Source organism: Hippopotamus amphibius, chromosome 4, assembly GCF_030028045.1.
Source record: "Hippopotamus amphibius kiboko isolate mHipAmp2 chromosome 4, mHipAmp2.hap2, whole genome shotgun sequence".
In the NCBI taxonomy this organism is placed as follows: Eukaryota; Metazoa; Chordata; class Mammalia; order Artiodactyla; family Hippopotamidae; genus Hippopotamus; species Hippopotamus amphibius.
The window spans coordinates 56,745,325-56,988,887 of NC_080189.1; the positions used below are offsets into that span (position 1 = coordinate 56,745,325).

At 36.4% G+C, this 243,563-nt stretch overlaps 4 protein-coding genes and 1 pseudogene across 10 annotated transcripts; 2 read left to right on the forward strand and 3 right to left on the reverse strand.

Moving 5' to 3' along the window:
- Positions 1 to 21,682: 21,682 nt before the first annotated feature.
- KRIT1 (KRIT1 ankyrin repeat containing) lies at positions 21,683 to 58,669 on the reverse strand. Of its 3 annotated transcripts, XM_057732943.1 has the most exons (18): positions 58,552 to 58,669; positions 58,209 to 58,394; positions 53,774 to 53,899; positions 52,661 to 52,820; positions 49,121 to 49,213; positions 47,842 to 47,971; positions 46,971 to 47,214; positions 46,657 to 46,772; positions 46,304 to 46,447; positions 40,460 to 40,616; positions 39,689 to 39,796; positions 37,335 to 37,491; positions 36,263 to 36,414; positions 30,835 to 31,001; positions 30,105 to 30,192; positions 29,398 to 29,604; positions 22,452 to 22,568; positions 21,683 to 22,131 (listed from the first exon to the last, which is right to left on the reverse strand). In XM_057732943.1, exons 3-18 carry the CDS (start codon positions 53,873 to 53,875, stop codon positions 22,063 to 22,065), a joined length of 2,211 nt encoding a protein of 736 aa, XP_057588926.1. In that variant the 5' UTR covers positions 53,876 to 53,899; positions 58,209 to 58,394; positions 58,552 to 58,669; the 3' UTR covers positions 21,683 to 22,062. The 3 variants fall into 3 exon arrangements, with proteins under 3 accessions (XP_057588926.1, XP_057588925.1, XP_057588924.1); XM_057732942.1 differs by lacking the exon at positions 58,209 to 58,394 and having other exon boundaries at positions 58,459 to 58,610; XM_057732941.1 differs by having other exon boundaries at positions 58,209 to 58,609.
- Positions 58,670 to 58,716: 47 nt separating this feature from the next.
- On the forward strand, positions 58,717 to 198,503 carry ANKIB1 (ankyrin repeat and IBR domain containing 1). 5 transcript variants are annotated; one of them, XM_057732936.1, is made up of 21 exons: positions 58,717 to 59,257; positions 119,184 to 119,462; positions 132,345 to 132,645; positions 142,957 to 143,139; positions 150,340 to 150,457; positions 157,014 to 157,222; positions 158,414 to 158,502; positions 162,602 to 162,746; positions 164,277 to 164,443; positions 170,629 to 170,717; positions 177,127 to 177,257; positions 183,089 to 183,223; positions 184,211 to 184,297; positions 184,383 to 184,449; positions 186,901 to 187,046; positions 188,055 to 188,233; positions 189,066 to 189,117; positions 190,072 to 190,113; positions 192,935 to 193,049; positions 194,843 to 194,976; positions 195,329 to 198,503. In XM_057732936.1, exons 2-21 carry the CDS (start codon positions 119,275 to 119,277, stop codon positions 196,067 to 196,069), a joined length of 3,318 nt encoding a protein of 1,105 aa, XP_057588919.1. In that variant the 5' UTR covers positions 58,717 to 59,257; positions 119,184 to 119,274; the 3' UTR covers positions 196,070 to 198,503. The 5 variants fall into 5 exon arrangements, with proteins under 5 accessions (XP_057588919.1, XP_057588923.1, XP_057588920.1 ...); XM_057732940.1 differs by having other exon boundaries at positions 194,843 to 194,886; XM_057732937.1 differs by having other exon boundaries at positions 192,953 to 193,049.
- LOC130852169 (securin-like) lies at positions 95,247 to 95,857 on the reverse strand (annotated as a pseudogene).
- A 7,261-nt stretch (positions 198,504 to 205,764) lies between the features above and the next one.
- On the reverse strand, positions 205,765 to 225,787 carry LOC130852405 (protein lifeguard 2-like). The gene is made up of 11 exons (XM_057733418.1): positions 225,733 to 225,787; positions 225,463 to 225,592; positions 221,741 to 222,033; positions 219,210 to 219,288; positions 218,368 to 218,421; positions 217,638 to 217,728; positions 215,037 to 215,074; positions 214,863 to 214,950; positions 213,371 to 213,460; positions 210,694 to 210,741; positions 205,765 to 206,161 (listed from the first exon to the last, which is right to left on the reverse strand). Coding segments are annotated over exons 2-11 (936 nt in total). The 5' UTR covers positions 225,465 to 225,592; positions 225,733 to 225,787; the 3' UTR covers positions 205,765 to 206,008.
- A 4,744-nt stretch (positions 225,788 to 230,531) lies between these two features.
- On the forward strand, positions 230,532 to 238,465 carry GATAD1 (GATA zinc finger domain containing 1). Its single transcript, XM_057730979.1, has 5 exons — positions 230,532 to 231,024; positions 232,011 to 232,136; positions 233,816 to 233,875; positions 234,775 to 234,958; positions 236,665 to 238,465. The coding sequence occupies exons 1-5, from the start codon at positions 230,770 to 230,772 to the stop codon at positions 236,853 to 236,855; spliced, it is 816 nt and encodes a 271-aa protein (XP_057586962.1). The 5' UTR covers positions 230,532 to 230,769; the 3' UTR covers positions 236,856 to 238,465.
- The last annotated feature ends 5,098 nt before the right edge of the window (positions 238,466 to 243,563 follow it).

Genomic DNA, 243,563 nt, shown 5'->3' on the forward strand with positions numbered 1-243,563 from the left:
ATCCTTCCATTTCTTTAACTCATCTTCAACTTCCTTTATTAATTTTTTATAGTTTTCAGTGTATAGGTCTTTCACCTCCTTGGTTAAGTTTATGCCTAGGTATTTTTTTAAATCGATTTTAAACAGGATTGTTTTTTTACTTTCTCTTTCTGGTATTTTCATTGTTAGCGTAAAGAAATGCAATAGATTTATGTGTATTAATCTTGTATCTTGCTACCTTGCTGAATTCATGGATAAGTTCTAATAGTTTCTGTGTGGAGATTTTAGGGTTCTCTATATAGAGTATCATGTCATCTGCAAATAGTGACAGTTTTACCTCTTCCTTTCCAATTTGTATACCTTTTATTTCTTTTTCATACGTGATTGCTGTGCCTAGTTCTTTCAATACTGTGTTGAATAGAAGAGGTGATAGTGGGGATCCTTATCTAATTTCTGAATTTAGTGGGAAGGCTTTCAGTTTTTTACTGTTGAATATTGACTTTGGGCTTGTCATAAATGGTTTTTATTATGCTGAGATATATTCCCTCTATACCCACTTTGGTAAGAATTTTTAACATGAATCGATGTTGAATTTTGTCAAATGCTTTTTCTGCATCTATTGAGATGATTGTGTGGTTTTGGTCTTTTCTTTTGTTAATGTGGTGTATCACATTGATTAATTTACAAATGTTGAACCTTGCTTGCAACACTGGAATGAATTTAACTTGATCATGGTGTATGATCCTTTTAATGTATTGTTGAATTCAGTTTGCTAGTAATCTGTTGATGATTTTTGCATCCATAGTTGTTAAATATATTGACCTGTAATTTTCTTTTTTTGTAGTGTCTTTGTCTAGTATTGGTATAAGGGTGATAGTGACTTCATGGGGTGAATTTGGGAATGTTCCCTCCTCTTCAATTTTTTGGAGTAGTTTGAGAAGGATCAGTATAAGTTCTTCTTTGTATGTTTGATAGAATTCCCCAGTGAAGCCATCCAGTCCTGGACTTTTGTTTGCAGGGAATTTCATTACAGATTCTATTTCACTTCTAGTGATTGGTCTTTTCAAATTATCTGTTTCTTCTTGAACAAGTTCCTAGAAACTTGTCTGTTTCTTCTAGGTGGTCCTAGCATATAAATGTTCATGGTATTATGGGTTTTTTTTTTTTTTTTTTTTGTATTTCTGTAATATCGGTTGTTTTTTCTCCTCTTTCATTTCTTATTTTGTTAATTTGGATCCTCTCTATTTTCTTCTTGGTAAGTCTGGCTAGAGGTTTGTCAATTTTGTTTCTCTTTTAAAAAAAAAAACAAACACAACAGCTCTTGGTTTTATTAATCTTTTCTATTGTTCTTTGAATCTGTTTATTTATCTCCTCTCTGATCTTTATTATTTCGTTTCTCCTTCTGAATTTGGATTTTGTTTGTTCTTCTGTTCCTAATTCTTTTAGGTGGTAGGTTAGGTTGTTTATTTGAGACTTTTCTTATTTCTTGAGGAAGGTTTGTATCAGTATGAACTCCCCTCTTAGAACTGCTTTTGCTGCATCTCACAGATTTTGTAAGGTTGTATTTTCATTTTCATTTGTCTCAAGGTATTTTCTGATGTCTTCTTTGATTTCATCATTGACTCATTGGTTTTTTTAGTAGCATGTTGTTTAGTTTCCAGGTATTCATTCTTCTCTCTTTTTTCTTTCTGTGGTTGATGTCTAGCTTCATATGGTTTCAGTCAGAAAAGATGGTTGAAATAATTTCTATCCTCTTAAATTTGTTGAGGCTTGTTTGTGACTTAGCATGTGGTCCATTCTAGAGAATGTTCCATGTGCACTTGAAAAGAATGATATTTTGGTTGTTTCGTTTTGTATGTAGGGTCGTGTAGATAGCAATTAAGTCCAACTGGTCTATTTTGTCATTTAGGACCACTGTTGCCTTATTGATTTTTTGTCTGGATGAGCTTTCTGTTAATGTCAGTGGGGTGTTAAAGTTTTCCACTATTAGTGTAGTGCTGTCAATCTCTCCTTTTATGTCTGTTAGTATTTGTTTTATATCTTTAGGTGTTCCTATATTGGGTGTACATATGTTAATGAGTGTAATATCCTCTTGTTGTATTGATCCCTTTATCATTATATAATGTCCTTATTTGCCTTTCTTTATGGCCTTTGTTTTAGTCGTTTTGTCTGATTTGAGTATTGCTACCTCTGCTTTCTTGTCATTTCCATTTGCATGAAATATATTTTTCCATCCCTTACTTTCATTCTGTGTGTATCTTTCACCCTGAAGTGAGTCTCTTGTTGACAGCATATTGTAGATTCTTGTTTTTTAAATTCAATCTGCTACTGTATGTCATTTGATTGGAGCATTTAGTTCATTGACACTTAACTTGATAGGTATATACTTATCCATTTTAAATCTTGTTTTCCAGTTGTTTTTGTGGTTCATCTTGTTCATTTCTTCTTTTTGTTTTTCCTTTTGTGGTTTGATGATTTTCTTTTGTAGTATGCTTGAGGTCCTTTCTTTTTGCTTTTTGTGACTCTGTTGTATGTTTTTGATTTGTGGTTACTCTAGTTTTCAAATATGTTGACCCATGACTATATCTACTTGCTTTAAACTGATAGTCATACAGGTTCAAACACGTTCTAAAAGATCTACATTTTTATACTCCTCTCCCCCACATTTTGCAATTTTGATGTCCTATTTCATATCTGCATGCTTATCCTTTTGCTGTTATTTTGTAATGGTAATAATTGCTTTTGCAAAATTTTTGATTTTTTTTTTTTTGAGCTACATACTAGCTTATTTAAGTGATCTTCAATTCTTTTGTATATTTACCTTTCCTATATGGCTTTCCATTTCCTATAGATTCTTGCTTCTTTTCTATTTAGAGAAGACCCTTTAATATTTCTTTTAGAGTAGGTTTAGTATTGCTGAATTCTTTTAGTTTTAGCTTATCTGAGAAATTTTATATCTTACCCTCTATTCTAAATGATAATCTTGTTGGTTAGAACATTCTAGTTTTCAAGTTTTCCCTTTCAGCACCCTGAATATATCATGCCACTCCCTTCTGGCCTGGAAAGTTTCTGCAGAGAAATCAATTGACAGCCTCATGGGGATTCCCTTGTAACTTACTCTTTTTCTCTTGCTGCCTTTAGAATCCTCTCTTTATCTTTAACTTTTACCATTTTAATTATGATGTGCCTTGCTGTGGATCTGTTTGGGTTCATCTTGTTTGGGATCCTCTGTGTTTCCTGTACTTGAATATCTGTTTCCTTCTTTGTGTTTGGGACGTTTTCAGCCATAATTTCTCCAAATACATTTTCAATTCCCCTTCTTGTCTTTTTTTCCTTTTGGAATCTCTATTATGTGTAAGTTGCCACACTTTATATTATCCCATAGATTTCATATATTTCTATCTTTTTTTTTTTCATTTGTCTTTCTGTCTGTTGTTCTGACTGTGCAATTTCCAGTATTCTATCTCAGATGACTTCTTTGTTCTTCTATGTCATTTAGTGCTATTCATTGCTTCTAGACTGGTTTTTATCTTGGCAAGTGAACTATCTAATTTTGATTGATTCATCTTTATAGTTTCTAGTTCCTTGTTACAGTGATATGCATTTTTATTGATAATCTTTCTTACTTACTTTAGCATTCCTATTACCTCCTTTTTGAATTCAGGGTCTAGTAGACTAGTGAGCTCTGTTCCATTATTTTTTTATTTCAGGGGATTTCTCTTGTTCTTTTGATTAAAAGTAGTTCCTCTGCTTTTTCATTTTACTTAACTTTCTATGTGTCTATGAATTTAGGAGAAAGAGTTATCTACTGTGGTCTTGAAGGGGTGTTTTATGTGGGATCACCCCTGTGAAGACAGTGTGTTTCCAATATTTTTGGTGCAAGGATTGGTTTTGATGTAGATAACAGCCACGTTTTTTTTCAGAGTGCGCTGGCTGTTATCCCCTTGATAGGGGGTGCGATTGATGTGGTGGTGTCTATAGACTGTACTGGATGTGAAGTGTAGCTTCCTCTTTGCTCAGTGGCTGTCACTGCCCTATTGGGAATGGGATCTGCTCCCCATTTGTTGGAGTAGAAGCCCTGAGGGCTGGGTTTGATCAAGCTCTGTTGCCCTTGGGTGCATGCCTTGCACCAAAGGAGATGATTGCTGAAGCAAGTGAGGCCCATGGCATCACAGCAAACCTGTGCACTGCCTGTGTAGGCATCTACAGTTCTACTCGGAAGCAGCCCAAGATCACATTGCTTTCTCTGTTGTGTTCATCCCAAATCTAGTGCAAGGCTGTGGTGTGCAATAGCCTGGGGCTGGGGTCAAGATGTTGTGGCTGCAGGAATTGAGGTGGCTCTGCTGCCTCCTGGGATCTGGACCGCCTCTGTGGCAGTCTTCTCCCAGGACCTGTCTGCCCCAGATCTTGTGCTAAGCAGTTGTGTGGAGTGGGTGGAGCTGGGGCACCCCCACTGGGAAATGAATTGCTGTATGTTTCTGCCCAGGATCTGTCTGCCCAAGGTTAAGTGGTTAGTCACTACATGTTCTTGGCACCACCTGGTACACAAGCTGACAATGTCTGCCCAGTTTGACCCGCAGCCCCCAACTGTGGGCTGACAATGGTCTCTGCACTTCTGCCCAGATCACACTTCAGGTGCCCCAGTCTGTCTCTACGTAGCTAGACCGAATCTTTGCTCTGATCTTGCACCAGTCTGTGGTGTGTAGTGAGGGGGCCCAGTGTGTTTGCCTCTTTGGATTGGGAAGTGCAGCAAGGTGGCAGCCATTAGAGCAAGTTTCTCTCTTCCCTGATTGTTAGCAAGCCAGCATGCGGCACCCCTCATGAGTAGAGTCTAGGCTTCTCCAGCACTTCTATCTGTCTCAGCAGATTTCCCAGCAGGCCAGAGGGCTCCCCAGGGCAAGAATCCACCCATGTGGACCTTTTCTTGCTTACAGATCCCTCCCAGAGGCACTGGTCTCCACAGGATGCCTTTTTTTTTTTTTTGGTCTTACCCAGTTTCATGGAGATCTTTATTGCAGCTTTGGTTGTATAGGAGATCTTCTGCCAGTTCCAGATTGATTTTCTATGAGAATTGGTCCATATGTAGATGTATTTTTGATGTGTTTGTGGGGGGAGGTGAGCTCCATGTCCTCCTACTCTGCCACCTTGGTCTCCCTCCTAAATTCTTTCTAGGTTTCAATATTTCATAAACTCTCCAAGAGAACAGAAAAAGAGGGAACAGTTTTCAACATATTTTATGAGACTAACCTTGATATCAATACCTAAGGAAGACACTATGAATAAGAAAATTACAGGCCAATTTTACTTAAGGCAAAAATATAAAAATTCTACACGTTATAAATTTGTTCTATATGTTTTAAAAACCAGCATATATAAGAAGATGAATATTTTGTCATTAATTTGCCTTTGTCCTAGAAATACAAGGTTTGATTTTAATATCAGAAAATTTATTTTACCACATTAAGATTAAAAGATAAAACCATATTATCATTTCCATAGATGCCAAAGTACTTGGTAAATTGAAACATTTTTCATGATTTTAAAGAAAACTTATAGCAAACTAGGAATAGATGAGAATTTCCTTAATCTGCTAAACGATGTCCATAAAAAATCTACACTAAATGTCATACCTGAAACTGAAAAAATTTCCCTTTGATATTGGAAGCAAGAAAATGTTGCCCCCTATCATCACTTCTATTCTACATTGTATTGGAGATCTTAGCCAGTGGCATGAGGCAAGGAAAAAATGTACAGAGATTATAAAAGAAGAATTAAAAGTCATTAGTCACATATATGTGTAGAAAATCCAAGATCATCTACAGATAATTTATTAGAATTGATAAGAACATTAAGTAATGTTGAATACAAGCTCAACATACAAAAGTCAATTTCATTTCTTATGCTAACAAAAGGAATTAGAAATGAAAGTTTAAACAGGTACCATTTATGATTCAGAAATATCAGGTACATAGGAATAAATTGAACGAAAAATGTCAGACTTCTATAGGAAAATACTACTTAATGTAAGTACAAAATGTGATGAAATTGGAGAAAACCTAAATAAATGGAGTGGTTTGTTTTCAAATTGATCTATAAATGCAATAAAATTCTAATCAAAATCCTAACCTTATTTTTGTGGAACTTGGTAAGCTGATTCTTAAAAGTACTTGGACAAACAAAGGGCCAAGAATCGTCATGATACTCTAAAAGAAGGAAGAGCAGATGGGAGGACTTGCTTGTTGGATATCAAACCTTATTATGAAGCTACAGTAATTAAGGTGATATGGTATTGATACAAGAATATATAAGTAAATCAGTAGAATATACACAAGTCCCAGAAACAGACATTTGATTATGGCATACAGACACTTGATTTATGAAAAAAATGGGACTTTGGAGCATTGGGAAAAAAATCTTTTCAATAATGATGTTAGAACAATTGGACAATTAGTGAACTAGAAAATATGAAAGATATATATAGAATGTAGTAAAGAGAGACAAGGAGGCAGAAAGTGTAAAGCAGAACATGGAAAATATAATGTAATGGACCAACATGTCTAATTAGAGTTTCGAAAGGAGAAAGTGGAGACAATGAAGCAAAAGAAATATTAAAAAAATAATGGCTATGAATGTGCCAGAACTGATGAAAAATATGAATCTACATCTCCATGGTGTACAACATATCCAAAGCAGAATAAATAAAACGTTTTTATCCTGAAGCTATAGAACATTATAAACAATGAAATATCATGAGAGCAGTCAGAGAGAAGGGAGGGAACACTTACAAGGAATGACCAGATGAGAACAGACTTCCTAGCAACTATGGTGAAAGTCATGATCGATGTAGAATTGGATATACAGTCTAAATATGTTGCTAATCAAAATAAATGTGAGTGGAATGAATAACCAGTTTGTAAAAAAACAAAACAAGAAAGAAAACCTAAGTGCTACTTATGAAAGATAAGTCTAAAGCATAAGATTACCAAAAGGTTGACATTAAAGGGATGGGACCCATGCAAATATGGACCTTCATCTATGACAAAGATGGCATTAAGAACAATGGGGAAAGAATGGCTTTTGATTCTGGGTTAACTGGGAATCCATATAGAAAGAGATTTTTGACTCCCTTTCTTGCCATCCACAAAAATCAATTTTAGGTGACTATAGATTTAAATGTGAAAAGTAAAACAATAAGACTTCAGGTAGATGATATTAAGAAGATGTCTTCATGACATTAGGATAGAGAATGAATTCTTAAGTGGATACAAAAAGCATTGTTTGCATTAGTAACAGATTGGCAATGACATAAATGTCCATTACAGGAAACATTAAGTAAATTGTATTATTTCTATGTGTAGATCTAACTTCAACAGAACCATAACCACACCAGACTGGACTGGGATTTAATCAATACACTTTGGCTTTTGCTTTAACTGAGTGTTAAAGATTGTTAAAATAATCTGTGTCCAAATGATCTCCAATCAAAATTTCTCAAAATGTATTGCTTATGGCCTTAACTGTAATTTCAACTATGGCCAAGTCAAAGTATTTGGGTCAAGAATTTTCTATTTCCACAATGTGTTTTTTCATATTTTAATTTTATAGTTTTTGCTTTTTGTCCCTCATTTAAGAAATTCTATATTTACTTCTGTATCAGTCAGGGTCCCACAGGAAAGATATAATCCATTCAAATTGAGTAAGCTGAAGACATTTAACAGAGAGCTTATTTACAAAGGTGAGGGTAGAGTGTAGGGAAACCACAAAGGATAGTGTTGTACTCTAGGAGAGAGAGAGAGAGAGAAAGATAGAGATAGATAGATGGTAGGTAGGTAGGTAGATAGATAGATAGATAGAGCCCAGATAGTGCACTGTGGAAAAAGGCCACCTGCTTGGAGCTGAGCCTTTGAATGGGGGAACCAATCAGTCAGCAACAATGTGCTGCAGCAAGAGAGCCAAGGGAATAAATCCTCAACCTCACTCTCCTCTTATCTTCTGCTGCTGTTCCCCATTGGCTGAATCCAAGTGGAAGCCAAAGAGCATGAGACACACTTGATGCAGTCCATATAGTTCAGCCCCCGGGGGCAGAAAGCAGAATCAGAAATTACAAAATGGCCACAAATGTTTCCTATCTCTGTATGTCCTCCAAGAGTTAGAATCAATATTTCTCCAATTCTCGAATCTCACCTTGGCCATGTGACTTATTTTGGCCAATGGAGCATTAGTAAACATGATGCAAGCAGAGTTTTGAAAGACAATGAGGCCTTCAGAGCTATCCTCTCAACAGTTATTGAGACCCCTACCTATCTGAAGAACTCTAGGCTAGCCTACTGCATGATTAGAGACATTTGACTTTGTCACCCCAGCCTTTAGCCAGCCAACACTCAGAAGCAGAGTGACACAGCTGACTGGCAGCGGACCACAGATGTGTGACTGAACCCAGCCACAGCCATCAGAAGAACTGTCCAGCTGAGCCAACCCCAAAGGGCTAACCCAGAATTGTGAGCTTAATAAAGAGTTATTCAGGGAATTCCCTGGTGGTCCAATGGTTAGGACTTCATGCTCTCACTGCCAAGGGCATGGGTTCAATCCCTGGTCAGGGAACTAAGATCCCACAAGTTGCATAGCGTGGCCAAAAATAAATAAATAGAAGTGTTATGCAGCAAAGACTGATATAAGGTGCAAATGAAAGATACCCAGCATCTAAAACATTTTATGCTTTGCCTTTTACAGTTGGTTCTTTAATCTATATGGAAATTATTTTGTGTATGCTATGAGGTAGGGATCTCATTTAATTTTTTTCTTATATGTCTAGTCAATTATTTCCAACAATTTATTGAATAGTAAGTCCTTTCTTCACTGATATATAATGTTGCCTCAATCATACATCATATATGTGTGAAAGCTGTTCTGGACTTTCAGTTCCATTCCTTTTATCTATTTGTGTAAGTTTGCATCAATACTACATGTTTTTTTTATGATAACTTTATAATAAAACTTGATATCTGGTAGAGAAAGTGCTCTCACCTCATTACTGTTTTTGTTCAGAACTATAGTGGTTATTTTCAGTCGTTTACACTGCCAGATCATTTTTAGGATAAGCGTGTCAATTTCCACAAAATATCTTGCTTGTATTTCAATAAGAATTGAATTTGTAAATTAATTTGGGAAGGAAATGATGCATTTATGACATTGAATCTTCCTATTTAATAATGTGATTTAACTCTATTGCTGTTGGGAATGATATTTGTTTCCTATGTCCTTTTTTTTTTTTAAATATTTTTTAATTTGGCTGTGCCAGATCTTAGTTGCTGTTTGCAGGATCTTTGTTGCAGCATGCGGACTCTTTATTTGTGGTATGCAGGCTCTTAGTTCTGGCACTCATGTGGGATCTAGTTCCCTGACCAGGGATCAAACCCAGGCCCGGCTGTGTTTGATTGGAGTCAAAGACCCCTGTGGAGTCTTAACTGCTGAACCACCAGGGAAGTCCTCCTATGTCTTTTTTTTTTTTTTTTAGTTTCTAAAATATTGGTATATAGGAACGCTACTAATTTTTGTACGTTAATTTTGTATCCAGCAATCTGACTGGGCTTTCTTATTTGTTCTAATAGCTTTACACATTCTCCTGGATTTTCCACAGGGACAATATCATAAATATTGGCAGTTTTTGTTTCTTCTTATCCAGTTGTCTGACACGTTTATTCTCATGGTCTTACTGCATTTGTTAAGCCCTTTAGCACAATGTGGAATAGAAGGAATGATAGCTGCTATCTGTCTTATTTCTTTAATCTGCTAATTGGTATATTACATTAATAGATTTTCTTTATTGCACATGTGACATTTCTTGGATAAATCAAACTTGGCCATAATGTATTACTTTTTAATTCACTTCTGAATTAAATGTAACATTTACTCAGAATTTTTATGCCCATGTTATTAGTAATTTTGCTAATAATTTCCCTTTTCTGTACTGTTCTTGTTCAATTTTACTGTCAAGGTTATATTATGCTTGTAAAATGATCTGTGTAACACACTAATTATCTACTTCTTGAAACATTTTATATGTTATAGGAACAATCTGTTCCCTGAAGGTTCTGTAAAATTTGCTTTTTGATCTCTTATTAATTTGATTTAATGGTTAGTGGTTTGCCCAAATTTTCTTTTTCTTCTTTAGACACCTGTGGAAGTAACTGCTTTCTCCTGACTTCAGGTTTCCATGTGGAGGAAGCTCTATTTATGCAACGCCCTTGGCCTTGAGCCTCATCTCCACCATATCTCCTCTACAGAGAAGAGGAGACTTGGATGACAGATGAACTCAGCTCCTTTTGGGCTCCCTCCTTCCAGTCTTTCTGTCTGCAAGATTTGTATTCTAGTCAGTTATCTTCCATAGAATAAGAGGGCAGCATACCTGCTGGGGGAGTCAAGGTCGTCCATCTGTGTGATGACAGAGTAATTATGTCAAATACAGTGGCGAATTATTACAGGTTCACTTAGCTGTAGACCAAAGCCACTCTCTCTAAACTTCTTTATCAGTAGTAAATGTGATATTTTGTCTTCCTTCTACCTGGTTATATTTAATGATAAAAAACTTAGCAGAGGAAGAAAGGGTGTTATTCTTTGGCCACAATTTGCAATATCTGGTGCATTGGCTGAACACTTTGAAAAATAAATACAACTAGAGAAATTAAGGCTCTGGGGTGGTGAGGGTTCTTGGTTTATAGACTTAGAGTTTTGACCTTGGTATTTTGTAGCAGCCCAGATTGTGCAGTTGGCTTTTCCGGCTTCTTCAGGTGGCTTTAGCCCTTGTGTTTTAGTAAGTATGGCATACATGGGGTTGTGATCTTGATGGGTCTCCATGGTTTATGGTAGTTTTATCCTCCCGTGTTTGGTTATTTTTCTGCAAAAGGGGTGTTTTTTTGTTTTTGTTTTTATTGTGGTAAAATATACATAAAATTGATCAGTTTAACCATTTTAAAGTGTACAGTTAGTAGCATTAGGTACATTCACATTGCTGTGTAACAAAAGAGTTGTTTTTAAAATGCAGAATTAAACAAGGTTTGCTCTGGTCTCCATGTGTGGGTACCTACAGATTGACCATGAATGCTGTACCCAGTTAGGACTGATGTTGTAGGAGAAACCAAATCAGAGATGAGATCTGTGTGTATACACATATACACACACATATATACACATATCAGGAAGATAGAGTAACCCAAAGGAAGAATAGATGCTAGAGAAGCAACTATGATGTCCCTTTCTTAGAGCTAGCCAGTGATGAATATCATATATGAACAAAACTGAGACCATGCATCATTGTCCAATATGGTAGCTACTAAAGATATGTGGCTATTTCAATTTCAACTTAATTAAATCACAATTTAGCCACAATTGAAGTGCTGAGAAGCCACACTTGGCTGGCAACTACCTTACTGAACAGTACAGACGTGAAACATTTACATTGTCACAGAATATAAATCATAATTAACATACCATGGTTTGAAATCAAATATTTGAAAAGTTTATCTTTCGTGCCTAAAAAAATTCCATTGAAGGATGTACCATCAATTATTGAACCATTCCCATGTGAGCATTTTTAAGGCGAATACACACAGCTAAATAACATGTCTAAAAATGTATATGATATAGCCTCCCCTCATTCTTACAAGCACTGAGTTTCCATTAAAAACAAATATTGCCAATTTGATAGGCAAAAATAGATCCCAATTCTGTTTTCCTAAATATTAGTAAGCTGAACAATGACCCAATGTAATTTGTTACAGAGCTGAAAGCCATGGACGTCCAGGGAGCCACAGGACGTTTTTATACCGTGCAGCCTTGACAAACTGCTTCCTAGAGTGTGAAAAACCTGGAGAAAACCTGGATTTGACTTAGAGGGTCGCCGAAGTAAGTCACAGAGCGTCGCGTCTCCTGGAGTCTTCCGGCAGGGAGCAGCGGGAGGGTCGCATCCAAGGACGCCAGCCACGGCGGCGGCCTGCTGTTCGGCGCTGAAGTGAGCCTGGGCCCGCGGCGACAGTGGCCGGGCGCCTGAGCTCCGCCGCGCCCCCGCGCGTTTGTGAGCTGGCCCGGGTCACACTAGGACTCCGGGCGGGGGGGGGGGGGGGGGGCGGGGAGGGGCCCGGGCCTCAGTTCAATTCCCCAGGAAGGACGCGCGCCGGCCGCCTCGTGCGGAGTAGAGAACGCGCATCTGGGTCCTCCGCTTGAGCATCGGAATCTCCGGGGGAGACAGGGGCTCTGATTTAATTGGTCGGGGGCGGCCCGGGCCTCTGATTCTAAGGAGCAGCCAGGATGAAAAGCCGCTGGCCGGGGCCCTGGTCCTCAGTGGTTACCACCATGCTAATCCACTCGAGTCCGACTTCGCAGATAGCGTACTCCCAGGTGCTTCTGCCGAACGTGGTTTTCCTGCCTGCGGGATGAACAGTAGGCGATACAGGCGCGGTGAAAATGAAGGACCCAGTTTGTCACCAAACCACTTCATTTGCTTTGACCAAACTGCCAATCCAACCTCTTTTTGTCTCGGTTACTCCCGGGCCATTCTTCAGGTCGGGCGAGGCTCCCAAACCACGAACCAGGCGGAAGGTGAGCATCCCGAGCTCAGGAGTAACCGAGTATGCTCATCTCCAGGAGGTGGCGATTGCACCTGTGTTTAAAGGAATCCCCAAGACCATGAGGATTTGATTTGGAGGCAGGTTTGCCTTTGAAGTTGCCAAGAAGAGTTGCCTACATTCATGGGGGACTGAATGTAGGCAGGAGAGGTGGTTGAGCTTTGAGAAAGCTCCTGGGGTGAGTGTGAATTCCTTTTTCCCATCATCTAAACAACAGGATGAGGAAAAGTCGCAGGACTAGTTTAGTCCTAGCCTAATATAACCAAAACACGGTATTTATGAGAAAAACAGGAAGTATTTGTAGAATATGAGGATATAATTGAAGAACCAGATAACAGAACTTTTAGAAAAGGGAAACAGAAAACTTTAAAAGGATTTGCATTGGTTTACTAACACTGTTGCAGAACGGGGGACCCCTTCCAGGGCCCCAAGAGTGAGCTCTTATCCAACACCTGGAAATGAATTGTCAGAGGAGACACACGTGTTGACAAAGCAAGAGACTTTATTGGTAAGGGGCGCCCAGGTGGAGAGCAGCAGGGTAAGGGAACTCAGGAGAATTGCTTTACCACATGGCTTGCAGTCTTGGGTTTTATGGTAATAGGGTTAGTTTCAAAGCTGTCTCTAGCCATTCTGACTCAGGGTCCTTCCTGGTGTGCTCACATCGCTCAGCTAAGATAGATTCCAGCGAGGAGGATTCTAGGAGGTTAGTAGGACATGTGGACTGGCATCTCCTCTCTCCTTTTGACCTTTCTCGAATTATTTCGGTTAGTGGTAGCTTGTTAGTTGCACATTCCTTACCAGGAGCTCTTGTAAGATAACTCATGCAAGCGGCTAGTATCTCGCCTGGCCAGGGTGGGTGGTTTCAGTCAGTGTTTCCTCAGGGTGGGCGGTTTCAGTCAGTGTTTTCCCTAACAATACCAATATCTAAAATGTTACAAAATTGAATATGCCAAGTATTTTATCATGATTGAAATAAGGTATTCTAAAAATACCATTTGAATTCATGCATATCTTTTGATGAATACCTACCATCACATCCGTATTTCAAAGTGATGTTTAAAATGTCCTTTGAGTGCCAGTTCAACAGGAAACCTCCAATGCATTTTTTTATAAATTCATTTTATTTATTTATTTATTTATTTATTTATTTATTTATTTTATTGGCTGCGTTTGGTCTTCGTTGCTGCACACGGGCTTTCTCTAGTTGCGTCAAGGGGGGGGGCTACTCTTCATTGTGGTGCACGGGCTTCTCATTGTGGTGGCCTCTCGTTGCAGAGCACGGGCTCTAGGCACATGGGCTTCAGTAGTTGCGGCACATGGGCTCAATAGTTGTGGTGCAGGGGCTTAGTTGCTCCGTGGCATGTGGTATCTTCCTGGGGCAGGGATCGAACCCGTGTCCCCTGCATTGGCAGGTAGATTCTTACCCATTGCACCACCTAGGAAGTCCCTCCAATGCATTATTATCTATAAACTCATATTAAAGGCTCACCTTTCATTTGCAAGGTCCCTCGTCCAGACAGTAGAGTGCTTCCCTTCAGCCTGAAGTTTGCTGCCTTGGTGAATAGTCACAGCCCGCCTGGTTACCAGGGTGGTTGGCCCACGACTTTTCCCAGTCCTTTTCCACAGCCTTCCACTCCCTCCCATCACCACCAAATTCAAATTTGGAATTTAAAGTTGAATAATGATTGTGATTTTAGCATTTATGGAATTCTAAAATTTAGGATTAATGAAAAGCAATGTCTCCCTTCTCTATAATAATTCTACACGTGTAACCTTTTAGTATGCTATTTTTTAAAATTATTTATTTATTTATTTAATTTATGGCTTCCCTGGGTCTTAGTTGCAACACGCGGGATCCTCATTGCGGCACGCAGGATCTTTAGTTGCCATGCGAATGCTAGGTTGTGGCATGCATGCGGGATCTAGTTCCCCAACCAGGGATCGAACCCAGGCCCCCTGCATTAGGAGGGCAGAGTCTTACGTACTAGATCACCGGTGAAGTCCGTTAGTATCTATTTTGTGGATTGTACTTTCAGGTTGCCATCTTCCTAATCTGTTAAGAACTTGGTGGTTTTTAAAATTGAGATATAATTGAAATATAACATTCTTAGTTTCTAGTGTACAAAATAATGATTTGGTGTTTGTATACATGCAAAATGATCACCACAATAAGTCTAGTTAACATCTGTCACCTACGTAGTTACAAAATTTTGTTCTTGTGATGAGAATTTTCAGATCTACTCTTTTAGCAACTTTCAAATATGCAGTATGGTATTATTAACTATAGTCACCATGCAGTATATCGCTAGGACTTTATGCTTTAACAGGAAATTTTTACCTTTTGATCCACTTCATCCATATCCCCCCCTCCATTCCCTGCCTCTGGGAACCACCAATCTGTTCTCTGGATCTATGAGTTCAGGTTTTTTTAGATTTCACATTGTTAAGAGATCATATGGTATTTATCTTTCTCTGACTTATTTCACTTAGCATAATGCCCTCAAGGTCCATCCATGTTGTCGCAAATGTCAAGATATTCTTTTTTATGGCCAAGAAATACTCCTCTGTGTGTGTGTGTGTGTGTGCGTGTGTGTGTGAGTGATTTTTTTTGGTGTCAAATTGAAAGAATCATCACAAAGACTTATGTCAAGGAGCTTGCCCACTATGCTTTCATTTAGTTTTATGGTTTCAGATCTTCAGTTGAAGTCTTTAATCCATTTTGAGTTAGTTTTTGTGTACAGTGTAAGATAATGGTCCAGTTTCATTATTTTGTATATGGCTGTCCAGTTTTCTCAACATCACTTACTGAAGAGACTATCCTTCCCCATTGTACATTCTTGGCTCCTTTGTCATAAATTAACTGACTATATATGTGTGAGTTTATTTCCAGGCTCTCTGTTCTATTCCACTGACCTATGTGTCTGTTTTTATGTCCCTACCATATTGTTGGAAATATGTGTAAATTGCCAGTGTCCAGAAATCTGGTGTTTGTTTAATCAAGAGCATTAAAAACTACTACTTAGTATACTTACCTTCTTTACTCAGCATAAGGTGGAGGTGAAAAAAGCTTTTTAATCTTAATATTGCAATTTATATTACCTTTGGTCTTTAGAATACAGGTTGTTTCCTTATCCCCCTCCTCCCCTTTCTTTTAGGGAGTTTAAATACTAAGGTTCTGACTTGTGATTTGAACTCCACATTAAAAAGCAGATTGGGATTACCTCTACTTAAGAATTGTCTCAAATTTTGTTTAGAACTTGAAAATAAGTTAAGTTTCAAAAACATTTCTTATGGTAACTCCTATTAATAGTGTTTAATCCATCTTGGAAAATGTCTATTGCTGTATCTTTCCTCATTTATACAATAACATAAATGAGAAATGATATATTTACTATTAATTTCAATGATTGATTATGACTAAGAAAGAGGGGAAAATGTAATTAACTTTATACTAAAACCCTGCTTTTAAATTGTTATACAACTTGAAACAATAAGTGGTGTGTGAATATCCATATATTTTAAGATAGTGACTTAAGTAAGCCAAAGTTCAGATAAAATTAACTAACATCCAACTTTTAACTATATACAGTAAAACAGAAAACAAAAAACAAACAAAAAACTATATATAGTAAATTATTTGTGAATGAAGTGACTGAAATACATTAAAAATCCAGATTTGGCTTTTCTCCCTCCTAGTGGTTATATGTACAAAACTAAATTTAATAGTAATTGAAAGCCATTTCACTGCCCTACTAGTATGTATTCAGTAAATACAAACAAGTATTATCAGAGCTGTAAAATGTAACTGGGAAGGTGTGTTATTAAAACATCACATAGCATATTCCATAAGTCAACAAATGATTCCATGACTACTGGTTTGAGATTATACATGCATTATCTTGTCATATAATTGAGCTAATGGCATTATTACATGATCCTGTAACAACTAAATCATTTGGTATGCTCTGACAGAGACGTGTTTTAAAAGCAATTGCCTTAGGTATATATTATTTTTTCAAGCTCCTTATTGGAGTATAATTGCTTTACACTGTTGTGCCAGCTTCTGCTGTATGACAAAATGAATCAGCTGTATTTATACATATAGCCCCATATCCCCTCCCTCCCGCGGCTCCTTCCCACCTTCCCTATCCCAGCCCTCTAAGTCATCATCCATCATCGAATTGAGCTCCCTGTGTTATGCAGCGGTTTCCCACTAGCTATCTATTTTACATTTGGTAGTGTATATATGTCAGTGCTACTCTAGATGTAGAGAACGGACTTGAGGGGGGGGAGGGGGAGCGCGAGGGGGAAGCTGGGAGGAAGAAAGGTATACATTTTTTTTAACCGTACAGTTTTCTTCCAGTTTTACAGTTATGTTAGAAAACTATTACTTTTTTCCCTGTTGAATTGCATCACATATGGTTTACTCCCTAGGCAAGTACAGGAAATTGTACCAGTAAAGCACTGCAAATGAGAAAGTGGGGGCAGTGGGCTCATCCTTGGACTGTCCTCAGTGTGGGATCATCAGGTCAAGGGGAGTAAACATTTCCCAGATGGCTTTAGCAGAACATTAAACCAATTTTCAGTACTACCCAGGATATATTCCCCTGTGTTGTCTTAATGCTGTGCCATCATTGATTTTTATTAATGTAAGTAGTTGTCTTATTATTTTATACAATTTAAACTATTTTAATAAGATTGTTTTGCATTTTTGTTAGCAGAGATTTGTATTTTCCATTTTTTAACGTTGTCTGCATTTCTGAACATATAACCTGTGAATCTTCTTTGACCACTATTAGAATTTGAGTACTGACTTGTATTTCCATTAAATCTACATATATTTTTGGTAAATTTTCTGCACTTGTATAGCAAGTTGTGATTCTTCAATGTACTTTTAAAATTTATGTACAGTAGAACTCAATTCCTTTGTGCTGCCCCTTTATATTCCCACATTCCCTCACCCCCATTCTTAACCTTTGATAATCATTATTTGCTTTCTGACTGTATAGTTTTGCCTTTTCCAGTACGTCATCTAAAAGGAAAGCTACAACATGTAATCCTTTGAGTCTGGCTTTCAGTTACCATAATGCATCTGAAATTCATCCATATTGTTCATCAACAGTTTATTCTTTTTTGTTACTGAGTAGTATTCTGTTGTATGGATGTACCTGAGTTTGTTTATTCATTCATCCATTGAAGGATATTTGGGATGAAGGATATTTGGGATGTTTCCAGTTTGGGGCAGTACAACATATACAGTTGAACTCAGGTTATGCAATATAAAAAAATGAAAACATTTACATTACTGTGTTAGGAAGTTTGGCTCCTAAGCTTTTTAAAAGATAGAAAACAAGTATACTGTTTTTATTACAAACATACATCATGTTTCTGATTCACTTGCATCTGGAGCCAGATTGCCTTGATATGAATCTCAGCTCCACAACTAATTAGCTATGTTCTCTTTGGCCAGCTACTTAACTCTTTGTTTCTTCATGTTAGATGGGAATAATAGTAACTGCCTCAAAGTGACTGTTATGAGAGTTAAATGCATTAATATCTAAAAGTGCTTCAAACAATGCCAGGCATATAGTATGCACCATTTTAAAGTATTAGCTATTATTATTATCTAACTAATGGGGAAGTAAGTGCCTAATTTCCTGTTCATCCTTGGTGCCCTTCCAATAAATTCTGAACAGCTGGCACTTCCCGCTGTCATAGAAATTGGCACAATGTATTGAAATCGCTTTTCTCATCTCCACCATTAGATGTCTAAAATATATTTATCTGAAACACTCTGGTTTCTAAGAACCCTCAGGGCTTACCCATCTTTTTTTGCTTTAGGGCCTTTTCAGTCTGCCTATCCCTGCCTCTTCAAATACCAGATATGACCATAGAGGCATTCTGGATTTATAATACAAATGTTAAATGGGCATCATACCATCACAGATGGATTTTTGTTGAGGAAATATTTTTTGCATGTACTCAAACCAATTTAATTTCTTCATCAGTTTCCTATACACACTGTACAGCAAAAACAATTTAAAATTTTCCCATTTTCATCTTACTGAAATAATTTCAGTAAGAAATAATTTCATTGTAAGTGGTTTTTTCTCTGTAAATTATAAAGTAAGAAATTGATTATTAAATCAGTTTTTGCACATATGAAATTCTTCCAATTACAGTTTTTGCCACTGAGCTTCTCAGGATCAAATTAGAATCTAAAGCTTATTTATGCAATTCTATTAAGTTTGGTCAAGAACTATGGGCAATTTTACTTTGTTAAATAGTTCTATCAAGTCTGATTTTTCTAGGGTCAATTTTGGCAATTTTTAATCTTACAAGATGTGGTTCTTCAGTAAGTTTTCCTCTTTATAATGCAATTATCATGAACAGTGTTACCTATTCTGGTTTTATTTCTACAATGGAAATTCATTTGTTGTCATTTGGATAAACAACTGTTTAGATTCACTTCTTAGCTAAAAATGAGAAAATTGTAATTCCTCTCATTAGTTCTCTAAGACCATCGTTAAAGTCAAAACATCTCACCTCATTTCCTTTCCCCTCAACTGTCTTTACATCATTCATTCCTGCTTACTCCTCAGATGCCAGCTCCAGCAGCACTGGCCCGAGGAAGACTCTCCTGATCTTTAAGACTAGATTGTTTCCTTCTTTTTGCTTAGATAGTACATTTTACTTTTCTTTCATCACAGTTTATAAATATGAGTACTTATTATCTCCCTTATTAAACTCTGATCCCTAACGGCAGGGACTTTTTCTTACCACTGATCCCTGGCACATAAAAGGCACTCAAATTTATTGAAAGAATGATGAAAAGGAAAATAATAGCTTTTATCCACAGTGCTCATGTAATGCCTGACCAGTCCTAGGCACTCATTAAAAGCTGTTTGCATTTCCCCCCTATTGTTTATTTCTGGTTTGTTATGGTCTGACAATGATGAATTTTTTTTTTCAATACTAATTTTGAAATTGACTTCTTAATGCTATATATTTTTAAGCTTTTAATAGCCGTGCTATTCTGATAGTTACCTCTTCCCCTCTCTCAGGGCCGCCATACTGTACAGCTCTGGGAAGGGACAATGTATTCAGTGGAGCAGAGAGTTGTTTGATGCAGCACTGATGCATCCTCACCTCCTTCTTTGAAAGGAAAAGCATTCAGCTATTTCCTAAAGTTAGTTACAAAAGCAGTTCTAAACCCTAAGCTATAATCAAAATCACCTGGAATACTTTCAAAACAGAAATGCTTGGGCCCCACCCTAAAATTTTTGGGTCATAAAGTATCAAAACTCCCCATGTGACTACAGAGCCAGGGTTGGGAAACACTGGGTTGGAAGCACAGGATGAGTGTGGGAGAAGTGGTTAGAAATTAATCTGGATAGGCAGGTTAGTGTATTCAATACTAAGGAACTGGAATTTAACTTTACATGCAGTGAGGAGGATTTTCAGATGGGAATGAAATAATTGTATCTATGAGAAAGGTTAACTTTGCACCAGTGTGGCAGATAGGTGGGCAGGGTGTAGAGCCTGAGTTGGGGATGCCAGGATAAGAAGCTACAGTGAGCCCAGGAATAGACAGTGAGGACTTGAACAAGGGTGGTTGCAGTGCCAACAGAGGAAGGGAATAGGAAAGGGCTCACAAGACATTTGACAGAATTTGATAAGTGGAATCTGTAGGGTGATTAAAGAGGGAGAAGTTATACACCACTCCCAGATTTCCAGGCTAAGCAACTGGATGCAGTTTGATAATCCCATTAACCAGAGAATACAAGTGTAAGGATAGAATGGAGCAGGTAGATGAAACAAATTGTTACCAGCTATGATGCAACAGATGTTCCCTGTGTAAACCACTTAGTTGGAGCTGGAATAGCAAGAAATTGGAAATTAAGATCCAGAATTCAGAAGAGAGGTTGAGGCTGAAGTTTTAGGTTTGGGAGTCAACAGGGTATTTGGTAACAATTGAGGCTACTGGAGTGAATGAAACTGAACAGAGCACTGTCTATACATAGAGTCAAAAGTGCTTAACACAGAATTAGAGATAAATCAGGCTTTCTCATTAAACTTACTTAACCACATAATCTTAATTTTATTTTATTTTTATATTTATTTATTTATTTGGCTGCACTGGGTTTTAGTTGTGGCACCTAGGATCTTCATTGCCATGTGTGGCATCTTTTAGTTGCTGCATGCGAGCTCTTAATTGCGGCATGCGAGATCTAGCTCCCTGACAAGAGATCAAACTCAGGCTCCCTGCCTTTGGAGCACGGAGTCTTAATCACTGGACCACCCGGTAAGTCTCCTTAATTTTAATAAAGCTCAGAATACCACCATTAAAAATATGCAGAAATCAATGTGAAGAGTAGATGATGATATAAAAAATTATTTGCAATCTGTAGGATAATTTTAAGTATGACTACAGTATCTCTGAATTTACTTAGAACACAACAATCTGTTAGCTTGGAAAGACTAATTTCTAAGCTTATTAAACAGCAGATTAATCAAGTTAGCTCCTCATATGATATCAGTGCTCCCCTAAATAAAACAACCAGATATTTGGTGATATACTTCCTACAGTGTAAAGACAATATAAATACATCATTGAGCCAACTCATGAAAATACATGTTCTTAATAAATGCAACTACTAATATCCAGAGATTGCTGCTTAGTCTATGTATCCATGTATGAATGTGCTTGTGTGCCAGGCAGTTCTGTGTAAGTTACTTAACTTTAATAATACAAATTCATTATTGGGTCTGGAATTATTTCAACAGAAAACAAACTAAAACTTAAGACAAAATTCCCAGGCCCTGCTATTTCCAAGAGAGTGAATGAACCTGTCTAGAATGAGTCCCTGAAATCCCTGTTTTTAAGAGGCACTCAGGTAATTATGATGCAGGGGATTCGAGAACTGTAATACTTTTGAGAAATACTAGCTTATATCAAATAAACATTTTAACTGTCTTTTAAAAACAAGTTGAGAAATGTTCAGAGATTACAAAAAAATTTTAAGTAACAGTGTTATATATGGTTTAAGCAGAAAACACATTTTCTTTATTCAAATCATGCTGACTTTCTATATATTTTGAAATGACACACGCAAAATCATACCAAAGCCATATTTTAATTTCATATTTCACTCTAAATTCTTTACCATTTACCAAAAATAACTTTTTATAAAGCTAACTGTTTTGTCTAATATTATACAGACTATCAATCTACACATTTTTGTGTTTCTCTTAAAAATTAGATTAGCTCATGAGGATATTATACAAAACTAATTGGTATATTACACACCAAACATAAGTACAGATTCTGTACAATGTAATAATATATATATATAAAATACAAGAGACTAAATGCCTTGTTAAAAGTAATAGTTTAAGAAGTCTTTCATGGAAAAAATCTACATCACAAAATGTGGTGGCTTAAGTATCAGTTGCTTTTCTCTCATGAATTTCTTTCGGTGGGCATTAACTGTCCATTTAACTTCATTAGTAGTTTTACCACAAGGCCAGCCTGCAAAGTAAAATATATGTTGACAATAAATTTGAAACATGTAAGAATGTGTAAATGACACACATGGCAGTGGACAGACAGTGCTCTATGTATTTGAAAAGGAATTTTTCACTGTTATAAGACTGCAATAAATTATTCAGATGAGTTTCTGGCTTTGCTAAGGAAAGGCCTGCCTTTTTAACTTGGTCTTAAGTATGTTAATTTCATGCTGGAGGTTTTCCTTAAAATAAAACAGACTGTCATTTTTTAAAAAAGAAATAACGTTACTAATACAGTAGAGGTTATTACTAGAAGTCCAGAATAACGCATTAGGTACTTACCTGTTTTGTATGTACTATAAAGCTCATTTTATTTTCCATACTATGGATCTGAAAACATGTATCAGCATCTCCCAACTGCCACATAAAACAACCATACTTAAGACTGATGAGTAAAGCCTGAAACATAATTAGAAATCATCATACTGAAATATTTATTAAAAACAACACCTATTTTCCCTTACTATCTACACTTATCTAGCCAGGTCTAAACATAATGGTTTTGAAAGTTACAATAAAATTTGTTCAGAGTGCCCACACCACCTTCACACAGCCTGCAGTACAGAGGCACATATATGGTAGACTCTCAGGAGACTGCCTTGAACAATGATATTCTTTTTATCAGAATGACAAAAATTTTTTAAAGATGCCCATTCTGTGCTATGTATGTGTATATGTGTACACACAGAGGAATATTCAGCCATGGGAAATAAGGAAATCCTATCATTTGCAACAACATGGATGGAACTTGAGGGCATTATGGTAAGTGAAATAAGCCAAAGAAAGACAATACCATAGCAAACTACTTTTATGTGGAATCTAAAAAAGCCAAACTTATAGAAACAGAAAGTAGAATGGTAGTTAACAGGGGCTGGCAGATGGGGGGAATTAAGGAGATGTTGGTCAAAGCAGTAGAAACTTTCATTTATAAGATGAATAAATTCTGGGTATCTAATGTGGGGCATGGTGATTATAGTTAGCAGTACTGTACTACATGCTTGAAAGTTGCTAAAAGAGTAGATCTTAGATGTTCTCACCAGAAAAAAAGAAACTGTAATTATGCAGTGTGATACTGTTGTTGGCTAATACTATGTGGTAACCATTCTGAAACAAATTAAGTGTATCAAATCAACATACCGTACACCTTAAACTTACCCAATGATGCGCGGGGTTGGGGGGGATGCCCACTCTATCAGTGGCTTTCAAGAAAATTAAGTGTACTACAAGTTTTTACTTTCTGCATGTTAAAAACAACTCCTTTTACTATTGATATATTCAGTACCTTTTGGATATTCATATAGTACTTTCAGATCTGAAATTTATGTAACAGGGTAACACGCAGACTTAGGCAATTTTATATCACTGAAAATAAGTACACTGATATATTTATTGTAAATATCAGCATTATTTTAAAAATAATATTAATAATATACCCTTCATATATTCAACAGAACTATTTAAAAAACAATTACAGTATCCTATTCCTGCATGTTCTAACATAATAAATAACATAAATAGGAATCCAATATATTCTTTAGATTATTTAGAAAATAATTATTTCCTAGTAGTAACTTACATTTTCTTACCCTAAAAATATATTCTTTGTATACACATATACAAAGAAAGTGTTCATGCCAACCTTTTAAAATATGTATGTTTAGAAACATTTCCTTTCTATGACTAACAGTTCTTAATGTAATGACTGTAAATAATAAACTACAGATATGCCAGAAGGATAATGGTTTAGGGCATTTTGAAAGTGAGAGTCTGTGAGTGAAACATAATATAATTAATTTACATGAGTGTATACCATGTATAATGGGAAATTCATAACATCTTAAAAATAGCTATACATATAAAATATAACTTATAGATAGGATCTGCTAAAATAACTATTTACCAAAGTACACCATGAAACACTGAGTCAAGATATCATAATACTTTAAACTGGCTATCTTTTGGGTCAGTGACTTGAAATTTGTTTAATTAAGAGATGGGAAATTGTCCATTTAATATGTCCTCAAAACAGCTTAATATACAGAAAAAAAAATACATCTGTGGTATAGCAACTCCTCAATTACATGAAGGTCAAATGACCAACAAAAGCACTGAAGCCGTAAGTTAAAAATAAAGGTTTTGTTTTTAAAGGACAATGTGCAGGGAGGAAGGAATTCTTGAGAAATTCACAATAATGAAAATGGCTGAATGGAGTTGAGGAGCCCACATGGTTGTTTTGAGAGATCAGTCTGTTCCAGAAGGAAAAAGTAGCTCTCATTAGGAGGTAAAGCGTACAAAGGGGAAAGTGCTTAGTGAGGGAAGTCAAAAAGTACAAGAGTAATGACAGGAATGACAGGGATAGTTGAAAACAGAAAAGGGAAACCACTGAGTCAGAAGTAGCACACAGCCAACCAAAACAGACAGAAGAAAACAGTGTGTTGACAAGTGATCATGAAGAATGGCACTATATAGGTATTTAAAGAACCAGTTTTATTTCAGAAGGGCATTATAGTCAATATAGTATGTCAATTTATATGGGGTAATCTATTGCCTGGAGGTAGCAATGGTATTAAGGTTGAAGATATATCAACAAGTACAGTTCAGTTATGAAGACTGCAATGCTTTCACTACAGTAAAACACTGAACCATAACAGTGCATTTATCTATTCAATAGTGTCTACATTTTATGTAAGTAGAGAGATAGGTCTCTGATGAGTATATGAAATTGGCTGAGTCATATTTTCTTTTTTTTTAATTAATTAATTATTTTATTGGCTGTGTTGGGTCTTAGTTGCTGCACACTGGCTTTCTCTAATTGCAGAGATCGGGGGCTACTCTTCGTTGTGGTGTGCAGGTTTATCATTGCGGTGGCTTCTCCTGTTGCGGAGCTTGGGCTCTAGGTGCGTGGACTTCAGCAGTTGCAGCCCACGGGCTCAACTGTTGTGGCACATGGGCTTAGTTGCTCCGTGGCATGTGGGATTTTCCTGGAGCAGGGATCAAACCCGTGTCCCCTGCAATGGCAGGAGGATTCTTAACCACTGCGCCAGCTATGAAGTCCCTGAGCTGTATTTTCGGATGGGAGAGTTTCATTATTCTAAATAATAACAATATAGAAGGTAGAAGTAAATGAGATTAAAAAAAAAAACCACAGCTGTATTCTGTGGCTTTTTCTGAGATTTAATCTCTGAGGCTAATGTATCCCATGTACAGTTTTAAATGCAAATGAAGGTGTTTTTTGCAGATGAAGATAAATTTACTCTACTTAAGCAAGCTTGTCATATTCAACCCTAACAGATCTTGGTCAATCTAAGACAACTGAGGAGAAGCTGATTATTCCCATCTTTGATGGTCTGAAAATGTAATTATCTTAGAGCTTTTATAGGTGTCATAAATTTACCAGTAGCTTATAGAACACAAGGTAATGGTTATGTGGACAGAAAACATCATTACCCTTGGTTTCAATCACCTTTTTACATGCCCAATGACAGCATTTCTATTTATATTTCTAGAAAAAGCAGATTCTTAATAATACTATCATCCTCTGCCTGCTACTTGCTATTTCACTTACTCAATTCCTGGACCAGAATATTATTCATAATATGAAATGTTACGTTACTGAACCATCATTTGAATACTATATAAAACTTTTTACTGTTGCCTTAATTTGGAATGCTACCAAAAGTCAAATATGAAATATAGTTTACAGAAAAGGCCATGGCATCACCATCCAGTTCAATGAATAAGAATTTGCAGATATTGGTATAAATGCACTGAAATAGCAGAGGAAAAATTTCTTGAAATGACAAGGGGAATGTCTCCTTCATTTCCTTAGTACAACAGGAAAAGAAAAAGTGATTACAAGCTAATAAGAAGCAACTTATTTTGTATGAGTAAAACTGTCTAAATAGAAAATGGTAAGCAAATGACTCAAAAGCATGCAGATATCAGAGAGTTCAAAAATCAAGTTCCAAGTCAATTACTGAAGTCAGTCCCCATTCTGCCCTATGTCCCTGCATATTCTTTATCTCCATTCACAGGCATATCTAACAGCATGGTAAAATAACTGTTGCCCATAACAATGACCCTGAGTTATCATGAAATAACTAAACTACAATTGGGATACTTTCAGAAGTTATGTGATTATATAATAAAGACTTACAAAAATGATGAAAATAAAAATTAAGTTTGTGATGAAATTTCCTAATCTAAAATGTCTTAAAAATACGTAAGCTTAGTTATTACTTAAACAGATTTGGAAAATAGTCTATTCATGACAAATCTGAATGAACAAAAGAGACTTTTACTTGCTTCCTATTACTAACTAGAAAGAAAGCTGTTTATGCTGTGCAATACGCTAAATATGCTAAAAAAATTGATAACTCAAAGCAATCTTGAGAAGGAAAGACAGAGTTGGTAGAATCAGGCTTCCTGACTTCAGGCTATACTACAAGGCTACAGTGATCAAGACAGTATGGTACTGGCACAAAAACAGAAATATAGATCAAGGGAACAGGACAGAAAGCCAAGAGATAAACTATGGTCAACTAATCTATGACAAAGGAGGCAAGGATATACGATGGAGAAAAGACAGCCTCTTCAATAAGTGGTGCTGGGACAACTGGACAGCTACATGTAAAAGAATGAAATTAGAACACTTCCTAACACCATACACAAAAATCAATTCAAAATGGATTAAAGACCTAAATGTAAGGCCAGACACTATAAAACTCCTAGAGGAAAACATAGGAAGAACACTCTTCGACGTAAATCACAGCAAGATCTTTTTTGATCCACTCCCTAGAATAATGGAAATAAAAACAAAAATAATTAAGTGGGATCTAATGAAACTTCAAAGCTTCTGCACAGCACAGGAAACTATAAGCAAGATAAAAAGACAACCCTCAAAATGGGAGAAAATATTTGCAAATGAATCAACAAAGGATTAATCTCCAAAATATATAAACAGTTTATCCAGCTCAATATCAAAAAAACAAACAACCCAATCAAAAAATAAGCAGAAGACCTAAATAGGCATTTCTCCAAAGAAGACATACGGATGGCCAAGAGGCACATGAAAAGCTGCTCAACATCACTCATTATTAGAGAAAGGCAAATCAAAACTACAATGAGGTATCACCTCACACCGGTTACAATGGGCATCATCAGAAAATCGACAAACAGTAAATGCTGGAGAGGGTGTGGAGAAAAGGGAACGCTCTTGCACTGTTGGTGGGAATGTAAATTGACACAGCCAGTATGCAGGTTCCTTGCAAAACTAAAAAATAGAACTAGCAAACTACCATATGACCCAGCAATCCCACTGCTGGGCATATACCCAGAGAACACCATAATTCAAAAAGACACATGCACTCCAATGCTCACTGCAGCACTATTTACAATAGCCAGGACATGGAAGCAACCTAAATGTCCCTCAACAGATGAACGGATAAAGAAGATGTGGTACATACATACAATGGAATATTACTCAGCTGTAAAAAGCAATGAAACTGGGACATTTGTAGAGACATGGATGGACCCAGAGACTGTCATACAGAGTGACGTGAGTCAGAAAGAGAAAAACAAATATCGTATATTAACACATACATGTGGACTATAGGAAAATGGTAAAAATCAACTGGTTTGCAAGGCAGAAACAGAGACACAGATGTAGAGAACAAACATATGGACACCAAGTGGGGAAAGCGGTGAGGGCTGGGGGGGGGAATGAACTGGGAGATTGGGATACCAAATTGTACACCCTAAATATATGCAGTTTATTGTAAGAAATAAAAAATTTAAAAAAAATTGATAACTCAATATTTATATTATAGTGACTTTGATTAGAAAAAGAAGCACAATATAGTAATAAGCCTCTGACTGAAAAGCTCTGAAGTAGGGGCAGCCAGATCAAGATGGTGGAATTGAAAAGCTCTGAAGTGTTCTAACAGGGTATTCACAATTCCATCCACACTTCATCCTGCCCCCCAAAATGTTCTTATAACTAATTGTAATTTGCAAAATGAACCACTTGTATCAGATATTATATTTCCTTTTTTAAAATCTGTATTTTTTCATTTAAATCTAATTGACTTTTTAAATAGGTAATACAATCACAGTTAAAAAAATTTTTTTTAAGTTGCAAAATGGTACATAGTGAAAAGTCTCCCTTCTACTCTTATTCCTAGTTACATGATTCCCCCTCTCTAAAGGCTTTAAGAGACTTTTTATGCATACAGAAGCAAAATGTATTTATGTAAATATAGTATTCACTTCTTCCCATTTTTTTGAGGTATAACTGACATATAACATATTAGTTTCAGGTATACAACATAATGATTCAATATTTGTATACATAGCAAAATGATCACCACAAGAAATATTGTTAACATCCATCACCATACATAGCTACAAACTTTTTTTTCCTGCGATGAGGAATTTTAAGATCTATTCTCTTAGCAACTTTCAAATATGCAACACAGTATCATTAACTATGGTCACCATGCTCTATACTATATCCCCATGACTTATTTATTTTACAGCTGGAAATTTGTACCTTTTGACCCCCTTTACCCATTTTGCCCATCTCCCAACTCCCTGCCTTTGGCAACCAGCAGTCTGTTCTTTGAGCTTGTTTTTGCTTTGTTTTTTTAAGATTCTGCATAAAAGTGAGATCATTTGGTATTTATCTTTCTTTGACTTATTTCACCTAGCATAATGAGCTCAAAGTCCATCCATATTGTTACAAATGACAAGACTTCATTCTTTTTAATGGCCGAATAATATTCCATTGAATATATGTACACATTTTCTTTAGCCATTTGTCCACTGATGGACACGTAAGTTGTTTATCTTGGCCACTGTAAATAATGCTTCAATGAACAGGGACGTGCATTTATCTTTTTGGGTTAGTGTTTCTGTTTTCTTCAGATAAATAACCATTTCCACACATTTTTACATGAATGGTAGCATATTACATATGGTTCAGCACCAAATATATCTTAGAGATCACTCTGCACAAAAATATTCTTCGTTCTTCTGTATGGTTGCAAGGTATTTAATATAGAAATGTACTACAATTAATATGTTAACTCCCTATTCATAATCATTTCATTTTCACCCCCCATCCTTTGCTATTATAAATGAATGAAATTGTTCATGCAGGCTGGTACTGTTATTTAAGACATTTATATAATGTGACTAGTCAAAAACAGCTTAAAAGATGAAAATGTACCTTAGTTTCCATGTTGAGGAGATGAAGTCCTTTTATATTCACACCTACAAACACAGGGATGACTTTATGATTACTGGGGCTTGCCTTTGTAAATATCTGTCCTGTGAAAAAAGCTGCTCCATATGTAGGAATTTCCCAACAATTCTGTAAGAACATGCGCTGTAGGTGATGCATTTCTTTACTGACACCTTCACTTGTACTAAGATTCTAAAAACACATAAAGTAAAATAAAGAGAAGTGAAAGGAGACGGTACCTTTGATAATCCAAACAGGTCAACTAAATAGTTTCTAAAATCAAGGCTACCCCAAAGATGAATAAAACTGTGTGACATTACCCCAAGGGCAATTTTTCTTTTCAATCTTATATTAAAAAAAAAAAAGAAAGAAATATCAAGGTCTAAAAATAATATTTATCTATTCTATTACATTTTAAAGTGCCTCATGGATAGAGATAGTGTATTATTTCATTTTTTTTAATCTCTAGCACTTATCAGTATCCAACATACAGAAGGTATTCTGTAAGGGATTTTACAGTATTAAAAATAAAAATATCTTGCTACTTTTCCTTGCAGGCATGTGAATTATAAGATCCTTTTTTAATTTTAGGAATATAAATTTTATGTACCTATGTTTAAAACACATTAATAATACTAACAAAGTTTCAACTAGGCTATAAAATATCTTTTTATTTCTACTTAACAGCTTACCTTGTATTCATGAAGTATTCGGTTTGTCCAGTGAGGTGCCTTACTTTTCAATTTGGTAATAGGTACAATGGATTTTAGATTTTCTTCACTGTAAGCAAATATGCCAACATCTTTTAAATAAATCATCTTTAATAGCTAAAGTAATATAATCATTTAGACATAAATGCTTTAAATAATGATTTTTAAGCTAAAAAATACTATATTGTAAAATATCAGAGAACTCTCAACGTTTTAAGCAAAAAGTCACAATCCTAATATTGCTCAACTTAGAGAAATGTTTCTTCTTTCAATAGCCACAAAATATTTTTGAATACTAAAAACTACAATAAACAAACCTGAGATATGCTAAAACCTCAGTGTTTTCTCTCAACATGAAACATGAACTAGTTTTTGTAGTGGGATTCTGAAATGCATCTGCCTTGTAACATTTTTTCCTACTGCTTATCCAAGTCAGGGTTTAGTGAACTTATTTAAACATACAGTAAAGAAAGATAAAGCTAACAAGCATAAGGCACATCAAACTATATTCAAATATAAAAAAAATAACTTTGGAGAGAGTATAACTTAAAGGATGCTTTACTATAGTTTTTTTTTTCTCATTCCATGCTGTATATTATTTAATTCCAAACCAATGTCTAAATAGTTCTTAGTAACATAATATTTCTAAACTTTCTTGGTTAAACTGAACCTTTGGCATAGCACAAGACCATGAATTGTATTAAATACTTACTTTAGGAAACCTTGCTTGTGTTTCTTACTCTCATAATTTCCATAAACTATCTGCAACAGTAGACTTGCCAATGTTATCAGTTTAGCATCAGGAGCTGTATAAAAGCCCTTCAATAAGTTATATCTGGCTTCATCAAAGAGAATAAGAATAGCTAGTGGGTCTTCGATCTTAAAAGAAAAGTATTATTTGGTTATTAGGCCACAATTTCCTATTACAAATATACAACTTGTCACTAATATGAAAAAGCAAAAGCTATGTAATTTCATATAAATAAGCTGTTATTGCTTTAGAGCAAAGGTTGAAAATTTTTTTCTATTAAAAGCCCAGACAGTAATATTTTAAGCTTTGTGAGTCAGTCTCTGTTAGAATGACTCAACTGTCATTGTAGCACAAAAGCAGCTATAGACAATACATCTACAAATGTCAGAATTCTACTAAAACTTTTTATATTGATTCTGAAATTTGAATTCCATGAAATGTTCACATGACATGAAATATTTTTTTGAAAGTTTTTCAACCTTTAATAGCTTGCAGGATATAGCAAAATAGGCAACAGGTCAGATATGGCAATAGGCCACAGTTTGCTAACCTCTGCTTCACAGTCCAATAAAATTATCAATAGTTTATGGATATGAATGTGAATTATTTCTAGTACAATTTTACTTAAAATTCTTCATATTCCTCAAACATTCTTCTACAATCTGTGCTTCACACAATATAGTAATGAACCTCAAAGAAGTTAAAAGGAAGTGTTGTCAATTCCCAGAAGGATAATGAAGTTTGAAAAAAGCTTAACGTTTTTTATTTGACTGAAAAATATTCAATACTTTACACTTTCAAATAACACTAAAGGAGAGCATACTTTTGTTAAGTTTTGGAAACTTTAAAGTTTCACTTTAACTGATAAGATTAACAAAGACTGAAAAATGCTAGCCTACAGAATACACTTCTACTTGGAAATAATCACCAATTACAGAGATTCTGAATGAATACTTAAAGTATTTCCAAATATGATTTAAGTGACCTAAATTCCTTATGCTAAAAAAATTTTTTGTCATACTAAAATAATATCTTATAATACTCCATATATTGATAATATTAAAAAAACTGAAACAATTTCATGGGGAAAAAAAAGATAAGGGGATTGCTCTAGAGTAATAGAGACTTAAAGAGATAAAAATCAGGGACTTCCCTGATGGCGCAGTGGTTAAGAATCTGCCTGGCAGTGCAGGGGACACAGGTTCGATCACTGGTCTGCGAAGATCCCACATGCCATGGAACAACTAAGCCTGTGCGCCACAACTACTGAAGCCCGAGCACCTGGAGCTTATACTGCTCAACAAGAGAAGCCATCTCTATGAGAAGCCTGTGCACCGCAATGAAGAGTAGCTCCCACTCACCACAAGCAACTAGAGAAAGCCCCTGCACAGCCAAAAAATACATAAGTTAAAAAAAAAAAAAAAAGCATGAACACTGACTAGCTCCTTCAGTTAGGAATTATGAGACTTTGAAAAACTGGGGGGAAATCTGAATATAGGTTTGATATTAGATGTTATTATGGAAATATTAATTTTATTAGGTTGAAAGTGGTACTATAGTATGTAGGTACATCCTTGTTCTTAGAAGATGCATGTTAAAATATTTAGGGATGAAGTACCATGATGTCTGCAACTCAGTTCTGAATGGTTTACAAAGAAAGGAGAGGAAAGATGAAGCAAATGTAGCAAAATGTTAACAATTAGTGAATTTAGTGAACAGTATATAGTTATTACTTTTTTATTAAATTTTATTACTTTTTTAACTTTCCTATGGGTTTTTAATTTCTCAAAATGTCGGGAAGAAATGAAAGAAAACATTTTTCTAATAAAAATTGACTTAGTGAATTTAAAGAGTTTGAGTAGAGAATAGTTATCCCTAGTAGCGTGGAATTATAGTTCACTGACTAATAGTTCAGTGACTATTAGTCAACAATTGTTCTTTTTAAATGAAATCAGGCTCTTTTCATCCTCAAAGAATAATCCTAACCAAAAAAACACAATTCTTCTATTTTTCAGATGGTAAAAATGGGAATTTCTCAATTACACAATAAGTGAAAGAACATAACCACTTTACCAGATGATCATGATATTCTGATTAACCTTAAGTACCACTAAGCCTTACTTCTTTTTCACTTCAGCCTACTTTATATTATTTGTAATATACTATGCAATTAATTTAATGTCCAAGTATTATCATTATTGCTCTTTCTTTATCAGCCAACTGTAAAATTATTACTTAGGTGGAGAAGGAAGACAGGCTGAGTATACTTAAATTATTTGCAGATTTCACAGATCTATTACATTTTAAGAACTGTTTAACAAAATTTGCCATTTTAACTATTTTTAAGTGTAGAATTTAGTGGCATTAATTACACTCATAATGTTGTGAACCATCACCACTATTTCCATATTTTCATCACCCAAACAGAAACTCTGTAATCATTAAGTCCTCATTCTCTCTCCCATTACACCTGTGGTAACCACTAATATACTTTCCATTTATGAATTTGCCTATTCTAGATATTTATTTAATATAAGTAGAATCAAACGGTATTTGTCCTTTTGTGTCTGGATTATTTCACCTAGCATGTTTTCAAGGTTCATCCATGTATCAGAACTTCATTCCTTTTTATGGCTGAATAATACTCCACTGTACGTATATACTAGATTTTCTTTATCCATTTATCTGTTGATAAACACTTAGCTTGTGTCCACCTTTTTGGTTATTGTGGATAATGCTGTTAAGAATGTTGGAATACAGGTATCTGTCTGAGTTCTTGTTTTCTTTGGGTATATACCTAGGAGTGGATTTCTGGATCAAATGGTAATTCTATGTTTCATTTTTTGAAGAATCACTCAACTATATTCCACAGCAGCTGCACCATTTTACACTCCTACCTACAACATACAAGGGTTCCAATTTCTCTGTCCTCATCAACACTCAACATCTTCCTTTATAAATTTTTATTACAGCCATCCTAGTAGGTGTGAAGTGGTTTCTCACTGTGTTTTGATTTGCATTTCCTTAATGACTAATGATGTTGAGCGTCCTTTCATATGCTTGTTGGCCACCTGTATATCTTTACTGAAGAAATGTTATTTAAGTCCTTTACCCAATTTAATTGGGTTGTCTTTTTATTGTTGAGTTGTAGGAGTTCTTTTTATATTCTAGATAGTAAACACTTAACAGATATATGACTTGCAAATATTTTCTTCCATTCTCTAGTCTTTTCTTTCTTGATAATGTTCTTTGATTTACAAATGCTTTTAATTTTGATGAAGTCTAACTTACCTATTTTTTGTTACTTATGCTTTTGGTGTCATATCTAAAACTCCATGGCCAAATCTAAGGTCATGAAGAATACCCATATATTTTGTCCTAAGAGTTTTATGGTTTTTGCTTTTATATTTAGGTTATTGATACATTGAGTTAATTTTTGATGTGGTGTGAGATCAGGGTCCAGTTTGATACTTTTGCATGTGAATTTCTAGTTGTCCCTGCATCATCTGTCGAAGAGACTACTCTTTCTTCATTGGACGCACTTGGCATCCTTGTCAAGAAGCAGCTGGTATGGACTTATGGGGTTATTTCAGGACTCTAAATTCTATTCCACTGGTCTATATCCTTATACCGGTACCACATTGTTTGGATTACGGTAGCTTTGTACTAAGAAATTTGGAAATGTGAATCCCACAACTTTATTCTTCTTTTTCAAGAATGTTTTGGCTGTTCAAGGCCCTCTGCAATGAATCTGGGGATTGCCTTTCCCATTTCTGCAGAAATTTCTGTTAGGGAGTTGTGTTGAATCAGCAGATCACACTGTATTGATGTCTTAATATTAAGTCTTCTTATCCTTGAACATGGGATGTTTTTCTAGTTATGTCTTCTTTAATTTCTTTCAAAATACTTTTTTCTGGTTCTCAGTGTACAAGTTTTGCATCTCTTTTATTAAATTTATTCCTAGGTATTTTATTCCTTTAGAAGTTATTTTAATGGATTTCTCAGTTTCTTTTTTTTTTTGGAGTGTCTGTGGCTGGTTATAGAAATAACTGATTTTCATGTGTTGAGCTTGTACCCTACAATTTGCTGAATCCATTTATTAGCTCTAGTAGCTTTCGTGTAGATTCTTTGGAAATTTCCTATACATAGGATCATGTCATTTGTGATCAACAGTTTTACTTTTTCCTTTCCAATGTGATGCCTTTTCTTTTTTAATTTTCTTTCTTTCCTTTTTTTGGGGGGTGGGGGGGTATGTGGCTAATTGCTTTGGTTAGAACTTCTAGTTCTACGTTAAATAGCAGTGGTGAAAGCAGGCATCCTTGTCTTGTTCCTGATCATAGGAGGAAAGTTTTCAGTCTTTCACCACTGAGTATGTTAACCATAGGTTTTTCATAAATGCCATTTATTATACTGAGGAAATTCCCATCTATCCTAGTTTTCTGAGAATTTTATCATGAAAGGCTGTTGGATTTTGTCAAATGCCTTTTCTACCTTTACTGTGATAATATAAGAGGGATAATATGAATAGTCAGTCAGGCATAAAACATTTACCAAGTTTGGACAAGGTCACTGAAAGTTTCATGTGCTGAAATTTGCTTAACCTTGTCTGTTTAATATTTCTTTGAATAAAGAATAAGGAAATGCACTGTATATTTTTTCTTCACCAAATTTATGAGACCTTGGAATTTTTCTTTTCCGCCGTTTTCATAGCTACCCTGTATTTAGACTATCACGTAGTTTAACTTGTAATATCTCCCTTAGGTTTTTTCTTTGTCCAGTCATCTTTCAGATGGCATTATTTCACTTCTCCTCTTACATTTACAGTAATTCAAATCCAAACATACTTGTTTGGGTCAAACCTTTTTTTTTATCAGACGTAAATTCCATTCTCATTTTTTTTTTTACTATCTCTATAGTTCTCTGTTGAGTCAAGAAGAGCTACTTACTGACTGTTGAGAATAACTTTTTAATGTCCCTTTTGTAAATATATTCTTCTCCATCCAGAATGTTTTTTCTGTCCTCCCCCCACACCAATGTATCTCTTTGCTCCTCTGAAATTTACACAACTGATTAGCCCTTTAATAAGTTTATGTTTGACACTGTACTCCCCTTCTAACTATTCTAAAATTTTTTTCTGTATTATCTTTCTCCTATCTGGTTGGTAATTCTCTCTAGGATGGATTTTGTATTCTAAGACAATGGAGGTGGGGAAATGAAAAAACCAACCAAGGGCTTCTACCACTTAGAACAGGGATATAAGGATTGAACAGAAAAACAGAAATGAACTCTCCTGTAAAGGGAGAGCACAATTTTTGCCTCCAGTGCTTAAAACAGGAACTCAGTAGATTCTGAACATTTAAATGACTGTAAAAAAGATTTCTGAGCAAACCTTTTTCTCAACTTCCAAAGGAAGTCTCACATCTCTTCTTAGGAAAAGCTGCGGTGTTTCCCTTTGGGGATCCAAATTAGTCAACTCAGTGAGTATTTCTGGCCAGTCACGAACATGTTGCAATGGTTTATGATAAGGCTTGAGTTGAAGGCCTGAAAAACATCTTTCCTTTTATAAATGATAATGTAAAAATGAATCAATTATATCAACATGTAGAAACTTTTTATTAAACTCTTTGGACCTAAGTACTGAATATACACAAATTAAAGGTCTAAATTTAAATCAATATTGACTTTAATCGACTACTACCCAATTTGAGGTTAATTGCTTTTTAAGAATATAAGAATTATGAGAATAAATCTGGAAATGAATAAAATTTATCAAATGTATTTAAAATCCTTAATTCCATGATAGCCTATTTAATTATGACAAAATCGGTACAATTTGGTATTTAAAAAAATACAGTTAAATCACTAGATAACCAATCACAACCATCTCAATGAAATCCCTTATGTATTTGCAATACTTTGCAATACAAATCTATAGTGGCATTAGGTTGAGTTTAAATAAAAAGATGTGGGGATATGGGGATATACATATAAATATGGCTGATTCACTTTGTTGTACAGCAAAAACTGACACAATAGTGTAAAGCAATTAAATTCCAATAAAGAGCTTAAAAAAAAAAAAATAAATAAATAAATAAAAAGATCTGATACAAAACCAACATATAGAAAAGGAACATCTGAATTATTCTGAGATAAGGTGAGCACCGAAAATAAAGGCAAGTTCGATGAGCACAACATTTAATAGCATTCAAATCAAATTACATTACCAAAGAAAAAGTGTTTCGGTTTTTACCACTTCAAACACTGTATGAATAAAGAGAGGCCAGAAGGAAGCAGACACTTATCTGTTTCAGCAGTTTGGACATAAACAATTTATATAAAAGAGAACATTGTATCATTTGAAAATTTAAAAGTCAATAATAATTGATGCTATACTTAAGTTTACCAATCCACTCTCAAAAAGGAATAATGAGGTTTATACAACAGAATAACAAGTTTCTTACTGAGGTTTTCTGAACAGATCCAAATAGTGAAATATTGCTGTGTTTCTTGAGAGAGACGCATTCCTTCCATTATCTGCTGCACTGTGGTATTATTTCCATGCTTCAGTTCAACAGAACGGTATGATCCATCCATTCTGTATATTCGAACTTTTTCATACTAGGACAAAGAATGATAATAAATTATGCAACGTGGTTAGAAATTATACATCCCAATCCAATAAAATGCTTTAATTTCAACATCATCTGCTTAAAAACTACTTCAAGAGAGAATCTTCTGGCAATATTTTATTTTTATTTTTTTGGCCTTGCTGCGCGGCTTGTGGGATTTTAGTTCTCTGACTAGGGATCGAACCTGTGCCCCCTGCAGTGGAAGCACAGAGTCCTAATCACTAGACCTGGCAATATTTTTTTAAAATTTTACTTCCATTATTTATATTTTCTAAAATGTTTTCCTCTGAAAATTCCATGGTCAGATAAGTTTGAGAAACTAAGGCAAATGGTTTTTTAAAAAATATTGAACTTCAGGATCTTTGAAGAGGATATTTTAAAGCCACGAATGTACAATGTAAATATCAAATGGGGGTTATAGAGCTGGTTAACTAAATCTGGTGTTAGTCACGTACCTCATGAGTTTAGCGGACCACAAATTACAATGTAGAAATGTGTACCAGCAATAATTTGTCCTAAGAGGAATCTGTGATAGAAGATTTTCAAGATAAAAGCTATGTAACAACAAACCCTGAGCAAGCTTCTTTCCTCCAGTTCAGAAAATCCCAGAGAGAAATGATATTCTCAATATATTTTTACTGTTATAGGAAGTAACTAATGCATCCAAACAACTTCCAGGACAGTTCATTTTAGATAAAAATACCTAATTCCTTTTATCTTATACATTTAGATATAAAAATTATACAAGAAATAAAAGTGTGTTTTAACCTAACAAATAAAAAATAAGTCGCAATGAAGTATAACATAAGGGTGCCTGCACTACTTATCTATTTCCTTGCTTTTGTCCTGTGCTCAGGGAATAATGTTTTGACAAAAGTGTGTTTGAATGTGTATAATCTTCCTTAAAGGCAGAGATCATGTATTGAATAAATAAAGAATAAATAATGTTTATTCTTTATCCCTTATTACTTTCAGCATTTCATGGTGTTGAATTCATAGAAATACTCAACAAATACTTATTGTCTAGTTAATGGGGATGTCTGGAAAGGTTCAGACATATGGGTTGGTATACCTGTTGGTATAAAACTTTTTCCTTTATCAGGTGGTATAAATCCCTTTACCTGGTTTGCAAGTTTTCAAACAATTTTTTTTTAAGTAAATAAATTTACTTATTTATTTTTATTTCTTTATTTATTGGCTGTGTTGGGTCTTCATTGCTGCACATGGGCTTTCTTTAGTTGCGGCGAGCAGGGGCTACTCTTCATTGTGGTGTGTGGGCTCCTCATTGCCGTGGCTTCCCTTGTTGTAGACCATGGGTTCTCAGTGCCTGGGCTTCAGCAGTTGTGGCACAAGGGCTCAATAGTTGTGGCTCACAGGCTCTAAGCGCAGGCTCAATAGTTATGGTGCATGGGCTTAGTTGCTCCACAGCATGTGGGATCTTCCTGGAGCAGGGATTGAACCCATGTCCCCTGAATTGGCAGGCGGATTCTTAACCACTGCGCCACCTAGGAAGTCCCTCAAACAATTTTTAAATTGATAACAGTTTTATCATCACTATAACTTTTAGGAATAACTGAGATTTTTCTAATTGTTAATTCTTCTCTGTTTTAACATCACTGCTTATTATTTTGTACATAAGTAGGTAGAAAGCCCAGGCTGAACTGGCAGGATAAAAGACTAGGAAATCTCTATTTTAACTCACTGATTATCTTAAGGAGGAAAATTAATCTGTAATAGATAAGTAACTTGCTGAAACTAAATTACTGAACGATGTATATTATTATTGGCTAACATCCTATGGAAAAAAACGCAAACGAACTTCTTGCCTAACCCAACATTTACAAATATAATATATTGCATAGAAGGCCTAAGTAGAGAGAGATGCATCAATGAATAAGTTACAATTTGTAATCAGCAAATCAAGTATAGAGATTAATTGGAAATTAGATTAATTTTAAGTGATCGATATATGCAAAATTTTATTTTGATTTGTAAGAATAAATGTCCAAATGTTAGGGATGATGACAAATTTAATACCAATGAAGTCTAAATCATGAGGTTTTATAAATGCAGGAAAGAAACCATCCATACGTTCATCCTTCCACTCTTGCCACATATCCTCAAATTACTTATCAATTTAAATAAAATGCTTGGCTCTAACTAGTATTTATGAAGATAATTCTTACTGGTTTGTTAATGGCTTCCTTCAACAATTTTGCAGCTTCTTCCCAATTATTTTGTTTGTTTTCTTCACAAATATTTAAAGGAGATCTTCCTTGTTGGTCTGTTATGTGCTAGAAATGTGGGGAAGAAAGAAAAGGTTAAAGAAAAAAGGCATTACAAATATACAAATAAGAGAATATCAAAGTTTCATTAAAAAGACTATTGTCAAGGAGTTAAGTACATATTAAACACACTTAGTGCATGCTATACTTAAAATAAACAGGAACTGGCAAAGATGAAAGACTCAAAGCACTAATCAATGTGATTATTGTTTTTTAAAAGTTCTGATTATAGCAACAACAAAGGTTTTGTTAAAGCTATTATTTTTCCCTTTACAAAATACTTGTTAATACAAATTCCAAAGTATCTTTTTCCTTCTTAAAGATATTTTTGAGAAAATACATATAAAATGGAAAGAGGTTAAATTTTATGTACATTCTGGAGATGCATGGTGGTGATGGTTGCAAAACAATGTAAATGTACTTAAAGCCACTGATCTGTACATCTAAAAATGGCTAAAATGGTAAATTTTATGAGATATATTTTACTGTAATTTTAAAAATTATGCACAAAAGTGAAGTATATACATAAATATTACTTATTCTATATAGTAAGGAAAATTTGTTTTTATTCTTCAGCTGACCTCTCAAAAGTGTATGACTGAACATTTTATTGTCATTATTTTTTATTCACTGTTTGAACATTAAAAAAAAAAAGCTTGGAAAATAACTTACTCTGTCAACTTCTGGATGGTTTAGGAGAATCTGTACTATTTCAGAATGTCCTCCTCCAGCAGCAAAATGAAGAGGAGAACTAAGTTGTCCATTTAAAAGGTTTGGATTGCACTTTCCTTTCTCTAACAATATGCGAGTGGCTTCAACTTTTCCATACCTATAAAAAAATAAAACACCCAGAAAAGTCATCTGAAATGTTTGAAAAATCCAAATTGTAGACAGTATCTCAAAGAAATCTAGGGCTAAAAACAAGGAATGAAGACACTGATGTAAATGTTTTTAGTGCTTAGGGATTTGTTATGAACTACTCTGATTCAATTCAACTGTTTCTATTTCTGAGCAACTGGGAAAAAATATAATCTCAAATATAAGATAGAGCAGATGATGGAGAATCACTATCACACAAAATATAATACAAAAATTATATATTAGGGAGATAAAATTTTTAGCCAAAAATATCTTCAGAAGCAGAAAGTAACTCATAAATTTAATAATGCTTTTTACTTAGGCCTGCCTTTGATTTACAAAATAGGCCCAAAGACGTAAATTCTACATGTAGCTGCTATATGAGGCAATGTGGGAGACACAAAGATATGTTAAGATGAATGGTCTCTGCTCTGGTAAAGGCTTATAATGTAAGCAGAGAGGAAAACAAAAACATGAGCTAAGTTACATAATATGTTGTAAAATTTAAGTAACAGTTGAGGATAACAAGCAAAAAATATATATTTGTCAAATCATAATAGTATATAATTAATGCTTTAAAAAATGTTGGAAAAGGAAGATAAGATTTCAGTCTAAGATGGTCTTGAAAAGTATTCTGATAGAAGAACAATTTGAACTGGATTTTAAATAGGAAGGAACAAGAGATGCTGAAGAGAAGTAAAATATTCTAGGTAGTGTTAAAAACAGTAAGCAAAGAGAAGAATGTGCCAGACAGTGAGTCCACCATTTAGTTACAAAGACTTGTATAAGGCTGCAATCTAATGCAATGGTGGAAAGGTAATTCGTTTTTGGGAAATAAACGGGTAGAAGGGGAAAGGAAATTTACTTTTAGATATGGTGCATTTGGGGGGAAATAGCACATCTTTAGAACTAATCCAATTCGCTGTCAACTTTCTTCCCCTTCACATACCCTATGGTTTTCCTGAACCTGCCACTTGTATCCTACCCTTCTTATTCATGTGACTGCTCACGGTCTTAGCTATGCCTGAGATGTCCTTTCCCCCTCCTGACTTTGCTTAGGTTAAGTTCTACTATTTCTCTGAAACAATTTAAAATCTACCTCCTCTATATTCCCACTACATTTTACCATTTTATTTTTACTTTTTAATCTCATTTTATCTACTTTTATCTCATTTTATACTTGTATATATACATTTCTATCAGCCTGGAAGTTCCTTGAAGATTATGTCTTTGTATTCTCCAAACTGCACTATGCATAAAAAGAATGAGTGACTAAACTGTTCAGGTGGCAATTGAAAATGCAGACTTGGTACTCAGGAGGAAGGCAAAGGCTTGAGATGTCTAAGAATATGCAAATTCATCCAACGGAAAAGAATTACTGTTAAGGCTGGGAGAATGGATGAAATCTTTCTGAGAGAGAATTTTACGAAAGATGAAAATCTTAGAACAATGAAATGCATCTTGAAAAACAATTTCAGGATAGGAAAAGATACAAAGGGAGAAATTCAAGAAGTAATAATAAAAATAATTAATATAAGCATACATTTTGTATGATTCTTTAAACCTTCCAAGGTATTTCCTTATATAACTACTTAATATAATCTTCACAGCAACTTGTGAGGCAGGCAAAGATATTTCAATGCACAGATGAAAAAAATGAAGCTTGTACTAGTTCAGTAACTTGCCCAAGGTCTCATGATTACCAGCCAGTTAGAATCCAGTTTTCTGAATCTTAGTATAGCAGTTTCCGTACTATAACACATGCTTGGATCACAGAATGGAGACCAATATTTTAATAAAAATGATAACAATTATATCTTGCATTTGTACTGACCTTCATTATAGTTCCATTATAGCTGCCCTTTCAACTGCAATTTGTTCGCTGAACAAAGAAGTGGTCAACAGCGTTAAATGCACCAGAGCAGGGAAAGAGACTAAAAACTCAGAAAAGGTTAAGAAGGTTCATGAAGAGCGAAAAAGAGAAAGCAGTGTGTGTGGCCCCCTTACCATTGAAATCTGGCTGTGAAAGGAAGAAAAGAAACAGGATAGTAGCCAGAAGAGGCAGCAGGTTCAAATTAAGATTCTTTCTCAAGGAGAGAGACGAACCATGTATATTTGAAGACAAGAGGAGAGAAAGTGCAGAAAAGTAGGAAGTGAACTTAATGGGGAACAAGAAGGATTTTTCATGCAAACTCTATGATACAGGAGAGAGATGGGAGGAAAAACGGATGATTCGGGTGGAGAAGAAGGACATTTCTTATGGCTTCTATTGTTTTTGAAAATAAGGGGTAAAACTATCTGATGAGAGTAGTGGGAGTTTAAGCGCTTAAGAGTAGAAAGGTTTAGAATAGCTGACCAAAAGGCTGACAGGATGAATGAGATAAAGACAATACACAGCTAGCTACAGTGAAGGCTAAAAGGAAATCAAATGGAATAATTTGTAGGGAGCCAAATCATCACAGTCCTAAAACACTCTCTAGCAGTGATATGAAGCCTGAAGGTACTATCAGAGAGAGAAGACACTGATTTGAGAGATGTGAGAAAATATGAGATGTCAGTGAGACTTTACTAAGCGGCTGACAAGTTACTCGTATAGGGAGAAAGCCAACTTAAATAGTTCTGGAAAATGGTGATTCTAGTAAAGAGAAGTTTTTAGGCACCTGTCATCAATATGAGAATTTTTAAAGCTTGGAGCAATCCTAGGGGTGATTTAATTAAGTGGTGCTCAAAGAGTGGTCTGGGAAACGATGACAATCTCTGAAATCTCTGCAGGGTGTCCTCTAGGTCAAACATATTTTCATAATATTAAGATGTTATTTGCCCTTTTCATTATAATTTTCTCATAAGTGTACAGTGGAGTTTTCTAGAAGGTACCTGACATATAAATTGCAACAAATTAAAGGCAGAATCAGATGTGAGAATCCAACTATCTTCTACGAGGCTAGACAGTAAAAAGATGCAAGAATGTAAAGCAATGCTACTTTTCTCATTAATATTTTTATATTGGAAAATAAGGTATACTTCATAAAACTTTGTTATTTATGTTAATATATGCTTATCATTATTTTAAAATGAATTAAGAACTGCTTAAAATATTTTTCAGTTTAAAATTCTAATATAGTAAATAACATTAGATATACTTCACACAAACCAAAGCTCACTGGGATCCTATAATTCTGAAGAATGAAAAGGAGTTCTAACACAAACGTTTGAGAGCCATTGATCTAATAAAACCCCTCATTTTAAAGATGAGAAAACAGAACAAGAGGGGTAAAACATCTTGTCTAAGCTCATAAAGACAGGTCCAAATCCCAGTCTCTTGATGATATAGCCCAGTATTCCCCTTCTCAATCCTTATAACAATTAGTGAATAAGAGTACATTTCCAAGATAAAGTAATTTATGTTCTTTACTAAACAGTTAAATCAGTCTTCATTCAAATTCACATAATCAAATGATCTATCTTATTAAAAGTATTGCAAGGTGACCCATACTACTAGTGATGTATTAAACTTGGTTATTATTTCCAGATGACAGAAAATTAATTTTATTGAAGGATAATAAAACTCTTCTTTGGTGTACCGTAGTAACAAGAATTTTAGATTCAGACATCAAAATCTTAAAATTTTTTTAACACTTTAATAACACACAACATTTTTTGAGTGCTTATTATAGCCAGGTACCCTTCAAAGCATTTATTTGCATTTTCTCCTCTAATCTTAAGAAAGGCATTAAAATTAAGCTCATTTTTTAGATAAAGAAACATCCTTAGAGACATTAAGTAATTTGCTAAAGGCCATACTTTTAGGAACTAAAAGTTTCAGTTGGGACTGAAATATAGGTACATTCCAAAGCACATTAAATACTATACCATACTTCTGTTTTTATGTAATAGGTAGTGAAAATATTACCATTCTTTTAATAGAGAAGAAAATAAAGCCCTGCCGCAAAAAGGGCAACAATATAGACAAATATAAATTTAGGATTCCTATGCTAAAATTCACTGCCTTTCTCAATTCCACAGTGTACTTTCTTGGAGTTTGAACTATATTCTCTACCTCTTTTTGTTTAGCTCAAGAAAAAGCATGTGATTTCTTCTGGTACTGTTACTGCTACCAGTGTTTACCAGTAATCAGAAGAAACAATTATAAGTTCAGTGAAAGAAGAGTCAGGGTAACTCTTTCCAAATCTGAGTATAAAAATTCCCTGTAATGGGAAAGCAAGAATACATTTATAGAATAAAAGAGTATATTTTTAAGGAAATGGAAAAAAAATTAGGAGCATATTTATTTAATAAAGGAGCACATTTTTAAGGAAACAGCTTATTTTTAATGAAGAAAAGATATATATTAAAAGCAACTAGGGACTTCCCTGGTAGCACAGTGGTTAAGAATCCACCTGCCAATGCAAGGGACAAGGGTTTTGAGCCCTGGTCCGGGAAGATCCCACATGCCACTGAGCAACTAAGCCCGTGCGCCACTAATACTGAGCCTGCGCTCTAGAGCCCGCCAGCCACAGCTATTGAGCCCACATGCCGCAACTACTGAAGCCTGTGCGCCTAGAGCCTGTGCTCCACAACAAGAAGCCCTTCAATGAGAATCCCTCACACCACAACAAAGAGTAGCCCCCACTCGCTGCAAGTAGAGAAAGCCTGCATGCAGCAAGGAAGACCCAACTCAGCCAATAAATAAATTAATAAATTAATTAATTTTTTAAAAAGCAACTATATTTAGCTACTTGATCAGAAATATTGGAATCAGTGAAATCAAGAGTTTGAGTTGGAAATGATCTAATTAATGTATTTTACATATAGATAAATAAACTAAGATGCAGAGAGGTAAAGTAACTTGCTCAATGTCATGCAGCTAAAAAGTTGTGGACTTTAATAGGTAGTATAGTGTAGGCACTTCTTAAACTAGCCAAAGCAGCTCACTTTAAACAGTAAGTCAAAAGCAACTTTCCCATAGGAAATAATGGTAAGTAACCTCATTAAATCCTTTCTAGAGGATGGGCTATAGTTAACTACAGCTATAAACATAAATTTAAGAATGCAGCCCAGGGTAGGGGGAAGAGTTATTATTATGTGAAAAGAGTACGAGAACAAGAACTACACTGGGCAACTAGTGGAAAGAGCTAACCCCAATCCTATGAGCTAATCCGTCTCATGAAAAAAAAAAAAAAGGAAGGCTTTAATTCTAATGAAAACTTTTGAGTGTCTCCTGATACCACAGCTTTCCAAAGAACTAAAAGAATACTTTTCTAACATGATGCAAGGTCAAATCATAAGTAGTTAACACATGTAAATTTTATAGTAAGGATAAACAAACATAACAGAATTCCAGTAGGAAACAATAGAAACTGCAAGGGTGAATAAGGGACTGTGTGCTGTGCAGTGGCACTTGCTAGTCATTAGCTATCCTACTGCATGACCTCAGAATGCCTGAGAACATTAATGATACTTTTCCCATGCGGCAGACCTTGTAAATCTGAATGGTGTGACACATACACAGCAATCAAAGATTATTATAGAGAAAGCTCGTAAGGCAAACCTGGCAGAGGAAAAAGTGGCTGGAATGAGAATAACTTTGAAAAGAAGCGCTAACATTTAAAACTAAGGATTCATTCTTTCTAAAAAGAAAAGAATAAGTAGTCTATTTACCAGCATGCATAATGAATGGGTGCCCAGTGGTCACTATCTAATTGGTTGACTGAAAATCTTTCATTGAGAAGTCGGCTTAATAATTCTGAATCTCCTTCACAGGCACTTCGATGGAGAGGAAAATCATCCACCCACTGTCGTTCCCTAATCATTGACAAAAAAAAAAAAAAAAGCACTGTTGAAATTCAAATTGTGACATAACTATGAAAGCTATATTTCACTGAGCAGCTGTAAACTAAATCATTTATACAATGATTACATGACACACCAATTGCATATATCATTTTAAACAGTATTTTAACATTAGAATGTAGGTTTTTAAAAAGTAATGTGGAGTAAAACCAGAACAGTACTTGTCTTCTGTGACACTGCTCATGCTTCTCTGCCATTTTTCCTGTTTGGGAATTTGGATTTTTGAGTAGTCTGGAGCTCCTAGACCAAAGTATGGATTTATTACCACTTTATCTACCTAGAAAGGGAAAACAAAACAAAACAAAAACCCTTTAAGCACTTTAGTTACTTGACTTTAACGTATAAAAACAGAGCTAAGTGCAGATGTCATCTTAATGTTTATAATTAGTAAGAGATGCATTTATCTCAGGGAAAAAAGTCACATTTGAAATGAAATGTCTTTTGCAATCAGAGCCAAAATTAATTCAACTCTTACCCGGTTTGTATATTGAAGATCTGATCCAAACAAAGGATTGTAAATACAGGTATCTGCTTTCTCTAGGGCTAACATTTTACTCTTTATTTCTAGTGCACTATAGCCCATATGTAGTGAGTTTTCTGCCTGACCTGGTTCAGTAGCATACGCAGGGTTTATAACATTAGTTTTTATTCGCTCAAGAGGAGAAGGTCGGAATAAAGCTGGAATAAAGTGAGATTGTGCATGACGTTCATCTAACCACCTGGCAAAACAGAAGAGGTAGGACACGTATTTATTCAAAAGTGAAGATGAAAAAAGTAAACTACTATCCAACTCTGATGTATGATTCTTTCTAATACTACATTCAGATTTTTATAATTTTAATTAGTGTTAGTTAAGTACTTCATTTACTATAAATAAAAGTTTTATTATTGGACATGGCAAACTAATTTTTTTAAATGTATATAACATAATAATAATTAAAACTTTTCAAAAAACATGAAGCACTTTAAAAATTTAAACCACTGAGATGCATGTGACATTAGACCTGCTGTTACAGAAAGATAAAGTCACGATAGGTGAAATGACTTGTTCACTGATAAGGGTAAATAAATACTAAATCTAGTTTTATAACAAAGGAATCTTAATTAAGCCAGGGAAATCTTTGTCATTTTTGAAGAATAGAATTAACACGTTGCAAGCAAATTATGACAATCTTGTCTTTGGGGTTTAAAATTTTTATATTATACTTCAAAAACTTACCATTTCTTAATATATGTATTATTAATTTTATTATTTTCTTCCAAAAGTATTTCTACCTCTCAGAGCTAATTTCTACTATGAACATGTATTTGATTTATTAAAAAATATTTGTAATAGCAGTTCTTACTTATCCAAGGCTATTAACATTCTTGCTGTAAGTGTAGCAAAGTGAGTGCTGGATTCACTACAAACTCGCATAATATCTTGTAAGCAGTAAAAAATTGGGCATCCTGGAGAATATGTATATTTAGTATTATCTGAAAAAGAAAAATGAAGAATTATGTCATTGTATAAAAGGTTTACAACTGCATTTTTTTAATTTAAAAGTATACAGTATGTTAAAAAAAAATTGTTAAGTTTAACATAAATCACTCTCGATTTGGAATTAGAAGACTTGGATTCAAGTGCTGGCCAGCTCTGTGACCTTAGCTATTTTGGTGAACACAGGATTTACAATCTTGGAGGACTACAGAAATTGTTTCCCCTTTCTCTTCTTCAACAATCTTGTAAAATGCTGACTAATAGTATGATTTTCAACACCATTTAAAATACTGAACTGTTTAACCTAAGTATGGCTGGGGAAAAAAAAATTCTGGAATGCTGGAGCTGGCTAATAAAATCGTTTAAGTACTGTGTAGCAGCAGTCTCATGAGATGTCCACAGTGGGTCATTAATATATCATCAATGTTATTACTACCTTACGTGAGGCCAGTACTCTACAGGTTCCAAAGTGAGTTTTACATCTAATACCTCACTGAATTCTTCCAGCATGATGAATCAAGTAGGAGAGATACCTATCTTACAAATAAAGAGGTGAAGCTTAAAGAGGTGATTAGCCCAGAACACAAAATTAGTGGGCTGCAAGGTCTGTGCTGAAGCTCAATATTTTTTCCATTATTCCAGGATAAGAGGATAAATTCCTGTCAAAGCTCAAATTAAATTTTCACATTAGATCTAAGTTCTTTAAATATTACCACTACTGTTTGGTAGAGTATTTTAGAACAATTATTGATACCTTCTTGTCCAACATACAAGATAGGTTCTGATCATAATATGTTAATTTTCCAAAATACATAAATTTGTATTTATGTATTCTATCTATAGCACAGTGTGAAAAATCCCTCATTATAACCTGAAAACTTTTTGTTTCAATTATGGCTTCCTTCCTCACTTCTTTATTTTTACAAACAGAAAAAAAACATTACTGATCAGTCCAGAAGCCTGAATATTATTTCGAAATCAAAACATCTTTTTAAGTAACAAATTTTGCCATCTCCCATTGTGTTAAAAATATGTATTTTATAACAGTATTACAATAGTAACTATGAAATTCCTAAGTTCCTCAATAGACTTTAACTTAGTACCTAAGGTACACAAAGATTCATAAGATGAAACTTAGACTTTACCTTTGACAACTGATGGAACAATAAATAATGCTGCTTCTCTGCCCATCTTCTCCCCATCCAGAGGAAATTTCTTCATTAGTACCACTCGTTTTCCTAATCATTTTTTTTAAGTCATTAAAAATAAAAATGGGCCTTTAAAAATCTTATAAATTACCTTGACAATTAGAAAAAATACTTTAAAGGCAGTATTAAGAGGAACTGAAATATAAAGTCAATTTTATTACATGCACCAATAAAAACTGGTAATTCTGATAATAATGTAAATTATTCTGTGTACAATCAACCAATAGATCCCCGGTTCTAACTCACTAGAAGAGAAGCTTCCTATACATAGCGAGGAAAACCATCCTGCTAAGGACTGACAGAGCAGCTGAACAGCAAAGCATCCTACACGGTGAAGAGCATATACTTCTCCATTCAGTTGGGATGTAGATGGTAAGAATTTCACTGAAGTCTAAGCTGGCCAAGGAGGGTAGTATATATTACAAATTGCAAAGTCTTAAAATTTAGTAGCTCTTCATTTAATATTTAATCTCTAGCATCAATTTCAGTTTTTATTAAAATCTGATTGGGCATATAAACTATTGTTCTGAATTGTAACCATCATTCTTGGTCTGTTGTTCCTGATTTGGCAGCAAGGGGGCTATAAATAATAACCTATAAGTCTTTCACTCTAAAACCTTCCATATTCCAGATACCTTTGTCATAATTTTTTATCAACCCTTCCAATCTCCCCATCCCAAGAAACAGAACCTTGTTCTTGACCCAGGTAGGAATGCCTGGCTGGATGCCCTCTGTGGACAAGTAGATAATATAAGAGTTCAAGCAGCTTCATTCATTCACAAAATGCTAGAGTCAATACTTGTGATTATTATGGCCCATTATCATTACAGCTCCAAACAATTTCTCACAAAATGGACACGTACAAAATGTAAGTGTTAGATACAGAAAAACATTCTAATAAAATTTCAGAGGCAATATTTCTTTGTCTGGCTTGCGGTCTTGTCCCACTTAATCTTTCCTGCCTTGCAGCTTCCCTAAACCCAGTTCTGATCCATTGTTTAATTGCCTACTTTGCAAATCATATATGTAACTATGAGATCTGTCATGGGGGGAAAGAAAAGCACTGATTACAAGTTGGGAAATGAAGTTCTAGTCCTAACTCCTCCACTAATGGGAATATGATTTTTGTAAGTGACAACCTGTGTTTGCATTTCCATTTTATAGAGGTAAAAATGACCACATACCAACTTACAGGACCAATTTAAGGATTTCATGAATAAGTAATTGTGGTAGTGCTTTATAAACTATACTGTATATAGCACTGCACAAAAAGGCAAAACTACTATTACAGTCATTTGTAATTTTCATGTGATGCTTATATAAGAAATCATATTACTCTATAAAAATATTTCACACTTTTAGAAAAACTCAATTGAATAGGATAGTCAGATGGTATGGTTCATTAACATGTCTAGTTAGTCAGGTAAAACTTATTTTCATTTTTCTTATTAAAAGCTGCCTGAAAATTTATTAGTACATTCTACTGTCTAAGTATACAAGACATAATTATGCTAGACATGTTGCAGGGTACCTATCCATTCATAACTTTTCCAAAGAAAAGCTACCCAACCCTCTGGGCTGAAGGACATTTTTGTTAACACTGATACTACTTATATCCCCCTTCTTGGTGAATGAAGCAAGTGGTAGAGTCTGGCTAATTCACAGCAAATTCTGACTTGTCTAAGCTCAAGTATGTGATTTGGGCTCAGACTTTGTCTCAGTAATTCAATCTCAGAATAGATCCTGATAACTGTAACAATTTAGTAATAGTAAAACAAATCTGGATGAAAATTTATCAGAGAAGTCCAAGACTGAGGTAGAAAAGGATGACAAATTTGTGGCATCCAAGCCTTTCACATGCCTAGATCACCCACAGGGATAGTCCCCTTTTTTAGCTAAGATCAACTTCTAGATCATTTTATATAAAAAGCCAATCTGATAATTAGGGAAAGGGGATTCTCTTTGTGGGGTTCAGAATGTATATCAAAGATCTGTAAATTTATGCAGGAACTTCTTATAATCTCAGGTTACAATGCTTAGAGCCGCAAGCCACAAAAACCCTTCAGGCCCTTTGAGGAGGTTACATGTTGGGGAGGTAAAATATGGTGAATGGTACCTCCAGAAGTTATGAAACAGGCTTAGTTCAGCTATCTCTAGAGAACAACTATCCCAAATATCCAATGAATCAAAGGACAGGATTCAGCCTTATCTCTGCAACAAAAATAGTCTCTTTAGTGAAAGACATGAGTTACATGACTAATCTCTATAAAGATGAACAAACAGGGAAAAAAATGCTGAATAAGCTTTAAAAAACCAAAAAGTAGGCACAAAGACGTATGCTTTACCTCACTATCAACAACTGTTTTCAACTGCTCTTTGACTGAAATTAGGTTTACCTTTTTAATTATAATGCCTGAATCCTGGACAGAGTATAAATTTTCTGTAACTTCTAACTGCTATCTGTTTCTTGTGAGGCCATAGCCTGATAAAATTGGTCATTAATGTTTAATCAGTTTCACAGGCTAGAGATTATCTAACATTTTAAACGGGACCTGAGCCTTTGAGGGTGAACACTTCTACAATTCAGTTTGGCTCGCTATTTATTTATTTATTTATTTATTTATTTATTTATTTATTTATGGCTGCAGTGAGTCTTTGTTGCTGCACATGGGCTTTCTCTAGTTGCAGTGAGCAGGGGCTACTCTTTGTTGCAGTGCACAGGCTTCTCATTGCAGTGGCTTCTCTTGTGGAGCACAGGCTCTAGGTACGCAGGCTTTAGCAGTTGTGGCTCGCAGGCTCTAGAGCACAGCATCAGTAGTTGTGGCACACAGGCTTAGCTGCTCCACAGCATGTGGGATCTTCCCTGCCCAGGGCTCGAACCTGTGTCCTCTGCATTGGCAGGTAGATTCTTAACCACTGCGCCACCAGGGAAGTCCCCAGTTTGGCTCTTGGAAAATGATTTTCTTCTTGTGACCATATGGGAAAAAAACCTCTGCTACCTAGCAATTTATAGGACTTGCTCTAATACACAAAATCTTAACTGTTACTTAGTTATGGAGAGAGGTTTATAGTTTTCTCTGTCCTGGAGTAGAGAAATAAAAATAGTAGTTCAAAGATACTTACCTAGGGAAACATACTTCTAACAAAAGTAATTTGTGCTTTTTTTTAGTTTTCAAGCCACCCCTTGGCTTCCTCTCTCTCTTGAACAAATCATTAACACAATTTAAATACTGTCAATTTTTTTTACTTAAAACTATTTAAACATTTAAAAAATATTTTTTAACAAAAAAAAATTATAGTCAAGTTACTTCTTGAAGAGGGCTTGGCTGTACCTTAAAAAAAAAAACCAGAAATTTCTGAGTCTTCAAGTTTTTCAAATGAAAAGGAACATAAAAATAAACTGATTTTAATATTTTTTTTAACATGTCTTTCTCCACAAGCATTTAAAGCCAACTGTGTTAAAAAGAAGTTTCTTACCTCTGATACCCTGGTTTGCAGGAGAAATTGGTTTGGTGGTTTCTACTACATAATCCAGTATGCCTTGTGTTATTTCACTGTTACCTTGAAGTTTAGTTTCCAACAAAACTTTCTTTCTCTTTTTTTTCTGTCCTTCAATGGGAACTTCATGCAACAAAATCTTAGATGAGAAAAATAATATTAAGAGAACGTTTAAACAAAGTTTACTTGCCCTAGAATATAACGAACCAGCAGTCTTTCTTAACCATGGCTGCATATTAGAATAACCTGGACGCTTTCAAAACAGTATCAATGCCCAACTTCCTCTCTGACCTATTAAATCAGAATGTCAGGGGAGTAGGGTCCTGGTACTGGAAGTTTTAAAGTTGCCCAGCTGATTTAATACTGTAGCCAGGATTGAGAACCAGTAAGCCAGAGCACTGCTAAAGCAGCAGCCCCCTCAGAACCCCTGCAGTATCCTTTAATAGGTTTCGGATAACTAACCTTAAAAAAGCAATTCTAGAGAAGTTAGTTGAAGTTAGATTAGATTAGAAGTATTTTATGATGCTTGAAATCTGTTGCATAGAAAAGATAACAATTCTGCTTTGGGTTTGTTTTTTGTGTTTTTTGAGGGGGCCTCAATCATGTTTACTAATATATGTATTCAAGACTACAGAGAAGTAACTTAATTGCCTAAAAGTTAATTAGAGGTAAAGATATTTTTAATGAACTGCTAAAAATAGTTCTTTGGGAAAATAACCAAGAACAAAATTTAGATTGGAATTTTGAATAAGCTGAATTTCGCAATTTTTTAAAAAAAACTTTTGAGAGCCATTCCATAAACTATACTAAAAACCAAACTCTTATAAGTCATATATGTAAAACTCAAATAAGTAACTTTTAATATCTAATAATTTATCCATAGCAATGAATAGAAAAATGGTCAAAACACCTGCAGCAGAAAAAAAAGACATGGTGATGGCCAGAGATCTATGATTATGAATTCTAGTTTGCAAAGATCTAGGTTACCAACAAGAATTTACAGGCTATGGTAAGACTTTATATGTAAATGAAAATGATAGTGGAGAATGACATTCAATGGCAGAAAATCAAATGTTAGTAAATTGTTCTCACTTCATATGATTTAGCTCTGTATTCCCGAGAATTGAGACTGGCAGCATTCTTTGGCCGAATAACAGCAACATATGCATCTTCTATGTTTTCTGGATTTCCCATTGCTTTATAAAACACAAAAATCCCCTGAAAAATTAAATTAAGCGACACATAATCACCGTGAAAAAGTTTAAAAAATAAAATGTTGATTTTTCTGTCTTAACTACATAGACTACGTAAAAAGCAAGTCAGAGACAACTTATATCTTACCACTGAACTATTCAAAACCTTTGTTTATAATTTAAGATTACCTTGTCCTTTTTTCCTTTTCTATTAAAGGTAGATTTCTGTTTTTTAAAATGGGGATACATACTTTCATAGTTCTTAACAGCATAAGAATCTGCCTTTTGGACCTAAAAAAAGGTGATACAAATATAAAATGTCTTGTGAATACTAAGTAAAAAATGGCTTGAACTAGTGATTCAGAATAGTACCCACTTATTTTCCATAAATTGCATAAGTGAATGTCATATTGTTAATAGTTTGGAAGCTAGAGATAGCTTTCATTGACATTCTTTCCAGAATCTTTAAAAAGAACTTTGATAATTGACATTTGGATGAACTAAAGGATAGTTTATAATTTTCATTGGAGGTGCCTATCACAGACTCAAAAACTTAGTTGATAAAAGCTTTTTGATGATGACTTCAGAAAACTTTCCACTTCCATTATCAATTCCCTAGATAATCCAAAAATTTTCTTCCAAATATATAATATATATATACACATACATACATATGCACACTTTTCCCCCACACTAATTTTAAGTCTCCATTGGGCAATTTCCAACAAGTAATTGAAATTCAAGCACTCTAAGTTGTGTAATAGTTCTATCTCCTCATCAAATGCTATTAGTAATTTTTCTCATGGCTAGACTAAAATACATCTTTCTATTGAATACATTTTATTTAAAAGCAAGAAAAAAAATCTTCCTCTCATTTATATGCCAGTAAATTTCTAAAAGAACATCAAGCAAGGAGCTGCTTTCCTGACCATGGTGAGATGAACCTTCTTCAGTTTTTTTAAAGCCTATTAGGCATTAAAATGATCTGTTCGTATTTAATGATTTCCTTATTGCTCCAACTCTCAGGAAGAAAAGAGCTCATTTTCAAAAAAGGTTTTGAATCTCTTTTGAGAGGATATGGGGGGCTTTATTCTGTTTTTGCAACTGCAATTAATAAAGTCATTTTGAAACCTTTAATTAGCTTCCTTATATAATAACAAAAAACCTTTAATTTACTTCCTTCCACTGACTTATAACTGAAAAATTTCCTTAAAAAGAAATGTTTTTAAAATGCTTTTGACATTTTAACTAAACAATAGCCTAAAATTAAGAGAACCATTAAAATATTGTACAAAAAATTTAAATTATTTTAATTTATAAATTATTTTACATAATAAAATTTTAAATTATAAAATTTAGTTATGAATTATAAAAATTTTATTTTAGATTACAAAATTTTCACTGATTTCAATCCAGAGAAACTACAGATACATCAACAGAGAAACTTCAGTAAAACATTAGGATTGAGACATTTCATCTTGTGCAAAGTTTTGAAGACATTCATTCTCACTCTATACCTCGTGGAATTTCTTTCAGTTCAGTTTTTCCATAAGATCATCTTAAAACCCACCTCATGCAACTGAATTTTCTAAACTAAGTGAAAAAGATGAGGCTTTTTTCTTCTCAGAATTTCTACTTAGCAATTACTTTTCACCTCAGATTGACAATTCCTTCAAGATAATAAAAACTAACAAATTTTGAAATGTATGGATGCCTCCTTAAAGACTGCCAGCCCCCAAAGAAAGACACTGTATTGTCAATACATTTTATAACATATATGGCACAATTACAGAAACCCTTTAAGCACCTAAAAAGAGAAATGAAGTAATTCTTACTTTTCTAAACACAGTTTAAAGCAAATCAATTCCTGTGCTGGTCAACTCATGTTAAAAAAATCTATTAGCAAAAAGCTTTATTTGTTAATACTTATCACTTCTCTAGAATATTTGGTATTACACAGTACACTCAATTATTAAAAGATAAACAAATGTGATATAATAAAAAAAAAAGAGGGTTACAGTATTTTGTTTTTACACCATTTAATGTTAACATACCCCCCAAACATTCTAAGAACTGAGTTTCAAAATACGTACTTCCAGTGACATGAAAGAAGGAAACAAAGACTTGGTAGGACGTGAACAAAAGCTACTCATATATGAAGGTAAAACTGCTAAGGCAGAAACACATGTAAAAGGATTGGAAGAGAGTAATTTGAGCTAAAAATAGCAGAAAAGGTAAAACTTGAGTTTGTAAGTGTTTAGACTGAATTTTAGATAAAGGTTCAAGTGACTAAGTATAGGAAATATGTGGCATTTTGTTGTATGGCTCATTCTATGCTGGAAAATGCTTAGACATAAATGATACCATGCTGCCTGACTAAGGAAGCCTTACAAATATGTAGAAGTGGTTCTCAGTTGGGGGTGATACCTACCTGGGATCATTTGAAAATATGTAGGGGCATTTCTCATCACTATGACTGGGGAGAAATGGGGTGAACAGATGCCATTTAGTCCCCATGGGGCAGGTTTGTTAACATCTCTATTAAAAACAGTCCTGTTGAACAAACTTCTAATAATGTCTTTAATGAGAAACATTTGCTATACAGAGTGCAGATGGGCAAGCTTTATTTATTTATTTATTTATTTGACACATCGAGGCTTGTAGGATCTTAGTTCCCAGACCAGGGACTGAACCTGGGCCCTAGGCAATGAAAGCACTGGGTCCTAACCACTGGACCGCCACAGAATTCCCCAGATGGACAAACTTTAAGTTTTCTGCAATGCAGAAAAAGAGAAGATTCAGTACATGAATACAGGTATTGTAAATTTAGTTACCAGAAGTCAAAACTGACAAGATGATTTACCAGTCTGCAGAGTACATGCTAATAGAAATTACCAACAATGATCAGAAAGTGTACTTCATGAATAAAAACAATAAAATAGAGCATTATCTTAGGGTTCTGTAGGATATTCCTGATCCCCTCTCTTCCATCCTTAAGCAATGTTTCTCAATCTTATAAAACCAATGCTATTATGCTTTTAAAATAATATGAATAATTGCTAATACCTATAATGTTTATCATGTGCTAGACACTATGCTAAGTGCTTTATATGCATTAACTCATTTTATTCTCCCCGAAACCTGATGAAGTAGGTATTAATTGTTATCTCCATTTTACAGAAGAAAAAAACTGATGTAGAATAGCTAAGTTACTTGCCACTTCTCCACTCTCTTGGAACAATTTAATATTTTAAACCACTATAACATTAGAGAGAAGAGATGGCAACTAAATATCAATAAGAACTCCCTTACAGGGATATTTTGACCATTAAAAATTTCATCCTTTTGTCACTCAAATTGGTTTATAGTAATAAAAAGAGAGGAAGTAATAATAAAACAGAATAGAAAATAGTCATTAGTGCTACTTCTAATACAGCTTGCTCTGTCCTTGTCCTTTCAACCAGTTCTACCAATCATCAGGTAATATCAAAAAGTGTCATCGGTAGTTTTCATGTACTTTCCTTCTGTTAAGTGACATTCTATTCTGTAATTTAAGATATTTAATAATCTTTAAATAAGCTTTGAAAGCAGTTATACTAAATCTAGCTAACAAAGAAGGAACTAAGTAATACTGGAATTGAGAAACAAATGAATTCCTACATTGAACACCAAGTGTCTTTTAAAGAGGTTATTTGGGGGAGCATGATTTCATCCATAGTATATCTAAATATGCTTTATATCAGCTGCTACTGTAGTTCCATGACCGAGCTCGGAGGGGAAACCAACTAACACATTAACACGCAGTTAACTCTAAAAGATCATGAAATGAATTATTTGTTTTTCTATTGTTATGAAAACATTTTTGAGTTTTTGACATTTCCCTCAGATAAGATGAGGACATCAAAGCAGTTAAAAGACATGATGCTGAGAGAAGCATTTGCAAGCAAACTGAAGATACAAAAACTCTCCAAGAGTGAGAAGGGAATAGAGGTGAGATCCTGAGTAAGATCACCTAGATTTCTGGTGAAGCTAAAAACACCATGGAGAAACGAGAAAAGAAGGCAAGCCAAAGCCTTAAAAGATAGAGAGAGGTACAGAGAGGAGGCGTGAGCGGCAAAGACAACTGAATCCCTTTTCCTGAAATGAAAGAAATAAGCACTATGCCTAGGAGGTCGTCACCCATCACCGTCCACTACCGGAAAAGGACGTGCACAACTCTCTGCACAAAGAGCTGCCACCCAAAAAGTGTCTTTGGCTTCTTTGTAACTACTTGTAAGAAATAAAGTCCTTGCCTGGAGAAACTAGATGTGGACGTAGATAGTTCGGCCTCCCACCTCTCGGTTTCTCTCGCTGGAGTCTGGATCGTGCTCCTCCTCGTCTCACCCGTGCGGGGGTGCCGAGCACCTCCCGGACCGCTACATTCAACTCGGTGGGTGGGACAGTCACCTGGGGGGCGGGGGACCGTCACCGCTTTCTCATTCCTCCTTCCCTTTTCTTTCCCAGCGGCCAGGCCCAACTTCCTGTGACAGAAAAACACTCCGTCGCCACCAAAGGCCGCCCGGCGTGTTCGGCCGCGCTCCTCACCTCGAGAGCTCGGGTCTCCGGACTCGGGAGAGCCTCTGGTTCACAGGCTCTTTATTGGCCTTTCCTCTCCTCTCACCTCAGCGCCATACACACCTCAGCCCCTCCCCAAACTAGGGGCTTCCAGGTCTTCTAAGGCCTTAGCTTTCCCTGTCGCCGCTACCGGGGCGAGGAGATCGCTTCCGGGTTCACACTCCTTGCAGCCTCGCGGTTGGCGGTGGAAGAACTTCCGGGTCGGCGGCCGAGGTGCTACCGTTTCTGCCGCTTCTCGCTGGGGCTGCGGGGTGTCTGGGGCTGGTGGCGGGCGGCTCGGGGACAGGGGTGGTGGCGGCAGCGGACGCGCCAGCGGCTGAGCCGGAGACGGGGGAGGGGAGGAGGGCGGCCCGGGCTGCGCGCGGGTGCGCGCGCGTCAGGCTGGAGCATGAGCCGGACTTGACCGCGAGGCGGAGGCAAGAGCCACCGCCCCCTCTTCCCCTCCCCCGTGTGAGGCGGCACGGAGGCTGGAGAGGCATGGGGGGCGCCCGCCCTGTCTGAGTCTCGCCGCAGGCTCCTCTGGCTCTCGCAGCGTTCCCCGCGGGCCTCCAGTGCGCACCCTCGGCCCCAGCCGTCTCTGTCCGGCGGACGCACCCCGGCCGGCGAGCAGGGGGCGCACCCCGAGGAGGGGCGTCCGCCCGGGTGGGTGGGGCGCAGAGAGTACCTGAGGTCACCGGCTCACCGCGAGAGGCTGGGGCTGCCACTGTCGCGGCAGAACTGCACAGCTGCGGGGTCCACCCGACCCTTACCCTTAGCCCGCCAAGTAACCGTAAGTCTCAGTTTCGCCGTGCGGGTCTTTTTGAGGCTGTCTCAACCCATTTTGGGCTCCGAGTTCAGCGCTACCTAGTTCACGTCCTCCCGGGACTCCTACAAATGTGCCTCCCTTCTTTTCTGGAGAATTGTCTGTCTCCATCTCTGAACAGGCAACATCTTCTGTGCGACCCATGGGAGCTTTTCTCCCAGCGAATGTGCAAGCCTCTGTGTCTCCGTGGCGCGTCCCATCCTCACCATCTGGATGCGTCTCCTTGTGTCTCTGTCCTCAAAGAATCTGTGTCCTTCCTTTTTTTCTGTTTGTACCCCAGACCTCACAGCCTCCCCCGCCCATTCTTAGACGTGGAAAGCCACGGGTTCGGCTGTTCTCTAGAGCTCGAGAGTCTTGAACGGGTGGATAGACGAAAGTGTTCTGAAGGGCTGTGATGGGTGGGGATAGGTGCATATAGCTCTAGTGAACCTTTATTTTTGCAGCTTCTCTCACCAGAAAAGAATGGGCCGCTCCCCTGGACCTTCATTCCCCTCCCTGTGTATAAGCTGTTTTCTGTACGTTGCTGTTTGAGTCGCAGGAAATTGGAATTAAAGCTTTAATTAAGCATCTCCGGAGGAGGTTTTCAGAATTAGTCTCACAAGCTCTATTCACACGAAGTGGCATATTGAACAATCTTGTATTGAAATGAAGACCCATTCCAGGGGAGATTTACTAGTAGGTCTGAGAAATCAATGTGAAAACAAAAGTCTGATGTTTCAAATGTGTTTTGGATACCTTTAGATGATTTTTCGTGTTTTGGATTTAAATTTAATTCTTAAAGTGCGTGTGTGTGATGTGAAAATCTTTGTATTGGAAGGTTTTGCTTTGTTAGTGGTTAAAATAAACTAAAGTGATTTTTGCTCATGTCAGATTATATTTGACAAGATATTATTTTAAATCTTGAATTCCATAGAGACCTTTCTTTTTTTAATTGATTTGGCTGAACCACCTACAGATGTTACACACCTTTGTGCCTGTCACCTTCCTACTTTTTAGTTACGAAAAAAAAAAGTAACCATGAATATCTTCAATATGTATTTCCAAATTTTGAACTAGGCATTTTTTCTTGTTAAAATTTGGTTTGCTTTTTAAACTGCCACTGCAGAACTTTCCAGAAATTAGATTAAAAAATAACTGTAATGCTGTCAGTGACCGGATAATAGTTCTTAGGTGACTTCAAGCATTTTATACTTTTCAAGGCACTGTAGGAAGCAAATGATAATTTAAGAATCACTTCCCTCTGTGTATTGCAGATTCCTTATTATTATTCTCTAAATTATTCTGTAATGTAGACTGGTAGCTTTGGTTATTTTTTTCTGAAAACATTGTCATTTTGTTAAGAAAAGTAAATGTGTTTAATAATGATTTTTTGTTTGTTTTCAAAACCTCCTTCTAGCAGTTGATTTGAGGCTGCTATTTGATTTGTAATTGCATACTGTTCACAGATTTTAGTTTGAAGTAGGCTTAAGAGATGTAGCTTCAGGTGTCTCTCTGGAAATGCACTTGACTGGCTGGTTACAAAAGACAAGCACTGCTCAGAGTTGAATATATTATTAAGGGTGTGGTTTTCGCTTTTCGTAAAATTGATCAATTGCCAAATAAGATGAGTGGGTGCTGTAGTGAGGTGATGAGCAATAACTTGAAAAGGTCTTTTAAAAAATAAAAATGTCTATTGACCCCTATTTTGTGGGGAAGATAGGACTGTATTTTCACATTATGTTTTTTTCCCTTGCCCATCGCCCTGGGAATTTTGAGTTTTCAATATGAAAGTGTTCTGAAAGCATGCAGACTGTGCCATAACTGTGGGCTCTAACAGGTGACTGCTGAGACATTGGAGAGAAGTTTTGTTCGCTGCTCTTTTATACTCCTATAGCACTGCCCACTCTTGAGAGATTTGGTTTTCTTTCTTTCCTTTTCCTTTTCTGGGATGTGCACTTGAACTTGTGAAAGTGAAATATGTGTATTTACAACATACTTGTAGGTAAAAGCTCAAGCTAATTTTCATATATAAATAGATGGAAGAACTATGAATTAAGTCTGATTCTCCTTGAATGTAAGTTAGGAAAGATTCCTTAGTGTTTTGGGTACTTGTTACCCCCTTGGGGATACACTTATTTAGATGAAATTTAAAAATACTTCTCTCTAATATTGAACTTTATATATGGCACATTTGACAAAACAGATCAGAGAGTGACTCAGTCATTATTTAAAAGACCAGTCTGAGAGGATTTTCTATGCATCATTCTAAAAACGCTTAGGTATTTTGTTTTCTTTCTCAACGTGTGATTCGCTTAGGGAATAGTAATTTGGGAACTGTTTGTTTTTCAGACAACTTCAGGTTACCTCTTTTTTTTTTCTTGATAACTTACTTTCTTACTCACTTCCTTTCATGTACCAGGCACTGTGTTAGATTCTGGGACTATAAGGATAAATAAGTTAAGATTCCTTTCCTCATTGAATTGGCCAGTCTAGATATTTGACTGTGATTTTATCCATATGCCTTTACAGACATCTCTAGTAGGTTTTTAAGTCACTTGACCATATTTCAGAGTTGTTTCACATCCTTTCTGTAATAATTAACACAGTAAAGGCCATTTATTGAGTTCTAAATTCACACTAACCATCATGCATTTACTTATTACATTATCTCATTTAATTCTTAGAACTGTCCGAAGAAGTATTTTATCTCCATTTAAAAACCACACAGATTCTGGTTTATAGTAATGCTGAATGTTGTTTTACTTGTTATATGCTGGAAAAGATTTGATGTTAAGATTTCTTATTACGGGGAAGAACTCGTAATAGAGTTTCAACAGTTTTTAATTTTTTTTCCTGTAGGTGATTTAAAAAAATTTTTTTAATTGGAAGCATAGTTGATTTACAGTGTTGTGTTAATTATTGCTGTACAGCAATGTGATTCAGTTATACATATACATACATTTTTAAAAAAATATTCTTTTCCATTATGGTTTATCAGGATATTGAATATAGTTCTTTGTGCAGTATAGTAGGACCTTGTTGTTTATTCTATATGTTAAAGTTGATATCTACTAACCCCAGCCTCCCACTCCATCCCTTCCCCAACCCCTCCCCCTTGGTAACCACGAGGCTATTCTCTATGTCTGTGATTCTGTTTCTGTTTCATAGATAGGTTCATTTGTGCCATATTTTAGATTTCACATATAAGTGATATCACATGGTATTTGTCTTTCTCTTTCTAATTTACTTCATTTAGTATGATAATCTTTAGTGGCATCCATGTTGCTACAAATGGCATTATTTCATTCTTTTTTATGGCTGAGTAGTATTCCATTGTATATATGTACCATATCTTTATCCATTCATCTGTTGATAGACATTTAGGTTTTATCCATGTCTTGGGCTATTGGAAATAGTACCGCTATGCACATAGGGGTGCAGGTTCTTTTTGAAATATAGATTTGTCCAGATATATGCCCAGCAGTGGGATTACCGGATCATGTGGTAATTCTATTTTTAGGTTTCTGAGGAACCTCCATACTGTTTTCCACAGTGGCTGCAACAACTTACATTCCCACCAACAGCGTAGGAGGGTTCCCTTTTCTCCACATCCACTCCAGCATTTATTTGTAGACTTTAAACTTTTTTTTTTTAATTTTTAATTAAAAAAAATTTATTTTTATTTTTTGGCTGTGTTGGGTCTTCATGGGGCTTTCTCTAGTTGTGGAGAGTGGGGGCTACTCTTCATTTTGGTGCATGGGCTTTTCATTGAGGTGGCTCCTCTTGTTGTGGAGCACAGGCTCTAGGCACACCTGCTTCAGTAGTTCCAGCATGTGGGCTCAGTAGTTGTGGCATACTGGCTTATCTGCTCCGTGACATGTGGGATCTTCCCGGAGCAGGGCTCGAACCTGTGTCCCCTGCATTGGCAGGTGGATTCTCGACCACTGCGCCACCAGGGAAGTCCCATGTAGACTTTTTAATGATGGCTATTCTGACTGGTGTGAGGTGGTAACTCGTAGTTTTGATTTGCATTTCTCTAATAATTAGCGATGTTGAACATATTTTCATGTGTTTATTGGCCATCTATATGTCTTCTTTGGAGAAATGTCTGTTAGGTCTTCTGCCCATTTTTGGGTTGAGTTTTGTTGTTGTTGTTGTTATTGACTTGTATGAGCTGTTTGTATTTTTTGAAAATTAAGCCCTTGTTGGTCACATCATTTTGCAAATATTTTCTCCCATTCTGTAGGCTGTCTTTTTTGTTTTGTTTATGGTTTCCTTTGCTGTGCAAAAGCTTGTAAGTTTGATTAGGTCCCATTTGTTTATTTTTGGTTTTATTTCTGTTGCCTTGGGAGAGTGACCTAAGAAAACATTGGTACAATTTATGTCAGAGAATGTTTTGCCTATGTTCTTTTCTAGGAGTTTTATGGTGTCATATCTTATGTTTCAGTCTTTAAGCCATTTTGAGTTTATTTTTGTGTATAGTAAGAGGGTGTGCTCTAACTTTATTGATTTACATGTAGCTGTCCAACTTTCCCAATGCCACTTGCTGAAGAAACTGTCTTTTTCCCATTGGATATTCTTGCCTCCTTTGTTGAAGATTAATTGACCATAGGTGTGTGGGTTTATTTCTGGGCTGTCTAGTCTGTTCCCTTGATCCATATGTCTGTTTTTGTGCCAATACCATGCTGTTTTGATTGCTGTAGCTTTGTAGTATTGTCGGAAGTCTGGGTGGGTTATGCCGCCTGCTTTGTTCTTTTCCTTCAGGATTGCTTTGGCAATTCTGGGCCTTTTAAGGTTCCATATGAATTTTAGGATTATTTGTTGTAGTTCTGTAAAAAATGTCATGTGTAATTTGATAAGGATCACATTAAACCTGTAGATTGCTTTGGGTAGTATGGCCATTTTAGCAGTATTACTTCTTCCAATCTAAGAGCATGGGGTATCTTTCTATTCTTTGAATCATCTTCAATTTTCTTTTATTAATGTTTTGTAGGTCTCAGTGTGTAAGTCTTTCACCTCCTTGTTCAGGTCAGGTTAATAATGCTTTGAATAGAAAGATTCAAATTTCATAAGGTATTAGCATCTTTTATTTACTAGAGCAGATGAATTGTATAGTATCAATATGTAATTTTCAGTTGTTTAAACCTTTGAAGAGAGAATTCTGAAGCTCATTATGGTTAACTGTAATGTAGATTTTCAGGCATGCATAACTTTTTTTCCTTCTAGTTAATCAGTTGGACCAGGAGCCTAGAAAATGTGCTTAAAAATGTTTATTTTCTCTAGGAAGGAGAGAGTATTGAGCTACATGAAATCTATTCAGCTTTTAAACATTTTGAGTTTAATTTTGGCAATTCTCTGATGCCTTGAAGAGTTTTGGTTTCTGCAATGAAAATATATTCCTTCAGATTTGAAAATGACCTTTCTCATCTGTTAGTAGGACATATGCTTTATCAGCAATTTGATATGGTTCAATCTAATTGTTTCCCAGACCCTCTCAGATTTTTAAAAAGATGATCATTCACTGTCAGCTCTTTTCACCAAGTTTCATTTGTATTCTGTTTTTGTTTTTTTAACCAAAAACTGTCAACAGTTAGCCATGCTTTAGACTAAGGCCTTTTGCTTCTGGTTATACATTTTTATTTTTAGGACGGTAGAGCATACAATTATTCCTCCTCCTAGTTCCTAAGAAAGGTAATCCTTGATATTTTTCTATCCTCAGTCTCACATATATATTTTACCTTGACATATACAGTTTTTACCTTTCAGTGTAGCAGAATTCTTGGTACTTAGATCACCATATTTTCTGATTGGAATAATATTGGGGATAGAATTCCTATTCAAGACATAACTGACAAAATCATAAATGCCTTAGGTACTGGGACTGCAGAGATAAATAAGTCATAATTCCTTTTCTTATTGAACTGTAAAATGCCTATTTAAAATACGTGACGAGAAGGGAAAATTCACTTAAAAATGTTGAGACGCCTTTATGCCAAATAGGCATAAAAACACTGCCCTCCTATTCATATATCTCCTCAGGGTATTGTAAAGGAAGGTATGTAAATAAACATATTTAGCCAGGGTTTTCACTCTGTCTTCTAGCCTCAGACAATAGCTGCTTATTATTTGCTATAACATTAGGTGTTCTATTTCACATATTAATAATCACATTTTTAAAAAACTATTTTGAAATAATATTAAACTTAACAGAAAAGATGCCAGAACAGTACAAAGAACTCCTATATCTCCTTCATTCAGATTCCACCATTGTTAATATTTTACTGCATTTCTTCTGTTGCCTGTCTTCTCTCTGTCTTCATATATACATTACATACATGTTTGTATATGTGTGTATAAATACATACATACATACCCATTATCATAGTCTTTTTCTGAACCTTTTGGAGCAAGCTGTAGACATGGCATTCCATCACCCATAAATACTACAGTGTCTATTTCTCAAAAACAAGGCACTCTCTTATATAATCCTCCAAGTCAGAAAATAAGCATTGATACAACAGTACTGTCTGGTTCAAGGAACCTGTTCAAAAATTTCATCGACTATCCCAATAATATCTCTTTCTTTTTTGGTCCAGGATCCTATCCAGGAATACATGTTGTATTTAGTTGACATGTCTTTTCATACTTTGTCAGCCTCATTTTTCCCTTGTCTTTCATGTCTTTTGACAGTTTTAGGAAGTGCAGGCCCTCCATTCTGCAGGATGACCCTCAACTTAGTCCATGTGATACTTCCTTATGACTACAATCAAGTCTTGCATTTCTGGCAGGAAAACCACAGAAAAGTGGGGCTGTGCCCTTCTCAGTGCATTGCATCCACAGGCATATGATGTCAAATCATGCCGCTGCTGGTGATTGACACCTTGATCATATTGGTGTCCTTTTGTATTTAATCAATATTTGTGGAGAGGTGTTCCAAAATTATGCGTCTTGATTCTCATCAAACCTCTACTCACTAGCCTTAGTGTAGGTATCAGTGATAACTCCCACCTGAATTAACTACTTTTATAATTATATTTTTCTATTTCTGTTATGCCTTCTACTGTATTAGTTGGTATTTTATTGTAAGGTAAAACTTTTCTTTCTCCCCTATTTACTTGTTTATTAAGTCAGTAAGGACTTGTGGGTTTTGATTTTAGTGTATTGTGATTTCTTACTATCATTATTTATTTTGCTCTTTAAGTTATCCCTGATTTAGCCAGTGGGAGCCCCTTCAAGCTGGCTCCTGTGCCTATTTATCATGCTCCCATCTCATTCGGTGTGCACTTCTGGCAGAACATGCTCTTCCTGGTTCATCTTGTACTTTGCCTGGTCTAGTTCTGGAATCAGCTATCGGTCCAAGGAGCCCTGTTTGGTTTTTGTTATTGTTATTTGTTTTTGTAAAGTAAGGTGTTTAAAAACAGAATTTGGGAGTTTGGTGTGCTCATTGCTAGGGGTGTTGTTGCTTATAGGAACTAGGAAATGTATGAGTATATAAGTATGGTTTGTATACACATACATATATGTATAATATACTCATATACATCTGTTATTATTTCCGTACCTGTGTGCAAATATTATAAAACCAGAAGTTTGTTCCTGTACTTGCAGTTGCAATCCAGTACCCTAGGGTTCTTTCTAGTCTTTGCCTTTTCCATGTTTATAATGCCTTCTCTGGTGGTAACAGACTTAACTTCACATTAGCCTCATTATGGTTATCATTTATCCAGTTGTTTTGTTACCAACTGCCGTGCAGACCGTCACCTCCCTGTATCTCTCCCTACCATACCCTACATCATTGACTGCTGAGTCTGTTGGCCTGTGACTCTTTGTGGGTCCACAAGCTGTCTCTGGGCCCACAGCTCTGTGCGCAACTCCCTGTTTGTACACAACACTCTGTTATCTTCACCTCTGGGCCACACCTGTGTTGGCCTTCCAGACATGCCCTCAGTGCCCTGCATCCTCAGCCAGCATGCTGACTACTTTGCAAAGCTCAGGATTTCATTAGTTAATTTTTAAGCATATTTCCAGGACTTACAAACATATATATGTGTGATGAAATATACAACTATATAGTATTACTATAATAAAACTATAGATTTTTAAACATACATATATGTAATGAAATATACAACTGTATAGTACACACATATACACACACACACTCCTACTTACCTGTGGTAGAATGATTAACGACCATAAAGTTCTCCCATCCTGGTATGCATTCCCCTTTGCCAAGGGACTTTGCTGCTTCTCCCATGTATTTCTCCATCTCGTGAGTCTTGGCTAGCCTTGTGATTTGTTTTGTCCAGTGAATATAGTGAATGTGTTATGTGAGTTCTGGAGCTTAGTCCTTAAGAGGACTTCAAAGAATGCTTTCCTGCAGCTGCCAAGTAAGAAAGCTGGTCTAGCTTATAGGAGGGTGAGAGAACCAAGACACAGCAGTCAGCATCAACCAGCCGACATGAGAGTGGGCTATCTTGGACCTACTAACCCAGCTGACTGTTTAGCTGAGTGTACCTGCAGAGGAACCAGAGGTGCAAATGGCAAAGAAATGACCCAGCCATCTATAGAATTGTGATAAATGACATTGTTTTGAGGCACTAAGTTTGAGGTGGTTTGTTTTGTAGCAGTAGATACCTGAAACCATGTCTGTTTTCATTTTGGACATCTATATTGTCTCTAGTCTTCTGTTGTGAACAATATTGCAATGAATCTCTTGTGCATAGTATATACTGTTTTAATTTTAATAAATATTGCCAGATTATTTTCCAGAAATGTTGACACAGTTCTTACTGCCATCATTAAAGTCTGAGAGAGTAACTATTTCCTTCATAAACTCACTATCACTGATGTTTTTCTTTGACAATAAAATCAGTTTTAAAAAGCATATTATAATTCTTCATTTTCTTAACTACTTGTGAAGCTGAGCATCTTTTCATATATTTTTTGGTCTTCTTGAGTTTTCAGTTCTTTGTTTTGTTTTTTAACCCCTTTATTGGAATATAATTGCTTTACACTGTTGTGCTAGTTTTTGAGGTGCACCAAAGTGAATCAGCTGTATTTATACATATATCCCCATATCCCCTCCCTCCTGCGACTCCTTCCCACCCTCCCTATCCCAGCCCTCTAAGTCATCACCCATCATCGAGTTGATCTCCCTGTGTTATGCAGCAACTTCCCACAAGCTATCTATTTTACATTTGGTAGTGTATATATGTCAGTGCTACTCTCTCACTTCATCCCAGCTTCCCCTTCACCTCACCGACCCCCTCCCCCTGTGTCCTTAAGTCCATTCTCTACATTTTTATTCTTGCTCTGTCACTGGGTTCATCAGTACTATTTTTTTAGATTCCATATATATCAGTTAGCATATGGTATTTGTTTTTCTCTTTCTGGCTTACTTTGCTCTGTATGACAGGCTCTAGGTCCATCCACCTCACTACAAATAACTCAATTTCATTCCTTTTTATGGCTGAGTAATATTCCGTATATATGTGCCACATCTTCATCCATTCATGTGTTGATGGGCATTTAGGTTGCTTCCATGTCCTGGCTATTGTAAATAGTGCTGCAGTGAACGTTATGGTACATGTTTGTTTTTGAATTATGGTTTTCTCTGGGTATATGCCCAGTAGTTGGGTTGCCGGGTCGTATGGTAGTTCCATTTTTAGTTTTCTAAGGAACCTCCATACTGTTTTCCATAGTGGCTGTACCAACTTACAGTCCCACCAACAGTGCAGGAGGGTTCCCTTTTCTCCACACCCTCTCCAGCATTTATTGTTTCTAGATTTTTTGATGATAGCCATTCTGACCAGTGTGAGGTGATACCTCATTGTGGCTTTTACTTGCATTTCTCTAATGATTAGTGATGTTAGGCATCATTTCATGTGTTTGTTAGCCATCTGCATGTTCTCTTTGGAGAAATGTCTGTTTAGGTCTTCTGTCCATTTGTGGATTGGGTTATTTGTTTCAGTTCTTTGAATTGCTTATTCATAGCTTTACTCATTTTTTCCTGTTGGGTTTTTTCCTTATTGATTTGTTGGTTCTCTTTGATATATTATGGATATAATTCTTTAGCTTTGTTTGCAGTATGTTTTGTCAGTCTGTCTTTTGTTATTTGTCTTAGTTCATGGTATCATTGACCATATATTTCTTTTGGTATTTTGTATTATCATTTATGTCTATTTTTTTCCCCTGTGGCTGCCAGTGTTCTTGTCTTGAGAATATCTCTATCCTATCCTAGGTATACACACGTTTTTCTAAATTGTCTTCTAACTTTGCATTGTCTTTCTTATCAATCAGAAATCACGTTCAGTTGCTCTAGAAATTAAAAAAAAAAAAAGGGCGGTAGAAACAAACTAGGTAGACATTTTCCTTAAGTGCAGTCATCCTTCTGTATCTGTAGGGGATTGGATCCAGGACCCCATCCAGATGCCAAAATCTGTGGATGTTCAAGTCCCTTACATTCAGCCCACCACATCTGCTGGTTTCTCTTCCGTGGATATGGAGAACCACTGTAATGAAAAATTAGAAGGAGGCCATCCAAGGCTGTTTTGGTGGTTCTATTGGCCTGTCAGGAATGCAGGCTCATTTGGCTCTCTTGCCAGTCATCTATAACAGGTGCTTGTCATCTTTCGGTCCCAGGATGGCATTCCAGTCTGAGCAGCAACTTCTTTCTATTTCTTCTTTCATCATTCATGGCTCTGCTTGTTTTAATTGAGGATCAAATCCATTTTGGTGACTGTAACCTCTGGGGATGGAGCCAAGACAAACAGGTCCCCCATTAGTAGCAAGTACTTGTGAAATGTTTTTTCCTGTTCTTTGAAAAAAATAATGCTGATTTTGCTTTTTGTATCATAGTAAATGTGTGTGCAGAATAAGGCCCCAGAATCTTTTTCTTTAATCTGTTATGCAGCCAGGTGTTTTTGTCCCCCAGTTATTCACAAGCAATCAGGGAAATAAACATGATTATATTCTCAAATTGGAAACTGTTGTTGTTGAGAACACAGGACTTTATCATTGTGCTTAATAAATAATATTAATTAAAGGTGTTTTATGTACCAGTAACTGTGGTAAACAATGGATGTAAAACAATGTGGTGTGATCCTGTCCTCAAGTTTACCACATAATTAGGGAAGCAGGTTAAACATTTCATTATAGTATTAGATGGTAAGTTGAGTGTATTACCAAGTTAGGGAGGCAGGACATCTGATTGTTAGTTGAGAGTTAGAGAACTATGATCAGGGACCTTGAGAGAGAAAATGGCTTTTAAACTGAGACCTGGATGACTAGTGGAAGTTAGCCTATTGAGAATGAGCTTATAGGGGCATAGGAAGAACATTCCTGGGGCTTGAGTAGTGTAGAGGTAGGTCTGAGTTATAAGAGATAGGCTGTGATGAGATAAATTCTGGTCTTGGCAAGAACTTTTCCTTAACTGCTTAAGGGCTGGAAGCCTTGGAAGGTTTTAAAGTGGAATTGGACAAAATCAGGTTTGTCTTAAGCTAGTGGGGGGGGGGGGTGTGCTTTGGGGGCTGGAATCTGGAAGCAAAGGTACCTATTAGGAAGTTTATGTGATATATTAAAATCTATTCCATATTAGTTAAGTAAATATTCATTGAACACCTAAGTGAATATAATGTGAGAGAATACAGAAATAATATAAAACATGGTTTGTATTCTCAAGGAGTTTGTATTTTAAAATGACTAAAGACTCAGTATCAACAGTATGAGGCAGTATACTAATATTATGGCTGCTATCCTATAAAATGAGGGCAAGTAAGGACTGAAGTAAGGACTAGAATTAAAACTTGAACCCACACAGAACCAGAACAAATAATTCTAAACTTTATATGGAACCACTAAAGACCCAGAATTGCCAAAGCAATCCTGAGAAGAAAGAACAAAGTTGGAGGTAAAACTGTCCCAGATTTCAGACTATACTACAAAGCTACAGTAATCAAAGCAGTATGATACTGGCACAAAAACACAAGATCAATGGAACATAGTAGCCCATAAGTAAACCCATGTGCTTACAGTCAAACAACAAACAATCTGATCAAAAGATGGGCAGAAGACTTGAATAGACATTTTTCCAAAGAAGACATACAGATGTCCAACAGGCATGTGAAAAGATGCTCAGCATTGCTAATTATTAGAGAAATGCAAATCAAAACAACAGTGAGGTATCAGCTCACACCTCTTGGAATGGCAATCATCAAAAAGTCTACAGATAACAAATCTTGGAGAGGATGTGGAGAAAAGGGAACCCTTGCTCCTCAAAAAACTAAAAATACAACTGTCATATGACCCAACAATTCCACTCCTGGGGATATATCTGGAAGAAATGAAAACACTAATTCAAAAAGATATGTGTACCCCATTGTTCATAGCAGCAATATTTACAGTAGTCAAGACATGGAAGCAACTCAAGTGCCCATCAACAGACAAATGGCTTAAGAAGATTTAGTGTGTATATATGTATGTATATACATATAGACACAATGGAATGTTACTCAGCCATAAAAAAGGATGAAATGCTGCCATTTGCAGCAACATAGATGGACCTAGAGAATATTGTGCTTAGTGAAATAAGTCATACAGAGAAAGACAAATACTATATGATATCACTTATATGTGGAATCGAAAAATAATACAAATAAATGTGTATACAAAACAGAAACAGACTCACAGATATAGAAAACAAACTTATAGTTGCCAAAGGGGGAGAGGGAAGTGGGGAAGGACAAATTAGGGGTATGGGATTAACAGATTAAAAACAACTATGTATAAAATAGATAAGCAGCAATGATTTACTGTATAGCACAGGGAAGTATACCTGTTATCTTGTAATAAAGTACAATGGAATATAATTTGAAAAAATATTAAATCACTATGCTTACACCTGAAATTAACACAATATTGTGGATCAACTATACTTCAATTAAAAAAATTTTTTTAAATAAAAGCACTTTAACAGATCTTTACACACACACACACACACACACACACATGCACACACACACACACACACACACACACATCCTTGAATCCTGAAGATCTTTGTGACTCCGAAGTCCATATTCTTTCCATGTATACTAGGCTGCCTTCAATTGCACTATATCCCCTTACCTTATTTAATTGTCAGTATGTTCCTTATAAATTACTTCTGAATCCTTGTGAAATAAGATTAGAGTACAATTAAAATTGTTTTTAGTTTGGGGCACAAAATATCAAAGGAGCTCCACTCTGGCTCTGTCGAGGTAGTCTGTGTTGGATGGAGTGTAACCAGGAAGGTAAATGTTGGTCAGAAAAATTGCCACATTACCTGGAATGAAACAGTTGTTGTAAAGTCTTGAGATTAGTTTCAGGGAAACTTAGTATTGAACTGATATGACAGTGAAGGACAAGACTCTGGCATTGCATGCCATTTCTAGGGATCTATTTTTCCCGTAGTTAATATATAGATCAAGGAATGAGAAAAGGGTACACACTATTGCCAATGAATGAATAGATAGATAGGTGTTGGATTTTGATGTTATGTTTATTTTTATTCCCAGAAAGCAGTTGTAAAGATAAAGATGATTCTATCTTTCAGTCTTTCTAACACCTTAACTTTAATAAACCAGCTATTTCACTCAGGCCAGGTAAGGTTGGCTGAAGATAATAATTTTATCTTTTAGTGTCTCTCTACTTTTGTAAGGATGTGCTTGTTATGTGATCTCTCCAGACCTAAATTTTCTCATCTGTAAATTGATGCCTTTAGAGAAATAATCTTCTGAAGGGTTTTTCTTGCTGTGAAATGTGACTTGACATAGCCACAGAATTACTTTAAAAGTAAGAATACGATATTCTGATTGGAAAAACATTACCTGTTCTATAGAATAGGGAGGACTAGAAAGGAAGGATAAAGGCTGGGCTAGTAACTTGGTATGATAGAATGTAGAAAAACAAGGAAACTCGGAGAGAGTGGGTACCTCTGATTTTTTTCTTTTTAACTATTCAGAAATTCTGAATGTGAGTTAAATGCCAGTTACATAAGGTAGTCAAAACTGAAGCATAATAAGATTCCTATGTTTAAGGATTTTATAGTCTAGTAGCCTTTTTCAACTGATATTCCTTGAGAGAATTGAGCCTTAATGTTCTAAGCTAGAGGTTCTCAAGGTTTAGCATGTATTAGTCACTGGGAGAACTTGTGAATGCAGTTTGCTGGGCCCCACCCCCAGAGTTTCTGATTTTGTAAGTCCAGGGTGGAACCTGAGAGTTTGCATTTCTAACAGGTTCCCAGGTGTAGCTGATGTTGCTGGCATCAATTATATGAAATTAACTTATTTCTCTCTTATGCCTCTGGACTGGTACTATTTTCTATACAAGCATTGGGAGAATTTTAAAAATAGTTCTTCATTGAAAATTATTTTCTGTATTCAGAGTTCTTTAGATGAGGAGCTCTGACGGGGAGATAATAAAATGAATGAAATTAACTATAATTCCACACTTTATCTCATAAGAGAAGGTGAAAACAAAATTGCATATATGTAGGAAGGCTGGCAGTCAGGTACAGGACAGATTGGAGTGGGAAAAAATCGTTCAGGTCCATTTACATAGGAGCGTCTCTCATTCACCTGCTATCTAGAGTATAATTTAAAAGAGACCTCTCTTCATGTTGAATTTTGTTCCCTTAAACCCAGGTAGCATCAACCATACATCAGTGACCTATTTTAAATATAGCATGTACCATAGCTTCCTCCATGATGCCTCCACCACCTTCCTTTTCCTTATTCATACCCTTTACTCCTTGGTGTAGCTTGTTTATACTTCTTTCTCCTTAATTGGATTTTTTGGCTTCTCATTTTTGTATCTTATTTAACATGTTTATACTAAATAATTTATAATTCAGTAGTCTAGAGTAGATAGGCAGGAAGGAAATCTCAGCATTTTAAAATTGGAAGAATGTGTGGAAACATCAGTGGGTTTATATTTTATTATTAAATTGTTTATACCAAAAAAATATATATATATATACAGTCTATGCAGTTTCTGAACTGTATCTCTAGTCCAGACCTCTCTTCTCACCTTCAGACTTACATTTCTGTTTGCCTACCTGACATCTAATAGGCCTCTCCAATGTAGCATATTCAAAAGCAGGCAAATCTCACCTCTTGCAATCTTCCCCTCTCAGTAATAACTCCATTCTTCCTGGTGTTCAGGCCAAGAACCCTAGAGTCATTTTTGTGTTTTCCTTCTCTCTCATCCCTACTTCCAATCTGTCAGCAAATTCTGTCTGTTCTTACCTTTACAAGAAATCAAGAATCTAATCAAGTATTCACTACCTTCACTGCTGCCTCCCAAGTCCAAGCTAACATCATCTTTTAATTAGATTACTTCAGCCACTTCCTAAATACTCTCCCTGCTTCTAACCTTGCAGAGACCCGCATTAGTCTTCTTAGCCAGTTAGGGTGATCCTGTTAAATGCAAGTCAGGTCATTTCATTCCTTTCCAAAAACCCTCTAGTGGCTTCCCTTTTTACCCAGAGTAAGAGCCTGGTGGTTTACAATGACCCTTCAAGATGGTAAACAGTGTGCCTGCCCCCCTTATATCTCTTGACTTCATATCCTCCCACTTTCTTCCTCACTCTACACTACAGTAACACTGGCCTCCTTTCTGTTCCTTGAACACATAAGGCATGCTTCTTTTCACTAGCAGTTTCCTTTGCCTAGAATACTGTTGTCCCTAGATAACACATGGCTCACTATTTTACCTACTTTACTCAAATGTCACTCTCCCTAATTATCCTATGAAAAATTACTACACCCCCAAATTCTGTCCCCTTCCTGGCTTTATTATTATTTTTTCAGTAACACCTTACACTATTGAATACAGAGTGTAAACTCCATGGGGACAGGAGTTTTAGTTTATTTTGTTCTTGCTGTATTCTTCTACATGCCTGGCACATGGTTGGTGCGCAATACATTTTTGTTTCATGAATTTATTATTTTATCCGCTTATTTTTCTTACCCTCTGAGAAATGTACCTAACAATCAAGTGCTTCTAGCTTAGGTTACTCATTGTTGACTTCCAACCTTTATTTTTCTGCATCTCCCTTTTCTAAAAATATGTTGTATGCCTCTCTTTTTTTGATTTGAAATTACTTTTGACTGATTTTTATTGCAACATACTTCCCTGGCATACATTGTTATTCCTAAGTCCATGTATTCTTTTGGGAAATAAGCATCTTTTAATCCTCTGTAAAGTATATGAATTTTTAATTGCTGTCATTGACTGTGGGGTTTCCTAACATTCATAGTTATATTTTGGTATGCAACTTGCATTTAAATGACTCTGTATCATGATTTATAACATTATACCATAGATTCCTCCATATTCTCCAAGAAAAGTCAATACCTATTCCTCCTTGTAAACCTGGATTGAGAGTACTTGGTCCTGATTTGATTTTTGAGCATTTTGTAGGTTTTAGTGTTTTTGTGTAGCCAATGTTTATAAGGTACCTAAATTGGAGCAGTTAGGTCCCACAAGAGGTACCTTGCTCTCTTACTCATTTTCTCTCAGCGCAACAGGATGTGAGTTGTATGTATTTGCTATGGAAGTCATACACTTTGGATTTTTCATTTCAGGTATTGTGTCCTACTCTCAGATCATATTTTGAATTATGTCTTAACTTTCCAATTTGAAGAAGTGTCACTGAAGCACTTATGTTCATCCTGTTGCCATTTCTTCAGGATGCAGGGAAGCATTGATGGCTCAGATTATCAATTGTTCATATCTTTTTTAGGTGTTAAAGGTTGTTATATTCCTTTGTCCTTCGTTACAGTGGATAAATTAGAACCCACTTAATATAAAGCAGTAGAGAAAGGACTAAATTGTTATCTGTATGTCATATTAAAATTATGTGTTCATCAGACGGGGAAATGCTCATGATAAAAATTAAGTACAAAAGAAAAACTTCCAACTGTTATACACCATGATTCAGTTCTACACTTATAAGAAGGCTCTATACATATAGAAGGAAAATATGCCAGTTTGTTAACAGTAATTATTACAGGGTTTGAGGATAATTGTGATCTTTTAATTTTCTTCTTTATACTTTTCTATGTATTTTACAGTTTTTATACTCTGTATATAATTTTATTAAGCATTTTTAAAGGAAGGAAACAATTTTTTGGAACTAGATAAAGCTGTGTGATTCTAGGCAAGTTAGTAATAATGATGATTGGCTACATTATACTGAGTATCTATTATTTAGCAAATATTGAATGTATTTTATATATTTTGTCACCTTATTTTATAATAGCCTAGCAGTGGAGTCTTAAATATCTACTTTAATGTATGAGGGGAAAGTCTCAAAATTTTTAAGTAGCTTGGAAGTTAGTTAAGTGTCAGAGCTATGATTCAAACCAAAGTTTATGTTCAGAATTTCTAAATGTACCTTAAAGACTTTCCAAAATAAACTCCCAAAGCAGGTGGGATTGTAGCGCAGATCAAATGACAGAAAGTACATAAACCATAAGACTAGATTTTTTTCATGAGCTTCTCCTTGTCGATCTAGGCTTCTGGCCTTTTTTCATTCCACTTCTATACATGTATTGTTCAGGCTGTTGTTAAATATTTTCATTAACAGCATTATCTGAAATTTAGCTCTATAATATTAAACCTATGTTACATTTTTTCAAAGAAGAGCAAAAGTGAATTCATCAATTGGAATTTTGTTCTTTTATAGTTTTTATGTTTATATAGTACAATTTTATAGTCATTTTTGGAAGTTTCATTTCCATGAGGGTCAGTGATAATAATACTTTGTTAAAAGGGGTAAAGCTTACGTTTCTCATCTTCTTTAAAAGGTTTTTTGTTGAGTGAGGTTTGGAGGGGCTTCTATTCCTTCCCTGAGTTATGAACTAATTGAGAGGTTAAAACAGTAAGCATATCCAGTTTTTTTCTCTCCAGATTTGCTTATAGCCCTGAGGTAGATAAAGGTCAAGAATATTATACCAATTGGGCTCCTTGCAAATGGAAGAAAGTGTTAGGAAGAGGGAGGAAGTTTAAGTTTCATACTTTTGTCTAGAAGTTTAGAAGTGACTTTAAAAGGCTGCCGAAATGCCCAAGTATGATGAATTGAGTGCCAGCTGATAGCTGTTCTTACAATCAAGAAAATAGTTGGATTAGATAAAGATTGTTTATTCTGATATTCAGTTACTCTGTTGCTTGTGGGTACAATAAACACCTCCCAGAAAATCCAGAATAAGTATGATTTCAAGTATATATTTGGGCTCTGTATTGTTCTACCTTACTATCTTTTAAGTTTAGATTTGGAAAATACAAAGAAGTATAAAACTACACTTACCCACAAGTTTACATTTTGATTGCATAAAAAAAACATTTCTTTAGACAGTGATCATGTGGATTTTTTGGTATGTTTTAGCTGCTACATAGTATTCCATTGTATGATTAACCACCGTTTATTTTATCTGTTCTACTAATGAATAGCTAGATTATTCCATATTTTTATTTTATTTTTACTTCTCCAATCGTTTTATTTTTTTATACATATTTATTGGAGTAAAATTGCTTTACACTGTTGTATTAGTTTCAGCTGTACAACAAAGTGAATCAGCTCTATTTATGCATATATCCCCATATTCCCTCTCTCTTGAGACTCCCCACCCCCCCGCCGCCACCATCATCACAAAGCACCAAGCTGATCTCCCTGTGCTATACAGCAGCTTCCTAGTAGCTATCTGTTTTACAATTGGTAGTGTATATATGTTAGTGCTACTCTCTCACAGTGTCCCAGCCTCCCCTTCCCACGTTGTATCCTCAAGTCCGTTCTCTACTTCTGCATCTTTGTTCCTGCCTTGTCACTAGGTTTATCAGTACCATTTTTCTAGATTTGATAAATATGAGTTAGCATACAGCATTTGTTTTTCTCTTTCTGACTTGCTTCACTCTGTATGACAGACTCTAGGTCCATCCACCTCACTACAGATAACTCAATTTCATTTCTTTTTTTTTTAACTTTTTATTTTTTACAATAAACTGCATATATTTAGAGCATACAATTTGGTATCTCAGTCTCCCAATTCATTCCCCCCCCAACCCTCCCTGCTTTCCCCATTTGGTGTCCATATGTTTGTTCTCTAATCTGTGTCTCTATTTCCGCCCTACAAACCAGTTGCTCTGTACCATTTTTCTATAGTCCACATATATGTGTTAATATACAATATTTGTTTTTCTGACTCACTTTACTCTGTATAACAGTCTCTAGGTTCATCCATGTCTCTACAAATGTCCCAGTTTCATTGCTTTTTACAGCTGAGTAATATTCCATTGTATGTATGTACCACATCTTCTTTATCCATTCATCTGTTGAGGGACATTTAGGTTGCATCCATGTCCTGTCTATTGTAAATAGTATTGCAATGAACATTGGGGTGCATGTGTCTTTTTGAATTATGGTGTTCTCTGGGTATATGCCCAGCAGTGGGATTGCTGGGTCATATGGTAACTCTATTTTTAGTTTTGCAAGGACCCTCCTTACTGTTCTGCACAGTGGCTGTATCAATTCACATTCCCACCAGCAGTGCAAGAGCATTCCATTTTCTCCACACCCTCTCCAGCATTTACTGTTTGTCGATTTTCTGATGATGCCCATTGTAACTGGTGTGAGGTGATACCTCAATGTAGTTTTGATTTGCATTTCTCTAATAATGAGTGATGTTGAGCAGCTTTTCACGTGCCTCTTGGCCATCCATATGTTGTCTTTGGAGAAATGCCTGTTTAGGTCTTCTGCCCATTTTTTGATTGGGTTGCCTGTTTTCTTGATATTGAGCTGGATAAATTGTTTACATATTTTGGACATTAATCCTTTGTCTGTTGATTCATTTGCAAATATTTTCTCCCATTCTGAGGGTTGTCTTTTTATCTTGCTTACAGTTTCCTTTGCTGTGCAGAAGCTTGGAAGTTTCATTAGGTCCCACTTATTTATTTTTGTTTTTATTTCCATTATTCTAGGGGGTGGATCAGAAAAGATCTTGTGTTATTTACGTTGAAGAAAGTTCTTCCTCTGTTTTCCTCTAGGAGTTTTATAGTGTCTGGCCTTACATTTAGGTCTTTAATCCATTTTGAGTTTATTTTTGTGTTTGGTGTTAGGGAGTGTTCTAATCTCATTCTTTTACATGTAGCTGTCCAGTTGTCCCAGCACCACTTATTGAAGAGGCTGTCTTTTCTCCATTGTATATCCTTGCCTCCTTTGTCATAGATTAGTTGACCATAGTTTATCTCTGGGCTTTCTATCCTGTTCCATTGATCTATATTTCTGTTTTTGTGCCAGTACCATACTGTCTTGATCACTGTAGCCTTGTAGTAAAGCCTGAACTCGGTAAGCCTGATTCCACCAACTCCGTCTTTCCTCCTGAAGATTGCTTTGGCTATTCGGGGTCTTTTGTGTTTCCATACAAATCGTAAGCTTTCTTGTTCTAGTTCTGTGAAAAATGCCATTGGTAATTTGATCGGGATTGCATTGAATCTGTAAATTGCTTTTGGTAATATAGTCATTTTCACAATGTTGATTCTTCCAATCCAAGAACATGGTATGTCCCTCCATCTGTTTGTATCTTCTTTGATTTCTTTCATTAGTGTCTTATGTTTTTCTGAGTACAGATCTTTTACCTCCTTGGTTAAGTTTATTCCTAGGTATTTTATTCTTTTTGTTGCAGTGGTGAATGAGATTGTTTCCTTAATTTCTCTTTCCGATCTTTCATTGTTGGTGTTTAGAAATGCAAGAGATTTCTGTGTGTTAATTTTGTATCCTGCAACTTCACCAAATTCATTGATTAGCTCGAGTAGTTTTCTGGTGGCATCTAGGATTTTCTATGTATAGTATCATGTTGTCTGCAAACAGTGACAGTTTTACTTCTTCTTTTCCAATTTGGATTCCTTTGATTTCTTTTTCTTCTCTGATTGCTGTGGCAAGGACTTCCAAAACTATGTTGAATAGTAGTGGCGAGAGTGGACATCCTTGTCTTGTTCCTGATCTTAGAGGGAATGCTTCCAGTTTTTCACCATTGAGAGTCATGTTTGCTGTGGGTTTGTCATATATGGCCTTTATGATGTTGAGGTAGGTTCCCTCTATGCCCAGCTTCTGGAGAGTTTTTATCATAAATGGGTGTTGAATTTTGTCAGAAGCTTTTTCTGCATCTATTGAGATGATCATGTGGTTTTTATCCTTCAGTTTGTTAATATGCTGTATCACATTGATTGATTTGCATACATTAAAGAATCCTTGCATTCCAGGGATAAACCCCATTTGATCATGGTTGCTGAGACCAGCTCGGCGACTCGAGGCGAGTGACGGGTGCCGCAAGCTTGAAGAAGACACAGACACAGACTGAAGAGAAAAGTGGGACCGGGGGGCTCAAGACCTCTCGGATCAAGAGCCCTGCTGACGCATCCCAGGCTGCTTTTATTGAGTTTGTGGGCTAACATTCTCAGGTTACACTCATAAACAGTCAAAGGCCTCACTTGATTGAGGCAATTATCTTTGTTTACTTCCTGGGTCTGAGTTGAGCAGGTGTGGATTTGAGCTGGGGGTGGAGAGCAAAACAGCCCTGGGGGCAGGAGACCTCTCTCAGATATTAGGGGTCTGTGCCCCACCCATGTTGGCCCCTCTGCGACTGTGCCTGTCTTAGGTTGTTCCTCCCTTGAGGAATCTTACCCGTCTCTGGCTAACCAGTCATCCTCCAGGGCCAAACACAGTGATATAAGGAAGGTTCTATGCACCACCCCTGTTGGCCCCTCTGCGGCTGTGCCTGTCTTAGGTTGTTCCTCCTCTGAGGAATCTTACCCGTCTTTGGCTAACCAGCCATCCTTCAGGACCAAACAGGGTGATATTAGTCTCCACGCCCCACACCCTCAGCTCCTCCACTGCTCAAGCCGGACATTCTGAATCCCATCGCAAAAATGTTCCAGAATGTCTTCCCACACATGGTGAGTGAATCTTTTAATGTGTTGTTGGATTCTGTTGGCTAGTATTTTGTTGAAGGATGGGTGTTAGCTCTTCTCTAAATGTTTGTTAAAATGCACCTGTGAATCCATCTGGTCCTGGACTTTTGTTTGTTGGGAGATTTTTAATCACAGTTTCAATTTCCTGACTTGTGATTGGTCTGTCCATATTTTCTATATCTTCCTGATTCAGTCTTGGAAGCTTATACCTTTCTAAGAATCTGTCCATTTCATCCAGGTTGTCCATTTTATTGGCATATAGTTGCTTGTAGTAATCTCTATGGTGCTTCTTATTTCTGCGGTCTCCGTTGTGACTTCTCCTATTTCATTTCTAATTTTATTGATTTGAGTCCTCTCCCTCTTTTTCTCGATGAGTCTTGCTAGAGGTTTATCAATTTTATTTATCTTCTCAAAGAACCAGCTTTTAGGTTTATTGATTTTTGCTATTGTTTTCTTTGTTTCTATTTCATTTATTTCTGCTCTGATCTTTATGATTTCTCTCCATCTACTCACTTTGGGTTTTGTTTGCTCTTGTTTCTCTAGTTTCTTTAGGTGTAAGATTAGATTGTTTATTTGGGATGTTTCTTGTTTCTTGAGGTAGGATTGTATTGCTATAAACATCCCTCTTAGAACTGCCTTTTCTGCATCCTATAGGTTCTGGATCGTTGTGTTTTCATTGTCATTTGTCTCTAGGTATTTTTTGATTTCCTCTTTGATTTCTTGAGTGATCCCTTGGTTATTCAGTAGTGTATTGTTTAGCCTCCATGTGTTTGTGTTTTTTACAGTTTTTTCCCTGTAATTGATTTCTAATCTCATAGCATGTGGTCAGAAAAATTGCTTGATATGATTTCAATTTTCTTGAATTTACCAAGGCTTGATTTATGACCCAAAATGTGATCTACCCTGGAGAATGTTCCATGTGCAATGGAGAAGAATGTGTAATCTGCTGTTTTTGGATGTAATGTCCTATAAATCTCTATTAAATCAAGCTGATTTATTGTGTCATCTAAAGCTTGTGTTTCCTTATTAATTTTCTGTCTGGATGATCTGTCCATTGGTGTAAGTGGGGTGTTAACGTCCCCCACTATGATTGTGTTCCTGTCAATTTCCTCTTTCATAGTTGTTAGCATTTGCCTTATGTATTGAGGTGTTCCTATATTGGGTGCAGATATATTTATAATTGTTATCTCCTCTTCTTGGATGGATCCCTCGATCTTTATGTAGTGTCCTTTCTTGTCTCTTGCAACATTTTTTATTTTAAAGTCCATTTTATCTGATAGGAGTATCACTACTCCAGCTTTCTTTTGATTTCCATTGGTATGGAATATCTTTTTCCATCCCCTCACTTTCCGTCTGTATGTGTCCCTAGGTCTGAAGTAGGTCTTTTGTAGACAGCATATATATGGGTCTTGTTTTTGTATCCATTCATCCAGTCTGTGGCCTTTGGTTGGTGCATTTAGTCCATTTACATTCAAGGTAATTATCGATATGTAAGTTCCTATTACCATTTTCATAATTGTTTTGTTTTGGCTTCTGTAGATCCTTTTCTTCTCTTATGTTTCCTGCTTAGAGAAGTTTTTTTAGCATTTGTTGTAGGGTTGGTTTGGTGGTGCTGAATTCTCTTAGCTGTTGCTTATCTTTAAAGCTTTTGATTTCTCCATTGAATCTGAATGAGATTCTCACTGGGTAGAGTATTCTAGGCTGTAGATTCTTCCCTGTCATCACTTTAAATATATCGTGCAACTCCCTTCTGGCTTGTAGAGTTTCTGCTGAGAAATCAGCTGTTAACCTGATGGGAGTTCCCTTGTATGTTATTTGTCTTTTTTCCCTTGTTGCTTTTAATAACTTCTCTCTGTCTTTAATTTTTGTCCATTTGACTACTATATGTCTTGGCATGTTTCTCCTTGGGTTTATCCTGCCTGGGACTCTCTGTGCTTCCTGGACTTGGCTAGCTGTTTCCTTTCCCATGTTAGGGAAGTTTTCAACTATAATCTCTTCCAGTATGTTCTCAAGTCCTTTCTCTCTCTCTTCTCCTTCTGGGACCCCTATAATGCAAATGTTGGTGCATTTAATGTTGTCCCAGAGGTCTCTTAGGCTGTCTTCAGTTCTTTTCATTCTTTTTGCTTTATTCTTTTCTGCATTAGTGATTATCACCATTCTGTCTTCCAGGCCACTTACTCGTCCTTCTGCCTTAGTTAATCTGCTATTGGTTCCTTCTAGTGTATTTTTCATTTCAGTTATTGTGTTGCATATCTCTGTTTGTTTGTTCTTTAAGTCTTCTAGGTCTTTGGTAAACTTTTCTTGAAGCTTTTCAATCTTTGCATCCAGTCTTTTTTCAAAGTCCTGGATCATCTTCACCATTGTTATTCTGAATTCTTTTTCCAAAAGAGTGCCTATCTCCTCTTCCTTTAGTTGTTTTTCTGGTGTTTTATCTTGTCCCTTCATCTGGTACAAAGCCTTTTGCCTTTTCATTTTCTCTCTCTTTTTGTGGCTGTGGTTTTCAGTTCCAGAAGATACTGCTGATACTGCTTGATTCTGCTGTCTGCCCTCTTGTGGAGGAAGCTGTCTAGGAGGCTGGTGCGTGCTTCCTGATGGGAGGGACTGATGGTGGGTTGGGCTGGGTGGGTGGAGCTCAGTAAAACTTCAGTCCGATTTGGTAGGTAGAGCTCAGTGATACTTTAATCTGCTTGTCTGCTAATGGGTGGGGCTGTGTTCCCAGCTGGGTGGTCCTTTGGCCTGAGGCTACCCAGCACTGGAGCTTACAGGCACTTTGGTGGAGCTAATGGTGGACTCTGGGAGGGCTCAAGCCAATGAGCACTTCTCAGAACCCCTGTTGCCAGTGCCTCCATCTCCTCGGTGAGCCACAGCTGCCCCCCACCTCTGCAGGCAACCTTCCAACTCCAGCAGGTAGGTCTGGTTCAGTCTCCTATGGGGTCACTGCTCCTTCCCCCTGGGTCCTGGTGAGCACACTTTTTTGTATGCCCTCCAAGAGTGGAGTCTCCATTTTCCCCAGTCCTGTGGAGGTCCTGCAATCAAATCCTGCTGGCTTTCAAAGTTTGATTCTCTGGGGATTCCTCCTCTCATTTCTGGACCCCCAGGTTTGGAAGCCTGACGTGGGGCTCAGAACCCTCAGGAATTCTGCGGTATAACTGTTCTCCAGCTTGTGAGTCACCCACCCAGCATTTATGGGATTTGATTTTAACGCACTTGCGCCCCTCCTGCCGTCTCATTGCAGTTTCTCCTTTGTCTCTGGATGTGGGGTGGTTTTTTTCGGTGAGTTCCAGTGTCTTTCTGTCAGTGATTGTTCAGCAGTTAGTTGTAATTCCAGTGCTCTTGCAAGAGGGAGTGAGCTCACATCCTCCTACTCCGCCATCCTATTCTCTCAATTTCAGTTCTTTTTATGGCTGAGTAGTATTTGTTGTATATATGTGCCACATATTCTTTATCCGTTCATTTGTCTATGGACATTTAGGTTGCTTCCATGTCCTGACTATTGTAAATAGTGCTGCAGTGAACATTATGGTGCATGTATCTTTTTGAATTATGGTTTTCTCTGGGTATATGCCCAGTAGTGGGATTGCTAGGTCATATGGTAGTTCCATTTTTAGTTTTTTATGGAGTCTGCATACTGTTTCCCATAGTGGCCATATCAATTATTCCGTGTTTTTAAAAAACCAACTCCAAGGTAGTGGTTTTTCTAGAAGAGAGTGGGAGGGAAATGATTGTGGCAGAGGGAAAACCTGATTGTGTAGTGTTCTCTTAAAAATATAGAGATTTGGAACAATTATGTGGGAAAAAACAATGACATTATATACATGAAATAAACTAATGTTAACAGTGTCTTGTTTTAAATATCTTTGCTTATCCTAGTTATGAAGATGTTCCCCCATAGTTTTGTTCTGAAAGTATTATTGTTTTGCCTTTCACATTTAGATTTGCAGTTCATCTGGAATTTGACTTTTGTTTGGGCTTTTTGGTAGAGTTCAAGATTCTTTTCTTTCTTTTTTTTTCCCCGTGGGTATAATTGACCAGGCATTTATTGAGAAGACCATCCTTTAAGAAGGAAATTTTTTAATGTGGAAAATAATGAGCATGTTTGCATGTTGATAGGTGGTCTAGGCCTAGATTATCCCTTGATTCTGGGGAACTGATGCCATAGGAATGGGATAAGGTAAATGAAAGAGTATAGTTTTTGACAAGGAAGGAAATGTTTTTGGAAAGGAAAGGATCCATAGCATAAATAGATCATTTGCCTTTGCTTTGAAAGGGATGCACTTTCATTCTAACAGGAAGAAAAGAGAAAAATGAATACAAGTTGGTTTATAAGCTCAACTATGAGAAGATGAAGGAATTCCTTTTGTGTGCTTGTTTTGTTCATGAGATGAGGGTAGGTCCTGAGAGGATAGGTCTTGGCAGGGAAGAATTGTGGAGGATTGAGGAGAATGATATTGTATGAATGCCCAGTTCATTCATGTTTTCTTTCTCTCTCATACCATCAGATTCTGTAAGAGAGAGAATTTGATTGGTTAAATTGGTCACTATCCGGTATAGAACCTCTTTTGGGTAGAATTCTTGAACCACACCTTGTAGGCTACTGCCTTGCTAGAAGTTTCACTTTGAGTCAGATGTTCATCCTTAGTCCAGATAGCTATGGGCCAGTGGTAATGGGGGAAACACGTGATACACAACACGATGACTTTGTTCAGAAGAAAACACTTCTTGGTCCCTCCAACAAAAATTCTAGAATTAAGTCAGTGGTCCAGTTTGCATGACATGAACTCTTCACTGTGGATAGGTGAGTAGAAAATGCTGGTTAGCCAGATATGGGCCATATGCTTAACACTAGAGTGGAGCCAGCTCTATCTAAACAATGTCTTAATTGTGATGAACTTTTTCTCCAGAAAAATTGAGTTGCTTTTACGAGAGAAGGGCAGAACAGTTAGTTGCCAGATTAAAAAAAAAAAAATTGGAATATAATGGAGGAAAGCATTTGTAGACCCTTGATCTTTAAAGAAGTATGACTGTCTTGTAAAATCAGCAAATTAAGAAATCATGTTGTAAAAGGCTTTATTTAATCTTCTTTTAGAATTTGTCTTTACTGTTAATGTCTTTTGACTTAATAGCAACACCACCACAATGCACTATGGGTATTTCCTTTCAGCTTATATCTCTTCCTTACATTTTTGTTTAGTACATTTTGTTCAAGGGGTTTAAGGGAGAAATAACCTTTGTTTTCAGAACAGCTTGTGGTAGAGTGTTTGGGGAGAGTATTACTCTAAAATATAAATTATTCATCATGAGAAGATACTTTTGCAGACATGGCAATGGACCACACAGTGTTTGCTAGACTTTTCTTTCTTTCTTTTCTTTATTATTTTTTTTTAAGCTAATTCTTTTTTTTCTCTCTTTTTTAATTTGGTTTTGCTGGGTCTTATTTGCGGCAGGCAGGCTCCTTAGTTGTAGCAGGTGGGCTCCTTAGTTGTGGCATGCAAACTCTTAGTTGCAGCATGCATGTGGGATTTAGTTCCCTGACCAAGGATTGAACCCGGCGCATTGGGAGTGCAGAGTCTTAACTGCTGCGCCACCAGGGAAGTCTTAATGTTTGATTTTAAGCACAAAGAACATTGGAAATTGTATCTTTCATCTCATAACACAGTTATATATTATGCAGTGCCTGTAGGTTCACTTTCTTCTGAAATCTCTTTTGTAATAGCATATCTTATCATGTTGTTTTGATTGAATCAGTGGGACAGCACTGGGGGACAGAAAAACAATAAAATGTCCCCAGATTCTAAACCAATTAAGTTGAGGGCTGTAGTTACTCAGCAGTAGAAGAGTTTGGGTATCATCAGATAAGCCTATTATTCTGAAATAGTCTTTCACTTAGAAAAAATGAAATAGAACCTAATAGAAAAATTAATGTCCCATTAATTCTCCTATGTTTTCTTCTTAAAATTTTATAGTTTTTAGTTTTACCTTTAGATCCATGAACCATTTCCAGTTAATTTTGTGTAAGTTGTCCTTACACCTTAGGTCATTGTTCTGTTCTGTTCTTTTCTTTCTTTTTTCTTTTTGTGTATGGAGATGTCTAATTGTTCCAACACCATTTGTTTTTAAAAACAGTCTCTTTTATCTATTGAAATACGTTTGCACCTTTGTCAGAAATGAATTGGCCATATTTGTATGGATGTATTTCTGGAGTCTGTTTTTTGTCCCATGTATATGTGTGTCTATTTCTTTGCCAGTACCATAATGTCTTAATTATTGAAGCTTTAGAGTAAGTCTCAAAATCAATATTTTTACTCCAACTTTATTCTTCTTTTAAAAATTGTTTTTAATTACTCTAGTCCTTTACCTTCCCATATAAAATTTATTTATTTATTTATTTATTTTAATTTTCCACCTTTATTATTTTTTTTAATAAATTTATTATTTTATTGGCTGTGTTGGGTCTTTTTTTTTTTTTTTGCTGTGCGTGGGCTTTCTTTAGTTGTGGTAATTGGGGGCTACTCTTCGTTGTGGTGCGCGGGCTCCTCGTTGCTGTGGCTTCTCTTGTTGCGGAGCACGGGCTCTAGGCACATGGGCTTCAGTAGTTGCAGCACATGGGCTCAAGAGTTGTGGCTCACGGGCTCTAGAGCACAGGCTCAGTAGTTGTGGCGCATGGGCTTAGTTGCTCCGCGGCATGTGAGATCTTCCGGGAGCAGGGATTGAACCCATGTCCCCAGCATTGGCAGGCAGATTCTCAACCACTGCGCCACCTAGGAAGCCCCCCGTATAAAATTTAGAATCAGCTTGTCTATATCTATAAAAATACCTGCTAGGATTTTGATTGTGATCACATTAACTTTATAAATCAATTTGAGAAGAACTGATATCTCTAACTATGTTAGGTCTACAAAAGTTTTTTAAAAAACTATTTAATATCTTCATAGAGATGAGATGTTATATCCATGATCCAAAAATAGGATACTATAGGAAAAGGAACAACCAGATGATAAGAAAGAGCTATGGAAATTAAAACAAGATAGCTGAAATTTAAATGCAGTAGAATAGTTGGAAGATGAAGTTAAGAAAGTTTCTCTGAAAGTAAGACAAAAAAGAAAACGGATAGAAGCTGAGAGAAAGATTAGAAAATTAGAGGATATAGCTGGGAGATCCATTATCCAAATAATAGGAATTCTGGAAAGGGAGAGCAGAGTAATGAAGAGGCAGAGATGATTAGAGAATTTGTCCTAGAACTGAATGAAGGAGATAGAGCTCCATTTTGGAAAAACAAGTTTTGAAAAAACACACAACTTTGGAAACAGAAAATAGAATGGTGGTTGCCAGGAGCTGGAGAGAGGGAGAAATGGAGAGTTATTGTTTAATGGGGACAGACTTTCAGTTTGGGAAAAGTGAAAAAGGTCTGGAGATGGATATTTTGGTGTTTACACAACAATGTGAATGTACTTTGTAAATTTTATGTCAAAATTTTATGTTGAAGTCAAAAAGAACAAGAGAGGAGACAATAGCAGGTGAAAGACTTCAAAAAAGCTTTGGAAGCTAGGAGCAAATACACCAAAGGCAACTGATATAGCAAAACTAAACTGATTAAGCAAAGTCCAAACCTAATTCTACAATTTTGAAAGAAAAAGGGGGAAATAAAAAGACTGATTAGTGCTACAGAAACCCAAAAAAGCACAGGAATTGGAGGCACAAGTAGCTATGAATGAAGAAGTAAGGGATATGGCTAAAAACAGCGGAGATTGAAAAATTTTATGTGAAGTAAAATTGACCAGAGAGCCGAGCTCCTCTTCTGTCTGGAAGAAAACAGGATGTACGTTATCTGAACAAAGTGTGCCAGAAGCACAGGAACAGACAGCTAGGGTGATGTATCATTCTGGAAATGGGATTAGGTGGAAGAATACATATTAACTGGTGAGACCTACCCCAGCTTCCTTCGTTCGTGTAGCCTGAAAGAATAGACCTAAACATTCTGCAGTTGGAGTCCACAGTGAAACCACTCCACCAGTTGTGTGTACAGTGGCATCTGCTGGTTGTCAGGCCCTGCTATTATAAATAATGCCAAAATAAGCATCAGTGTATGAGTCTCTTTGAGTACCTGTCTGGAGTTATCCTAGGACAATATCTGTTAATTTTTTTAACCATAACCCACTAGTAAGAAGTAACATATATCATAACCTGGTACAAACACACACATACATGCTGTATGTATTTGTGTATGTATATACAGTATTTATTTATTTATTGAAACAAAAGTTCCACAGAACTACCTTTACATAAATACACTCTAATATTTTCAGCTTATTAAAAAATAAGTTGGCCTTGTTATACCTCATTTAAATATAAAAGTAAATATATATAAATAAATATATATTATATAAGAGTATATGTAGGTGACTATATAGAAGTAGGTTTTCTAGGCCTATGATATATTCATCTTCAACATGAACAAATATTTTAAAATTATGAAATCATTATTTCAAATTATACTTCCTACCAGTAATATATAAGCATTTCAATTTGGAAACAGACTCTTTTACCAGTCTAATAAGTAAAAATAACATCTGTGACAGGCACTGGGTGTATGCTGACCCAATCTTTATTTCTAAATCTTTTCTTTCTTTCTGTCTCAAGTATGGAAACTTTAAAAGGTCAAAACTCTAATTTCCAGCTCTTCTTGAAGTTACAGGTAGCTATGTGATCCAATTCTGGCTAATGAGACATGCCAAGCTTGTAGTCTGGAGCTGTTGCAGCCATTTTATGACCATGAGAATGAAAACTACAAGCTAAGGATGGCAGAGCATAAAATTTGGGGGAGCTCAGGACATTGATGACATATGTAGTTTATAGTTTATATAAGAACTTTGGATTATCTCTTTCTGGATTTATAATTATGTGATAAAAATAAACCCTTTATCTGTTTAAGCCATGTTTATAGATTTTTTGGGTTTACTCCTCTGAATTGGTGGTTCATTCCTATAATAGTTAGCTTGCACTACATTATGCTGTAGAAACAAATCACCACAAAATTTAAGTGGTTTATAACAACAAACATTTTTTATTCCGTTACATGACAGCTGCAGATCTACTTCATATTTGCTCCGTATCTTCATTCTGGCAAGCTGAGGGAGAAGCGGCTGCCTGGGTCTTGTTGCAAAGAGAAAAAGAGCAGTGGTAGAACCCAACAATGGCTCTTAAAGCTTTGGTTCAGAAATGTCGTGCTTTATTTCTACTCACATTTCATTGGCCAAAGCAAGTCAAATGGCCAACAGTGGTATAAATGGGCAAGGAAGTATAGTCATCCTATAGGGAGAGAAGTGAATTATTGGGGACAATATTGCAGTCTGTCACTGTATCCTTTTGCTTTTTTGTTCACATCACTTTATAAAAGTTCTTAATACATTCAGGATACTGAACTTGTGAGTTTAGTTTTTACACTTAGGTCTGGGGTCCATTTTTACATGTAGTCTGAGATAGGGGTCAAGGTTCAGTTTTTTCCATATGGATATCCATTAATTGGTGTCATTTGATGAAAGGACTTAACTGTCCCCCATTGAAATGTCCTGGCATCTTAATGCTATTAAGTCAGTCTGTTTCTGAGGACTTTATTCTGTTCCATTAATCTATTTGTTAAACCTTATGCTGGTATCACACCATCTTGAAATAAGGTAATTGTCTGACCATCTCTTTTTTCAAGATTGCTAAGAATATTCTAGGGTTTTTGTAATTCTATATTTAGTCTTCCAATCTATGAACATAGTTTATCTACCCCTTTCTTCCTCTTTCCCTCTCTTTTTCTTTCTTTCTCTCCCTTTCTCCCTCCCTTCTTTCCACTTCTATTGAAATATAATTAACATACAACACTATAAATTTTAGGCGTGCAGCATACTGATTTCATTTATGTACATTGTAAAGTGGTTATCACAGTAAGTTTAGCGTCCATCATCCCATATAGACACAGAATTAAATAGGAAAATTTTTTTTTCTTGTGATAAGAACTCTTAGAATTTACTCTCGTAACAACTTTCATCTATAACATACAGCAATGTTGATTATATTTATCATGTCGTATGTTACATCCCTAGTACTTACTTATCTTATAGCTGGAAGTTTGTACTTTTTGACTGCCTTCATCCAGGCCCCCAAACCCCCGGTAATCACAAATCTGATCTCTTTTTCTATGACTTTGTTTTAGAAGAAGGATTGACCTGCAACACTGTGTTAGTTCCTATTACACAACATAGTGATTTGATATTTCTGTACCTTTCAAACTGATCACTGTGATAAGTCTAGTTATGGTATGTCATTATACAAAGATATTACATAGTTATTAACTATATTCCCCACACTGTACATTTCATATCCATGATTCATTTATTTAGCAACTGAAAGTTTGTACTTCTTAATCTTCCTCATCTATTTCTTTCCTCCCTTTCTGCATTTATTTAGATCTTTAATCCCAACAATATTTGTTTCAGCATAGAAGTCTTACACATCCTCTGTTAAATTTATTGGTAAGTATATTTTTGACACTAGCTGTAAATAGAATTTGTTATATAATAATTTATATATAATTATAAATTAAACTTATAATTATGTAATATATAATCTAAATCTTGAATCCTCTGTAATTACTTTCAAACACCACATCCATAATTAGATCTAGTTTTATTTTTATTTTTTGTTGAAGTATAGTTGATTTACAATGTTATATGAGTTTCAGGTGTACAATATAATGATTTGGTATTTTTATAGATTATAATCTGTTTAAAGTTATTATACAGTATTGGTTATATTCCCTGTACTGTACATTACACCTTTGCATCTTGTTTATTTTATACCTGGTAGTTTGCATCTCTTAATCCCCTTCCTTTATCTTGCCCTTCCACCCTCTGGTAACCACTAGTTCTCTGTATTCATGAGTCTTTTCTGTTTTGTTATATGCAATTGTTTGTTTCAATTTTTAGATTCCACATATAAGTGAAAACGTACAGTATTTGTCTTTCTCTGACTTACTTCACTAAGCATAATACCCTCCAAGTCTGTCCACATTGTTGCAAATGGCAAAATTTCATTCTTTTTTATGACTAACATTCCATTATATATTCATTACCACATCTTTATTCATTCATCTGTTGATGGACACTTTGTTGCTTCCATATCTTGGCTATTGTAAATAATGCTGCTATAAAATTAGAGTGCATATATTTTTGAAATTAGCGTTTTCATTTTCTTTGGATTTATACCCAAGAGTAGAATTGTTGGATCATATGATAGTTCTATATTTAGTCTTTTGAGGAACCCCCATACTGTTTTCCATAGTGGCTGTGCCAATTTACATTCCCACCAGCAGTGAACTAGGGCTCCCTTTCTCCACGTACTCACTAGCATTTATTATTTGTTGTCTTTTTGCTGATAACCATTCTGACATGTGTGAGATGATATCTCATTGTAGTTTTGACTTGCATTTCCCTAATGATTAGTGACGTTGAGCATCTTTTCATGCGCCTTTTGGCCATCTGTATGTCTTCTTTGGAAAGATGTCTATTCAGGTCTTCTGCCCTTTTTTAATTGGGTGGTGGTTGTTGTCTGATATTGAGTTGTACTAGCTCCTTATATATTTTGGACATTAACCCCTTATCAGACATATCTTTACAAATATGTTCTTCTGTTCAGTAGGTAGTCTTTTCATTTTGTTGATGGTTTCCCTTGTTGTGCAAAAGCTTTTAAATTTAATTAGGTCCCATTTGTTTATTTTTGCTTTTATTTCTCTTGCCTGAGAAGACAGATCCAAAAAAATATGACTAAGATTTATGTCAAAGAGTGTACTGCCTATTTTCTTCTAGGTTATAATTTCAGGTCTTTATTCCATTTTGAGTTATTTTGTGTATGCTGTAAGGAAATGTTCTAATGTCATTATTTTAGCTGTCCAGTTTTCTGAACACTGCTTGTTGAAGAGATTGTCTTTTTGCCATTGTATATTCTTGCCTCCTTTGTTGTGTATTAATTGACAGTAAGTGCATGAGTTTCTTTCTGGCTCACTATTCTTTTCCATTGATCTGTGTCCTATTTTGTACCACTACCATACTGTTTTGAATAGTGTAGCTTTGTAGTATACTCTGAAGTTAGGGGGTGTGATACTTCCAGCTTTGTTCTTTTTTCTCAAGATTACTTTGACTATTTGGGGTCTATTGTGGTTCTATATAACTTTCAGGATTATTTGTTCTAGTTCTGTGAAAATTGTCATGGGTGTTTTGATAAGGATTGCTTTGAATCTGTAGATTGCTTTGGGTTTATGAACATTTAAACAATATTAATCCTTCTAGTCCATAAGTATGGGATGTCTTTCCATTTATTTGTATCATCTTCAGTTCCCTTATCAGTGTCTTATAGTTTTCAGAGTGTAGGTCTTTCACCTGCTTGATGAGTTTATTTCTAGGTATTTCATTCTTTTTGATTCAGTTGTAACTGGGATTGTTTTCTTGCTTTCTCTTTCACCATTAAGTATGAGTTAGCTGTGGCTTTGTCATAAATGGCCTTTACTATGTTGAGATATGTTCCCTCTATACCAACTTTGTTGAGAGTTTTTATCATGAATTGGTATTGGATTTTGTCAAGTGCTTTTTCTGCATCTGTTAAGATGATCATATGATTTTTATTCTTCATTTTGTTAATGTGGTATATCCTATTGGTTGAGTTGCGGATACCTTGCATTCCTGGAATAATTCCCACTTGTCCATGATTTAAGATCTTTTTTATATATTGTTGAATTTGGTTTGCTGATATTTTGTTTAGGATTTTTGTGCCTATATTCATCAAGGATATTGAAGTACTTTTCTTTTTCATAATGTCTTTATCTGGTTTTTGTTTCCTGGTAGTGGTGGCCTCGTAGAATGGATTTGGGAGTGTGACCTCCTCTTCAGTTTTTTGAAATAACTTGAGAAGGATAGGTATTAACTCTTCATCTGTTTGGTAGCATTCCCCTGTGAAGCAGTCTGGTCCTGTACTTTTGTTTGTTGGGAGATTTTTGATTACTGATTCAGTTTTAATACTAGCAGTTAGTCTATTAGGATTATCTATTTCTTCATGATTCACTTTTGGAAGATAGTATATTTCTAGGAAACATATCCATTTCTTCTAGATTGTCAAATTTGTTGACATATAACTGTTCATATTCTCTTTATATTTCTGTGATATTGGTTGTACTTTCTCCTCTTTGACTTCTTATTTTGTTATTTGGGTCCTCTCTCTTTTTTTTATTAACTAGCCTGGCTGAAGGTTTATCAATTTTGTTTATCTTTTCAAAAAAAAAAACAGCTTCTGGTTTCATTGATCTTTTCTTTTTCGTGGGGAGGTCCTCTTTTTTACTTCCTCTCTGACCTTTATTGTTTCCTTCCTTCTGCTGACTTTCAGTTTTGTGTGTTCTTTTTCTAATTCCTTTTGATGGTAATTTAGGTTGTTTATTCTAAATTTTTCTTGTTTCCTGAGGTACCCGTATTACTATATGCTTCCCTCTTAGAACTGCTTTTGCTGTGTCCCATAAATTTTGGAAAGTTGTGTTTTAATTTTCATTTGTCTCAAGGTGTTTTCTGATTTTCTTTTTGATTTCTTCATTGACCCACTGGTTTTGTGGAAGCATGTTGTTTAGTCTCTGTGTATTTTTGTTTTTCCTGTTTTTCTTCCTGTAATTGAGTTCTAGTTTCATACTATTGAGGTGAGAAAAGATCCTTGATATAATTTGTTGAGACTTGCTTTGTGGCCTAGCATGTGACCTATCCTGGAGAACATTCCATGTGAACTTGAAAAGAATATGTATTCTGCTGTTTTTTGGTTGGAATGTTCTGTAGGTATCTGTTAAGTACAACTGGTCTAATAGGTCTTTTTTTTTTTTGTCTGTTAAACAAAGAATTGCTTTATTAATACAAACTATTAATTTATACCCACAAACTATGAAGTGCTAAGAAATTTAAATATCTGAGTCATAGCAAACAGGTGGCAATTCAACATCCAGAGTCAACAAAATGCTTGAGGGAGACTGCAACAGATTAGACTCCCACAGTGGAGGAGGCACTTTCAGAGGTGAAGGGGGGCCCAGGTATTACAGCTGCTCAAGGTCCCTCTCCTCACTGAGGATCATGCGAAGCACCCCATTCAACAGGAGGTGTGCAGTCTGGTGCTCTTCAGGAAGGTCAAAACTCTCGAAATCTAATGGATTGAAGGGAAAGAATTTTTCTGTTTCTGGATAGGTGTCATCTGAGGCAGGAACAGAGCTTTTTGCTTTAACAGTCTTCTCAGTCATCTTTTTGGAAGAAAAGGTTGTCTGTTTCTGTTTGAGGGGTCCATTCATCTTAACTGACTTTTCTGTAGCTTTGTTGACAGTTCCCAAAGCCTTTCTGGCAGCTTTAGGTAAAGCTGGTGGAGCATCAAACATTTTGTCAACATGTGGTGTTGAAACCTGAGATCTCCCATCTAAAGCTTTGACTGAAGGCCCAGACCTTAGGGCTTCAGCCCATCCTTAGAAGCCATGCAGGTGCCTGGTTCTCCATTTTCCTTATAAACATAGAGCAGAGTAGCCATCCTGGATTACGTTGGGAACAACAGCCAAACTCTCCCACGACATGGTCTCCTAATATGTCATTTGATGCCACTGTTTCCTTACTGATTTTCTATTTGGTTAATCTGTCCATTGATGTTTAAGTGGGGTGTTAAAATCCTGCCATTACTGTATTCTTGTCAGTTTTTCCCTTTATGTCCATTATTATCAGACCTACTTTTAAATACTTTTTTTTTAATATTGAAAAGAATAGAGGAAGAATTCCAAGTATAGTTGGCATAGTTCTGTATTCAGAATTAATAGAGTAATATATATTTCCTTAGTCATTTTCTATGGATGTATATTTTTTATTTAGTTGTGATGATAGTATATGTAACCTTATTTATTGTGAAAGCATTTTTCCACATAAAGTTGTAAAAATGATTTTAATGATTGTATTTTAGCATTCTATTGAATGGATTTACCATTACTTACCTAATGGGACCTAATTGGGACCTAAACAAAGAAATATTTGTTCATAGTTTTTTCAAAATTTAAATTTTGAAAGTAATTGAACTACTTGTGTGTTTGAGTATTAGATTAATTTTCTTTTCTTGCATATATTTCAAAATTGGACTGGAAGTATACGCTCCCCTTAAATTGAAAATTTGAAAGTACTCTTTACTTGACAAGTTTGTAAAAGATATTGCAAAGATGTTTTTGTTACTTTTCTTATTTTATTTTTTTGACATACAATAAATTGCATATATTTAAAGTGTACAATTTGATGTTTTTTTTCTTATTAGTAATGTATATATGGCAATCCCAATCTCCCAATTCATCCAACCCCACCCCCACCCCACCCCCACACACACACTTTCCCCACTTGGTGTCCATATGTTTGTTCCCTACATCTGTGTCTCTGTTTCTGCCTTGCAAACTGGTTGATCTGTACCATTTTTCTATATTCCACATATATGCATTAATATACGATACTTGTTTTTCTCTTTCTGACTTACTTCACTCTGTATGACAGTCTGTAGGTCCATCTACGTCTGTACAGATGTCCCAATTTCGTTCCTTTTTATGGCTGAGTAATACTCAATTGTATATATGTACCACTTCTTCTTTATCCATTCATTTGTTGATGGACATTTAGGTTGCTTCCATGACCTGGCTATTGTAAATAGTGCTGCAGGGGTGCATGTGTCTTTTTGAATTATGGTTTTATCTGGGCATATGCCCAGTAGTGGCATTACTGGGTCAAATGGTAATTGTATTTTTAGTTTTTCAGGGAACCTCCGTACTGTTCTCCATAGAGGCTGTATCAATTTACATTCCCAGCAGCAGTGCAAGAGCGTTCCGTTTTCTCCACACCCTCTCCAGCATTTATTGTTGGTAGATTTTCTGATGCCCATTCTAACTGCAAAGATTTTTTAAAACTTAAAACTCTTTGTGATTTTATTTGTAGTGTAATTCATTTATTGCATTATAGGTACTTCTATCAGTTTTCCTTTTTTTTTTTTTTTTTTGCATAGTTGTGGCACACGGGCTTAGTTGCTCCATGGCATGTGGAATCTTCCCAGGGCAGGGCTCAAACCCATGTACCCTGCATTGGCAGGCAGATTCTTTACCACTGCGCCACCTAGGAAGTCCTAGTTTTTCTTTTTTTGAGGGGACTGTAATTCTGTTATTTCTTGACTTATGAACACTTAGTTTATAAATTTTCATGCATTGTAATAACCATCTTTAGACATGGTCCAGGAAGGAAATAAACCAGTTTAAAATTATTTCTAAAGTTAGTTCGTGAGTTCTGTACAAGGAACTGAAAATGAAATTTTGGTAAAGGGGTCCACTTTATATTTGGGGAATAGAATAACAATGATGTTTTTATTTATCTCACTTGTGTCTGAAGAATGATGGAATTAAGTAAATATCCAAGCATTGTTACCCCTTGAATTTCTCTCTCACTTAACTATTTAAGTAAGATGGTGATATCAGAGGTTAGTCAGTCACTCATCCTTGTTCCTATTGATGATCTTCAAATAGCTTATTGTGAATAAAAAGACTGTGACAGAAGAAAATTGGCAGCTTCCCTTCTTTAGTTCTCTCCATTTTTCTTAGTATGGTTCTGTGTAATAGGTGGTGCTAATAACTTTCCAGTAGCCAGAGATTAGATGTTTATCTGTAAATGTAACAAAGTATAAAACTCCTAAAATTGGAATTTGATTCAATTTTTGACATTCACATACAGTTTCAGAAATTAGAAAGACCATACAATTTCAGTTATGACTTATACTGAACCTAGTAAATAAAAAAACTATATTGTTAACAATTAAAAGAATCCTTTATGTGCTAGTGTAGTTGTAATACTAGTGATGTATATTTAGAATATACTGTTTAAAGTCATAGATTTTAGGTATTCACATATTTTTCAATGTTATTTCTAATTTTAAAAATATTTTTTAGAGCTTTCTTAAATTAATAACACTGTAACTTGTAAGAATCACCATAAAGTTTTGTTTTAAGCTCATCTTTTAATAGGAAAATCTTGAGAGAACATTAGTTTGTATAAAAATAATTTGTTTCCTCTTAGTCTTGAATTTCCAGTGGGGCAAACACCCTGAATTAAAATTAGAATCTTGACAGTGGGGAATCAACCTTTTTAACAGTATTGAATAATATCATAAGCATATTTGTCACTATTTATAAGTGTGAACATTTTTGTTTAAAATGAACTAACATTTTTCAAGTGAGGTGTAAAACATCCCTTCATTATGGAAACTGTATCACACAAACATACCAGCAGTGAATGTGGGTTTGGATTGATTGTTCTATGAGTTCCTTATAAATTTTAGAAATCTCATTTAATGTTATTTGGATTCCTTAACTTAGTGGTCATAAAAGGCTAACACAGATTTATCCTATTTAAAATTTTTGTGTGTACTTGGCATATATTTCCTTGTCTTTTCTGTTTGTTTCATTTTAATTCACGTGTATTGGTTTAGCTTAAGTAATTTTCGTTTCCAGGACTATTCAGAAATGAATTACAAGGAGGTAATGATAAGATTCCAAGCTGCTACTTGGAAGTTGTCTTAGGTTTGGACAGTCATTCATAACTTATCTGGTGGTTAGATTTCTAGCTTTTTCAACTGTCGTAAAGTTATGAACCAATAAGTAAGGATAAAAAGGCTTCTGGGGGAAACACACACATACACAGGGGAAAGTACACAGATTTATAAAATGCCTTCTATATTAGTGACTGTGCTGAATACTTTACTTACAGTTTTATTTTTCACAATAACTCATGTTCATTGTATTGTCAAGGAAACAAATGCCAAGAGATTAACATAAAGATTAGGATTCAAGTCTTTTTTTTTTTTTTAAGAATTTTTTAAAGAGCCTTTTACATTCACAGCAAAATTGAATGGAAGGCACAGAGATTTCCCATATATCCCCTGCCCCCACACATGCATGGACTCCTTCGTTAATATTTTCACCAGAATGGTACATTTGTTAAGTTGGTGAACCTACATTAGCACGACAAATCACTCAAAGTCCATAGTTTACCTTTGGGTTCACTCTTGGTGTTTTACATTCTGTAGGTTTGGACAAATGTATAATGATATATATCCATCATTATGTTATCATACAGAGTACTTTCAATACCCTAAACGTTCACTGTGCTTCCTCTATTCATCCTTCCCCTGCCCCTAACCCTGGGAATCACTCATCTTTTTAAACCTGTGGATAGTTTATCTTTTCCAGAATGTCATATAGTTGGAATCTTGCAGTCTGTAGCCTTTTAAGGTTGGCTTCTCTTACTTAGTAATGTGCAATTAAGGTTCCTTCATGTGTTTTCATGTCTCGATAGCTCATTTCTTTATAGTGCCATTCATTTACCTACTGAAGGGCATTTTATTTGCTCCCAAGTTTTGGCAGTTATGAATAAAGCTGCTGTAAACATCTGTGTGCAGGTTTTGTGTGGATGTAAGTTTTCAACACCTTTGGGTAGATACCAAGGAACATGATTACTGGATTATGGTGAGAATATATTTAGATTTGTAAGAAACCACCAAACTATCTTCCAAAGTGATGGTACCATTTTTCATTCCCACCACTAATGAATGAGAGAGTTCCTCTTGTTCTGTATCCTTTTCAGCGTTTGATGTTGTTCCAGATCTTGGCCATTCTAATAGATATGTAATAGTATTTCATTTTAATTTGCATCCCCTCATGACATATGATATGGAATATATCTTAATGTACTCATCTGCCATCTGTATGTCTTCTTTGGTGAGGTGGCTGTTAAGATCTTTAGCCCATTTTTAAAATCAGATTGTTTCTGTTGAGGTTTTTGTTTGTTTTTTTAATTGTTTTATTTAATTTTTGGCTGCATCGGGTCTTAGGTACCGCACGTGGGCTCTGCCCTGCAGTGTGTGGGATCCTAGTTCCCTGACCAGGGGTCAAACCTGCGTCCCCTGCGTTGGAAGGCAGATTCTTAACTACTGGACAACCAGGGAAGTCCCTCTATTGTTGAGTTTTAAGAGTTCTTTGTATATTTAGCATAATAATTCTTCATCATATATGTTTTCTGCAGATATTTTCTCCTAGTCTGGGTTGTCTTCACATTTTCTTGGTATTATCTTTCACAGAGCAGAAGGTTTTAATTTGAATGAAGTCCAGCTTACCCATTATTTCTTTCATGGCTCATGCCTTTGATGTTGCATCTAAAAGTCATTGCTTATACACAATGTCATCTAGGTTTTATCCTATGTTATTTTCTGGGAGTTTTATGTTTTTGAGTTTAAATTTAGGTCTGTGATCCATTTTGAGTAAATTTTTGTGAAGGGTGCAAGGTGCGTGTTTAGATTTGGGTGGGGGGTTGTTTTTATTTATTTATTTATTTGTCTGCGTGGGGTCTTAGTTGCTGCACATGGAATCTTCATTGCTGCGTGTGGGATCTTTGTTGCAGCATTCTGGATCTGGTTCTCTGACCAGGGATCAAACTCGGGCCCCCTGAATTGGGAGCATGGAGTCTTAACCATTAGACCAACAGGGAAGTCCCATGGGGATTTTTTTGCATGTAGATATCCAGTTATTCCAGTACCGTATGATGAAGAGACTATTTTTGCTCCATTGTATTGCCTTTGCTCCTTGTCAGAGATCATTTAACTATATTTATGTGGGTCTATTTCTGGGCTCTCCATTCTGGGTTTTTGTTTTTTTTTTAAGCTCTTTACTGGAATATAATTGCTTTACACTCTTGTACCAGCTTTTGAGGTACTCCAAAGTGAATCAGCTGTATTTATACATATATCCCCATATCCCCTCCCTCTCCTCCATTCTGTTTTGGTGACCTATTTGTCTATTCTTTCACCAGTACCACACTGGCTTGATTACTCTAGCTTTATAGAAAGTGTTGAAGTTGGGTAGCATTAATCTTTCAACTTTGTTCTCCAGTATTGTGTTGACCATTTGGGGTCTGTTTTCTCTCCAGATAAACTTTAGAATCAGTTTGTCAATATTGACAAAATAACTTGCTAGAATTTTGATTGGGATTGTATTGAATCTGTAGATCAATTTAGGAAGAATTGATATCTTGACAATACTGAGCCTTCCTATCCATGAATACGGAGTATCTCACCATTTTTAAGTTATTTAATTTCATTCATCAAAGTTTTGTAGTCTTTTTATATAGATATTGTATATACTTTGTTAGATTTATACTTAGGTATTTCATTTTTTTGGATGGTTATGTAAATGGCATTGTATTTTTACTTATAATTTCGCTTGTATTTCTGAGCAATGAAGTAAACATTGCTGTTCACTTTTTGTCCATTCTTTTTGACTTTGTGCATAGGTCATGTCATCTACGAACAAAGACAGTTTTACTTTTTCCTTCCCTATCTGTATACCATTTATTTCCTTTTGTCTTATTTCGTTGTCTAGACCCTCCAGTATCATATTGAAAAGGAGAAGTGAGAGGGTCATCCTTGCCTTGTACCTGTTCTTAGTGGGAAAGTTTCTAGCTTCTCACCTTTAAGTTTGATGTTAACTGTAGGTTTTTTGTAGATGTTCTTTATCAAGTTGAAATAGTTCCCCTCTATTCCTTATTTATTTAGAATTTTCAGAATCATGAATGAGTGTTGGATTTTGTCAAATGCTTTTTCTGCATCTGTTGGTATGATCATGTGACTTTTTTTAGTTTCTTGATGTGGATTTTTCTTAATTTTTATTTTATATTGGGGTATAGTTAATTTATTACAATGTTGTGATAGTTTAAGGTGTACAGCAAAGTGGTTCAGTTATACATATATCCATTATTTCTCAGATTATTTTCCCATGTAGTTTATTACAGAATACTGAGTAGAGTTTCCTGTACTATACAGTAGCTCCTTGTTGATTGTTTTATATATAGTAGTGCATATCTGTTAATCCTAAACTCTTAATTTATCTCTCGCCCCATCCTTTACCCTTTGGTAAACATAAGTTTGTTTTCGAAGTCTGTAAATCTGTTTCTGTTCCAAAAAACAAGTTTTTTTTAGATTCCACATATAAGTGGTATCATATGCTATTTCTCTTTCTCTGTCTGATTTACTTCACTTAGTATGATAATCTCTAGATCCATCCAGGTTGCTGCAAATGGTATTATGCCGGGATCAACTCGGCGACTCGAGGTGAGTGACAGGTGCCGCAAGCTTGAAGAAGACACAGACACAGACTGAAGAGAAAGATGGGACCGGGGGACTCAAGACCTCTAGGATCAAGAGCCTTGCTGATTGATCCCACGTTGCTTTTATTGAGTTCTCGGCATAGCCTAAGGGTCTAACACTCCCAGGTTAATCCCATAAACAATCAAAGGCCTCACATGACTGGGGGCAATGATCTTTGTTTGCCTCCTGGGTCCTGATTTGAGCTGGGCGTGGAGAGCAAAGCAGCCCTGGGGGCAGGAGACCTCTCTCAAAAGGATTAAGGGTCTGTGCCCCACCCGTGTTGGCACCTCTGCGACTGTGCCTGTCTTAGGTTGTTCCTCCCTGTCTTAGGTTGTTCCTCCCTTGAGGAATCTTACCCCTCTCTGGCTAACCAGTCATCCTCCAGGGCCAAACACGGTGATATAAGGAAGGCTCTATGCACCACCCCTGTTGGCCCCTCTGCGGCTGTGCCTGTCTTAGGTTGTTCCTCCTCTGAGGAATCTTACCCGTCTTTGGCTAACCAGCCATCCCTCAGGACCAAACAGGGTGATATTAGTCTCCACGCCCCGCACCCTCAGCTCCTCCACTGCTCAAGCAGGACATTCTGAAACCCATTGCTCGGCCCACATACTTCAACATTTTCAATGTTTCAAAAAGGTTCCAGAATGTCTTCCCACAGTATTATTTCATTTTTCTTAATGCCTGAGTAATATTCCATTATATATATGTATCACATCTTCTTTATCCATTCCTCTGTCAGTGGACATTTAGGTTGCTTCCATGTCTTGGCTGTTATAAATAGAGCTGCAGTGAACATTGGGGTAAATGTATCTTTTCCAATTAGGGTTTTCTCTTGATATATGCCCAGGAGTGGGATTGCTGGATAACATGGTAGTTTTGATTTTAGTTTTTTAAGGAACCTCCATACTGTTCTCCACAGTGGCCATAGCAATTTACATTCCCACCACCAGTGTAGGAGCGTTTTTTTTCCTTTTCTCCACACCTTCTTAGCATTCATTGTAGGCTTTTTGATGATGGCTAGTCTGACGGTGTGAGGTGTTACCTCATTGTAGTTTTGATTTGCATTACTCTAATAGTGATGTTGAGCATCTTTTTGTGTGCTTTTTGACCATCTGTATGTATTCTTTGGTGAAAGATCTTTTTAGATCTTCTACTCATTTTTTTCATTGGGTTGTGTTGTTTTGGGTTTGTTTTTTGGGGGGAGTTGTTTTTTTGTTTTTGTTTTTGTTTTATATTGAGCTGCATGGGCTGTCTGTATATTTTGGAGATTAATCTCATCAGTCACTTCACTTGCAAATATTTTCTCCCATTCTGTGAGTTGTCTTTTTGTTTTGTTTATGGTTTCCTTTGCTGTGCAAAAGCTTTTAAGTTTAATTAAGTCCCATTTGTTGACTTTTGATTTTATTTTCTTTACGCTCAGAGGTGGATCCAAGTAGATATTGCTGCAATTTATGTCAGAGTGTTCTGTCTGTGTTTTCCTCTAAGAGTTTTATAGTATCCAGCCTTACATTTAGGTCTTTAATCCATTTTGAGCTTATTTTTGTGTATGGTGCTAGAGAGTGTTCTAATTTCATTTTACATGTAGCTGTTTAGTTTTCCCAGCACCACTTATTTAAGAGACTGTATTTTTCTCCATTGTATGTTCTTGCCTCCTTTGTCATAGATTAGTTGACTCTTTGTGCGTGGGTTTTTATCTAGGCTTTCTATCCTGTTCCCTTGATCTGTATTTCTGTTTTTGTGCCAGTACCATACTGTTTTGATCACTGTAGCTTTGTTTTATAGACCAAAGTCGGGGAGCCTGATTCCTCCAGCTCCATTTTTCTTTCTCAGGATTACTTTGGCTATTTGGGGTCTTTTGTGTTTCTGTACACATTTTAAAATTTTTTATTGTAGTTCTGTGAAAAATGCCATTGGTAATTTAATAGGTATTGCATTGACTCTGTAGATCACCTTGGGTGGTATAATCATTTTGAAATATTGATTCTTCCAATCCAGGAACGTGGTATATCTTTCTATCTGTTTGTGTATCTTTGATTTCTTTCCTTGGTGGCTTATAGTTTTCAGAGTAGAGGTCTTTTGTCCCCTTAGGTATGTTTACTGCTAGGTATTTTATTCTTTTTGATGCAGTGGTAAATGGGATTGTTTCCTTAATTTCTGTGTCTCTTCTTTCATTGTTTGTGTACAGATATGCAAGAGATTTCTGTGTGTTAATTTTGTATCCTGCAACTTTACTAGATTCATTGGTGAGCTCTAGTTCTGGTAGCCTTTTTAGGATTTTGTATCCTGCAACTTTACCAGATTCATTGGTGAGCTCTAGTTCTGGTAGCCTCTTTAGGATTTTCTATGTATAGTATTATGTCTTTTGGAAACAGTGAGAGTTTTACTTCTTTTCCAATTTGATTCCTTTTATTTCTTTTTCTTCTCTGATTGCCATGGCTAGGACTTCCAAAACTACGTTGAATTAAAGTGGCAAGAGTGGACATTCTTGTCTTGTTCCTGATCTTAGAGGGAATGCTTTCAGCTTTTCACCATTGAGTATGATGTTAGCTGTGGGTTTGTCATATATGGCCTTCATTTATGTTGATGTAGGTTCCCTCTATGCCCACTTTGTGGAGAGTTTTTATCATAAGTGGGTATTGAATTTTGTCAAAAGCTTTTTCTGCATCTGTTGAGATGATCACATGGTTTTTATTTTTCAGTTTCTTAATGTGATGTATCACATTGATTGATTTGCAGATATTGAAAACTCCTTGCATCCCTGAGATAAATCCCATTGGGTCATGGCATATGATCCTTTTAATTTATTGTTGGATTTGGTTTGCTAGTATTTTGTTGAGGATTATGGTATCTGTGTTCATCAGTGATGTTGATCTCTAATTTTCTTTTTTTGTGATGTCTTTGTCTGATTTTGGTATCAGGGTGATGGTGGCCTCATAGAATGAGTTTGAGAGTGTTCCTTCCTCTGCAGTTTTTCGAAATAGTTTCAGAAGAACAGGCGTTAAATATTCTCTGTTTGATAGAATTTGCCTGTGAAGCCATCTGGTTCTGGACTTTTGTTTGTTGGAAGTTTTTAAATCACAGTTTCAATATCAGTAATCATGATTGGTTCGTTCATATTTTCTGTTTCTTCCTTCAGCCTTGGAAGATTGTACCTTTCTAAGAATTTGTTCATTTCTTCTAGGTTGTCCATTTTATTGGCGTATAGTTGCTTGTAGAAGTCTGTGATCCTTTGTATTTCTGTTGTGTCCGTTGTAACTTCTCCTTTTTCATTTCTGATTTTATTGATTTGAGCCCTCCCCCTTTAAAAAAATTAATTTAATTAATTAACTAATTTGGCCCTGCTGCCCAGCACGTGGGATCTTAGTTCCCTGACCAGGAATTGAACCCACATCCCCTGCAGTGGAAGCATGAAATTTTAACCACTGGACTGCCAGGGAAGTTCCCTTCCTTTTTTTCTTGATGAGTCTGGCTAAAGATTTATCAATTTTGTTTATCTTTTTTAAGAACCAGTTTTTAGTTTCATTGATCTTTTCTTTTTGATATAGCAGTCTGTATATGTACAAGATTGTTTTAAGTTGTTGGTCTCTTAATTTCCAATATCCTGCAGTTGTGCAGTCCTCATGATTGCATTGCTGGTTTGGATATCATATTTTTGTGTGGGTGATTTCCTACCTTTACTGTATTTTTGCCTTTACCAGTGAGTGTTCCCATTTGTAATTTTCTTCTTTGTATTGTGACCTTTTCTGCCTAGAGAAGTTCCTTTAGCATTTGTTGTAAAGCTGGTTTGGTGGTGCTGAATCCTTTCAGCTCTTGCTTGTCTGTAAAGCTTTTGATTTCTCTGTTGAATCTGAATGAGAGGCTTGCTGCGTAGTGTATTCTTGGTTGTAGGTTTAGCTTTCATCAATTTAAATATATTGGGATACTCCCTGCCTGCCTGCAGAGTTTCTGCTGAAAAATCAGCTGATAGCCATATGGGGATTTCTTTGTATGTTTTTTGTTGCTTTTCCCTTGTTGCTTTTAATATTTTCTCTTTGTCTTTCATTTTTATCACCTTGATTAACATGTGTATTTGTGTGGTCCTCCTTGGGTTTATCCTGTATAGGACTCTATGTGCTTCCGGGACTTGAGTGAATGTCCTTTCCCATGTTAGGAAAGTTTTCGGCTATTATCTCTTTAAATAAATTTTCTCAGGCCCTTTCTCTGCCTCTTCTCCTTCTGGAACTCACGTAATGTGAATGTTGGTGCTTTTAATGTTGTCCCAGAGGTCCCTGAGACTGCCCTCATTTCTTTTTTTTTTAATTTATTTATTTATTTAATTTATTTTATTGGCTGCGTTGGGTCTTCACCACTGCACACGGGCTTTCTCTAGTTGCTGAGAGCAGGGGCTACTCTTCACTGTGGTGCGCAGGCTTCTCATTGTAGTGGCTCCTCTTGCTGTGGAGCACGGGCCCTAGGCACGTGGGCTTCAATAGTTGCAGCACATGGGCTCAGTAGTTGTGGCTCACGGGCTCTAGAGCACAGACTCAATAGTTGTGGCTCACGGGCTTAGTTGTTCCGTGGCATGTGGAATCCTCCCAGGGCAGGACTCGAACCCATGTCCTCTGCATTGGCAGGTGGATTCTTTACCACTGCGCCACCTAGGAAGTCCCCTCATTTCTTTTCATTCCCTTTTTTTTTTTAATTCTGTTCTATGGCAGTCCACCAATCTGTCTTCCAGCTCACTTGTTCATTCTTCTGCCTCATATATTCTATTGATTACTTCTAGTGTATTTTTCATTTCATTTATTGTATTATTTAATTCTATTTGCTTGTTCTCTGTGTTTTCTAATTCTTTGTTAAACACTTTTTGTAACTTCTTGGTCTGTGCCTCCATTCTTTTTCCTAGATCTTGGCTCATTTTTACTATCATTATTCAGAGTTCACTTTCAGGTAGATTTCCTATCTCCACTTCACTTAGTTGTTCTTCTGGGGTTTTGTATTGTTCATTGTTCTGGAACATATTTCTCTGCTGTCTCATTTTGTCTACATTTATGTGTTTGTGGTCCACGTTCCACAGGCTGCAGGATTGTAGTTCCTTTTGCTTCTGGTGTCTGTCCCCTGGTGGGTGAGGTTGGTCCAGAGGCTTGTGCAGGATTCCTGGTGGGAGGGACTGGTGCCTGCCCCCTGGTGGGTGGAGCTGCGTCTTGTCCCTCTGGCGGGCAGGGCTGTATCAAGGGGTGTGGTTAGTGGCAGCCATGGGATCAGCGTGACTTTAGACAGTTTGTCTGCTGATGGGTGGGGCTGTGTTCCCACCCTGTTGGTTGTTTGGCCTGAGGTGTCTCACCACTGGAACTGGAACTGTTGGGTGGGGCCAGGTCTTGGAGCCAAAATGGCGATCTCCCGTAGAGCTCTCACTGATGGATATTCCCTAGGGCCTCTGCCACCAGTGTCTTTGTCCCCACAGTGAGATACAGCCAACCCCACCTCCTCAGGAGCCCCTCCAAGACTCTCAGGTAGGACTGGCCCAGGCTCCTGTGGAGTTACTGCTTTGCCCTGGGTCCCAGTGCACGTGAATCCTTGTTTGCACCCTCCAAGAATAGGGTCTCTGTTTCCCCTAGTCTTGTGGAGCTCCTGCACTCAAGTCCTGCTGGCCTTCAAAGCAAAATGCTCTGGTGCCTTCTTCTGATGCCAGACCCCCAGTCTGGGGAGCCTGACATGGGCTTCAGAACTCTTACTCCTACTGTAGGAGAGCCTCTACAAGACAGTTATTTTCCAGTTTATGGGTCATGATTTGATTATATCACGAAAGTGCCCCTTCTGCCATCTCATGGTGGCTTCTTTGAGTTTGGAAGAATAACATGGTTTTAGGTAGTTTCCAGTCTTTCTTGTCGATGGTTCAGCACTTAGTTGTGATTTTGGTGTTTTTGTGAGATGAGGTGAGCTCAAGTCCTTCTACTCCGCCCTCTTGTCTCCACCTCCATCTTTTTTTTTTTCAATTGAATGCAGAGTTAATTTAAGTTTAGGGAGCCTCAGTTTGAGGCATAGGTAATTTTGTCTTTTTCTCAACTGCATCAAATTTAAGGCTTTGACTTCCTAATAGCAAGATAAACTTCTTTAAAAAATATATTTATTTATTTACTTATTTATTTATTGGCTGCTTGGGTCTTCGTTGCTGTGTGCAGTCTTCCTCTAGTTGCAGTGAGTGGGGGCTACTCTTTGTTGTAGTGCACTGGCTTCTCATGGTGGCTTCTATTATTGCAGAACACAGGCTCAAGGCACATGGGCTTCAGTGGTTGTGGCACGTGGGCCCAGTAGCTGTGGCTCGCGGGCTCTAGAGTACAGGCTCAGTAGTTGTGGTGCATGGGCTTAGTTGCTCCGTGGCATGTGGGATCTTCCTGGACCAGGGATTGAACCCCTGTCCCCTGCTTGGCAGGTGGATTCTTAAACACTGTGCCACCAGGGAAGCCCCCCTATAATAGCAAGATAAAGCACTTCCAATTTAGCATTTTCGCTTATGTTTATGAAATAAGGACAATATAGTATTCAAGAATTATGAAATTAAACGCTGCTGAATAACCAGATATGCCAGAGCTGCTGAAATTAAGCTCTTTGCTAACACCACCATAGCTTTAGAGCCTGAAATGTTATAAGCACTATGTGAAATTCTGAATTCATAATATGAAAAGTAGTTATTAGGGGGAAGTAAAGTATAACATAACATTTTGAGTAGTTGTAAAGTCAGATGTATGAAAGCTGCATGTTGCCTAAGAAAAATATTACCTATTTGATAATTTTACTAGTGGAGAGTTCTAAGTTCTGTGATCATTGCAGATAATTATGTTTTAATAGGAAATAGAAAATTAAGAGTGATGTTAGAAACAGTGATTGTATCCCATGTTTAGACAGTTTTCCATTTGCAGACCTCATGCTAGCTATTTTCAGTGTTTTTCTGCCAGTTTGGCAAAAAGAGGCAGTCAGTTGCTGCCCCTTGCAGCTATTTTCATTTCTTTCTTTACTAACTGCAGCATCCTTTCCACACTGTGAAAGCTACATAGATATAAAAGGTATTCAGCAGCAGCCAGAATTTGTTGGATTATCTCTTTCCTTGGTTGCTCAGAAACCTCCGGCAGCCAAACTACCACAATGAGTTTTCTAGTACTGTCATAATAATACTTTCATGTTTGTATAGCCATTTTATTTTGAATGCTGCCATATTAAGATACTATAAAAACAGGAAAGTGAATTTTATTTCTGGAGTGCATATTATAGGGAAGTTGCTTTCTTTGTTAAATGACTTTTCTCAGCTCAGATCATTTTCATAGTATTCACTAATACTCATAAGTTTTCCTGTAGGCTGTGGATGTTCATGAACTTGTAGGAAGCCACCAAGATTAAAGCCACACTTGACTTCAATTTAATATCCAGTTAGGCAAGCTAATCCCCACGTCTCTTAATTATAATTCGTTTTTAGCAACATTTTGGACTAAGACCTCTTGTTCCCTGCCTTAGATAGGGTGTGTGTGTGCACACGTGTGTGTGTGTGTGTGTGCACACGTGTGTGTGTGTGTGTTTTCCACATACCTCCAGTGTGAGATTGTATCTCCTGCTCCAGCTTTGTACTCAATTCTGTATCCCTTTAATTTAGTATTCGTAAGTGGAGTTACATAGGAGAGACCTCTGTTCATAATGGCAGTGACCTAGAAAAATAGTGAAAGTGGAATTAACTTTGGTTCAGAAGACTGTTGAAAAAATACAGTTTTTAACTTGACAGAGGTCAGACACTTAATAAATGATGAAGTCTAGACTACCAGTTATGTATTATTCCTGATTTAGAACATGGAGTTGGTGATATTTTTCATAAGGTTTCACTGTCTTTTGAAAAGAATGAGTATTTAGTTCTTTAAAAGCAGCAACTGACTTTGCAGATCCTGATAGGAGAAGGGAGATTAAATTTATTGAGTGCCTACTATGCACTGTATTACATACTTTACCTAGATAATCATGACAGTTCTGCAAGGTAGATGGCCTTATCCCATTTTTACGGATGAAGAAATTGAGATACAGAGAGGTTAAATGATTTGTGTTAACACTAAGAAGTAATAAATGTGGGATTCCAACTCCAATTGTTCTACTATGCTGTATTCCTTCCATCATATCAGGCGTTGGCAAACTACAGCATGTGGACCAAATCCCAGGTCTTATTTTTGTAAGTGAAATTTATTAGAACATAACCATACCCATTCTACTATTACATGTTACCTATGGCTTTCAAGCTGCAACAGCAGAGTTTAGTAGTTATGACAGGGATCATATGACTCACGAAGCCATATGATTCACAAAGTAAATATTTTAATATTTACTATCTGGCCTTTTACAGAATAAGATTGCTGACACCTGCACTAAACCATATATTGTTTAGAGGTGCTGTGAACTGAGTGTACATTCAGTAATAGAAATTTCAGTTTTATTGAAGCATTAGACTGGGACAAGAGCAATAAAGTAGGTTTCCCAAAATATAATGATGAAGGCAAACAAGAAACCATGAATATTCAAAAGCTTTTAGTGTTAAATTTGAAAGGATAGACTGGGATGATTTAAATGTAGTCCTTTCTGTTTCTATGATTCTATGCATTATAATTAATGAAAAATCAATACTTACAGAACATTTCAGTTTTCTTGTAACAATAAGTCTAAACTGTTTTTCTTATTCTGTTTTTTGTGTGTGTGTGTGGATGTAAACTAGCACTTTCATAGTATATGTGACATTTAAACTATATCTCCAATTGTGTTAATGTTTGCACTCAAAAAGAATTTTTTGTTTATAATGAACTATAATATGGCTTAAATTTTTAAAATCTGTTATAGTAATAGGGTTAAGATCAAGTGACATATGTTAGGGGGGCAGAGGTGCATGGAGACCAGTTGCTACAGTAAGTAGCCTTACAGAGGGATGTAAGATTCCTCAATAGACTCTCACCAGTTTGACATCATATTTCTAAAGGCTATCTTTAGTACCAGTTAAATGAAGAGTGGGAGCCAATTATTTTGTTGAGATCAACTATCAGTCCATGATAATGACTTGAAAATAATTTACTTTTGTGGAAAAAGATAAATTATGTTAGTAGTTGGTAACTTTCTTCTGAAGAACTTCGTCTATTTAATATTTATGGGAGTAGTTTATTAATCTAAGTGCACTTGAGCTTTTGATGCAGATTATTAACCTATGAATGGGGAATTTGAGAGGCAAAGATTTAAAACAAAAATTATAGAGCATTTCACAATTAAAAGTTAATCAGGAAAATAGGGAAAGCTTTCTGGAGTCTGTTGACAGGCTACATTTTTCTTACTTTTTTCATTAAAATACTTATCAAGTGCTGTGCTTTGCTAGTCAAAGATGGTGAAACTTTGCCTAGATTTTAGAAGCCCAGAATAATGAATTATTTTTGCCTCTTTTATAATCCATCATCTGCCTCATGACTGTTTACACAGATTTATCTTGGAGTTGGAAGGGTTTAATTCATACAAAGAGGGAACAGTCACTTCAGCCTATGCCAGCTGTCGCTATGAAAAAGTGAAGGGACACATCTGGCAAATTTCTAGGGAAGACTTGTGGGAATAAATCTGAGAGGGAACGGAGCTGTGAATGTTTTAATGCCTTTCTTGGCACCTTTCAGGGTTGTTAAACTCAAATTTTAAAAATGCAACAGACTTGAAAATAACTGAGAACCACAAAAAAGTTTCTGGATGCCATTATGCTTTTCAGCATGAGTGACAATCATATTTAATGCACATTTAGAGTTTTATTGGTTTTTTAATTATCTTATTATAAATAACTACCCCAAGATATTATTGCTTTCTTAGTTGTTTCTTTTTTCACATCTTGGGTAGATGTTATTTTCTTATAGTACATTTCACTTAAAGATTAATGTAAATCAATGGAAGCATGTTATTAATCTAATCCAACACTCTAACAGTGTTCATAATTTGAACTACATTCTACCAGGGATGAGAGATAAGACCAAAACAAGTGAAAGTATCCAAATCCTTAGGAAACACCCTTTAGAACCCACATGATATCCTGTATATTTGGTTGTAGATTAAAATATATTAATATATATAATAAACTAGAGTTCTCATTAAGAACTCTGCCCTAAAATGCTTAAGGCAGTGCAACAAAACTACAGATTATTTCACTGAGAATAAACACATGGCTCCTAGATTCTATGAAAAACAAAAGAAATCAAAAGCTTTACAGACAAGCAACAGCTAAGAGAATTCAGCACCACCAAACCAACCCTACAACAAATGCTAAAGGAACTTCTCTAAGCAGGAAACAGAAGAGAAGAAAAGGACCTACAGAAGCAAGAACAAAACAATTAAGAAAATGGTAATAGGAACTTACATATTGATAATTACCTTGAATGTAAATGGACTAAATGCACCAACCAAAAGCCACAGACTGGATGAATGGATACAAAAACAAGACCCATATATATGCTGTCTACAAAAGACCTACTTCAGACCTAGGGACACATACAGACGGAAAGTGAGGGGATGGAAAAAGATATTCCATACCAATGGAAATCAAAAGAAAGCTGGAGTAGTGATACTCCTATCAGATAAAATGGACTTTAAAATAAAAAATGTTGCAAGAGACAAGAAAGGACACTACATAAAGATCGAGGGATCAATCCAAGAAGAAGCGATAACAATTATAAATATATCTGCACCCAATATAGGAACACCTCAATACATAAGGCAAATGCTAACAACTATGAAGAGGAAATCGACAGGAACACAATCATAGTGGGGGACTTTAATACCCCACTTACACCAATGGACAGATCATCCAGACAGAAAATTAATAAGGAAACACAAGCTTTAAATGACACAATAAATCAGCTTGATTTAATAGATATCTATAGGACATTACATCCAAAAACAGCAGATTACACATTCTTCTCCATTGCACATGGAACATTCTCCAGGGTAGATCACATTTTGGGTCATAAATCAAGCCTTGGTAAATTCAAGAAAATTGAAATCATATCAAGCGTCTTTTCCGACCACAACTCTATGAGATTAGAAATCAGTTACTGGAAAAAAACTGTAAAAAACACAAACACATGGAGGCTAAACAATACACTACTGAATAACCAAGGGATCACTCAAGAAATCAAAGAGGAAATCAAAAAATACCTAGAGACAAATGACAATGAAAACACAACGATCCAGAACCTATAGGATGCAGCAAAGGCAGTTCTAAGAGGGAAGTTTATAGCAATACAATCCTACCTCAAGAAACAAGAAACATCCCAAATAAACAATCTAATCTTACACCTAAAGAAACTAGAGAAACAAGAGCAAACAAAACCCAAAGTGAGTAGATGGAGAGAAATCATAAAGATCAGAGCAGAAATAAATGAAATAGAGACAAAACAATAGCAAAAATCGATAAACCTAAAAGCTGGTTCTTTGAGAAGATAAATAAAATTGATAAACCTCTAGCAAGACTCATCAAGAAAAAGAGGGAGAAGACTCAAATCAATAAAATTAGAAATGAAACAGGAGAAGTTACAATGGACACCACAGAAATAAGAAGCACCATAGAGATTACTACAAGCAACTATATGCCAATAAAATGGACAACCTGGATGAAATGGACAGATTCTTAGAAAGGTATAAGCTTCCAAGACTGAATCAGGAAGATATAGAAAATATGGACAGACCAATCACAAGTCATGAAATTGAAACTGTGATTAAAAATCTCCCAACAAACAAAAGTCCAGGACCAGATGGATTCACAGGTGCATTTTAACAAACATTTAGAGAAGAGCTAACACCCATCCTTCTCAACCTCTTCCAAAACATTGCTGAGGAAGGAACACGCCCAAACTCATTTTATGAGGCCACCATCACCCTGATACCCAAAACCAGACAAAGATACTACAAAAAAAAGAAAATTACAGACCATTTATCACTGATGAATTTAGATGCAAAAATCCTCAACAAAATACTAGCCAACAGAATCCAACAATACATTAAAAGATTCACTCACCATGATCAAATGGGGTTTATCCCTGGAATGCAAGGATTCTTTACGCAAATCAATCAATGTGATACAGCATATTAACAAACTGAAGGATAAAAACCACATGATCATCTCAATAGATGCAGAAAAAGCTTTTGACAAAATTCAACACCCATTTATGATAAAAACTCTCCAGAAGCTGGGCACAGAGGGAACCTACCTCAACATAATAAAGGCCATATACGACAAACCCACAGCAAACATGACTCTCAATGGTGAAAGACTGCAAGCATTCCCTCTAAGATCAGGAACAAGACAAGGATGTCCACTCTCGCCACTACTATTCAACATAGTTTTGGAAGTCCTTGCCACAGCAATCAGAGAAGAAAAAGAAATCAAAGGAATCCAAATTGGAAAAGAAGAAGTAAAACTGTCACTGTTTGCAGATGACATGATATTATTCGTAGAAAATCCTAAAGATGCCACCAGAAAACTACTCGAGCTAATCAATGAATTTGGTGAAGTTGCAGGATACAAAATTAACACACAGAAATCTCTTGCATTTCTATACACTAACAATGAAAGATCAGAAAGAAATTAAGGAAACAATCCCATTCACCATTGCAACGAAAAGAGTAAAATACATAGGAATAAACCTAACCAAGGAGGTAAAAGACCTGTACTCAGAAAACTATAAGACACTAATGAAAGAAATCAAAAAAGATACAAACAGATGGAGGGACATACCATGTTCTTGAATTGGAAGAATCAACATTGTGAAAATGACTATATTACCAAAAACAATTTACAGATTCAATGCAATCCAAATTACCAATGGCATTTTTCACAGAACTAGAACAAGAAAGCTTACGATTTGTATGGAAACACAAAGACCCCGAATAGCCAAAGCAATCTTCAGGAGGAAAGACGGAGTTGGTGGAATCAGGCTTACCGAGTTCAGGCTTTACTACAAGGCCACAGTGATCAAGACAGTATGGTACTGGCACAAAAACAGAAATATAGATCAATGGAACAGGATAGAAAGCCCAGAGATAAACTATGGTCAACTAATCTATGACAAAGGAGGCAAGGATATACAATGTAGAAAAGACAGCCTCTTCAATAAGTGGTGCTGGGACAACTGGACAGCTACATGTAAAAGAATGAGATTAGAACACTCCCTAACACCAAACACAAAAATAAACTCCAAGTGGATTAAAGACCTAAATGTAAGGCCAGTCACTATGAAACTCCTAGAGGAAAACATAGGAAGAACACTCCTCTACGTAAATCACAGCAAGATCTTTTCTGATCCACCCCCTAGAATAATGGAAGTAAAAACAAAAATAAATAAGTGGGACCTAATGCAACTTCCAAGCTTCTGCACAGCAAAGGAAACTGTAAGCAAGATAAAAAGACAACCCTCAGAATGGGAGAAAATATTTGCAAATGAATCAACAAAGGACTAATCTCCAAAATATGTAAGCAGCTCATCCAGCTCAATATCAAGAAAACAGGCAACCCAATCAAAAAATGGGCAGAAGACCTAAACAGGCATTTCTCCAAAGACAACATATGGATGGCCAAGAGGCACGTGAAAAGCTGCTCAACATCACTCATTATTAGAGAAATGCAAATCAAAACTACATTGAGGTATCACCTCACACGGGTTAGAATGGGCATCATCAGAAAATCGACAAGCAGTAAATGCTGGAGAGGGTGTGGAGAAAATGGAATGCTCTTGCACTGCTGGTGGGAATGTGAATTGATACAGCCACTGTGGAGAACAGTATGGAGGTTCATTGCAAAACTAAAAATAGAGTTACCATATGACCCAGCAATCCCACTGCTGGGCGTATACCCAGAGAACACCATAATTCAAAATGACTCATGCACCCCAATGTTCATTGCAACACTATTTACAATAGCCAGGACATGGACGCAACCTAAATGTCCCTCAACAGATGAATGGATAAAGAAGATGTGGTACATATATACAATGGAATATTACTCAGCTGTAAAAAGCAATGAAACTGGGACATTTGTAGAGACATGGATGGACCTAGAGGCTGTCATACAGAGTGAAGTGAATCAGAAAGAGAAAAACAAATATCACATATTAACACATATATGTGGACTATAAAAAAATGGTACAAATCAACTGGTTTGCAAGGCAGAAATAGAGACACAGATGTAGAGAACAAATATATGGACACCAAGTGGGGAAAGCAGGGAGGGTTGGGGAGGGAATGAATTGGGAGATTGGGATACCAAATTGTATGCTCTAAATATATGTAGTTTATTGTATGTTAGCTGTATCTCGATAAAAGTTCTAAAAAAAAAAAAAAAGTTAAGTAAGTTCAAAATGAATGCTAATATTTACTTTAAAATAACCAATAAAGTAAAATTTTCCTTTCAAAAAACAAAAAAGAAAAGAAAAATTAAAATCTAGGCTGTCCCTAAAAAAACTCCCAAGTGTCTGTAGTATATTGTAATAAGCATAGAGTGTAGCCGGGATTTTCTCCTCATTCAAGATTCAAGATGAGGTGATAAAGAAGTAGTACTTTAGGCTAAAGATCCAGCAGCCCTCTGAAAAATTAAATAAAAAATTTAAAATTATATAGTATGATCCAATTTATATAAATATTTATAGTATACATATGTATACAGAGACATTTACATACATTATAAATAGTGTGAGTACTTATCAAAATGCTACCAGTGGTTCATAAACAGACTATGAGTTTGTTGTCCTTTTCCTTTGTCCATATGGTCAAAATTTCTACTATGCATTGTATTTGCATATTTAAAGTGAAAAATCAATAACCAAGAACCCTTAAAAGATCCAAATAGTGACCTCATTAAGTATAGATATGAACCAGAAAATATACTGCTGTAGTAAGTAGGTAGTTAACGCCGGTCTCTAAAATAGGCTTAGGAGGTGTCTTACCCTGCCTGCTCACCTTCATGTCTATACTCTGATGTAACCATTTAGCTAGAGGGATCTAGGAGCTTTTTGAACAGTGGTGTGTGCACATTGAAATCACCCAAAGAGCTCAAATACCAATGCGTGGTATTTAAGTCTCTTAGGTACCCCCTAAGAGACTCTGATTTCATTGGTCTGGGATATAGCCTGGCCAGTGGGACTCTGAAGTTTTCCAAGTTATTAAATGTACAGCCAAGGTTGAGAGCGTCTGTTTTATAGGAAACTTAAAAAACAACTCATCTATTTTTTGGTCCTTTGATTTGTATTCTGTTGAAGCTGTTGCTACCCTGTACAAAGCTTGTGTTGAACAAGTACATATTATTTTCAGCTTTTTTTTTTTAACTGTTTTAATGACTAGCCTGCCGATGAGTTAAGTGGGTAAGGATAGACTTTTGTATTCTGCCTCTAAGTGTTCCTCCCTCTAGTCTATCTTCTACACTGTCACAATAGCTAATTTTCTAAAGCATATCGCTGCCCTGCATAAAAGCTGTTAATTATCCATTCTTTACAAGTTAAAGTATACATTTCTTAATCTGGCCCCAACCTATTTTCAGTTTTATCTCCTATTAGTACAACACTAGAGACCCTAAACTCCACGCTACTCACCAGTTGAACAAGCGTTTTATTTCATACCTGCCTTTGCATAAGCTGTTTCCTTTATGACTAATTTTGATAATGGTTCAAGAGTATATTCAGAAACATTTATTGGAATGGAACAAAACTAACATTTATTAAGCACACTAGCCAAGAACTGTGGTGGGTACTTAAATAAAATAGCTCTGATAATCCTTACTGTTGTCCTTAAGAAATGGTTTTCTTTTACTGTACAAATAGGAACATGAGGCTTTTGGAGGGTAATTACAATTACACAGCTAGTGTAGGTAAGTAGGAGATTTCAAACTCCAAGTTTAATGATTGTTTCCATGTCCTTCTTCCCCACTGACCTCACATTGCTTCAGTAGTAAATGCCCATATGATCTTTATCATAACCTCTTTCCTAACATAGTAGGCATAAACGTCACGTTTTCAGCCTTGTTTTGAATTACTTACAGTAGAAGGAAATAAATTTAATGGTATTATGGTAGAATTAGTTATACTCTGTTTTTATTTGTTTGCTGTGAGTTGTGCAGTCCTATATATTTACATTTTAAAAATCTTTCCTCTGAAGTCCTTGTAAGTACTGAATGGCTTCACTTTTCCTTTACTATAATTTAACACATTCTGGAATTATTATATGAGCAAAATTTCCTACATTTTTCACTATCCTACAAATTGGCTGAATCAGATTTATACATAATTTATACAGGGGTTTAAGTGTATTCAACCATAAATTTTGGTCAAGCTCATTTCCTGCCTATGTGAAGGAGAAAATTGAAAAGCACATATATGTAGGTAACTTTTATAGTATAAATTGCAGCCTGTGAAACCTTAACAGTTTCTGTGTGGAAAAATATCACAGTTTAACAAGTTTATTTGGATAACATTAAAAATTTGAGATTTGTTGGCTATTAAGATAAATTTGGTAAATTTAATATAGTTCGTTTCCCTTACATATGCTTCCTAGATTTTATTAGTGTTCCTAATTGTGATATTGTTTCTTTAGGATACTGCTTCATAATTATTGTTTTACAATCTAATTTAATAATTTTTTCCTCTAGAATGTGAACTATGTTGCAGAAGCATTCAAGAAGTGGCTGAAAGAAGAAGGAAAAAAGTGCCACTGCCTATCAGAAAAAAACAAAACAAAACATGGGAAATACAACCACCAAATTCCGTAAAGCACTCATCAATGGTGATGAAAACCTGGCCTGCCAAATATATGAAAACAACCCTCAGCTAAAAGAATCCCTTGATCCAAATACATCTTATGGGGAGCCCTACCAGCACAATACTCCATTACACTATGCTGCTAGACATGGAATGAATAGAATATTAGGGTAAGTATTACTGTAAATCAGTTGATAACAAATTAGAGCAGGGGAAAAAAACCCTCATCTTTGAAAATATATACATCCATGTGTGCATGTTATGTGGTATTATATGAATTAAACTTTCTAAAACTGAATATGCCTAAATTATTGTGTGATTTTTTTATTATGCCTAAATTAGACCAAAAGTTTCAGTAGTGAGGTTAATTCTTTTTACTGTAAATATATTTTGATCCTCAGTATGTTTCATAGTATGAATTCTTTTATAATAGTGAAGTATTTAATTTATTACATTTCAATTCTAAAAAAATACTTGTCAACTGTCAAAAAATTTCAGGGAATGGTGCCCTAGGCAATTTAAGTTGAAAAACTAATGTGTTTGCCTTTCCTAGTCATGATCAGATTTGAGTTTCCTTCTTTTAATGAGGTTCGGTTACTTGAAAAGACTTTTCTAAAAGCAAAATATTTTCTTGAAACTGAAAATACTAAGAAACTTAAAAAAAAAACTCTTCAACACGAAAAGCATTAGTGACAACAAATATATGAAGATTCTTCCTAATTACATGGGAATTAAATTTGATACTTTCTAGCTTATAAGATGAAAGAAGCAAAGGATAGAAAAGTAGTTCCAAAACAAATTGTTTTTTTAGTAGATTATGCAGCTATGGAAGTCTGATGCTAGAAGAGAAAGAAACAATTCTTTACTTGTGCAGTGAAATATAATTCTTAAACCAGTATCCTGAGCACATTAGAACTTGACAAAAAAAACTTTTCAATGCTTTTTCTATTTTTTTTTATACAAATTTGTCATTCAAATTAAACTGCTCTTTTTGGTATCCGTGAATCGTGCCGTGTGTGTTCTGTCAGTTCATTCTGCTCTTTCTGCCAGGGGTATCCTACTCTTCTCAGCTCTTTCTTACCTAAATTTTAGCCTTCCTTTGAGGTCCTAGGCATACTTTATCTAACTTCTTAGCCTGTCACAATCCATAGGAACCTCAGTCTTTTTTTGAACTTCTATGGTTCTTTTTTGTTTGTTTGTATTACTTGTTTGGTATACACTATCTCATTGTATTTTTTTTTTTATTCCCCCCAACCCTCCTTGCTTTCCCCACTTGGTGTCCATATGTTTGTTCTCTATATCTGTGTATCTCGTATTTTATAATTTTGTATATCTTCTCTTGACCTACCTAAATGAAAGCTTTTTGAAAGGACCTTCTCTGTACTTCTAGCATCTAGCATAGTATCTTACACAAAGTAAATAGAAATTTTATAAAATCATTGCACAGGAAATATCTCTATGATAAGGATTTCTAAATGATAAAAATTCCATAAATAATATAGGTTATCCAGGCCTGTGACTATCAAGTAGGTATTTTTGTAACCTCTTAAAAATAAAATAGGTATTTCTTGACTTAAAAAGAGGTATTTCTATAACCTCTCCTTTTTGCATTTATCTTTTCTTTTTTAAATGAATTGTTTCCTTTTTGTTTATTTTATTTATTTATTGGCTGCATTGGGTCTTTATTGCTGTGCAGGGGCTTTCTGTAGTTGCAGAGAGTGGGGGCTACTCTTCATTGTGGCCACGGGCTTCTCAGTGTAATGGCTCCTCTTGTTGTGGAGCACAGGCTCTAGGCATGCATGCTTCAGTAGTTGTGGCATGTGGGCTCAATAGTTCTGGCACACGGGCTTAGTTGCTCCGAGGCATGTGGGATCTTCCCAGAGCACGGCTCAAACCCGTGTCCCCTGCATTGGCACGTGGATTCTTAACCGCTGCACCACCATGGAAGTCCCTGTCTTTTATTTCCATTTCTCTAAAAATACCCAATTATAAGCCTCCTCCAACTCATCTTGTATTTTTTCTTCCAAAACTGGGTCTTCCCTATGTTAATGACACTAGCATATTGTACTAATAACATAATGGCAAACATATTGAGGGCTTACTATTTTCTAGGCACTATTAACAGGGCTCTACATGCATTGTCTCATTTAATAATCATTATAGCCCTATGAGGTCATTTATCTTCTGCATTTCAGAGGTGAAAAAACTGAAGCACAGAAAGATTACGCAACTTGTCAGAACTCAGAAGCTTCTAAATAGCAAAGCTAGTTGCCCAGGCAGATGACTATTAGGTTTTAGGCTTTTCAGCACTGTGATAGCCTCTTATATCTATAGTCAGATAAGCCTATATTTCAGAGCTGCCTAAAATAGTTATTAGCAAAACAAATTATAATCACTCTGCACTTGTCTCCCTATCTGTAAAATAGATACATGTAAAGCTTGTGGGACAATTTATGTGTTATATGTCTCATGATGCCTAGCATTAATATTATTACTTCTCACATCTGTAACCCTAAATATCTTCAAATCATCCTTGACTTACTCCTTACTTTTCTCCTTTACCTAACCTGCTACTAATGCAAAGTTCACTGTCTTATCTCTTGGATTCTCTTCTTTCCATTCCCGCTGCCCCAAGCTTTGTTCACTCTTAACAACTCCTCTTCCAATACTGAAAATACCTGACTCCTAAAAGTTGTTTTTGCAAGCCTCTTATAATCTCATGTCCAGGTTAATCTTACTAAAAGTATAGCCTTTTCAATGTTCTTTGTATCACAAGAAAACTAACAGTATACTATATCTGCCTTACTCTGTTTGGCTTTTGAAGCCGACTTTTCTCTGCCCTAATTCTACTGAGTCAGGCTAATCTCGCATTATTTTCTTAGCATGATCATATCAGTCAAACTGGTTCCCTTTCCCCTTGCTTTTCCCACTTTTAAAAATGCCACCCTGTTAGCTTTATTTCTGTTAGTCCTTGATTCTGAAATGCCTTCTTTCTTCTCTGATTCCCTGTCCTTTAAGTCCTCACTTGGTTTCTGTCTTTTCATGAATTCATTTCCAGCTATTCTGACCTGCAGTATTCTTTCTGTTCTCTGAAATTCCTACAACTTAGATTTTTAACCATCCAGTTTTCATTAAACTCATCTCTTCAACTAGATTGTAAATATTACAAATACACTGCTAGACAGTAGTGCTCTCAATAGATTAACTCTTGATTACTTAATGTATTGTCTTTTTTTGAGTTGAACATTTTCAGTGAGATTATGAAACTGTTGCTTTAGCTTCCGAATATTGAGCACTCTAATAATATTTAATATCAAGTTTTGTTATGTGATTAATTAAAACTTGCTTAGAATACCAAGGTAAAATGTATTTAAATATTATTGTTACTAAGGTAATATGTATATTTTAACATGAAAGAAATCAAGTAGCAAAATATATTTTAACCATTTATAGTATAATTTGAAATATACTTTATAAAATTGGAAAACATTATGTAAGAAAGTTATCTAATCCAGTGAGTCGTTTTAAAATTTATTCAAGTATAGTTGATTTACAATATTGTATTAATTCCTGCTGTACAGCAAAGTGATTCAGTTATATATGTTCTTTTTTATATTCTTTTCCATCATGGTTTATCACGGGATATTGAATATATTTCCCTGTGCTATACAGTAGGACTTTGTTGTTTATCCATTCTGTGTATACCAGTTTGCATCTGTTAATCCCAAACTCCCGTGCCTACCCTCTCCTATCCCACTCTGCCTTGGCAATCACCAGTCTATTCTCCACGTCCCTGATTTTGTTTCTGTTTCATAGGTAGGTTCATTTGTGTCATATTTTAGATTCCACATATAAGTAATATTATATGGTATTTGACTTTGTCTTTCTGATTTACTTCACTTAGTATGGTAATCTCTAGGTCAATCCACATTGATGCAAATGGCATTGTTTCATTCTTTTTTATGGCTGAGTAGTATTTCACTGTATATATATACCACATCTTCTTTATCCACTTACCTGTTGATGGACATTTAGGTTGTTTCCATGTCTAATCGATTGAGTCTTAAAGTGTGTTCTGAGGATTCCTGGATCCTGAGACTCTTTCAAGGAGGTACAGTGGGTCAAAACTGTTTTTATACTAATTTTAAGATGTTGTTTGCCTTTTTTCACTGTGTTGACATTTGCAGTGATAGTGCAAAAAGTGGAGGATAAAACTGCTGATGCCTTTAGATGAATCAAGATGTTGGCACCAAACCTTACTAGTAATCATTGTATTCCTCTCTACCAGGCACTTGCTGTTTAAAAAAAAAAAAAAAAAAAAAACCTGTTTCACTTAAAATGTCCTCAATGAAGCAGTAAAATTACTAATTTTAATTAATCTCCATCCTCAAGTACACATCTTTTTAATATTCTGCATGACAAATGAGAAGAATGCATAAAGCACTTCTGCTGTTTTGTGGAGGAGCACTTTGTACTATTGTTTGAGGTGTGAGTTAAACTACTTATTCTTTCGTGAAACAACATTTTAAACTAACAACAAAAAAAGATGGTTATTCAGACTGGGATACTGGCTGACATTTTTCTTGAAAATGTATTAAATAAGTGAGCCTATCAATTCAAGGAAAAGCTAACAGTATTTGTTGCTAATGATAAAATTTGAGCTTTCAAGTGAATTTTGGAATTTTGAAAAGTTATATTTACTGCCTTCAGCTTGATAACTTCGCATTACTTAGAGACTTTTCTGAATAAGATTGGTGGTGATATAAATTAATATGATTTTTTAAAATTTTGTATAATGAAATTTGACAAAAATCTAGAAGATCGGCATAACTCAGTGAATTAGTATTTTTTAAGATGATCAGTATATGATATTTTACAGTTATGCATGGGTAAAAGATTTATTCAAAATGCAAGCTAGATAAATGGATTTTATCATATTTTTATTTTTCATTTTTGGCTGCATTGGGTCTTCATTGCTATGTGCGGGCTTTGTCTAGTTGCAGCAAGCAGGGGCTACTCTTCATTGTGGTATGCTGGCTTTTCATTGCGGTAGCTTCTCTTGTTGCAGAGCATGGGCTCTAGGTGCACAGGCTTCAGTAGTTGCAGCATGTGGGCTCAGCAGTTGTGGCACACAGGCCCTAGAGCACATCGGCTTCAGTAGTTGTGGCGCATGGGCTCAGTAGTTGTGGCTCACGGACTCTAGAGCACAGGCTCAGTAGTTGTGGTGCACGGGCTTAGTTCTGTGGCTTGTGGGATCTTCCCAGACCAGGGATCGAACCCATGTCTCCTGCATTGGCAGCTGGATTCTTAACTACTGCACCACCAGGGAAGTTCCAGATCAGTGGAGTTTTATGTAACAGAGTACAAAAGTTCATTGATAAGATTTCAGTTTTTATATTACAAGTAATCTTTAAGAAATGATCATTTGTTGAATTTTTGGTATAGTATCAAATATGAATATTCATAATTATCTGAAAAGGCTATTTTAAGATACTTCTCTCTTTTCTAATTATATAAGGCTGGATTTTCTTCATATGCCTGAACCCAAATGACACATCACAACAGAGAGAAGACAGACAGATTCTCATAGTATTCAATTAGCCAGACATTAAGTAAAATTTGTAAACATGTAAAACAGTGCCATTATGCTCACTTATTTTTTAAAAATATATATAGTTTGTTTTCATTTTAAGATATTAGGAATGTTAAATGTGTAATTATTTTTTATGAGTAAATTTTTAAAATTTCTATTTTAATTTTTAATATCAATATCTGTCTACACATATACATATAACTCACATAAACAAAGGCTCTTAGGAATTTTAAAAAATTTTTATTGGAGTATATTTGTTTTACAATGTTGTATTAGTTTCTGCTGTACAGCAAAGTCGATCAGTTATACATATACATATATCTACTCTTTTTTAGATTCTTTTCCCGTATAGGTTATTACAGAGTAATGAGTAGAATTCCCTGTGCTATTCAGTAGGTCCTTATTAGTTATCTGTTTTATATATAGTAGTGTGTATATGTCAATTCCATTCTCCCAGTAGGAATCTTCACTAATTGTGTGTGTGTGTGTGTGTGTTACTCTGTGACAGGCACTGTAGGGGATATGAAGATGCAAACTCTTATTTTAGTAGTTCTCATAATCTAGCTGGGATTATTATGTACACCAGAAATTTTAAGGCAAGGAATTATGTGATAAATGCAGTTAAGACTGATAGATTATCTCTTCACAATCTAAAATTTGAGATATTTCCCTTTTTATTATTTCTAGTTTTGTCTACTTGAATAAGCTTTGTTATTTAGTTAATACTATTGTATAAAAGTTAATTTCCTTATTTTTTCCATTTTACCTTTTATTTTTTTATTTTTTATTTTTTGCTATACAACAGGTTCTTATTAGTTATCTATTTTATACATATTAGCGTATATATGTCAATCCCAATCTCCCAATTCATCCCATCCTTCAGTAATTTTTAAAGTTGTAAAAGTCTGCTACCAAAATGTTTAAAAATTGCTGATCTGATCAATATTCTTAGTTCCTCTATGAAGGAATATATCTGTCTCCATCCTCTGGTTATCATTCTGTTGAATGAGTATTTAAAAACCTAAAGAAAAGGTGACTGTATATTCTCTTTTGATTACTATTTTTATGAATTGGCCATATACTTTATACTTATATTTTTACTTTATACTTAACTTTCAACTTCAGCCTGAAGTGTTTGGTGTTTTCTTTTTAAAATTTCTTGGAGATCAGTGACTCATAATTTCTTTATTAACGCCTTTAACATCCTGTACTAGAGTCAGAAATTATTTTATTGCTCTCCTTTTCTAAGAATAAGCAACTCTAATTTCTTTAATCTGTGTATCTTTTGTTTTTCAAAATTTATTGAGGTAGTGCAGAGAAAATCACAAAGCATATTATTTTAAATGATTAGTTGATTTCAGAATTAAATTACTCTTCTTAACACTGTCACATAGAATAAAGATAAATAGCATTCATGCATCAGCATTAAGTAAAGTACCAACTCTGTTTTAACTATCTGTGTTTCAGATAGCTTCCAATATTTTACTGTATTTAACCTTGCTAAACTTTCTAACAAGTTGATGGCCATTTTTTTCTCATGCTGCCTCGTGTAATCTGGCATACCTACCTGCTAGCTTCAGTATAGACCCTGGCTAAGCTTGGCTAGATTCCTAACACATGACATATATGGGATACAGAGGAATATACATAGTCAAAGACAATATACTTTAGTAGCCATAAAGTAAATTACCCATTTGGAATGCGGCCTTGATTTTATCCCCATTTCCTTTGGCTTAATGGTACCTGCAACAGCAGGCATAACTTTCCTCTCTTCTTAAGGTAAAAGAAGAGTTGTTTACAGTTTAGAAGCTAGTTTGCATCTATATCTCTCTGAACCTAAATGCTGTGTGTTTATATTATGCCACACCACAGTGCCTCTTTCATGGGAAACTAAATCCATATTCATAAATAGTTACTACTTAATGTAGCAAAAAGACTTTTTAGACTTTGGACTCAGCATGTTCTAGTTTGGGTATACAGTTCATTAGTTGTATCTTTTTGGGAAAGTCATGTATAAAATGGGGAATTAGAGTGCTTATTCCTTAGGTTTTACAGGATAACTTCTTGTGCTTCCTTGGAAATAAAAGGGGCCTGTCTTTTGGTATATATAAAATATAAAATCTTTATTAGAGCATGTCTTTATCAGAGCATATGTTAATACTAAGCTTTGAGAATTAAAATAGTTTCCAATTATTTATTTCTATTTTTTTGATTCTTATATTTCAGGAGTTTTAAAATTATTTTAAATGCATTGAAATGCATTTCTCCTCTCCTAACCTCCTTTATATGCAAATACTATAAGGGCAGGGACTTAATCTGTTTTCTTAACAATATACCTAACTTCTAGAGTAGTACCTGGCAAACAACACTACTGAATAATAATGTTGCATGCAAGGAGAGATTTAAAAGGAACTGAAAGTGAATGTACATGTTAGTGACTGGGAGAATAAGAGTGTTATGGCAAGAAATTGAGGCCCTAAGAGAGAAGACTTATTTTGGGAGCAGCTCAATTGAAAATGAGATAATGATGAAATATGCAAGAGAAATGGGCCTATAAGAAGTTAGAATATGATCTAAAGGTCAGATTGGAAGTCAAACAGAGTGATAAAGCATTAAGAATTATCACAGAAGTAATAGTAGAAGCCCTTTGAGAGAAACCATAATTCTGCTACCACTGTCTATCATTTAGGTTCCTGTAAAAGTTTTTAGTTTTACAAAGTGTATTCATAGAAACCCATTGAAAGATAAGTGACTTTAAGAGTGGATGTGCTCTCTGAAAGGAGGGAACATGTACAGAGAAGAAAATAGATTCAGGAAGTGAATTTGCTTCCAATAAAGGGATAGGAAAGTGGAGCCATCATCGTGGGTAGAAGAGAGATTGTACTGAAAAAAATTAAGAGGTCTGTTAAAAAGATGGGTAGTTATGGAAACCAAGGTAATACAGAGGTCAAGATGTAAATGAATTATTAGCAGTTTCAGATTAAAAACAAGAATTGAGGACAGTGATAAGAATTTAGCTCTTAGGAAATTCCTCATGATGTGAAAAAGTGCAGTATTAGTACAGTGATCAGAATAGGGTCATATTGAAGTGGAGGTTAAATGTAGATGAAATATGGGTTTCAGTTATAAACTGTTTGATAATTAACAGTGAAAGAATCTAGAAAAACAGATGCCTTCTGGATGGATTATTAGGGTCAAATGAAAGGGATTTTTTTTTCCGGGTTAATGTTTTCCTTACTCCACCTTCCTGCCAGTTATCTCCTGTCCTTGTTCCAGAATTAAGCTTATATGCAAGTAGTAAAATACATTTCATGATTACTGGCATAATTATAGAAAGGGGACTATCTAAAACTTACATATCAGTTACAAATTTATAATTCTGTTCATTCATGTAAATTAAAGAAGACTCTACTTTTGAATTTAAACAGATAATAAAAAAGTAGTAATATAAATCAATAAAATTAGAATATCCAGCTTTACAGTTTTAGTACAAAATATGCAGGTATGGTACTATGTCTAATAAATTTGAGAATCTTTCCTGAATAAATATGTATAAAGAAGCTATTTTAATACTTTAACTTCAGAATAATAGCCTTCGTTTGGTTTGATTCATCAGAGTCTGGCAGATTGTGTATAAGAACATTTGCAAAATTATCACACTCTCTTCCCTCTATTGGGGAGGATCTAGAATTGTTTAATGAGAGAGAGAGAAAGAGAAAGAGAGATTTCTCCGTATCAACTGGCATCCTTCCAACTTGTATTAAATTCCATGGTGATGAGAACCCTCAGGTCTCCTGAACAAACTAAAAGAGAAAATAAATGATATATTGGAAATAGGGATAGGAAAGGCTAAATAAATGTGGTTGTACAGAATCTTACAGAATCTAAATTAATTTTAATAATTTATTTCTAAATTAAATTTTTAAGCAAATGAAATCTTTTTAATTGTTAATGCCTTTTGGAAGAGGTTTTAATCTTGAACATATTTTTAGAATATTGTTAAATTTTGGTTATTCACTATAATCCACTATAATTGAAGCATTATAAATACAGGGAAATATCATTGAGAATTTTATCATCAGTTGTTGGCTTGGGGAAAATATATTTTTCCTTTTTTTTCTTTTAAACTATGAAGCAACATTATGATTATATAAATAAACAAAGCTATTCACATTCTTGCCTCCCTTAAACAACTGTTAGAATTATCCCGTGTTCCCTTCTAGTTTTAGCTATAAATATTCATACATAGGCTTTTTAATGACTTTATAATTTTAATTTTCTATTGTATAGAAATGCCATGATTTATGTTTCCCATTTCTCCTATAACCAGACATTTAAGTGATTACAAATTTTTCTATTCAAAATAACAGTATATTGAATATCATGGTTTCTATAGATTTGTATTCTTTGAGTTATTTCCTTTGGGATAAATTCCAGGAGTAGGTTTACTTGGTCAAAGAATATGAACCATATATTAGTTGGTTGTATGTAATATATATTAGCTACATATTTATATTGCTTATATATATATATACTATATTTATAAGCTATTATGTAACTTGCATAAGATCACATAGCTGAAAAGTGACAGAACTGGGATTAGAGCCTGGCAGCCTGTACTAGATACCGTGTTCTTGACCAGTTTGCTACACTGCTGGCTTGAGAGATCTAGAATTCTGTATTAAGATATTCCCAATGCCATGTCACTAATCTAGGTCAAAGTAATATACATTCAAGTTCATCTATCAAAATTATAGCAAGAATCTGCTCCTGTGTCTGACACTGTATTGCGGATTCAAGAAAGAACAGGATATAGACCCTGCCTTAGAAGGCAATAAACCAAGTGGGAGAAGGGAACAGATATGTAGGAAAGTAACTATGATAACAATGTAATGAATTATATAATTAGAATGTTATAGGAAGACAAGGGAATGACTAAATGCAACTGGAGGAGGGGGCCTAGTGTAAAGAGGCTTCTAAGTAGGGTTGGGTTTGTTTAGATGCCTAGGTCAGGTCGTGGGAAACCAAATAGCAGAGCAAGCAATGAAGAGCCTACACATGTACTGCAGGAGTCAGAAGGCCATAAAGTCTGTGTAGGACCGTAGAGAAAATATGCACAGTTAGGGCTTTCTGAGCAAATTTTACTGGAACTTGGGACCTGGGCTTAAAACACAAACCTTGGAAGTTAAACTTTGACTGAGTAGAGATTGAGAACTCCAGAGAGGTTTACCTCTCAGGAGATACATATTTACATTTGAATGGGGGGTAAGGAGTGGATGAGACCTGAGGCCATTGAGACGTTCCCTAAATTGTAAGACTCAGAAACGTATTTTACATTCCAAAGCATAAGAACCCAGGATCTTCCCTAGGAGAATTTGTTCACACTCAGGGATAGGTTCCCCCCTCTACCTTTTCTTCTTTCCCCCCACCCACCAGTCTTCAGAGGGGAGGTGGTCTGCTCTACAAGTCTCCCAGAGTCTTATTTTTGGTGCTCATTGCTTTATTAACTTACTATTGTTGCTGTAACAAATTACCACAAACTTGGTGACTTAAAACAACACTAATTTATTATCTTAAAGCTCTGGAGAACAGATGTCTGAAATGGTTCCACTGGATTCAACTCAAGGTGTTGGCGGAACTGTATTCTTCCTGCAGGCTCCTGGGTAGAATCCCTTACCTTACCTTTTCCAGTTTCCAAAAGCTACCTGCACTTCTTGACTTGTGGCTCCTTCCACCATTTTTAAAGACAGCAGCATAGCATCTTCCATTATCTCTCTGATTCTGACCCTCCTATCTTTCTCTTCTAAGGACTCATGATTATATTGGGCCCACCTAGATAATCTAGAATAATTTCCCAATGTCAAGAACCTTAAGTTTATCTTATTGCAAAGTCCCTTTTACTGTGTAAGGTAACATATTCACAGGTTCCAGGGATTAGGACAGACTTCTTTGAGGGGGGGACATTAGTCTGCGTATCACATTCGCCTACAGTGCAGACCCTAGTACATGTATTGTACTATGATGTCTGGTCTGGCTTGGCTTGTGTTAGCCCAGTGGTAAGAGTTGGGGTATGAGGGACTTGGCATGGTTATTGTAAGTAATAATATTTCATTTGTTCCTGCTTTAGAGACTTCATGTCTTACTTTCAGGATAATTCAAGTGAATGTGGACACTAAAAGTCTAATAGGCTAGTTTTGAAGGGCTGTGTTGCTGAGCTGTCTAGAATCTTGAATGGTAAAAACAGGAGATATCCAGAGTTGTTCTAAAAGTTGTCTGGGACCTTCTTAGGACATCTTACTCATCCTTTTTCTCATATGCGCTTTCCAGCTTGGCTAACTCATTCAAATTGAAGAGCGTATCCTCGTTCCTTTTTGGTCAGGGTTTTGGTTTTTATTTTTGTTTTTTCTTGTTCTAAGCTGAAACTAACCTAAAAACAATTCAGATGTAACTAGGATTTGGAGCTTGGCTCTGCTTCCTTCCCATTTCTCTTCTGCACTTGGATATAGGAATGCAAATGATAGTAGCCCTGCATAGTAAATGTGACTCATCTTCAGATATGGGACTGTATGACCATTTCATAGTGTATTTGTGTTTTTTTAGTACAGGCTGACTATATCATAGTAGGTTTTATCCAGCTCATTTTCCAGTATCTTATTATGCAACTGAACTGGCTCAAATATTAATCCATTGACCGTAACTCAAGGATGTAGTGGATGCTAGGCATAACTCTCAGCTCTGAGTTTGGCAGTAGTTAAAGCTGCTCCCCTAGACCTATCATTAGTAAGGGCTACCACCTTGGAATTAGATCTTGATCTTCCAGAGCTAACCATAGCTTACTTCAGTCAAAAAGTATTACATTGTGTAATATATAATATATGCCTTATTGTTTCAAAGACTAGCCGAAGACTCAGGTAGAGAAATTTTTCCTAGATTTAATATTTACTGCCAGACTTAGGCATTGCTTGCTTCGCTAATATTGTCATCATACTTATTAAGTGAAATGTACTCAAGAGAAATAAAATAGAGCAGAGCAGTAAAGAAAAAAATTGGTGTGGTCTGTTTAATAATGTACCTGAGGTGTTTATGTTAACTGACGTGTATTAGTCTACAAGTGGCCCTTTCAGTTCCTTTCCTTCTTCCTCCCCTTCCTTTTCTCTTCCTTGTTTCTTCACTTCTCTTTCCTTCTCCTTACCTTTCTTTTTCCTTTCTATGCCTTTTTCTCATTTATTAGCAAATACTGTAAAGATGTTCAGCTTTGGTTTTTTAATACTATTGTTCTTGAATGGAGTTTTTTTTTTAATAGCTATAAGAATTAGTCATTCAACCTATTGTGAAACAGTGCTTCAATAGAAATTGGTTTAGCAGCTTAGAAGTAGAGGTTACCTCTTAAATGTATTTTCTATGTATTATTTCAAGGTAGGAAAGAACTGATTTTCATCCTTTTCCTTTATCATTTTAGGACCTTTCTTTTTGGTAGAGATGGAAATCCAAATAAACGGAATGTGCACAATGAAACATCTATGCATTTGTTATGTATGGGACCTCAAATTATGATATCTGAAGGAGCCCTTCATCCTCGCTTAGCACGCCCTGCAGAAGATGATTTTAGAAGAGCAGATTGTCTGCAAATGATTTTAAGATGGAAAGGAGCAAAACTTGACCAAGGCGAATATGAGAGAGCAGCTATTGATGCCGTTGATAACAAAAAGAACACACCCCTGCACTATGCTGCTGCCTCAGGGATGAAAACCTGTGTAGAGGTAAAACTCTGTTTTGTTTTGTTTTTAATATTCTACATGGTAAAATCTGTGTTTTGGTAATGTGTAATAATCAGTGTTTGTTTTACTTATCTTAACAGTTAATTTAACTAGTCATTTCTGTCCCTTTTGTGGTTCTAAAAGAATCGGGAGCCCTTGTTTTAGGGAAAACAAACCTATAAACATTCATCCTTGGAAATAAAATGGAATCAGGAGCAATTCAAAGTTTGCTAACATTCCTGAAGATAACAGTCGTCATACAAACACTATCATATTGAGAGTAATAGTTTTAGTAGAGATATGTTCAGCTTTTTTTGCTGATTTTTAGAAGCCAATTTATAGAATTTATACATATGGCAAATCTTGACAAGTGGGATCTTTAGCTATATTACCTAGAATAGATCAGTTCCCTAAGCAAGGGATAAATATTAATGAATACATTTATTGGGGTCTTTTAAAAACATTTATATATTAAAATGTGCTGTTTTTTCTGTGTAATCTGCATTAAAGTGCCTGAATACTATATTGTATTTGAGTTTTTCCATATATATTTTTCATATATATATATATATAAATGTCTAACAACAGGCTCAGATAAAATCAGCCATGTAGTATAGGATCTTAATTAAGCTAAGAAATTATTACTCATTATACTGTCACCACTACTATATATTCAGTAGAACAGGTTTCTCTCAGCTATGTACATGTCAATCCGTACATAATTCTTAGAAGTTCTTTTGTATAGATGTATTTAAGTTTCAGTGGGGAGCGTTATAGATTGAATCACAAGGTGTCCACTTACCAAAAATGTAGACCTTTATTGGAAAAGCAGTGATACAGATTAAATATATATTAATCAGATTAAAATATATATCTGAAAATTTAGTATTTCTGTAGTGTTATTCATGTATATAAACTTTATACTTCTAAATTGATAAATATACCAAAAAACATGAAGGTCCTTCATTTTCTTACTCATGTTAAAAGGTTATGGCCGTTTATATGATTTCTTTAGTGTATCTGAAGTGTGAGTTACTATCACTTCTAGAACCCTTCTGATCTGATCTTATGTTTATTGCTGTTGCTTGTGATACTTATTAATCTTTTAGAATCTTTGTCATTTCATCTCTCAGGTTTGTGTCACCTTTGCCCACTAGTTAGTTATTGACAGTCATTAACTTGAAACTAATTTTAAGCTTTGCTTTCTAACATTGATTCACAGTGTGGTGGAAGGATGTCCTAGATTTTGTGGGGAGGGAGGCTATTGGCAGAATTCCTGAGGCTTTTCACACAAGTCTTTTTGTATATTGTTCTATGCCCACCTCTTATGAAAGAGTCGCTGCTATAGTGACTCATCATTGTTGACGGGACTGCATCATATTTCTCGAGTTAGAGTAGAAAAATAGCTTATTCTTGATAGTAATAATAATGCTCTTAAATTGCTGTTTTAATATCTTGCTTCGAAAAATTCTCTATAAGCATTATTTTAGTAGTTGATTTTGAAATGTTACAATGACATGCTTATTAAATTGTTTTTAAAAATTGAATGTGGTGTTTTTACCAACATTAATTTTTGCTCAGTAAAGGAAATTAGTACCAGGTTTATTCTGAAGTGACAGGCCTGATGATTTTCTTTGTGTGAGGGTATGTGCATACAAACATTTTAACTGTTTGATCTGTCAGCATATCCCATTATACAGACCACACCATTTAATGATTATTTTCATTTTTCTGTGTTCAGAAGAGCTCTTTGACTTGATGTAAAACACCTCAAATAGAGCCCTATAAATACCTCCATTGCATTTATTCTAGTTGTCATCAACAGATTTTAGCATATTTTACCCATATAAAGCTGTCTTAAATCTCTTATATATACTTGACTATATACCCAGCCTTAGGTCTTGAATGACTTCTTGATACTGTTTACTGTTAATTAAACCAGAAGAGTTTCACAAGGAAGGGTGTATTAACTAATTTCCAGAGGCCTTATATTTTCTAGTTCTAGTACATAAAACAAATACATTGAAATGCATAATCTATTATATAACTGTACTTCTTGGAGAACTAGTTCTCAAGTGTCTTAGTGTTTGTATAAGGTCTTCAACATTCATAGTGAACATTGGTACCAAGAATGATATAAAGGGTTTGGGTTGAGTAAGAGTATTATCAGATATTTATTAATTTTTTCATTAAGCTAAGCTATCATAGTATGGTGTAAAGGACACTGGTTTCTAGTCTTGGTCCTCACAGTGACTATCTGTAAGACCTTGAGTGAGTCACTCAACTTCTTTGAGGTTACCAGTCCCAACCATCCAAGAGGAAACTATCAAAGTTATCTCAAAAGACCCTTTTTAGCACTAATTTTCTGTTAATCTGTGATTGCAATAGAATATCCCCTTTTGAGTGTCTAGGTTTTAAGGTTAAATTGATTATTTTATTCCATGGTTAAGGCCAAGCTATTTTTTTTAACTCTTAAGGATTTATATCTATGAAAATATATCTTTTCTAGTTGTTGAAGATGTTTTTCTCTGTGTTTATTTAAGGACAGAGTTGATAAAGTCAACAGTAGACAATTTCATATGTGCATTTAAACACATACTTTCCTATGGCTCATTATTTTGAACCACAGAAATGAAATGTTTAAAACTTCTCCTTCTCTCTGTAATAATTGTGTTCCATAGTAAGCTAAAGGGACACACACACACACACACACACACACAACATAATATAAAAATGTCTTAATCATAGTGTTCTTTTGGGAACTTGGAGGTGTGACCATATCAGTGGCTAAATATTATATATATATATAGAATATCTAGCCCTGACGATTCTCATGCTATATTGCTGCCAAGTTGACAGTGGACCTTGCAACAGTCTCTCAAATTCAGTTGTTTCCAAAACTGTACTCAGCTCCTCCTCTTGACTGCCTTTTTCCTATTAATGATGCTACCATTATCCCCATATCTAGTGTTGTTACCTGGATTTACCTTGGGACTGTTTGTCTTGTTTTGTTTTGTTTTTTGTTAAACTCATGCCACTCATTTGCAGAATAGAACTTCTCCTTGCCTCTTTTGACCAGCCCCTTTTTATCTCTGTTGGTTACCTTTTAACAACAGATGCTTTTATCAAATCCTCACTTTGTGTTCTTCAGAACTTCCTTAAGAAGGAAAATCTGGAGTTTCACATGTTAATCATTCAAAATTATTTATGGGATAAAAGTAGCACAAAGAGGAGTGGGCTGCAGTTGTTTGAAAATTGGAAATGCTTATATGTTGAACATTTCTTAAGGCAAACTATAATTAAAGCCCCTTTCATTCTAATTTTTTCATACTTCAAAGAATTATTCCAAGGGTAAGCAAACTTTTTTCTGTGAAAACCCAGATAGTAAATATTTTAGGCAAATGCTCAACTATGCCACAGTATCCTGAAAGCAGCCATAGACAGTATATAAGTGAGTATGGCAGTGTTCCAGTAAAACTTTGTTTATGGACTTTCCCACTTGAATTTCTTATAATTTTCACATATCATGAAATAATCTTTTCAACCATTTAAAATGTAAAAATAGTTTCTAGTTTGTGGGCTATACAGGAACAGGCAGCAGGCTAGATTTGGCCCACAGGCCTTAGTTTGCAGTGGACCCATGCATTATGCAAAGGTTGGGAGAGGAAAGTGAAGATGATTCCACACGGTAGAAGCTTATTTTAAATATGTAAAATGACATTATCAATATGTAGCAAGTCCTGTACGCTTTAAATATACAAAGAACTTAGAAAATACTATGTAATGGATGCCCAGCACGCAAAATGGAACTCCATTAAAACGTAAATCTTAGAAGAATTTAATACTATAAATAACACAGTTTTTTCTTAGTTGCTGAGTTTTTGTTTTTCTACTTTGGAACAGGGATGGACTTTGGAGAGGAATGATGGGTTAGGTCTAATTAGCAAGGCCCAATTAAAAGTTTAGTGATTTTTCTCCCTTGGCAGACTTCCCTAGAACAAGCTTAGTCATTAGGCCTCATTTTATTTATATTGGTGCTTCACTAATAGTGATTCAAGAAATACTTGATGTGACAGAGGTGGTGGTTGTGTTTGATAGTGCTTCAGCTCTTTGTGAAAAACATTTTTTAATATTAGTATTATCTTTAGATATTTCCTATGCACCCTTGTTCTACTTGCTTATTCAAAGCTTTAAGTGTAGCTGCTTATTGTCAGATCAAATAAAGGTCACTAGAAAACCAAAAGTGGTAAGTCACACTTCCCTTTACAGCCTCAGGGCCTATTTGACACTTTGGCAGCTATCGGAGCATTTCACACTTCACTGAAAAGCCATAAAAATCATTCACAGGTCATACTGAAGAGTTTTACTTAATTATATTGTGTTTTTAGCACCTGAAGTTTTAAAACTGTAAAAAGAATACAGAAATTGTAGTCCCAGCTCAGCAACTAAGTAACTTTGACTGTTTCTGGGCCTCGGTTTTCTAATTTTTAATCAAGGAAGTTGTGATTTGATTATTGCCTCTAAAACATTATGATGCTAAGAGCTATTAATTATTTAGGCATTAACTGTTATAGGCATTGAAGGGAAGGAGACATCATTTTAATTTTACTTAACCCAGAAGATTTCATGGGGAGTAGTAATATTTGAGTGGATAAGATTTCAGTTTATCTATTTGAAGGCTACTCAAAATGTGGCCCTCAGACCTGTAGCATCAGTAACTCCTGGGAGCTTGTTATAAATACAAATTCTTGTGCCCACCAGGCCTCCAGATTCCAAATCAGAATCTCTGGGGGTAGACTCCAGGAATGCCTTAAGCAAGTTTTACTGGTTATTCGTTTGCATGTTACAGTTTGAGAAGCACTGTTTTAGGTCTCAAACATATGCAGGTTGAAGTATTTTGCAGAGGTTTGATAAGACAGATGACTTAAAATGAAGACAGAAGCCATACTAAGTAGAAAATACTAAATAGTAATGCTGTGAATATTGGATTTATTTATAGAAAATTGAGCCATTTAAATTTTTTGATTGATGGAGTGCTATAATGAAAGCAAATATAGTAAGATTAGTCTAATGGTTGTAATGTAGAATAGAGTTGAAAGGGGGTGCTTCTAAAGGAGTGGTACTTAAAGCCTTGCTACCCAAACAATGGTCCTCAGAGTGGCATTGGCATCAATTTGTATACATGTTGGGAATGCAGAATCTCAGGCCTCATCTCAGATGAGCTGAGCTGAATTTGTAGTTTAACAAGAATCGTAAGGTGATTCATTCGTAATCATATGAAAGTTTGAGAAGCCTTGGCTTAGAGCAGGACTCTGTGGGACCTACAATGGAATCACCTGTAAAAAGTGTGTATCTTTAATCCCCGCTCTAGATCACTGTAATATGACTATCAGACTCCCCAGATGATTCTTAAACAATTTGGAAACCTTTGTGCTGAAACAGTGGTTGTAACCATGTCTGGGCATAAAGTCCCATTGTGTAGACCATAAATAAATCAATAAAATTGGAATTTCTGAGAGTGGACCCCCAGACACTAGTATATTAAACTTCTCCAGATGATTCCAGTGTACAGCCAAGGTTGAAAACCAGTATGCTAGAGGGAGTGACAGGAGTTAGAATATTATTACACTGATTCTGCTGTGAACTGATAAAGAGCCTGGATTTGTGTGGTGGTATTAGAAATGGGAAGAATGAGGTGGCTGCATTTTGGTGACTCGATCAGTTGATACATGAAAGTAAGGGAGAGAAAGGTTAAAAATGATGGAGACTTTAAAATATTAACATCAACAATGTGAGCTATCTTTGGATAATATAATTTTCTCTCTTTGACTTTTCTGCATTTTATACAACAATCTGTTATCATATCTATAATTAGAGTAAAATAAATTAACTTTATTTTTAAGTAAATTGAGCATGATTTTGAGCCTAGTTCATTTGAAGCCTACTAACAATTGATAGATATTTAAAAGTGAGATGAGGTATTGTATGTCAGCTATACTTCAGTAGTAAAAAGGAAAAGAAAAATAAAATAAAAGTACGATTAGGTGAAAAAATTGGTGAGAAGGAAAGGAGAATATCTTGAATTTTCATTTGGAGGGAGATTGAGGTCTTAGATTATCGACATGAAATGGTATTCAGGCTATTGAAAATTAGAACTAACTGGGAGTAATGAATATAGATTTAGAATTAAATGTTATTTGCATGATAAGATATAGATGAGAAATCCAAGGAAATGACTTTATAGATAAAATTACAGAATTGAAGTCACAGCATCAACTTGGAGAATGCCTGTGTTTAATGGGAGTAAGAACAATATGTGGCCTATAACAAAAAGCAAAACAGCAGAGAAGAGAACCAAAATAAGACAGTCTTGAGGATGCCAAGAGAAGAATTTCAAGAGAGGAGGTAGTCAGTTCATTTGACATGCTTCAGAAAGGGCAAGGGATTAGAACACTGATACAGGCTGTTGGATTTGAGAGGTATTAATGACTTTCAGGAATATTATAGTGAAGTGGGCAGAGTAGAAGTCAGATTGCTGGGAGAAATTGAGTAATTTGCTGAGCAAATAGAGAGACAGTGGATGTTAGTCACTAATTTGAGAAATGTGGCTGAGAGAGAAAGTAAAGTATTGGTTAAGTGACTAGAAGGCTAATGGAATTAAGATAAGGGACCCCTATACCAGGAGCCAGTAGAAAGTCAGAGAGTGAAGATGGAGGGAGTAATGGAGTGCTCAAGGTCATAAGGGAAACAGAGATGAGAAAATTTTACAACTAGAGCAAACTCAAAGAATCATCTTTTTTTACATTCTTTCTCAATATTATGTAAGCCTCATTTTACAGATGCACCTGTGTAAACTGAGGCTTGTAGAAGTTAAATGACTTGTTCAGAGTCAACCAGCCATTTAGATGATAGATCAAAGAGGTGGGAAGGGATTTGTCATGAACTAGGGGCTATCCTTCCCCTCTTCCTCTGGGATTATGAACAGAAAGGAAGGCAAAATCGATAAACAGATGTGCTAAGATAATGGTAGTTGGATGTTTCTTTTAAAGTAGAAAATTGTATGTACCACCAAGTGTGTGAGATAGGCTAAAAACGACATGTGAATAAAATATTCAATTCTCCTTGCTTGAGAGTTAAGAAAATGATACTTAGAATGCTTTGGTTGAAGCATTTAAAAACTACCTCTTCAGAACCAGGTGTAACTCCCTATTATATAAAAGCAAAACACCTGACTTTGTGCAGCAAAAGTTTAAGAGATATCTTGACATCTTCTGCTTACTGGTGTTCCAGCCTTAGGCCCCAAAGGGCAGTATGCTGAAATACTTTTTTAAAAAGTATTCCTCCAGTGTCAGGCAGTACTGCTGATAGCTAGCTAGCTTCTATGTCACAGGTAGCATATACGTTGATTTTCCTTGCCAAGACAAATGCTGCAAACATGGACTCTCCATTCCATCACTGATTATGAGTTTCCCTCCAGGTACCAATTGCAGCAATGAGATAGGTTTCTGTGGCCTCTCACCCAACACCCATCAGACTCATCTGGGGACTCCTTTCAAAGACAGATTACCAATCAAGGCAAGGAATCTCAAGTTCTAAAAATGGTCAACAGTGACTCTCAACGATGACTTCTCGGACATCCCCTCTCTACACATCCTTTTTTTTTTTTAACCCCAAGGAATGCAATCTATACTCTGGAAGGTTCCTCTCACCAATATTCTGGAATGTCACAGGCCCTTAAATTTTGTTGTCTTTGCTTTTGCTAAGGACTGGGGTAATTAGGTTAAAAATGATTTATCTTGTTTGCTAATATTTAGAATCTCTTCTATGGTAGTATCTGTGTGGAAGTAAATCAAATCATGGCTCTGAAAGCTATCCCAGTATGTATTTTAGAAATCATTTTCTACTACTCTAAATAAAGAACCAGAGAATAAAGTCAGCTCTTAGTTCTGTAGCAGCCAAAAGTAAATAGTCTGTTTTGTTTGGATGACCTGTGAAGCAGAAAGGCTGAAAACAGTAATAGACCCTGCAATAGGTATGATAAGTCTGTGGACTTACTACAAGTCTCCAGTATTGAATAGAGTAGGCCATATATATGTCAGTTTCCATACCACATAAGCTATTTTCTAGGGTCATTGCTTGTCAAACTTTAATGTGCATAAGAATCTCCTGGAGATTAGAATCAGATTCTGATTTAGAGGCCTGGAGTGGGAGGGGATTGGGTGGTAACACTGAGATTCAGCATTTCTGACAAACCCTGTGGTGACAGTACTGGTCCCCAGACCACACTTAAACTAAAAAGGTTCCAGGTGGTAAATAGCAGCTGATATATAACCTTTCCTTCTGGCTGTAGAAGGTGGCTGCAACAGTGACTGCTGAGAGCTATGCTTCACAGATTTTTTTCTGTAAAGGGCCAGACGTAATGAGTAAATATTTTAAGCTTTGTGACCACAAGTCTATGTTTCATATTCTTCTTGATTTGTTTGTTTGCTTGTTTTTACAACTTAAAAAATGTTTTACACCATGCCATATACTCAGAGGTATACCTTTGGCCTAAAGTAAGAATTCATTGGGCTTGTCAGGTTAGTCCGTGGTTTCCAAGTCTGGCATTGGTAGAAGTCCTTAATCTTGTCAGGGCCTCTTGGGATGACTGTAGAGGAACCATAAGGATGACAGTTCCAAAAGCAATAAAGGAACTTTACAGGAAGACCTGTGTGTTTGTTGGAGGGAGAGGAGATAAAATTATTTGGAAGAAAATGAGAAGAAGCTACCATTTTGATTAACCCCCATAAAAAATGAAAATCTCTAAAAAGTATTCACATTTAGATCATAAATAAGATCTGGCCAGAACTTTATGGTGGGCCTGGAATATATTTGACTTCTTTATTTTGTGATCAGCCTATTCTTTGTGTCAGTACAATGTCCAGTCATGGTTCAGAACTTGTCAAACTTGTGTCTGAATCCCAGTTCTACTGCTTACTACTTGGGTGACTTTAGTCAAGCTATTTAACTCTTCTGAAACATTATAATATCCCTTCCACTTGGGGTTGTTAATATTTAAGAATATGTATTTGAAGTCTTAGCATAGCACTTGGCACTGTTAGAAAACATTCAGTGGTGGCTGTTACTGTGTTGTTATGGTTTTGACTGAATTCTATAAAAGAATCAGCTCCATTACTAATTGTCAGGCTGTCCTTTAGGGTGGTTCTAGATTATGGCCCTCATGGTGTTCATGTCCTTCCTAATGTCTCTGCAGGCATAATGGGGAACCTTGAACCTGCAGCCCTTAATAACAATGTATTTAACTTCTGCAAAACCAGTAGAAACCTCAATAGTGAACAAGTCAAGTCACTATTCCCTGTATTTTTAAAAGTGGGATTTCTTTGAGCGAAATCCTACCTTTAAATATCAAGAGATTTGATAGGGCTTTCCTGGTGGCGCAATGGTTAAGAATCTGCCTGCCAGTGCAGGGGACACGGGTTTGAGCCTTGCTCGGGGAAGATTCCACATGCCGCGGACCTACTAAGCCCATGCACCGCAACTCCTGAGCCTGCCTTCTAGAGCCCACGAACCACAAGTATTGAGCCCATGTGCCACAACTACTGAAGCCCACTTGCCTAGAGCCCGTGCTCTGCAACAAGAGAAGCCACCTCCCTGAGAAGCCCGCGCACCACAACAAAGAGTAGCCCCCGCTCTCCGCTACTAGAGAAAGCCCTCGTGCAGCAACAAAGACCCAATGCAGCCAATAAATAAATAAATTGAAAAAATATCAAGAGATTATAGAGTATCTTCCCAACTTGGCTATCAGTAGCTATTCCCATTGCTTATTTTGAGAAATATTGAAAACAGTTTTGCTTCAGTGATTTGCTCAACCTAATTTCATTTCATTATTTAGCTGGATAATGAATGATACAAATGAAAATGTTTGTCTGCCTTGTCAGGACATCCAGGTATTAGTGGTTAAAGTAACAGTATCGGCTGTGTCCTCCTTGTTTAAGAAAGAGTTATAGAAATGTATGAAATTTAAAGCAAAATTTTATGTTTGGATTGGACAGAATGCTTAAGAATTTGTAAAGTTTAAGAAATTGGTTTGTTGTTGTTAACCAAAGGAAGTCATCTTAACACTAATAAACAAGAATTGCTAATCTTGAAATCAGAAACCACTGGTATCTAAATAACTTTTATTGTCATTTCAGGTACATACTGTTGAACTTTTGATGTGCTTATTTTATTATATTAAATTTTTATTAATATGCAGCATGAGGTAACTTGTCATTTAAATCTGTATTTGCAAGTTTTTGAAAAAAACTTTTTTAGCTTTTAGTAAAACATGGAGGAGACTTGTTTGCTGAGAATGAGAATAAAGATACTCCTTGTGATTGTGCTGAAAAGCAACACCACAAAGATTTGGCCCTCAATCTGGAAAGTCAAATGGTATTCTCACGGGATCCCGAAGCTGAAGAAATAGAAGCTGAATATGCTGCATTAGACAAACGAGAGGTAAGGTTTTTTTAATAAGAAAATTATATGGATTTTATATTAAATTTTATTTTTTTGTCTTTAAAATCCATTTTGTGTGGTCTTCTTTGCAATATGCTAAATATCCTGTGACCTACATAGCTGTAATTATGGAAGTACATCTAGAAAACCTGGAGTTGGTGTCTATCCTTTAACATATGTAAGTATGTTTAATTACATATAAATAGAGATGGCTCCAAGACTCCAGTCCTGTTCCTCAGTCTCTGCCTGTCTTCTGGGTTGCTCTTATCAACAAACATGCTTTGGTAACTCCCATCTTAAAAAACAAAACAACCTCTCCATTGACCACTCTTCCCCAGCCCTGTCCCTGTCCCCCTTCAGTTGTAGCCCCATATCTCTGATCTTCATGTGAGAAAAGCAAAACTTAAGAATTGTCCATACGTACCGACTTCCTCACCTTCCCTTCACTCTTCAGCGCATTGCAGTGTGACTTTCTTCCCTTCTACTCTGGTGGAATGGCACTGACATGGACACCGAGTCACCATGTTGCCAAATCCAGTAGGTGCTTTTCTCTCCTCATCTTACTTGAATTCCTCAGTACCACTTGACACAATTAACCACTCCCTTCTTAGTGAAAAACTCTTCCCTTGGCTTCAGGGACATTGCTTTCTGGTTTTCCTTTAAGTCTTCCTTGTCTCAGTAAACATTACCTCCATCCACTCAAGCATAAATGTGGGAAGCATTCTTGATTCCCACATCCAAACAGTCTGGGAATTCTGTCAATCTACCTCCAAAAATATAACCTAAATCCATTTACTGATCCCCATCTCTACTCCTACCTCCCTAGGTCCTCTCCAACTTCACTTGTCATCTGAACCTGCTATAGTAGTTTCCTGACTGGTTTCCTTCCTTCTGTTCTGGTCCCCTTAGAATCCATTTTGTGCACAGTAGCCAGAGTGACATTTTTAAACTAAATTAGATCATATCACTTAAACCACTTAGTGAATTTTTAATGTACTTAAAATAAAATCCAAACTATTTGCTCAGATATAAGACCTTACATAGTCTCACCACTGTTTACCTCTCCATCATCATCTCAAATGTGTTTTCCTGGCACACTTTGCTCTAATTATAGTACCTAGACTACACTAAGGCTTTTGCATCTCCTATTCCTTATGTCTGAAATCATCTCCAAGGTTTTCTCCTCCCATTATTCTTTACATAATACCCTCTTTATTTTTCATAGCACTTATCATATGCTACAATTATTCTGTTTATATATTTGTTTACTTGTGTATTGCCTTTCTCTTTTATTCGATTGTCAACTCTATGAGAGCCAGAACCATAACTACCTTATTTAATAGAATATTTTCAGTGTTTAAGACACTGCTTGCACAGTGAGCATCCATAAATACTTCTTAAAAGAAATTATTGACACAATAAATTTTTTCCTCTAAAAATGATTCTGATTCCTCAAGTGTTTTTTCAGTGCTAACTTGATTCTGAGAGAACTTATATTAACTGTATGTTTAGAAAAATAATTGTATTGTCTGTTTTATTTTTTTCATGAATTCCTGACAGTTTTTAACCTTCTATACTCTCCAGATGGCCAGGAAAACTGAGTTTCTTGAAATTAAAAGATTTACTTGTTTCACCTTTTGTGTTTTCTTTAGTTAGGTTATTTTATAGGAATGCTTATCCAGATTAAGTACACATAGAAAGAGAGGGCAGATGTCCTAAGCACTTACATGTGGTTGTTGAATCCACAGAGTAACCTCAAATGACAAATATATTACTTCTTTTTTTAAATGAGAAAGATAAACTACAAGATAGTTGAATAAGTTTCCAGGATCAAAGTGAGTTGAATCTGATTCTTCAGCCTTCAAGTCTAAGCATCTGTATTTATTGTACTGCCTTACTGCCTACCCTTTGACAATCCATGAACTTGACTAAGAAATTATTAATGTAAGAATTAATCTAATAATTTATCTATAAAACAACATTTGAACAATATTTTAGAAATGTAAAATGATTAAATTGAAACGCATGTATGACTATGTTTAGGATTTTTCTCCAAGATACTATCTTAATTCATTATTAAATCAGAAATTAATACTCATTATCAGCAGATTTTAAGACCTAAATGAACTGTAATAACCATGATAAGGTATTATGTTAAGTTTAAAAAAGGTTACAGAATGGTTTGATACTAATTACATTTTAAAAACTGCTACGGGGAATTCCGTGGTGGTCCAGTGGTTAAGACTTGGGCTTTCACTGCCGTGGACCCAGGTTAATCCCTGGTTGGGAAAGTAAGATCCCACAAGCTGCGTGGTGCGGCAAAAAAAACCCACCAAAAAACAAAAGCTATTATGTATTGGAAGAAGATTGAAGTATACCAAAATGATAATTGTGATTATGGGTAATTTTCCATTATTATTTTTTCTGTTTTCATACATTTCCTGAAAATTATAATGAATATTTACTGCTGTAAAAAAATTTTTTTTCTCTTCTGACTTTACCCCCCAATGGTTACAGTTTTTTGTGTGTGCTACCACACTTAAGCAAACATATAAGTATATAGAATTTTTAATGCAAAAATAAGATCACATAGTATATTGAGTTCTGCTAAAATATTTTTTCAACTTAACAGAATATCATGAACAGCTTTCCCAAATCAGAAAATATGATCTACATATTTTAACCACTTACCTATTGACAACTATTTAAATGATTTAGATATTTTTGCCATTAAAAACAAGGCTACAGTGAATATTTACTTACTAGTTACATATATATCTTTATCCAGTTGGTTCATTACTGTGGTTAGAAACGTGGTTCTGAAGCCAAACTGACTGGATTCATATCTCGGCCCCAGAGCTTACCTACTGTGTGGCCTTAAGCAGGTTAGTTAGTCTCTCTGCTTTGGTTTCTTCCTTAAAATGAAGATAATGATGGTCTCCACTTTAGAGGGTTGTAGTATCCTTTCGTTCTCCTTTCCCTGAGTGTCTTTCACATCATTTAAAATTTTAACAGTAAGTATTATATTTGGGTAAATAGGTACCTGTTTTTTCATTTGTTTTTAACAACAGACGTGTTTCATATGTGTAATCAGGGAGAAAACTGTTTTCACTGTGGAAAAAAATACTTCTTTTGTAAGTCCTTTGTCGTAGTATTTTCCAAAACAGTTTTTGAAGATACTGTCACTTTATACATGACATCTAAGTGGTACAGTTTGTATGTTGGGCTCTTTCACATTTCTGCAGTGGCATTTTGGTAGCAGTAATATGTACTGATGCAAAAGAGGCACTTTTATTCACTCTTCCTCTTTAGTTTCCTTTTTCTTTGTATCAGTACTGGACTGCTTTGAAGGTTATTGCTGGTTTGTGTTAATCTGAAAATAGAGGCAGTTTATCTTTGCTATAGGAAAAAGAAAGACACCTTCATTTTAATCCTTCCTGCAGAAGAGAGGGATACTTCCCACTTGAGACTCAGCAATGTATTGAAATACTTCACATAACCTAGTTATAGTTCCATTGCAGAGATTCAGAGTGAATATGTTACCTGTTCATGAAAGCAATATGTCTCTCTCCTTCAAGGACTATTTTTCTTCCATTGCAACCTATTTAAGTTTTAAACTGTGCATTAAAAAAAAAATAATCTATCTACAGATTGCTTTATGTCAATATTATTCCTTAATATATCTAAAGTCAAATTTTATTTGGTTAAACATAAATTAGGTAGAATGATGGCTAATCTGAAAAAGAACATTTAGGAAATAATACTAGGAAATAAACAGTTGCTACCACTGAGAATAACAAGAAATATTGGATTTCATTGCTGAGGCAGGAAAGATACCTGGAATCCCAAATCTGAACTTGGAACACTTTCTAGAGGCAATGTTATACATAGTGTATAGCTTCTAGACTTCAATGAGTACTACAGATTTAATCATAAAAGGATTTGGTAGGTTTTTATAGGACAAAGTGTGGTTCATAAATTGGCTTAAAAACAAAATTACATGATGATTTGGGGGACACTTTTTAAAGGATAGTTTGGATTAATTTTCCCTTTTTTCTTTTTCTAGTTAATCCCTGTATAGAATAGTTTAGGTTAAATTTTTATTTCTTTTTCTACTTAAGGTTATAGGATACCTGTAATATGTAGAGATTCATGGCAGTATAGCTGAATGTGTATATTGGGGTAGTAGACTGTTAATACAGTGTGATAGGAAATGTATTCAGCATTGTCTTTACCATCATTTGTGAAAAGAGTGACACTGCAGACTGATTGAGTGCATGCTCTGCCACTGTTTAAAGCTCTTTAACATCCCTAGTGGTGGTGTTATTGGTTTGTTGGTTTTTTGGTTTTTGGTTTTTGGTTTTTTTGGCTGTGCTGAGCAGCATGTGGGATCTTAGTTTCCCAATCAGGAATCAAACCTGCGCACCCTGTATTGGAAGCACGTAGTCTTAACCACTGGACCACCAGGGAAGTTCTATAACATTTAAATTAAATTTTTTTCAGCCAAACATGCTCTTTTTATTTACTTACTTACTTACTTATTTATTTATTTATTTATTTTTATTGGCTGTGTTGGGTCTTTTTTGCTGTGCGCGGGCTTTTTTCTTTTTAGTTGCGGCGAGTGGGGGCTACTCTTCCTTGTGGTGTGCGGGCTCCTCATTGCTGTGGCTTCTCTTGTTGAGGAGCATGGTAGTTGCAGCACATGGGCTCAGTAGTTGTGGCTCACAGGCTCTAAAGCGCAGGCTTAATAGTTGTGGCACACGGGCTTAGTTGCTCCGCGGCATGTGGGATCTTCCTGGAGCAGGGATCGAACTCGTGTACCCTGCATTGGCAGGTGAATTCTCAACCATTGCATCACCTAGGAAGCCCCAAACATGCTCTTTATAAGAAGAAGCAGAATTAAAATTTAAAATATTCATTACTCTACCACTTACAAATAATACTTGTAACATTTTGCCTTCCATTTTTAATCAGTGATAATATTGTACATTTTATATCCTGTAGGGTTTTTTTTTTTTTCCGCTTAACATTTCTTGATCTTTACAAACTCATCATGGAAAACATTTTGAATGACTGCTAACTACTCTAACATGTAGATATTCTGTAACTCCCTTAAAGTACATTTGGGTTACTTGCATTTTGTCACCTTTAAAAGTAACATTGCACATGACCAGTTTTGTTCACATTGTGATTAGACCTTAGGATAGATTCCTATAAGTAAAATTGTTGAGTCAAAAGATGAATATTTTAAAGGCTCATGATACATGATGCTTAGTTGTTAAATGATATGCCAATTTCTGTATTTACCCACAGTACATCAGAGGGCCGTCTCACTGCAACCTTACCAATACTGCAGGGTTCCCCCCGCCACCCCAAACCTTGGCCAGTTTGTTAGGGAAAGAGTTTGTATACTTAAGGATGTTTGTATTTTTATAACTTTTGATATTTTGAATTTACTGATTGTCACAAATTCCTTATATATTAAAAGCAGCACACTTTTTATGTTTAAATCTTGGCAGTTTTTTGGCAGTCAAGTCTGTCAGTCTTTCCTGTCATTAAACACTCATTGCTTATATATGCATCCCTGCTACTAGAAGACATCTTAGGATCAGGAAACTTATCAACTGAGAGAAATTATCCTTGGTGAATAAAGTTTCCGTTACATGGAGTTAAGTAAGAATTGATGAGATGGTTTCCATGATAATCAAAAAAGCAAAGCAAGAAATAAAGATAATATCTAATTTTAAAATATCTATAAATAAGGGATAGGGTTTACTGACTGCCCAGAACTCTCTGGAATGTGTGATAGATGTTACCAAAGGACATCCTCAATGGTGGTTATTCTGATAAGTACTTGAGAATTTCTGCTGCTTTTTTTTTTTTTTTAATAAATTTATTTATTTATTGGCTGCATTGGGTCTTCTTTCCTGCATATGGGCTTTCTCTAGTTGCGGTGAACAGGGGCTACTCTTCTTTGCAACGAGCAGGCTCCTCATTGCGGTGGCTTCTCTTGTTGCAAAGCCCAGGCTCTAGGTGCATGAGCTTCAGTAGTTGCAGCACACGGGCTCAATAGTTGTGGCTCACAGGCTCTAGAGCACAGGCTCAATAGTTGTGGCACACAGGTTTAGTTGCTCAACGGCATGTGGGATCTTCGAGCAGTGCATGAACCTGTGTCCCCCGGTTTGGCAGGCAGATTCTTAACCATTGCACCACCTGGGAAGTCCCTCTGCTGCTTTTAAAGTTATAGTCTTTAGTTCCATGCTTACTTCAATAAGCTGGTTACATCTGTTTATCTGATTGAAATAGATACATATATCAATATTAATAATAAAAACACAACATTGAATAAAAATAAAAGCAAATTGCTTAGTGAAGTATATAATGTTATGCCATAATATTATGATAGCTACAAATCAAATTCATGATAGTGATTGCCATAAGCAAGGATGGGGAAAATTAAGGAACTGTAATGGGGAAAACATGTCACAGGTTATTTTAGCTTTTATAAATTTCTGAATAGTGAGACATTTGTGATTTTATTCTTTATATGTTTTCTGTTAAAAGCAAAGAAAAAAAGATAAAGGATAACAAAAGAATTTTAAAAAACCTGAAATGATACAGTACCTTTATGAAGAAAACTAAGGAGCAAGAAGTTGAATAGTATGTCATAATCACTTCACTCAAAATCAATTAATAAGTATCATATAATCCCACTAGCAATCCAGATTGAATCTCAATAAGTGTAACTGTTGGTGGTTCAGTGATTAAAGCTGTGTCTAAGTGAATACATATGTTGATATATTCACACAATTGATTTACAAAAAAAGAAAAGACTGGATAAAAAAATACTCGAGAACTTTAATCATGACCATTGCTCAGTGGTAGGATTATAGGTTTTTATTTCTAATACTTTTTTTGTATTATTCAGATTTTCAAAACTATGAAGGAAGATGGTTTTGTAATGATAGTATGATTCTTTTGTTTTAGAATGATAAGGTACATGAAACTAGGCATCCACTTGCCTGCTTAAAAAAGACGTGAGAGAGTAGCTTGAGGTCCATGATAGTGGAACATACAGAGCATTTTTAACTTCATTGCCAAACTGGAACTGGAAGATTAAATAAATGATATATATATTTATTTATAGGCATTTAGAACTTCCTAGGAGCCAGTTTAACTTTATTTTTCTTCTTTTTAAAGCCATATGAAGGATTAAGACCTCAGGATCTTCGCAGATTGAAAGATATGCTTATTGTGGAAACAGCAGACATGCTCCAGGCTCCACTATTTACTGCTGAAGCTTTACTTCGAGCTCATGGTAATGAAAGAAATGTCTTGTGCTTCTGATAACATGAGTGCCTTTTGAAACTTTTCAGAGTTAAAAGGTGGCTATTTTAATGTTTTAACATAAAACAAAATAGTTTGCTAAACAAGTCTAAGTTTGTTTTTGTGCAGTGGTTACTGCAGTACTCAACATCCTCATAACATTTTGTATTTTGAAGTATAAACTGGCTAGGAATCATAAAAACAGGGAATTTCTTTTTGAAAATTGAACTACTAAATCAACTTATAGATTATCTAATTTTAGAAATGGATCTGATTTGAGCAGGGTTGAGAGTTGGAGTCCGTAGTCCTAGTCCTAGTTTTGACATTAATTTTTACTAAAGTCAGTTAAATACAGTCAGTTAACTAACAGTTGTATTGTTAGTATTGCCAGTTGTATTTATTTTATGTAAAAGCTGTTTCTCACCATGAAATGCACCAAGTGAAATTTATAGTCAACACAGGAATGTGTTATTCCTTTTAAGGTAAGGTTTTTTGCTTGTTTGTTTTTATTTTTTTATTTTTTTTGAGGACATTACCAACTTTACTTAGGAAAAGTGCTCAGCTTGTTTTAAGTTATCTGTGATAGCCATTCTGAGAGTTGTCACATGCTGAGTTGGACCCTCTCGTTGCACACTTGATATTTGACATTTTGGCTTGTTTCAAAGAGGTTTTTTCTGATTTAGAAATTGTTTTTAAAGAGAGAAAGGTAAATGACTGTTCTCATCCATTTTGAAGCATACTGGTCTGTTTTAACTATAAACGTTTACCATCCATGCTAAAATAGAATGTCAGCTTCCAAAAAATTTTATATAATTGATCAGAGGAAAATTTAAAAGTGCATATTTCATCATACTTTGATCACCTCTGTGAATAATTTGGTATATAACCTTCCCGAATCACTAACTTCAATATTGATATTTACCAGAGTTCTATACTTGACACTCTTTTCCACTTTATATACCAGTGGCTCTAAATTTTAGTGTAAATAAAAGTTACCTGGGAAACTAACCAGAGATTCCTAGGACGACTTCCAGAGAGTCTGTCTTTAGGTGAGGGATGAGGCATAAAAGTGTAGTTGTAAACAAGCCTACCAAGTGGACTGGTTTCTGAGAAACATTGCTGTGCACATTTATCTAGTGAAATCAGGGGTTTCAAAAACCATCTAAATATTAAAGAATATATCTATAACCTGACCTTAATAAAGTATTCAAGGCTTTATTTCTAAATGCCTGTTTTAACATTTTCTCCTCAACCTAAAGATGTCCGCACCTGAACTAATCATTTCTCCCACTATCTTGATTAATGGGCTTTCACAGGCATTTAATCACCCTGACTAGAAACTGGGACGTCACACGTTCCTTCTCCATCTCTATTACATTTGCACAGTCTCATCATTTCTCTTCCTGAGTATCTCTCATCCTCTCCCCATCTTCCCTAGCTCTTTCCATTCTTACTGTCATTTCAATTCAGGTTGTCATTATTTTTCATCTAAATTACAGTCTCTGCTGTTGCCATTACTCTTCACCCTTATTCATTTTTTATATTGCATTTTAAAATTTTGAGCATGTAACACTCCTGCTGAAAAACCCTTCACTGGCCCTCCACAGACTTAAAATGTCCCAACTCTTTAGTAGACCTTCATGACCCAGGCTTCTTTAGCTGGGGTGTCATTCTCCCCATTTATTTACCCACTCTTACTTGTCCTTATTAATCACTCTTCCAGGAAACCTTTTCTGCTTACGTGTTCCCAAGTCTACATTGAGAGCCTTTCTGTCTCTTCCCATTATATCCTGTGCATGTATGTGTCATACACTTAGAATACAATATTGTAATATAATTTCTTTATTTGCTTTTCTTCTACATTAACCTGGGAGCTCTTAGAGGGCAGCATTTTATTGTTTTTTTTTTGTTTCCACAATATCTGGCATCACTTAAGCCCTCAAAACATAGTTCTAAAATGAATAGATAATATATCTAAAATGTTATTTTATATTTTTAAATCCATCTATTTATTATAAAACTATATTTCTCCATTACCATCTTTTAAAACTTTGAAGTAAATCCTTTGGGGGAAAAATTTAGACCTGGTTCAAAAATGAAATTCAGAAATTCAGAATAGTTTTTAAAATCTTAGAATTTAAAGATAAAATATTTTCCTTTTAGTCTGTAATAATGCTTAACAGTCTTAAAAACTTGTAAAGAAATACAAAATACCTTAAATCATGTTTCTTTTGTGTGAGGTTCACAGCACCCTGTCCTTTACTTGAGCTTTCAAATAAAGAGACTGCATTTAAATATAATATAGAGCTGGCATAAAAGTGGAAGCTATTCATCTGTGAGGAGCTGTGACGTAACAGTTGTATTAGGGTAGGCTAGCTGCTAAATTAAAGTGTAGAGTCAAACACAGTAAACATTTATTAATCATAGTAGTCTAAAGTGTTTTTCATTGAGGTTAGAAATGGGACAGGGGGCTCTGCTCCACACAGTTATTTTGCCTGACTGAGAACTGCAATTTTAACAAAGTGGCTTCTGAGGTTGCCCTGGGGATTATCTTCATTCCAGCCCAAGGAAGCAAAAAGGAAAAAGGGTGGAGAAATAGATGTAGGAAGCTTTTTGAGCCAGTCCTGAAAGTGGCATAAATCACTCCTGCACCTATTCCACTGACCAGAATTTAGTCACATGGTCACAATTAACTGCAAGCAACAGTTCTGTAGAATTGTTGTGTAGTACTTACAGCCTTTCTGTCACAGATATCTACATTCAGCTAAATGATATAATGTATCATAATTCTGGCTTACAATATTATATAGACTCTAAGGCTAACTTAACTAGTATTTTTATTGTAATCAAAGATTCTCTTCTCTAGTGTTTATACATTGTGTCCTCAAGTATTTTTAAATGATCAGCTCCATTTTCATTCCATTGATATTTCCTTAAGTTACTTCTTTTACATAGTAGGGTCAGTTCTAATAAGGTGATATCTGAGTTTTACTACTTGACATTTGTCTATTCTGTGATAACTTTTTTGATAACAAGAGTTTTATATTTCATTCACCTATTAAGGCATAAAATGGAGGCTAATGCAGGTTTTCAAATGGACATCTCTTTTATATTGTTTAGGTAATATCAGTGACATTTGATAATCAAATAAGATTTTCAGAGATAAATGATGTTAGTGAATAAAAAAGACAGTGCACAGAGCTATAGTTTACACTAATTGCTGCCAAAACCCAGATGGGCTCTGTTTCAGAGCTATTAAACTGAACTATTTGGTAGATTTATAGAGTGTATCCTTGGTAACATTCATTCAGCTTTCCACAAGAAAATAGATTTAAGTATTATGTTATCTACTGTCAAATTTAGTCCCAAAGTAATGAGGTTGAAGACAGAAGACAGAAATGTTTGGCAGTATTTACTAAGCAGTAATTGAATTTTAAGGATGACTCTGTTAAGAATACAGAAGTCATTTTCTGAGCATTTCCTCAGTGATAAAAATAACTTGTATAGTTGAAAGCTACCTAATGAGAAAATAAGTAAAATTTACTTACCTATTTTTTTAAAATATGAGACCAAGGCTAGTTTGCTTATCCTTAGAGTAAATGTGTATTGAAGTATTTTTTTAAGCTCCTTTGGAGACTCATTGCTTCTACAGGTAATTAAACATCAGTAGTCCACACCTTCTCACTCTACTATCTTCCTAGGAAATGACATCTTCTCCCAAGGCTTCTATAGCTATAGATTTCTCCCTCTGGACTAGCTTCTGAGCTCTATACACATATATATATAACTGCCTATTTGAAAGCACCTCTAGGATATCTCAAAAGCTCCTTAATCTCATCATGTCTAAAATTAAAATCATGCTTTTAAACCTGTACCTGAGTCTCCGGTATTCCCTGTTTACATGGCTGGCAGCACCAACCAACCAACGTGGTAGACCTGGGACAACAACTTTGACCTTTCCTCTCCTTCAGACCCTATACCCCATTGTTACCTTTCCAGTCTCACCTCCCAAATCTTAACTTCTCCCTTTCTCTTCATCTCCACTGAGCCAACCATGGCCTCAGCTGCCATAATCTCTCACTTGTACTTCCCAGTAGCCTCCTTTCTAGTCTACCTTTTCCTCCGCTCTCACCCTATCCAGTTTCTTTGTTTTCCCGTTACTGTAGTCACAATAATCTTTTCAGATCTAACTGTGACAACCAGTTCTTCCTAACCCTAAGTGCAGTTTTTCACTGGCTTCCTATCACTCCTAAACTGATGACAGGAGTATTATTAAAAAGTTCTATGTGACCTAGTCCCTGCCTGTTTCTTCAGCCTCACTCACACAGTGCTTCCCTTCTGGTCTCCATGCTATAGCTACATTGACATTTCTAATTTCACAAGGATGCCACCTCTGTCCTGCCATAAGGCCTTTTAACATGCTAGGTACCCATCTGTCTAGGCTGTCTTTCTCTCTCCTTTTTACCTAGTTAGCTCCTACTCATCCTTCGTATGTCCACTCCAGGCCATTTCCCTAGTTACCTTCTCTGACCTTCCTGAATGGGAGTCTCTACCTCTTCTTAATGGTGCTTCTGAAAGTGGTGATTTTTTTTTAATGTGTTGATTTTACTTAATGTCTTTCTCCTTACTAGACTCTAAGTTCCATGAAAGCAGGAATTAGGCCTGATTTTTCCTCCCATTGCATCCCTACAGCCTGACATAGCCTGATATAGTGCATGGCACATGAAAGGCATTCAATAAATGTTTGCTAAATGAATGATGTGATAAAATCCAAGCAGAAATTGTGCTGGAAAATATTTGAAAATTGTAGTAGAGAAAACTAGAATTTTATTTAATGTGTGTATATAAATTATAGTAGCTTTTTTTCCCCCTTTATTAAGAAGTATTACAATGGAGACTTGAAAAATAATCATACTGTTTTAAAAAGGTTTTAACTTTTTAAGTAAGTACAAGTATACCTCATTTTATTGCACTTTGCCTTATTGTGCTTTTCAGATACTACATTTTTTATAATTTGAAGATTTGTGGCAAGCCTGCATTGTCAGGTGATGGTTAGTGTTTTTTAGCAATAGAGTATTTTAATTAAGGTACTGTCATCTAAGTGTGCAATAGCATTATAGCTAAAAAAAAAAAAAATGTAGTATAAACATAACCTTTATATGCACTGGAAAATCAAAAAAATTTGTATGACTTGCTTTATTGCAATATTTGCTTTATTGCAGTGGTCTGGAAACCAGACTTGCAGTATCTCTAGGGTATGCCTATAATGACCTATCAAAACACTCAGGGCCATTTAGCAAAATTTCCTAGAATGCGCTCATATGCAGTGTTTTTCAGTTGTTGGATTTTTCTTCTTTGTAATCTGACTCCTATTTCTAATCTTATCTTCCATCTCCTCAAACCACAATATAGTATACTGTAACTTTACAGAGCTGCTCATGTCTCTCCATTATACTTCCGTGCCTTTGCACATGTGGAAACACACTCTGTCTTCATTGCATGTCTGAATCATAATTATCCTGTTAAACCACCAAATATATTGACTTAGTATGATTGAAAAAATGTCTTACATAGAAAGTTTCCACAGCTATTTGTATTTGATTTATAAAATAATATAGAATGGGCCTTTGGTAAATAATTGACTCTATATTACTTTTGACCCTATGCCTTCTTGGGCTGCAGTGGAAAGAATACAGGCTTTGGATTCACAGAAATTTGTTTCAAATCCCTCATATCTGTATGAGCCTGGGCAAGTTGTATGATTTCCCCAAGTCTTGGCTTCTTCACCTCAATAATGATTGAAAAGTTTGTTGGGAGGGATAAGTGAAATAATATATATAAAACACCTAGCAAAATCATTGGCTATATCTGTTTATTGTTTTGAATGGGTTAGGTTTTTATGGTTCTGGACTTAATAATAACATACTTCACTTGGCAATTTTTAAAGTGTTCGTAATAGGAAGATAATCTTTTTTTAGCTAAGCCAGAATCAGGCTCACTTAGTATAGAATTTATATTGAATTCACTAAAACTTTATAATCATAATCTCTTCAGAAGTTCCTTCTGCTTTCAAGCTGTTTATCAAATGATTTTTAGGACTTGTTGACATTTTGACGTGTTTATAGTGAGCTATATAATCATTTTACAATTTGACAGCAGTGAGGCCAATTGTGAAGTTACATATTATTCTTGAAAGAGTAGAATGGCTTAATTAAACCTATACCAATAAAAATTTAGTAAATTCCATTGACATGTGAGCCACCACCTCTGATTATTAGTAGAAATGACTGAAAATTCTGACCGTATTATTAGATATGAACATGGTTGTAAGCCATGATAAATTATAAAAGTTTAAATTCTGTTTAAAAATAGGAATGGATATAACATACCTGAACATTCATTTGCAATTACTATTTTGATACAAATAATTTTTTTCCATAGATGACTCATATATCTCTAATTTATTCTCTTTTGTTGTTATGAATCTCTTAAAACATCACCATATTTTCTCTGTTATTTGAGAGATATCCATTCCATTTTTCTTAAAGACTGGGACAGGGAGAAATTACTTGAAGCTTGGATGTCCAACCCAGAGAACTGCTGCCAACGATCAGGTGTTCAAATGCCAACTCCACCACCAAGTGGGTATAATGCCTGGGACACACTCCCTTCTCCAAGAACTCCAAGGACTACACGCTCTTCTGTCACCTCTCCAGATGAAATAAGCTTATCTCCTGGGGATTTGGACACCAGTTTGGTATGGTTTAGTATTCAGTGTACTTCCCATCGTTTTAATTTCAGTGATGTTTCATGGAACCTCTAGTCATAGTCTTATAAATGAATCCTATACCCTACTTAAAGGGTTCAATTATTTCATGCTTTGGTAAATATTTATTATCACAGACTGTTTTTGTGATCTCTGAATTATAGATTGAAAAACCAAAGGGCTTTCTTTTTCTCTTTTAAAACAAAAGAATTTGGGAAAACCATCTACAGTATTTTCACTTCAAAGCTCCAATGACTTAAAGTTTTGAACACACCATACTGAAATATTAGAATTTGAGTTTGTGATAGGCACCTGAAACCAAAAATATGAAAATATTTTTATATGTATCTGAAGACATTTATCATATGTTGAAAACTATGTATTTGTTTCAATAAAACTTATGGAGTTTGTCATCTAGATACATTTCCATAATAAATGTCCGCTTTTTATTGGGAAACAGTACTGCCATTGTGTGCACTTTTAATTGGTAAACCATTGGTGTACTGTTACAGCAAATTTTTATGTTTCTTGAATGAGTTGGCCACTCAAACTATGTTATAAACATGAGTGCACTCCGGATTTTTTCTGGGCCTTCTCGAAAAACAGAATCCTGCTGCTATAATTCACATCTGTAACATTATAAATTTTGCTTCTCTTAGTTATTATTTGTATTGATTGTTTAAAAGGTACATAGCTTTATAGCATCGTTCCCTGGGTAGAAATCCTTTAATTGCTACTCTGAATATCCTAAGTTGCTGTATTGAAAAAACAAAGTTACTCTGGTTTTGTAGATTTTCTGGGGTGAGTATCGGGTGAAGGACATGATATCAAAGTGGTTATTTTGCAAGGAGCAATTTGATCTTGACCTGAATAGATTGCAGTGATTTGTTTCTTGTATTTCCTTTTCCAAACAAATAGTTGCTGACTAATTTAACACATAAATTTGAAATTTAAGAATTTAACTTTTGCATTAAAACATTTAAATTCCACAATAATTTGTAGTGAGGTAAGCACAGTATTTGTTATTTAGTCGGAGGTAGGCACACTAACTTTAACTTCCCTTAAAACTTTGAAACACTTTTTATAATTACTATACTAATATTTTTGCCATAAACTAATGAATAAAGACATGTTATTTCTCCAAAGTATGACTTTGTTTAAATCATTTTTCTTCATTTCCAGTGTGACATTTGTATGTGCAGTATTTCTGTATTTGAAGACCCAGTGGATATGCCCTGTGGACATGACTTTTGTAGAGGATGTTGGGAGTCGTGAGTATATGTGCAGCTTAGTATTTCTTTCTGTATGATAGCACTCTGATGTGGCAATAAAATTGTTTGCTTTCAATATTTAATGATATGGATTATTTATATTTGTTTCAGTTACACTGAAATGTGTTATATTTTACTACTAAAGAAGAATTCTGTTTTTATTTTGACATCTTCCCATTTATTAATTTAGTAAAATTATTTAATTTGGTAAAATTATTTAATTTAGTAATTAAGATTATTTTGCTTAATGTAAGGTACTTTGGGGAACAAAGATATACGTGATTAGTTTTCTCAGTATGCTAATTCATGTTACATCTATTGTATATTTTAAGCCTGCACCTAAATATCAAGAATCAGTTTCTTATATCCCAAGATTTTTTTAAGCATTTGTTTTTATGCTTTCTCTGAACTTTTTGTGACAAGCAAGTAGCCTTGAAAATCCGTAAGAATATGGATGTTTAAAATTCCTTTTTAATCAGTTTAAAGTTAGATGTCTCTGCTAGGCATGGTTGGTCTATATTACAAATTGAAATTTTATTTTCCTTCTCATATTTATCTCTATTCTCCTTCCCATTACCTTGCCAAGATTTATACTTTCTCACCATCCATTAACTTTGCTCTAATGTTGTACTTTTCGAGAGAGGTTTGTAAACACAATGAAGAAGATCATTATAGTGAGCACTACGTTATCAGGTTATCTCTGGAGACACAAGTCTACTGATTGATGACCTAAGCAAATCATATCATTAATATTTAAGGGAAAAGTTTTCAAACTATTCTTTTTCATAGAGTACTAGGTACCAAGTATAGGGAACTGGGGAGCACCATGTTGGGTGAGAGAGCAGGAACCTGAGGAAATTTTCTGTTTTTATTTTTTTTTTAATAGCTTTGTCGTGGTATAATTAGCATACAGTAAACCACGTATTCAAAATAAATAATTCAGTAAGCTTTGACATATGTATATACCCATGAAACCATTACAACAATCAAGATATGAATATATCCATTACCCCCAAAAGTCTCCTCCTTTCTCTCTGAAATCCCTCCCATCCTTCTCTTTCTGCCTCCCGCTTATTCTTCCACCACAACCCTCCACCCCCCATCGGTAGGCAATCGCTCATCATCTTTCTGTCACTCTGGTTTCATTTTCAGTACATTTTCTTTATCTGTTTTCCAGATTGGGATATAAGGGAAGATTAGATGTGTATATTATATTTATATTATTATTTATTAGGAGGGGAAATTAATCTACTTCTAAAAATATCAGAATAAGTAAGAATATCTGGTTATTCTTTTTAAAACATAGCTTAGGCTCTATTCTGAGTCTAATTAGATAGGATCAAATCAGTGCAGCTGGTACAGATAAATTAATTGGCAAGGGTCAGGATTCACAACATAAAGCAAACTTTGACCTAGTTCTGAGCACAAAAAATTTTCCACATGCTAAGTACTTTATTTAGCTTAAAATTGTGAACTGTATTGTAATAGGAAGTATTATCTAGGTTCTACCAAGTTTGCTACTATTGATATTGATTTCTCTGTGAAAATCAAGCCCCCCTACGGGATTTATTTGAATTTTTTTGAACTTCCTTGACATTCCTCACCAAATTCCTGTCACAGGAACCATCTCCCCATACTCATGACACACTGGCCATGAGAAATTAATGGTAAGATTTAAATTTGAAAGATCTAATTATTGTTTTCCATGGTACCTTATCAGCCTACCTAGGATTCTCCTCTTCACTCCTACCAGGTAGTTCTTGTCAAATCAAGCATCAGTAAAACAAGTTCCAGACTGAGTGATTCAAATGTGAATAAAACCATTTTAAAATTAATTGCAATCCTTTCATGGGCATATAGAACAGAAACTTTTCAGTCTAAGGAGCAACGAAGAATTTATAAGGGTCCCGAGATAAAACCTCTTAATTTATCTACTCATCTCTACCCCCTTATCTCATTAGTCCATACAGATGCTTTGAAGCATCTATGCCAAGGGTTTAGCTGAAAGGGAAATTACTGTTTTCTACCCAACCTAGAATATCCTTCCTGCTACTGATTAGTTGGTGATTTAGGTAAGTGGTAAACTCCCCGTGCCTTCAGTTTCCTAAGCTATAAAATGGTAACAATGGTGAGTACTTTATAGGATTGTTGCCAGTTTATTGTTAAATGGTTTAATATATGTAAAATGCTTAACAGGGCCTGGCACATAGTAACCACTCAGTAAAAGTTACTATTTTACTAAGCTCGGTAATAAACAGTGGGAACTTAAAATATGATTTGAGAAGCTGACCTACAAGATAAAAATATAGGTAAAGTTTGCCCCAGATTTCTCTCTTTTACTAACATTCATCAACTCTATGTTCTGTCTTTAAATTTAGTGAGAAACTCTGTGGTGCTTAAAATTAATAGCTTGGCTCACAGAGAAATGATCTTTTCTTTAGCTAGCTCTTCTCAGTTCTGTCATTTAATTCCCTAAAGATAGTTAAACCTGTTCTGATGTATTTAGAATACATAAAATTCAAAAACATTTTATAGTAACTATGTCTAAGTACATTATGCACTTTGACAGGGGACTATAAGTATTAAGATAAATTATATCTAACTTTACAGGGAACCTATTCATAGTTAAAAAGAAGAGATTCCTGCTATGTGAAAAAAGGAACTCTATAGTTAGCAGTTCTCAAACTTTTGGTCTCAACATCCCTTTACACTTTTAAAAATTGTTGACATTTTTCACATAACTAGAACAAATAATTCTACAATGCGTGTGGGCATACAAAAGACCCTTAATAGACAAAGCAATCTTGAGAAAGAAGAACAAAGCCAGAGTTGTCACACTCTCTGTAATTAAACTTTACTACAAAGCTGCAGTTATCAAAACAATATGGTACTGGCACAAAAACAGACACAGATCAATGGAACAGAATAGAGAGCCCAGAAATGAACCTACACTAATATGGGCTATTAATCTGCAAGAAAGGAGACAAGGATATACAATGGAGAAGAGACAGTCCCTTCAATAAATGGTACTGGGCAGACTGAATGGCCACATACAAAAGAATCAAACTGGACTACTCTCTCACACCATGCACAGAAATACATTCAAAATGGATTAAAGACTTAAATGTACGACCTGAAACCACAAACTTCTAGAAGAAAACATAGGCAGTAAACCCTTTGACATCAGTCTTAGTAATATTTTTTTGGATGTATCTCCTCAGGCAAGGGAAATTCATGCTTCAAAAGTTTGTTTCTTTTTCCAAAGGAAATATTAATAATAATAAAACCCTTACTAAAATTTATGAATTCTTTATTCTGTGGCAGGCACCATGTAGCTATTTCACATACATTATATCATATAATCTGTATAACAACCTTGAGAAGTGTGTATTGTTATCTCCATTTTACAGATAGTGAAATTGAGGCACAAAACAGTTAAATGAATTGCTTAAGGTCATATAACTTGTTATTGGCAAACCTGGAATTCTCTAATTCAGAATCCTGCTCTTAATCACTTAATTCACCTTGGGCTAGATTCCTGCCATTTTCCAGGATGCCTTTTCCCTACTACCTCAACTAGTGTGCCGAAAGTAGGACATGAAACTCATCTTCCAGTTTGTCTAAATGAAATATAGAAGCAGAAAAGCTTTTCTTCAAAAAATTATGCTATATTCCAGTGCCACCTCAAAATCTTTTGGATTATCTACAGTTTAATTCGGTACCATTGCTCTCTTTTATTTAGAGGTGTAGGATATTGAGAATTGAATATGACCTTTCTAAACCACTTGTTTCTAAATTTTTAATGTTAAATATACTGTTTCAAATTTTTAAAGAGGATAAAGCAAACAAAAGTAAAAAATGTATAAAACATAAATGTGTATAAATACTCACACATATAAAATGAATGGTTGGGCAGGTAATAAGTGTTCAGTGTTTGTGAATTATATGAATTAATGCATTGCAATTGATATTGCACACTTTGGTCATTGGTATATTTTAATTATACTCTAATAGAAAATTCAGCATCAAGAGAAAATTCTTAGAATGTGCAAATGAATTATATCCTTGCCTTTTTTCTATCAATTGATAATTTTAATAGATTTTTGAATCTGAAAATTCAAGAAGGTGAAGCTCACAACATTTTCTGCCCTGCATATGATTGCTTCCAACTTGTGCCTGTGGATATCATAGAAAGCGTAGTTTCTAAGGAGATGGACAAACGATACCTACAGTTTGATATTAAGGTATGCTGCCAATTATCTGTGTGATTTCCATAATTTAAATTTTATTAAACTAATATAACAGATTTTAATTTTTTATTTTTGAAAACAAAGTGATAGACTCTTTGTCTCTCAGAAAAAGTGCATTAAGGAATAGTGGTCTAAATTAAAATTTTAAGCTAAAGCGTTATTTTATAATCGTGATAGAAGTAAAAGTGAAAAGCCATAATAGTAGTTTACCAAAAAAATAAAACTATTGCTCAGAACTAATCACCTGCATGTTGCACTTTTATAACTGATCGATCAAGATAATGTTCAAAGTAAATAGTAACTATTTTAAACTTTCTGAAAGACATATTTTTACTCCTCAGTGTAAAGATTTAGAAATAAAGATTATCAACTTGGAAATTTATGGATTTTTTATTTGAAGTAATAGTTTCATATAACAAATTATAATGTTCCTTTCATCTTTTTTTTCCTGCCTTCTTTATTTTCACTCGGGAGTTATTCAGAAGTACATGCATATCTTTTTGTGTGTGATTTAAAAGTTGCATTTTAACTATGTTGTTCAGATTTTTTTATGTTCTAAACCCTAATATATGGACTTTTAAAAAAGAAGTCCTTCTGTTTCTTTAACATAGAAAGCATCATAATACTGGGGTTTTTTTTACATTTTTCTATTTTTATCATTGTGACAAAACACACATAAACCTTACATTTTAACCACTTTTAAGTGAACAGTTCAGTGGCATTAAGTACTTTTACATTCTTGTGCAACCATCACCACTCTCCACTTCTAGGGTTTTTTTCATCATCCCAAACTGAAACTCTGTTGTCATTGAACCCTAACTTCCCATTCCCCCTTACCACAGCCCCTAGTAACCACTGTTCTGCTTTCTGTCTCTATGGCTATTCTAGGCATCTTATGTATTTCTTTTAATATTCCAGTAATGTATATACCACATTTTGTTTATCCATTTATATGGACATTTGAGTTGTTTCTGCCTTTTGACTGCTGTGAATAATTCTGCTATGAATATGGGTATACAAATATCTATTCCAGTTTCTGCTTTTAATTATTTGGGGTATATATGCAGAAGTGGAATTGCTGGATCATATGGTAATTCTGTGCTTATAATATTGATTTTTATGTATTATTAGAGTACCATTTAGAAATTTACTGTCCTGATGCACCTAGTAATCACAAGATTCTATTTACTATAATTATTTTCCATCAGGAAAGTGGCACATTGTATGAGCAAACATTTTTAAATTACACATTTTCTATATGAAGACTTGCATTTTTACTCTATCATTATCTACTTGGTTTTTAGAGTAAAGAAAACATAAATTTTAAAAATCATGTCATTACTAAGGTAATTGCCACATTTTTCCTTCTTATTTTATACATACCAGTACTATTTTAAGTATTTCTTGAGACTGACTTTTTTATTTCACTCTGTTTTTGCATTAAAGTAAATTGACATGGGGTACACTTTGTTAGAATTGAGCGTTAAAATATCTTATTATGTCTTGTTATTGCCATTTAAACAGGCCTTTGTTGAAAATAATCCTGCCATTAAATGGTGTCCTACTCCAGGCTGTGAAAGAGCAGTCAGACTAACAAAACAAGGGTCCAACACATCTGGTTCTGATACACTCAGCTTCCCCTTGCTCCGAGCTCCTGCTGTGGACTGTGGAAAAGGACACCTCTTCTGCTGGTCAGTAAAAGACAAGTTGGAATAGCCTAATCACCTTTCTGACAGGTTTTAAGGAGACTTATACTTTGAATCAGACCTTTAAATTGTAGTATTTTTTTATATCATTCTTATTCATTAAAAAATGTATAAAAAGTGGTGATAGTTTACAGTTACTGTGTGCTTGATGTGTGGCAGCTACCTTGCCAAATATTTTCAAATATTGAATTCTCCTAACAATGCTATGAACAGAGTGCTATTATTATACCCATTTTACAGATAAGGAAATTTAGGCACAGAGGAGTTGCCCAGGGTTATGCAGCTAGGAATTGGCAGAAATGGAATTAAAGCCCAGCTCTGTTTGATGCTAGAGCCCATGCACTTCAACTTTAATACCAAATTACTGATCATAGATTAGAAAATGTTTAGAGTTTAATATCTTTTCCTAAAGTAGAAGTCTGTAGCAGTGATTCTTCACCAAGAATGCCCAGAATTTAGTATTAAGACACTTTTCCAAATTTTCATTCTAGACCTCAACAAGTGAAATTTTGACTTAGTGGATTTTGAAGTGGGGCTCCAAAAAGAAGCTCTTACGTGATTCTAATGCACAGTCCCAGTTAGGAACCACTTTGTGTGTCTTGTGTTTTATTTAATTTCTAGTGTCTGATGCATAGTAAGTATGAACTGGTGATAAATCAGTAATGAATAAGCCATGTAACTATGTATAGTCAGTCTCTTGACTGTATATTTGTCTGACATCAGCACTATACTTTATTCAATTATAATAACTATTTTGCTTTAGGTAATTAAATGATCAGAAGAAGAAACAGTGTTTGTTATGCTTTTTGCTCATTTCCAGATTTATCACATTATGCAAGGATATATTGTACTTGAGGTAGATATAAAACTCTATCTTTACTTGTATACTTATCAGAAACCAAAATCCAATTGTAGCACTGCTAGATAGTAAAAAGGCATAATTATGGAAATATCCCTACCATGAAAGGTCAATTATTTCTTACCCTCATCATCATTATCATTAGCTAAAAATATTTCTTGAACTGTCAGCCTATGTATAACACTGAATTCTAAGCCAAATGTCAGCAAACTAGGGTCTGCACCAATTTTTTAAAATAAAAGTTTTATTAGAACACAGCCACACCTGCTCATGTCAGTTTGTTTAGCTATTGTCTGTGGCTGCTTTCAGGCTATGACAACAGCAAGTAGTTCCGACAGAGACCATATGGCCTGCAAAACCCAAAATATTCACTCTCTGACCCTTTACAGGAAAAGCTTGCGAGGATTCTGTGCTAAGTGCTTAAATATAATGATTAATGAAAGGAAAGCCATATTTACTACTTTTCATGGCTAAATCAGATTTAGCAAGTAAAACAGCAACAAAATACTGAATAATAGATTATATCCACATGACTTAAGGTAATTTTTCAAAGCATTTAAAAAACAAATTCCTAATTTTTAGTTTTACATGTTCTATATTTAACGGTTGGGTCCTAATTCCACCTCACTACCCCAGCAGAATAGATAAGGATCCAGCAATAGAAATGAGAAATGAGTTAATGAATACACACAAGCTTAACTGTTTGTATATAAATTGTCCCTAGATGAATATGACTCTACTTTATTATAAACTAACAATATTAAAAAAAAGAAAATAAAGAAGCTTCTTCTTTGAAGTTAATTTCTTGAGAAACTTAAGCTCTAGTGCCCTAAAGCACACCATCTAGAATGGTACTAATTATGTACTATTCTTCAGAAAATCACTTTCTGAGCCCTCTGGTTCATGTAAACATCCCTGGATGAAAAATGCTCATTAAGAGGATTGGTGGAGAGGCTACAAAATGGAAAACATAGATTAGTAAAATGTTTAGAAGATAAGAAGACCATAACATTTGCCGAGATCTGAGGATAATAAAGCTTTGAAAGGAAAAGAAAAGCCTGTGATTGGCATTGTCTTCTTAATCTCTATGGTTTCTGCAGTCTACCTTTTATTAGTTTTTACTATAGATTAGCTTTTACTTTCTTGTATCCTTCCCCACCGCTTTGTATGCTGCAAGTAGTAAGTGTGGTTTGTCTGAAAATATGGAAACTAATGGGAAAAGCTACCAAGATAGATTAGATTCTAAAAGCTATATATGCCAGTGAACATATATGATGCTATAAGCTTTACCTTTCTAGTCTAGTGTTTGGAGAAAATATATCAACTTACTCTTTCTCATACCCCAAAATATCAGGCTGGTTATACTCAATATCCATTGGATACTATATGCCAAGATCACAGGCCCTGCTTTGAATTTTATCCCAGTTTAGGGGATCTGTGGATGGCCACATGGATTTAAGATCACACTTCGTAATTATTTATTCCTTCTCCTATTCATAAGGCTGGTAGAGAACTTAGCAAATAGTATCATAGTATCATCATTTTCTGGCATAGCGATTCAGGACTTAACCTTGTTGCCTTTCAGTTTTGAAATTCGTTAAGCTATAGGACTGATAAATGTAGGTATGTGATATATGTATATTCTAGGATTTTTACATTTCTTTGTCTCTCTAAGCATTAATTTGCAATTTTTGTTTTTACATAGCTTCCTACTCATATAGTATAAAAGCTTTGCCTATAGTCAGAAATTCTGAGAAAAAAAGAAATTCTAAGTAGAATTCTGCTGCCCTTATCTAGTGTTTCAAAAAGAAAGAAAATCTCCTTCATGCAAAAGGAAGCTTAGCAAGAGAGATCTTTATAAAATAAAAGCATGTTATTCAGGGTTTGCTTCATTCTTTCCCCAAAAGTTCAAAAATATTTTCTAAAAATGATTGCAGAAACCACAAGAAGTGACAATAACAGTTTCTTCTTTTTAAGAACTACATGTGACAGAATCAGTTGAGAGCCATCCCCAAGAGATGTCTGCTTGGATAGAACTGAATATATTCATTGTTAGGAGGGAAGGTGGGAGTAGGCATTTTGCTTCCCACCACAGGATAACCCTTTCTATTATAACTTGTTCACCAACAAGTCCTGTGCCCTTAATAACTGAACCTAGAATGCTTTCTCCCACTAGCCTGTATAATTACAATTTGTTTGTCAGAGTATTTGCCGCCAGTCATTGGTGTCTTGGTTAAAACTTTCTTCAGGAATTTAGTTTTCCAGTATCTGTGGAACATTCCAATATCTTCGTTATTTCTATCAGAATACTTTCTCTTCCTACACATGGTATAATCCAGATTATCAGTCACCTATTACGTCTGATAGCATTGTCATTACTGTATTTTGGTGGAATTCAGGCTTATTTTCTCTGATGCCTTAGTTTTCAAAGGTACTTAGTAGTATTAAATGGCAGCCCCTGGCTCTTTCTAACTTACAGTTTTGCTCTAGCTTCTCCTTTTTTTTTTTATACCCACTCTTAGCATTGCATTGGAAACTGATAGAAACTGTGCCAACCACTTAGAACACTCAGGAGTGATCATACTGATTAGGCTAATGCCTGAGGAAGCACCTGTGTCCTCCTGTGAGGTTCTAGAGAAGAAAGTCTTCTGTTGGCTGTCTAATGCAACACAGCCTCAGAGAACCAAGCATGCTAATAAGCAGTTATGGACTTTTGAAGACATGGCACTTATTTTTTCAGACTCTATTTGAAAACAAAGGACTTTTTCCCCCATTATTATTTTCTTTTTTCCATCAGAAAATGTTGTGACGTCAGAGCCAGAGATACTGATACTGATTCTACTAGGAAAAAAAATGTTGAATATGCCGTTTAATTTCAGGGGGAAGGGGGAGGAATCCTAAACTGAATGAAAATAGTTTATTTTACTGACTTTGTTCTGTTTTAGATATTGCAGATACATAAAATTTTTGCACTTTCGTTTTTTATGTTCATTTGGGGTTTTTTGATGAGTCATGAGAAATATAGATTCTTTATTCCCACATGTTCTCAGGCATCACATGAAAATACTGTTCTTTGGCCTCTGGTGTATTTCTCACTCTAGTATACGTGCCAAATTAAAATGAACAGTTATCACAGAAATCTCTTACATTTCTGGAAAGCAAAGTTGATTTTAATATGTACTAAAGTGATATATACCTAATATGTCTACCTCCACTTTTAATCAACCCAATATTTTTCTAATGTCTGTTAAATTATCACTAAGTAAAGTTACAAAGGAGTTGTATAAAACCACAGTTATGGAAAAGATTTCCTAAATGTCAGATTTGGTAATAAGTCAGAAATTTAAGAAAGTTAAATTATTCTTTCAAGGTATTTAGTGATTTTTTAGATATACAATTCAGTAGCATTAAGTACATTCACATTGTCGTGCAGCCATCACCCCTATACATTTTAGAACATTATCACCCCAAACAAAAACTCCATAACCATTAAGCAGTGACTCCCCACCCTCCCTCCCCGACCCCAGCTGATGGTAACTATTATTCTACTTTCTGTCTCTGTGAATTTCCCTGTTCTAGATATTTAATATAAGTGACGTCATACAATATTTGTCTTTTTGTGTCTGGCTTATTTCACTTAGCATAATGTCTTCAAAGTTCATTACATGTTCTAGCATGTATCAGAAGTTCATTCCTTTTTATGGCTAGTATACCATGGTGTGTATATACTGCATTTTGTTTATCCATTCATATACCTCAGTGAACAGTTGAGTTGTTCCCATCTTTTGGCTATTGTGAATAATACTGTTAGGAGCATTGGTATAAAAGTTTGAGTCCTTGTTTTCAATTCCGTTGAAACTATTTGAGGAACTACCGAAGCGTTTTCCATAACAGCTGCATCATTTTACATTCCTACCAGCCATGCGCAAGGGTTCCAATTTTTCCACGTCCTTCCCAAAGCTTATTTTCTGTTGTTTTTCAAAATTAGTAGCCATCCTAATGGATATAAAGTAGAATTGATACATTCTTAATATAGTGAAATGTTACCTCATAGTTTGTAAGACTCTACCTGTAAGTTGGCATGTCTTCTTAACAAACTTAAACTTTGTAAACAAGATCTTTGTTTAGGGACTTCCCTGGGGGTCCAGTGGTTAAGACACTGCACTTCCACTGCAAGGGGCACGGGTTCAATCCCTGATTAGGGAACTAAGATCCCATATGCCGCTTGGCAAAAAAAAAAAAAGATCTTTGTGTAAAATGACACTGGTGATGATGGTGGTGGTGGTGGTGATGATGATGATGATGGCACCCATAGAGTGGGTTTTTCTTTGTCCAGAATGATATTTTGTTATTAACTAGAATGATTAACTTTGTGCTACAGAATATATCTTACTGAATTAAAATAATTTGTAAAGACTCTAAGTCATTTTTAATGTTTGACTTTTTTGTCTTTAATATTTATTTATTTATTTATTTATTTATTTATTTATTTATCTGGCTGTGCTGGGTCTTAGTTATGGCGGTGGGATCTAGTTCCCTGACCAGGGATTGAACCTGGGCCACCTGCATTGGGAGCGTGGAGTCTTAGCCACTGGACTACCAGAGTAGTCCCTAATGTTTGACTTTTAATATACCTATAGAAAGAACATATAATTAAGTTACAAATGATAAATCAATATAGTTTTAATTATTTAAATCAGAATTAGCTAAATTCCAATAAGACAGAAAATTGGGATTTATCAAACTTGAAAGTAAGTTTGCCCTTGCTGTTACTTGGGGATTCAGAGGTAAAAGTAATGACAAGAATATGATGTAAAATAGTACTTCCCAAACTTTAAAATACAGAATGGTCATATGGTGATTTTGGTAAAATGCAGGTTCTAATCAATAGGTCTTATGGGGCCTGCTCTTCTGCATGTTTAACATGCTCCTGAGTAATGGCAATGCTGCTAGCTAGGAGAACACGTGTTGAATTGAAAGAATTTAAAGTATTAGTGAGACAGAACCCAGTTGATAAAAATATTTTACTGCTCTAAAGGTATGAGAGACTAAATTATAAATATTAGGTAATCTATTTGGAACTTTTTAAAATGTGTGAATAAATGTACTGATGAAAGAAAAATCTGGCCTAGTGGTATGGAGCTTTAGAATCATGCTTCCAGTTCCTCTGTTGAAATATTTCATCTCTCAGTAGTCAGTGTGCCTCAGTGTTCTCAACTTTACATTTGGATCAGTACTTCCCACTTGTTCTTTTACTTTGATGGTGATGAAGGATATTTTTAAGTTGCCTTTTCCATGTTTTCCTCTTTAGGGAGTGCCTTGGTGAAGCCCATGAGCCTTGTGACTGCCAAACATGGAAAAATTGGCTACAAAAAATAACTGAAATGAAACCAGAAGAACGTAAGAGGAATTTTAGATAGCTACATATTTTCTAATAGCATTCAAAAGATAATATGGTTTTATTTCTTAGAGTCTTCATTTTTAAAGTTTTCAAGTTTGTTAGTGCTAGAGCTCCCCTTTTTAACCCCTCTAACCAGCATCCTTTTGGAGATCTCAGGAGGGAAAGCATAGACAGATTCTATGTTTTGATTGGACTTATTAGGACTCCAGGGTAAACAGGGGTCACATTTAAATTCTGCTCCTGTAGTCCTTCCCTTTTATCCCGGGGTGGGCTAACTAGCTTTTCTGTACTTCATGAGAAGAAATGTGTGATCTGTACTGAGAGGAAGCTTCTTATTTCCCTGAAAGCTTCCAGTGGAGGATAAGGGAAGTTAATTTCTTGCTATTATGTGGTTCTATAGATTTACTTAATTAAATGTCATGATTATAACTAATTTTTACTGAGATGTCTATAAATATATTATCTCTGTTAATCCTCACAGTAATGCTATGAGGTTGATGCTAGCTGTCCTTTTGTACAGATAGAAAGCTAACAGATTGGGTTGAGTGACACCAGGCAAACAGAATGGGTTTGAATTAGCCTTCCTAATAGAATTCCCATGTTTGACAAGTAAATATATCTGCTTTGCCATAATTTCTCACCCTCTGAAATAAATATTTTATGACAACTGTTTTCTTTTAATATAAATGAAAACTAAGTTGGTGGTTTTTAGCTTTTTAAATAATTCAGTTAGTTTGAAGTATTGCAAATCAGGATTAAGAATTCACACACTTCATCTACACTTACTATGAGCAAAGCACATTTTAAAGATGATGCCAGCCTTCAAAGAGTACAGAGGCTAGAAGAGAAGCAGTCAGGTAATTACAATATCATATGTTAACTAACATAGTTGGATAAAGATGAGAGTATGAAAACAGAAACAATTAACTCAGGTTGGGGACAGAGGATGTTAAGGCATCTTCCTAACAGCCGCAAGATATGAGTTGGGTTTTAGCATATCTGCAGAGACAGAGATGTGGTGGGTATTGTCAGCAGCTGAAGTGACACTTGGAGAGAATGACTGGCAGCCGTGAGTACCTAAAGGCTTGTATTGTATTGGGCAATATACCATTGCTCAAGAGATGGTTCTTAGCATTTTATATTCACAAGATTGATTTTGTGCACTGACTCGAGGTTATTCAGATCCCTGGAAAAGAGACTACTTAGGTAAACCAGAATACCAGCTTCTTTTTTTTTTTTTTTTTTAATTTTATTTATTTATTTATTATTTTTTGGGGGGTACACCAAGTTCAGTCATGTTTTTATACACATATCCCCGTATTCCCTCCCTCCCTCGACTCCCCCCCCCACCCTCCCTCAAGTCCCCCCCACCCTCCCCAGAATACCAGCTTCTTAATTGACAATGAGGGCGATCCCTTTCACATGATGAGAAAGCTCATGTCCTTTAAATGGGAGCAAGGGGAAGTGGATAATTTGGGGATATTTTTATAGTGAGGTCTGATTAATGATTTCTGTCCTGAACATTCATCATTCAGTCAACAAATATTCTTTGAGTACCTGCTTCCTAAATCAAAAAGATTTGTACAGATTGTTCTTGTTCCCCAGGTTCATTGTATCTCTCTTTTGAATACCAGATAGAGCTTGCCATTGCTCTCTGGATACCCACCCATTTTCCCTATTCTCCATCTGTGCATGGGTATGTATATGTGACAAGATTAATAACATTACCCTGCAATACCTTTAAACATGACAAGACAATTGGATTTTGCTTTCTTTTCTTGCTTCTGATACCTAGAAACATCTATATTTCTATTAGAATTGGCTTGCTATTGCCCACCTACCTGCATTTCTTTATACATTGTGTGGAGTTTAAAATTAAGGGCCATGGGAGAAACTTGCAAGAGAGGCTGGAAAGGTAGGTGTTGCCAGATTGTGAGGGTTCTTGCCAAACTGTATGAATTTATCCTATTAACAGAATAAGCCACAGAATGCATTTTTTGAGTAGGGAAATGGAATTGTTAAAGATATTTTTATCAAGATAACTGATGACTAGGCAAGGTAGGCTAAAGGAGAGATAGACCAGAAGTAGGAAGGTGAATTTTGAGTTTGGGTCAGAGGGTAGATCATGATGTCATTGGTCAACTTAGGAAATTGAGGTAAAGGAGAGTAATTTTCAGGAAAAAATAATGAATTTTGTTGTGGGCATTTTGCACTTGAGGTACTTGCAGGACATATGTGGAGAGATGTCCAGTTTGTTTTAGAAGTACTTGTCTGCAGCTCAGAAAAGATGCTGAGAAAACTTAGGAGAAACTTGTTGCTTTTAAATGGTATCTTCATTATGTCTTTAGCATTTATTTAGTGCTGTTTTATATTAGAATACAGAAATAAGACTCCCTCTATGCTCTTGAAATTTACATTTTAGAGATGGAGACAGCTGTGTAGAAAACTCAGAAAAATACATATTACAGATGCTGTGAGAGAATGGTATACCTGTGGTACATTGTGAGGGAGGGAGGGACAAAGGAGGAGATTAGTTAGGAGATCACCTAGAAGAGAGGTAGGGAAAGCTTTGTAAAATAATTGATACATAAGCCATGTCTTGAAAGCTGATAGATGTTCTTCACACAGACCAGAATAGGAAGGGCATTCTAGGATCAGTGTAAAGTGGGGCTGTGAAATAGCACAGCATATTCAAGGACTGCAAATACTTCAGTTCAACTAGTACAAAGGTGCAATGAGACAGGAGACTGCACATGTAGGGATGGGGGTTATATGTAATGCTCGGAGATTTGACTTTATCCCAAGACACAAAAAAGGAGTTTTGAGTAGGAAAGTGAGAACTGAAGATGTTTGCTTAGAAAAATCATTCAGGTGGAAGTGTGGATGATGAATTAGGGACTACTGAGATACTAGGTAAGAATGCTATTTCTGAGGCAACTTCAAAATGTCCAGGTGAGAGGATATAAGGGCTTGAACAAGACAGGCAATACAGATGAGAGAGGAAAGGTATTTACAGGAGAAGTAAGAAGATATCATTTTATTTTATTAAGTTAATAGTCTAGTGTACTTAGCAGTTGCCTAGAAGAGTTAATGCACCACAAGAAGTAATTAGTACAGTATTGTATTTAATTCTTGAGTAGAAAATGGCCAGAAGTATCTGATTTGAGATATAAAACAAGTATTTTGAAATGGGTGACTATTTTTAGTTATCCCTTGCCAGTGTAAAATTAGATCAATCATCTATAGTCACAAATAAATCTTATTAGGGAAGGAGAGGGAGAGAATGACCTGACTAGTCAGTACAGATTTTTGGTGGGACTGTGACAGAATATCCTTGCATAAAATAGTGATCCTATTAGGAGAGAAGAGAAATAGAAGAACTAGAAAATGGAGTACACACTGTAAACATGTTTGCCTATGGTGGCCAGAGATAGGGAGACCTCAGATTGAAAACTGAAGATAACCCTCAAAGAGCCCCAAATGGGATTTTAATTCAGAAAAATGGAGGAACTTTAGAAAATTGGATAGGAGGAAAGAGACCCCAGGACACCTGAAGGTGATCTACTGCAGAGGGAGCCAAAGTAAAGACTGCAGAGAAAATTCCCTGTTGCTGAGAAAAGTTGTCTCACTGTACTGATGTGTATCTACCACAGTGAAAGTTGGTGGTGACCAGTAGACTATTAATGGCCACTTATAAGTTTATGGAATTTAGGGTAAAGCTTAAAGCAAACAATAATAGGCCACTATAATACTTAAGTAGAACATCATTGTTAAATATACAAAAATAATACTCCAAAAAAGAAAAGTATGATTTAATGCTATATTGAGTTTACATATTAATTTGGGTCATGGTCACATATCTTTGGCATAAGAATTTTTAATTGAACTTGTAGATTCATGAGATCATTTTCTCCCTTATCCCTAGTTTTCCAAAGTCTTTGAATTATGAGACTTAAAAAGGAGTGACAAAATCTAATTGATGAGAAAAATATTAGAAAATATACTGAGCTCAATTGAAAGAATTAATTCCATATAAAAATTGAAATACTGTTTTTCATTACTAAAACTGCCGCTATTGTAGCTAATCAGAGCGAGAAGCAGGTATGATTATATTTTCTGTGAAATAATAATTTATAAAAATTAAAGACCAATTTTTTCATAGTACATACTCAATAATGGTTATTGAATGAAATTCAGTCTTTTAAGAATTCAGTCTTTAAAAGCAACTTCGTTTTCACTTGAGCACATGTTGATTCTAATAAATCTTAGATTTCTATAATGTAATACTTGATTAAATGAAGTTAATTTTTCTTTCAAAGAGACCTAAAAGCACACTAGATTACTGAGGAAAGAAAATCAAGCTATATTAGACATGCAACTGAAGTGAAGAGGAGAGTTTGGAAGTCAGTAAGGGTAAAGAAAACTCACCAGGTAGACTGAAGGGAATTTGGGTATTGCAGGTATTGAGAAAAGTAGGTACAAAGGGCAGATGTATATTTCATGCTCTGAGCATGTTCAGAGCACTGGTAGTAAAGGCATTTTTTCCACTACAAGTTTTTGTTGTAGTAATAGTTGGTTATTTTCTCAACACGATTTACTTCATGTAATCCTCTAGAATGCAGTCAGAAGTTAGCATTCTCTCCAAGGGTAGGAGAAAACAACTGTTAATGTTGCAGGCCACACAGCAGCTTTGTTTTAATGGCTTTGTGCTTTATTTATTGTAACAATGGACAATAAAGGTCATAAGAATATGTTGGAGCCTCTGAGCTAAAAATAATGTTGATGCTAAAGGGAGGAGAAAGGCCACTACTTTTAAACAAAAATGAGACACTGTACTTAGTGATTAGGTTTTTATAGCAATATCCTTTGTAAACAACATTACCTCCACAGCTGACCTTAGTAGCCACTAAGTACAGTACATTCTTTCTGAAACTCCTGTTCTCCACCAAATTATCTAAGAATTCTGTTCATCAACACCCTAATCAAACCATCTTCTACCAAGTGGCGTTAGAAATGTAGTGGAGTCTGAGCAGTTTGTTGCTGTTGTTGTTTCTCTCTGCTATATGGAATTGAAAACCAGTGCTTTACAGTCCAGCAGTAGCTGCTGTTCTGTTGTTGACACAGACTTAAGTAGGTAGGCACCCAGGGTTTCTTATGGCAAGACACACACCCAAAAACACCCCCCACCCCCGCCAGACCCCGGCCACTCCTACACTGCTAGGCTCCATCAAAGGGTTGGTGCTGGTGCTCAGCTCTTCTAGTTCATATGCAGAACCACTTCCCAAGGGGCAGACAGCCCAGACCTTTGTCTCTTTCCCTCTCCGGGGATTTAAATCTGGGGGTTGAGTAACTTTTTCTTTTAAACTTCAAAACTTCTGATTTCTCCCCTGCTTTCAACAGTAGAGCTAACCTCTTACCCAGCCCTTCCTAGAATATCTGCATATAACGAGGGCCTTAATTGAATGGACCATTCTCAAGGATTGCAAAGTGATATTCAGACATCTCTTTCAGTAAAGAAAAGGTAGAGTTTCCATATATACTTGAAGTTAGAAAACAAACTTGATTACTGACGTTCTTGCAGGAAAAAATAATTTTTAAATTATGTGTCTACCACTCTCTCCAGCCCCTAAATCTCTCCATGGGTGGTGGTGGAGATTTATAGAATATAAAGTGTAAAATTTAGAGTCTTTAAATACCCTGGCATTCTTTAAGATTGCAGATCTCAAATTAAAGTAGAGTTTAAGATGATGAAGAGTGTAAGGTTGGTGTGAGGATAGAGGGTGCGAGGACCTTACCATAGTCAGTGACCAAATCATGAAGAGCTTTGTATTCTTTGCTAAAGTAATTTGATTTTATCTTATAGTCAGTGGGGAGCAACTAAAAGATTGAAAGATTTGTATTTTTAAAAGATCACTCTACAGAGGCAATGTAGTGTGGGTTTTGGGGGTAAGGGGAGAAGGATCTAGGGAGATAGGTTGGTTTCTGTGTTTTAATTGTCTAGGCAAAAGGTGTGGAGGATCCTAGTTAAAGCAATAAGAAGTGGGAATGGAGAGTAGATGGATATGAAAGAAGAAGAGATAGGATCAATGGGACACAGTAGATGAGGGAAAGAGAAAGGTGTCCAAGATCATGCTCTTCCTGGATTAATTTTGGGTAGATGATCATGTCGTTTACCAGGACAGGGGATAGAGAAGGGAGCAAATTTGGGGGAAATGATGAATTTACTTTTAGACATGTCATTGAATTCATTTTTTTTTGTCTTAAATAATCATGGGTAAAAACTTTGCCATAGATCCTAATAGGAAAATAAGTATATATTTAAAATTGAAAGACAACCTGCAAAGAAAACTTTGAGTGTTTTTTCCATCTGGAATTGTACACTAAATCATTTACTTTTGTATCCCTAAGTTGTGGGAGTTAGTGAAGCTTATGAGGATGCTGCCAATTGTCTCTGGTTGTTAACTAACTCCAAGCCTTGTGCTAACTGTAAGTCTCCGATACAGAAGAATGAAGGATGCAATCACATGCAGTGTGCTAAGGTAAGTTAAAGAGGATTGTACAATACATGCTTTGTAGTTAGAACGTTCATTTGATTGTGAATCCAAAGAAGAAATGCTATAACCGTAAAAATCTTACTGGCTTTCAGATGGATTCCAGGAGATTGTATTCTACATTCTGTTAAATAATGTAAATGTTGATTTATATTACTAAATTTTACAATCATGGTGAATGTTAAAAATAAAGGTAAGAATTCAGTGGTACTTAGCCAGATCAGAAATGCCTGAGTCTTTCCCTCCCAGTCAGCCACTCCCTCAGTGAGGATCCTGAGAGAGTTTTGTGTGTATATAAATAAATAATGTTAAATGATCAAGTGCCACCTTACATACATCTCTTGCAAAGCTTATTTTGGAGCACATAGGTCCAAAGTTAGGCCCCAAGCAAACCCCCTAAGTCCAGATTTAAATCCTGGTGTCTGTATAAGAAGGGTACCCAAAGCACTTGGGGAGACTTTAGGTTTGCTAATGACATCATCAATTGAATAAGTAACTCATTACTGTATTGAAAACGAAAATGTCATTTGGCTGAAAATTATTATAAATAATTACTGTTAGAAGGCTACCCTCCTGACTTAGTTGCATAGATAGAAACTACCATATTTAAAACAAATATTCTGAAATTAAGTTAATAATATTTTATTAATCCATGCCTACATTTATGAACATTTTTGTTTAACTGTGGTATCTCAGTTTTTTTCCTTTACCTTGGGAATCCCAGGTATATAAAAACAATTATTTAAAATTATTAAGAGAAGAACAATATAATTTTTCTAATTTAGGATGTGAAAGAAACCCACATAGTTAAGATTTCAGTAAAATACATCAGTATCTTCTCCTTAATTTGAGAAGTTATTAAAATCAACTTCTTGATTTTTTTTTTTACCTTGACACTAATGATCATTATTATTATGACTTCAAAAATAATGACAGTTACCAGATGATTTTGTTATAATAAATTAACATGAATGAATTGTCTTTGTGGGACAGTAATGATTTCCTAAGAAGAAAAACTTAGTAATGTTCTGAGTAAAATGTTTGGAAGTGCTTATTAGTTCAGCTGATCAGGCCAAAATTATTTTGTTTATATGCAGTCCTGTCGCCAACATCTGTATTAGTTTTTTCTTGGACAGTCTGGTATAGACTACATAGATGTGTAAAACAAAATACAGGTTGACCATAAAAATCAGCAGTTGACTAAGAAAAAGGCAGGATCAGCATTACCTTTATTTCAGTCATAGCACCTACCAGCAGTAAGTAGTTGATAAATATATATTGAGTAAATGAATATTTTCATGAATTAATCAGGCTAATGATATAAGGTCATTTATTTTAAACAAATTTTGCTTAAGCTTCTGTTGCATGTAAAAGAAACATTTACTTACATACTATGTAAATGTAGTCTTATTTAACCATGTGATATATTTGCATTGAACAAAGGAAATTGACGAGTAATTCTTATGACATAAAAGGAGATATCTAAAAAGTGAGAGTGTTTATATTTTTAGATTTTTTTTTTAAATGTGGAGGTGGGACAACAGGTCATATGTAATTGAATCCATGTTCTAACACTATGACTAAATCATTAATACACCTTTATTAATGCTTCAGTGTTGATTATTACTCAGTAAATAGTTTTTACATTCTAGAATCAAATTGTTAAACATTTTAAAAGAATGACAGATTTGGCTCTATAAAAATAAATTAATTTATTTTAAAAACCCTCTTTATTCTGTTCATTTGCCTTTAGATAGTTTTCAGGAAACTATTTACATTTTGCATTTTTACACATTTTAAATCACATACAGTAATTTTATTGATCTGGCTCTGTGGAAAACTGTATGCTACAACTAAAAAATAAAAAATTATTAAAGTTCTGTATGCTTTTTCTTATCATAGAATGTAAAATTTGGCTGTTTTCTGGAAAGTTTTGCCACTAATTTTGAGAGATGGATATAGCTATACTGAAGGGTGCTTGCATCAAATCAGGCACAAGATTTGCTTTTAGCAGACAACGAAAGAACTTGCATACTGTCAGAGCCTTAAAACAAGTGCACAGTTTATTGTGTAAGTACATGTTTGTGAAAGGCTAAATGAGGACAGAGACTTTAATTCACCTCTCTGTTCGTGGCATACCAGGTAGAGAAAAAATTAGTGAAGTTAAGACTTGACATAATAACTAAGGTGTATCTGATCGCTATCTATTTAGACGTATACTGAAAAGATGGACTAATACCATCTTTTCAAGTGCCCATGGAACATTCACCAAAAAATTGACCATTGATCATCAAAGAAAATCCAAGTAATAATCCAATAAATAGAAAGTGGTATAATCAGCATTCTTTGATCATAATGGAATAAAATAGAAATGAATAGTGAAGTTACAAAAAGTCTTTTCATTTGGAAATTTTAAATCTCTCAACTCGTGAGTAAAAAAAAAAAAGGAAATTAAAGAATTCTATAAAACTAGGATAATGAAAACAACTATTTTTTCAAAACCTGAGAGCTGTGTTTAAAGCAATTCAACAGTGTGCATAACCTTTATTCACTTAAAATAATACAAAATAAAGAATGAATTAAGGCTTTGACTCAAAAAATGAGAAAAACACTTGAAAACCAGGAGGAAGAATTTTTTTTAAGCAGAAATCAGTGAGTCAGAAACTGAAAAACAATACAACTACTAAATAAATCCAAAAAGTGGTTTTCTGAGGGGAAAAAATAAGATAAACCACAAAGATTGCAATAAGAAAAAAGTGAGGGTGAGGGAGTTCAAATACACAACATAAGAAATAAAGGAACTAATCAGTAAACACAGCAAACTAAAATAATGAGATAACTTTGTTCAACTTTTGCAGTTGGATTTGAAATGGATTGATTTTCTAAGAAAATATAATTTATTGAAACTATCTCTAGAAAAAATATCCAAACTCCCTCCATAGAAGAAAGAGTTTTTCAGTGTTCTCTCTTTTAAAACCGATAGACCACCCCCCAAATAAATAAATAAACAAATAAAAGCAATAGGCCCTAACAGTTTCACAATAGAATTTTATCAAAGCTTTAAAGAATAGGTAATTCCAGTGTGATTCAAATTGTTTCCAGGACAAAAAGAAAAAAGGGAAAAACTGGAAACTTCCAAATTATTATTATAAACTTAGTAGAACCTTGATACCAGCACTTGAGAAGATTATAAAAGTTAAAACTGTAGATCAGTCTTATTTATGTAATGCATGAGTTTTTTTTGTTTTTTTTTTTTTGTTTTTTTGGAATATAATTGCTTTACACTCTTGTACCAGTTTTTGAGGTACACCAAAGTCAATCAGCTGTATTTACACACATATCCCCATATTCCCTCCCTCCCTCGACGCCCCGCCCCCCACCCTCCCCGTCCCGGCCCTCTAAGGCATCTTCCATCCTCGAGTTGAACTCCCTTTGTTATACAGCAACATCCCACTGGCTGTCTACTTTACAGTTGGTAGTGTATATATGTCTGTGCTACTCTCTCACTTCATCCCAGTTTCCCCTTCACTCCCCCACCTCCCCCAACCTCGTGTCCTCCAGTCCATTCTCTGCATCTGCATCAAGATATTGGAGGGGAAAACACTCACAGATGTTAGCAAATGTAATCCAGCAGAGTGCATTAGAAGAGTAGTTGACCATCAATTATATTTCAATGAAAAACATGTTTTTAATTTTTAAAAAAGAGTGATTAATCACATGAGTTTATTCTAGGAATACAGGAATGGTTTGATATTTAAAAAGCTATTACTATACCTCCTCTTATTAGTAGATACAAGAAGAAAAAAAGTAAATTTTCTATAGATACTAAAAGGGCATTTGACAAAAACTCTACAACCATTCTTTATAAGACACACAAAGAAATAGGAATATATAGGATCTTCCTTTTATTGCAATAGCATGATAAAAATCTATTTTGGTCTAAAAGTTAGCATGAACACATATTTACGCAATCTAGAAAAATGGTACTGATGAGCCTAGTGGCGCAGGGTAGGAATAGAGATGCAGACACAGAGAATGGACTTGAGGACACCAGCGGGGAGGGGAAGCCGGGACATAGTGAGAGAGTAGCATCAACACATAAACACTACCAAATGTAAAATAGATGGCTAGTGGGAAGCTAATACAGAGCTCAGGGAGACCAGCTTGATGCTTTGTGAAGACTTAAAGGGGTGGGATAGGGAGGTTGGGAGGGATGCTCAAGGGGGAGGGGATATGGGGATATATGTATACATGTGGCTCTTTCACTTTGTTGTACAGCAGAAAATAAAAGCATGATATTTTGTGGGGAAACTAGAGGTATTCTTACTAAAGTTGAGAACAACATAAAGATGCTCTCCATCACAAATATTGTTAATATTGGACTGGAGATACCAGTCAACATAATTTGACAATGAAAAGAAATCGAGAATGTAAAAATTAGAAATGAGGTGATAAAATTGTCATTTTTTACAGACAGCATGATTGTATACCTAGAAAACCCACAAGAATCAACTGAAAAACTACTGCAAACAATAAAAATTCAAGTAACTAGCAGAGTACAAAAGTAACATGCAGAGAGTAATAAATAGCCTTCATGTGTGCCAACAACATCCAGTTAGAGTACATACTAAAAGAGAAGACCTCATTTATCTAGAAAGAAACTTAAGAAATGTATAAGACTTACATGAAGAAAATGTTAAGACCCCTATCTGTAGGACACAAAAGATGGCAAACAAATAGAAAGGTAACAAAGTTCTTGGATAGAAAGATTCCAACAAAAATACCAACAGGTTTTGTTTCTCATCTAGAGAAGCCAATTAAAAGTTCATATGGAAAAACAGTAAGAAGAGACAGAAAACTCTGAAAAAGAACAGTGAGGAGGAACTAGCTTTGTCAAATAGTAGCCCACTATGAAGGCTCAATAATTAAAACAGTTTGGTGCTGGTACATGAATCTACAGATCAATGAAATAGAATAGAAAGAAAGCCCAGAAAATAGGCACATAAATGGGAATTCAGTATATGGTGAAAGAGGCATCTCCAACCAGTAGAGATACATGGACTGTTCAATAAATGGTGTTGAGACAACTGGGCAGCTATGTGGAAAAAAATAAAGATTAATTCATACTGACTATCCAGATAAATTTGAACAGATCAAAGATTTAAATATTTTTTAGATCAAATAAACTCTAAAAGTACCAGGAGAAAACATAGATTTAAATTGGAAAGGTCTTTCTGACTCAAAATCCATGAGCATTTACCAGAAAAAAGGATATATTTTCATACTGGAATGCTCATGTTTTGGGCATTGTCTGCAAATTATGGTAATTAAGAAAGAGGACTTTTTTAATGAGAAGTAGGTTTTATGTTAGCTGTTCTGATTAGAGGCCTTTTAAACTTATTCCCAGTTTCAAAACCAATTTATCAAAGTCAAGGAAGTTTTCAAATACACTGCTGGAGTTTTATAGACCAAAGTAAGATTAGTATGCACCTGAAAAATGAAACATTTGTCAGGATCTGTTTTTATTATTTGGAAAGAATATCCTGTTGATATTTTTAAAGATTTCTTGAGACTGCTTAATAATATTATGATTTTAATTTATCCTTATAAGCAATAATTTTAAACTACCCTCACATCTTTCCATAGTGCAGATAAGGTCTCCAGAGAAAACCTGAAAAAAGAGGGTGTGTCTTTGAGAAGATTTGTTCCTGGTCACACAGGCAGAATTGTTTAATCTCTACAAATTGGTTGACAAGAAATTAGAAATTAATTTGCATACTAACATGGAGAGAGATTTACATATATGTTTTCTTTTAAAGTGCAAGTATGACTTTTGCTGGATTTGCCTAGAAGAATGGAAAAAACATAGTTCTTCCACAGGAGGTTATTACAGATGTACTCGCTATGAAGTCATTCAGCACGTGGAGGAACAATCCAAGGAAATGACTGTGGAGGTAAAGAGAACTGTTGAAGCCAAGATCTCTGGCTAAGCTACTTAATAACAGTGGCAGTATTTTGTATTTATTCTTTTTCTATCTTTATTGTAATGAGGCATTTAAATTCAGTACACTTTAGAGTAGCTTTTAATTTAAACAAAGTAACTCTATAAACTTTGGTTTTTTTGAGCTTTTTTTTTTTAATTTTCCTTTTTTTATATTGGTGAAGATTAGAAAAGACATATATCCCAGCAAGTCTCTAAAATGACTTTAAAACAATTTTAACATTATATCAGTAATATAGTATTACATTATTGCATATAATCAGTATCTTAGTCTGCTTGGCTGCCATAACAAAATACCATAGACCAAGTGGTTTAAACAACAAAAATTTATTTTTCACAGTACTTGAGACTAGGAAGCCCAAGATCAAGATTTCTGCCAATTTAGTTTCTGGTTTTGATGCTTTTCCTGGTTTATAGACAGCTATCTTTTTGCTGTGTCCTCACAGGTAGGAAAGAGAGCAAGCTCCGGTGTCTGTTTCTCTTCTTATACAGGTACCAGCTCAGTTGGATTAGATCTCCACCCTAATGACCTTGTTCAACCTTTATCACTTCACAGGCCCCATCTCCAAATATAGTCACACTGGGGGTTAGACCTTCAATATATGAATTTGATGGGGGACACATTTCAGCCCATACCAATAAACAAATAAACAGCATAATAAAACACTGAAGATCTGATGAACATAGGGTTTGAGAGGCATATTTACTGTACACTCCGGGAATTACAGATTCAGTGGTTTGTCACAGAGAATACAAATGCAAGACTTTGTTCTGGGAAGCATTTAAAATGTACTGATTATTATTTTCTCAACAAAATAATCAATAAATCTGTATGCATTACTGTCTCTTACTAATAAAATTTTTAAGTGATCTAGAAAACCCAATTTTAATAGCTAGTACTTTTATTTATAAAAGTCATTTGTGGACTTTTGTTTCTTAGGCTGAGAAAAAACACAAACGATTTCAGGAACTTGACAGATTTATGCACTATTACACAAGATTTAAAAATCATGAACATAGCTATCAGGTATGTCCAAAATCATTTCAAATGTGCTGAACTATACTGTTGTGAATAAAGAAAATGATATATTTATTTATTTCTATTGCTTTAGTTAGAACAACGCCTTCTAAAAACAGCCAAAGAAAAGATGGAGCAATTGAGTAGAGCTCTCAAAGAAAGTAAGTTATAAGTGATATGTATGATAATTAATATAAAATAGCTGTCATGCTTAAGTCACTTCATTGGTAGGAGGTTAAGGCCCTTAAAGGAATACATTATCTCCATTAGCTCATTTGGTAGTTTGGAGTCCTCTGAAGCCCAGAGTGTAGTTTAACATTTCAGACCTTTGATTAGATTTTCCACCTGGCTTACCTCACCTGCTCCTCTTACTTCACCTGCTCCTCTTAATGCAACCTCTGTTGCTGGCAGGTAAACACACATCATGGTTTTGCTTACTCTGTGCCATTACTGATGCTCTATAATGTTGGGAAAAGTGAATGGGCCTAAAAAGGCATCCCTGACCTAGTCAGAGAAGCAAGATTCACAAGCCATCCAATTGTCGTGTGACTGAATTCCCAAAGATTCTTGAGAAAATTTAGCATAGTGCTTAATGGAATAGAAGTCAGATACAGTTTTGGAAGAAATCATCTCACTGGTAAATAATGGACATTGGAGTCAAAAAGCAAAATCATGAGATAGGGCTTACTTATGGTTCCTAAAATGGAAGTTCACAAAGAACATTTCTAAAAATGGATTGAATACTAGTTACATAATTAGAATATAATATCTCACAGTGACTGCACAGAGAACAGGTTCTTGCATGTTTGTTTTAAAAAGTCACATTTTTAAAATAAGGCTTTAAGCCTAAAATGCAATTGATTATCCTTGAGTTTGCTCCATTTTATGAAAGTAATGAGTACTAACACCCTTTTCATCAGGATAACTTCCTGATTAAAACAATAACCATAAGTTAAGGAACTTAGAGTGGGACAAAAAGCATCAATAGCAACTTAGTCTCCTTGTCTTGGTTTTGGTTTTGGCTTTTTTGACTACAATGCGTCTTCATTACTGTGCATGGGCTTTCTTTAGTTTCTCTAGTTGCTGTGAGCTGTGAGTGGGGCCCACTCTTCCTTGTGGTGCGCAGGCTTCTCATTGCTATGGCTTCTCTTGTTGCGAAGCACGGGCTCTAGGCAGGCTTCAGTGGTTGTGGCAGTGGGCTCAATAGTTGTGGCTTGTGGGCTCTAGAGCATAGGCTCAGTAGTGTGGCGCACAGGCTTAGTTGCTCCACAACATATGGGGTCTTCCCAGACCAGGAATTAAACACGTGTCTCCTGCATTGACAGGCGTATTCTCAGCCACTGCGCCACAAGGAAAGTCCCAATCTCCTTGTTAATTACTAGTTCTTAGACCATAGTAATGACATACCTATATCAAGCCAATACCAAACTCTTGAAGTATTATTGTCCACAGTAAAAATTGAAAGAAAAAAATCATCACCAGTTCTACAGTCTATTCTGTCACTGACGTATCCCTAATACTTAGAACAGTGCCCCAAACATAGTAAATATAAAATAAATATTTGTACATGTAAATTACTGCTTCTGTTTAACCTTCTGGAGATTCTAGACAGCATAGTAAGACATAAAAAAGAATTAAAAGATAGAAGATTTGGAAAGGAAGAAATAAAACCACTCTTCCTCGCTTTCTCTTTCTCTCCCTGAAGTGTTAATTTACTAGCATTAGTTACCCAGTTGTTCCCCAGAATGTTGTGACTTTTACCTTACAGTGTTGTTTTTGCAGAGGCATAATTTATAATTAGACTTTTTTTTAAGCTAGCAACTTAGGAAGGCATTTGTTCTAATTCTTAATAAGCAAAATTCTGCTAGGGACAACCCAGAAAACTTAGTAAAGCATGGAACCTTTGAGTTGACCTAAAGCTAGATTTGTTTACTAACAGGGTGAGAACAGAATGTAGAATCAATGTATGCATTCCTTCATGACTGCCTTCAATACTCCTGGGCTACTGCAGGATGTGCTCCATTTATAAATGCATACAAGTCACCTAAATGCAAAACATATGAGTGTTTTGTGTAGTTTTTGTATTTGTTTTTGGGATTTTTTTTTGAATAATTTAATATTTATTTATGTATTTGTTTATTTATTGGCTGCATTGGGTCTTCGTTGCTGCACATGGGCTTTCTCTAGTTGTGGCAAATGGGGGTTACTCTTCATTGTGGTGCACAGACTCCTCATTTTGGTGGCTTCTCTTGTTGTGGAGCGCGGGCTCTAGGTGCGCAGGCTTCAGTAGTTGCAGCACATGGGCTCAATTGTTGTGGCACACGGGCTTAGTTGCTCCACGGCACGTGGGATCTTCCTGGAGTAGGGATCCAACCCATGTCCTCCTGCATTGGCAGGCAGATTCTTAACCACTGCGCCACCTAGGAAGTGCCTTGTGTAGGTTTTTAGTCTAGTTCAAATAAATATATCATACAGCTACTTTAAATAGTTTCTTCTTAGGGATCCTTGTTCTTTTTTTCTTTTGTCTTTCTTTTAAGAAAACTTAGTTGTTTAATTTTATAGTAGTGTATTTGCAAAAAAAATTTTTTTGCTGTGCCTGGTTTACTTTATAGCTGAAGGAGGCTGTCCAGATACCACTTTCATTGAAGATGCAGTTCACGTGCTCTTAAAAACTCGACGAATTCTCAAGTGTTCTTATCCATATGGATTTTTCTTAGAACCTAAAAGCACAAAGAAAGAAATTTTTGAACTCATGCAAGTAAGATACCTTTTTTAATTAAATTTAAATGCAGTTACTATGAAAAACAGATTTTCTCCTTTTTCAGCCACTTTATAACTAAGTTTTATCTTACTTGAGTGTAATTAATAAACAATTTTGTTTCCATTTTTAGAATGGTTTTAAATAAAGGAAAAATTACCAGTAATCTGAAATTTTTACTTCGTGTTTGAATATGTCACTGTGCAGATTTGAATGAGTTCTGAGCTATGCATATATTTCCTGTCACGTTTATTTCTTTATTTTAAACTTGTTGAGGTTGAAATCTGGCCTAATTCTGATTATGTAATTAGGAATTTTATCTTCAAAAATGAAACAAACCACATTACACACTAGAAGGGAAAGTTACTATTTGTCAGTTCATTTTAATAGTACAGCTGAAAAACTTAGAGTACTTTAAAAAATAAAACATGTAAGCCACCTGACATCATTGCAGCTGACCAAGTTCATTGTACATTTCTCTTTTCTTTTTGAAGTCACCAAACTTTCCCCTATTGCTACTGTTTTTATGTCGTTCCTTTAAACTCCCCTCTACTAATTTATATCTTTCATTTCTTTCAATGCTTAATACTCATTTTCTTCATGAGGCCTTCCAGACCTAACCCCAAATCACAAAGCTTTTACCTTGCCTCACAGTCCTTCTTCATTTACATATAGTCTGTACCATGTGTTCATGCAGGTGCATGTACAATGCCTTGAAACTTATTAGTTCTTTTTCACACATACGAGTTACAAATTTTTTTATACAGCTGCTACACTCACTATTTCTTTGTAATCCATACCAACTACATTGCTGTAAATGCCTATTGAATGAATTCTATTTTCCTAAAATGTGCAAAGTAGAAACATATGTTAAATTGGAAGTTATTACAAAATTTGGATTAATTTCTGATTTTAAAAGAGTTAGATTTAACCAGACAGACACTGGATTTGCTATTGATTAATCAACACAACCTATAATCTTTTTTTTTTAATCTCATCATAACATAGACGGACCTAGAAATGGTCACTGAGGACCTTGCCCAAAAAGTCAATAGGCCTTACCTTCGCACACCCCGCCACAAGATCATCAAGGCGGCATGCCTTGTACAGCAGAAGAGGCAAGAGTTCCTGGCATCTGTAGCTCGGGGAGTTGCTCCTGCAGATTCACCAGAAGCTCCAAGACGCAGGTAAAAAGGATATACCGTGGAACTCATACTAGCACCAGCCACAGATGCCAGCAGGTTTATTTTTTATCCAACTAGGGTTTATATTCCTGAAAGTTACTTATACCTAAAATATGGATTGCTGATAAAAGTATGTTAACTTGTTTTTGGTGATTTTTTCCCCCAGTACTGTTTCTTTTTTTCTTGTTATTTTTTGTTTGTCATTGTGCAGTTTCTCAGACTAAATTAAGCTAGGTAAGTTTCACACTTCAGTGAACTCATAATTCAACAAGTATTCTAAGGCATCATTTTGATGGTCATAAACATGATGTAGAATTTGGAAGCCTCACCAAATTTTTAAGGTCATATTTGTATTTTTTGTTAAGAAGTTGGGAAGATATTAGAAATCTGGTATTAGTATAGTTTTTTAAGTGATCCATATTCATCCATTAACGAGCAGTTGAGTTTTGGTTGTTTTATTTCAGACACTTATACTACTTCTGCCATTATAAATTGAAGCATATTTTCTTATTCATGTTAATTATAAGCATTAGAAATTCCTTGGATCCTTATTTTTACATAAACACTTTAAAACAAAAATAGAAGCAATCAAAAGAAGATACTCTGGTATAGCATGGTGATTTTTAATTTTTCCACAATTTTATACAAACATAAAGCAATGAAGAATTTGAAAGAAATAGTAAAAGAATCATTTTAATTATATTCAGTAGTTGATCTTTGGTTAAGCAATTTCCAAGCAGAAGAATTAAAAGTAATGTTCAAAGGGCAAGTGTTTGATTGTTTGTACTTTGTAGCACTGATAATAAAGCAAATGGTATGTCTAATTTCTTTGTAGCTTTGCTGGTGGAACATGGGATTGGGAATATTTAGGATTTGCATCACCTGAGGTAATTGTTTTGTGGGGGTTTCGTTTGGTTTGGTTTGGTTTGGTTTGGTTTGGTTTGGTTTGGTTTGGTTTGGTTTGGTTTGGTTAGTTATAATTTTCCTTAGTGCAATCCTGCTTGCATTTGCACCCTCATCTATTCTAAATATCCTACTGAGATTGTAAGCAATCTTTTTTCTTTCTTTTACAATAATAATGCCTCAGCAGAGCCTAATTTACCTATTTATGGTATTGAATTATCATCACATTATTAAATGCATACACCCTCTTATCATTTTTAATTACTGAATAGTCAGAAGGCCAATTCATAGCATACATTTTGGAAAATATCTTTTAATTAACAGAAATATGAATTTTGCTTATTAGAAATGAATTTCTAGTTGTAATATTGTTTCAGTCTGAATTTATTAAAAACCTAAATAGACAGTCTATTTTTTTTAAAGTTATTGCAACACCTGTTAGAATTGATTTACACTCAGTTACTAAGGTGGAAACTTGACATTAATGTTTATGCAGAAAGAATGCTTTGATTAGTTACTCTCTGCTTCTCTTTAAGATTTTCACACTCTTGTTTTCGTTGTTATTGATATACCATTTTAAAATACAGAAGATCTAAAATACAAATACTGCAAATAGCAATTGCCACAAGTAGAAATAAAGTGAAAATCTTAATCACATTTGCTATTTTCTGAGATTTAAATTGCCACTGTCACCGGGTCTGATTTAAAATAGTTTTAGCAGTTCTCTCTACTTTCTTGTTCTTTATACAACAGTATACCATTTGACACTTATATTGTGATAACCTTTTAGCTTAATTCTTGGAAGGGGGCAGGACAAACTATGAAACCTTTGTTTATCATTTATAGCCCATATGTTATCTGCAACTGAAAGACAGTGGAATTGATTATTATCCATAAATGACTGTGGTTTATTTAAATCGGATACTTTCTCTTTTCAGCTGCTGAGGATACTTGCAATCACCTTGTGGCCTTTTGTATTGGTAGATATATCCAAAAAAATATTGACTTGAGGAAGAATTTGTGCTTAGAGCTCTGATACAGAAATTTTAAATTCACTTAAATTTTTTTAAAAAGTTTAATATATTAATGGAATTTCATTATAAAACAAATTATGAACCTTTTCTTTACCTGATCCTATGCTTTAATATTTCTGTGTAATAATATAATTTCAGCTTTGGGGATAGTATGGAAAATTTCTACCTAAAAGGAGGAATAAACAAGCTTCTGTTATCAAATAAAAAGAGTACAAAGATTTCAGTATTTCAAGGTAGAAACACAGTTTAGCAAAAATAAAACCTTCACCAGTGTATTCACAATCATGTAAGCATCATCTTGCGGCTTCTGGCTCTGATAGTAACTTTAGGAATTTCAAAATATTTGTCCTTGGATATTGAGGGCCTGCTAATATGACTGACACTGTTTCATTTTGTAAAAAAAACAGGAAGGCTTTTAACCTCACATGTGAATATTTATTAAAAAAATTATTGAGTTCTTATTCTCTAGGGGATTGAAAATTGTGAAATTATAAATAACTTTATTCTTAAATTTATTTTTATGAGTTAATAAATTTTATAAGAATAATGTAATTTACTTTCAGTTTTCTATTCTTTAAAGTCTTCAGTACAGTGAACACCAAACTTTTATGTAAACCTTATTGCAGTTCTAAAGAATTACCACACAGTATGAAACTTTGAAATTCTGCATGTGTGCGACTATCAAGTATCTGCCAAAATTAGATGTATAAAAATTAGCTCTTTGCCTTCATATAGGTTCTGAAAAAAAAAATGTTGCCAAACTTCAGTAGACTTTTAGATTGAATTTATATTTTTCATTAAAGTTAATTACATCTTATTCTTTTTAAACTAAATTGAAGGAGTCATTGACAAGCATCAGAATTTTTTGGTGCCACTTTAAAGTCAACGGAGCCCAGAGGAAAGAACATGATCAAGAAGTCTAAGGGACAGCAGAATTTGAGGTCTAGCCCTGTAACTTAAGATCTACTTAGGCTGTGTCTTCCTTAATTTCTCATCTTTAAAATGTGGATGGTGATATCTACCCCATGGAAGTTCTGGAAGGATTAAAGCATCTGTTTAAGTCACTGACAAAATTGGTGTTTATTATTATTTACAAAAAAAAAAAAACTCCTGGTAGCTTTTTACCCTAAAAATCCTAGAACTTCTAACCCTTCTCTGTAGCCTTAACACTCTCAAACCATTTGGAGTAACCTGCCTAAAGCCTTTTCATATGCTTACTTGAAGATCTTAGGAATCCATGGAAGTTTCAGATAAGTTTAATTTTATGAAAACAGTTTTTTTAAAGCCTGTTACTTGGTGAGAGTATGCCATTTGAGTTTTTTTATCAGAATAATTATAAATATAACAAGTTTCTTTTACAATTTTTTTCAACCATTTAGTTTTTTTCAATTGGAAATATGTTTGTTCTATGGTCAGAAATAGTTTATTTAATTCAGAATAACTCTGTACCATCACCAAGTTTACAAAGGAAACAAATTCTCCCTAAAGATAAATCTTGAACTGAAATAACGTTTTCTTGCCATCTTTTTCTGAAAAACATGGTAGTCCTCAGTGGTCCAGTGAACCATGATGACACATTAACAGTCATCCACTTTTGGATCATAGGCCTCCAGGAAAAGAGGAAATGATACCCCAGCTCTGCAGTAAATTTTGAAAATCCTGAATAGTCTCTCTGGGCACGTACAGCATCTTACATTTATTTGTTTCTAACCTGGTAGAATGCCTTCCATTCTTTCATTTGAGTCCAGCTGCTTACACAAATGAAGGAGTTTGGGTAAATTTAACCAGAGTCCTGTGATGTGAAAGTTTTACTGGGGTTATAAAACTTGTTTTCATTTATTCCAGTTACTTTCACAATATAGGCATATTGAATATTCTAGAGTAACCAGATAATCATAAACCCAAGTATTTTAGTGTTTATCAGTGAAAAGATTCTATAATGAGTCTAAAAATTAGCCTTTTTTATGCTGGTGTCATGCACACTGGCCTGTCTTCTAGTCTCTTCTGTCGCTAAAATAGGGAAAAGTACATTTGTACCCACGTAATAGCATGTAGTCCCAGGTTCTGCTTCTGGTGATAGCAAACCTACTTAAAACTATTATCACAAATGTAAAATAGACTCAGGGGCATCTGCCCAAATCTGTATTCTTCCCCTATGCTAAATAGAAAATGCTTCCCCCCTGCTTGGGTTGTAGATAACCCCACGTATTAACTAATATAGGTGGGAAGCCAAGTAACATCTTATTTTAAAGGTAACCTCATTTTCTTCTTTGATGTGAGTATGGTATATAGTAATCCCAAAGAATACAGAATCCAGCAATCTAACAAGTACTTAACTGTGTGTGCTTTTATTTATTTTTTCTTTTTTTTTTTTTCGTGCATAAATCAGTCATTTTTTAAAAACCAGACCTCCAAAGAGGTGCTAACTTATATTAGTAAAATCATTCTGGCATTAGTTATAATATTAGATGGCAAGACCCAGGCATATGAAATAAGGCTCAGTTATCATCTAGCCTTGGAGCTTGCAAGTATTCCTAATTTATCCAGCCAATTATAATGGCTATTTAAAATTTTTCTTTTTCCATCTTACCTTTTCTGTTTCCTTGGCATGGCAAAACCTGAAGTTTCTTTTTCTAAAGCCAAGTGATTTTATAATATGTATATAAAATCACACATTTTTTTCCTAGAAAAAAAGTGTATCGTTTGTTTTATTTGCATTTAAAAATTTGCATGCTCTCCTGTATTTTATAACCTTTGGTTTATGCAGGAATATGCTGAATTTCAGTATCGGAGGAGGCACAGACAACAGCGCCGTCGAGGAGACGTGCACAGTCTGCTTAGTAACCCTCCAGACCCTGATGAGCCAAGTGAAAGCACTTTAGGTGAGTTCTCGAGTTGGGTTTGTTTTAATCTCTCAGTTCTCTTGCATTTATGCTTTTTTTTTATCCAAATCATCATTATTGAAAAGCATTTAATCATATAATAAATGAAAGCAAGATGTAGTGTATCTAGAACAGTGCCTGGCAGGTATTAGCTTCTTAGTAAATAGCCATAGTTTCCTCTACCCTACTCCCAATGTTAAACATTTACTCATTAAACATTATAAAACATATAGAGCAGATTTGAAGAAATCTTGACTTAGCAGAGTGCTTTGAACATACTAGTTAGTCAATAAATACCTTTTAAAACAGAAAACAAAGATATAGTCATGGATGTGTACAGTTTACAGCTATGATATTATTTCATGAAGGCTATGGAGAATAGTTTCATATGCTGGACTAGGAGATACCAATTATAATTTCAAGTTTGAGCTGATATCAACTGCAATCTTACATAACTGACTGACTTTCTCTGGTCCTCAACTTATCTACAACTCCAGACTACGAAAGATAGGCTAGAACATAGCTAAAATGCCATCCCCATTGTTCATATTGTGGAAACACCTTATGGCAGGGTCTCCAAGACACACCTGCCTTGTAATTATTTCATGCTAAAGGTCACACATTGAATTATAGGATTGCTTCTTAGGGAAGTCCAGTTGGTTGATTGTCATAAGATCTTGCAGCTCGTAATTACCTTGATGAAATCACCAGGTTCTAATGTCTGGTCCTCAGCTATCCAAGATCAGAAACCTAATTTGTTTTTCAAAGATTCTTATAGTGTATAGTCCTTTTGCAAGGTATTTACATTAACCAAACTCCCAAGAGAGTAACGCAGCATCCACAATTCCAGTTTGTTAATTTACAATGAGAAAGATGGCTTGATATCTTGCATTTATTCTTAAAAGTAGCTAATCTAAATGTTTGTGAAAGAGTTTGTAATTTAGATATACAGTCAACATGCAGATGCTTCTAATGTCACAGGATACAGAAAACCAGGGTGTTTAATAAGAACATGAGCTGTAGAGTCAGACAGACCTGAGTTCATGACCCCAGCTCTGCTGCATATCAGCATGAAACTTCAGTCAAGTCACTTAACCTCTCCAAGCTTTGGTCTCCTCATCCTAAACAAGCAATAATAGTAGTATCACTTTGTGGGCTTATTGTGAGCATTAAATGAGGTAATACGTGTAAAACTTAAATACTAATAGCGCCTAGTGAGCACTCAATAAATTGTAGCTGTTGATTACTGTTACTGTGTTCATGAAGTATTTTTCTCCTAACCTCAGTTCTCCTATTAACATTTCTTTTTAATTTCTGGTATTAAAGATAAATCATGTTAATTATCAGCTTTAAATATTAAATTGTTAATCGAAAATCTTCAAACTGTGGTGTCAGCAGCTCACATTTAATAATTCAGGATCTATGGGCCTAAAGATTGGTTCTTCGGGCTATTGGAATTTGCAAATTCTTTAATTTTGAGAACTCTGAAAACTAAAACACCTTTCTTATTGCTTAAGGTGAAAAAAAGAGCACTTGGTAGCACTTGCATTTATGAATAGAGCCATTTATAATGCAAGCAAAAATGTAAAGAATGATCATGATTTGAAGTATTAGTATTAGACATATTGTCACTTATGATGAGACAGATATGGATGAGAAATCTCTGAAAGATTAACTGAACTTGTGAACACAGGTTTTCACCGGCACTCAAAGAGAAAGCATCAATTTAAATAAAAAGATGTATGAGATCATATATGACTAAATTATCTCTGGCACCACTTGCCTTGAAACAGATATCCCAGAAGGTGGCGGTGGCCGCAGGCCTGGTGCCTCCGTGGTAAGTTCTGCATCTATGAGCGCGCTGCACAGCTCTTCCCTGCGCGACTATACCCCTGCCAGTCGCTCTGAGAACCAAGACTCTCTTCAGGTAGCCTTTCTGGGCAACCTCGTTGCCCCTGCTTTTGCTCTTTCTCTGTTTAGCCTGGCTTCCTACTTTTATTTCTGTTGCTTTCCTTTTTCTTCCTTCCATTCTAAAATCTTTGCTTCAGAAATGTACTACTGGGAAAGATTCTTCTATTTCAGATTTACCTTAAGTAATTTTTTTTCCCCTTTAGCATGGGCAAGGAGAAAATTAAAATAAGATTTGAGTAGGTCAAATAATTCTTTTGTATAAATAGAGGTACTATTATCTGTTTGGTAAAAGAACAGTGGTACACCTCACTGGGTTCAGTCGTTTTTCCTTTTAAATTTTAAAGTAATTTTACTTTCTCTTGCCTCAGGCTCTGAGTTCCTTGGATGAAGATGATCCCAATATACTTCTTGCAATACAGTTATCTCTGCAAGAATCTGGGCTGGCCATCAATGAAGAAAATAGAGACTTTCTCAATAATGAAGCATCCTTAGGAGCGATCGGCACCTCTTTACCTTCCAGGCTGGACTCCGTCCCCAGGAACACAGATAGTCCTCGGGCTGCGTTGAGCAGCTCTGAGCTGTTGGAACTTGGTGATAGCCTCATGAGACTAGGAGCAGAAAGTGACCCGTTTTCAACTGACACCCTGAGTTCACACCCTCTCAGTGAGGTGAGAAGTGAATTCTGTCCCTCATCCAGTGACCCTGACTCAGCTGGCCAAGACGCCAACATCAGTGACAATCTTCTTGGCAATATCATGGCTTGGTTTCATGACATGAACCCTCAAAGTATCGCCCTGATTCCTCCAGCAGCTACAGAAATCAGTGCAGATTCCCAGCTCCCCTGTGTCAAAGATGAGTCAGAAGGTGTGAGGGATGTGGAACTGATGCCACCAGAAGATTCAGTGTTTGAAGATCCTATGGTCAGTGAAGATAGAAGAACACAAAGAGAAGATGAAAATCCTTTGGAAGGAAATATTCAGGCTGGGGAAGCAGCATCTCAAGCTGACGACGGTAGTAATGAGGCAGCCAACAAGGGGGATGGTTCTGATGTTTCAAGTCAGACACCTCAAACCTCAAGTGACTGGCCTGAACAAGTACATTTAGTGTGAACTGCACACCTCGGGGCTCTAAATGAATCACAGGTACAGATGGTATGCTAGTGGAGTATGCTTTATAGAGACTTGATCCTCTTAATTCCAACTAATTATAAACCACTGACATTAGGATTAAATATGAAGGAGTTCCCTTGAATGGTAGCTTCATTTCTGATTTTAACCTTACAGGGTTTTCTTTTGTATTTAATTGGATAGCTTTTCCCCTTTTTGCTGACGAACAGAAGAGCAGGAGAGAGAAACACAAATGAAATAAATAGGTTAGATCCTACATTTTAAGAAAATGCAGTCCTCTGTTTAGCCTAAGGTCAGCAATACTTAAATTGAACATTTAAATTAAAGGCTTACTCTCTAATCTTTGGGTGGTTTTTCCTTTTTAAAAAAATGAAAGTTTTCTTCATTTTAGAAGTTATTTTGGACAGATGTAATAACATTTCATTCCTTAGTCTCTGTGCTTTTCCATAATTTTCTTTGTTCCTTTTTATCTGAGCAGTGTGAATTTTAGGTATCCAAGACTTCTCTTTAGTGCTGCATTTACCATAGTGTAATCCATGTTAATTTTCACATGAATCAGAGGTCTCTTTTCATGTCTATTTACAGTCCAACTTGTGCCAAACTCTGACTAGTGCTCTAACAAGGTGTTCAGGTTGTGCAGTGTCCTAGAGGGCTCCAGAGCAGTCTTAGCCTTCTTGAAAGTAAAAGGTGCCACTTGGTAGCAATGATATTCCAGAATTTAATGGGCTTTTTTGTTGCCATGGAGACTGCATTTACATAAATGTAGCCTGTAGCTTAAGTTAACTAAATCTAATGCTGCTGTTAAGAACAGTTTATTTTAATATTAAAATACAGTTGATTAGCAACAGCGGTGCTGTATTTTAAGAGACACTTTATTGGAAGTGCAATCATAGTTCTTTGTTTTCACAATTTTACAGTGCATTCTAATTACTAATGGGTGCAATTACTTTTAATGGTAAGTGTTTTATAAAATAGAAAAAAAGTGGAGTTTTCATGAGTTATAGTAAATCCCACAATTATTAAAAAAACTCAATAAAACATCCTGCGCAACATGTTAACGTGCCTTTGCCTAACCTTAATGGATAGTTGCCAGTTAAGTAAGTAAGTAATTCACATTTCAGTGTCTCTTCTGAAGTAACTATGCTGTATGAATTGCAAAGACCTCCATAAAACCACCCATGGCCTTGCCTTTACAGTAAATATAACAATTAAATGTTCAATCAGTTTGTTTGCCTAAATCGCAAATGCTGACGTGTTTGTTCTATTGCACAATACTCATTTGCTGTGTGATTACTGTTTAGTGTTGAAAAAAATCAACTTCCTAGTTATCAGTGTCTTACTGTGAAGAAAATACTGGTCTTAGTTGTAATTAAGATACAGTGGTACAGTGTGTAATTAAAACTAGAATAAACTGTTGGAATGGCTGTTTTACTTACATATTATCAAAACTAGCATAACATAAGCAGAATAGATATGCAACACTCCATTTAATGTCTTGCCAGATTCTTATCAGAAATCTACAGATACCAAAATTTCAGTACCAAGTTTGTACAGGCAAGTCCTGGGCTGGGTAAAAGGTTATATTAGTATTGATATCCACATGAGTTGTAAGTATGGTTTTTGATTACTTTTTTCCCCTAAACCCTGCTTTTGAAATTTTCTTGTACTTTGAATCGTATGGCTCAGACATTATATTATTTAATATTCCCCTTTTCCCTTAGGATAAACTGTTCAGGATTGCTCCTGTGCCATGGATATCAAAAGTCCACACTGGTTTATATTTCCCCAGTTATTCAGAAATATTGATACCAATCCCTATTAAAATTAGTTGGGGAAAATATTACCTTAATCTGCAGTGTATTACTGTATATTAAACTGAAATAGTCCATTAAAGGATTTTTTTACAAATTTATTTTGAATTGAAAATATCAATACCAATCAGTTTTAGATCAAGTTGTGATTTTTTAATGGAAAGAGTCTTTGTATCACATTGCGGCGCCTTGCAAAGCTGCAGTAAGGTGAGAAAGAGCGCCCTGTGTGCAGGCAGACAGTGTAGCCGTGGGTTCTGGTTCCTCTCACTTGTGCAGTACCCTGTGTTTCTGTGGTGTTCTCTCCTGAGCATGACAACCATCAGTATCCAATTTGTATTTCCTTGGTACATATTTTAAAAACACAGTCATTGACTTTACAATTCAGAAATAAAGTTTGGCAAAGCCTATTTTGTAAACAAGTTAATTTTATAATGTAAAAAAAAAATTACTCTAACCTTGACTTGTTATTTGCACTTTCATAGTCTATACTTGATACATTCCCACTTTATATACAGTAGGATTCTACAAACGTGTAGATGTTTGGCCAAATGAATGCTGTTAATAATATGTAAAATTCTTTGATTAAACATTTATTACTTAAACTACTTCACTTTTGTCTCATTACATTATAGACTTTGTTTAACCAAATCAGGAAACTGATCTTCTTCAAGTTAAATTCCCTCCAGTATGATGGGATTAATTTGGTTCTCACATGTAATAGATTAATTCCTAATGTTTTTTACATTAGCCCACTTACTGAGCATTTTATACCCCAGAGATAAGCCCAAAACATTGCATGACAATGCATTAAAACATTGTGACTTCAGCTCTCATTATTTTTTATCAGTGTAGCTTTCAGAAGAAAAGTGTTATGATTTTTCCTTGAAATCTCTAATAGAAACATACAGAGAAAGAATTTTAAGATATTTTGTGAAATTGCTTAGGGTAGGAAAACTTTTAATGCCATATGAATAGAAACTCCTGCTTCTCAATTTTTTTATTATTCTTTCCCATCTGAGTTATTAAAACAGCCCTCGGCATCTGAACTTCAGTGCCCAGGCACAAGTTCCAGGCCACTGGCTGGTGCTTCACAGGATGTGCCTGCGATGACCACTGAGAGCCATCGTCTTATTTGCACCTTTCATTGTGTAGATCTCAAGCTTAACTCCAATGTCCGTATGCTGAATTATTCTTCAAATATTTATTGCAGCCATTGATCTCATTTTTGTTTCCTTTTTAGTCCTCAAATATTGTTGCTTACCTGTTATGAATTAAATCTGAGACAACTGAAGTTTGGTCATAATTTTAAAAGTTATAGTTAGTATATCGCTAAAGAGTAACTTCTTGGAATCTAAATATTACATGATAATACAAATTTGGTTTTGGGTTTTTTTGGTTTTTTGGTTTTTTTAAGGCTGAAATAAAAACTCCATAGGAGAAAGGTGTTCATGTGTTTGGCTCTTAGGCTGAGTAGTAGTATCTCAGCCCTGGCTATGGGTATAGTTCCTAGGTTGTCACCTTAGCAACAGTATGTTACTGCCTTGTCAGTCATTATCCCCTTCTCTCTAGAGTAGTAGATTTCTTTCTAGAAAAATGTAAGTGGCTCATTATAGATTATTACATGACTGTCATTATTTTAGGAACTGGGAGTAGTCCTCCTTAAAGAAAGATGGACCAAACAGATGAATGGATAAAGAAGATGTGGTACATATATACAATGGAATGTTACTCAGCTGTAAAAAGGAACGAAATTGGATGGACCTAGAGACTGTCATACAGAGTGAAGTGAGTCAGAAAGAGAAAAACAAATATCGTATATCAGCACATATATGCAGAATGTAAAAAAAATGGTACAAAATCAACTGGCTTGCAAGGCAGAAATAGAGACACAGATGTAGAGAACAAACATATGGACACCAAGTGGGGAAAGCCAGGGTGGGGGTGGGGGGGAAATGAATTGGGAAATTGAGATTGCCATATATACATTACTAATAAAAAAAATCAAATTGTACACTTTCAATTTTATTGTATGTCAATTGTATCTCAATAAAAGTTCTTAGAAAGAAAGGAAGAAAGAAAAGAAAGAAAGAAAGAAAAGAAAGAAAGAGAAAGCAAGAAAGAAAGCAAGCAAGAAAGAAAGAAAGAAAAAGAAAAAAAGAGAAAGGAAGGAAGGGAGGGAGGGAGGGAGGGAGAAAGGAAGGAAGGAAAAGAAAGAAAGAAAGATGGACCAGAAAAGTTTCCTAAATTTAGCTCTCTGTTGCATTTAGGAATGAGAGGTGGCTGACAAACTGAGTGGTGGCCAAACTTTTGAAGAAATTATTCTTCTTCAGTCTTTAAAACTGTAATTTGAAAATATTCCTGGTTGGGATGTATATCATCTCTTAGCCAGCATAAGGGCCTAGTCTGCACAAGGCATCAGCTTACAGACAGGCTGAGAGAGGTATTCATGAAGGAGTGAAGAAAATGCAATATAGAGAAGTATAATTATTGGATGAGACAGTCCTGTTCTCCTGGGCCTCTTGTGTGCTTGCTGAGTGTGCCAAGACTGCAAGGCCTGACAAGAGTTTTGCCTGGGCCGCTTCTCAGGATGTATATAGCCAGTAAGCTTGAGGACAAGGAGCAGGCTTGCTGTAAAAGCATTGGATTCCTCACACTCTGTTCCTCAGCTGTGACACAAACCCACTGCACACTTGGCATTCATCTGGGCACATTGTGTTGCCCCTGTGGAACTGGGGATGTGGGGAACTGCCACAAGTATGCTGACATTCATTCTGCATGCTGTGCCCTGAGTGATAAAGACCTTTGCCTCTGACCCAGGGTCTTGGGTCTTCTGTCAGCATCCATGAAACTCTGACAAGCTAATGTACTGAAAAAATCAAATCCCAGACCTGACAATTTTGGCAGCGAGGAATGGAATGCTGAAAGAGACTTGATTTTCTGGAAGAGGAACCGTTGGGCCAGGTTTGGGAATAAAAGACTCCCTGGAATCTATCTGGTAGTGAATATTCTCACTCAAGAGATAGCTAAAAGGGGAGGGGAGGATAAGGGTTCCCACTGTCCTACCTTTTACTGAACAGGAGTTGAGCTAATGTTTACAGGCTTAGCGAAAAGAAGTAGGATTGAAACAAGCTGTCCTGTCCGATTGGTGCCTTGACTGTTGCTAACTCCTGCAGGCAGACAGGAAGGAATGTTTTCATGACAAAACAGCAATTCCTGTGGCCCTACCTGAAAGGCAGTATGGCTGTGGCTGCTGAATCAGGGAGCCCCCAAACATGGAATAAATGGCATCAGCAATAAGAACCTTGCTCTTTGAGAGCTCTGAGTGGACCAAAAACATGAGAAATTCATGTAGTTGGGATACAAGCTGTCCAGCACTGTTCAGATGCAAAGGTGAATGCAAAGCCTTGCCCACAACTGAAGATCAGGCTACCCTTACACCCTGGCCCCTGACCCCTGACAGCAGTGAGGATGAGGTGTTGGGTGCAGGAGGAACAGAAGGTGCCAAGAACTTTAAGGTAAATGCAGAGATGTATGTGGAGCAGAAAAAGGCCCCTGGGCCTTGTACTCTGGGTGCTGACAGGCGTCACCACTGCTGTAGGAGAGGTAAATTGTCAGTATTCAGGTGCTGGCCCTGGAACAAGGGACTAAGGGGGAGAAAAGGTCAACAATTAAGTGTCCTCCTTACAGGTCTGCCACCCCCACCTGTTGGGCTCCTTACCCTCAGCTGAGGGACACAGTGATCTGGCATCCATTTGCCACCTGCTGTATGTAGCTTCTGACACACATTTTAGACTATTCAGCTGGGAAAGAGAAATTTGGACATACTCCACAGAGAGGAAGGGAGGCTTCCCTTGTGGGTGGGGCCCTTTGGCTGACTGAATATAATGCAGCTCCCAAATCCAAATGTCTAATGGAGTTGATGTTTATGTGCCTACAGGTACCTGTCTCATAGTTATCAGTGGGGCGTTTCCCATTTAGGGACTGCTACGTGCAGAGAGGTGAGAGTTGAGCATAAATCGCTCCCCATTTTGCCTCTTTGTCCCCTCTCTGGTGGTCCAGCAGAAACAATACAGAATTCCAAGAGGGAAAAGTGAAATCATTCCTTTTGTGAAAGACTTTGTGGCAGCCCAGGTACTCAAGCCATTTTCCAGCACAGCATTGCCACCCACCTGACGCAGCCACCAGGTACACCATTTTGGAGAAAGGCAGCTATTAACTGGCTCCTAGACTGTTCTTCAAACTGAATGCCTGACCCATGGAGGCCTTGCAACTCACTGATGTGACATCTCCGCTTCGGCGTGGGTCACCTGGTATGGAGAATTATCATGAGCCCAACAGGCCTTGGAAGTCAAACAGATGGTATACTAGAGAGCACATCTAGCCTGACTGTAGCAGCAAGTATCTTAATTCTACATGAAAAATTAGTAGCTACCTTTGGGGGATATTTTGTGTATATCTTCACTGCCTAAACCAAAGCCACTGGCTTGGGCCGGGGTTGGGGCGGGGTGGTGTCTCAGTTCACAGAATGCATAGGTTTGATTCTATTACTTGGCAGCAACTTTACCAAATCCCAGCAACATTTTTTTATAGCTGTAGATAATTCTAAGAGTTGGAAATATTCTAAAAATATGGAAAGGGAAAGGAAATTAAACAGCTAAAACTATTTTGGAAGAGAAAAAGTAGGAGAAGTCATTCTACCCAATTTGAAAACTACAGTAATTGAAACTGTGTGATACTGATGGAGTGATAGACACATACACTGATAGAACAGAACAGAGCGTAAAAACTGCCCCCCATAAATATCAGCTGATTTTGACAAAGGTGCAAAAGTAATACAATGGAGGAAAGACAGTGGTGCTGGCACAATAGGCTATAACGCAGTCAAAAAAATGAATCTCTAAACCTCACACTATACAAAACTTGAAGTAGATCATAGATAATATAAAACTTTTGGGAAAAAAATAATAGAATATCTTTATGTTCTAAGTTAAGCAAAGGATCTTACACTCGATACCAAAAGCATGATCCATAAAAGGAAAAATGGATAAATTGGACCTCATCAAAATTTAAAGCTTTGTTCTGCAAAAGGCCTTATGAAGAAGATGAAAAGACAAGCTACGGACTGTGAGGAAATGTTTGCAAATCACATATCTAGAATATATAAAGAACTCTCAAAATTAAATAGTAAAAAGACAATCCAGTATAAAATGGACAAAAGACATGAAGAGACATTTCACTAAAGAAGATATATGGCAAACAAATAAGCACATGGAAAGATGTTTAACAGCACTATCCATTAGGAAATGCAAATTTAAATCACAGTAAGACACACTACACACCTATCAGGATGGCTAAAATAATTAGTATCAACGCCAAATGCTGCCAAGGATGCAGAGAAGCTGAGTCACTCATACACTGCCTGTGGGAATGTAAAATAATACAGCCACCCTGGAAAGCAGTTGAATAGTTTCTTTAAAAACTAAGCATACACTAACCATGTGACCGAGCATTTGCACTCCTGATCAGTTATCACAGAGAAGTGAAAATTTAATTCCACAAAAACTTGTACACAATTGTTCATAGCAGCTTTATGCCGAAAACTGGAATCCACCAAAATGTCCTGTAGTAGGGGAATGACTGACTGTGACATATCCATGCAATGGAATACTACTCAGCAATAAGAGGGAATGAACTAGTGACACAACTTGCAACAACTTCAATGGACCTCAAGAGCATTATGCTGAGTGAAAAAAATCCAATCTCATACTGTATGATTTTACCCATTTAACATTTTTTAAATGACAGAATAATAGATATGAAAGCAAATTGGTGGATACCAGGAGTTAGGGATGTTGGGGGAAGGTAGGTATGTGTGTGATTATAAAGTGGTAGAAAAAGGGACATCTTTGTGGTGATGGAACAGTCTGTATCTTGGTTACAATGGGGGCTACATGAATTTACATGTGATAAAATGACAGGACTATACATGTATATTGTACCCAATGTCAGTTTCCTGGTTTTGATATTGTACATTACATAAGATAACTGTCGGGGAAATCTCAGTAAAGAGTACATTGGGCCTCTCTGAATTATCTTTGCAACGTCCTGTGAATCTATAACTATTTCAAAACAAAATTTTAAAAAATGAAATGATAGCAGGCTAAATTTGGAGCGTGTCATATGTTTGCTGAATACTGCTTTAGAGCAACAGATAAATCAAATGTTATCTTAGTGTATTACAAGCTATCAATAGTACCACGACTTGGAAACCATTGATGATATCTTCAGCAGTTGATTGATACATTCCAAGGAATTTGATTAAGCAAAAGATACTGAAACTGCCAACATTCTTCTTAATAGTAATGTCAAATATATGCCACGGCATTTTGGCCGTTGATATTCTTTGAACCTATAAGTGCAAAGTGGCATACTGATTTTTAAAAGGCCAGGGCTAACTGTATACTAGCCTTTAACATGAGTAGTTTCACCAGGGTCTGTTTGTGTATATTCCTAAAGCTGGATAAATGAATACCCATTTGAGATAATATGAAGAACAAAAAGTGAATTATAGGCCCAGCATTTATGGATGTTATAGAAAGTATAACCTAAATTTTTCTATGGATTCTTTTTCTTTAAGCTTCTATTGCCCCATTATGGACATCTTGGGTTGATTTACAGATGTGCTACCCATCACTGGATTGGGGACCACTCCTGACAGATTTTCAAATCATGGACTCTCTTCTCAAAAGATGAATTTCTGTCACTGAAAACAAAGTAATCTATTCATTTGATAGACTGACTCTGAAAGGTATGTCTTGCTGAGAGTCCTTACTAAGTGCAGAAGTCAAAAGGTTGTCATAGAAGCATCAGACTTTCTTTTAATTGAGTCACCGCTGCTATGTGATGGCACATACAATAGACTCACAGTGGGCTGCATGTGGTTGGGAGCATTGCTGAGACCACAGAAATGCCTAATGTTGTGTGGGGACAGCAGAAACTTCAGTGGACAAATAAATTGGCCAGTGTGTCCCTATTATATGCAGGAAGGTGGTCTTGATGCCAAAAGAATATGCAAAACCTCAAGCTTCCCCACTGAATTTGCTTTCTTGTATGGAATTAATTCACCCTGACTTTGGCAGGTGTACATACACATGATGATGTTTGTTAAGGTATCCCAACCCAGGCTTTAGAGGGTCCTCCTAGATTTTTTGCTGGGTGGCTGGAAAGTCCCTTTCTCTTCTACTGGCTCACATTTCAGAGGTTACACCCATCTTCAGGACTTTACTGGTAGTAATAAGAGATCATAAACACAATGAAAAAACTACTGAAGTAGTGTAGATATGGCTAATCTAAAATAGGTAATGAAAAAGTCAGGAAGATGTATGTGGCTGCAGTGCTTGTACTTAAGTCCACATGTCTTACTAGAGATCTGTATGTTCAGTTAAATCTAGAAATAAAGCTCTGTGATAAATAATTCTAGAGAGACCAGAAGAGTTCTCTAATTTTCCCATCCTCCCCCCTGCACAATTCATCTATGCGGGAAATGACCCCTTCTTATCTTCCTGCCAGACAGTGAAGTGGTTCACACCCAAAAGGCTCCCCTGGGAGCAAACAGATAGTTTAAGATAGAAACAGAGCGCTCTCTTGAGTTAGACTTGACTTCTCCAATCTGACTCTGGAATCTAAGAGAAAGGCAGAATTCTTTAGCTTATCTTACGCTTAAAAACAAAGTCAGATGCCAAAATATTCCCACTGAATGTCCGAATCAATTTTATTCATGTAGAGGGATATTTACAGCTTTAAATAGGGCCTGGAAAACTTCAACAAAGTAATGAGCATCTTACAAATGTTTGTAAGTATGTAGTTATGTACTCATCTTTTGAATTTATAAAAATCAGAACTGTCCACCAGAAAGTTTTACAATGTGACAGTGGAACTAAAAATATATAACAGCTACAGCTACCATCTACTTGAATGCTTGCTTTAAAAAAAAAAAAGTAGTTTAAAATATTTTTAAAAATGAAAAGGCTTATGGAGTGGTAACCTCTGCATGTCTTCATAGGTGTCCCTCCTTGCCTCTTTTCAGCATGAGCCAGCCTTGGCTCTACGACTACCGTCCCAGTCCAATCAGTTGCAAAATGAAAAGGAAAAGGTTGATTATGTCCATGTAGATGTTCAGGGCAGCAAAAACATACTCTTCAGGGTCCAGGTCAGAATGATGATGGCGCCCTCCCACCATCAGCTGCACATCCATCACCAAGTACTTAAAGAAAAGAAAGAATAATTAGCTACATACGTTGTACATTTCTATCAAATAAGTGTCCTAAAGTTATCTGGGAAAATTATTTTACCATCTGTAAATATATCGCAGAGAGTAAATTTGTGGTTATAGATGTTATTCTTACAGCCTCAGTCATTCACGATGTCCCCAAGTTTGTACTGTATCTATTAAAGCAAGTGCTTCATGCTTCTGAAGCCAGTGGGACCAAATCTGTGAGCCTTCCTTTCCTTTCCTTCCAAGTCCAGAAGCCTTTGTGCCTTTAGTCAATAATGTGGACGAGGTGGACAGATTGGACACAAAGAGAAACTACAAAATGCCCTGTGTTTGTAACTTTCCCACATGTTCTCACTGAAAAAAGAATGAAAATAAAGATGGTTCCCCAACATTTAGATTCATCCATAGCAATAATTCTGAACTCTCCTTTGGGTGATAACATTTTTCAAACCTTGACATTGGAGATAACTTTGTGATAATGTCAGTATTTCCAAAATAGAATGAGGAGAAGATTCATACATGGTTAAATAACCCCCAATCAAACGTTTTAGCTAAGCTGCCGTAGGAAAAATTATGAACTTCTAAAATATCAAGAAAAAAGAGAGTGCTGCAAAGTGAGCAGACGTGGGCAGCTCAAGTGCATTAGAGGGAGAAAAAGAAAACAAGTGGCTCCTCAAGTCTTTTTATCCAGACTGTAGACTGAGTCTGGTGCTGGAAGGCAGAGCCCCATCACACAGGTCAACCCTGGCATTACAGAGAATTCTTGGGGTTTTAAAGATTCTTTAAAATAATCCCCATTTTAGAACAACATCCACTACAGTGAAACCTGTCCCAAGTATAATTCAGGGACCAGTTCTCCTTGTGTCCTGGTTCCCACTCAGGCTTCTAAGAATGAGGAGGAGGGGAGGAGAGAAATAGGAGGAAAAAGAACTGGGCACCTTCTCGGTAGTCTCATATCAGTTCATGATAGACGTCATCTCATGTAATATGGGAATGACTCAGTTGAGGCAGGTGAGATTAACAGACCCTCTAAGAAGGGAAGATCACACTGAACCAAGTAGCAGAGAAGGGAGTCAAACCCAAGGCTGGGGGTTGCCAAAGCAGCTGCCTCACCTGGACCACTGAGTCCCTTCCCACTCAACCTCCCCTTCCCTATGTCTGATTCCAGCAACTTTATGGTGGAAAAAGCTAGAATGACCAACCATTCCAATTTGCGCAGGACTTTTGTGTGTCTTCAGGAACCCCTCAGTCCCAGGCAAACCAGGACAGTTGGTCATCCTTGAAAAAAAGGCCCCCAGCAGCTGAGCTTCCAGCCTTGCTCTAACCTCCATCTGTCACCCTGGGGTCCTAACTTCTATGGAAAAGTGATTTTCTTTCTTCCCCCTTCCAAGAACCCCTGGCTTTATCTTATTTCTTCTTATAAGAGAGATAATGACTCCTAATCATTTCATGTATTGGCAGTTAGGAGTGCACCTCTCAGGTGAAGTTATGTGTTTGAAGGCAGACAGGAAAGTGGGAGAGTAAGATGAGCTGGAATCCAGCTGTCTGCCCCCCAACCCCTGAGGGCTCAGGACACCATGCAAGAGATGGCTAGCCCACAGAGAAGCTCTGGTCGGGATTTGAAGCCCTAGGAGCATTTAAGGGAAGGGTTCAGTAAGCAATTATAACAAGGTTATAGGATACAAAGTTACTATACGAGTCAATTGCTTTCCTATATACCAGCAATGAATAAGTGAAATTGGAAATTAAAACCACAATACCATTTACATTAGAGTCCAAAAAAGCAAAGACTTAGGTATAAATCTAACAAAATATGTACAAGAGCTATGCGAGGAAAACTAAAGTTCTGATGAGTGAAATCAAAGAAGAGCTAAATAAATGGAGAGACATTCCATGTTCTTTGATAGGAAGACTCAATATTGTCAAAATATCAGTTCTTCCCAACGTGATCTGTAGATTCAATACAATCCCAATCAAAATTCCAGCAAATGGGACTTCCCTGGTGGTGCAGTGGTTGAGAATCTGCCTGCCATTGCAGGGGACACGGGTTCAAGCCCTGGTCTGGGAAGATCACACATGCCGAGGAGCAACTAAACCCATGCGCCACAACTACTGAGACTGTGCTCTAGAGCCTGCAAGCCACAACTACTGAGCCTGCATGCCACAGCTACTGAAGCCCGCAGCCCTAGAGCCCATGCTCTGCAACAAGAGAAGCCACTGCAATAAGAAGCCCGTGCACTGCAACGAAGAGTAGCCCCTGCTTACTGCAACTAGAGAAAGCCTGCCCACAACAACGAAGACCCAAGACAGTCAAGAAAAAAAAAAATCCCAGCAAGTTATTTTATGGATATCAACAAACCATGCTAAAGTTTACATGGAGAGACAAAAGACCCAGAATAGCCAATACAATATTGAAGGAGATGAGCAATATTGGAGGACTGATGCTACCAGACAACAACATTTACTATAAAGCTACAGTAATTAAGATAGTGTAGTATTGGGCTTCCTTGGTGGTGCAGTGGTTAAGAATCCTCACGCCAATGCAGGGGACACATGTTTGAGCCCTGGGCTGGGAAGATCCCACGTGCCACGGAGCAACTAAGCCCATGCACCACAACTACTGGGCCTGCATTCCAGAGCCCTCGAGCCAAAACTATTGAGCCCATGTGCCACAACTACTGAAGCCCACATGCCTAAAGCCCATGCTCCACAACAAGAGAAGCCACTGCAATGAGAAGCCCGCGCACCACAATGAGGAGTAGCCCCAACTCACCGCAGCTAGAGAAAGCCTGTGTGCAGCAACGAAGACCCAACGCAGCCAATAAATAAATAAATAAATTTATTAAAAAAAAAAAAGATAGTGTGGTATTGGTGAAAAGACTAAACAAGTAGATCAACAGAACAGAATAAGGAGCAAAGGCAATACAACAGTGCAAACATAGTCTCTTCAATAAATGGTGCTAAAACAACTGGACATCCATGTGCCAAAAAAACTAGGCACAGATCTTACACCTTTTACAAGATAACTCATAATGAATCATAGACTTAAATGTAAAACATAAAACTCCAAGAAGATAACAGGAGAAATCCTAGATGACCTTGGGTATGGCAGTGATTTTTTAGATATGACACCAAAAGTACAATCCATGAAAGAAATAATGGATAAACTAGACTTCATTAAAATTAAAAAATTTCTGCTCTGTGAAAGACCATGTGAAGAGAATGATAATATGAGCCACAGACTGGGAGAAAATATGTGCAAAAGATACATCTGATAAAGGACTGCTATCCTAAATATACAAAGAACTCTTAAAACTTAACAAGAAAAAAAAACTTGATTACAAAATGAGTTGAAGAACTTAATAGACACCTCACCAAAGAAGATATACAGATGGCAAATAAGCATATGACAAGATGCTCTACATTATATGTTATCAGGAAAATGCAAATTAAAATAACAATAAGATACCACTACACACCTATCAGAGTGGCCAAAATCTGGAACACTGATAACACCAAATGCCGATGAGGATGTGGAGCAACAGGAGCTCTCATACACTGTGAGAACACAAAATATTACAACCACTTTGGAATACTGTTTGGCAGTTTCTTACAAAACTAAACATACTCTTACTGTGTGATCCAGTGAACATGCTCCTTGGTATCTACCCAAAGAAATTGAAATCATATGTCTACACAAAAACCTGTACCTGGATGTTTATAGCAGCTTTATTCATAATTGCCAAAACTTGAGAGCAAACAAGATACCCCTCAGTAGGTGGAATGAATAAATTAACTGTGGTACATCCAGATGGTGGAATATTATTCAACGCTAAAAAGAAATGAGCTACCAAGCCAGGAAAAGACATGGAGGAATCTTAAGTGCACATAGTAAAAGAAGCCAATCTGAAAAGGCTACATACTGTATGATTCCTACCATATAACATTCTGGAAAAGGCAAAACTTGGAAACAGTAAAAAAAAGGTCAGTGGTTGCCAGGATTTAGGGATGGGGGAGGGATCAATTGGTAGAGCAAAGAGGATTTTTAGAGCAGTGAAACTATTCTGTATGATATTACAACGATGGATACGTATCATTATGCATTTGTCCAAACCCACAGAGGGTACAACACCAAGGGTGAACCCTAATGTAGACTATGGACTTTGGGTGATTATGATGTGTCAGTGTATGTTCATCAATTGTAATAAATGTACCACTTTGGTGGGGGATATTGATAATGGGGGAGGCCATGCATGTATCGAGGCTGGGGTATACGGGAAATCTCTGTACCTTCCTTTCAGTTTTACTGTGAACCTAAAACTGCTCTAAAAAGAAATGTCTATAAAAAATAAAAAGGAGAAGGAGGAGGATGAGGAGAAGACAGAGGAAGGAGCAAGTCACCTGGAGGGCTTTCCAGTGACTTACTGACTCCACTTGACTCCAGGCCTAGCAGAGGGGCTTAGGGCCCCATCAATGCATATACTATACTCTTTGTCAAAGAAAGGGAGAAATGGACTTACAAGTGAGAATATCACAGTTCCAAGTCCGGCATACAATAGATGCAACCACTGCAAAAAGAAACAAGTATATATTAAGAGCAAGATTTGGAACAATGCAGGGAGTCACTTAGGTCACTGCTGTTAGATATTAAGAAAGTCAAAGCTGTGAGGGAATTAATCTTTCCTTGAACATAGTTGGTCAACAGCATCCACTCAATTCCATCCAGCAAGCAAGTGAAAACTAACCTTCCACATGTCAAGTAAGGTTCATCAAGTAAGTGCTAAACATCCCATGCATGGTAGGGCAAGTGGGATGTACTAGGTATTTTTTTCCTTTCTGCTCCATCCACATAGCTCTCCTAGAGAATGTGCCCTCCCCTCAGCTCAGGGAACATAGTGACCCCCAAACAGCCTTGCTAGAGCTGATTGACAAGAGGTGGAAGACACCACTCCAACAGCAGTGAATCTCTTGACTGACCAGGAGCCTCTTACATGTGACCAGGATCAAAGAGATGCACCAGGCCAGTTAGAAATCAATTCTCAGGATAGAGGGATCCAGGCAGCAGCTGTAGCATTAGATTGTGCTGGAGCTATTACTTCCCAAGCAGAGATGGCCAATCACCTCAGTTCAAGAAAGGGAGGTGGAGTTTCCATTTCCATGAATTCTGGCTCCTCTTCTTACCTAGGAGCTCCCTGAGAGTCTCTGGTCTCTGCCTTGAGCTAATCTGAGTGGTATGTGTTCCTTGCAACCAAAACAGCCCTAATCAGAGTATGTGACAAATTGGTCTAAATGCCAAGGGGTTTGTCTGTAGAAGACGATAAGGAAATGGTGTATAACATCTGAGAAACAAAGGGGAACACTCTGCTAATCAGGCAAGAGGGAAATCAGAAGTCAGTGACCCAGTGTGGGAGGCACAGTGTTTCCAGACTGAGCTGGGAGTAAGAAAACAGCTGACAACTGGAGTCTGAAGGATTCAAAAATGCCAGAGTCCAACAAAATGCATACTTAGAACAAGTATGCATTAAACTTCCATTTAATTGTATGTGTAAGATTACATATTGTTGGTATTTGTGAAAGGAAATTTAAAATGGGAACTAGGGTTCATATATCTAATAGGAAATAGTTTCTTAACTGCTCCTAAGTGGTGTGGTAAAGACCTATGAAACCCACCAAATAAATATGTGTATTATTACTACCAATTTCTATGCCACCATCAATAATAATAAATGGAGAGCTGTTGCCTTTTAAGACACATCTTTGTGATGCCTTTGACTTTATCTCTAAAATATAGATGCTACCTCCCCAGTTATAAGCCTATATGGTCATTTATAAAACAATCCCATTTACAATCACAAGACAAAGAATAAAATACCTAGGAATAAATGTTACCAAGGATTTGAAAGACTCATGGGTTAATTTAGACAGAAGAACAAGGAGCATACAATGTAGAAAGGATAAATGGTGTCAAAAAAACCAAACAACCACAGAGAGAGAGAGAGAGGAAGGAAGGAAGGAAGGAAGGAAGGAAGAAAAAAAGAAAGAAGAAAGAAAGAGAAAGAAAGAAAAAGAAAAAGAAAGAAAGAAAGAAAGAAAGAAAGAAAGAAAGAAAGAAAGAAAGAAAGAAAGGAAAAGAAAAAGAAAGGGAAAGAAAGAAAAAGAAAGAAAGAAAAAAGAAACAAAGAAAGAAAGAAAGAAAGGGAAAGAAAGAAAGAAAGAAAGAAAGGGAAAGAAGAAAGAAAGAAAGAAAGAAAGAAAGAAAGAAAGAAAGAAAGGGAAAGAAAAAGAAAGAAAGGGAAAGAAAGAAAAAGAAAGAAAAAAGAAAGAAAGAAAGAGAAAGAAAGGAAAGAAAGAAAGAAGAAAGAAAGAAAGAAAGAAAGAAAGAAAGAAAGAAAGAAAGAAAGAAAGAAAGAAAGAAAAGAAAGAAAAAAAGAAAGAGGCAGGGAGGAAGGAAGGAAAGAAAGAAAAGGAGGACAGAAGGAAGGAAGGAAGGGAGAAGAAGAGAGGGAGGGAGGGAGGGAGGGAAGCGGAAATTGAGGAGGTTCTTGCCTGTTGTCAGAAAAAGCCCATCTCTGCACCCTCATCACTTCAGACAAGCAGCACCACATATGGAAGATAGAATCTGATGTGTGTAGGTTCACCCCAAGATCCTCTTGAGGAGGACAGCTGTTGTCCAGGGTTGGAGTTCAGTCTTCACACCCAGACCTCCTGTCACACTGTCCCCCCACAACACCAGTGCGGCAGGCAGCCTCACCAGACCTCATAGCCCACAGCTATGAGGAGGGGCATGAAACTGACCAGGACCCGGGTGGCTATGTGGTGCAACCCACTGCAGTTTGCTCCTGGGCCACACTTCACCCTCTCAGTCTTTGGTGGGGGCAGCAGGATCCTTCTGGGAGACCTGGGACTGCTGTGATGGTCCACATTAGCTCCAGGACCCCCGATAGAACCATGTCCAGAGTGCCCCCACCTTCCTTCCCTCTCCTGCACCTGGGGTCACGTATGCTGTTGTGGTCTGCCAGCTCTTCCAGCCTTTGTCGCCCCTACACCTTTCTCTCACAGACAGTTCTCCCATCAAAGTCCTTGCAAGTTTCACCCATCTGGTGTCTGCTTCCCAGAGGATTCAGACTAACAACACAACCAGCACTACACCCTATATTCTAACAGTTCTCTGAGGCTTGCAGTGGAGATCCCACTTACATATGATCGTATGAAGATTAAGAGAATTCCATAGATAATAAGTACGAAGAGTAAAACAAACAGCATTCCATTTAGCAAGGTGAAATCCCACTGAGGAAACATAAACAACACAAAAACAATTCAATTATCATCCATAAGGAATTGCAGGATGTTTAGAGATGCATCTTGTACCCCCTAGACAGAAACTGGCCCATTTGCTAATAATTTACCCTGGCCAATCCTGAGAACCATAGAAATAGATTAGCCCCTAAGCACTGGAAAATGCTGCATAGAAAGTGTTGTATTGCTTCAGGAGGGAGAAAAGGGTAGGACAGCGATGAAATAACAGGAGCCACAAATTGATGATTTTTGAAACTAGGTAATAAGCCCATGGGGCTTCATTAAACTATTTTATTTTTGCATTTATATAAAATTTTCCCTAGTAAAAACTATACACTGAATAAGTAGGATGTAAATTCGTAAGTATAATATGGTCACAATCATTCATATTTTTAAAAGCATGTGCATGGAATACATCAATGGAATTGAATAGACAAAGATGTTAACTGGGTACATTAACAGATTTTCACATTTGTATGTATAGATTTCCATAAAAATACATATAATAAGCTTTCAAAAATTACTGTTAATGATTCTTTTGTAATGTTAAAATTTATTAATATGCTTTTTGGCTTTTTCTATAAATCAGTAACCAAATCAGCCTAGAGAAGATTAGAATTTCTTAAAGAAAGAGGAATACTCATCTTCTGGCCTGAAAAAAATTGGATTAGGAAGCAAAAGAAGATCCTTGAATCCAAGGTATCTTCTTGCAAGAGTGTTTTCCTAATTCATCTATTTCCCCTATTTCACTCCCTACCCTGAACATGCCACGGGGATAATCTAAAGTACCAGGTCACTGAGTTTGGTTCTCAGGCTGGAAGAAGCATCAGCAGCACCTGGGAAATGAGCATTATTGGGCCCCATTCCGGAGCCTGTGAAGCAGCAGCTCCAGGAGAGGAGCTCAGTAATCTGTGTTTCACAAGCTCTCCGGGTGGCTCCGATGCCTGCTAAGAAAGTGTCCAGCGCTGTGCTTTCAATACACGTTGCTACTGAGCCCTGGAAACGCAGCTAGTTTGAATTGAGATTGCTGCAAGTATAAAATACACACTGGATTTGAATCTTAGAAAAAAATAATGTAAAGTATCTCATTAATATTTTTGTTATACCACATGTTGCATGTTACATGTTACTGTATATTGCATGTTGAAATGATAACACTTCACATATACTGGGGTAAGTGAAATGTATTATTAAAATTAATTTCACCTGTTTCCTTTTACTTTTTTAACATGGTTACTAGGAAAGCCAGAAGCCAGAAGGCGAGGACTCCATGGAGGTGAGGCCCACAGGAAGCAGAGAGCCGCAGGGAGGAGGGAGCAGAGGGGGTCAGGAGGGGCGAAGGGACATATTCGAACACTCCCTTGTGACAGAAACGTGCTTCAATAATACGTACTTTGGTTTGAAGAGCAAATAAAGTGAGTGATAGCGTCACTAGAGCAGTTGCTGCTGTCGCCCATAACACTTCCTCGGCATTGTAGAAACTAAAACCAGAGACTGTGATTATTGTTCACATAACATTCAAAGAAAAGCACACACACACATGAAAAAATGTGTATCAAAGACTTACACCGACACGGTTCCTAGCAGCAGACCTTGAAGAATTGTCTAAAAACAAAATTCACAGTAAATCAGAAGCCTGGTTCCCAAGGCCCAAAACCCAGAAGAGATGGTCTGTGGTGTGTGCCTTCCGGCAGGGTCTAGGGGGCTAGCGGGAATATGCATGACCCTAGCGCACAAAGCTACAGGCTATTGAATATGGGAAATAAATAATGGAAACGAACATTTCCTTAACGTTCTCCCTAAGACTGACAAGAAAAAAATTTTACGAGTAAAAATTTCTTAGAACACAGCAGTAACTTTCAACATATTCAGTGAGTTAAATATGTATTCATTAGGAATGTGGAAACCAAGGTAAAAGCTTTAGCTGTAGACCATATTGTCATGAATCAGATGGGGCCATCCACACAGAATCTTAACATTTTATCAGAATAGGATATGCTATTCCTACTAATACTTCACCAACATTTTCAGTACTGACCTTTCCCATAGTGCTTGGATGAGAATAAAAGCTTCAAAACTCAGACGTGGGATAAGGATTGAGACCTTGTTACCGGAGGATGGGGCTGGAGGACACTTACCTATAAAGCACAGTGCTACACTGGTAGGTGCCAATCCAGGGCTCAGAAGAGGGCTGCACTGGGGCTGCACTGGAGCTGTACTGGGGCCGGAGGGTTCCCATGGTCCAAATGGGGCCAGGGATGGGGCAGTGTGGGAGAGAGGGAGGGGCTGAGAGCCAGAAGGCAGTCAAGCTGGAGGATGAGACCAAAAAGGCAATGAGGATGTGTTCAGGCTCCAGACCAGCTTGCAGGCCAGTAAAAATTACAGCCAGCAGTGGCTTCAGGGCCTGAGAACATTCCCCAGCTGGGAGGATGCTCCGTCAGAGGCAAATCCAGAGACTTGGATTAACCCTCTGGTCTATGGCAAGAGCCGGGAAAGAACTTCCTAGTCTCTGGGAGTAAACGTCAGGACACATCCTATCTGCAGTGCTAGGACTGCCTGAGGGACTTTGAATTTCTCCGGCTGGCCAACGACGTCCACAATTGGAAACTGGAAGAGTACTGGAGTCCCGGGAGTTCCTGATTGCCTCTCTGAATTTCCCAAACCCAGTGGGTAAGCCTGATTCTCTACTTTGTTTAATGTACCAAAGTAAGCTGACTTTATTGCCATTATAAGTTTTAAAAAAGTGCATCTATTCCACGTTACACATGATATTTTAATAATGTGCTTGCTTCCAACCTTCCCTTTTATAATATTTCTTCTCTTAGGCTGTTACCCAAGAAATGAACAGCAAAACCACAGAGATGAGAGCTTCCTTTGAGGCCAATAACTTTGATCTCTTCTTGTAATAAACATTAGAACTATTGAAAAATTTAAAACAAAACATCCAAAAATTTCTGGAAAAATACCTTTCCCTGTCCCATCGTCTCTGCCCCAGGATTCCCAGTATCTTCCTATGTCTGGTTTTTAACCCCTACTCCTCCTGAGTGTGGTCCGTGCTGTTAAGTGCAGGAACTGGAAGATTCTACTTGCTCACCTGGGCAAGGAGCAGCGTATCCACACCAACTAAGAAAGGCCCCTCAATGCTCTGGCAGCTTAAGAAATGCCCAGGTGTGGATATCAGAGAGACAGTCTTCTCCAGTGTCATGAGGAAGCTATTCTTCCCAACACATAATTCACAGTGGACACTGCATGGTACAGTCGCTAAGAACCTCATCCTTGGTCACGCGTCCTTGCTCATGTTGACCACCAGGAGGCGCAGATCCAAATCTAGGCTCATCACACTCAAATGCATGGGACTATGCATTTCGTGCACTAATTTCACCTCTGGCTTTATTTTCCTTTCCTTATTTTTCCTTCCATCAGATTTATCTTATCTTCTTATATTGTGCGTATTTTTATAAGCTACCTCAACTCTGATATGGAACCAGGTGAGGAACAAATGAATTGGTAAGTAAAGCTTCACATGTAAGGGTGGTCGGCAGTTCATGGGAGCAATTGCAAAGCATCTGACTTTCTTTCCAATAGAGTAAATCACACTGAGATTCTGCACTGGATTTTCCTAAAAGGAGTAAACCCTTATTGTCAGTGAGTTTCAGAGAGTCCACTGCCTCCCGGAGGCAAGAGGTTTGGCCTGACTTGTGTAAACATTAATAAACAGAAACCTCAATTACAATAGACTTGGGAGACTTTGAAATAGAAATAAAATTAATTTTACAAAAATAAAGAAAATTACATTTTTTGCACACAATTTTTGAACCAAATGTGGAACTCACTCTCCATAACAAAACGTGTTTGCCTCTGACAGAGGACAGTCAGGTTAACTGTTCCTGAAATGTAGCCCAGACTCAGGAGTGGGCCTCTCAGAGGCAAGTTTGCTGGCACAGAGGAGTAGCCCAAGGTCCCCAAATTCTCTAGCTTGTTAAAAGGGTGTGGATTCCATTTCATAAGTAAGTTTATGACTTCAAAATTCAAGAAAACATCTCACAAATAATTTCTATCTGTATTATTCCACAGAAAGATTTTCCACAATAAATGGAATGAATTTAATAATGTGATGAAAATATATTTCAGAGGTGAACAACAACAGATGCTAACAGGGTTTACTTACAAACAATCCCAGGAGAATGTAATTCGCAGGCACCTGGCGGCGTAGTTTCCCACAGCAAGCAAGTATAACAAATACAACAAAAAATGCTGGCCTGGGGATAATTTAAAACCATGTGTTATTTTCTTCCAGTGCTTTTATCATATTATATATATATATATAGATATAGAGATGTATTATCTGATAATATTATAAAGTAAACAAAAATATAGATTATTACCTTTACCTCTTTTTTTTTTTCTTTTAAAACTAACTTTTCTCATTGCCATCCACACACAGCTTGTGGGTTCTTTTTTTTTAAATTTTTATTTTGAAATAATTGTGGATTCACAGGAAATTGCAAAGGAATAAAGGTCCTTTACTCAGTACCCTTTCCTCAGTTTCCCCCATTTTACATATTTAAAGTAGAATACCCAAACCAGTAATGCAACATTGGTACAGCATGTATGTACGTAATGCTGTGTCACAGACCCATGACACAAATCTGTGTGCAGATCCATGTAACCAGTGCCACAATCAAGATGTGCAACTATCTCATCGTTAAAATGTTGTACATCCCTTTACGGTAACACACACACAAAACCCTAACTCCCAGCAACCACTAATCTGCTTGTTTTCCATCTCTATAATTTTGTCATTTCAAAAATGTTATACTTTTACCTAATTTTTAATAAAGAACGTTAATCAATAGCTAGTAGAAAAAACACTTTTTATTCAATCCAGTAATACTTACAAGAGTGTGTAGGTGAACCAGGCATTCTTGACCACCCAAACTCTTAAAGCCTTCCTGGTTAAAAAAATAATATAGTTTTACACAATAAGTGGTTCATTTTGCTAACCAGTGTAATACTTAAGTAGAAGTTAAACAATCTCATGAGAAGAAAGGGGGGAAACCCTAAATGGTTGACAGTGACAGATGGGAAAGGAAACGGTGAAACATAAAACTGTATCTTGCTTCTTAAAATAGATCTGTAAAAAAGTACAGTGATAAGTTGTAAGTGACATTTGGATAAATGCAAATGTCCTAGTGAAGTTTTTATTTAAAAGAATACTGAGAGTTGATTGAACCTGGTGTACCCCCCCCCAAAAAAAAAAAAAAAAAAAAAAGAATACTGAGACTGATGGTACACAAAGCAAAAGTAATCAAATTCTCATACATTTCTTTGTAAATACAGATTTTCAAAGGATGGGTTTAAGCAGTGATGGATCATAGTCCCTGAAATAATTCCTGCATTTAACAGAGCTCCAGCCTCCAAGGCCCCCGCAATCTCAGCTTTTTCCCTTTACCCAGTTTACCTGTGGAAATAGCTCAGGGAAAATAAAAAGAAAATGGTGCCCAAAATAAAAGTAAGGGGGAAAGTTCCTGGTTTAGGAAGTCAAAGTAAAACTCTAGAAATATACCAACACTTTGGTCTAGGAGTTGCCTTGGAAAAACAAAGAGAAAGAAATATTATATCCTATGAATGATTAAGGAAAAAGAGATATTTTTTTCATGATCAGAATTAAATCAAGCTATTCAGTGAGAATTAATGTGGGCAACTTCATGCTTCGTCTGCGCAAGTAATGAAGACTTACCAGAAAAGAAACAGGCTGATGATCGTCCCAGTGAGCGTCAGCTGAGCTGACAGGAGGAAGAACACTTTCACGATGAAAGCTGAGGAGACAGAAACCTTATCTTTATGACACAATATTCAAAAGAAAAAATATAAATGTAATTACCTATTTTTGACACTTAACGAAAGAAAATTTTCCTCTGATCTTTTTGAGGACAGGAAAGGGAGCGCTAGTTTAGAGTTGACCAATGGAGTGAGGTCTGCAGAACTCTTGGTAAAGAGTCAGTCTAGACGGCTAGAGGCATTTTATTGGAGATCTGAGGGTCCGTGAAAGCCCCCAAATTTAAAGACCAAACTTAGGGATTTAATTCCTTATTAGGCACACCCCATCCTCCTTAGGACCAAGAGTAACCTAAAGTCTCAGAATGTCGCAGGCCCAACATTAGGGATCCAGCTGCACCCCTGCACAGATGGAGCCCAGCGATGCCCCAGGGACTGCTGGGGGAGAAGGCGTTTAACCCTCCACAGAGGGACTTGGGCTGCAGGGAGTTTGCAGAGCTTCTCCACCACTTTTCTCTCCAGCCTCCCTGCGTTTAGCAACCCCCTTCCCTCCTACTTGTGCAGAAACTAGATAACCCGATGAACTGTAAGTATGACCAAGGTGTTTCAAGTGAATGGCATGCCAAAGCAGAGTGCAGAGTGTGTTGGCATCTCTGTTTGCTTACTTCCAGCTGACTACACAGGTTTTCCTGGAGCCCTCCAAATATGGCGCTGGCAATGACCATTAATTTTTTTGTGGCCTTATCCCAATTTTGAAAGGAAAAAAAAGAAAGAATGCTGCTTAAAGTTGACATATAGGATTGTCAACTGTGTCCTTCTGCTGGGCATTTTCTGTGCATTGGAAGTGTGACAACAAAGAAATAGGACTGAGCTATCTTAATCAAAATGCCAGGACGTATCTACCCAAATGTGTGCTGCCTACATTACAATATCCACTTAGTTAATATTAAATTCACATCCGTATGTATCAAGGGCTGTGAGGGAACAGATATTAAATGTGGCCCAGTTTCATAAGACTGGACATATAGATCAATGAAATATTGGGTTGGCCAAAAAGTTTGTTTGGGATCTTAATGGAAAAACCCAAACGATCTTTTTGGCCAACCCAATAGAATTGAGAGCCCTAAATTAGCCCCTTACATTTGTGGTCAATGCCACACACGTGGTCAATTGATTTCTAACAAATGTACTAGAACAATTCCATGGAGAAAGATGAGTCTTTCCAACAAATGGTGCTGAGACAACTGGACATACACACACAAAATGATGCATTTGGGCCCCTTTCTCATATCATATATACACAAAAATTAATTAGTTAAACAGTGGATCATAGATATAAACATAAGAAATATAATTCCTGGAAGAAAGCATAGGTGTAAATCTTTGTGAGCATGGATTAGGCAATGATATTTTTTAGGTGTGATCCCTAAAACACAAGCAAAGGAAAAAAAAAACCAATAAATTGGATTTCGTTGAAAGTAAAAGCTTTGTGCTTCAAATGACACGATCAGGAAAGTGAAAGAAAACCCACAACCGGGAGACAATATTTGCATGTCATATACCTGAAAAGGGATCTAACACATAAAGAGCACACACAATCCAGGCACAAGCAGACAAATGAGAATTTAAAATGGGCAAAGCCTGTGACGTGCCCTCCCCCGCTGATGCTGGCCGTGGCCACGTGATGTGTTGCCCGGTGAGGCGTCAGCCCTGGCTTGATTAGCAGAGGCTTGATACACTGCTTACACCCTGGGGCTTGTCCATCTGCTCTGCCTCTTCTTGGGACCCAGCTCCCTGTGATGAGACGCTCAAGCCACAAGAAGGCAACCAACACAAACTGCCATCCATGTCAGGGAGCCGTAATGGCCATCGCAGACTTCGCTGCCCACTAAGAGCTCCAAAAGGCATCTTTCCAGCACAAGATAAAGGGTGAGGGCCACAGGGAGGCAGCAATGAGATTCAAAGCTCACAGTCCACCTTCAAGGTGCCTAGGTCCTGAGAAGGCCTAAGGGTGGCAGAGAGTTCACTTGGGACCTACAGCATTTGTCTGTAATTGCCTACCTTCCGACTTCGTATTTCATGAAAGAAAAAAAATTCTCATTTAATTAAACCACAGTCTTTCAGACTTCTGTTATAGCTGAATGCATTTCCTATATAGAATTAATAAGTAGGGCTCTGAATTAGTATTCTTTAAAATCTAAGCCGATATCATAGTATCACCTTGTACATAGGTAAGAACATTCTACATTCAATGACTAATTCATGTTTCCTAAGAAAACCACAAGTTATTCACCACAATATGCATGTCATGAATGTGTGAATGTCCTGGAAAACTTGGGGGACATCGGTTATTGCAGCCCTATGTCATGTTTCATGGTAAAGCATGACTGGGAAAAACTAAAAGCAAAATTAAATCCTACAATCCACCCTGTGGAAACATTTTAAGAGAAAATTTACTATTCTATTCTGAAAAGTTCATTTCTTTATTCTCACCTCTGCGAATAACTGCCTCTGAGAATGGGCTGGATAAAGGATTGCCGTCATCTGTGGTGGTCTCTGCTGAAATTTGTACCACATAGGTATCCGCTTGCTCACCAGCCTTTGAGTGTGGATTCCCACGAGTTTGTCGTGGCCCACGAGTTTGTCGTGGCCCACGAGTTGAAGATGAAGTTCCATAGGACCGAGCAGACTTGCTCTGGGTATCATCATCTGCTGCTTTCCGAACCAGATGTTGATGATCTCCAGAACTTAAGTCTATTGGTTCACTGACCTCCAAGTCCACTTTCCTGGAGAGGAAAATTGTTATTCAGGTCCTTATGATCGTACCACTACAACCTTAGCATCTTCATAACATTAGATGATTTTTTTTTCCCTTAAACTCCTTTGGCTCAGTACTTCCCAAGTCAGTACTCAACACTTATTTGTTGAATGAATGATGAACAAATACTTTTAATATGAGGCCTATAGAGTAAAATAACATGCATTCTATTATGAAATTAATATGTTTAGAAATTCATTCTGCAAGGAGTTAATAAACCCCCTCTTATGTGGAGGTGCCCTTGTCACCTTCACCATCAAAAAACCTACATTTTGGGAGAGAAGATAATCAAATAAGCAATAATATAAAAAGCAATAATATAAAAAGCAATAATAAGCAGGGCCAGAAACAATGGAAGATGTTATGAAAGTAGCAAAGTCTGGAAGAAGATGCAGGGAGTAGAAGAGGTTGTCAAAAGCTTCCAGAGAAAGTGAGGTTTAAGCCAAGCCTGGAAGATGAGAAGAAGTTAGTCAGGTGAAGAGGTGGGGAAAGGTTTTCCCAGGGAGAGGAATCAGCCTGGACCAGGACTGGAGGAAGCAGAGAGGGCAGGCTCCAGAAACTGAAAGAAGTTCATGTGGCTAGAGTAGGGAGCTCAAAGGGGAAAGCGGAGTGAGGTTAGACAGGAGAGTAGTGGGGGCAGGTCACTGCGGGGCTGGCTAGCCAAGTTCATCCCGAAGGCCGTGGCTGAATAGTGGTCCCCCAAAGACGCCCACATCCTAATCCCTGAACCCGTGACTATGTTACCTCATATGGCAAAAGAAACATTGCGCTTGTGATTAAGTTAAGGACTTTGAGGTGGGAATATGATCCTGCTCTCTGGGTGGGCCCAATCAAATCACAAGGGTCCTTATGACCATACGTATAAGAGGCAGGAGGATCAGAGTCAGAGAAAATGTGACAAGGGAAGCATAGGTCAGAGCGACAGAGCAGCTGTTTTGAAGATGGAGGAAGGGGCTGTGAGCCAAGAAACACAGGATGCCTACAGAAGCTGGAAAAGGTAAGGAAATGTATTCTTCCCTAGAGCCTCCAGAAAGGAATACAGCCCTGCTGACACCTTGATTTTAGCCCAGTGAAACTGATTTTGGACTTCTGACTTAATACATTTGTGTTGTTTTAAGGTGTTACGTTTGTAGTAATTTGTTACAACAGCAGTGAATAATTAAGACAGTGGGGAATCACTGAAGGTTTTCCAGCAGGAGGCCATGGGGGTCTGACTAGAAAGATGAAACGAGGCACAGTGTGGAGAATGGGCCTGAGTAAGCAACGGTGGAAGCAAAGAGACCAGAAATCCAGGTAAGAGATTATGATGAGCTTTGCCACAGCGCTCTGCAGCAGAACACAGTTCTTAGAAAACCAGTACCACGCAGACCAAAAATGGGAAAGGAAAAGGCCCCCATTAACCTCTTGGGAACATGAAGACTCAGGCAAGCCCCTGCTATTGGCCTTCTGTCCCACAAAGAGAGCCATGGAGGAGTATGAGGAGATTGCTGAGATGGCAAGGGCTTGGACGAACTGAGGACCAGTGGGAATAGCATCCCAAGAAGGTCTGAACAAGATACCGTGCCTTTGGGGAGGCAGACTCTGTTATACAAAGTTGCCCCTTACTCCTCAATTTACTCTCTAAATGTTACAAAACTTATTGAGATTTTTTTTCAGCTCTTGAAAATGTAACTCTAAAGCTCATTAGAAAGAGTAAACGTGTGAGAATAATCGAGAAAAAAATTTGAAAGAGAAGGATTATGGGGAAGAGGGAAAATAGTGATATACCTTACTAGAAACTAAAGTATAATAAATCATTAAAAGTATGGTGCTGGCAGGGCAACAGATAAACAGATCAACGGGATGGAAGAGACTCAAGAAATAGACTCATATATAAGAATTTAAGGGACTTCCTATGTGGCGCAGTGGTTAAGAATTCGCCTGCCAATGCAGGGGACCTGGGTTTGAGCCCTGGGCCAGGAAGATGCCACATGCTGTGGAGCAATTAAGCCTGTGCGCCACAACTATTAAACCTGTCCTCTAGAGCCTGTGAGTCACAACTACTGAGCCCGAGTGCCACAACTACTAAGCCCACATGCCCAGAGCCCTGTGCTCTGCAACAAGAGAAGACACTGCAATAAGGAGCCCGCGCACCACAATGAAGAGTAGCCCCTACTCGCCGTAACTAGACAAAGCCTGTGTGCAGCAATGACGACCCAATGCAGCCAATAAATAAATAAATTTAAAAAAGAGAATTTAATATTTGGTAAAGGTGACATTTCTATTGTCTCATAGTGTTGGAACAATTAGCTATGCTTGGAAAACAAAGTTTAATAGCGATTTCACATCTCTTACAAAAATGCATTGCAGATGAATTAAAGATATTACCATAATTATTAATAGCCATAGAAGCAAATATCAATGAATACCTGTGTAAGCCTTTGTAAGAATGATACCATGAAAGAAATACTTGACAGATTTGAGATACAGGAATACTTTAAACATCATCATAAAAAGATACCAATAAATCTGAAATGCAAACTTCTGAAAATAAAATTCTCAATATTTACCATAATGTGAAAAGAACTTTTTTAACAAGGAAAAGATGAGCAACTCAATAGAAAGATGAGAAAGGAGCATAATAGGCAATTCATAAAGGAAATTTGAATGTCAATAAACTTACGAGACCTCACCTCACAAACAACCAAAGAAAAGAAAAATGATCACGAAATCTTTTTTTTTTTTTTTCATAAAAGACTGGCAAAAACTAAAAAGAGAATTCTCAGAGTTGTAAGGATGTGGAGCAATGGATAAGCCAGGACCACGTTAGGACTCATAGGGGACTTACACACATTTGCCTTCATGGGTCCCATCTCCCATAATAAAATATGAATAAGTATATTTTAGTATATTTTAGCTTCATTAGTATAAAAATATAATCCAGGCTGGATTCACTGTATATTATATATTCATTATTATTATACTCATTTTCTTCTCCTGATTTTAAAAGAAATTTAAAAGTTCTCATGACCTCTAAAACTATTGCGGGCCCTAGGCAATGCGCCTTCTGTGTCCAGTGGCTAAGTCAGCCCTGAGATAACTTCATGGGAGTTGGCAGGTGTGTAAACTTTTTTGGGTAATTTGGCAACATCAATCAAAATTCACAATGTGCATTACTTTAGACCCAACAGTTACATTTTTAGGAATTTATCCCATAAAAATACCCACACAAATAGGCAACAATAATACATGTGTAAGGAAGTTCATTACATCATGCATTGTTTCTAACTGCAAAAAAATTTAAAAGAGACTAAATATCCAACATCAGAGGAATGGGTTATCTCTAACACAAGAGAATTGGGGAATATGCTGAATTGTAAATACAAGCATTTATTATTTATATTAAGAAGATATTTACATTTTGAAGAGTAAAATAATTATTGCTTTTTCTGATAAAATCTGGAACTCCTTTGAGGAAAGCTGTCTTCACACACAGCTGAGGATTAAAAGATGCTCAAACAACCAAGTTGGTTTCTTCCCCAGCGGTCCTGCAAATCAGAAGGGGGAGAGGCAGCAAGATTTTAGAACACTCAAAACCAAAACCAAAGAAGCAAAAATCAAAGACAACTGAGTTTTCCTTATAAAACTAGAGTTGGCGGATGCCTGAATCACAAAATGTGGCTTTTACCTGATCCTCAGGAAGCTTTCCCAGCTTGTAAACCAGCAGTCATCTGAAGGACAGGTAGGCACAGGCACAGGTACTGAGGAAGTTCTGAGCGACAGTTAGGAGAGTGGCAGTTGGAGGACGGGGTGGGCTGGGGACCTCACTACCTAGGAGAGGGGCTCTGAGTCAAGTCCCTCTGCTGAGCCTCATAATGGCCAGTCATGGCCAATGCACATGGTGCTACGTCTCAGGGGGCCCTGTGCCAGCATTTCCAAACTGATTCCATGTCAAGGAGTGTCCCAAAACCTTAGCAAAAGGCTTCCAGAGGCCATGGTGTCCTCGCCATGTCATCAGCTTCTCTCAAGCAGGAGGAAGATGCTTATGAAACTCCACCAGGGATCCCGCACAATTCTTTCAAATAAGTAAGACTCGTTTATGATAAAGCTGGTGTTGGGTTTCTCTGGTGGATGATGATGTCATTGGTGCCTGTCATGGTACAGGAAGATGCCTACTCGGGCTGCAGGTCAGTGAAGAGCCGGGGAGACCTGATTCAGGCTGCTTGGTGAGAGAAGTCAGGTGATGAGGTAGGGGGCAGTGAGGAGGGGACTGGGAGCAGGCACTTATCCTGAATAGAAGCTGTTCATTGCTGAGAAGAGGCTGACTGATACATTAACCCACACATTAGACTGCTAATTAGTGCCTGCTCACTGAGTGCAAGGCGTGGGGAGGTAGAAGAAACCCAAAGAGAAGAAAGGCAAACCTCCTTTCCTCAAAATGCTCCTAGTCCAGTGGAGGAGACACAGGTACAAAAGTGTACTCCAAGGTAAAAGTAGGGAAGAGCCACAGCAAGGAACAACTACTTAGTTGGGGGGAGTGGGAAAAGGACACGAGGCTCCTGGCATAAAGCTTCCTGGAGGAAGTGATGCCTGAGTTGATTCTGGGAAGATGGGTAATGTCAGGTGTGACACGTTGAGAGGAAGCATATTCCAGGCACAGAGAACACCCTGAGCTAAGGCATGGGCATGGGAACCACAGGACACACACGCAAAATAGAAAATAGTTCCCTTGGGTTATCACACAGAAGGTATGAGTGCAGTGGGAGACAGTGCCATCATGATGCCCCTCCTGAGGATAAAAGACAAAAAGGTAAGAATACCTGCCCTGGCTCTTTCTCCTTTCTTGCAGTTCCATAGGTCTCTCTGTCTAGTCCACAAGCTCTCTTTCTCTAGTTCATCAATGTTAATAGGCAACTTGAGTTAATTACATTTTTTCCAAGAGTACAGCTGGGGTAGAGGGATATAGCTGATGACTTGACCAGTCTGGTCAGAAGAATGCCTCCTCCTGTCTTATCAGCTGCAGAGTTGACATTTAAATCAGGCATGGACCAGATGTAAAAGTTGTTTACAACCTTATATGTACTAACTCACTGAATCCTCACATCACCCCTGTGAGGTATGCTCTCCCATTAACCTCATTTGACAGGAGGAGACTCAGTGGCCATGTGTCCCTGAGATGTACAGGACAAGAGTGTGAGTGGGCAAGGACCCTCTGCTGCCCATATGCACCAAGATACAAAATGTGGTGAATATCATCTCTTTGAAACTGGCCCTGGGATGTATTTCACGCATCTGCTTCTTTTTTTTCCCAAAGAGTTCTAATTAATGAACCATGTAACACCTAAATCACGCAAATGACTGCATGCTAACAGTGATAATCCCCGGGGGAACTCAGTTTTCTTTCTTTCCTTTAGTGTGAATGTTAAGACCTTGGGAGGTATTTATTTCTGTGTTCACACCTTACACACTAACACACACAGACATACACACAGACATGCCTCTCCAGCAGAATTTTTTTGCATATTCCCACAGGCACCAAATTCTCTTTATGTGCTCCACTTGCACGCTTCCTCTGGGTCCAAGCTAGGTATCTCGCCTTATGTCAGTCTGAGATCTCTCTCTTGGCACCTCAGGGAGCCCTGCCCTGACCATTGTGGCTCCTGCTCTTCCTGAGGCACCCATGGAGGGAGCAGGGGATTGGGTCAGAGTCTTCGCTGACAGCGCCTCCTTGAATCCTTTTCTCCTATGCATTTCTCTCACCTCCCAACTTGACGCCTTTGTCCTCTGTCCCAGTCACTGTCTCTGCCTCGTAGTCCTATTTATCCTTACAGCACACTGCTCTATTCTATTAACACTCCACTACATCTGCACGGGAGTTTTGTGATACTATAGCTTTGCTGCTTGGAGGAGAAGCCCCATATATTGACTGAGAACTGTGTGCCACGCATGATAATTGATCAAACCTTCATGCAACTGACTATTTACAGACAAGGGACTGAGCTGCAGAGAGAAGGTCTGCTTGCCAGTCCTTGAACTAGGTACTGTCCACTGTGCCCCATGATCTCCTGCTGGGAGAGGATTTTTAGGACCAAGAAACCACCTATTTCCTTATTTTCCATTTGATATTTTCTCTTCTTTTTAGTTTTTAATAGCAACACATAATGTGGTAAAAAATATTTTAAATGATTAAAAAAGGGTGCAAAAAGAAGAGTGAAAGCCTCCCTCCCTTACCACCTCTGTTAGCATCACTTGTCAAGTTTTTTGTGTAAATAACTAAAAAAAGGACATGCCACACACACATAGATTTTTAATTTACACACAATGATCCTGTTCTATACACTGTTCTATAAATTGCTTTTTTCCCTCCTAATTATATTTGAGATCTTTTCATATCAGCAAGAAGAAGAGCTTTGAATGGTTTCCTACCTTACTCAGAATAAAATCCAAAGTCCTAACTTTGGCTGACATGACCTTGATGCAAAAGCCTGACAAAGATATTACAAGAAAGGAAAATTATAAGCCTATCTCACTCATGAACATAGACACAAAAATCTTAAAATATTAGTAAAGCAAATCCAACAGTATGTGAAAAGAATAGTATATGATGACCAAGTTGGATTCATTCCAGAAGTGGCAATGTTAACATTCAGAAATCTATCCGTGTAATCCACACATTAACAGATAAAGAAGGAAAAGCATTATGAATGTCCCATGCAGAAAATTATTTGACAAAATTTTATATTCATGATGAAAATAAGAATAGAAGGAACCTTCCTTATCCTGACAAAGGGAATCTACAAAATCTACAGTGTTAGAAATCAGTATAGTGGTAAAAAATATCTCTGGATAAAGAGCAAGTGAGGGGCTTTTGTGGTAGTAATGTTCCATTTCTTGATTTGGTTGCCTGAGTGCGGTGACTTTGTGATAATCAAGCTATACACAGATGCAGTGGATACTTTACAAAATGTGTATTATACTTAATTTTAAAAGGTTGTAATTTTTTTTTTAACCAGGAAAAACATGTAGTTCTTCCTGATGATCTCAGAAGGGTAGAGAGTGTGATCAGGAGTTATGGGAGCTGACAAGGACACGAACTGGAGATGCTGGGATGAGGAGGAATGGAGAAAAGAGGGCGTTGAGTGGTTATACATGTGGATATGGACCCGACCCAGGATGGTGTCCTCTGGTGGAGAGGAAGCTGGTGAGCCAGGGGCCAAAGTTCTCAGTAAATGACAGGCAGTACTTTGGAGATGAGGTGCAAAGATAGGTGTACTAGAGGGAGAGATACATTAGGGAGCATGGAATTTAGTACCTAGACACCCCTCACAGAGTGCATTGTTCTACAAGGAGAAGACTACATGTGTACCTATTCTCCTCAATCACTTTCACAATTGGTCTTAAACCCCATAATGGTCTGGAAAGTAATTAATATTTTGTTTTACTATTGGGGAACCCTGGACTCAGTCAGGATGACAGAGCCACAACTCAGTACCCAGGGCTGCTTCGAAGGCCTGTCCAGATGTGCTTCCAAGACCGATGGCCATGTAGGCATCCGGGCCAAATCACCATTCCTCTGTGGATCGTCAGTTAACAGTAAAATAGGAATATCTTGTTCCATAATTGGCATAAGCTCTACATGTGGTTTCACGACATCATAAGGCGTTCAATAGTTTTCTTGTTCCTCTTCCCCCAGCACTCCATCAACATAGTCATCAAGATCTGTCCAGGAACATCAAGTCTGGAAAACCCGGATTGTGAAGACAGGTATGCAACCACCTCTCCTCTAAGGGAAGCTGAGGGGAGACTCGTTTCTCTGGCGAAGCCTGTACTGACCAGCGACGTTAAAGAGGAGGCTGGATGCTCACGAGGCCCTTGCCCTCAGCCAGCTGTCTTCGAGTATGGTCCACGCAGTTTCCAAGACCCTTTCTGGGGGTTCTTGGGGCCAAATCGGTTCTCCAACAATACCAAACCAACACTCTCTGTTCAGAGGCTACAAGACTTAAGATGACACCGTCACTCAAGGGCCAGTGAACGTATGCGTGGCATCTTAGGCTTTAAAATATGTTTCAATTCCTAATACACAAAAGTCCATGGATATAACCCTTACAAGCAAACGTATCTGGGGGTCTAAATTATAATTTTAAAGAGTGTAAAGGGGTCCTAAGTAGGAGTGCCAGATTTAGCAAACAAAAAATACAGGCTGCCAGTTAAATTTGAATTCAGATACACAACGAATATTGCATGGGATACACTCATATTAAAAAGTTACTTGTTGCTTCTCTGAAATTTAGATTCCATTGGGCGTGCTATATTTCATTAGCCAATCTTAGAAGTAAGGCGGAAAAGTTCGAGCACCCCCAGAGGTCCCAGTAATTCCGGGCGGGGCACTTCCGGTCAGGCCAGCCGGCCAGAGCGCGGGCCCCGCCCATCGCCGGAAGCCGCCTCAGGCAGCGGCTCGGCTTTCCTGCCAGGCCAGGCCCCGCCCCGGCGCCGCCTCCCGGTACCTCGGGCCGTCGGGGCTGGTGCGGGCCGCCGAGCGAGCGGAACCGGCTTCCTGCCTCCAGGGGGCAGCGGCCGCGGCTTGGTCCCGGCGCGAACAGTTCGGCGCCGCGCCCGCGCCGCTCTTTCTGTCTTTGGGAGTGGCGGGCCGGCCAGCGGCCCGCCGAGGCCGGCGGTCGCCATTCCCGTGTCGCTGCGCCCGCGGGGGCCGCCTGAGCCGGCCACGATGCCACTGGGCCTGAAGCCCACCTGCAGCGTCTGCAAGACCACGTCGTCCTCCATGTGGAAGAAGGGCCCGCAGGGGGAGATCCTCTGCCACCACTGCACGGGCCGGGGCGGCGCGGGCGGCGGGGGCTCCGGCTCGGGGGCGGCCGGCGGGACGGGGGGCAGCGGCGGCGGCGGCGGCGGCTTCGGCGCGGCGACCTTCGCCAGCACCTCGGCCGCCCCTCCGCAGAGCAACGGGGGCGGGGGCGGCAAGCAGGTGAGCTCCTCCGGCCCCTCCCGCCGGCGGAGGTCGACCGGGCGAGTGGCGGGCGGAGGCCGGGTGGGCGCGGAGGAGGCGGGCGGGGGCCTCCCGGGATGGCCGTGCCCCTGCTGGGCGGGGCCGCCCCCTCCCCTCCCCTCCCCTCCCCTCCCCTCCCCTCCCCTCCCCTCCCCTCCCCTCCCCTCCCCTCCCCTCCCCTCCCCTCCCCTCCCCTCCCCTCCCCTCCCCTCCCCTCCCCTCCCCTCCCCTCCCCTCCCCTCCCCTCCCCTCCCCTCCCCTCCCCTCCCCTCCCCTCCCCTCCCCTCCCCTCCCCTCCCCTCCCCTCCCCTCCCCTCCCCAACGAAAACATTGTCTTTGGTTTGGCCTATTGTTAGCACCTTTTCCAATGAGAAACTGAAGGTCTAGAGAAGCAAGAAAAGTGAAAACCCCTCAGAAATCCCCCGATTGTAATGTTTTGGATAGCAACCAGACATCTCAGCACACACACGTATACACAGAGATGTCAACAGGGTCATGCTATTGGACCTTTTCCCCTGTTAATAAAGTTTATTTTGTCATAATGTCATGTTATTAAGATTATCATGTCCTCATTTTCAGTGGCAGCATAAGCATTCCATTGCAGGAGGTGGCATACCAAACCCGTTCTCTGGCGTCGGAGAGTTGAGTTTTTAAGGATTTTTCTGTTATGTTATAAGCACAACCGAAGAATAGTTCTTGCCCTGGCCTAGACTGACTCCTGTTGCCGCCCCCTTGCCCTGTTACAAGTTCCTCACACCTCTTTGGAGGTGCTTGCCTTGTTTGAATTAGGCCAGTTCGTATGATTACCCAGCATAAAAAGAAAAGGTGCGCTCTTACTTAATTTTTAAATGTTCGTCTAAAGTGCATACTCAGGCATCCTTGTAAGATGGTTGTATCGCGTCAGCAACCTTTCTACGCTTTTTATTTCTTTCTCTTTTTTTGTTCTTTAATTGTTTATGTAACAGAGTAAGCAGGAAATTCACAGGAGGTCTGCTCGGCTCAGAAACACTAAATACAAATCTGCTCCAGCTGCTGAAAAGAAAGTTTCCACTAAAGGAAAAGGGAGAAGACATATTTTTAAATTAAAAAATGTAAGATGATTGTGGACAGTGTCTTGTACTGTAATGGCATTGTATGTGTAATGTGTCCTGCCACCGCCTTCATCTCTCAGCATTGAACTTGGCAGCTCTTTTGTAGTGTTCTGGGGATTGGTCCGGACTTTCTAGAGGGGAGTGAGCTGTGTTGTAGGAGGCTTACTGTTTATAAAGTTAATAATACCCTTTCTCTCTCTCTCATTTTTTAGCTTTTATTTCTTTCTCTGGGAAATATGGAATATGATTCTAAAAGAGACCTAAACCTCAAGCACATTTTATTGGGTCCTCTATGCAAAGGATGAGATGGGGTTATAGTTCTTGGTGTGGCCAGGTATACTGGGAAAACTTTTTTTTTTTCCCTTTCTTAAAGCTCTAAGTAATAATACCTGGAACGCATTCATTTCCATATTTGTTTGTTATTTTGGCCTCAGAAAATGTTTGTTATTGATTTATAATGATCAACGTGATGAATGTGAATCAAAAATTTTAACTAAGTCTTCTTTCTTCTGCTATGAGAAAATAGATGGTTCGAAGACCTTTGAACTGGGATAGTTGAAAGCCTACTTTTGTTGCAGTAAATTCTTATTGTTTTTGAAATACAAGGGACAGTGGTCAAACACAACGGGCAATACATTATATACTATCTTTTTTTTAAAACCTCATTAGGTACTCTGCTTTCAGAACAGGAATGCTTCACTTACCAGTAGGGGCATTTTTGAAGTTGGGTGTATTCACTTAAAAAACTGAAAGAGATCTTTCATTATATTCTTGTGCAGATTGTGGATTCTTTTTCTTGTTGAGAATATTTGCCCCTAATTTATTTAAGATTTTTATAATTTAGTTTTCTAAAATGAGGTGTTTATTAACTAGACAAAACATGTAAATATTTGATTGTATACACTGAAACCGTTTAAACACGTTTTCCTCTAAAGTGTGGTGGAATATATTTTCTCCAAGTATTTTGTAATGTCAATTTCTCTAGCAACCCCTTTCTTCAAGGATGATACCAAGACATATTTGGGAAGGCCTAGTTACTGTGTTGTGGCATAGAAGTGTGTATTACAGCTTAAGAAGGAATTTCAGTGATGGTTGAGTTGTGGCAAATTACTAACAATTCCAAAGAAAGTTTCCTTTGGCCTTGGTTCAGGCTTGCTAGAAAATTTGTTCTGTTTGATATTATCATAGGTGGTTCCATAGTTAAGTTGAGACAGAAAATATGTTTGAGGAGACACGTTTATTATTATTATTATTATTATTATTATTATTATTTCCACTTCTGTGCTGCTCAGGCCATTAGAGCCAGATATTTTTATAATTAGAATGTTAATGTGTAATAAAACTCTGAAAGGGCTGCTCTTAGATCTCAGCCACATAATCAGGAGTTTGTCCTTTGATTCTTAGCAGTTTTTAAGCTAAAGGTAGCAGACATATTCAGACCATGCTTTGCCACAACATTCAGGAAATCTTTTTTTCTTTAAACTACAGTTCTCGTCACCAAACAACTTTAGTTTTTCTAAAATTATAAAACTGTCATATATGGCTGGAAAAATGCCTATACACACTACACACACACACACGTGCACGCACACACGTGCACACATACACATGCCACACACACACACACCACACACACACTCTATGAATATGCTAATATTTTTACTTTTGTTTTTTCATAGCCCATCAAAGCTCCTGAGTCAGTTTCCACCATAATCACTGCAGAATCAATCTTCTACAAGGTGAGCATCTGTAGTCACTGAAGGAAGATTTGAGTCTATTGTATAATGTGCTCCTAAAATGTTGAGTTAATCTAAAGGTCTCTGCTACTCTGTATAAGGTGTGATTGTGTTTTTTGTTCCTTTCTAAGCTATTTTCTCCCATAGGTGGCTATTAGAAAACATCTCATCCAGAGTTGAGTTGGGAGAGGAAGTTGCCTATTGAAATATGAGGATCTTAACGTATTTTTTAATGTAGATTACGGGAATTGTTTTTAAAATGTAAACTTATGGTGTGAAGCCATTACAGTGAGCCATCCTAGTCAGTGTGACAGTATTGAAAGCTGAGAAGGTAGAGGTGAGATTTGGATAGTAGAGGTGAGAGTAGGCATAGAGATTTGAAAATGCCTTTAAGCAGAAGTGAGAGGAGTAAGGGCCATAGTGGGGATTGGCCCCTCCTGGAAGTCCATGGTGAAGGAGAGAGAGTCCCAGCTGTTTTGATAAAAGCACTGCTTTTCAAGTCTGTACAGAGATAGACCACTGAGCTGGTGTAGGAGCCTCAGCTGCAGCTCCGCCTTATGTGGCTTTTCAGAAAGTCACTTAACCTTTGTACAGCTCAGTGGCTCTGGCGAAAACAGTAGGGATAGTACTGTTGTGATATAAAATTATTTTTATAAAAAAATGTTTTCTCCAGCTGCAAGTCACTGTGTGTGTGAGAGAGAGAAAGAAACTTTTTTCATTCAAAAATGAAACAACTTTAGGATTGGCATCAACCATATAAACCCTGATACATTAGACCATCTTGAAGACCTTTTATTGGCACTTTGAAAATTGTTGCTTTCATAATAAGGAAGTTTCAGTTCACAGCTGTAGTGTTGTTCTATTTTTATTTTAAATATGGGGTTATCTTCTACTTCCACCAGGGAGTCTATTACCAAATTGGAGATGTTGTTTCTGTAATTGATGAACAAGATGGAAAACCCTACTATGCTCAGATCAGGGGTTTTATCCAGGACCAGTATTGTGAGAAGAGTGCAGCACTGACGTGGCTCATTCCCACTCTGTCTAGCCCCAGGGACCAATTTGATCCTGCATCCTACATCATAGGTGAGTTTGACAGGTACAGACAAGTTCTTGAACCCAGTTAATTTTCCATTATTATGCAAAAGTATATTCATCTGCTTGAGCTGCCATGACAAAATACCGTAAACTGAATGGGCTAAACAGCAGAAATTTATTTTCTCACCGTTCTGGAGACTGGAAGTCCAAGATCAAGGTGCTGTCAGGGTCAATTTCTGGTGAGAGCTCTCTTCCTGGCTTGTAGACAGCCACCTTTTGGTTGTATCCTCACATGGGCTTTCCTCTGTGTGTGTGTACTCCTGGCATCTCTTCCTCTTCTTATAAGGACACCAATCCTATTGGATTAGAGCCCCACCGTTATGGCTTCATTTAACCTTAGTTACCTCCCTAAAGGTCCTATCTCCAGATGTTATCACATTAGGAATTAGGACTTCAACATATGACTTTGGGGGGTTACAATTCAGTCCATAACAAAGAAGCATAATTATAAAAAAGTAGAGAATTTTATAGAAAATATGAAATACACTTTATAAAGCTGGGGTGTGAGGGCTGTCAGTTATTTTGAGTTATGGGGCAATATGCACCTACTAAAAACCTGTGTGGATAAGATATTTCTGAGTGACCCAGGGTTAAACTCTATTAAAAGAATTTATTGCTCAACAACTAGATTATTTAGGTAACATATAAAATTTTATTCAAAAATAATTTCTAGAGGAACTATCATGTTTATGTCTAAAATCTTACAAATTCTCAATGTGTCCTAAATGTCATACACATCATCCTAGACCTTTTGTAACCTTTTATATCATTATTGGTAGTTGAAATGGCAGCAACTGTACTCATTAATTTCAAAGCTGACTAAAGAATTGCTTCTTGATATAGACTCACAAGAAGAAGTTGTTGATAAATAGAATTTTGAAAGTGTTTAGAGTTTTAAAATTACCCCAAACTCTTCAACCTTTCTGCGATAGGCATACATTACTTTTGCATTCTAAGAGAAAACATACAAAAGGTTTTTTTCAGAGAGAACTCAAGGACAGATAAAAGTACCACTATTATTCTCACCTGCATGTCAAGTTTGATACATGACCAAGCAGTTTGTCTTCTGCTTGTACATAGAAGAGTGAACTTTCATTTACCTGTTCTATCAGAACAGGATTGTCAGCAGAGGCAGTAATATGACTGAATCACCTCAAGGACTCTGTTTCACCTCCTCTTCCTAATCCTCAGATTCTAAAGGAGACAGCATAGCATAAAGGTTCAGAGCACAGACTCAGGAACTAGACTCTGGGTTCACAGGACAGCCACTTACTAGATATTTGATCTCAGGCAGGTTCCTTGATCTCTCTTGCCTCATTTCCTCATGTAAAATAGGAATAATAATAGTGCCTAACTCAGAGGGTTGTTGTGAGGATTCAGAGTATTGATATATATATCAAGTACTTAGAACAGTATAAACATAATAAACACTATATAAGGCTAAATATTATTTTTATTTTTTTAAATATTATTTTTAGAATCCTTTCTATATTGAGTTATATTTTGGAGAGAATACTGTATTCCTTAAGCAGTTAAAGCAGAAAATAGTGATGGAAGGTAACTTCAAAATAATATATATTTCAAGGGCTAATGTCAAGTTACCACCAGAACAGTTTCTCCTAGTTTCTAGGAAGTTTAACATTTTATGAAAATGATATATACCCTCAAAAATGTGAACATTGGCTGCCTTCTAGGACCAGAGGAGGATCTTCCAAGGAAGATGGAATACTTGGAATTTGTTTGTCATGCACCTTCTGAATATTTCAAGTCACGTTCATCACCATTTCCCACAGTTCCCACCAGACCAGAGAAGGGCTATATATGGACTCATGTTGGACCTACTCCTGCAATAACTATTAAGGAAACAGTTGCCAACCATTTGTAGTTTAAAAATGAACATCGATTTCCAGTTGTCTTGTATATGTATTACCATAAGACATGCCACGTGTTTCTTTAATGAAGTTCTTGGATGGGAAAGTGACTAAAAAGTTTTTTCCCTACTGCCCAGTAATCATTAGTTTGTTTATTACTAGTCACTTAGAAAATTAAAAGAAATAGAAAAGAAAAGAAAAATAAATGAAATATAAAAATATATATATACATTTTTTTTATTAAATATCTTTTGAACTTAAGTATTACATACACATTTAGTGTGTGTATCCTCCCAGACAAAGACTGTAATTTCCAGGGAGATCATTAGGAACAGGTAGTATCTATTTTCCTCCATCATTTATTTCTAGAAACTCATAAAATGGATTGTATTTTCCTACAAAATATTAATTAAGGTTTGAATTTCTAACAAAGGGCTGAATCAAATAAAATGTAGCCGTGATCAACAGTAACTGTCACCAAGTTAAAAAAAGCTTTATTTTATCATCTAGAAGGTGCTGTTACTGACTGTTGGCTGCCTTAACCTTAAGGAAAGTGATTGGTGGATGATTTTATTAGCCTAGGCCTTTTAAAACTTTCACTAATTCTTCTATAGTAAGCAGGGATTCAGAATCATTTAGTTGATCTTAATAGAGCTGCTCTTCACTGCTTCACCTTCTCAGTCAGAGCGAGGCTTAATCAAAACATTAAGTTTATAGTGCACATAGTCAACTTCACTAAAAACACACAGGAAATGTGCTGTTCAGGCATCCCTGAGCAGTAGTTTCTTGACCACCATTAGAACGAACATTGGGCAGTCACATAAATGATTAATAGGTCATTAACATTGATATCTAAAAAAAAGTCCACTCCAAAGTTCAAACCATCTGCTGTGGACCCATAATAACAGGCCTAAAACAATGTCTTGGACTTAGAAGGCCAGGTATAAGAATTCCATTCAGACTTCACGGATAGGTTTTCCTTCAAGAGTAGGTCAGCTAAGTAAGGGAGCAAGAACTTAAAAGTGGGAAGAAGTGGGGTTTGCGTACACTTGCCTCCTCCCGTGTTCTGACTTGACCATTATTTCTCAACCCCAGGAAAATTCATCAGAATCTAATTAATTATAATGATTTTGAATTGTAGCAGTTTTAACTGTTATTTTTCTACATAGTTAATGTTCGTATGTTGTGATGAAGTTATGTTTGTATGTTGTAATGAAGTTATGGTTGTATGTTATAGCTATAGCTCTATATACGTAGTTATCTCTCTCTTCACAAAAGTTATAGTAAAATTGATTGTAAATACCATTGTAAATAACTAAATGCTAATATTAAAACTTTTGGATTAAAATGTATTTTTCACAATATATTTACCTTGGATTTATTTCATGCATTTATTTCATTTAAACAATTAAATTGGGCTTTCTACCCCAAAATGGTGTAAATAGAAGACACCAGTGTTGTAGTACTCATAGTTTGGAGTGACAAATTCATCCTCACTATGTAATAGATGTTGGGAAACTCAAAGAATGGCTGATTGATAAAATGAACACTTAATGTGTAAAGTATTTATTAAAATGAGGAAATAATTAAAAACCAGTGTATGTACTGACCATTTGTTTATAAATTGGTAGATACTTGTGTAATATCTTTTAAAATAAAGTTTGAAATTTAGTTTTCCTCCTTAACAAGTACCAATGGCTCCTGTTACTCACAGGGTAGATCCATACCTTTTCTCCTGTGATGGAAGGCCTGCGCTTATGTGGCCCCCGACTATGTTCCCAGCCTTGTCGCCAAAGGGGTGAGAGACTGATGTAGGTTCAGGTTTGTCCTTGCTCTCCTCCACTTCAAATCCATCTTTGCTTCCAGACTGCCTGCCCTGCTGATTTTAGGTCCCAGCCTGGACACAGAAGCAAAAGCCTTACACAGACTGTTCAACAGGCTCCCACAGTTATGTAAGGTAAAATCTCTATAATAGATTCTTTATTCTATATTATTCCTAGTGGCTCTGTTTCATTAATCAAATCCTGACCAATATAGTTACTGGGACACTGAAGGATAAAGCAAGGAACTGCTGTTTTTCATTACAAGCTATTTAGAATTACTTAGTCTTCTTTTTTAAAAAACTATGTACATGTATTACTTTGACAAATTTTTTTAGTTGAAAAGTAATGAAGGATATCACAAAGGGAAAGATGAATAGGTGTATTATAAAAAACTAATTTCTAACTGTCAAAATATGTATATAAAATTAAAAACCAAACAATTCTTTTTCTCCTTTCTGTTAAAGAAGTGGGAATTGTTAGCTAGTATTTCTTATTCAACATGACAGACTGGCATGAACTCAATTGCAAACAAAAGCTACAATCATAACCTCAACTTCTTGTAACATCATCACTATTTGGAATTACTCCTATATTCCACCTGTTTAGCAGAAGCTGGGTAGAAGGGAGCAAGTTTATAACAAAACACCCTCTATACCTTCAATACTTCTCCCTGTGGATAGGGAAGGTGTGAGTTAAAAAGACAGTAAGTTCAGAATAGAGAGTGAGGGTGCTATTGGGGAATTTGAAAAAACTTCTTTCAACTCGGGTGGTAGAGAAAGAAAACACTTTTATTATTGACTGAGGATTAAATCAGAATGTGCTGCTCATCATAGACAATTGGCTGAGGTTGCAAAGACAGAAAGGAACCTCAGCCTTTCATACAGCAAGGCAGGTACCTTCATTACATACATGTTCTCAAGATAAACAGTAACTAGTCCTCATTTAAGAGAACTTGACAGCACCATTAGTCACATACAGTTCTTTCTAAATTTACCTGGTGATTGGGGTGACCACCTATGTTAGCTAATTGACTTTATGGGGGGGGGGAGCAGAAGGACAAACATGTCTTTAAGACAGGAGGTACTTTAACAATTTGGAGCACTGAAGTTTGGCTTTTATCCTCTCACAGAAACTGGAGGATAGGGGTGCTATCTCCTGACAGTTACATTTCAAAGAGTTGGCTCCCAGGTCCTTGAAAAAAGCATTACTAGGTTGTAAAACTGACAGTCTTGTTTAGTTGCTAAAAAGACACATTTCAAAGACAGAAAATACGAGTTTTCTAAGTATTCTGACAAAAAGGCCTATCTCTTGCCTTATTTTCAACAGGGGGAATTAAACTTTTTATTTTAAATTCCTGTTTGTCCTTACAGTGCCCTAAATTGGAAGAGGGAGGAAGTGGGGAGCTTTGTGACTCAGGCCTCGTGTCAGGGCTGGTGAGGGTTTCACTATGGCGGCCACTTCAGGGCTCAGGGAGAGACCAAGGGCCGGAGTCCATTCTCCACTCACCCAGGACCGTCGGTCAGGGCATATCCTGCACCACCATACTTGGTTGTCTTCATGGTTGTGGCTTTTATTAACAGGACTAAGAGGTTCTGAACTTAAAAAGGCCAAAACTGTAATCTTGTGCTGAAGGAAAATTCATTTTCTATTCATTCTTCTCCATGAACACTTGCCAGTGCTTTGTATCCAGCAGGTTCACAAATATCTCACTTGATTATCCTCATTTTATATTTTAATAATTAATCATATGGATTTTGAACATGTTTTTAGATTCCACTGCCCTCCCCCACCTCTATACCAGTGAACCACAAACACATTGGAATCACCTCTGGTGCTTTAAAAACAAAAAACAAAAAGAAAATACAAGACAAAAACAAAAACGCTGCTGGGAAGTTCACACAAGCAATTAAGTAAATCAGTATCTGTGGGAGTAAGACTGGGACTTGTTAGTTTCCAAAGAATCTAGTAAAACTTAAAAATACAAAAAAAATGTTTAAGGTTCCAGAGGTGATTCTGATGTGCAGCCAGAAATGAGAACCACTGCTCAGACTAGTTTTCTCTTAGTATATAAAATTCAGCTGATAAAGTCTTCAGTTACTACAGAGAGGGAGACATCTGCTAGCATCCTGCTTTGGGGCAATTTACGAAGATCATCAAAGGCCTGTCTATGCTAATTAGCCCTGGTAATGGTAATTCCTCACCTGTCAAAGAAACTGACTTACACCAGTCACAGTCCTCCAGCTCAGCTGTGGCTTGTTTAGCTGACCCTAGAGAACAGGACCTGCTCGCCTCCTAAAGAAATCCTCACCTCCTGGCCAATCAGGCTGTTTCCACGTTGCCTCTTAAGGCTGGGTGGGCCTCACTGCTGCTCAGCATTCCGGGAGAGGGTTGCACTGCTGGGGGATCCTGCACTCCCCCAATGCATGGATAGTTTTCCCTTGACTAAGGGATATCAAACTCATTACTAAGTTGTTTTAGTTTTGTCATTTGACAGTTTGGTGAGGAGATGCATCCTGAAGACGGCTGCTGGAGAGGCCAGGAGGCTCCGGGACTCAGGTGAAGGTAGCTTCGGAGCCATTTGGGTTTGATGCCTCTTTGCCACTCTCCAGGACCCCCTTATTTTGCCTTGTAAGCCCCTTGAGTTTGTCCGGATCCTTCCAGGTGGAAAATTGGGGTGTGAGAAGATCCAGACCTAATGGGCGACAGTGTTTGGATTTGTGGCTGACTTCATCTACAAGGTAAGCGCCCTGGGGAGGTCCTGACAGGTCTCAGAAACTGCAGAGGCAGCCAGAAACAGTAAGTCTGGTTGAATTAGGATTGTTTCAACAAGGGAAAATAATGAGTACCGTCAGTCTAAAGGAAGTAAGATGGCAGCTGTTAGGAGACTCACAAAGCCTCAGGGTAAGTTCAAAGCATAAACTGTTGTGGGACTTGGGGAAGTAAATTAAGACAAGAAATATTGGGCTCTTTTCACCAACCGTGCTCCAAAATCTTTTTTTTTTTTTAATTTATTTATTTTTGGCTGTGTTGGGCCTAGGTTGCTGCTCTCGGGCTTTCTTTAGTTGCGTTTAGTGGAGAAAGCGGTAAGCGGGGGGCTACTCTTCCTTGCGGTGCGTGGGCCTCTCATTGCAGTGGCTCCTCCTGTTGCAGAGCACAGGCTCTAGCTGTGTGGGCTTCAGTAGTTGTGTCACTTGGGTTCAGTAGCCGTGGCACTCGGGCTCATTAGCTGTGGTGCTCGGGCTTAACTGCTCTGCAGCATGTGGGATCTTCCAGAGCAGGGATCAAACCCGCATCGTCTGCATTGGCAGGTGGACTCTTAACCACTGCGCCACCAGGGAATTCCCAAACCAAAATCTTAAGTAGGCACAATTTGAGATATTTAAAGCTATTAGAGCGTCCACCAGTATAAAGCAATCTTCTCAGAAAAAAAAAAATCTATTGTTAATGGAAATCTCAGAAGCCACTGCGGCAAAATTGGTGGGCAAAGCTGTTAGAGCTCTGGTTACCTAGACTCCTGTGCTAGAGTAAGTTGGTCACCAAATGGGGTTGGATTGACACTAGGTCATCAGCCAACCTGAAGAAGTTTTCCATGTAACAAGGTGCACTGTAAAACACCACACAGTTTAGCTTTGAGAGACCCAAGGCGTAGCTAAAGTAAGAGTTCTCAAGTCTTAAAGAATTGAACTCACAACCTTCTGGCACACCTGCCTAATTTATATTTAAGAACTGTGGTCCAAGAAGCTGTAAATATCTACATAAACAGCAGAATCTTACTAAGACAACCTAGAATTACAATGGCTGTTATGGGGAACCTTCCCATTGGACGAGATCATTCATTGAAGAAGGGCAATTGAAAGCAAGGGTTTCCGAACAGAATGGGATACCTGTTTAATTTTTTTCTTTTTTAAAAAATTTTAAGTTGAGGTATAATTGACATACAACATTATATTAGTTTCAGGTGTATAACATAGTAATTCAATATATGTATCCATTGCAAAATGATCATAATAAATCCAGTTAACATCTGTCACCACATATAGTTACAGCTTTTTTTGTGACGAAAAATTTTCAGATTTACTCTTAACAACTTTGAAGTATACAATACAGTGTTATTAATTATAGTCACCATACTGTGTGTACATCCTATCCCCATGACTTATTTTATAACTGGAAGTTTGTACCTTTTGACTCCCTTCATCCATCTAGCCCCCCTCCACCCTCTATCCCTACTTCTTGTAGTTACCAATCTGTTCTCTGTATCTAGGAGGTTGTGTTTTTATTTTGTTTTTTTACATTCCCCACATAAGTGAGATTATATAGTTTGGTTTCTCTGACTTATTTCACTTAGCATAATGCCCTCAAGGTCCATCTAAATTGCTGCAAATTGCAAGATTTAATTCTTTTATAAGACTGTTAATATTGTGTATACATACTACAATTTCTTTATCCATTCATCCGTGGATGGACACTTAGGTTGTTTCCATAACTTTGCTATTGTAAATAATGCTGCAGTGAATATGGGGGTGCCTACATCTTTTCGAATTAGTGTTTTTGCTTTCTTTGGATATAGACCCAGAAATGGGATTGCTGGATCATATGGTAGTTCTTTTGGGGGGGGGGGATCTTTTGTTGCAAAAGATGATGATTTATCTTGTACAATGTAGGAAGTCCATTTTCTTATCATGTATAACTTATTTTATTGGCTGCGTTGGGTTTTCATTGCTACACGCGGGCTTTCTCTAACTGAGGCGAGTGGGGGCTACTCTCCATTGTGGTGCACGGGCTTCTCATTGCTGTAGCTTTTGGTGAGGAGCATGGGCTCATGGGTGCACAGACTCAGTAGTTACGGCTCATGGGCTTAGTTGCTCCATGGCATGTGGGATCTTCCTGGACCAGGGC

What these genes read in the sequence shown, in the direction of transcription:
- KRIT1 (XM_057732943.1), bottom strand. Translation starts at nt 53,875, where the DNA reads ATGGGAAATCCAGAAAACATAGAAGATGCATATGTTGCTGTTATTCGG. An exon ending in ATCTTCAATATACAAACCGG is followed by an intron (nt 46,773 to 46,970) that starts GTAAGAGTTGAA and finishes TTCCCTTTCTAG; the next exon opens with GTAGATAAAGTGGTAATAAA. An exon ending in CCCATTCATTATGCATGCTG is followed by an intron (nt 40,617 to 46,303) that starts GTAAATAGACTA and finishes ATTTTTTTATAG; the next exon opens with GTATGGAAAAGTTGAAGCCA.
- LOC130852405 (XM_057733418.1), bottom strand. An exon ending in TGGTTCACCTACACACTCTT is followed by an intron (nt 217,729 to 218,367) that starts GTAAGTATTACT and finishes AATTATCCCCAG; the next exon opens with GCCAGCATTTTTTGTTGTAT. An exon ending in GAACTGTGATATTCTCACTT is followed by an intron (nt 206,162 to 210,693) that starts GTAAGTCCATTT and finishes CTTTTCTTTAAG; the next exon opens with TACTTGGTGATGGATGTGCA.
- GATAD1 (XM_057730979.1), top strand. Translation starts at nt 230,770, where the DNA reads ATGCCACTGGGCCTGAAGCCCACCTGCAGCGTCTGCAAGACCACGTCG. An exon ending in GGGGCGGGGGCGGCAAGCAG is followed by an intron (nt 231,025 to 232,010) that starts GTGAGCTCCTCC and finishes TTTATGTAACAG; the next exon opens with AGTAAGCAGGAAATTCACAG. An exon ending in TCCTGCATCCTACATCATAG is followed by an intron (nt 234,959 to 236,664) that starts GTGAGTTTGACA and finishes GCTGCCTTCTAG; the next exon opens with GACCAGAGGAGGATCTTCCA.
- ANKIB1 (XM_057732936.1), top strand. Translation starts at nt 119,275, where the DNA reads ATGGGAAATACAACCACCAAATTCCGTAAAGCACTCATCAATGGTGAT. An exon ending in AAAGGACACCTCTTCTGCTG is followed by an intron (nt 164,444 to 170,628) that starts GTCAGTAAAAGA and finishes TTTCCTCTTTAG; the next exon opens with GGAGTGCCTTGGTGAAGCCC. An exon ending in GAGTAGAGCTCTCAAAGAAA is followed by an intron (nt 184,450 to 186,900) that starts GTAAGTTATAAG and finishes TTTACTTTATAG; the next exon opens with CTGAAGGAGGCTGTCCAGAT.